Below are 245447 nucleotides of genomic sequence, written 5' to 3'. Positions count from 1 at the left end.
TGTCTCCTCCAGTGCTGCCAGGCACCCTGAGAACCCAGCTGGGAGCGCCCGTCATCGCTGCAGAAAGCCCTGCTCCAATCGGTAATTAAACTCTCACTCATCTTCATTTCCCTCATTTGTTAAAGTGAGGCCACTCAATAAGCCATTAGTGCAAGGTCCTCTCTGTCAGCTACAGCATCGTTAGGCAAATTTCCCTCCAAGACAGCTCGGGAGGGTGCGGGCAGGGGAAGTAGCCCCTTGCTGGCCTCTCCTCTGCCCAAACCCTCCCCATCCGCCCCCCTTCCAGGTCACTCCTGCCCTTCGGCCAAGGCTCGGGGGGGGGGGGGGGGGCAGTGATTTTGCAATGGCAAACCCTTCCCCCAGCTGGCATTTTCACACACAAACCCCTGCTCCATCAGAGCATCTGGCGTTGCTGCTCTCCCTTCACCAACCCTACCTCTCCACAGCTTCATAACATCTGGAAGCCATTCCCTGCGCCATTCCCATGAACGGACCTCCGACCCACTGAGCTCCTCCTCTGGGCTAAACAAAAGCCACCCTTATCGCTAAGCTTGGGAATTTTGCCTGCCTTCCCCTCACCCCAGCCACAAACTAATTCTCAATGTGTCCCCAGGAGAGCATCTGCCTGGAGAGCCCCAGAGCATCCTCTGCCCCATCTCCCTCCATGGCATGGTCAGGTGCTGGCATTGGGGAAAGCTACAAAACCCAGACACCAGCACAAAAAAAACCACCAAACACCATATGGGGAAAAGCTGCTGCAGACTTGTCCAGAAGCAAAGGCCATAGTCCATGTTTGTAATTACGACAACTATATGTTGATCCCCCCCCCCCCAGCTTTTGCTCTGGGTCTTGCTCCGGTTACAATAGCGAGAACACCTTGATCTCACTTCTTCTCCCCAGTAGACTCATTTGGTAGAGAAGAGCTGTGGGCATGAGGAGTGTCTGAGCTAAAGCAACCACGAAACTGCAGTACAGCACAAAAAAAAGGGTATTGCTAGGGATGAGTTTAGCATTGGGGCAAAGGGGGGCCCATCGACAAACTTCACTGCACACCTCACTGCGTGCCATACAAGATGACCTGATTTACTACTCTGAAACCCAAGTGCCAGCAGAAAAGCAGAATAAAAATGTACATAAGCCTGTCCCGTACTCTACACACCAACAGGAACCCAATCCGACCTGACTTCTGGTCCTGTTGGTTTTGTTTTCATACAGTTCCAGAAGCACAGAATCCCAGAGGGGTTGAGGTTGGAAGGGACCTCTGGAGGTCATCTGGTCCAACCCCCTGCTCAAGCAGGGTCACCTAGAGCTCGTTGCCCAGGACCATGGCCATATGGCTTTTGAGTTCAACTGACCTGAGAAGAAAAAATACAATAGACATGTAAGCTACAGATTAAAATAGCAGACTGAAGTGTGTCTTGTCTGTGACACCAAGGAGAAACATGGTTTTCAGGAAGGCGAGTCCTCAAAGTGAAGCCAACTTCCAAGGGCATCCCAAGGGCAACCCTGCAGTCATGAAAGGTTTTGAAGACCATCTGCCTGCCCTTGAACTAGGTGCAACCCACTTAAAAATACCAGCAACTGCAGTGGAAACAGCTTTACCATAAGAACAGAGGGAGAGGACCCACCTGCCTCCCTTGGGATTTGCAAGGACACAGAGGCTGCGCTGGCTTGGTCTCCTGGGTGCTCAGCACCAGCAGCTCCAGCATTTTGTAGAGTACCTGGAGCAGATATCTGAGGTAGGAAGAGTTAAGGGGGTCAGGAATAAATAAAACCTTCACCCCAAAGTGGGCAGAGCACAGCAGCTCTGGAGCTGGACTGTCCCGTCACCCTCAGCACCGCAGGGTCCATGCAGCAATGATCACACCGTGGCTGGGAACAGACATTTCCAAACAAGCCACCTTCTATTTGCATTTGAAACATTTATTTTGGGAAATACATATTAAACACTATTATTTATACAAAAATGGACTAAATTTGTCATAATGCTTATAACCCCCAAAAGGCCATTTTAATAGATCTGGATGAATTTTTTTTTTATTGCATTATTTTCTTTTTTTTCTTCCAAAAAGAAAATCAGGTTACAAAGGAGAAAGCGGCATGTCTTGCTTGGCCCAGCTTGAGATATCAACTAGAGGAAAAAAAAAGTTTAAGATGACATTTGCAGAAGTGCCTCACACAAGAGATTTTTCTCCCCTTTCAGTCTTTTTTTTAACACTTGAAATATATATATTTTTTCAGTTAATACTTTTTTTGGTTTTGTTTTTGCTAAAATATAGCAAGTCAGCAAGTAGATAGTTGTTCTTCCCCAACAGCTCTGTTGTGCTGTTGCAGGAGGGGAAACGTGAGTTAAGGGGAGAGTGGATTCTCCTTGCGATGCACCCCCCGCACGCGCCCCTCTGGCTGCTGGGGGGGCACGCGTGGGGAGCCCCGCAAACCCTCTGCTGAGCAACATTACCTGTGCAGCCCCACCAAGACGAGAGCAACCTCCTCCTTCCTCCTGCTTACCTGTGCTGCAGAAGGTGGCTTTGCCCCCCCATGGAGACCATTGGGTGGGCTCTGCAGGCACCTTCCAGCGCCAGGGGATGGGACATGCTGCCATTTTAGTATGTGCCCCCCCCAAAAAGGGTGATTCGCAGAAAGTTTTATCCCTTAGAGAGGATACAGAGACTGACAACAGTAACAGAGCTCCAACTGATACGGAGCAGACAACAGAAAGGCAAGCGGAGCTGGGGCAGGGGGCAGGACTGCAGAGCTCTGCTCCAGGACCACCTGCTCCTGTGTCATGGTGTTATATAACCGACCCCTTTGCAGGGTCTTATTTACTGGAGACTCATTGAAGGGGGGGGCGCAGAACAGGGAGGGCCACGGAGCACAGCACCCGCAAACACCACCCCAGCTGTCCCCATGGCTTCAGGGCTCGGTCCACACAGGCACAGTCCCCTTGCACAAGGACTAGCAAAACAGAGGAGCGTGTTATGTACACACACAGGGGATCCAAAAAAATTTAAAAAATAATTAAAAAATAGCCAACAGCCTCCTCTGACCTAGGGAAAAGCCCAATTATCACAAGGGTCAGACAGGACAACCCTCTGCCTCCCACCACTGCTTTGCAGAGACGTTCTACTCTCAGTCCCCTTTGGACAAACATACTCCGAGCCTTCAGTGGAAAAAAACTCCACCCAATTGAATGAAAAATAAATATACAAGTGTTCCCAGGACATCAGCCACATCTATGGTCCAAGGGAGAGGGAAAAGGAGTCTCTGCAAAGTGTCACAGGCCTTTTGCAGGCTGCAAAGACAGACACGGCAAGCCCTCCCTCCCCTCTCCCATGCTATTGCAAGGTAACAGTCTGAAAAGGCACTTCTCCCAAAGCAGGTTGCTCTGCCTGGCCGGGGGTCGGTGACAGGCAAGGTGACACCTAACCACTCCCAGTTTATTGCATGTAGGCAGGGTAGAGGGGTTGGGTTGGGGGCTGGTGGGTCCCAGAGGGCTGTGGAGGGCTCAGAGGAGGCAGCAGGAGACAAGGATGGCACTGTCTTGCTCTCTTCATACCACTGTACCTTGCTTCTGAAGGCTACATTCACCTGCAGAAACCCTTGTCTTCAACGGACGGAGAAGAGCCTCTGCACAGAGGGGCAGACAGGGCTCCCAGGGGCACCCCAACCCCCCTGGCCCCACGGATCTGCTCCCCTAAGCTCGGCTGTCGGGCCAGCGCTGGGGGCCAGTGAGAGCCCGACCTCTGCGGAGGAACGGTCCCCAGCCCAGGGATGCTGGACCAGGGGCTGAGAAGAAAACCCGTGCCACAAAGCAGGGGGGGATGAGCGGTCGCCCTGCTCTGCACGACAGATACGGCGTCTGGTTATTTGGTCAGTTAACATTGGCAGGGGGTTGGGGGTGGGAACATGGACAGTGGCAGGGGATTTATATAAAAATAAAGGGGGAAGAGGGGAGAAATAGCGAGCGTGAGCGAGCAAGGTCCTGGCTACGGAGCGAGACGGTTACATTTCGTTAGCCACCAGCTCTTTGTCGGTCACGCCATTGGAGAGCGAACTCTGACCCTCGTTCAGCCTCTTGACCCTGTAGGCTTCGAAGTGGATGTTGCTGGTAATATCCTTTATGTTCTGCATGTGCGTCCTGCAGGAAAGGGAGACGGAGGCAATCACACCTGGGCACAGGTTCAGCCAGCCCAGCCTCCACCACCCCAACCCTTACATCCCCTGACCTCTGCTTTCAAACACCCCCCCAGCCCAAATTTTCCCTCCTGCTTTACTGGTTAATGATATCTTTAGGGCACAGGAGGGAAGCAAAGGCAATTATGGGCAGCCGAGACCAGAAGCCTTCACTGGTACCAACAGCCTGTGCTTGGGTACACAGGAGCCCTGGCTGCATAATACCTATGTGGGAAGACCCTGGTCCTGCAAGTCCCTGGGATCAGGTTTTGTAGCCCCACACAACTGTTTGGCAGCAACAGCTCACATGTGCAGTTTGTCTTGCAGCCAAATTCAGAGGGAGCCCAATGCCCCCTCCAGCAAGCCAAGGGGGCTCAGCCTCCCATTCCCCTGCAGAAGAGATGTCTCTTTCAAGAGGGACTGGCTATCGCCCAGACCCCCCAATGGCACAATCCTGGGATGCAGGAGGGCAATGTCTTTGGACTGGGGGTAGGGTCTGGGGCTAGTGAGGGATCACTAAGGCCAAAAGGCTTCCCAGCTGCTTGCAGGCGAGCTGGAGCCACACTGCACACTGCCAGCAATCTTGGAGTCTGTCCCGACCCGTCCACTGCTCCTCTCCTCCCTTAACTCAGCACCATAGCTGAGAAAAGCCCCCTGAAGCCGTGCCCCACTGAGTGGGGCTGCCCCTTGCAGAGGGGCTGCAGTGTTGCAGCAGGCTGGCAGGGGATGGATGGATGGATGGATGGATGGATGGATGGATGGATGAGCAGAGTGAAGCAGCAGCTGCTTCAAGCTAGGCTGGGCTCTCCCCTTTCTTTGGATGCCACCTGGTGACCAAAGGCTACATGGACAGGGCACAGTCCTACCAACCTGATGAGGAGGTCCCGCAGGTAGGCAAACTCACAGTGTGTCGTGTTCTCCACTGGTAGGAAGAGAGAGAAACCCATCAGCGTGCACGCACGGCATGAGTATGGCAACCACTTGGGGTAAGGAGGACCCTATGGGGCTTCACTAGCATGTGAAGGGCTGAGATGGGAACTTACCCCCCAGGGGCTATAGGGTGCAGGACTCAAGAGTCCTCTTTGCTGCTGTAAGGCCAGTGATTTACCCAAGTACCTGCCCCAGCTCAGCATGACCAACTGGTGAGGTCTGACTGAGCATTCCCAGTCCCTTCCCACCATCTCCCACCAAATGAGGGAACTCCCAGCAGCATCTCCCACTGTGACCCTCGCTCTGGACCAACACAAGCTTAAGTGGGCCCCAAACAAGGCAGGGAAAGGGACAGGGTGAGCTTTGCAGCGAGCCCTGGGCACAGCTCCACAAAAGTGTTTCATCTATAGCTTCACCATGAGCATCCTGCAACATCCCAGGCACATCAGTGACTGTGCTGCCTGGGCTGCCGGTGCTGCAGAAGGACGCAATCTCTTGCTGACAGAGGCTACTGCTGTCTGAATAGGGCTTGAAGCAAGCAAGAGTGTTTGCAAGAGGGAAAAATCAAGGGGAGTTGCTCCACCACAATTAGTCTGATGGCTCGCAGTTTACCAGGCATTTGAATTTAAAGAATCAACTCCTTTTTTTAAATTTTTTTCCACCCAAACAGGCTTGAACATAATGCAGAAATGGCAAGACAACAAATAACACTGTCTGCAAAGGCTGCCCGTGGCCATGGCTGGTTCTGGGGTCTCCCTGTGCTGAAGGCAGATACCACACGCAGAAGGTGAGTGGTTTAATGAGCCCCATTAAACTCAGAGCTTCCAAGGACGGAGCACAAGAGGGCAGCAGAGATTTAAAATACACTGATTCTCCTGGCATCTTTGTTAAGCCATCCCTCAACACAAGATTCCTATTAAAAAGACTCGTAAATGAGAGAAACCTGTGACATGTAGGGAGGAAGATCAGATGGGTGGCACTGGAGACATGCCACTTGGCTGTCAGGGACAGGGAAATGTGTAGCTGCACTGGAGCCAGGAGCCTTCATCTAGCCTTTAAATTATGATTTAAAATGGGGGATAAAAAAGGAAGATGCTGATGGGATTAAGATGGAAGAAGGAAGAGATCCCACAAGGGCACCAGCTAACTGCATGGTGGAGGGTGCAGAGACATAGAGATGCCAGGGGAAAGGCTCTGATCTGGGCTCGAGACACAGAGAGATCAGCGCTGCACTCGTGTGCCCTCAAATCCAGCCATCAGGCGTTTAACTGTGCAACCAGCAGAATCCAGGCCACAAGAAACCCAGAAGTGTCCCCTCTGGCACTCAGCAGCTCCCCGAGCTGCACAAAGGCCTAGGAACTTGGTGCAGGAGCATTGGCCAAGGTGTTTTCAGTCCTCCAACACCGGGGAAGTGATTTTCTTTGGAGGGGCAGGGAAGCACTATATACACCTCAACTTCTACTGCTGGTTTTGGACCTCATCACCTTCTGTTAGGGCAGGGAGATGGGCTCAAGAGGTAGGGAAACAAGGACAAGGTACCTTCAATGGTGCCCCACTTGGTCTTCCTTCCAAGGATTCTTCTTCCATTAACCTGGTACTCCTGGTCACTGCCCACCACTGCAAATGGGATCATTTCCTGAGGAAAGAGAAAAAAAAGGTTATGTTTTTCTCCTGAAAACCAGTCTGGAAACCAAGCTGGCGAGCAAAGTCCTACGTCAAGCTGTTTTCAGGAGAGAGTTTCATGGGATGAGCTGGTCTGTTCCTGATGCTCCTGAGCAGCATTGCCTGCCAGGGACCACAGGCAGCCCAGGTCCGAGGCAGCAGCATCTCTTGCACACGTGCCCAGTCCAAAACCTGTCTATAAACCAGCCCAAAACCAGTCTAGCCCAGCAACTCATTGGCAGGTGCCAGCGCACAGCTGGGGCAAAGGTATCATGATGCTTCCCTGGGAATCACCCCCAGCATCTGGCAACCTGTGGCTCAGTCACTCCCTGATCCAAGGTGGTGCCTTTGTACTTAAGAGTCCCTAGAAGACTTTTTTCTTCCTTGAATTTGTCCAATCCACTTTATTGAGCCAAAAATTGTTAGCTACTTCCTATAGCAAGGAACTGACAGCCACGAAAGCAGAGCAGCCTACAGACTAATTACCTCCAGGTGCTGGGAAGGCTGCTCCCCTAGCCAAGGACGGGCAGACACCGGCACTCCCTGCCCCTGGGGCAGGGCAAGGGGCCATGGGACCTCCCTGCCTACTGGTTGCCTTTGAGGAATGGGGCATGGGGAAGGAGCGGCAACATGAACAGGAGAGGACACCTTCTGCAGGTACCGGCCTTACCCTCTTTCTGTCCCTGCTCTGAGCTCTGGCAGACACCCTGGACAGGGGCACAGCAGCTTTGGAAAGAAAATAGAGGCACTTTGCAAGAGATCCCCCAGGACATCACCAGCACCCAGAGCTGCAGGGCCCATCCAAACACATCCAACCCACAACACCACACACTAACCCTGAATTTCTCATTCACTAGCCGATCTTCAGAGTCTTCATCAAACTCCTTCTGAGGATACACGTCGATCCCATTGGCAAGAAGATCGGCCATTATCTAGGACAGAAGAGCAGAGGAACACGTGAAGGAGACACGGGCAGAGGAGCTGCATTCTCACCACAGCGGCAGCTCCCAGCTGACCCAAGAGGCTCTCGTGAGCAATGCCCAGCAGCAACATCTTCCCTCTCCATCCTAAACACTGCCCACCTTGGGGAAAGAGACCTGTGTTTTAACTGCTACACACCTACCAAGCGCTTGTCCTGGAATCTTTGCAAGAACCTAGTGCCAAGACACAGTTCAGGCTGCGAGTAAGATGAAGTTATATGAGCTGGGCGTTGCTTTGGGATTGAAAAAGACAATAAGACAATACAAGCTGCACGAAGCAATGGGGAATGCAGCTGCCAGGCACGTAACCCAAAGCTAAAAGTTGCTTTCTGGTGTCTGCTTATGCTCCTTGGAAAAAGAGTCATGGCAGTGCCTGATTCGAGGGGACAGGGACACAGACAGCTTGGAAGAGCGGCCTCTAAGGATATTGCCTCTATGCAAGGGGAAGAGATGCTGAAATCTGATTCCTGGGTGGAGGCTCAGCCCATGGGGAGCATGGAGGATCAGTCTTCAAGAAACCTGCAAACCCAAACCCAACCTGCATGCCTGCTCCCATCGTTTTCTATGGCAATAAACTCCTCTGCATCAGCCCTACATTGCAGGCTGTCAAAAGAAGTGGATCCAGCCCAGAGAAATCCCCAGCTGGCCTCTCACCCCCAGGGTGAACAACCCTTTTTTTTTAGCGGAACAATCCAACAAAGCCAACTCTGCAGGGCATTGGAGTCCATTCCGCTAACTCAGTGCAGCACTGGCATCAACCTAGGTAGCCTGCAGCCAGGCTGGTGCTTCACCATCACCTGCCCAGTCCGATCCAAACACAAAAACCTATCGCCTCTCTGAATCAGCTACACCCCCAGATGCAGACGGGGCTGTGCTTTTTGGAAGCATGCACACAGGTGTGCTGGAGCAAAGGGAAAAGGTCCCAGCCTGTGCCCACCTGGACTGATTACCTGCCCTCTCGTTTGCACCAGCAGATCAGAAGCCATGAGCGTAAGGAGGGTGAGCCCCTTGCAAAAGGGGCACTGCAAACATGCCACATGGCTATGTGTTCTCCCTCCATCTGGAAGGATTTGGGTGTCTGGCTACAATCAGGAATGTAATTAGAGATAGGGCGAGCTCATCCTGCACCAAGCCAGCGCAGAGCAGGCAGCCAGGTGTGTAATGTGTGTCAAGACCCCTTGACAAGAAATGGTCTTTCATTACACAAGGATGGTATCAGCAGCCAAGAGCACCTACGTGACATTTTAGGTCCCAGACTGACTTTGTCATCCCAGAGCCAGCCAGCCACCTGCAGACACCCAGATATGTGCACTTGTAACCTCTGAACAGAGCCAGCAATCTGCAAAATCCACTGCAGGGAGCAGATGTGGCACCATGGACTCACATCCTCATCCTCCCGCATCAGCTCCTCGCAGATCTCCGTGCAAACAGGCTGGCATGCCAATCAAGCCTAGCCTGGATTACCTCTCAGCTCCATTTCCAGCCATCTTCTAGCTCACTGCAAAGGGAACTGCTTGCAGAGTTTGGATTCAGCCTCCAAAACCAGACTGGATATTTCAGTGCCTAATCCTGCTCATCAAGAACTGGGAAGACACTGGTATGGGAAGGGGTGGCTCATTCTCTTCTGCACAAAGGCATCGAACAACCCCTGGCTAACGTGCCGTCCTCTCCATAACGAGTGGAGGTGGCCCCTAAAACTGCCCTTTTGGCAAGACCCCCTTTCCCTTCACTTCACTTCCCTGCAATTCAGACTCACAGACCAACGAGCCTGGTGGCTTACTTACTTCTGCAGGGAACGCTGAGGCCATCACGCCAGCAGCTACATCCACCAACTACAGGAATGGATTTATAGCCCCTTACTGAGCTCCAAAGCGGGGCATCTTCACCTCTCGGCAGCACCAGGAGTGCGTGCATGGAGGAAAGCCCATGCCTCGCTGTGGATTTGGACAGCCCCTCCTCGGCTTCCCACCGCCAGCTCCCGACCAAGGGAATTTCATGCCTTGCTTCCCCCATAAGTCTTGCCCAGCTGAGCTCAGTAAACCCACACATTTTTTTGCCTGGTTCCTGTATCAGTGCATGATGCTGCACAGGATGCGTTTTCCAGCCTCTATGTGCAGCACCATCTACCTCCCAGAATAACAGAAACCAGCCTGAAAATAACAACAACAATAACAAAGCAGGCAGGAGAAACAGGCCCCAAGACTTAGAGCTTGAAACTTATCCTGCACTGACAAAGATCCAAGAGAAACACAAGGAACTGCTTGGAGCACAGGCCTTTCCTCCGGCCACATGGGATCGCTCAGAACTGCAGCCGGAGGAATGCGCTGGGCTCCCGGCCAGGCGTTCGCCTTCCCAGCCCTGCCGGGGGAAGGCAGGGGGAGCCGTGCGGGAGAAGGGGCAGGAGGGGATGGGGGACAAGAGATGGGAGCCTGGATAAGATCCACCAGCCCCTTACCCTTTGTTTGAAGTAGTCCCTCTCCTCCAGCGTTAACGTGTCAGCTTTTGCAATCACAGGGACGATGTTGACCACCTTGCTCAGGCGTTTCATGAACTCGATGTCTAGCGGTCGGAGCCTGAAACATACAGCAGAAAAAAGGGGATTCGCACACCACTAGCGAGGTGGGGGCTGCTGCAATCCCCCGGCAGAGAGGTGGCATTCAAAGACTAGACACACAGGGGGAATCACTTCCTCTCAGACATGACGAATAAAGACTTTTTCCCAAAAGCACAACAGCACGTCTGTCTCAGAGGTGCTTTGCAGACAAACACTTAAAACATTTCCCTTTCAAAGTGCCCTACTATCGCCTGCAAACCTTTGCAAAGCCCCATGAAGTGGTAGAGGGCTTTTATCTCTGCACAGAGGCTCAGCCACAGAGGGCTGCAGGAACTTGCCCCAAGCTACATGCATCCTTGGCAAAGCCCACCTGTGATGTACAAATCAAGCTGGGGAGAGACCATGGTGTGAAACCTCCTCTAGCCCTATCCAAGCTGTCACCCACCATCCAGGGACAGTATGACGTGGAAATGGCCACAGGTCATTCCTGCTCACACTCCCTCCTTTGCTGAGCACCAGCCTGCTGTCATGAATAAACCAGAATTGCATCTCACATCCATTGGCTGGGATTAAAAAAGGCTCTGCTATTCTCCAGGACTCACACAGCACAGAAGAAATGCTGCTTGTTCCAGAGGGCAAAAAAAATGTCAGAAAATCTCTATCACGAAAGTATCAGCAAAGGAAAGCTGCAGATTGCATAACCCCAATGATCAGCCCCTCAGGAAATCTCTCCCTGCTAAACGCTCCTGCTGACAGCACGGACACAACCTCCAGTGCCGCGCTGCTCTGTGTCCGAGGGCTGCAGTCCAGTTGCAGACAGCGATGAGGGTGCCTGGCCTGCCTCCCTCACTCCTCAGTCCTCCCTGAGGGTGTCTTTACTGCTGGGGGTTCCCAAACCAGCTAGAGAAAAGCCCTCCTTGGGACACCTCCACTTGCTACAGGTCCCCCTTGGTGGCTCTGGAGGTGATGGGGACACATGCCCATGCAGGACAGTTGAGCAGATGTTGCCTTGAAAAAGGAGACCTGGAGGTCCTGGGGAGACCAGGGTACAGGAACACCTTTGGGGTGCTCATGCATTAAGGAGCCTGTTTGAAATGAGTCCTCGCAGAAAGCACACAGGGAAGGGGCAGGAAGGTCAATGCCAGAGCCCTGGAAGCAAAGGGACACCTCTGCTGCTCGTACATCCTCATGACCTCCGGTGGTGGCACGTGCCAGCAGGACACAACCCAACTCATATTTGGTGAAACTGGGGCAGAGAGAGGTGAAGACACCTTTCAGAGGAGCCGCAGGCTTCAGTGGCAGAGCTGGGGCCAAGAATGAGACCTCCCCAAGGTCAGACCAGCCCTGTGCCACAAACCAGAGGCCCATGGCAACAGAGAAGAAACCAAATTAAATGGGACAGTGACTTAAAATGCCGAGGTGCAAGCAGACACCCAATAGGAGCCCTGCGTGGGGCAACACGGAGCAGAGCAGAGTGCTCAGGGAGAACATGGCCAGGAGAGAACTTACGCCAACATGCTCAAGCCAAACCCCACTATGGTCTTCTCAGGCTCTACAAAGGGCTCAGAGACCCCCGCAGACCCAGCACGGCTCCTGCAAACCCAGCAAGAGTCACATGAGTGCAAAGGGGAAGGGGCTGATCCTGCTCCTCAGCGTTCACCAGGCAGTGTCCCCATCCTGCGAGGCCACCCCTGCCAGGCTCCAGCACCAAGGGAGGGATGTCCAGCCCTGGAGAGACCTGCTCAGCTCTGGCTGATCCAAAAACGGCAGCTCGAGGCTGCTCCAGTGCAGCCAGCACTGGTGACCCAGCTGAGCCCTTCCCTGGTCAAACCCACTCCTCTCCCAGGGATCGGGCTGGACCGTGCCAGGTGGGCCTTCTCCCCACACACTAACAGCAGACATAGCCCAGAGCATGTTGTTAGTGTGCGGACAAATGAGTTCCTAAGACAAACTGAGGAGTCACAGATCACCCTGGGCCCCAGGAAAGAAGAGTTTGGCTATTAAAAAAAAAAAAAAGAAAAGAAAAAGAAAAAAAAACGCAAGGAAACCCCCATGGACACATCTAAGCAGACTTGCTGCTGGCAAACATTGTTTGGAGGTCTGTATAATGTATTTCCCAGACCTCCAAGGAAGTAATGCAGTTATGTTCCTTTCCCAGCAGAATTCTTTCCCCTCCTCTCTCTTTGCTATTTTTCAAACAATTTTTCCCCTCTAAAAGCCCTACTGAGACTGTGTTCCTGCCTCTTTCATTAGCTTTTCTTTTAGAGTGAAGACCAGGATGCATATGTAGCTGATGCAGATGAACTCACAATCAGCCAGACATTTGAGTTTCAGCTTGACTGACACGTAAGAGCCCCAATACCGAGCCCTCACCTATACCCGGAGGATGCTGGCAGTGAGCCTGAGAGCAGGAGGCAGAGCCAGAGCCAGCCCACTCCCCTGCCCATGTCCACCAGCATCCACGCAGGCGCAGTGACAGTGTCCCACACCAGTCTGCACCCAAAGCCAGAAGAGCCCAAGGCACCTTTGACACGACTTTCTGCTCTGATGCCTTGTCCATGGAGGTCACCTCCCACGGGCACCTCCCTGCACCATCCAGGAGAACAGGAAGGGAAGCACAGGACTCCTCAGAAGAGCAAAGTGTATGTTTTAGGGTATGTTGCAAGTTTCTAGATATTCTACCAATTCCTGCTGGGTAGCCCCAAAAAAACCTTAAGTATTTAGAAGAAAGCAATTCTTTTCACTAAGAACAAGCCCTGTCACTAGACGTCACGTTCATGTGAAGACACCAAAGGATAATAAATGGCTTAAGGTGATCACAAGTGCAAAGAGCCTGATTTGCACTAATAGCCCTGTACAGACCCAGGCAGACACAGCCAAGGTCACTGCGGGGCAAGCTCAGACCTAATTCCTCTTAAACTCCTGCTGGGAGGCACAGCAGGGGCTTCTACTGGTATCTTCGGGGACCAGTTTTGGTGTTTAACCCCCACCAGCCCGTGACAAGCCACAGGCTTGGCCTCCGCTGGGTATCTGAATTTGATTAACTTGCACAAAACATTGATGCCAGCACCTGGCGAGGATTAGCAGCGAAACTCTTATATATAGAAATATGCAAAAGAGCAAGAGAAAGCGAGTTATTTCATTTCAGGTATGCGCAATCTGCTCCAAGCAGATCACAAAAGAGAGAATGAAGCTCAAGAAGAAAAAGCATGTGTTTTCTTCCCCTTCCCCAAACGGTCCCCGACATTATTAACTTGCAACTAGACACACACACACTTTGGGCTTTGCTGGGAGGGGGTGGAGGAGCTCTAAGCGGAGTAGATGGGCTGGAGCAGAAGCTACAGGAAAGGCTCCAGCCCACCCCAGCCAGTCCTGGTTGCTCCCCTGTCCCCTCTTGCTATGTGCCTGGGGAAAGCAGAGCAGCTAGGTACACATTAATCATGGCTGGGCACACGTTTTATCTGCATTGCCCGCAGCCAGCATGCATGGACACGATCTAAGCAGAGGCTCATTTCTGCTGGTTCCCTTGAAATGCCATTATAGGAATCAAAATTCATGGCAAGCTGCAAGTTATTTCCTTCTGGTTGTGCCCCAGATCAAACTAGCAGCAAGAATTTGAGCTGTGCATTAAGCAAATTCCAGCGAGCACCCAGCAGCCACCCAGCCCCATCACCAGGACCCACCAGCCTGCTCGAGGGACCCAGCTGGCACCTGAGAAGGGCAGCTAGCGGGGAAAGCGGCAGTGGGTGCCAGCCCATCAGCCAGCAGTACACACATAAAAGGCGCCGCTGAGGCCGGGGCGGTGTTTCAGAGATGCTTTTCAGAGCCGAGCGGTACTTCACAGGGGTCAGAGCTGAGATATTTATTGGGTGGCGAAGAGCCAGCCTTGTATGGCTGCAGCCAAAAGCCCCTGCCAGCATGTGACTTAGCCTTCGCAAACATGGTTTTACGGGAGTGTTACAAGAAGAACAGGGGGTGTGTGAACTAGATGGGTTGCAAAGCCTGCCCTGAACTCCCTGCAAAGGGAGACAGCAGCGGAAACTTCTCTGCTGATTAACTCTTGAGCTGCCCAAATGGGAGGGCGAGACTGAAACAGAGCCCAGCAACCCACCACTCCAGCCTCTGAATCTGTACACTTGTCCTCCAAAATGAGCATGATCCACTGCTACCAGCACTGCCACAGCAGCTCCACCCCGCAGGAGAGGTGGCCACGCCATCCATTCGTGTCCACAGACCACAGGAAATGCCCATCCATGATGATGAGAAACATAATTTGGGCTTCACAAGGGAGCAGAAAGGAAACCCAATGCCTGCTCAAGCTCTCAGAGAAGCAAAATTTCCCACTGACTTCTCCCTCCTGGTGGGGTTTGTCGCCCTTCATTCATTCCCTGGCTTATCTCCATCCCATGGCAGGAGGGGACATGTGAGCCAGAGGCCGGCTCTGACACCAGGGCAGGAAAGCACAGCCCCCTGAGCCGCAGCCGGGGAGCGAGCACTGGCCCCAGCCGGGCTATCAGGCTACCGGGAAGGAGGATCAGCACAGGGCTCAGCAACAACGGCCTCCAACCGCCGGGCTCACTCGGATATTGGAAACACATGTTTGTGGGAGAGAAAGAAAAAAATCAGCTGAACTTCCATGCAATTGCTGTTAGCTGGTGGGTGAGAGAAACCAGAGCGCTCAGCTGGAGAGGCTCCAGTGGGGGACACGTGGATGGGGCTCAACGGCACCGCCTGCGTGGCCCGAGGAGGGCAGACACCACCACCCAAAATCTGCAATCTCTGTGCGGGTGCGGTATCCACAGGATCCAAGCATCGGATGTGCTTTTAAGGGTTAAACACCCAAAGCAATGAGAAAAAGCTCAAGCATAGCTAATGCTGCAACACCCCGACCTGCCAAGGCAGGGTCTGCAGATCGGCGCTGAGATAAGCGGGACCAACACGCTAGACTGTCCTAAAAATGTCATCTCCCTTTGAAACGTTTTCTGCTTTATCGTATTAAACCATAAACGTTTTGTCGGTCCCTCTGCTCCCAATCGACAGCCGGTTACACAAGAAGAGCATAACTGGCCCATGCAGTCATTTTATTCCAGTGAAGGATGCATTTTTGGTCTACCCACTGACAGAATCAAAACAAAATCTTTTCTATTGGAATAAATCTCTACATGGCCAAGAGGAAAAGGCTGACATTAATACAGTGCTGGCGGCTTAAGTTTACTTTTGAAAACAGACCCCAAAAAATCCCCATGCAGACAGAGCCAGAAATGGAAGGAATTGACACAAATCAAAAGGAAACTTAGGTCTCGTTTTATGTTGTGATACTTTAAGTCACATTTTTCAAGACGCTTTAAGCACCCCAGATTTCACCACGGGCTATGTGCCTAGGAAAAGAAAAAAAGAAAAGAAAAAAAATAGAGCAAGATCTGGGCCTTTGATGCTGTCGCTTGAGAAGTGCCAGAGCCCAGAGAGCTCTGCACTGAATAAACTGCATCCCACTTGCAGACTAGTCAAACAACCTACCAAATACCCTTAAAGGGCAAGAGTGTTCGCTCCCTCAGTAGCAGGAGGAAAACCAGCTTCTCCCGTTACAAAAGCAGGGGCACAGCAAAAAAAAATTAATGTTCTGTTTGCAAAGGCAGCCTTTCTATCCAATTTGAGAGCTCAATGACTGGTCTCCATCCTCGGTCGAGCAAGCAAAGTGTCCAAAGCAAGCAGCTAACCAGAGCTCAGGGAGGCTTTGATGGCCCCTCGGAAGAGGAAATGCCATGTTTCTCTGGGGTACAGCAGCTCTGCTGTGTTATTGCAAGGGCTCCAGATGCTACAGCCCTAGGAAGGACAGCTTCAAGCTGTCCTCAAGCTCCTCAAGTCACCAGGAAACACAGGGGGATCCCAAGGACAACCCTGACAGCTGAGCTGCCCGAGACTGAATGCAGGAGAGGGAAGCCCCAAGGGTCTGAGCGAGGACGGCAGGGTACGTACGAGTGGCCGGTGGCTGGGATGAAATATATACAGCAGTGCACCCGTGTGTCAGGGATCCGCTTCTTCCGGTTAATGTTGATTTCCTCCTGCAGGTACTTCTCATACTGGTCATTGATGAACTTCATGATGGGCTGCCAGCTGCAGAGAGAGAGGAACACGGGAAGATGAGTTTGTGTGAGGGACCAGTACCACCCTGAACCTCCCACCTGGCCTGACTGTGTGAAGCAGAGCCCACAAGCCGGGGATGCTTAGCATCTTACAGAATCCCGTAAAACAAACAAACCAACCCAAAACACACTCAAACACCCAGCTGCTGAGCAGGGCAGTCCCTCAGCTCTTTGCACCCCATTGCAGCACAGGAGCAAGAGCAGCATCAAACCCCACAAAGCCCAGCCCAGCTCATGGTGAGGAGAAGGCACCTGCCACCGGCCGGCCAGGCCAGCCCTGCCCTGGCCCGGCGGGGCCATCCCACACAGCTAGCCACTGTCCCAGGGACTCCTGGCAGAGTTCAGCCTTCAGAGCCACATGAGCGAGGTCCGGGAACCAGTCATGCTGGCAGACTGCTGCTCCCGGCTGTGAACAAAGGCTGTCTCATGCCCAGAACAGCAGGATGTTTGTGGGCTCTCACAGGGTCCAGGATCAGCCCTGGGGAGCATGGCACTGTGCTGCCACCCACAACAACCCTCTCCCCTGCTCTCCCCAGAGCATGGGTGGCACAGGACCAGGCTACGGCCCTCGGCTCCAGCTCTGGGTCAGGATGCCCTGGCGCTCGTCCGCCTTCCCTCTGCAGTGGTCCCCACAGCAGTGAAGGCAGCTCACCAGTTCTCGTTGTTGATGTGGTCTCCAAAGCCTGGGGTGTCGATGACCGTCAGCTTCATGCGAACCCCCTTCTCTTCAATCTCTGAAACAGAGAGGAAAGCCGGTACGTGAGGCAAGCGTCCATGGGCGCTCTGGACAAGCTCACTCTCCCCAAACCAGCTGCAGGGCTGGGGCTTGCTCCCAGGGGAGAAATACACCTTCACAGCTTCTAATAGGCACAAATCAGCCCTCCAAAGGGATGCAACACCACATCTGCCCTGAAATGCCACCCCCCATGGCCACCTCACTCGTTCCCTTCCATCACAATTAAGTCAGTGCTGGTGGATAAAGAAAAAGTACATGTTTTCTCAGCCTGGCAAGCATCTCTGGATGGTAAAAGCCCCTTCAGAGAGATGAGAGTGGAGGTTTAGTGGAGGTCCACAACCCTCATGAGCCCCTGGAGACACAAGGCAGAGCAGGACCAAAAGCCAAAGCACCAGGTGGGATCTGCAGAGCCTCACCATGAGTGATGGATTTGATTTCAATGGTCTTGGGAATCCGCTCTTCAGAAGTCGGCTGTACAGACTTCCGGCTGATTTTGGATTTGAAGAGGGTGTTGATTAACGTGGATTTCCCCAAGCCGCTCTGACCTAGAAAAGAGCAGGATAAACCACAGTCAGCACTCACTCATTTCTGGGCTATTTTTTCAGGGGCCAGAGGGTGGGGATGCTGATGGACTCAGCCTGCACCGGATCTGCGGGAGGGAGGTAAGAGGTGCAGCTGCTCTCCTGCAGCCTCCCTGGCTCAAGGAGCTCAAGCCCATCCTGGGCAAGAGTATACTGTGGGCAGCAAGCATCTTCCCTAGCTCCAAAGCAGCTGGCTTGCTGGGAGCGAGCAAGGCAAGAGCCAGTTCCTTGCATCCAGCTGAAATCACAGCAACCCTGAGGACAGGCAGACACCATCGGGGATGTTTTAAGGGCTGTGGTGACACTCACCAGCCCTGAAGAAGGGCACGGGGACTAAGGAACCTAAGGAAGGAGCATCCCAACACATCTGTGCCTTCACCCTCCTGCAGCCTCCCCGTCCAGCTCCTTAGACTTAGGAGCAACTTGGCAAGCCCTTACCTGGACAGGATTAACAGCAGCAACAGCCTTCCAAACCTCAGCCCTGCAGCATCCACAGCTGCTTCCTGGCTGGACTTGCTTTTGCAATTGGACCAGCTGGCTGCAAGGACCCTTTTAGGCAGGTCCGGGCCAGGAGCTCATCTGAGTCCCACAAACAATGTCCCAGGAAGCACATCAGATTCCACAACTTCAGAAAAAACAGCTTTTACAGAGAAGTGTTTTTAGGCCTTATATCCCAGAGCTGAGGTCAATCTATGCAGAAAGGACACCAGCAGTTCTCGATTCTCCAGAACAGTTGTCCCATGAGCTTGGAGAGTAATTTTTCCAGAGCAAAGAAAACAGAGAAACTCCTCAAAACCCAGGGAGCAGACACCTGGCTTCAGAGCAGATGTCTGGCGCACCCTGCAACCACTGCAGAGCTCCTGCACACACCATGGGGGCCCCTTTGGCACCGTTCTGCTGAGCCACGTTGCAGCCAGCTATTGCGGCACTGCCACCGGCACATCCCTGTCACCGCGGAGTTATCTGTAAGCACAAAGTCAGCAAGGATTTCACCTACATCCTCCAGGGCCCTGATCCATCCAGGCTGCCAAAAGCACCCAACACTAAGCCAACGGTAGGATCAACCAGCACATCAGCACTGGGCATCACCTTCTGGCCAGCCCAGTCCTGGATTGAACAGCAATTGGGAGCTGAGCTTGCAATGCTACCCATGGCACGCTGCAATCCAGTACAGGAAAACCCTGTTCACCAGCCACTATCACACCTGGGTTACAGAAGAAACACGTGGACCAGGCTGGGGTCTGGTGCTCCTGGTCCTCTGCTGCGTGAAAATACAGGGGCCAGGTGCAAACAGGTCTGGAGCTGCGAATGCAGAGAGACAGAGCAAATCTCTTCTTGCACTGCTCATCATTAAACAGAGCACTTGGGGAAAGGGGGAAAGCAGGGCGACACGCTGCTAGAGCTCCTGGCAGTCGACCTCTCCATTCGTGCCTGTCCAAGCTGCTGGAGTCAGACTGCCTGGAAAGGGACCAGAGGCGACAGCCACTGGCAGCCACGGATGCGATGTGCCTCTCCAAACCGTGGCCACAGGCTGACCTTGCCAAGTGATGGAGCTGAAATCAGGCAGGGAAAGAGCGGCTGAGCCCCACTGTGCCTGGCCAGCTCTCTTCTCCGTCCAGCTGCTCTGCACCAAAAACTGAACACAAAAGATGTGTTTTGGGTTTTTTTTTTCAAGCATAGACCTTTTTTCTCATCTCCACAGCCTTAGACAACACAGGGCTAAGCTGACCTCAGCCTGAAGCCTCCTCTCAGAGCTTTGGTTAGGCTGGCGAAACCCTTTTGAACAGGGACCCTGGTACACAGGGTACAGGATTTTCAAAAAGCCCCATCACAAGGACACGGTGCAGGTAGAGTGACCCCATGCTGGCAGCGGTGCTCAATTCCCACTTCCCTTGCAGAAGTCACCTCCCGCCTTGCATCTCCCACCTGTAAAACAGAGACTGCAATGATTTCAATGCAAGGACTCACAGCTTAGACAGGATGGGAATAAAGGAGCTAAACTAATCCCTAGAAGCTCAACCGTCCCCTGGAGAAATGGAGCAGGACAAGGTCTGTCTCCTGCCTCCCAGCCTGAGCAGAGCATCCCGACCCCGAAGGGCACCCCACAAGGTGCTGCTCCTCCCTGCATCTTCTGGGAGGGCCAGAGCTCAACTTGTTTATGCTGCCACAAATTCCCTAGCCTGTAAACAGTCAGCCCAGAGCCTGCCAAGGGAAGAACAATGTTTTCCAGCCGCGCTGCAGCACGGGCTTTCGTACCACACACAGCGCTGCCAAGGAAAAGCTGGGCCCTTTCCTAAACATCCCTCCGCATCTGCAAAGCAGAAACCGAGGTGCTGCTGCAGCACAGCCTGGTTGTGGAGGGACGGGTGCCTCTTCTGGCAGGGAAATGGGGACTCAGCTCATGCAATCTCATTTGCAGACTCTCAGTATCAGTGCTGTGATCCCTCTGCCCTGGAAGTGCTGCTCCACTGGCAGCAAAGAGCTGGGTTTGTTAAAAAACTTTACAGGAACTGGTTCTGCAATGACCGGGTTTGCAGCGATCTCCCAGCCCATGGAGCCCTCCCCATAGATCAATTTGTGTATGAAAATATCAAAATGGCAAAGGCAGAGCATCAGCAGAGCTCATTGGGAAGCTACAGCACGCTAATATCTTGTACAGAATTAGCAAACTCTGGATCAGGCCCTCCCATAACCCCAGGAAGCCCCCCAGGCTGTGGGGGCTCCTGCCCCATGGGCATCCCTGCAGCCCTACACAACTCCTTGCAGGAGGAAGCGGGATGGCGAGACCGCCCTACCACGCCAGCTCCCCGGGAAGATTCAGGCAGGGAGAGCTGCTACTCGCACAGCCTGGCCCCAGGGAGCACAGCCCAGCTCACATGGGGGGGTTCCACAGGACCAGGCCAGACACCGATAGCTCGAAAAATGCAGAAAAGGCTCATTTCTTTTCCCTTTTACCCCTTGCACAGCCTCCCATGATGCCTGCCCAGCTCTCCGGTATACCCAGCATTTTGCTGGCGAGTGGCTGGTGCAGTCCCTGGCATCAGGAGCCCAGGGGCTGCAGGAGCACAGACCCCTACAGCAAAAGCTGCAGCCAGAGCAGTGGCGATGCGGCCAGTGGCCTCTAGCTGAAATAAAGCCCCTTCATCTCATCCACGCTGCTGCCTCGGAAAGTTAATTAACAGGAGCTTGCAGGCAGCAGGATTTGGACACACAACTTCCAGCCCTCCCTCCCTGCATGTGGACACCCTCTGGGACACTCTCATTCCCCCCATGCCACACTACAGGTCCCCAAAGGAGTCACCGGTAGCAGAAGCCGTTCAAACCAAACAACCAAGCCATGCAAACCCTCTTGCTGTTCTTGGTTCCCACCAGTAAATCTCACAAGACATTTCTTCCCTAGTACTTGTAGCATGGTTGCATCTGCTGTCTGAGCTGCTCAGCACAATCTCTTAAATACAAGAAAACTCACGAGCAGGAATTTTAGCCAAATTGCTGGAAACACCAACAAAGATCAGGGCTCTGGTATACCAGCAGTGGTGCAAGCCTTTGAGCCCTAACACGCTAACTGCTCAAACCAGTGCAGGGCAGCGGGCAAGGCAGCTCTCTGCAAGGCTTCAGTGAGTCCTGATGCCCCTCACGGTGTTCCCCTCTGGGATGTTCCTATGGGTAATGCACGCCAAGACATGGGAAGATGCGCGGGACCATGGGCCACGTCGCATCGCCAGCTTTAATGACAGCTGAATTCAAGCCAGCTCCTCGGGAGCAGGGTTTGCTGACTCCTAAGGCAAAGACCCCAATGCTGAGCCCAAGCTGCTGCTCCTGAAGAGGCTCTAGAGAGGACAAACATCGTCGCAGAAGAACAAAAACAACTCGCCGAGCACGTTATGGGCAGCTGGTGCAAGGGGAGAACTCACCCACAACCATGATGTTGAACTCAAACCCCTGCTTCATGGCTTTCCGTCTCATCTGCTCCAGGATGGCGTCTATCCCCACATAGCCAAAGTCCGCAGCTGGTTTGTCCAGCCGCGTCGGCGCCGGCTGCTTGGGGCCGGCATCCCGTGGAACGTCCGTCATGCCGGGTGCGTGACTGGGAACTGCCTCTGGACCTGTGGAGGCAAAGAGAGAGTGGTCAGGGGTGGCAAGCAGTGCCGAGCACACTGGAATGCTGCTCCTGGCAAGGAATGAAAGGAGCTGCCTGTTGCATCCAAAGTGGGAATAAAGCATGTGTAGGGACTGAGGGCACCGGGAGGCTCAGAGGGAGGAGGCACACGGGATCTTCCTTCACCCGTAATTACATTACATTTGGGATTCCCCTTCTTAACTTACTGGATTCACCTTGATCCCTGCCCACACCACCAAGCCTGCCGCAGCAAAGGGATACTGTTATGGAGAGAGCAGGCACACCAGGTCCCACGAGCAGCCAAACCGCTGCTGCAGAGCAGGACTCAGCACTGAGAAAAGTCCTCGGCACAAGTCCAGGAGTTTATTTAGTGAGTGATGAAGGCTTTTAGCAACACGGCCCTGGGCCCAGGCACTGCTGTTAAAGGCTTGCAGACCTATACAGCCTGCCCGCTCCTCTGTACCACTGTAATTACAGTGCTATGCAGATTGCTAGTGGGAATGCCTCGCAGACGTGTTTCGGGGAACTGGATGGCTCTGCAAAGTGAGAAAAGTCCTTGGTGTCTACTGACTCATGTCCTCCTCGAGCTCCAGCTGATGCAGCACAGAGGCTGCTGGCCCCAGCTTGCTTCTCGCCAAAAAAACAAACCCCAATGCATCTGCATCAAAACGGGTCATGCCAGACAACACCCATGCAGCCATGAAGCTTTCGTAATCCTGCTCTGCCAATATCTGACCGAGGAATGCAAAATTCCTGCAGACAGGGCGCTCGCCTCCCCTGCAAGACAGCTCCAGGTTAGCAAAGTGCTTCAGGAGAAGCAAATGTGCACCTACTGCCTCATTTAACACCTTCATAACAAAAATCGGGGAACCACCCACTCCCGCAGGCACCAGCCAGGAGCATCTGCTGCTGGGAAGGACAAACTGCCCTCCATGCGCTACTGAGCGATGCAGTCTGCTTCTACTCCACCCCAGCTGCTCCGTGCTGCCTGCAGCGGGCACAGCAAATATCCCAAAGGCAGAGCATGCACAAGCTCAGCCTGGTCCTTGTAAGCTCCTGGAGGTATCAGATGCACAGGGCAAGCTCCTCTAACGCAAGCACGGAGAGGCAGGTTTTAGGAAAACACACTTCTGAGAGCCCCCCCCACCCTGGGCTGCTGCTGATTGATGCCCGGATCCCTGCAGCCACCAGCCTAGGCAAGCATTTTATTTTTTTAAGCTTTTTGCAAAGTTTATTTATTATTTTTTATTATTTATTTGATTATTATTAATTAAAAATATTATTGGAAAGTCCTCATCCTTATTCCTTCAAACAGGAATATGGATCTCAGCTCATCTACCTCACCCCACTGTTATTTCTGGCCTTTGATGAGGTGCTGCCTGGTTTTCTCTCTCTCCCTCCAAAGGGATTTGTCTGTAGGAACATGGCTGGTCCAAAGGGCCTTCTCCAAACACAAGCCGGCCATCCCTTCCTTCTCCTCCAGTGATGGGCAGGAGCTGCAGGAGCAGCGTCAGACCGGAGCCTGCCAGGTCTGCAAGGCGGAAGCGCTCATTTCCTGCGAGCACAGCACGCTTCCACGTGCTCAAATATAGGCCAAGCAGAAAAAAACAATAAAAATAATAAAAACCAGACCCAGAACTGATCCCAAAGACCACTGGGTCACTCCGAACCCTTTTTTTCCAATCCCCAATCCCGGGCTGTGCAGACCAGCATTACTCACAGAGCTGCTAGAGAGCAAACACACTGCAGCTGACACGCGCAGTAGCACCGTGCTCCTCCCTGGCTTTGCACCAGGCACACACGGATTCAGGCTCTTGCACAGCTGGCAACACGCTGCTGTGCTGCTCCTTGCAAAGCCGACTGGCCCAGCGTGCCCAAGATCTCACCACAGATCCCAAATTAGCCCCGTTCCAAAACAGCAAGGCCAAAAGTGGAAAAAATCCCTACATACCACTAGGTAAAAAAAAAAAAAAAAAAAAAAGACTAAATCACGTGGAAAATATGCTACCATCGGCACCAGTGCTGGGTTATGCAACGGTTTTAACCCCTGCAGGCATCACTTGCATGCATGGGAGAGAGCCCAAAGCGTGCTGGCCCTGTGGGATAGGACAGCAGCCTGGGAAATTGATTTCTTAATTTCTCTGTGCATGCTGCTAGACCTTAGCTACACCAAACAAATGGAGCAGAAAGTCACCCTCCACTTGCAATAAAGGCCAGGAGCACCTCCAGCACCTCCTGGCTGCTGTCTGTCTATCAAACTCTGCTAAGGAGTAGCCGGCAGCATGCAGAAGGGACTGACCCCTCCCTGGGCAGGGGGACATGCAGGCAAACCTGTCCCTGGCACAGGCAGCAGACTCTACGTGCTGCCTCGCCACATTGCCTTCAGTGCGACCAGGAGGGCTCAGGATGCCCCAGCTCCCAGCAAGACAAACGCCACGGCAAGTGTGGGGCGATGGCAGGCGCGTTGTCACCCAGGTTTGTCACTGCAGAGCACGCAGGCGCACTGTCACTCAGGATGCGCTCGAGCAGCACAGCCGGCAGTGCGGCCCACGCTGCTTTGGCTTGTCTGCGGGGAAAAAGTGATTTAAAGGACATTTTATTCTAGCACCTGGCTCCTGTTTAGGAAAAAATAAAATAAAAATGAATGTATTGCAACTAGGAGTGTCTGCAGGACAGCAGCGATGCAAAGACACAAATGCCCCAGTGGCACCAGCAGACTCCCAAGGGAAATGCTACAACCCAGACCTTCACTTTTCTGTTTAGCTTCCCAGCACTGAACTGGTGTTTTCTTAGCAAGGACTCCAGCATCCCACTTGGCTCCAAGGGGTTTGTGTCAGCAGAGGCAGGATGCAGCCGAGCCACAGGCCCACTCTGCAGCACAGGCACATGAGGATGCTGTCCTGGGTAGCAAGGAGCACTCCCGGCAGGCACTTGTCTAAAATAGAAAGAACCTAGAAATAAATTGGCGCAGAAGTGGTGGCTGCCTGGGACATGCCACGGGCAGATACTGTACCTGTTTGACCCGCTGTGCTCTCTGTGGGGATGGTGCCAAACCTGCAGCACTCTCGGTGCCAGCATCACTGAGCCGACCGTTCCAGAGCACTGCAAGGAGGGACGGATTAATAAACCACGCAATAGCGTCAGAAATTCCTGATTGCCACCGAGTCCCTGGCCAGAGCAGGATCAGACCTCACACACCATTGCTTCACCAGTGCCACTGTAACACTGCTGCTTGTTCCTCCCGCTGGGAGGGAGGCTGGGGAAGCGTGTGAGCTCGCTTTGCTGATGGGGGCAGAGAGCCCAGAGCCTGCAGCTCCCTCCGGCTCGCCTGTTGCTGGATGAACATGAAGCACACAGGAACACGTGCTTGTGCCATATTTAGACCTCGTCTACCAGGCAAACCCTCTCCACATGGGCACGGGCGATGTCGAGACTGTCAGGGCAGCGCTGCACCGAGTGGGAACAGATGCACGGCTCCAGCCTGGGCACCAGGCTGACTCAGGACAGCTGCTCCAAAGTTGATTTTGCCAAAGACTCCGGGCTGTTGCACTGTAATTGATGCATGTCAGACATGAGCCAAACCCAACATCTGCAAAGCAGCAGATGAAAGGCACCCTGCAGGCAGGGGAGCCCCAGGGAGCCCCCCGCTCCTCTGGCCAGCTGGACCAGAGCTTAGAAATGCTGCACTGATGCCACGCGGCTGCAACAACCCAGGTCGGCTGAGGGCAGGGGATGCAAATGCAGGCCGTGGGCTCACTCGAAACCCTGAACCCCAGGGCTGGCAGTCCTCATCGAGAATTTGGAAAAGGGATCTGTAGGAGACTGGTGTTTCCACTGCAGATACACAAAGATTAAATAGCCCTTGCAGGGGCTGAACTGGGATCTTCTCGTATACCCCAGCTCCCAGCTAGACCCAGCAGCTCTGTTCTCTGCTCCAGCGATGCACGGGGAGCGGGATGCTGGTGATCTGGGAGGGCAGAGCCGATCCTGGAGCAGGGCTGGTCATGGACCTGGTGCTCAACGGCAGCACAGAGCTACCGGAGAGAGCCCAGGAGGCTGCACCTCTGCCACTGGAGCATCCTCCCAGCCGCCAGATTCAAACCATTTGCACACTATACGGATGCACGTGCAACCAATGGAGAAATACTAACGCTTGCTGGGTCAATCAAAGAAACATCCTGCACATGCAGGGAGCACCAAGCATTTGTCACCTTTTGATAATTCTGCAGCCGGTTCTGCAGACCTACAAGCACCCAGAAGACCAAGACAATGCGGTGGGGAGAACTCCCCTTTCCTCCACACAGTGGAGACTGGCAACACCGTGGGCTTCCAGATTTGTTGGATAGGTTCACGCGAACACAGAGAGAAGATTCACAGCAGCAACAGCAGTGTATCAGGGCGTGAAAACACAACCGCTTCCCAGGCAGCTGAGCATCCACAGATGTTTTCAAGCAAGCAGTGCGGACCAACTAACCTTTCAATTTTGGGGAGCAGCAATCTTACAAAATTGTGCCTGTAGTATGTAACAGGTATGTTTTTAGAACCAAAGAGTAAATTTATAGTTCCTGGTTAACTACAGCCAGCTGGTGCAACTGCGGCACAGGCAGCCTCCGGGGCCTCTCCCCATTGCACACCGAGCTGGTGACCATGAGCTATAGAAACAGACCCAACCTGTGGAGGAGGCGGCAAAGCCACGGCTTTCCCTTCTGAGGGGACAGGAGGGGTCGGGAGGGAGGGAGGCAGCAAAGCCAGGGCTGGATGCAAAGCCAGTGTGGCCCAGGCATCGCTGCTTTCTTCGGCTGCCCAGTCAGAGCCACAGCGGGGTCCCCCCAGTGCTGGTCCCACAGGGATGTGTGGGTACCAGGGAATGCGAGGCATGGCTCAGTCTGAAACTGGGGGGGCAGCCAGCATCCCAGAGGAGGGCCCAGCCTGATGTGCAGAGCCACCGCCACAGACCCTGCAGCACCAAACTGTAACTAAGGGACGTTTCTATTATTCAGCTGCAATCATCTGTGCCCAGCTGGCACAGCCAAGCCTGAGCTGGAGTCTGTCCCTTGCATCCCTGGGCACCAGGCTATGGTTTCAGGCTGGCTACCAGCCCAGGCCCACCTACCAACCAGTTAATGTTTCCTTCTTGGCTTGCATTTCCACCCAGGTGCCAACAGACAGGACCTAGAAATAGCAGAGGATGCCTAACTACATTTCATTAGACCAAATCTACCCAAGAGCTGTCAGAGAGGCAGACAGGTGCTTCCTGAGCATGCAGGATGCTCCAAGCTTGAAGCCTTTTACTCATGCAGGGGGATAAATCCATTTTCAGAGATCAAAAAAGGAGGCAGCAATTCCTGCTCTGGAGCAAGCACTTCAGTAGGCAACCAGGCAGGGCCATGACACCGAGCCACAGGCACAAGCCACGGGCACGCACTGCACACAGCTGCACAGGTCGAGATGTCCCCACTCGCTGGGTGTGCTTCCGTCCTCGCTCACTGCTCCGGAAACGTCCTCTGCAGCTCACCCCTCCGCAGCAGCTAACCCCTCCCTCCCTCGCTCTTTAATTTACAAGAGATGGATGCTCCAGGATGCCACTTACCCTTCCTGGCTTAACCCTCCGGTTGCCACAGGCTCCAGTCTTGGGTGTTTCTGGGCTGGGATGCAGCAATGACCCAGAGGTCAAACCGTGGTGCCAGGTCCTCCTGGACACAACCTCGAGCGCTCACAGACCGCTGCCTGTGAGCTCAGGCACAAGCCCCTGTGCCGTCTCGGCACACCCCAGGTACGGCGTGAGGCCGACCACCGCCCTTTCCCGGCTCAGACACGTGCCAGCCCTTGCAGCGCAGCCGGCGGTTGTACATCCTCGTTTCTCCAGCCACGTGAGGCAGCAGCTCTAAAACACTTACAGAGACCTGCAAGGAGTTGTTACACTGTTCTCCTTCTGTTTGCCCAGAGAGGTTCAAATAGAAGAAGATGATCATAAACAACCCCAAGTATTGCCTGCTCCAGTCTTGCAAACGGAGCCCTGAGCCTTGGGCACGCGGAGGTCTTTGGCCACGCAGCCCCAATGGTCTCCCTTCCGTAAGCAGCTTCCCCAGGAGGAGGAGCGAGAGCTGACCCCAGAGCAGCCCTGCCTCGCTGGGGACAACCCCGTCGCAGGGGAACTCTCCTGCACACCAATGCCAGCAAAAGCTACTCCATCAACCGGCCCCATGCAGCGACACACCAGCAGCCAGTGCAGACCTTGCTCCCCACAGACAGGCTCAGAGTGCCTATGCCGAGGAGGGTCCGAGGACCCTCTCAAAGGTGATTCCCTGGTGGGTCTGGGGAGGGGACCCCCTCCCAACCCCCTGCCCACAGGAGGGACATGGAGATCCTTCCCAGTCCCTGGGCAAGAGAAAGCACCTCTCACCCCTGTCACCGCTTCTCTGCAGAGCTCTAATGCTTTGAAAACAAAGAGACAAGCAGTGCTCCGCAAACCCAGCTTGCCCAAAAAGCGTCGCGGGAGGAACGCGTCCCCCGCGGGCCGCGGGCACGGCTGCGCCTGCCCAGGGCCGCCCCCTGCCCTGGCTGCTACCGCGACTTCTGCGGCTACGGCAACAAAAAAAAAGCCAGCCAGCGGCGCCAGGGCTGCCAGCAGCCCGAGGTACGGGAGTAACCAGTGCTGAAGGAGGCATTCACATCCTGGCGTTCTTACTTCAGCTTTTTTTTTAAAAAAATTTTTTTTTGTTTGGGGATTCTTGGTTTTTTTTCCTTTTCTTTGGGATTTTGCTTTGTTTTGTTTTTTGAGGAGTAGGGCTTTTTTTTGTTTCTTTTTTGTTATTTTTTTTTACGAAGGGCAACTGCGTCCCAGACGCGCCGAGAGCCCGTTTACGGGGGCAGCAGCAGCGCGGGCGGGGCCGCCGGGACGCCGCAGGAGGTGCCCCCCCCGGCACAGCCGCTATTCATCCCCGGACAATGCCGGCATCGCGGCCAGGCCACGCCGAACAACGGCCCCTCTTGCGGGGCGCAGGGGCGAGAGGGGCCGGGGGGGGCCGCTGGACGAGCTCCCCGGCCGCACCCGGGCCCCGCCACGCCGCACCGCGCTCGGGTGTCCGTGCCCGGGGCCCTCCGTGGGAACCGGCGGGACCCCCTCCCCGCGCTCTCAGACCCTCCCCCAGAATAATTCACCCCCCCAAAAAAAGCATTTCCCCCCCCCCCCTCCGCTGCCCCCCGCCTCCGCGGAGCCCCCGCCCCCGGGCACCGGCGACTCACCCGCGGCGGCGGCGGCGGCTCCGGCAGCCGGCGGCTCCCCGCCTCCTCCCGCGCTGCCCTCCGCCTCTTCCCCCATCGCCCTTCCTCCTCCTCCTCCCCTCCCCCCCCCCATCACCCTGCCGCCTCCTCCTCCTCCTCCTCCTCCCTCCTCCTCCTCCTCCCCCACTGCCGTCCTCCCCCTCCAGCCCGGCCCGGGGGGATGGAGCCTCTTCCCGGGAAGTTTGTTTCGCCCAGGGCGGTTTCCATCCCCCAGCCGCTACGAGCCCGTCCCGGGCCGGGGAGGCTCGTGGAGGTTAAGAGAAGGAAGGGTCTGGGGGCGATGTGCAGCAGCAGCTCCCATCCCGTCCCTCCACCCATGGTCACTCCCGGGCCCACGCAGGAGGTGCGGGGGGTCGGTGCTAGGAATTTCCACGGGGAAAGAGCGAGGCTGGGAAAAACTCAGGAGCCGCAGCGCAGTCCCATCCCGAGCAGACCCGCGGTCCATCCCGCCGCTCCAGGACGAAGGGGCAGGGGCACGCCCCCGCCCCCAGCGGTGAGCACAGCCCTTCTGGCACTCGGTGCTCCGGGCTGAAACTTGCCTCTTGCCTTCAAGCATCCTGAAATTCTCCCAGCAGAGACCGAAACCAGCCTCCGATGGGTGTTAACGCCGCTGACTGTGGGCTCACTGTGCTCTGCAGCTGTTTGAAGACCCCTGGGCCACATCTCACATCCGCCAAGGACGAAGATGGCAGCCTACACCCACTGGCCTGGCTGCTTTCTAAAATCATGTCAGTTAAGCTGAATAAACATATTATCTGTCTCCACAAGCCCTTCCTGCCTTATATCTTGATTACCAGAGCTTCACCACCACCTCTCTCCCACCAGCGGAAAGAAGGGCCTCAGCCGCAGGAGGGAAGCAGCGATGTGCACGGGGTCATGCAGGTGGGCTGCACCCCTGGCCCTGCTCCCACCGGCAGCTCAAGGTCCTGGCCAGTCCCGGTGTGGGCCGAAGCCCCCTTGGTGCTCTTCGGCGGTGACGGCAGGAAGCCCTGGGCAGCAGGTGCGGAGAGCCCAGCAACGCCGGCACCACCCAGGCTGCAGGGCCAGGAGCAGAGGGGCTCTCCCTCCCTTCACAGCCATAATGCAAAACCAACTCGCCTCTTTTGGACCCCTGGTTCTGACATGTTACTTTGACCTATTCTGTGATCTCAGGATATTTTTTCCCCTAGCTCCCTGCAGTCCTCAGAAGATCTGCATTCCCAGAGAAAGGCCTGCAGGCGACGGAAGGGTTAAGACAGATTCGCACATTTGCAGTCCTCAATACCCAAAGGACTCCATTTCCAATGCACAGCCCCTAAGCCAGGGGCTAGTACTTGTCCATCCTTTTTGACCTGGGTGGCTCTCATGTGGCTGTCACCTTTCTTCTCCCCTTCTGGACCACGGGCAGTGGCGGCTCTTCCTCCACCCAGCACAACCACCATGCGCTGGGCTGGCAGCATCCCCTCTCTGTAATGCCTGGCAAGGCTGTCGTGGGCTGCCCTGGAAACAACACACGCTCAGGGGGGCGAGACTCGCATCCCCCCACTTCAGCAAGTGCCACAAATACCAGTTTCTGAGAAACCTCCACCCCAGCACCCAGGCAGGAAACCCAGCCTCAATCTGCTTACGCTGCAGCTATGCATAGCTTTCTGCTGGATTACACCACTTTTTATAACTTAATAAAGCTTTAACCCCTATCAATGGTCATTAGTGTTTTAATCTCCCTAATCTCCAGGAAAATCCAACACTAGATGCCAAACTGAGCTTGCCCGAATAGCAGCTGGGTCTGTTTGCAAGTCACTCCAGCCTTGCGTTAGCTGGAAAAAGGCAGGAGCAGAGCCGGAAAGCAGCTCAGCCCAGCTCTGCAAAGCTCCGTCATGCTCACTCAGGTGCTGCACTTGCACGGGCAGTAAGGGGGGATCTCAGGTGCACGTGGGCTTTGCAGATGCGATCCACTCTTCATGTCCCTGCCGTTAAACTAACCACATCTGTAACGTTGTGCAGGTGTTAAGCATCCAGCACAGCGTTCACTTGCCCAAACCCAGACTGGCAGCAGGGGGGTGAGCACAGGGTGCTTGGCCACGTGAACCAATGCCTCACTGCTCAGTGTTATTTTTCCACATTAAAACCACGGACATGTTTTAGTCTTGCCTGTGAGAGGGAAAAAAAACCCACAGAAAAGCTCTGCCCTTGGTCACTGAAGCTTTGCAAAGACATTTGAAGCAGGACGGGAGCTCACACTGTGCAAGTTGTTTTTCAAATTAATTTGTAGAAAATATTTTGTTTCAACTCATATCTCATCCTTCCCAGAAACAACCCTAGGTGGGGGAGCAAGCAGCTCAGAAGGACAATAAAGTGGCATCCTTGGCCTCAAAGCAAATAAGTACATTGGGCTTTGCTAACCGTGCTTGTCCTCATGAAGGCCCTCGGGTGTCTTCAGGGCTGTTTGCAGAGAGGCGGCACTCGCAGAGTGACAAGCAGCCACCTCCAGGATTTGTTATTACAGAAGCATCTCTCTATTCCTGGAAGGAGAGCAGGGCTCTACCGTACTTGTTCTCCCACTGCACGTTTCTGGCTGTGAGAGCTCACTCTGCAAACAGGCAGGACCAACCGGCGGAGGAAGGAAGCAGCCTTACCCCTATGGTGCAGATGAACAGGAGGAGGATTAAGTGACTTGCCCAGGGTCAGGCAGAAAACTTATAACAGAGCCAAGAACTGGATCCAAATCCCCTACTCAGAGTTTTAAAATCACTAAGTCATTGTTCTTCTCTGTAAAAAAATAATAATCAGAGTCAGAAGCAATTCTAGCAAGGCGCTCCTGCTGTTGTAAGTTGTACCAAGCAATTTGAACTAACTACAGATCCAGTTCTTGGGCTTACAACTAATCAAAATAATAAGGTTCCTGCCTGCCTTATGCAGTCCTATCTGTACTACTTTATCTGACATCTTTGCAAGTGAAAGCAGGTCCCCATGTCGCAGCCGTACTGCACAGGGCCATGGGGATGAGCCCTGCGTTAGCACAGGGCTGGGAGAGCTCAGTGGAGAAGGTGGTCCACAGGTGGTCCAGCACTGATGCTCAGGAAAGGTTGGGAGGCAGCAGGAGGAGCAGATCACCAGCGATGGTTTCATAGTACCTGAGTTTTGGGGAAAATTCCAACCACCGTCTTTTACCTTGCACCAGAAAACTGTCCGGCAGCAGGGCTGGCACCTGGCTACGCCAGCCCTGCTCCACCCCAGTAGCGCTGTGGCTCTCCCCTACGCCAGGCAATGCTCTGCCCTTGGCCAGCACGTACTCCAACTCCAACCACAGCTTTGAGGAATAACTGAGATCTGCAAATGAAGACAGCTTAACCAGGACTAGCCAGCCTGTGAGGGAGACCTGCAGGACTGCCAACAAAAATGTTTCACCCCAAGCTGCCCAACAATAAGAAAACATTAAATCTCTTGAATGCGGGGAGCACAGGCAGGACATCTTTTCTCGCAGGAATGCTGAAGGGACATTTCTAACTTGTACTGCATCGCACCAATCCCCAGTTAAAAGTGTAACGTTAGGGCTTAGTAAATAATTTTTATTGTTTTAATAGTGCAGCAATGCTGACCACCTGCAAATCCCCAATGACTTCGACGGATAGCTGGAAATCCTGCCAACGATATTTATAATCTCAGATCAACAGCAGAAGGAAAAGCACATCCAGAGACCTTGATAAAGCACTAGCAAGCTCAGGGGAAGGCAGCATGACCAAGAAAAGGACATGGACTTGCAGACCAGAAGACCAAAACTTAATTTTTTGACACTGAAAGAGACACCATCACTTCCAGCAGGAGCAAAAAGGATCCCCCATTACCAGCAACACCTAAAACCAATCCCAACACTCTTCTAAGAGCCTGGCTGCAGGTCTGCAGGTGTTACCACCTGGGAAGGGCTCTGGCAGGTAGCCACCGTGGTCCCTTCTGAACATGCAGGGTAACTCTCCAGAAGGTCTGTAATGATGAGACCTACAGAACAACAGTATTTCCTCCCTTCTGGCTGTACTGGACTCCCAAGTCTATAGATGATGCTGGTTTTTTTCTTTCAAGCTACCTGGCTTTTGGCATTGAGCAGCTTCTCTGAGCAGCCCATATCAGAGACATCTCTGCAGGTATCATGGGGCCCTGCAGGCTCCATCACGCAGAGCAGGGACATCCTGAGCCAGAACAGGGAGCGACCACCATCAGCCCCCTCCGTGCCTTGGCCAGAAGCAGGCAGCAGAGCCTGCCAGCTTCGCTGAACCGTGGCCGTTTTGTTGAACCCGTGTTACACACGGCGTCAGGACCATTCCCGCTCCCACTGCACCAAAAACTGGGAGCTCCTCCAGCCAGTCACCTCCAGCCTGCTCCCATTCTCCAGGAGGGAAGGAAGGAAGGAATTATTTCACATGCTGCCATTGGCCAGCGCGCACAGCTGGCACCGTGTCCTTGGCGTGAGTCACCTGCTCCTCGGGGAGGCCATGCCTCGCTTCCCAGCGTCACATCCCACTCCCCAGGGAGGCTGTGCCTCACTTCCCGGTGTCGCATCCCAGCAGTGCCCCTGCAGCAGCATCCCTTCCCCCAGCACATTTCTTCTGCGGATCTGCGGCATCTGCTCCCTTGAGCAGGGAAAGCAGGAGGCTCCTCACTGTGCTTGAGTAATCCATCATTTTCCAGAAGGAATGGGCTTTGCCTGGAAGCCACGCTGGGGTCACAAATATTTGGAAAAAGTAAGAAAACCCATTCCTCTCAGCACACACCCCCCCCCGCCCTTGCAGGGGTTTGGCCACTGATGTTCTGGTTCCGACAGACGTGAAGCAGATGCAGCATCTTCCAGGCATCTCCCCCCATGCTGCAGCTCTGAGCACCCATTTTGCACAGCGGGGACCGGTCTGCCTTGGCACTGAAACGCTGAGGCTCAAGAGTCACCAGGAGAGCTCTGCAGATGGCACAGCTTGGCCCTGCCGGAGGAAACGCACTTCGCTCCCTTGGCTGCTGCCTTTTCTTTAGGAGCAATCCTCATCTCTCCTCCTCAAGGGCACGATCTACTCCCCAGACACCCCCAGCCAGACTATGACAAAGGACAAATTACCCTGAAAAGGGTAAAGCAAAATCCTCTCTACATCACTCCACCAGCATGCCAGAGCCCTGCTCCACCAAACTCCATATCCTGCCCTGTGGAGCAGGGCGGGCGCAGATGGACCCTCCACAGGTCTCACACACCAAGGGGCACCTTGCAGGGGTCCAGCGCTCCTCCACCACTGCCTTCTGTTTCTCTCACCACCAGCACCACGGTCAAAGCGGACTCAGCAGCAGGGGCAGAAGAAGAACTTGGCGAAAATAAATAACCTTTGCAAGAGGGAATGGTATGGAGTGAAACATTTGTCCGCCTGGGTCACCCCACAGCTCAAGCAAACTTGCTCAAGTAGTTTAAACTCTATTTCGCCCCAAAGTGGCATCTCCTCTCTAGATGGGGAGATGCCCAGGCAGTGGCAAGGGGATGCTCCAGTGCTGCCCAGGCAGAGGCATCCCTGGGGGTCACAGCATCCATCTGGTACAAACCAAGCTGCAAAGTGGGTGCTGGGGTGTCCTAAGGGTCCCTACAGACCTTCTGCATGTACACACTCATTGCCAGCAGTGCGATGGATACGTGTCTGCACAAGCTGTGCATAAAGGGCCTTTCTCCGTCCTTTGTGTGCTTCCCCTTTTAAACCTATAAATTCCCTCTGGAGGTAAAGAAGAAAGAATTTAGGGCACCCTAACCTTGAAAAGAAGGAAAACTCCATTCAAGCTGCCAAGCTGCTGGGCTGTCTCCTGCAGCTTAATTAATAACAACCCATCCCTAGCAAGCTGCTTGCAGCACCAGCTGTCTCCTTTGATGGAGGTGCTTTTCTATGAATAATAGTGCTTTGTATTTTGATGGGGAAAGGTCAGGAGGGTGGGGGGAAGAGGAGGAGGACAGGTGGAAAGGAAATGCACTGCTTCCCCACGGCTCCCGACACTGTGAGCAAGTCTTGCTCAGTCCCCATCTGCTCCTGGGGTCAGATCTGGGAGATGGTGGCACCCCTCCATCAGCCTTGGGGCAATCGTGTCCTAACACTCAGCGGAGCGGAGAGGCATGGGGAGAATTCAGACCTGTGGTCTGCAAGCCCACTTTGCTGTGGTCCAGGACCCGCACCACAGGGAAATCCCTGCTCTGATCTTATCAGGAGCCACCCCAATAACAGCGCAGGATCCTCGCTGCAGGGAGCTAGCACTGGGCACCCTTGCCAGCTCTGCCGGGCCACAAGAAAGGAATGGTCCCTGCTCCCGTTTGGCTTTTGCATAAATAAATAAGCCAAGCTGAGGCTGAAAGCAATGTGGATGAATCCAAGGTGAAGCAGCAATGAGGCCCAGTGGAGGAAAAAAGGTGAAACAGACCCAAGCCCTGGGTGCGCTGCATGACATGCCGACAGCCACCAGTTCCCAGGGCACTGCTGCGAGATCACCTTCATTTCTGCTCAGCTACAGCAGATTAGAGCCAAGCACCAAGTACTAAACTAAGCCGCCTCCTAGGACCCTGGGCAAGGGAGCCGAGGGCTTCGCTGGAGCCATACAGGCGCTTTCTGCCTGCAATCGCCCTGCTGCTGGCTGGTTATTAAGTCCTTCAGCTCTCCTGACAAAACGATGCTCCCGTCCCCAGCCCAGTGCCAGCACCTGGCTGGGCACTGGCACCCCAGGGAGAACTGCTGACACCGTAATTGCTCTCAGAGGAGCACACAAGCAGCTCTCCTGCTCTCGCCAGCTGGCCCGGCCTCTGCGCTCACTATGACTTTTGTCCCCTCCCTGTCCCACCCATGTCCCTCTGTGCCATCCAGGCTGCCCCAGCATGGAGAGGGCTCTGGTCCCAGTGCAGGACTGGGGCACATCTCCCCTTCCACCAGTTTATCTGGGGGAATAGAGATAAAAAATGCCAAGGGCAGACAGCAGAAAGAGGCGTTAGGGCAGGTCCCTGTCCCACATACATGCCAACACAGTCCCCTACCCAGGCATAAAGGCTTTGCCGCTTCAGCCCCCAGATGCACAGGGGGAGGACACAGCGCACAGTGCCCCCACTTCCACCCACGGCCGCTCCAGGAAAAGGCCCCCATTGCTTAGCAAAGGGCCATTCATCACTGGGATTGTGTGGGATGAGAAAGGGTTAACCCGCTGCAGCTGGGCTAGAAATACCCTCCAGGACAAAGAGAGACTTCATGGCACCCACATACGCACAGTGCAGAAGAAGGAGCCTTAATCCAATTCCCAAAGAAAATGTGGCTTTTACAGCCCTGCTTGACTAGGCCCCTCCAGCAAGTTTTGCATCAGTGGCAAGTGTTAACCTAGTTTGGGAGGGGGCCAGAAAACGGAGAGAAAAATCACTTTTCCACAAGTTTGTGAGAAGGGAGAGCCAGGCGGAGGCAGCTGGACCCAGGCAGCATCCCTGCAGCAGGACACGGGGGAATGCAGATGTCTTAGCTTGGCAAGGTCTGATGGCCCCAAAACACCCAGACCTTGGCATTTGTTGTCATGTGATTTACCAGGGACTGGAGAAAGCACCACTGCCGAATTCCCACCAACTGGGTGATGCTTGGCCGCACCCTGCCACAGCGATCACCGACAGCCATGAGCTCGCACAGGGAGGCACCCGTGAGCATTCTGACAGTGCCCAGCATTTTGGGGACCACGTCTCGGGACGATAAGGGTGAGCCAGCATAAGCCAGAGAGCTTCGGGGTATTAGCAGCAGAGCTCTGCCTCTTCCCTGCAAGGATGGGGAACCCCAGGGAACAAAGCCAGGGATGCTGCTGGGAAGCAGACGGTGCTCACACCCACTACAGATGCGGACAAACCATCTTTGCCTTCGTCTCCCCGCTGACACCTGGGCACACATCCCATGGTGCTGTGTCCCTCCCTGCGCTACAGTGTGGCCCTGACAGCTACGCCCCTGCAGCAAATGGGTTTTGCCAGCCTGGCCCCTCTGCCATGGCTCCTTCCCACCTCCCCAGCCCCATGTCCTCCCGTTACCTTGAAATGCCACATGCCCACTCCCCACAAAATTTTTGGACAGGCACTCCTAGGATGTCACTGAGCTGTATTTGCAAGATTAACTCTTTCAGTCCACTTTTTGTTACTATTTTTTAACAAACGAGCTAGCTTTACCGGACACTTCTCCACAAAGCACCTACCAAATTTTAGAGATAAATGAAATAAAGTATAGTTGTATTCAGACATAAAGTCACAGCACCCAGCAAGCATAACCCCAGGAGAGCCGTCCTTCCCTTTCCCAGCCCAGCCTTTCCCACATACTGGAGCGAAGCTCAGACATGTTACCCAAGGATCAAGAGCTCCAGCGCAGGTTTTGGCCAGCCCCAGCATAGCTTCGACAGGGCTGGATGCGGTGTCACGGCCATACGGAAATCACAGCATTTAAAACCACAGGCTATAAAAATTCCACCGTGCTCGGAGAGAGGAAGTCTGGATTCCCCATGGAGAGGCGTCCAGGAACCGCCACTGCCAGGTTATTAGCCACCAAGCCATTAGACCCCGCCACAGCTGCATACGTCGAGCTATGGTTAGCACATACTAGTGAGAATATACGTGCTTAATGGCTGTGAGGTCAAACACATTCAATACACCACCATCGAGCTACCCACGAGCCCCACAGCCACACAGGTATTTTGCTCTCAACATGGAAAATCATGGACTGCAACTACAAAAGCATGGAAGGGATCACAGCTCCCAGGGCTATCACAGTCCTCCATGTGTTCCAAACATATTTTTTCTATCCCTACATGTCCTCATCTGCACTCAGAACGCCCTTACAGCAGGGCTGTAAGCAGGGCACACACCCTGGACAGCCATATTCCTCCTGGATACTGTATCCTACAATCTGGAATCACACCTGGATGGGGCAATGGTGCTCAGGGGTTCACATGTAATTGCAATTCTTGCTTTCTTTTTTTTTACAGTGTGGTGCCTCAGCCACCACTCGCGTCAAAACCAAAGCTCAGTCGAGCGTTGCCTGCACATGCAAATCTCCCATCACGTGGCCCAGGCCCACCTATTTCGCAGGGGAATTCAGTCAAACGAACCAACAGTCGTTAGCACCAGGGAACCCAGGACCCTCAGCCAGCGCATCTCCAACAGCAGCGTGAAATCTCTTCCCACCCTAGAGCTGCACCACCAGTCTGCTCCATCTGCCACACCCACCATCCGTGGCAGTGAGAATTCAATAAAATTAAGGAACTTGCTTAACACAAGAGCTTTTTAACCCAAAACTTGCCTGGCACTATAGTAGCATGTTCCTGTGCTCCTCCGGTCTGTGCGTTCGTGCACAGCATGCTGTGCAGGGCACGCGGCCGCTCAGCTCATGGAGGGCTGGACTTCCCTGAATGAAGTGTGGTCACACCAGGGATGGACATAAAAAGCCTGGTCTGAAATCCTCTGGCATGAAGCCTTCCCGCGCAGAGGCTGCCTGCGAGCAGGACCAGCGGGTTGCAGCACAGGCGGGAGCGGAACCCCCCCAGCTGCCTCCAAGGGGTGTAAAGGTGCCAGGTGCCAGCAGGGCATCGAGGTGCAAGAGGAAAAGAGCAATTCCTTTGCCCGTGCCCAGCACCCTGCCTCTGCCAGGCTAAGGCATGCGAGAAAAACCCATGCACTTAGCAAGTCCAGAGGGTTCCCACCGTGTCACTTAAACATACGTGTTCCCCATCTTCCACGATCACTCTGCAAACAGCCATCACAACTGGCGAGAGAAGACTGACGTGGTGCCATTAAAATTAAAATGAAAAAAAAACAAAAAAAAAACCCAAACCAAACCAAAAGAAAAGAAAAAAGGAAGGGAGGGGAAAAAAAAAAAAACCAAGCTTCCCAGCTGGGACGGTTTGCATAGATACAACGCTGCGACACAGCACGGAACAAAAGTGCGGGCGGGGCCCGCGCTGCCCGCACTCAGCTCACCCACGCGAGACCGCGGCGCGGCGTGACCCGGCTGCCGCCCCCGGCCCCGCGGAGCGCCCGCCCCCGCCGCAGCCCCGGCCCCGGCCCCGGCCCGCCCGGCCGCCGCTTCTCCTCCTCCCGGCACGGGGCTGGGGGGCCCCCCCGGGACCCCCCAGCCCCGGAGACCCCCAGCGCCGTCCCCGCGCACTCACCCGGGCGGCCGCAGCTCCTGCGTGGGGCCGGGGCTGGAGGCGGCGGGGGGGAAGGAGGGGGTTGGACGAGGCTGGTTCAAAAGAGCCAATTAAAGAGAAAAGCCGGGGGAAACGCTCTTGGGGCGGGGGGAGGCGAGCCCCGCTCGTCCTGGGCTGTCCCACGCGTGGGCACCCGCGGCGCTGCTGGGGACAGCGAGCAGCCGGCACCCTTCACCCCGCTGCGGGGCCAGGGGTCCCGGCGGCAAGAGCCCGAACATCTCACCCCCTGGAAGGGATCAGGCCTCCCCTGGCAGGCAGCTGGGCATTCTCAGTCCCCTGCCTTTTTGGGGGGGTGAGGGGTGCCCCCAGGGCTCTGGGTGCCTCCAGCGCACCCCGCAGTGCATCCCCATGCGCAGGCGGGGACACGTACCCTGGGGCACAGGCTGCGGCTCAGGTTTGAGGGTTGCTGCGTGTGTGCTGGGGCAGGCTGGGTGAGAGGAGGGGAGAGCAGGAGGCTGCTTTTGGGGAGCACTTCCCCAGACGGGCACTTAGAGCTACAGAAAAGGGCCAGGGAGAGGAGGACTCCCCCGCCGCTTCCTTGGCCTGGTGCCCTGCACCACCCACCAGCGCTCACAAGGATGCTCGGGAGATGAGTTTTCCCCAGTGCTCATCAGGACAAGGGGCCATCAAACACCAGTAGGTTCCTTCCCCATCAGTTCACAACCAACTTCCAGAGCAGAAACTGAGGAGACAGATAACCACGGGCTGTCAGCCCTCCCTTATGTCACCAGATACGCTCCCCACAACGCTACAGAAATGTTTCCCAGGGGAAGTAATGCAAGAGCATCTCCAGTGCAGCCAGCAAAGCCGGTAACAGCCACACATCTGCCAGGCAGGTGAGGCTGCAGCAGCCCCTTCCCACTGCCTGCCCGGATGCAGACAACCACACCTGGCCCCTCTGGCTGGGGCAGGGCTCCTAGATTCCGTATGGACCCTTTCACAGGCAGCACTCTCACCCTTGCCCGGCATTGCCAGCAACCAGGGTCCCTTTTCACCCACTGCAGGGCTGTGGGAGCTGGGTGAGGGCAGCCTGCCTGCAGCAGGGTCCCAGCCTGCTGGGAGCTGACACCCCAGGGAGCCCCCATCACCTGGATCACATCAGGGTTGCTGCCGCCCCGTTTCACCCCTAGGACCTAGCACCAGCCGCTGTGACTCCCCTCTCCAGCTCCGTGCCCGCCCCAGACCTGGTGCCGAGACACAGCCCAGCACATCCCCATCCCACAGTGAACCCGAGCAGGCGGCACAGCCGGCTCTGCCTCCTCCCTTAGCACAGGCCCTGACAAAGCATTCCCCTGCGCTGATGCCTGCATCGTGCCCCTGGTATTTTCCCCTTGCTAAGCCACTGCTCTATTTTTCCCCTCCTTACCCTTCAGCCTCCCTTGCACTCATCACACAGCCAGGGCTCCAGCTTGCCCACTCCATGACTCCCCTCTGGCACGGCTGTGGAGGCTCCAGCACAGCCCTTGCCACGGTTTTTTATTCCCTGAGGCTGGGGAGAGCTCAGGCAGAGACTTACTCAGCCAAGGATTACGAGGAGGACAACGCACACTGCCTGGTGTCTGCAAGAGCCAAGGATGCTTCAGCACCTATTTCAGCTGCCGCCCCAACTTCTGAAAAGTTTTTCTCAATTCTCTTTGTAAAGGTCTTGCAAAGCAAATCCCTCCTGGCTCTCTGCCTCCCTCACCACCAGACATGAAAAGCACTGGAGCTTCTCCCTGGGTAACTCGGGTAAAAGCCTCCAACATCAAAGGCACCACGAAAGCGTTATCCCCCCTCCTCATCCCTCCCATGCAGCAATGCTGGCACTGCCTCCCTTGAAAGCACGGCAGCCTCAGTGGTTAAGGTGCCAACTGCACTAGAGACATAAGTTTTGGGTTTTTTCTGTCTTTTTTTTTGTTGTTGTTTTTTTTTTTTAAACTCAGCCACAAACTGGGAACTTGGGGCAAATCTGAGCCACACTTTCCTTTGGGGGCAACACGAATAGCATGGTGCTGATGGGGGTTTGCCTGCTGTCTGGCATGCGGTCATCCAAGGAAAAGGGGAATAAAAATATTCCCTGTGCCAGTCCTGTCTACTCGTTGCCCAACATTAAAGGAAGCCACTAAATGTCCTGGAGCAAAAACACAAGCATCCTCTGAGAGAGCAGATTCACATGCATTTCTCAGCAGCCTCTGCAACTCCGTTCCTCCATCTGCAAAACATCTCCCCCCCTTTGCGAAGCACTTTGATATCTCTACAGCAAAGCAGGGCGAAGGAGGGGTGTTTACCTTCCCAGAAACACGGAGCAGCATTTACACCCAAAACAACAGCCTCAGCACAAAATACCAGGGGAGAGCGAGCAGTTGCAGACGCAGCAGGAATGCCCGTGGATTCAGAAGATGAGGAGGACTAGAAAATAACTTTAAACACCGCAGGGATTTCAAAAAGTCATAGGACCACATGGTTTCTTGGCCCATTTAAGAGTGTTCTTCATCCCTTCATCCCACACAGCAGTTGTTCCTGCCAGATCACCGCCTGCCCGGGCTGCTAGGTTAATTTTATTGCTGGAACATTTGAAACAACCTTCATTTGCCGGGGGGAGGTGGGAGGGCTCTGCTGTTTAACACTTGGCCACGTTCATGCTGTGATTAGTATCACCCAACGCACAGATACCAGATGTTCTCAGGGCAGGCTGGAGCGTATCCTAAATTGCACCAAGATGGAATTTTTGGGCAATTTTCAGGGAGTGCTGAGGACAGGCACTAATGCAAGAGCAGAGATTTACACAGATACACAAAAAAAAAAGCCCATGGGGTTATGGCACCGGTCATAACCCCTGGGTTGGTTGCAATGCCATGGGCTTCACTTCTTATAGTCAACAGTGTGTCATTTTGGGGGCAATTACTCCAATTCCTGTTCTTCGGTGGGTCGCAAGCCTCTGATTTCCATGTGTTCACAGCAAAACACTTCAGTTTTGCCCCTGCCTCTGCTGCTTCCCCAGAGCTTCAGCTCCAGGAGGGAATTGCTGCTACAGGAACAGCAAACACTCGTAAGGTTCAGCCTCTCCATGCTGCTTCCCCAGGGTCCCAGTGCAAGCCCACTCCAAAGCAAACCCCCCCACAACCAAGGGTCTGTGTGTCCGGGCAGGACCTGCGGTGACTGCGGGCGTGAGAAATCCTGCGTCCCACAGGTCTGCCTTTTTGTTTCTACTGAAATGGTAAGGTCTGGCTGACACCTAAAGCCTGGTTTGGGGGGGCTCATTAGAGTAGGAAGGAAGGGTAATCTCTCTGCAGGCTCCCAGAAAGTCCCTGCTGTAAAGAACTTCACCCAAGTGAAGTCTGTGTCTCTCCTCCAGCTTTTCCCACTGCAGAACCCTGTTGTGCATACAAAATCATCCCTGAATCGTGAATTTACACCCAGAAACCAAAAGACCTCCGTTATTCACTTCTTTGAGCAAAGGTTAAATCCAACCAAATACAGCAGCTTTCGCAGACAGGACAAGCATTTGGCAGCCAGCGGGAAGGAAGGGGAACGTGGGAATTCCTCCTACGACTTGGCAACGGGCTCTTCCCCCAGCATGGGAGCCCTCTGGGGTCTGTTCAGCCTCCGCCAAGCTAAGAAAGCCCCTCATTCAAGCACTCAATAATCTCACAGGACATCCTGCAGCCCAAGGAGGAGTTTGGAAGAGGGGTGGGATGGATTCAAGCTGCCTAATTGCTGGGGAGGGAGGGGGGCGGGGGGGAGGGAGAGGGAGAGGGAGAGGGAGAGGGAGAGGGAGAGGGAGAGGGAGAGGGAGAGGGAGAGGAAAGGTGGGGTGGCAGAGCTGGATCAGAGATGTCTTAACCTGCTGTTTGGAGAAACACCTTTCCTCCTACTGACTACAGAAGGTGTCCACAGCAAATTAGTTACCAAGTCATCCATGCTAAGCTGTAACATGAGGTCTGCCTGCGATGGGCTCCATCACAACATGAAAGAAGCCACGCTAATATTTCCAAGTCCCTCCTTTTATACCTAGAGGCATTAAAAAGCAGCAGGCCAGGGGAACAAGTGCGTGATGGCCCATGATCTGTGCACGAGCTGTTGGGGAGAGGTACAGTCCTCTCCTGGAAAAGGCTCTGGTGTTTCTGCTCCTGCCCACGTGCACATGGCAAGGGGACATGCCTGGCCTGGTCCCTGCATGCTCCTGGCAGCAGGCGGACTTGGGCAAGCTGTGGCAAGACAAGCTCTGCTGAAGGACAGCTGAGGTTTGGGTGCAGCCACCGATGGTGTTGGACCTGCAATGCAAGCTTCTACCCCAGGTCCAAAACGCTCGTGCTGGGCACCTTCATCCAGCACCACCCCAACACCAAGACAGGCCCTGAGGCTCTCTAAAGATGAATAAGGACACTTAACTCCACCGGAGCTCCCAGGCCCCCAGCGTAGCATCCAGTCCCTTCCTCCCTCGCCCCAGCTACTCCTGCCATCCCGCTCCCCATGACAGGGCACATCTTGGGTTTTGATGCTCTTCCGGCATCAGGGTGATGGGGCAGTGCCGTGTTTAGAGATACAGAAGAGCCAAGACATACATCCTAAAAGATACTTAGGCACCTAATTCCAATTTTGGTGGCTCTAACTCCCCCTGAGAGATTTCAGTATATATACAGAAGCACCAGTATTTGGGACATTTAGGGGCAGACCTGCAGATCACACCAGGAGTTTGGAGCTGAGTGGGGAATGGAGCACCCAGCGCCTGCATCCAGGTCTCACCATCCCCACTCCACCCTACACAGCATTATGCATACATAGACCAAGACCAGTGCTCAGCACGGAGCACACTGCCCACGTACGCATGACGGAGGCCAGGAAGGCAGATGGTTGCATTTGCTGGAAGAGGTGGGGCACCCAAATTAGTAGCTGCTACTGAATAAGCTCTCAATGGACCATCAGGAACCATCACAGGAGCTGCTGGGGAGACAGTTGCCTCTGAGAAAGCAGAGCTTGGCTTTAGGTGTGAATAAAAGAAACATTTTGTCAGACCTACCACACATGCCTGGCTCACGTTTTGATTTTGGGGTTCATTTGTACCTGTTTGGCTCTGTCACACCTAATCCCCAGCTTTACAGCACCCACAGACCTAACGTTGTAACAGCAGATCATGCTTTCTGGTCCCGTGGAAGGAGATACTTTCACGGGATGTATTCAGAGCAAATCCCCTGGACACAAACCCACAGGACACCAAGGGTCCCCCCCAGCCTTGTCTCCATTTCCTACAAGGACTGGAGAACGTGGCTAGGAGATGCTCCAGACTGCAAGTCCCATAGGATCCCCCATAAGTACCCGAGGAGGGGAGGCAGCACCCGCTAACCCACAGCAACATGTGTCCCTGTCTCTGATGCACCAGACACCGTGTACCATGCCGGCTTCTCAAACCCTTGTCTCAACACAGCCAGCACAAAGCGGATGCTGAGCTGAGCCCCATCACCCTACGAAACCAGAAGAGCCCCTGCAGCGACCCAAGCACCGCTCAGAGCCGCCCTCCTCCATAGGCAGCAGCACGGCTGTGATCTGCAGATAAGGGCAGTGGCTACACTCTGCAATGCTTGCAGCCTCTTAAAGGTCACGGGCCCCGTTAGGTTTGAGGTTTTCGGTTCTGTAGGATACAGCTCTCGTTTCTGACAGCCTCTCGCAGCCGAGAGCAGAGCGTGCTGCTGGCTTCAGCATGTCCCTGGGGGCCCAGGTCCCCCCACTGTTCCCCCACATCCCACAGCACTGGGAGCACTCTGGGGGCATGTCGTGGTTTAACCCCAGACAGCAACTAAGCACCACGCAGCTGCTCACTCACTCCCCCGCCAGTGGGATGGGGGAGAGAATCGGAAGGGCAAAAGGGGAAAACTAGTGGGTTGAGATAAGAACAGTTTAATAACTAAAGTAAAATAAAAATAGAACAGTAGTAATAGTAATAATAACAATAATAAAAACAAGTAATAATAGTACAATAGTAATACAAATCAAGCGATACACTGTACAATTGCTCACCACCCGCCGACCGATGCCCAGCATGTTCCCCAAGCAGCGATCGTTGCCCCTCCCCCAGCCAACTCCCCCGCTCATATACTGAGCATGACGTTATGTGGTATGGAATAGCCCCTTAGCCAGTCTGGGTCAGCTGTCCTGGCTGTGCCCCCTCCCAGCTTCTTGTGCACCCATCGGAAAAGTCCTTGACCAGTGTGAGCACTACTTAGCACTACTTCGCAAGAACCACAACATCAGTGTATCATCGACATTGTTCTCATCCTAAACCCAAAACACAGCCCCATACCAGCTACCAAGAAGAAAATTAACTCTATCCCAGCTGAAACCAGGACAGGGCACCAAACGTCAGGCAGGTTTTTAGTCCTGAAGGAAAAGCAAGAACACACCCCAGATCCAGAGTTTGGGATTGTTCAAGCAAGGGCTTGGGTGCAAACTTATTTTTTAGATGAAGAGCAATGGGGAAACCAGCTGTGCCTCCAACCTCACCAAGGGAAAGCCTTCTACCCAAGGAAAGCCACATCCTGCCAGGACACTAGACAACCCAAGGTCCTCCAACCCCCATTATAAATCAGCTCTATCATGTGAGGGGAGGGAATTTTAGGCAACAACCCTAGGAGAAGAAGCCACCACAATGCTCCTGTGGTCTTTTATGGCCCTGGTAACTAATTTGCTGTCAAGACCTCCACCCAAATGATGCATGAAGCGCCTCAGCTCCAGCAAGGAGTCCCTGTGAGGAGGAGAGAGGTTACACACCAGGTATTGCTGTGTCCACCAGAAGAGTCAAAAACCCCACAGCTCAGCACCCCTCCTTCGCCCTGTGCACTAGTGAACAGGGACCAGCAGCCACGTCTCACCAGGCTCTTCCTAGAGCCCCAGCACACAGACCCTGGGGCTTCTGGAAAGCATCCTTAAAATAACCACTTTAAAAGCCCCCCAGGTTGCCAGGACCGGTAAACAGGTAAAGCCTAAGGGACAAGAAACAAGAATGCAAAGTCAAGGCATGAAAATATTTGTTTCTTCTCTTTTCACCTCACAGGGTTTGTATTTGAGGACTGAGGAGCACCAACTTCTGACAGCTTGGCCAGACCAAGCTCTCTTGGTCTCTGTCCTTTCGAGGGCAAAGGCTGGGTGCTGGGTTTAGCCCTTGGGGGCCACGGGCAGGTCCCGTGCAGCCCCACTCTGCCCAATGCAGGATGGATGTCCCTGCCCTCCCCATCCCATCCCACCCATGATGTCTGGGCAAGGCAGGATCACAGGGTCTCATGGAAACTTGCTAGAACTCCCTCCTTGGGCCCCAAATTGCCCATTCATTTCAGATTTAAGAGAAGCTGAGCGATCAGCTTTGGCCTCCCTACAGACCTGCGGTCCGACGAGACGAGCACTGCCCTCTGCCCTGCATGGAGCCTTTCAAGGAGCTGTTTCCAAACCTCTTCCCAAACCTTTCCATCCCTCTCCCACTGTTGCAGTCCTGGGGCTCCACATCCCTCTGTGGGAGCCGTGGGAAGGAGGGCACGTCCCACACAGGGATGTGCTGGCCTACAGTCGCGTGGAGGGAAGGGCTGGGAGGGGGACCCCGGAGGTCAACCAACAAGAAGAAAAATAAATCAACCACACAGCGATTTACATGGTGGCATTCGCTCCTTCCTGCAGACCCACATTTTCACCACAGCTGCTCAGCAGAAACTGGTGACACTGAATCACCTGAAGGGCTCCAGGACACTTCTGTGGAAGCATGTTTCCTTTTCTGATGAATTTGCCCCCAGCTGCCCTCCCCGAGGGGACACGGAGCCCCATGGACCCCAGGATGCTGCATGGGTAACTGCTTCACTGACTCCATCCACAGGGTTTTGCTCTGGGATGGGGCGAGCAGGGCAGCAGCAGTCTTCAACTGAGGACCATTTGGTACAGCAAAGCCTTTTCATCCCCCCCATTCTGTGTGACCACCTTCCTGGTCCCTGCACAGTGTTGCAGCCATGTTGGCAAATGGGGATGGCTCCAAGGCAACTAACTGTATTTCTGTCCCAAAACAGATACAGCATTTGCTCCTCCAGTCCTGCAGCCCCAACGCAGCCCGTCCAGCCCACCCCTCCACTCCTGCCCCCCATAGCCCTGCCTGCACGAAGCCATGCTGGGACCAGGGCTGGCTCGCACCCCCCGAGCTTTAACCACGGCCCTAGCATGTTGTGCAAGCACAGTGGGCACCACTGATGTATTACAGGGCTACATACACAGCTTTCAGCCAGCTGTAACTACTTTGGGGACTTAAATCAGCCTCATCTTCCCCTCCCCTATGTTTGCTGGCCAAAGCCTTCCCGGGGAAAAGCACCCCGTGGAAAAACCTGGGAAAACAAACAGGGTGTGCCTAGCTAAATCCCTAGCCCCAAGGGCTGCGCTGCTCGGGATTTAGCAGGGTTATGTGCCATGGTGAAAGGTGAGCATCAGCAATCTGTATTACCGACCTCCCCAGGCACAGAGCTGCTTGCTGAGGGTGGTACTTACCCCCTCCTGATCCTCGCTCCTGCAGAGCAGCCAGTGCTCCCACCACCCCACGTGAAACGGTGCAGGAAAAGAAGGGGTCAAGGCAGAAAGCCAAGGAGGAGGATGTTCGGAGCACAGCATAATGCTCCATTCATGGTAAACCCGCCCAAGAGGGCACCCACATGCTCTGCTTCTGCTCCTGGAGCTGGAAGGCCTCCCAAAGTGACTAAAGTCCCAGCACGGGTGTAAGAGATCTAATTTTTCTTCCATTATGAGCAATTTTATGATTCTCAGTGACTGTCAGGAGGAAGTCAGTGCGAGTGAGCTCAGACCAGCCCGAGGTGCTGCAGAGAAAAGCTCTGAACCATACCCCGCTTGCTCTGCCTGCGGCCCTGCAGCTCCCACCTCACTCCTCTACTCCAACTGTGGGCTCCCAGCCACATGGTGTAGGTATTTTTTAGCCAGCTGATAACATTTTGAATAAAATTACCTAAATCTCTATGCTCCAGCCAACAAACTGGGGTTTGGATAAGCTTTCCATAACAGGGCAGTAATCCCCAGCGAGCTGAACTACATCTGAAGATGTGACACCCATCAGGGTGCTCCAGCGAGGACCACCCTGCTCCGTAGAACCGCTGCTCTCCCCTCCTCACTGCCTGCCCTTCCCCACGCTGCCTGCACACAAATACTCTCATTTCTCTTCCACTCCTGTGCATCTCTGTCCTGCATGGACAGCCAGCCAGCTGCTATTCCCTGCCTGGCCAGGTAGATGGTGCTCAGCCAGCATGAAGAGGGAAATTATCCAGGCTGGAAGAATTAAGCTGCCTCTGATTAACCCAATAACTCAACGTGGTTTCCACTGACAGATGCGGAAGGTCCCGCTCCAGCCCCAAACAAATGGGACCACCTCAGATCCTGATGATCTGTTTTAGACTTTCGCCTTTCACTTTGGGCTGACAGGTGGCAGATAGATAAACTGGCAGCAAACATTTCATCAAAAGCAGTGCTTTCCCAACTCTTACTTTCTGCTGGAAATGCACTCCACTGACACTTTGCCCCCCACCTTTGAGCAGCTCTCCCCACACATTTCCCACAAAACCAAAACACAGCAGAGCCCAGTGGAGCAGGAAACAATTTGCCCATTTTTCCCCCTATGAAGGCAGGGAGGTGGGGGCCCAGGGGGCACCGGCAGGGCCCCTCATCCTGCTGGGAGCTGCCGGGTGCAGGCAGCAGGGGGGCACGGGCTTTCCATCACATCACCCCATGGTCGCTCTCCTCTGCCGTGCCGGATGTAGGAGGTCTAATATTTCTCCAGTTCTGCTTTAACACTCACACCATGTTGGGAGCAGGAAGCTTAAGCCATTTCCTGCAAGGCATTGCTCTACCCTTCAAGTATTTTCAGCCTCGGTGCAAGCTGTTTTAAAACCAAGCCTGGCAGCTGGAAGTGCGAAATCAGAGGAGGGGCTTGTCAAGGGAAAATTCAGTTTGCAAAACCTATCCAGTTCCCACTGCCACAGAGCAGTAAAATAAATATCGCTACAGGCAATAAAAGAGAAAAATTAACTTTGCATGTCTAAAAATGAGAAGGAAAAGCAGAAACTCGAAACAATGTTCTCCGTGTCCCTCCCAAGGGACACGGCACTGTTCCCCAGCAGAAAGCCACAGCCACATCCCCCCTTGTCTCTGCAGCCCACGATTTGAGGCTTTCCCAGCTTTGCTCTTTCAGTGGAGCCTAAATGGCTTTGGTTTGCTTGCTCTTCAAACAACTATCCCACAGACTGTCTGTCCCACAAATGGGCCGAAATAACCCCAATGAGACCCTTCCTGCTCCTCCGAGCAGAGAGGCCAAATGCTCATTCTCTGAAGCTCCACAGAGCAATTTCAGGCCATGCCAGGGCAGAGCTGGAAACCCTGCAGACCCAGGTCAGCGGAGCTCAGCCCCATCCCCATGTCCCCTTCTCAGCAAGGAGCAGTCACTGCTCAGCCCCATCCTTTCTCCCCCTGCCCGAGGTCACGCACACAGAGGAAGGGACCAGCCCTGTGCAGCATCCTGGAGAGCCCCTTTTCCAGAGAGGAGGACCCTGGCCGCGCTGCCCAGGGGTTTTTGGACAGAGCAGGACCGAGACTGAAGACTTTTGGACAAAGCCTGTGCAAGCAGGAGCAGCTAGGTAGAGGAGGGAGGTAATGCTCTCCCTTCTGCTTGCTCTGAAGCTAAGGACAGACAGCCAACAGCACAAGCCCAGGGATCTCCTCTGCTACCGCAACGGCTTTGCGGAGGAGATGCAGCACAAAACGGGCTGGGAGCCATGGGGCCAGGAGGGCAGCGGGGCCAGGCTCTCCCCTTGCTTCTTCCTTTTCTGCTCCTCTCCTTCATAACCCGTGTTCCTTACTGCTTTCCTCTCTAACCAAATGGGGATTTAAATAAGGAGCTGGTTTTACTGCACTGTCTGAACTTCAGAGATGTGCCCAGGTGCCACCAGGGAGGGGACGGCAGGGAGGTGCCAGATGGTGATGGAGAGCCTTGGGGCAGGAAGAGCAGGGTACACTGCTACTGGTGACACCAGGACTAGCTTCAGCCCCAACACAAGAAAAGAAAACAGATCCCCCAGGGTCCAACACAAACATGGGTTCTGGGGAGATGCTGGATGACGGTGGCCAAGGGCGGAGGCAGACGGATGGCAGCCCATCACCTACTGCTCTCCCTGACTGGTCCAGCCCACATGTCACACGTGAGCACTGGTTATCTCCTCCCAGCTCTTCTTCTCCAGGTGACATGCAGGGAGACGTGGCCTGGCTACAGGGAAACGAAGCCAAGCCCCAGGCCCCATGCAAAGGCCTCTGCTTCACTGAGCTCCCACCCACAAAGCTGCTCCTTTGCAAGACTTTTCTGCCCAGGAACTGAAGCCACGAAGCAGAGAGGAAACCCCAGAGCTCCTTCAGGGCCACACAGGAACCCTTCACCTCCCAACCTCAGGGCATGCTTTCCTGGGCTGTAAATAAACTTTTATTTACTACACAAAGTAGGGCAAGGAGGGCCGTTTTCCCTGACAGATGGTGGGAGGAACATCAGCATTATGGCAGGATCTCAGATTTCATCTGACTCCACAACTCGACTCCTGAAGACCTCAGCAGGAGCCACACAGGCATGACAACACTTCTCCTGTGGCCACATCCCACCCAAGTCCTGCTTGTCTCATCATTTCCAGTCGAAACAGGAATCTCTCTAGGGCATGGCTCTGCCCAGCCACCCTATGCCCAGGACCACCAGGTTTGGAGAGAGCATGGCTGGAGCAAATTCACCTCCCACATCCCACAGAGCAACATGCAACCAAGGTCCATCCTTTGCAGGTGAACCATGATGGATCTAATGCTCCCCCCCAGGACCACCGGTGTCTCCCTGCTCCCAGCACTGATGTGCTGTGTTATCAAGGTTTCTTCTGCATTTCAGAGCACTGAACTACTTAAAGCCTGGGCATCTGTTGAGGAAACGGCCTCAAGCTGCACCAGGGGAAGTTTAGGTTGGATATTAGGAAAAACTTCTTCACTGAAAGGGTAGTCAGGCACTGGAACAGGCTGCCCAGGGAAGTGGTTGAGTCTCCATCCCTGGAGGTATTTAAAAGAAGGGTAGACGTGGTGCTTGAGGACATGGTTTAGTGGTGGACTTGGCAGTGATAGGTTAACGATTGGACTCGATGATCTTAAGGGTCTTTTCCAACCTTAACGATTCTATGACCATCCTCAGCACTCAACTGCATCCTCTCGTCTTCTCCAAGGCCACCAAAATGGGTGGACAGGGGATCTCGGGGGTGACATGACCCCAGGGAGGGCCTCAGCAGCCTGTGAACTCAGCCTCCCACTTTCACCCCCTTTATCTGCATGTTGGGCTGCAGGAGGAAGTGAGTTCAGCCAGAGTTTGTCTAAACAATTATGTTTTATCAGAAAGGCTGCTCAGATCTACTCCTTTTTCCCAGGACAAATCTGGACAACTCCAAGGTAATCTCCATTCTGCTTCCTATCTGCAGGGAAGGAGGACATGAGGCAAAAAGCATCCAAACACCCCGCCAGTGCCTGCTCCAGCTCCCTCAGTGTCAGCAGTCTCCATCACTCATAAATCCAGAGGCAGCATCCATCCCCACATCTGCTCCCCACGCATCCAAAATTTGCCTTCCAAATCCTTTTTTCCCCTCCAAACTACAGGTTTTTCAAATTTAGGAGAAAGCAGACTGAAGAGCGGAGTATACTGGAGAAGGTTTTGATACAGAAACCATTTGATACCCTCCTTCTCCTCCTGACCAGCTGAGGACCTCTCTCTCTTTGTAGAGCCACTCCAGTAAGCCGGTCAGAGCAGCTTCTCCCATCCCACATGAGACCACTGCGCCTCTGCAACCAGGACTAGCAATTTCCTTAACATCAGCTGAACCTCGAAGAAGAAAGGACCCAATGCAAGGACAGAACCCGAGGCATCTTGCCAGTTCACCAGCTCCTTGTTACAAAAGAAGAAACTGGAGTGGGTAGAGAGATTCATCCAGGACAATGAGCAAGTCAACAGCAAAGGCAGGATCTTGACCAGGCTCTCCTGCCATCCAACCTTTTGTGATCTTCTCAGTGTTCTTCTGGCTCTGACGTTATTTCCACTACAGATGGAAGTGAGTTGCCCGTGCATGCCCCAAGTATGTCACACATGCGATGGAGGACAGCACCTCTACATCATAATGGCATAAGCCTGTGCATTCATAGCTTCAGAGACTGTAACCAGGGACTCATCCTGTATGTTCATGTACCAGAGCTGCAGAGAAGCTTTGCACCACTTTGGTGCATCAGTAGAAAGCAGCACAGCCTCCCAGATCAGAGCAAATAACAAGCAGAGTAAACAAAAATTCCTATCCAGAGTCGTAACATGCAGGGGAAGCAAACACAGGCAGGGGCTCCAGCCCAAGCTGGGTAGGGCAATACCTGTGATTTCCCATCAGATCTACCCGTCACACGTGAAATATGCCCCAGGTGCATTCATGCTGGAGTTGAAAGCAATGCCCTATAATTTAAGACTTGTGAGCTACCATACAGTTGTCAGTGAGAAAGCTCCTTTCATGAGCTTATGTATCATCAACTTTTATCACTGCCCTCTCCTACTGGGCACCGTACCCTTTTGGATTCCCATCTAATCTTCTTTCCCTGAGATTCCCCCCAAACTGAGCTTTTCTTTGAGAGAGGGAAGGAATGTCTGTCCCACTCTGTGCACAGCAAGAGAGGAGGAGAGGGGAGAAGACAGAGCCATCATAAAAAGTTAAAGTACTATCTATGAGCATGAAAGACAGTCTGACCCGTGCACTTAAGTAAATGATTGTCCACAGCGACCTGTTTGCAGAACAACCCAACACAAGGGGACCAGGTTTGCTGGGGGGCTGTCAAGCACTACTGATAACAAGGGATTAGTGGCTTGCACAGTTCTGTCCTGCTGCAACATCCCTTTTCACTTCCATCACTTTGACTTTGGAAATAATATAGGAGGGTAAAATCTGTCTTGCCCAAATGGAGGCATCTCCAGCTGAACTGATTGCATAGGCTCTCTTTACATTCAGCAGAGAAAAATAAACCCTTTGAGGACAGAATTCACACGAGCCTAAGGGAGACATCCAGATGATTAACTCAAATGCAGACATCTCAAGCAAGACAGGGTGAACGCCGTGGAGTATGTATGGATGAAGCCATATGCAAGGGATCCATTGGGAGCATTCCCTGCAAAGGTCTTGCTCCTAGATGGACAAAGATTGCATTCACAAAGAGACAAAAGGAGGTAGGTGCTCAGCTCCCACTAAATACTTTTTGACCCCTTGGAAACACGAGCCAGAGACCACACTAGAGCGGCACCATGGAAAGCCTGTGCAGACCCAGAATTCAGAGAACACCCAGGGGCTGGTAACACCACCCAACTTAGATGTAACCTGGACACCATCTCTTGGGTTGAAAAGCTAAACATAAATCCAAGGTTATGCTCAAATTCGCTACAGCATCAACAATCTTTGAACTCTGAGGTGTTGAAAGATGCTTTGTTTCAGTGATTCATCATGCCTGTTGTACAAATTGCCTTTGCTATGCAAAAACCAACCCACTGCTTCCACACAGAAGAAACTGCAGACAACACAAGTCAAGGAGGAGCCAAGCAACCAAAAATCCCCATGCTGTCACTCCTGAGATGGCACAGCAACCTTAGATAGCTTGTTAAAATTATTTGCTTTTCATAAATGCATAAACATCTGCAAAGTTTTGTTGTTTGCAGAATGTTTTGGACCAGACCCTTTCGTCCGGCTTTGTCTCTCGATATGTCCAGTACTATCTTCATGCCACGATAAAATGAAACAATTAAAAAGAGTGAAGTATTTATACATGTGACCCTACAGAAATCCAGGGAACTTGTACACAGAGACCCATTCAGAAGACCAACAAAACGAATGGCCCAAATTCAACTAACCTGAAGGAAAGCAGCCCTCTCCCCAAGTCCCTCCTCTAAAACCTGTAACAGATGTAAGAAAAATTGGGCCCAAAGAAGTCTGAGCACAGGCTGCAATCCAAGACCAGCTGCTTCTTCCATTTATAGCCACATTCACTTCAGCTTCGTCACAGCATCTTGGACAATACCAAAGTGTCTGTGTGCCTGTTTGTTTGCTGGAGGAGTAAAGAACACAACTGGCTTGCTGTCAAGTTATCTTTTTTGCTCACAACAACGTTTGATCTTCTCAAAACAAAGTTATCTCTCTATAATCTCAATTTAGTTCATCAAGTCTTCTTACACAGTTTATAGAGTTGGCACCATACCCAGCCTATGGTGTCCCTTCAACTACTGGCCAACAGAAACATCTTGGGCAGGGACAGAGGTCTAGAAATAGTTTAGAAGAAAATTGTTTCTTAACTACAGAAGGTTCGTCACCACTGCCATCGTTTCCCTCCCCCAGCAGACAGCAGAGAAGGCACAAAATGAGTGGCCAGGCCTCACTGCAGAAGATCAAAGCAAACTGTTTGTTTTATCTTGGTCAAGATAACGGATTTTATTTGCCTTATCAGCCTGTAGGATGATTAACCTAAATGTGAGAAAGCTTGAAGATGCCAAAGGAGTTGATGGGCGGGGAGCACGTTCCCCAGCACAACTTCCATGTGTTCCAGACATGCAGGTACTGCAAGATAAACAGAGAAACTCTTGGGTCTGGTTTGTACACGCCACCCTCAGCCAGCGTTGCATCTCCCATCACCTTCCAGTGTCACTAACATGTACGTACATCCAACGGCAGGCAGGAGCGCTCACCCACATTTCTCAGCGCGGCAAAGACACCTCTCTGCCCAGGGGCTGCCTGGAAGGCAGCGGCTGCCCCAGTTTGCATGCATGGAGGTGCAGAGCCAGGAGGGTCTTGCAACTGCACAGGGCTCATACCCCAATGCAACGAGCACAGACCGCATGAGCCTGCAGAGAGCTGACGCTCCAGGTGCCGTGCAGTTGGCCACCTTTTGCCTGGAACAGGAGGTTTTGATCCCTACAGAGACACGTTCAGCCTTAGATGTTTCCTGCAAGGTTCAGGAAGCAATGACATTGATGCACAACCTAGCAATGGAAGAGACCTGCCAGGTCATTAAGCCCAGCGCCAGGAGGACTCTGCAGCTCAGCGTCCACGGGTTCGCCCCTCTCCTGGTCTCAAACCATGTGAGGCAGGGAACGGAAGTGGGAACTGTAACATTTCCTATGGGAAACTATTCCTTCGCATAATGAATCTCCACTGGGGAGATCACTGCTTTTCCTACGGGCCCTCAGGGACTTCCAACAGGGCAAACGAATTCTCCCTGTGATTGCACCTGGGTCTGGCTGCCTGTGCTGGAAACTGGGGGCAAGCAGGCTTGCTGCCTGGGGCATATCCCGCGTGGCTGGAGCACCCACACAGGACCGCGATGGCATCCATATAAACTGTGCCCACACAGACGCAAAGAAGGGGACACGTGAATGCCAACATGACCAGAGCTGAACACAATGTAATGAGTTCGGGAATAGCTTTTCTGGGGGGCAAAGATGTGTGCAGCAGAAGTACCATCACATCTATATCACCTGGCCTCCTTCCCGACATCCTCAGTGCCCAAAATACACCCCAAAAGGAACTGAGGTGCGCTGGCAGCTCCCTGCACAGCCAGGGACAGAGCTCGCGGTGGGAGGGGGAAAGCAGAAAGCGCCCGGCCCCCCCCGCTGCCCTCCCCGTGCAGGCAGGAGGCCATGCACATGGCGTCCCGGATCAGGCAGCATCTCAGCAATGGGACATGATTGTCTCCCCCACACACGCTCCCACTCCTTCGTTCCAAGTCACTGGCGCTGCAAGTCTCCATTTTTCCAGATTATCTCATTTTTGGCACCTGAGTTCACAAACTGGGATTCTGTGTTTTTCACTCAGCCTCTCCATTTGGTATCTCAGGCTGTAGGCAGTTTCCCGTTAAAAATAACAACAACAACAAAAGACTACCTGCAATCTAGCCCAAATGTGTCAGCTGGTTTTAAGGAAATGTTTCCCTACAGCTTTAATCTCTTTGTACAGTTAAACTGCTGTGCAGCTCAGGGAGCTGGAAATGATTACTCACTGCGCCTCCACTCAGCGCTGGCCTCTTCATTGCAGGGAGCATTAATAGTCATCCAAATCCCTCTAAACTCCCAGCTCCAGCAAGGCAGCCCAGCCCCATGCTCAGCGTCACCCTTGCAGGACAGCACAGAAGAAAAGTCACCCCAAAGCTCGGGCGACTTCGCTTCTCCATCCCTGGGTGTCCATGGCAGGATGGAGGCTTGAAGCTGGCGGGGGGGGGGACCGGGCTGCAGCCTCCACCATGGCTTCCCCAGCACACAGCAACGGGTCCCTGGTTTTTGGATACAGCCTTCACAAGGAGCTATGTGGATCTGAAAGCTTGCTTTTTTTTTTTTTGTAATTTTAGCTCAACTCTACAGTAGCCTCTAAAATAGCACGTTCTAAAGAAAAGGCTTTCCATAGGGGTCCAGGGCTGGAAAAAAAGAGTGAAAAAGTTGAATTGCTTCTCTTTCCTGACGTCCTCGTGCTTGTTGTGCAGCAAAATAGAAGTAAGGACCCTGCTGCTTTTTACGAGGTGTGTGGCCCCCTGCATGGCTGTCCCAAAGCTGGGCATCAGGCACCAATGGGAGAAAGACTCCAAAAAGCTGGAAGCTCAGAGATGGTTCTGACTGTTTTGCACGTCACCATGGATCAGCGCAGAGATGCGCTTCATCAGGCTGATGGACAGGACATTGCAGAGGAAGGTCAAGTCCCTGTTTTAGGTGATGGTTCCCATTATTCATTTTATCTGCCTTGATTTATCTAACTAAGCTCCTGAGCATCCTTGTGAGAAAGGACCATGGGGAAGGGGGAGGAGAACTGTGGCCCTACCAGTTGCCAAGAGCAGGAAAATGGGGCGAGGGCAGAAGCAGGCGGCAGAGCCGTGGTGGAGAGCGTGCCTTGCTGGCAGCGTGCTGTCCCCAGGGCCCCAGGCAACGTGACCACAGCGGCTTATGCCAGAAACAAAAAGGATCATCAGACCAAACTGGCTTCCACCTCTCACCCAGGATCGCTTCTCATCTGTCACCTGAGATCCCAAAACTGAGCCTTCACCACAAATACAAACAGGTTCAGATTTGGGGGGAGCAGAGATGATGTATTAAACTGACATGGCAAACATTAACTTTTCTGGGACCAACAATGCCTTCCCCCCTGACCCCGACCACCACCGGGTTGCAAGGAACAACAGAAGAACATGGCATTCAACCACACATGCACAGCATCAGCGACAGGAGGCACCAGTAGAAGGGGATGCTCAGGCAGGAGGATGCAGCAGGATTAGCCCTGACGGGCTTGACACGGCTCTTCCCAAGGATTGGCCTGTCCCACATCCAGCTTGGGAGGAGCCCTCAAGATCCCTCCTTTGTGAAGGGCCAACAGATTTCTCCAGATGAAGTACTGCTGTTCTCACAAGGATTTTCCTTTCCTCTCCTGGCCAGCCATGCTCAGCCTGCCACCGTGGAAAGGAGCCCGGTGGGGCTGCGCCCCTGCCCAGGGCCACGGGGGACATCCCAGGCAAAGCCACTGCTTCAGAGCAAGCCAGGGAGGAGGAAGAGGGTCAGAAGCAGGAGGTGATGGCGGCTGAGCAAGCCAGCACCCCGCCGGCTGCAACACCAGCAAGGGTCACTGAAGCAGGACCCAGCCACCATGCCAGTCTCACAAAGGCAGCGGGACGGCAGCCCAGGCAGCCCGGGGCACAGCCACCTGCCTCAGCCCCCTCCTGCCATGCCGGCTCCACAGCACAGTGATATGGGGAGGAACCAGCTCCGGCCACACTGGCGCAGGCACCACGTGCCCTGCTTAGACATGCCCTGCTAGTGCAAAGGAGGAACGGCCTCAGCCGCCAGCTCCAGCCTGGGCCAGCGCCCCAGGGCCGGGAGTGAACCGCTGCCCATGGCGGGATCTCGGGAGAGGTTATCACCACCCACAGGCGGTCATATTTGGATAGTAAGACTTGGTAAGTCCTACGCAGTGAAGACAGACTCTCACAGTTTCTGAGGCTGCAGGTTCAGAAACACCACTTCCCTTCACCTTTTTTTAGTGTTTATTTTTAATTGCTTGTGCCTCTTTCTGCCCTTTGCATATTCTCCCCCTGACTACACCCACTGCACAACCCTGCTCAGATTTCTCTGGACGACTCTGACTACAGCAATCCACGTCACCTGGTCACCCATCACATTTCCTTGTCTCAGCTGGGGAGCACCAGCCGCCTTGGGGACATGAAGTCCAGCTTTGCCTGGGATGCTGGTGCAGTGGTACATCACACCAGTGATGTGCACCCATGTCCTGTCTCCCTATCACCAATGGCGCAACTCAACATTAAACCTGCAGAAGTGCAGCCAATGCTCCCCAGGGAGTGCAGGAGGGCATGAGAAGGACTCAGAGAGGGAGAACAGGGATGGGGAGGAATATTTCTTGCTCTTCTGCCCCACGAAGACACCCCCTGCCCTCCTTCCACCTTGAGAACCACGGCTCCAGGGCGGGCTCAGCCCACACCACCAGCCACGCCGCCCTAATAAAGCTCAGCACTATAATTACTCCTCTCCTTTGTGGTTTGCTCTGAACTGCCGAGCTCCGGGTGATTGCCCTTCTCCTCCAACCGGCCTCTTCCTGCACAACACGATCTCCTGCATACCTTCGACCAGTGACAAGAAGAGATGCCATCCACCCACCCAGCATCCCAGGGTGGGTATCATGGACCACAGGGAGGAGCGCCCTGAAACGGGGTCCTGTGCAAGAGCAGCCCAGGCAACCTTGAGTCATGGCGATGGAGGAGGTTGGAGATGTCTGGGGAGGGGACATGGGCTCTGGCAGCGACTCTGGGCTGTACCTCCGTGCTGACATGGAGGAAGAAGGAGCCGGAGCCCTCCATACCCCTTCTATTTTGTCTCCTGGCTCTTCCTGGAGGCATTTAGACTGAAAGCCGCTTTTGTACCAGTACTGAGGGCTGGCTCGCTCTGCAAGGCAGACCCCAGACAGCTGGGCTCTAGGGTAAAACTCATCCCCAGCAGCTGTCCTGGGCTTCTGGAGTCGTTTTTGATGCAAAGGGCCCTTCCTCTCCCCCTCAGGCAGCTTAGATAGTCTTCTGCTCTTAAAGTGCCCAACCATTCGCGGTTCAGAGCTTGGGAAGAAGCTCAGAGCAGCCCAAACCCAGCAGGATGAGGCCGAGCACCCACCCACGGGAGAAGATGGGCCTCCTGGGCACCAGGCACACAGCGGCTGGGGACAGAGAGCCCGTAAGGGAGACACAGGCTGAACCCCATCACTGGGCTGGGTCTTAGAGCTCAGCCATGCCCATCTGGAGTTGGACCAACCTGTTCCCTGCTGGAGGTGTTTGTCCACTCTTTAAAACCCAGCTCAGAAAAGCCACGCCTAAGCCATACACATGCACAGTGAAAGAAACCCATTCAAGTCTTATGGGTTTGATATCAGCTCAACCACTGACTCCTGATTTGATTTTAGACCATGCACACACACCGAAACCTGGTACTGCCCTGTGACTGGGGAGAGGAGATGGAGCCGGAGCAAAGGACCATCCCATGATGGGGTGAGACAAGGGCGGTGGTCCAGCTCCGGGGCCAGGCACGGACCTCCCAGGTCCTGACTTGGTCACCGCACACCATCCCACAACCCCCGGGGAGAGGCACAGGGTGGGGTGAGGAGGTGGTGCCCTCTGACCGACCGCTGCATCCCTCGCAAGAGGAGAGCTCGTGGGTGATGGGGAATGGAAAAAATAACTAACAGGCGAGAAGAGGGGGAAAAAAAAAATCTCCAAAACATTAGGGAGAATAAATGACGGCTGGCGGGGGAGAGAAGCTGGCTTTAATACGGGATTAATTGAAAACAAGACAGAGCTAATATAAGCCAGGGCTCCAGTTTAATAGTGGCTCTGGTCCATGATGTTATTAGACTTTGGCTCCAAGGCCAAAAAAACCCTGACTCCTGCTAATGAAGAGGCGGTTTCTGCCCCACAACCATAAGCAACAACACTAAACAACAAGCCATCGTAACAACGCTTCCGCAACCACCGCCTCTCCAGCACCTCAGAGGCTTTTCTAGATGCTGCACAGGTGGGTGGGCCAGCACACAGGGCCCGAGCTGGCAGAATTGTCATTTTCTGCAAGCACCCAGGCTTTTGGCATTTTCTTTTTTATTTCCTTACAGGCTTGATAGCGTTTTCTATTCAAACTGACAGCTCTTTCAGCCAGGATAAACCCAAGGATAACAGCCATGTATGTAGACACATCTGAGCACAGATCCAAGGCCAGCCTCGAAAGGCATCACCACCAGAGCCGAAAGAGCAGCACACAACGCTCAGTGTCCCCACATGGGCTCTGAGCCCACAGCAAGGGACGAAGGCAGGTATCAGCCAGCGTCTCACCCAAGCAGCTGCCCAGAGCTGTACTCACCTTCTTCTCTCTTTGGAGGGCTCTCCATCAGCGCTGGCTGTGGCTTTGGCTCTGCCTGGGGAGGCTGGGTGGCCAGGGGAGGCTCTGAGCTCTCCACCTGCCGTGCCGGTGGGGCTGGGACCTCGGCAGCCTTCGCTACCTGAATTTCCACGCGCTTGGTGGCCGTGTCGGGCACAGCAGCGTTGGCCGTCTCAGCTCTTCGCTGGGGCATCTCAGGGATCTTTGATGCCGGCGCCTCCACCCTCCGGAGACCTGGCTCCTGGGGCTTGCCGAGGGTGATCTCAGTCCTCCTTGGGGTGGGCTCCGGCGGTTTGTGCCCCAGCATATCTGCTCTTTTGAGGCCAAACCTCGACAACCCTGAGGTGGAGTTCTCCACCTGCTTGGATGAGATGTCAATGGAGATTTCTGTTCTTCTGGACACCGGCTCAGGCAGTTTGGGTCCAGAGAGCTCCACTCTCCTCAGAGAGGGCTTGGGTGATCTTTGGCCTGTGGGGTCTGCATGTCGGGCAGATGGCTCCGAATTCCTGGCACCAAGTTCCTGAAACTTCTGCGTGGAGCTGGACACAGTGGACCTGAGGAGGGGGTTCGGAGTCCGTCTTTGTGGGGTGGAGGAATTTGAAGACTGATCTACCTCCTCGACCTCAAAAGATCTTTTCAGAGCTGAAAAACATGAAAAGGAGTTCAGAATTCAGTTACCATCTACCTGAGCATCTCAAGAGAGGCTTACAGACACTGCCTGAGGCTCCTAACCCCACTCCTGCTCCTCCACCTGAGGGTTCATAATCCCATTTAAAGCAGCTGGGGACTGAGGGCCAGGCTCTGCCTCTTCAGACAAGTTACAAACCCAGTAACAAAACCGGAACCAGAGCCAGGAAATTCAATCCCAGAGTAGAAACCATTCCCACACTGCCTTCCATCCCACCTGCACCCCACGCATGCTCGGAGGGGAGCAGAGGGCCCCATGGCAGCACGGCAGAGGAGAGCACAGCACAGGACTCAGTGGCAGCCAACAACCCAACTCCCAACACCTCCCTTTTCCCCTTGCATCTGAAGGGTGAGCAGATAAACACAGGCTTCGCAGTGAGCGCTGCCAGTGAAACCCAAGTCAGGAATGTGAATACAATCCCAGGACAGCATCAAATCTATATAAATGCAGCAACAAAAATAAAGGTGGCAGCCACAGAAGCTCATATCCTTGATAACAATCCTAGAGATCACCTGGGCCAAAGACTGAAGTGCTTTCAAAACACTGACATGGACCCCAATGCAAGGAAGGGGCCAACTGGGAGGCCTTAGGGACATCCTAAAACCTGAACATCATCATCCTCATTTTACCAACGGGGAAGTTGAGGCAAAGAGAGGCGGATGCAACATTAGACTGGATGTTCCGATTTATGCAGGAAGAGGCAGCAAAGCCCCAGCACTGCAGAGGATCTGTCCCCGCGCTCTCACCGGCAGTAGGGCAGTCACCCCCGCGCAGCAGAGCGGCAGTCAAACAAGGGCCCGTCGTTCAGCTCTGCCTGTCACACAGGTCCCCCTCAGCAACACAGAGCTCCCGGTCAGGCAGGCTACGCAAGAATGAAACCCCCAAACCCCCTGAGCCAGAAGCGTGTCTAAGGAAACCTGATGGACACTGGTGTCAGACCCCTCAGCTCAGGGGCACAAAGGATTGCCAAAGGAAGCCTCCATCTGTGGAGTGATGGTCCCATCCCAGCTGCTTGACCATGTCCTGGCTCACACCTGGACAGCCGTGTGTCCCCCATGCAGCCCTTCCCACCCCGCTCCAGCCAGGCCTCACTTAAGGAGTAGAAGCTCTTAAGCCCATCACACCTCGTGCTCCGCACAGGAGCCAGCCAGGTGGAAACAAAGGGCTGAACTTCACGGGAAGCGGGAGAAATGCAGAGAACCGCTGCTGGGGCGCATCCAAGCGCCACAGGCTGCCAATACCCTCCATGCGCCCCAGCACACAGCCAGGCACAGGTTTGGGACAGGATGAGGCACAGCCCTGGGATCCCAAAGCAGCCCCCATGAAGCAAAGCTGAGCCAGCATGCTGACAGCCTCACTGTGATGACAGCCACACTGCTAACGACCGGCACAAGCATCAGTAATGAGTCCACCATCCTTTACATAAACAGGAAAATATCAGTGAGATTTAGCCTTTAAAAACCCGAGCTTGAGATCACACTGGACACCAGGAGCAGGGGGAGAGACTGGAGCACAGCGTTCCCTCTTCCAGGGCTGTCCACCCACCTCCCAGCCACCCCTGGGGTGGAGCTGGAGAAGAGCCACCATACAGGAAGCACCTCCTCTGCTCCGCGGGACTGCTCCGACCCCCTGGGGCAGGCCAGGGAGCCTGGGGACCTGGGGACCCTCCACCCCTCGGACATATCCGTTCGCCGGAGAGAAGCCATCTGGCGTGGCTGGGCCCAGCCGGCGGGATGGGGGGGGCCATCCACGTGGCAGCCACCCTAGCTCTGCCCCGCCAGCAGATTGCAAACGCAGCTGCGGACACCCGCCGCCCCCCGCTCCAGGCAGGGCAGGCAGCAGATGCAGCTGCCTCCGTCCTGGGCAGCAGGACTTGGGGACAGCGATGGCCCCTCTGAGGGGTCCCAAAGGTGCTGATGAGGAAAGCAAGACCCTCGGAGCTGGGGCTCGCGTGTCAGACAAGCCACGAAACGGAGAGGCACACAGGGGTTAAAGTGCTAGGATACAGGCTTTGGGCTGCTCTCCCTTTTTTGGCAGGGAATACCCAAAAACTGCTAAATATGAACGCCAGGCTGCAAAACCAGACAGAATGGGCACTGCAGAGGCTGGGACAGGGACCCTCCCCAGGATGCTCCATATTAGCGACCCTGCAAAAGCCCCGTCCGGGAGCCCCTCCATGCCCGGGGACAGACAGAGGCACGCACGGACACACGTCCAAGTCCCCCAGCTCTGGTTCAGACCCTGGCACAGGAAGTGCCGGGAAGCCACGGCTCCCAGTGAGGGGGTCCTGGCTGGCATGGGCAGGGAGGGACGCACTGGGCAGTTCACCCTCAATATTAACCAGATGGAAACGGCACCACAGATGCTTTATGTCTACAAAGAGAAGAAAGCACCTAAGCACAACACATAACATCCACCATGTAAAACCCAGGAAGGGCCCCATGAAGTGCACTTAGTGACAAAATGGTCTGTCCTGCATCTCAAAAATATTCAGGCATTGGTAAGAGGAAGGAGGCGGTAAAGAAAAATAAAGATGCTTTTCCTCCATGTTTTCTGCTCTGTTTTCTGAATCCCGTGGAGCCCTCCTAGCCATGTCACCACTCACTTGCAGAGGCGAGATGCTCTCTGTGGCAATCTCTGCCCCGTGGTCTCTGCTTGGCACATCTCGTGCACTGCAGGTCTGCATCTAAGTCTTAGTTATCAGCACCCCCAGAACAACTAACTCAGGAAAAAGTCCCACACTTGAGAGCTGTTATACTGTGTACAAAACTCTAGGTCTCCAAAACTGAGCTGGAGCTCAGACTCTCCAGCACAGACTTCTCTATCATCTTCCTTCTGCATCACAGCCTTAATCCAGAAAAGAACATTTTAGCTATTTTTTCCCAAATTCTCAAGTTTAAAACAATGCACCAGTCAAGCCCGGTTTGCATTTTGCAGGAAAACAAAGGAAGTGGAAAGGACAGCCCAACGGGGAGCCTTTCCCCGGCCTCAAGCAAAGCCAGGCGGGCAAGAATAGCGGAGGACACAGCCCGGCCGGGTGCTGCTAGAACCCTGATGGATGGGATCTCAGTTTTGTCCATGTCAGGCTTTTAAAACCTGCTCGTCACTCCTCCAGCCAGCCAGCGCAGCCTCATTTTATTCCCTTCAACAAAGCAGCCTAATAACCTCATGACAGATGTGCCTGGGGGAACAGTTTGAAAGTAAATGCTCTCAAGGAACCCGATAGCAAAGGAAATACTGGCAAGCATCTTTTCTTAATGAACATCCCTCTGGAAATTTCTCAATACCAAGTGGTTTGGGGATTTCTTTTTGACCCGATAACAAACTTTGGATACACACAGCCCTGCTGACCTTCAGGGTTCATTGCATGAACCACCCTCATCATCTCGGCTCCTTTCAGTTCCCCTGCCACTTGCTACTGCCAAAAGCAGTGGCATCAGCGACCAGGTGGTGGGTCACTCGATGGCAATGCTGGAGCTGCTGCACGTGGTCCTTTCTTTTAACCTCAGACCTCTCGAAGTGCCGCAAGCCTGGGGTAAACCTGCTCAACGCCACCAGCACAGTCCTTCTGGAGCACAGCCATACCCTGGCCTTATTGAAGGGCTGGACTGAATGTAATACCCAAAAATGGCTTTTCTCCAGGTCTTTCTGGGCCCCACTGCAAAAAGGGGGAAAAGGTCAAAGCCCAGACACAAAGGGGTTCAAAAAGCCTAAGGAAGAGCTGTGAAATCACGATTATAGCCACAGGAGACTCAAGGCATCCCAGTAATGCCTCCCATGCCAGTGCTGTGATCCCGACGGGCAGTAAGGAGGTACCAATGGGCTGGACAAGGAACCATCACCCCAACAGAGGGTTCGAAATGGCTCAGCACTATTTCTGACAGCAAAATCATGAGGCCACCCAGTTCCCAGTGACACTCCCTCCCCAACAGTGTCACTGATTTGCCTGGGGACAACTCAAGAGCTTTCCCACCCGTGGGTCTCTGCAGGATGGGATGTCCATCTCGTGCCTCTGGTTGCACAAGGATTTTGGTACCCAGCTTGTCCTGACGGCACATTTGGCCACTGCCCTGAGTCCAGTGTGGTCTGGAGAAGGTCAAACATCCCAGGCACGAGAAAGGAGAGGGACTGTGACCCACAGGGTTTGTGTTTCCACCTCTGAGACAGACCAACGGCCATGAGCGTGATCCTCAGGGATGCCACCTTCAGCGATGGTGGCCTCAGAGGGACTGAGCATGGCTGCAGCTCCCCTGTTCAGCATTGCCTGTCTCCTACTCCTTGCACAGAGAAAAGAAAAGGACCTCAGGAAGCAAAACAACTCTCAAAAAAAGAGAAAAAGCTTAAAAATAGCCTGTCCTGCCCAGGGCCAAGAAAGGAAAGTAAACAGCCTCTGCTCCAGATGACCCTCCTCCTGGCTTCCTGCAGGGAAGCTGGCGTATTCATTACAACAACAGGAGCCAAAGGCAGGGCAGGGCTGCGGGGCCCTGCACCCCGCTCCCACCCGCGCGGTGCCGGTGTCCCACGCTGGCAGTCGCAGCTAATGCTCCAGGTCCCTGTGGGGATCCAGGTCCACATCCGTGACATCCTGGGCCAAGGCGTCCCTGCCCTGAGCAGGGTCCGGGATGGCCATGCTGCAGGGTTATCCCCACGATATTTTCCAGTCGATTTTTGGCACTAGCAGGGCTTCCCCAGCCCCACCAGCAGCATCCAATCCGCTGGCCAGTGTCAGAGGCAGCTGGCAGGGAAAGAGGTGGAGGTGCCAAGCATCGCCCTTCCTTCTCTTCCTCTGGAGGTACATGGGCCTCGGGAGGTGGAGTGTGAGCACAAAACAGTGTTACCATCGACACGTGCTTCCTTTTAACCCATTCCAAGCCAATTCAGGCAGCTCTGGCTCAATCCACCATTGCTGAAGATAGCTCATCCCCTCCCACAGCAGGGAAGGCCCAAAATCCTCTAAAATGAGATTTCCAAGTGCTTCCTTTCAGATGCAACCTCTGCCCCTGCCAGCCTCTGCCCACAACCACCATGCCTGGGCTGCGAACAGCTTGCTGTGGTGTCCCTTTGGGGACCAGACCTTTGCAAACCTCTCAAGGTAGCGGGATTTTGCCCAGCACCACACAGCCATGGCCCCCCTCTGCAGGGCCAGCTTTAAAAAGGTACCAATATTAATCCTGGCAGATGAGGGAGGCATGGGCTTTTCGAGATGGTACCTGCTGCAGGCAGCTCTGCTGGCTGTGCACAATGGCAGCAGCTCCTGCAAACCCACAGTCTTAACCCAAACGTCGTCCCTGCCAGCCAGGCACTTCGGGGCAAGGAATGCATGCCTTCATCCCCAGCTTGAACGCTCCCCAAGCAAGCACAGGGCCTGAGAAGCAGCAAAATATTTATGGGTCTTTCTATTTTGTGCTGCGGCATTGGAGATGTCTGCTCAGCGCGGTCGCTGCGTCCTCCCGGTCACCTCACGGCCAGGCACCAGCAGGTCACACGCCACCAGTTAAAGCTGTTCTTTAGGGATCTTGCAAATTGGGAAGAGGGGGCAGAGGTCTGGTTCAAATCCCAGTAGCTCATACAACAGCCAAGATTCTTCCGGAGAAGTCACAAGCAAATGGCATGGCTGGGACCTCGTAACTACGTGCTCCTCTCCCAGAAGGCAAGTCCCTCCTTGGGGGTCCCAGCCAAGCCAAGGGCGCCCAGATGCCATGAAGGGCTCTGGCTCCTGCCCAAGGGCTCCACATCTGCCGGTGGGAAGCACCACGGTTACACGGCATGTCATCCACCGTGGCTCATCCTGCTCCGCAGTCTGGCTGTGGGCACCCCGTGGGACCCAGGGCGGGTTCAAGAGGGAACATCTGCTCCTTCTTTCTTTCCTTTTTAAACAGAATACCTCAAGTAAGAGTCGAGGGGATGCTTTGTACAAGGAAACCTCTACGCACAGAGCTCAGGAGGAGACCAAAATAAACAGCAAGGGATGCTGGCTCCTCCGGGACCTGCTTCACAACTGGAGCCTCGGGCTCTGCCACGGCTGCAGCGCCCAACTGCTTCCCATTAAACATCCTCTGCCCCTCACGTGGTCTCTGTAACCCAGGGGTTATGTTTGCTTGCTTGCTTAAGCACGGAAAGCTTTTCTTGGGTCTTTCGACACGTAAGAGCCTTATGGGACTAAAGCAGCCAGGCGCCCCGTTATTTCACGTGATACAATGGTACTGTTTGAGAGCGCTGACTTTCTCTAAACTGCTACCAGATGGTCACCTCCTGTTCCTGGGGAGAAAAGAGGGGGAGGCTGCAGGTCTCATCTTTCAAGGAGACCTTGGAAACCCAACATAGCATTTACCGCTCACAGCCCTTAAAGCTTCCCAGACCCCTGTCACCAGGCAGCAGGATGCTCACAGTGGTTTTCTGGCCCAACTCTAGTGCAAAGTGAGTGTTCGCCCACATTACCATGGGGCCACCTGGGTTTGGCTTATCCGAATCCACTGTCCGTGATGCCATTGAATAGCTGCTGCCATCCGTAACAGAGGTGGATGCATTTTAACAAACTAAAGGCTCAGTTACAGGGACAAGTAGGCTGTTCTTCATGTATCTATAGTGTGTATATATACACTGTACATAAAACCTAAAGGTCCCGCAGCAGAAGGGGAAGGGAGCTCAAACCCTGCTGTAGGCGCAGAGCAGGATACCTCTATCCCATCCACAACAATAAGGTGCTCCCAACCGCACCAAGCCCCTCAGTGGGGTCAAAAAACATGGGGCTGAGACGGGCAATTCACCGGCAGGGCGGGCAGCAAGCGATGCTACACACACTGGCGGGGCTTTGTGAGTACACCAACAGCTTCAAAATGGCACGAGAAGTTTGGATCCTCTCTTACATCTGGGGAAATGAAAGCAGGAAACTTTAAAAGCACTTTTCCCGAAGCTGCCAGTCATCCAATGTAAGAGAGAAGAGAAGTCAGGGTTGCTGGATCCCCTCCCCGTGCTTGCGCCAGAAAGGTGTGAAACCTCCTGTTACCAATAAACCAACCTTGTGGCAACACATACATATAAACAGATATATATAAATATATATATATATATATATATATATATATAACAACCATCTGCTATTGTAGCCTGACTCTCATGCTATCCTGGGTCAGGTTATAAATGGTTTATGCACAAATAAAGCCTTTTTCTGACTTTACAAACAGCATTCAAAAGAAGTTGCAAGAGATTGCGTGGTCTGACACATAAATCGTGTGTAGAAGATAACGCTGGCAACGTGCTGTCAATATGCAATGCCTTCCTGAACCATGCAAATGGTACCAAGAGCTGAGTTATGGAAGAAATTTGGGGATAAGTGCAAGTTCAAGGCTCTGACATTAACCAAAGCTTTTCAAGCAGCATCTCACTCACACACAGTAAGCTACAAAGACAGCCTGAGACCAATGCAGCAAACCTCTCATTTACCAGAAATGAACATGCAAAGTCAAGACTAAGAATAGGAAAAAAATAAAATCCACACTCAGATTAATTCAAAATCCTAGCTTTCCAGTCCCTGTATTGCAGTTCTAGAAAGGTTTGAGCTTTGATTCTCCGTTACACTTTGGTTTATATAACCATTAACCCTCAGCAAAATGCTTCCAGCTCAGACCAGTATATTTTACATCCCTTATATTCATTTCATACTTGTACAGAAAATTACATAAAATACAGGGTATACAGCCCAGCAGATTGCATTACTGGCTCTGCCACAGGCTCTCTGCAGCTTTTGCCTCTGGTCTGTGCTCCAGTTTCCTTTCATAAGGGGAGGAGGAAGGAGAAAAATAAATCTTCTCTGCGCCTCCCAGGGGACTGCAGATTTGGTTTGGTTCACTAGTATTTCTAAAACACCTTAAAATTATTACCCAGAAGGCAAAGTATGATGCAGGTGGTCTGGCAGACCCCAGACCGCCCTGTGCTACCAGCTTCGGTGCTGGTACCACACAGGGTGTAGGAATCCATAAGCACCCAGACGCCATCCCCATGAGTCACGACTCCCAACACCCACAAAGGGGACACGGAGAGTGACTCAGGTGGGCGACCAGCCACAGTCGCGGGGACTGGGTGATTAAATCACTAAGTGATTAAGTCTCCAGCTGAGCCTCTCTGATGGGTGGTGTTGCAACGTGCTGGTTAAAAAGCTACAGGAAAGGGTAAATTAGTGAAAGCGGCTAAAGGAGGGACCTGGGAGCCATTCAGGCCTGCAGCACTGCCTGCACTGCCCGCTAGCCCTGCCTGTACTGTCCACTGATTGCTGGTACCACTGCAGCCAGCTCTGGCGTCTCTGTTGGAGGGGACACCCAGCACCTCAATGCGAGCACTTGTTGAAAAGTCCTGAAGTGGGTGCAAACCGCCAACCTCTCCACAGGCAAAGCAGAGAGGTACGAGGACCAAACAGCACCCTGCAGGTATGAAAGGAGAGGTGGCCGGGACACAACCCTGGCCCCATGCTGAAGAGCACGGCAGGGCAGCCCACCCTGGTCCCACAAAGAGTTCCCCTGACAGACCCTGACCCCCACCAAACAGGCACATCCTCATCTGGAACTGGACTCAGACCCATCAACTCATTTTACAGGCTTCAAACAAGCTTAACCAGGATTTAGGGTCACTTGGCCTGTTGCCTCTACATCCCACCTCTAATGATCAAGAAGGTGCCAGAGCTCACTGCAGCAGGAGGAGGGAGGGAAAGGGAAAGAGCCTGCAGAATGGTCCTGCAGAAAGACATGGACTTGAATATCAAATATCAGAGTTAGAAACACGAATATCTGGAGCGATTATGGGCTCTGAAGTCTCCATTATTGTCTTTGGATTTATGACAAGTCCCAGTCCAGGCTTTTGCGGCTGCTGTCTGGGTCCTGGCTCCTGGGAAAACGGGCTGAGCAGCTCCCTGCAAGGGAGGGCTGCAAAACAGAAAATAAACCAGCACCCACACAGTGTGGCCACAGGACACCCGGAGGTGCCAGGACTTTCACTTAGCAGCAGGTTTGCTGGCATTTATTGGCCAAGAGATGCAGACATGGTCACTCAAATGTATTAGGCATGACCCAACATGTTCTAAAGGTGCTTCCTACTCACTCCACTGCCATAAACCACCAACAGGCAATGAACAAAGAGTAAAGCTGGAGAATGATTATATTTTAGGTGAGCTTCTTACTAAGGGAAAGATGCTACCAAGATCCCAGAGACTGGCAAGTACTTGGAAGTGCCAGTATGGTGTACACACTCCAAACCTTGACTTACCTCCAGGCACCAGCAGTTCACTTGCACGGCCAAAGTAGCTACCCTCATCCACTCTCTGTCCCTTCCCATTCAGCCACTTTTGAAAGGTTTATGATTAGCGCAACACGGTGCTCACTTTGCCCAAGACTGATCTTAAATGGACAGCAAGAGCTTACCCGTACCAGCCAACACTGGAAACCCTCCATGCTGACGCAGAGCCAAGGACACTCTGCTCCACACTGCAGTGGTTGCCCGTCCCCAAGGACATGTAGCTCAGCCCTCCTTGCATAAGACGACTATAAACAACGACCTTTGGATGATCCTACATCCTAACCAGGGCCAGAGGCTATCCCCAGAGCCCAGCTCACATGGATGGAGCGATCCACATCCTGTTCTTCCCATTCCCACTCCCTTACAACCTTTTTATTCCCAAGGAACTAAATATACATAGGGAAAAAAAACCAACCCGCAATGGCAGGTCTCTGCTGCTGTAACCAGGCAGGTGCGATTTTTCCACTCTGCACATGAAAGGCCAGTTCTGTAGGGGAAGATACAACTCCTGCTGGGGAAGACACAACTTTGCCTTCCCACAAGCACCTTCCCCCACCATGTGCTGATTTGGCAGAAAACTCTCATCCACCTCATCCTTTTGCCTCTGGTTCAGAAACATAGATAGGAAGAGTGAAAAAGAAAGAAAACTCTCCAAAGCACCTGCAAAGCTTGTCATCAGAGGTGACCAGCTATCTCAGAGCAGCACACTACATCCACCAGCTGGGAGAGTGGTGCTGGCTCTACCCATGCTGGGCTGGTGATGAAGAGCACCAGAAGAGACTAGTTGCAGCATAATTTTGGGGGGACAGCCCAGGAAATCCAACAATTGACATTCAGGAGCTTTGCTTCACTCCTAGGATTGAGGTGATCTGAGATATAATCTGAAAGACCTTTTTGCATTTCCTTTTCCAGGTGCTGAACCTCCGTGCACGTGGGACCGTTAGTCACAGACCCAGCCTCCCAGCCCACTCCCATGCATGCAAACCCAGGAGAGCACTCATCCTGAAGACCCACAGCAGGGCTTACAGGAGAGACCCTGAATCCAAGTGAGATGCTTACACAAACGTGAAGCACGTCCCCTCTCTGGGGCTTTTCACCATATTGAATTCAAGACACATCACCCACATAACATTGCGACTATCCCTCTGGCACGTTCCTGCTAATATTAGCAACAGGGTTGAGTCCCAGCATCCGCAGCACGCGGGCAGCAGCTGCTCCCCACAGCAGCAGGCGTGCCAGCCCTGAGCAGCCCAGGGGATGCACCACAGCCACGTGTCCCAGAGACATCCCGGGCATTTGCTGGAGTAAATTTTAAGGACAAGCCCACGAGATTCATGCACATAGAAAAGCCTATTTCTAATACAGCCCTCCCCGAAAACAACCTGGCTGATTTTTTTTTGTCTTTAATGACCCTTAAAACCACAACATAACTTAGCCCAACTCAGTAGTACCTCACTGAGACAAAGTCTTTGGCTGAAATACTAGAAATACCGTGCGTCGGGTGGTGCAAGAAGTATGTGTCTGTAGGGAAAGTGTCCAATAGTGGGGAAGGAAAATAAATAAAGACAAAAGAAACAGAGAAGCCTTCCTATCAGCACTCATGTGAGCTGGTAGGGCTGGAGGCTCCTTGCCCTCAGTGCCCAGCTCCACGCAGCGCACAACCACTCAGACCGCAGAGCTGCCAAGGCTCGCCCACCAGCGAGCATATGCTCTCTGAGGGAGCTGGGCTATGGGGAATGGGTAAATCAGGGATTAAGAACCATCAGTGAAGGCTGTCTCGTGGTTTCTGCCAGAGCGAAGCTGCAACCCTGTGTGCCCCCCAGGCTCCAGCTCCGGACATCACACTGAATCTCTCAGCACCACCCTGCCACTCCCCGCACATACAGCCCCACTCAGCATTTATCATCATTCACAGCTTACACCCACTATGACATTTTGTGTTTCAACATTATGAGGAAATGAATTTGGTGTCGACTGACAGCACTGGCAAAGGCAAAGAGCACTCAGCATCACTGCTGCCAACTCACCATCAGCGATTGCCAGCAAAAATGCACCTCAGTCACCCACGAGACTCTGCTCGGCAGCAACCACATCCCACCGGGATGAGGGGCCGGAGCAGGTCTCTTCTATCTTACTACCATGCAATAGATCATGAGCGCACAGTGCTTTAAATCCTTAGCAGGAAGATGAGTACCACATTGTGGAGTTACCTTTGGGCATCATCACAACCAACCAAAGCTGTGAACAGGGACATCCGCCCCTCTCCGCAGTCGACCATCGCAGATGCCGACACCCCCATATCACCTAACCTGAACAGGGTCAGGATGGTGTGGGGTTTACACAACGTTAACACACTGCACAAGCATCCCACCACCCAGGTTGATTTACTGCTACAGGTTCCCTTCCCTGCCACTCAGGGGTCCGTGTCTGAGACTCTGGGGAGCTGAGCCACCCGCAGCCCCCTCTAAGGCAGAGGCGAGCTTGGGAAGCACTGCCACAACCGTGGCTGAACCAGCTACACTTCCGAAAACCCACCAAAATCCATAAACCCAGGGGGAGAACCACTATGCTTTGTAAATCCCAGCAAACCACAGACTTAATAATGCTCTCCCCCATTAGAGACCAGGAATCTTTTGCCAGTCAAATAAACGGGATTAGTGCCCTCCCCGCAGGACCTGCTGGCTCGGTGCGAGGTGGCCGCATGTACTGCTGCCTGGATGTGACCATTCCCATTGCACCATCAGGCACAAGGAAGAATGCACTCTGCTGTGCTTCCCTCTCGCATGTTGCTTTGATTTGGAAACTAAACTGGAATTGAGTATCTCATACTCCTTCCCCCTCCCAAAGGGCTCTTGCATCCTCCTCTGGCTCATGGAGGCTGGCAGCTCCCACACCAGCAGCCCACAGCCAAGCCTGCAACTCCCTGCCTTCTGCAACCCAGCAGGTACAAGAAACCTGTTGGTCCTACATCGGGGAGGGATGCTACGAGGAAAGCAGGCAGGGATGCTATGAGGAAAGCAGGCAGGAACAGCCAGGGTGATTCAGGAGGGTAGGCAGCATGTGACCGGCAAGAACAAAGCGGGCTCTGGCTGCTGGGTGATCTGGTGTTTCTTCTCTGTGGTATTTTTGGCTGATCTTTCCTGCTTGGCCACAGGCTGCATGGGGCTGAGATGCCCACCCAGCAGACACAAACACTGCATCTCCTGCCCTACAGACTAGAAATCAATTGCCTTGTTCTTGGGAAGCTGCTATGCAACTCAGAAAACTAATTAAATTATGAAACAGTAGCCTGGATCCCTGCTCAAGGGCAAGGCCAGACCTTTTGGCTGCAGATGCACAGAGCTTTCCCCAGCCTCTCCCTCTGCACAGGCAGGAACCATAAAGCGCTCCATCGACTGAAAAAAATCTCACTGCGGAGTGGCTCGGCGTCACGGAGGAGCACACACAGCCTGAATAAGCAGCCCTGGGGCTCACAGCAGAGCCTTTATCATATCCAAGTAGGGAATTAGTCATTCTTCAGAGATTTAAATGCAATTGGGGCAGGTGAGAGGAAAGGCTGTAATTACATCAGCACACAGGAGCCCTGCGGTGGGGAAGGTCACAGAGTCCCCAAAGGACAGTTACAAAGGCATCGTTGAACCCTGAGTGCCAAACTCATGGTGTATTTGGGTCGCTCTCTGCATCCCAACACTTGTTAGTCCCAGTCTTCCTAAGGGATGTGACTTCCCTCAGCCTCCTGCTAAGCTCCCCACTCCCAACTTCAGCTGAAGAAAGCCCAGGGGCTGGAGAAAGAGGATGTGAACGTGGCTAAACCTTACGAGGAGGGCTGCAGAGACACCAGCTCTGCCACCCGTTTCCTGGCTGACCTGGAAGAGGAACCCTTGCGCTCTCAGCTTCCTCAGCTACCCAGCAGGAAAAACACCACCGCGCTCCTTCCCAAAGGCAAGGCTGGATTCACCAGGAGGCGGTGAAGTCGTCTCAGCCTATAGCTACATGCGCAGCCCCGGATAAGCTTTCACTGTGGCCCCCAGATCTCCGCTATTTCTTGGTTTTTGTTTTTTTTTTTTTTTTTTTTTTTTTTTTTCTAGAAACCGCTGCACGAAGCTCAGTTTGGGTAACTGCCAGGATGTGAGAGTGCTTAGGGATGGAGCTGCTCTTCCAAAACTCTGCTTAGGAAGATGAGCTCCCCCAAGCCAATCTCTCAACGCCTGCTTCAGACGCAACCCCCCACCCCTCTTCTGCCTGTCTTTGACTCTCATACCCATATGGCAGTAGCATGCTTCTCCGCTAGCTATTTTCTTGCCTGAAAAAGCCAGCATGCTGGGCAAGAGCCACAGACACCCAGGGAGAAGGCATCCCCGTCCGCACGCCAAGAGGATTGCAAGGAGATACTCCATCAGAGCACAAGGCAACGCTATCAGGCAGCTGGAGCTCTGCCATGGGACAACTGCAAAGCTTTCCAGGGCAGGCAGCTCCTGCTATGGACATATTTGAAACTTGGGTTCATTATCTACTTCCCAGCTACTCTAGGGCTGCGTTCACATCCAAAATCTGGGAGTCGACAGAAGGGCTGGTGCCTGGAGTTTCACAGACGTTTAGTCGTGTCAGGCGTGTGTTTTCAGCTAAAAACGTACATAAATCAACTCGGGCAAGGCAGGAAAGGAAAAACGTCCCGTAAGATCCTGCCTTAGCAGATACCGCCCGGGCGCAACGCCGCTCCGAACAAAAGACACCGCAGCCCGACGGCGGCCCGGCAAGCACCGGCCCCCGGCTCCGGCGCTGCCGGGGGATGCGGGCTGGCCGCCGGCCGCCCTCGGGCACCCCGCTCCTTCCAGCCCTGCCCACCCGGGCGGGCGCGACCCCGGCAGCGGCCAGGTCCCCCCCCCGGGCACAGCCGGGGCGGCGGCAGCGGGGGAAGGCGGGGGGCAGCCGGACCCCGGGGCGGGCGGGCTCAGCCGCGCTCCGCCGCCGCCCCCCCCCCGCCCGGCGCGGTGCCTGCGAGGGGCGCGGGCGGCTCCGCACTGCCCAGCCCGGCACGGCGGCAGCTCCTCCCGCTCTTTCCACACTTTAGCCCCAAAAGCAGCACCCGCCCCGTCCCCGCGGCCACCCACCTTCGAAGTCGGAGATGATGCCCTCCAGGTGGGCGTTGACGGCCGGGTCGGCCATGGCGGGGCGCGGGGCGCGGGCGGACGGGTACGCGCAGCCGCCGCCGCCTGCGGCCGAATGAATGGCGGAGGGGGAGCGGCTGCGGCCGCCCCCGGTGCCGGCGGGCAGCCTGCCATGCCGCCCGGCCCGGCCCAGCCCAGCCCGGCCCGGCCCCCTCGCCGCGCACTGGCTGCTCCCCACGCCCGTCACGCCGCGCCCCCCCCCTCCGCGCAGCGGCGGGAGGGGACCCCCGCACGGCCCCGGGTGGGTGGGTGGAAGGGAGCCCAGGCGGCAGCCGGGCACTGCCCGCCCGGCGGCAAACGAGCGTCTTGCAGTCTGGAGCTTGTCCCGCATCCCGGGGCCGGGCCCAGGAAGCACGGGCTGAACCCCACGCCCGATGCCGGCCGTCCTGCGTCTGGGCCTGTTCGGCGCGAAGCCCCTGGCAAGAGGTAACAACCTTGGGTGACAACCCATCACAGAAGCGATGGCACCAGCCTGAATGGGTGGGTTGCACCACTGATGTTCTTGAGCACCAATAACCCATTCACTTTTCAATTTGCCCTGGTTTGGAAAGGAGCAACTTGGCCACCCTCCTCTATGTTTATGATTTCTCAAAATCAAACCAAAGCACTAGCTAGCAGTGCTAACCCATCACTACAAAATCCAAGCCACTTCTGCAGCCAGCTCTGGAAAACCACCACTGAAGCAGCAGCAGAAGCTGCAAAACCTGCCCCAAAGCCGAGCGTGCAGCCGGGCCTGTGCTGTGCCCCGTGCTGCCGCAGCTCACTGCCTCTCCAGCCAGAGCCAGCGAGGCAAGCACCAGCTCTGGGCATCGACACCAGCCCCTTCCACGGCACTGCTGCCTCCTCTGCACCTCTCACACCCTCTCCATTTGTGCATCTCTCTGCCCGTTCTCTGATGTTTCTCCCTTCCCGTGTTGATTCAGATCCTGCCCTCTTGACCCTCTTTTTATCCTCCCCGCCCTGTGTTTTAGTAGCATCATTTAAAAGTGATGAGACCCACTGAAATGTGTCCGGGCATATCAACAGGAAAAGAGCAATTAATGGGCTGAGGTTTTAGTCCACTTTGGGTGAACCATAAAGAAAAATTATGCAAAACACTAGTACTGTTACCATCTTTTACTGCAGAAAGTACATGCTTCATCACTTACGTCACACTTTTAATTTTACGCTTCCAAAGTCTGCAAACACCACAGACTCCCCAAGAGTGTACATGAACCAGAAAATGAAACCAACAGCACCAATTTCCCAGACTCAAGAAGTTCTAGGTTTTCCATACTGTTAATAGCTTGAGGTTTTAATCCAAGGAAACGCATTACTTTAAACCATGAGAACTGCTTAAATAGTCTTAAGAATGTCCCTTTAAAATAGAAGTATGGTATTTTAAGGTAGATACAGTGGTTTTCCTCCCCTTTCACAGACAGCAGCGCTCACCTCTTTCATTTCTTGCATTCCTAGCGATGTCAGAAACCAACATACCACAACAGTGCAGAGAGGAACAGGCTTTGTATCTCTGTGCAATCACAATATGGAAATGTGAATGCCTCCCCATGCAATACACCATCCATAAAGCCACCGGTGCGCGTCTCCCTGGCAGCCCCACTGCCTGAAGGCCGGTACCTGTTCCCGACACCATAGAGAACAGGAACAACCGTGGACCTGCGGCTCTTGTGCCGCTGGGCTCAGGGCCTGGGTGTCAGGTCCCTGCCACCCCCACATCTACACACACTCTGCAGGGAGTGGTGGCAACTGCCACATTGCACAGCATCACATGCGGGCTGAACCGCACCAGTGGCATCGATTTTCGAAAGAAAGTGGCTTTATTTTTCTTTTCTCAAGTGCTCTTACGCAGGTCACATCCACAATCCATTTCAAGCAGGTAAAAATGTAGCTGTCAATAATTAACCATCGTTACTGAGTGAGAAAAAAGTGACTTTGTTAAAAACTGTCCATGACTCCCTTGCTGGAGGAGCAGAACCTAGATCAGCCTTTTATGAAGGCGGTTAAGCATCATAACTCCTCAGTACACTCTCATCACCAAGGTTGTAGAATGGGTTTAATGGAGGAAAAAAATGAACTAATCAAGAAAAACTAAAAATCAATATTGTAAAAAAGATTAAAAAGCAACGATAGGGTCAATCTGAGGAAGGACCGAGCACATTTTTTGATGTTCAGATTCTCCCCCCTTGCAAACACCGTAAGATCCAGTCACATGGGGATCGGTGGGGCACTGTGATAGAACTCTGTTTTTGAGGTCAATCAGAGGTAAGAAGTAGTAAACCGCTAGAAAAAACCCTATTGTTTGATGGACTGTGAGTAGTGAGTGTCACGATGACGTCCGACAGCCTCATGAAGCTAGTGAAGAAACTCACAGCTCTCTCAGCAGAAGAGTTTGAGGCAGTTTGGTTTAGTCCCAGCTCCTTGGGTCACTCTGCATTTGCTAAGCAAAGACAATGCTATCATCCTGGATCTAATAAAGGTTTAGCAAATCAACAGGCCTAGAGGAGAGCCCCAAGAAGTGTGAAATAAAATATCCGGACTATAAGTAGGAGTTCTTTTTCATTAAAACCAGCTGGTTAATATTGCACTTGTGCACCTAAGGCACTGAGAAGGGGAGAGACGGATGGAAAATTACAGCAACTAAAGAATAACAAGAATATCCAGAGCTCTAATAGTAAATATTTAAAGCAGGAAGGTATGTAAACAACTCACCCCACAGCACATAGCCCAAGCGCCTGCTAATAGAGCAGGATGAAGCTTTCCTCCAGGGAGATAAGCCCATCCTTCTCTCTCCTGGAGACTTTCTTGCACCTTTATCTGATTTAGCCACAGTCAGAGGCATGGCTTTATAAGAGCATAAGACCAAAAAAAAAAAATCATTCACTTCTCCAGCCTGCACACAAGAACTAAACACCATTTCATCTGGTTTTCTACCTGCACCCTGAACCAAGAAGTTTGTGTTTAGCTAAATAATACGTTTAGAAAGGCAGGCAACCCTGGGAAGCTCAGCACCCATCCCAGAGGGATGGAGAATCCACCACCTCCCCTGGAATTTGTTTCTGGGGATGCTTGTCAGCATAGCACCAGCGTGCGTCGTACTGCTCATCCAAATGCAGCTTCAGCACAGGCCCTGCTTTGCCCTTGTCTGGTAGATCGAGCAGATTAAGGACCCTGAGCCTTCTCCTGATGAAAGATCTCCCACACTGATCACATCACCTACATTCCCTTTGATAAGCTAATCAAGTTCTGTTCCTTCTGTCCTTCGTGTCAGGTATTTTCTTTGGTCCCTTAATCACTTATCTGGCTTTCCTGCTCCTTTCTCCCAACATTTCACAGGTGTTTGTCATTGGATTTTTATTTTTATTTTAATAAAGAGAGAGAACTCACTTTTCAAAAGAAAGAGAGCAGATCACATCTCTTCTGTTGCTTGTTGCTCCCTTTGCTTACACAACCAAGGGTCTCATTAATGGGTTTTGTTGTATCAGAGGACTCACCTCGAGCTCCTGGTCAGCTGAGACCTTCAGGATACCGTACACAGCAACTGCTGCCCAAGACACAATCCCTTCTCTGCAAACCACTGGCTGCAGGAGGGCTTTAAGTAAATTACTTTCTTTGCCCTATTACATTACAATGGAAATATTTCTTGTTTCCTTACTAATCTAGGCCACTAAGGGCACTGACTCACCAGCCCTTTTTCCTTCACCATTGCTCTGCTCTTCAGATGAGCAATAAACTTCCTGCAAAGTTGTTTTGTTGGCCTAGAAGTGATTTCCTGCCCCTGAAAAGGCAGTCTGTAAAATCTGCTGATCACTTAGTTATAGATACCAAGCTAAACCTAGCTTGATGTCATGATAGCTGCCAGATGCAAGAAACCTTTCCTCTTGTCCCCTGGGCACCTCACCCCTGGGCTCTCCTGCCCTCCAGGCAGTGATGTACCTCAAGGGCTTCTCCAGATCACAGCACAACCTCCTCCAGAAGCAGCCAGTGCTGGTCACTGCCTCTGCCCTGATGTAGGCGTGGGGGGACCACAATGCAGAGCAGACCTCGAAAGTCACTTCAAGGAGGAAAAAAACATAAGAGAGAAAAAAACCCAAGGAGATGGTAGATATCAGTGTTAGAAGATCCCTTATCGAGACAGGCTAAGGCAGAAAAGGGACTTTCCTATCCGCACACATTTTAAACAGCACCGTACAGTTTCCTTGCAAGCTGCTAAGAATGCAGTCTTTCAGGCAGCTTTTCTTCTTCCCACAAGTCAAGGTTTTTCTGAACCTGTGCAGCCCTTATCGGTCTCACGATCTGCTGCAGTCATGAGCGTCAGGCTTGGTTAGACTAGGTGGCATGAGTCATTGTGGCTACCTGCATCTTGAATTATCTCCTACACAAAAGCAGGTAATTCATCCACAGCATCTGCCCTTTCCTCCTCTTATTTTAATTAGAAAACAAAACTCTTTATTGATTCTGGCCTCATCTATAAAATGCTTTGAGACTTACTGACCAAAAGTACTATGTAGGAGCAGCTAAATATTATTATTAACCACCTAATGTTTCTATTGAGAGTCCAAATATCTTTTCTTGCTGCTCATCACAGATGAAACACCCTTCCCAGCCTTTCCAGGTCGGGTAGGTGCAGTGTGTGGGTGGAGGCTTTTGCACCATGCAACACCAACCCCCAACATCCGCGGCCATCCAGCATCCCCATGGCATCACTTCGAGCTGAAGCGCAGGGCAGCACTGGCTGCACCATCCACTCGGCTGTTGTCAGACAGGCAGCACCAATGTGGGTAACAGGTGGAAATAGATGTATAACAACCCAGACAGGGAAGATTTTGAAGGCAAAGGAATAGTGAGTCACATCTCTTCTTTCTAAGCCAAAAACAGGGCTGTTGCAACTAACTTCCCTTCTGCTCCTCTGCTCCCTGCACCTTCTGAGTTCATATGCTCCTGCCCAAAAAACATTTCTGCTTCCAAATCCACCAGGAAGAGGTGCAGTGATCTCCATATTACAGGTGGGGAAACTGAAGCATGTAACAGCCATCATTCAGAAATGGGGAGCTGGCAAGTAATAAGACCAGACCTGGCTGCGGTGGTGAGCAGTGCCAAACCCGGCCCCCAGCTCCTTGGGAAGTGCCAGTGTTACTGGCTGGGGATGGGGGCGGGGGGGGGGGAACTCTGGCAGGAAAATCAGAGACGTAGTTCCCATCACCTCCACCCATGCTTTCATGTAGATGACGGCATGAATCCAGCCCTGCTGATTACGCAGGAATTGTCACAAAAAAAAGGCTCTTTCCCAAGACTTCAGGCTCTTCCTGCTTCCAAAGAAGTAGGAAACACAGCGAGGATGGCTGCACTTCAGTGCTAGTCACACTTCCCTTCCTTTGCAAGGAAACTAAGATCATGGGAAAAGTTTAAATAATTCAAAACAGGTTTGCTGATCTGAGATTTCTGGATAATTAACTGATTTTTTTGATACAGGAAATGTGGCCAGATCTCATCCCTTAGTGCCACAGAGCTACGCAGCCCTGTTACAAACACAGAGCCAGGGTACTGCACAGAAAGGGTTGGATAACTTTGAAGACTGGATAATAGAAATAGGATGAAATTCGGAAGAATGACGGAAGGTCAGTACCCAAAGGGCTTTTAATAAAGTCTTTGCTCACGAAAAGCACATCAGCGCGAAGGACCTTGCTGCACTGGTGGGTCCCAGCCTGACCGCGAGCCACTGATGCCACGCAGTTAAAGCAAGTGCGGTCCTAAAACGTAGCAAACGAGATACTTTCAGCAGAAATCACTAGTGCTCCATCTTGGGTCATCCTGGCTACCCAGCATCAGTAAAAGCGAGCAGAAATGAAGGTGGAGAGGAGATGGGACTGCTAGAAGCATCGTATGTAGATGCACCACAGGGAAGAGCTGCTGTAGCCAAAGATCACTGCTGCCAAGGGAACAAAAAAAAAACCCCCAGTGCAAACCCAAACCTGGTTATGGTATAAACAGGTCAATAAGAGCTAGAAATGAGAAGATGTTTTTAACAGCTAGTGATGGGAGATATAAAGGGACTACTGTGAAATCAAGGGGGCAAAAAGCCAAACAGGTTTCAAGGTGGGGCACAGCTGCTTGTAGGAATTGTGTGACATGGGGAAGGAGGTGGTCCCTGAGCCTACAGCTTCTCAGATATTCACTGCACAAACATGGGAAAAAGCAAACTTGGTGTGCTGGGACAACCCTGGAGCTGAGAGGCCCCACCAGAGCCAGGCGGCTGGAGGAACAACCACAGACACAAGGTCCCTGCAGCCTCTTGTTCCCCACCTCCAGCAGGGATACAGCTGTAAAGAAGATCAAGGCTTAACTTCGTCTTAGGTTTAACTCTGTTAAGTCAGCATGCCGAGTGGGTACCAGCTTTTTCTCGAACAGGACAAGGGAGTGCATCACATGTGGTTACACTGAGCAGGGCAAGTGGAGGACCAACATCCATTCTCTCACCCTGCTAATCTGAAAACAGATTAGATTTCCTGCACCCCATGCGTGCAAATTCTTGATGGTCCCCAACACCTCCGCTGCCTCTGTGGGGACCGATGAAGTTGCCCTGCATTTACACCAGTGCTAAGGTGGGATTCAAACCAGACACCTGGTCCCAGTGCCTGCCAGCAGGAAGGATGCTGTTGGTCAGCACCCGCCATGCTTGGATCCAGCGGCACGTGGCTGAGCTGGGAGGGCACAGCTCTGCCTGCCATGAACTGCCTCCTATGCAGTCCGAGCCTCGTCAACTCCAGCAAGCAATTTGCCCATTTACCCGGTGATCTGCATGCACAGGACGAACTTGCTGTGGGCCCCACTGACCTCATGCTGGTGCCGGAGCCCAGCTTGAAGCGCTGCACACCGAGCCGGTGGTTCCGCCTATTGTGCATGCTGAGAGCCTGGAAAGGGAAACGCCATCCCAAGCCTGGGCCAGGCGCATCGCCCCAGCCCCAGCCAAGCGCACACCCAGCTGCCCCAGTGCTGCTGGGAGGGCAGGAGAGCTGGGGCGGGGCGGGGCAGGTCCCCGCCACACTGGCAGAGCGGGCTGGCAGTTCCTGTGCCTGGAAAGGGAAGGGAAGCACAACTCCCTGGTGTTGATTAAACGGCGAGGGACACTTGCAGGGGAAGGAAACAGAAAGAGGATCAGGAACTGCATCTGCCTGAACCTCTCACAGTTAAAACAAACTCAGTCTCATGCCCTTGTTCTTCTCATTTAGTTTCAGGTCAGACTTTCCTAAGAAACTGGGAGGTGCAGTTTGGGATCCAAGCAGAAAACCAACTTAATTACTTTAATTATTTTAAAAATATTAATTATTAATTTCTACATTTTAATATTAAGACCAAAACAGGCACAAAAGCCAGCATTGCGTGACAGCACAGATGTTTTAACAGAACCAAGAGGCTTCCGAAACCTTGGTCATCCTCTAACGAGTTTAACACACACATGGCACAGCACGTTTCCATTGCAAAGCCTTCCCATGCGGCTGAGGGTGCATCTGACTCCAGAACAAACTGCAGTGCCTAGACCTCAAGGTAGAGAAGACCTTTCCTCCATTTCCACTGCCTGCACGCTATGGTAGTTGCAGGGGGAAAAAGGAGAGGCGAGGGTCCCTCTCGGGACCCTCCCATCCCTGCTGCAGAGCAGGGCATGAGCCGGGAAAGCAGCTTTTACAGCCACTGCCTCTGCTGCTCCCTCAGCTGCCTGCTCAAGACCTTTTCAACCCAAAACTTTCTAGTCATAAATATACCAGCTCATGGCAGGAAACTTGCTTTTCTTATACTTCTCCCCTGCTTCTCAGAGAGTTGCTTCCAGTAGCTTGCACTCCCTGCGTCAGCCCCCGGTCATTTCTCCCTGCTCTTCCAAGATATTTCAGGCACGCAGCACAATCTGCTGCAGCACAAGGACCCTAAAACTCCTCGTAAAGGCTCAGAAAGTGCTGCAAGCTGCAGGTCAGGCCTTGGGAGCAGCTGTACCTCCTGATCTCCCTGCTTACCATCAAAGGTTTTATTATTATTATTCCTTTTTGACATAAACCAGTTAGATAAGAACAATTCCCAGGCAGAGCTGCAACCCCACACCCACTCAACTTCCTCTGGGCAGCGCGGATACAGCGCGGAAGCTCACCGCACGGCGGGAGAAGGACATAAGGGCAGGCGGAAAGGAAGAACAAACATAATTTTCCTTTCCTTGTAAAGGCTTTGGTAAATGCCAGCGAAACCACCAGTGGCGATGCCAAGGTGCGGTGGTTGGTGTCCGTACAGCACAGAGCACCACCGGCGGCTTCCCCTTTGCTCCAGCGCCACCACAAAGGGATGGGAAGGGTGCATAAGTGGACAGGCATTGTTGCCAAAATCCATGGCCTGTGTGCTCCTTTCTCCATGTGGATGGGAATTTGGGTGTCCCGGCATCATCCCGTGATGGTCTGGCTGGGGACCACGCCCTCAGCTCCACCGCCTGCACTGCTGCTGCCCAGGAGGTCTTGGCAGGTCCAACACAGGCACATACATAAAATTAGGCAAGATCAGTGCTGTTAAACTCCTGGGCTCAAGGAGCGCAAATGGGAAAGAGATGGGACAGCCTGGACCCGAGGAGGGAGCAGCTGCCTTCAGCAAGGACAGGGTCTGCCTTGGGTTTTACATCTCATTAAATTGTCCTCCTGAAAAGTTTACTACAACTCTTTCAGGCCTACACAGAAGACACAACCAAGGTAATCCCCCACTAACCAGATCCCAGTATAATCACACTGGCTCCAGGGTCCCAGCTAGCCGAGCTGTGCTGGGCAGCACTAAAGCAGCAACTCTGAGCTGCACGTTCAAAGGATCTACCCCAAATACAGGAGGCAGCCCCGGTGCTTGGATTCCAGTTGCCTCTCCTGCTGGAAAAACAGGGCAGGGCAAAGGGGACCACAAAGCCCCCTCTAACCAGGTCACCCACCAGCCTACAGCACACCAGCCTTTGCTCCCCCCCACCTCTCAGATGTGCACTGCTAACACAGACTCAGCCTCTTCTACAGGTGCAGAAGTTGCACAGTTGATTTAAAAATCTGTATTAAAAACAAAACAAAACAAAAACAACCCTGATTCAACATGCAAGCTCTTAGGGGAATTTCCTTCAACTCTCCCTTTCACATGCTCAGCCCCTTCTGCCTGCCCCAGCTCTCGCCCATGCACAGCCCCGTGCCTGCGGGCTCCCCGCTGCAGGGCACTTGTTTCTGCTGAGATTAAATCGTTACTGCAGGAGGGACCTGACGCTGTCACCACCACCCTCGGGCTCAACCTGTCTTCTAGAAGAGACTGTCAACACCCGGCCTTATCCAGGGCAGGACAATGCCTGGGCTTCCCCCATCCCCGCCTGCCCCAGCATGGCTTTCCAAGAACCATCTCTCGACACGAGCCGCAGCCGACATACACGGCTGGGAGACACTGGGGATTTCAGCCTCCAGAAACAAAAGAGGATCAAAAAAAAAAAAAAGTCAGCTGGGACATGTGCTGCAAACAGGCCAAAAGCAGGGGCCATCCAGTGTTTTCCCTAAATGGGAAAGGGGCCCATGAGCACGCTGGGGCCAGAGCCCCAGCCACAGAGAGAGATGGCACCAAGCCAGGCAGGAGAGGAGGAGCAGCACAAGGGGGAGAGAAACTCCCCACTGGCAACCCCCCTGACAAGCACGGACAGTAAAACCCTAGAGATGGGCTGACTTTGAGGTCCTGGAATAGGGCAACACTCAAGAGACACTTCAGCAGCAGCTGCGTTGCCATCAGCTGTGGGACACAGCCTTTCCCTGGGTGGTTGTACAAAGCATCTTGCTGCAGGCTGCCAGGCAATTAGCTCTGCTGCTTTTGGCTTTAAACGAGGACTGAAGAGTCCAGATGTCCTGAATGAGCAGAGCTGGGTCTGCTCCCTCGCAGCAACAGGCAGGGCTGGGTTATCCCCACTCGCATGCAGCGCATCCTCTGTTTGCACCCATGACCCTGCGGCCCAGCCCAGCAGGGAAAGGGGAACTGGCCAAATTCCCGTTCTGACAAGATGCGGCCACTGCCGTCCCACCAAGCCATGCCACAACGGGAAGTTCATACAGTGCTCGCTTGCCATTATCGCTTCTGCCATCTCCAGACTGCAGGCAAGCTGTCTCTGCTCATCACCCCACCTTGCATGCTCTCTGGTGAGCTCAGCCTCACCGTCCTGACTTTTCGCTAATACTTCATCTTAATTTGTAGCGCTAGTGCCTGTAATAACCACACCAGGTCAGGGAGTATTAGACTAGATGTTCCACCAACAGAATTAAACTGCCCTTGTTTAGGAGAAGTTGAAGTAAGGTAGAAACAAAATCTGAAATGTTTTTCCTTATAAAGGAATGACAGGAGAAAAGTGTTGCGTGCATTAAGCATCAGCCTTTCTCGTTCAGCAGGGACTGGCAGTGTCTATAAGCTCAAGGGATATTGTTATTCCCAGGCAAGTAATCACAGGGCAGACCAACACAGCCGTGTTTATGTTAACACAAGGGAATAAACTACCAGACCTGAGCTCTGTCTTTATGTACGTTTCTTCTCCCCCCAGACTCCAGAAAAATCCCCTTGCACCACAGTACCACCAATTTGGTTGGTTTAACGACCAGACGACATTCCCGAGAATCAAATAAAACTGCCCTGCTGCCTCGGTCCAGTGCCTTGGGGAGCACTCCTCTGCAGAAACACAAGCCTTGACATATCAGCAACACCCTCCCACGAGAAGAAGGACCCTTAATGACTCCGCAGATGCACCAGCTCTGGCCCTCTGGCCGCAGGGCTGCACATCCCCTGCCAGGGACATCTCATCTGCAGCTCCGGCTCCACTTCTGTAGGTGATTTCCAAACAAGTCTTCTCCACAACGCTTGCTTGTAACTTAGGAGGGCATTGCCTGCCAGCTGGAGGACGGACAGCTATTTCCTACACTGCAGAGAAATGTTAACAGCCCAGAGCAGCTCTAGGTGCTCACTCAGAGCCAAGGATGGTGGCCCAATGCAGAAGTAGGGCTGGGCTGGGCTGCCCCCGTCCTCGCCATTCCCTGCACAGCCCGGGCACTCAGCCAGGTTTGCAAGCGTGATGGCAGAGGCGTGTTCTCATGCAACTCTGGTGAGCCAGGCATCATAGAAGCAGCTAGAGGCTGATTTGCACATGAGCAGTCAATTACTTGGAGAAAGAGGTGCCCACTTGGCTGCTTGCCAGTCTGCAGACACATTTAAGACACATGGGAATTGAACCTCCGGTCCAGATATCACTGTAGCCAAACAGGCCACCTCCTTTACTGGCCTCTGGGAGAGCCCCTGGCAGCACAATAAAAGGAGTATTTAGTAAAGCTACAGACTCGCTTGAAAAAACTTGAGGATGATGAGCCATTTTGCAGCCAAGCTTCATATAAACACGTTGATAATGATGTTAGCATCAGAGCTGGAGATGAATAGGGCTGCACGGCAACAGCAGACCTCTCTGTCTGCCTCAAGAAAGCCCCTTTCTTGCAACGCACATGTTTAACCCACGATCTGCGTCTGCTGCCAGCCACATTCATACCAAAATCTGCTCACCTCATCTATCTTCTATATATCCACAGATTTAGGTGAGGCGGGAGCGCAGGCAGAATTGCCGGGCTCGCTCACAAATTCCACTCTGTTCTGCACTGTCCTGCTCTTCAGTGAAACCTCCATCCTGTCTTCATTAAACACCCTCATCAGAGTTTAATACACAGATGGAGGCCAGCAGCGTCGCATAGCTATAGCACCCTCACGTCAGATGTGGCTAAAAGCTTCAGTGTTTCGCAGCTTTGATGAAGCCTAGCTGAAACAAACGCTCGGATGTGGAGACCCATTTCTCCACCCTATCCAGGTGACACATCTGCGCCCCGCTGTCACTCAGGACAGAAAGGCCAGGGGACATCCTAGCACTGAAAGCCAACATCACCTCTTGCTCACAGAGACCGTCCTGCACACCACATCCCCTCTGCACCTCCCGGAGAGGAGGGGCTGTCCCAGCTCTGCTCTGCGGACAAGGAACAGCCTCGCCAACCATGCCAAGCTGCTCATTAGCTGTGATACAAACACATCAGCAACAGCATCAGATTGTCCTAGGTCTGCTGAGGATAACATTTGGTTTGGGACACTTGGATTTGCTTTTAGTCACGTTGGTGCAGTCCGAGAATAAAGCCTACAGGCTCATCTCTAGCCGATCGGTCTTGACTTGGCTGTCGCTTTGATTTGCATTGCTCAGCAGCTTTGCTGATTGCTTGAGAAAATGCAGGTTTGCGTAGTTCCTGGTCTCTGAGATCAGTCAACCATGTGTTGATTACAGTCAGCTTCACAACTGCACAAGAACATAGAAACCACACACTCGTCCTAGCAGAGAAGGAGACAACGTCAGCAGAAGTTAAACTCCTGTAAGTGCACTTGTGAAGGCACTTTGCTGAGCTCAAAGAAACAGCCCTTCCTCTTAGTTATTGCTACCAACCCTACATCATTTGCACGTGCTGACCAGCTACAACCTGCCATGATTTTCATGGTCGCTCCTATGTAATAATAAACATTCTGTTAAAACTATGGAGCAAGCGCTCCACAGCACGATGAATATTCATGCTGCCTTCCACAGCGATCAGCTGGGATCCCTGCACAGTACAAGGTCTGCAAAGTCTTCCCTACCCGTTTGTAAGGCACAAAAGCGTGGGAGTTGAACAAGGATCAGTATTATCCACAGGATGAGCTTGCAGGAACTGGCAGGCTGGATTGCTTCCAGTCACTAAACAAGGCAAATAGTCCAGCCCAGTTCTCGCATGCCAGATATGTTGAGGATCTGCAGACAAGAATGTGAAGACAACCCATCCCCATCCTGAGAACCAGGCAGTCTCTCTCCACACACCCCTAGCGATGCGTGTTACTCAGACGCAGAGTGGTTCTATCAAACAATGCTCTTTATTTTCCTAAATTAGGCATTGAAAAGGCATTTTGAACGTGGTGTTTTCCTTCTACGTCTAGCAATCTTCTAGCTAACAGAGAGAAGAGCTGACAAAACTCAAGGAAGGCTGACAAAGGAATAAAGTGAATAAAACCCTCATCTTATAAGGAAACAGCAACTGGAACTAGCCACAGCACCTACACACCGCGGCACAGCCAGGGGTTTGCCTAGGAAGGTTTGACTGGAGGTGGAAGGGACACAGCGGTCAGTTTGTTACGTTATACAGCAGAAGGATGGTTAGCAGGGCACGAACTGGGCATCTTCAAGGGAGAAAATTCCCAAGCCAGGCACAGTTCTGGATGTCCCACACTGTCTGGGGCTTCCTGAAAAGTTTCCCATCCTAAAGATGAGGACCTCTTTGCATCTCATTACCACTTCTGATCTTTTACGTGACGATAAATCTGTCTTTCAGCCACATCCAAAGACAGACTGGATGTCTGTCTATCTTCTATCACAAGGGCTCCCCCAGCCCACACCAGTCACCCAAGGATGAATTTCCAGCCCCAGCAGTTAGACCTGTTAGGCATTTACAGGGTGTACTTGGTCTGCATTTCCCTTAGGTGCTTCTCCTGAGGGAGCTGTGCAGCTCTCCTGGAGCTGCAGCACTGGAAGGTCCCGTAGGAGCAGCCACAGCATCACTCATCAAGCTTCCTGGAGCTCAATTTTGAGGACAATAAAACCTCCCAGCCTAGGAATGAAAGAGCCCTACAATGTGTTATCTGTGCTTTTGCTTCCTGTCCCCTCTGACCTTCACACTCAGAGCTGGGAGCTCCTTGCAGCCAAGCCTGCTTAGAGCGAGCACTTTCTCAGCTTGAGAGCCAAGAAAAGCCCCTGTGGATTACAGCCTGTTGTTGCATTTGTTGTCAAAAAAGCATAGCGCATCAGAAATCACTAGAAGGACAAGGGGCTGTTATTTATGACCCAGATTTATTGCTACTCTCCTTCCCTAGGGCCCCTGGAAATCTCAAAGTGCCCTGGATTTAAGGCAAACCCATGAAATGCAGCTCCTCAAAGCTCACGTCCTGCTTCTCCACTTTCCCGCTCCTCCCAGCCCCCAGAAGCTCCCAGAAGTGTGGCATCCTCCTTTGCCTGCCAGCATGGAGATAAACCTCAACTCCTATGCCTTCCTAGAGAGAAAAACCTGATCGTGGTGCTGCAGGTGTGCAGGTCCAGCTCCTGCAGCATCCCAAACCAATGGACGGTCGCATCTGCAAGAGGAGATTAGGAAGGCACAAGGAGGTGAGAGGCTTCAGGTGGAGGCACACAAGCATATCAAAACACCTAAGGACGACCTTAGCTGTGCAGGTACCCTAGCCTGCTGGCTTGAGCCTCTTGCGGTGTCTGAATCAGCTCCCAACAACTTCAGCAGCAGCCGGCGCTGGGCTGACCCAAAGCCACAGCACACACCCTGCAGAGGGATCCCGACGACTTTGCTCTGCCCAAGGTGGCTCCCATCCCTCCCCAACATCACGGGGCTGCCAAAGCTTCTGGTGCAGCTCTGCATCTTGCAAGGGACCGTCAGAAATTTGCAGATTGCATGTCCTGGCCCCATCTATAAAACAGGGATGTTTATATAACCCTAGGAAAACGCCAAGCACAGCAGGCTTGTGAGGGAATACACTTTCAGCTGCTGGAGTTGGTGGAGCTCTGACAGCCCACATCAGTCGAGAATCTGCCTTTAACTCTTAATATTCAAAGGGCAACTTCCTATTTAAATGGAAAACAGTAAATTCCTTGCAATGTAAGATGTTCCTGTTCACAACAGATACAGCTGATGAGCAAGGTATCAAATCCAATTAGCCATTTCCAGCGCTTCCTGAGAGAGACCAGCTCCCCACAGAGCAAATGCTGCATCTCTGCTGGAAAACACCAGGTTGTTGTTTTTTTTTTTTTTAAAGCAGTTTCTTTCCCAAGTCAGGAAAAGGACTGAAAACCAGCTTGGCTTTATTGTTTACGTCCATGCAATATAAATGAAAGGGGTACGAAGGGGCTATTTTTGATGATAGATCTGACATATCTGCTTTAAAAAAATCTCATACTTGCTTGTGAGCAACAGTTGGCCTCAGAGAGCAGCTTTACAGATACTGGCAGCTCTTGACATGAATTAGCTTTCCTAAAAACAAGAAAAAGCCTTAAACCATCCAAGAGGCAATGAACAGGGAAGTCAGGGACCTGGGAGCCAAGACCTAAAGCAATCAGAGGGACACGTGTGACAGTCACTGGGAGCTGAGGACCTCAGGATAGGCAGAGGTGGGAACAGCAGAGGTACATGGGCTTCACATGGAGGTGATGCCTCCAGGCCTCACACACCACCTTAGCCATCCTCGCGCATAATGTCACACTCTATACATCCCACAGACACTGCCAACCTACACAGTTTAATGAGATTTCTATTTACTGTTTAAACAGAGAAGGAAGCGTGAGAGACAGCTCAATTAACTCAAAAGGCTTCTCCAAGATGGCCAGAGGCAATTAGGGAACAGTTCTGCTTCTGCCCGTCCTTCCCTGGCTCCTCCTGCACAGGGGACCGTGCATCGGCTCCTGAAGGAATGCAGCTATCACTGTAGCTGGGAGAAGCAGTAACCTGTATTTCAACTCAAAACACAATGTGAACTTCTGCTAAAGTTCAAACAACTTCTGCCCCCTAAAGCTATCCTTGGTTTTACACCGCCATGTCCTCCGGATTTTAAGCCAGCAGCAGTGAAATTTGACAGTAAAAGCTTACGCTTTGGATAGATTTGTATGTCAACAGCTAGCACTTTTTATTTTATGGGAAAATCTGTCAGCAGAATGTCCTGAGCAAAACCAAGGTGCCTTTGAACAGTACGTCCGACACAGAACCGGATTTCCCATGATTTATGTTGTGCAATGCTTGCTGCTCGCTGCTGCCAGGGCACAGAGGGGCTCCCACCAGAAACAGGGTGCTTGGTGGCCACTGAGACAACGTGCAGCCTTGTACAAGAGAGAGTTTATCAAAGAAAAGGAATAAGTTGCTCAGTTTTGATGGCTACTTAGTGCTGTATGATGAACTCTTTCAATGCAGAAAAATAGGGGCCATGCTGTCTGCCCGTTGTTTAGATTCACAGAGGGACCTTCATTGCTCTGGGGGTAACCAGCAGCAAAACAAACCTCCTCTTGCTATGCACAAGGTCTAGCAGATGAGCAAAGCTTGGGTGAGCAGGCAAGCCTGAGCTTTACCAGAGACAGAGCAGGGTCCGGGTCTCTGCTGTCCTGCAAGAGGAAACACCATACACAGTGAGAGGAGGGGGAGGAAGGCATCAAGCCAAGAAAGGGAGAGCTCAGACTGAGTCCCCACCCCTGCTGCTGCAAAGCCCTCCGATACCCCTCCCTCTGCCTCTCAGGTCCTTTTCTCCAAAATACTCCATCTTTTCTTCCCCCAGGTCTGCGGCGCTCCCATCCACACAGTTGCCTTGCAGCCCTTCAGCCTCTACAACTAAACCACCTCTGCATCGCCCACTGTTGCGCTTCCCCTTTCTCTGCCCCTCGGTCCCCTGCGCAGCTGGCTGTCCCCTTCTTGCCTTTGTACAGGGCAAGACTAAGTTTCCTCTCCAGCTGCAGACAAAGGGTCCCCTCTCTGAGCAGCCTCGAGACAGCAAGGGGGATGCAGAGCAGCAACAGAAGCAAGTAGAGGACACCAGAGGTGGGTCTGAACCAATTTGGGGATCGACTACGAGATAAAAGGCCAGTTTTAGCAACCCAGCTTCAGTACAGCCCAGGGTGCATGTGTGTATCTGAGCCAAGCAATGACCAATGCTGTGACATACCTCTTACTGTATCATTTCGGAGCAAGGCTGGGAGCAGGCATCCAAACCACGTACCTCAGCCAACGCTGAAGGCATTACTTAAGATCCAGCAACATTCCCCACGTTCTCACAGCACAACCAGCGAATAGCCTGGGTGCAGAGCCCAGTACTATCAGTAACACCAGTCTGCTGGAAAAAACTGATGAGCAAAGGGGAGAGAGCCCCCGAGCACAACCTGCACTTAAACAGGACACTCCAGTGGTGTCCCAAGGGGTGAAGAGGTACGAGAAGAGGAACCAGGAACAGCCTTTCTGGGTGGAAACACTGCCTGCGGCACTTAGCTCTTGCTGCACAGGGGAGCAGGGAAGGAAGGGTTTCCTGGTTGGTGGCCAACACTGCTGTTCCTCTTATGGAGGATATGCCTTCCCCAGGGCGTGTTTGAACTGAGAGCACGAGACACACAATTTCCATAGTTCACTTTCCCTCTCCATCCATTGGGAATTTTTCACATTTTCTGGAAAAAAACCACCCCAAAACACAACCAACCAACTGCTCACCAGCCACGGCAGTTTCCAACAGGGCCCCCTTCCCTGGAGAGCAGCTGTCAATACAGACGTCAGCCAGCCCTTTTTAGGCAGCTAAAGTTGGGTTTGACCAGTTCTCCACTTGAATGAAGTGGAGAATGTGAGAGAGGAAAGAAAGGGTAAATATTTTAGGTGCTGAAGACCATCCCATCCTGGCCCAACACTTCACCTGCTCTCAAGGTTGCCTGCTTTGCCTCTATCCTGATATATCAGTGAGCACTTATTTAAACACAAGCCCTCCTGGTGAGCATTTCTGGTGTGGCAGCTCCAGCCTTGCTGCTCCAAGTCCCATTGACCTCATGGAGCTGAGGGAAGCCACGGGGGAGAAGGAAAGCAAGAAAGCAAAACTGCTAAATGCTTCAGGGTTGGGGAGGGGGAATCAGGGGGACAAACTGGGGAAATGGCAGGCCCATACCAGAAGATGATGATCATCTCCAGGGGGAGAGGGGGCAATATTTAAAGACTTCAGCTAAAGGTCATCAGCCGAAGACAGCAGAAAAGGACAAATGGGTTTATGTGCCCTTCTACCTCTTCAGCGAACAGAGAAGAGTCAGATAGCTCTGGCTAATGAGTGGAGCAGAGAAGAGACCACAAGCTGGTATTTGGTGGTGCTCTGGCTGTGAACATGGCACCAGCAGGTGATTTTGCACTGCTCGGCACCAGAGTCCCTCTGGAGGAAGCTCTGCCTGCATTCGCCATGCCCGCGGTGAGCAAGGGATAGACATCGCGGCCTGCGAGTCAATCCCATATGCTTGCTCTTTGGCCCATGCTCCCCAGCAGAGATAGATCCTGTGAGAATGATTCATGTTTCCAGCCTGATGTTCAGCTACTCTCCAGCTCCACATCTCAGATTAGCACCGGCCATTGCCTCCACCCCATAGGGAGCCTCATCCCAGCCCTGCACAGGGGTGCTGGCATCTCAAAGGGGTCAAATTCCCACCTTTGTCATGACAAATCCCTCACAGCTGTCTAGCAGAAGATCCTGGAGTGCCTATGAAAAGCGGAAAGTATCTACCTCATTTTCCATATAGGAAGTTAGAGCACACGTGTTATATGATTTATGCAAGGATACAAAGCAATTTAGTAGAAGAGCAGGAAAAGGACTCCAACAGCCCCGCTTTCTAATTGCCACGAGATCATTCCCTCTCGGTGCAGCTTAAATCCTGACTCAGTGGTAAACAAAAGCTGTGCCAAAAAGCAGATCTGTTTAGGAGAGGGGCAGCCAGATGCTTTTAGCAACATAGCGAGAAATATCTATTTTCGCCAAATAAAATCCCTCTCTATATCTGTGTATTGGAATTTACTATCCTCTGCTGTAATCCTCAGCAGCTATTTGCCTTTTTACAGCCGAACGCAACCGCAGCCTGCTTTTGGAGGTGAAATTCAAGCCGACGGGCGCAGGCAGCTCCTGGGGGACCCGCAAGCGCCGGGGATGAGCGATGCGACCGCGGGCAGAGGGTTGGGGCAGGGGGAGGCCGGCAGCCCCGCTGCCCCCCCCGGAGGCTCCGCTGCGCCGCGGCAGCCGGCCGGGAAGGGGACACCGCCACCTAACGGCCCCGGCCGCGCCAGCCCCGCCAGAGCTGGGCTTTGGCAGGGAAAGGGGCAGCACCCAGCGCATCCCCTGCCCCTCCTGGCCGGCGGGCAGCAACCCCCACCCCCACCCCCACCCGCAGGAGCACGGTCCCAAGAGCGCATTCCACCACCGCCACGTCCCCAGGCTGAATATCCCTGCCCTGTGCTCGGGACTGGGGGTCCCACAAGGTGCCAGCAGCAGGTCATCCCTGCCCGGCCCATGGGCACCCCCTTCCCAGCCCCAATGCACCCCTGGGGATGGGGATGAGTCACTGGGAGCGAAAGACTTGTGAGTCAGAAAGATGTAAGACTGAAGCTTTCGGGGATGACGATACCCACCCTTAGCCCACTGGAAACCAGTGACCAAGATTGCTGGCAGACAGCTGCTGGTAACCTCACTTGAAATGCAGGATGATCCCCTCTGGGGTCTTGCAAAGTCAGTTCACAGACCTCGGTCATCTGGCCCCAGCAGGTACCTACTCTTCAGAGGCATTCAGGTAGTTAGTGAAGCCAACCAAGATGCTTCTTTCCACCATCAGTCCTGGCTAACCAGGGAGGTCCCAGTTGACTGGAAATTAGCAAATGTGACACCCATCTGCAAGAACGGCCAGAAGGAGGATCCAGGAAACCACAGGCCTGTCAGCCTCACCTCAGTGCTGGGCAAGGTTATGGAGCAGATCATCCTGAGTGCCATCACGCAGCATGTACGGGACAATCAAGGGATCAGGCCCAGTCAGCATGGGTTTATGAAAGGTAGTTAGTCAGGTAATAATAATCAGGCAGGTCCTGCTTGACTAACCTGATCTCCTTCTGTAACAAGGTGACCCACTTAGCAGACAAGTGAAAGGCTGTGGATGTTGTCTACCTGGACTTTAGCAAAGCCTTTGACATCGTCTCCCACAGCATTCTCCTGGACAAACTGGCTGCTCACGGCTTGGACAGGCATACGCTTCGCAGGGTAAAAAATTGGCTGGATAGCCGGGCCCAAAAAGTTGTGGTAAATGGAGTTAAATCCAGTTGGTAGCTGGTCACAAGTGGTGTTCCCCAGGGCTCAGTACTGGGTCCAGTTCTGTTTAATATCTTCATTGATGATCTGGATGAGGGGTTCGAGTGCACCCTCAGTAAGTTTGCAGACGACACCAAGTTGGACAGAAGTGTTGATCTGCTGGGGGTTAGGAAGGCCCTACAGAGGGATCTGGATCGATGGGCCGAGGCCAGCTGTATGAGGTTCAACAAGGCTCAGTGCTGGGTCCTGCACTTGGGTCACAACAACCCCATGCAACGCTACAGGCTTGGGGAGGAATGGCTGGAGAGCTGCCTGGCAGAAAAGGACCTGGGGGTCTTGATCAACAGCCAGCTGAATATGAGCCAGCAGTGTGCCCAGGTGGCCAAGAGGGCCAATGGCATCCTGGCTTGTGTCAGGAATAGTGTGGCCAGCAGGACGAGGGCAGTGATCATCCCCCTGTACAGGGCACTGGAATAGGCTTGCCCAGGGAAGTGGTTGAGTCCCCATCCCTGAAGGTATTTAAAAGATGGGTAGATGTGGTGCTTAGGGACATGGTTTAGTGGTGGACTTGGCAGTGCTGGGTTAACGGTTGGACTTGATGATCTTAAGGGTCTTTTCCAACCTAAACAGATTCTATGATTCTTACCCAGTGATCCCCTCCACATATGTGCTAAAAAAGCAGCAGGGAGTTTCTGGAGCACTCTTTTCAGAGTATAGGTTTGCAAAGACCAGCTGAACCAGTTAAAAAAGCCTCTTCTCTCTCCTATACAGGCAGTGTAGTCAAGGAAACAGGTCTCTGGACTGGGAAGTGGGAGATCTGATGCTGATCATTTGTGCAGCCCCAGGCAATTCACTCTGTACAAGGCTGTACAAGTCATCAGGACCTTGTCTCCAGGTATACTCACAGCAGACATCACCCAAAAACTCTGACCAGAGCTGGGGTCCCTACAGCACTGTCACAACATCATCAGTAACAGAGCGGTCCACACAAAACACTCCTGGGCAGGAGAAAGCACCACCGTGGTCTGGGATGAGCCTCCCAAGCCACAATTCCCACCAGGCCAGGCAGTGGGGTGCCAGCAGTACGATGCTCTATTTCCAGCACTGCTTAGATGAGATCTTGAAAGTCTTGGTTATAGACTGGGTAGAGCCAGTGACCAGCTGGTACAACAGCTCATAGACTGGTCAGCACCAGGTGCTTCTGAGAAAGGTGCAGAGACACAGACCCTCACACAGGACCAGACTGTTCCCCAATCTCAAATAAGGACCTGCTCGAACCTCAAAGTCCAAGCAAACATCTCTGAGACAGCAAAATGCACAGAGTCCATGACTTGCTGTAGCTCACACAAGTCAGTGGCACAGGGACAAAGTCCCAGACCCGAAGGCACCGAAAGCAGCTGTGCACCGCTGTGCACCACACCGCTGTGCAGCTCTGCCCAACACAGTCACTCTCACCAATCTGATGGTAAAGCAGAAACAGGCCCTGGGCTCAAAAGCCTGAGTTCAAGTTCTGATCTGCGCTTCCCAACCTGCAGTTTCACACCACTGGACTCCCCAGGGGCTGTCTTCCAGCTTCCTAGGTGTTCTTCAAAGCAAGCATCCCTACCAAGCATTCAGGGTTTTAGCTCTTTCCATTTGTCCCCCTAAACCACCTAGATGGACTTAAACACACATTACCCTTGACAAAGGCTCTGGCTTCATCAGAGATGCTCAGCCACTGTAAGTCCCTCCATCCTGTGTATGCTGGGCAGGCCTGGTGCTCCCTGCCACTACAAGGGATCAGGCGCCCAGAAAACACCCAGCACCTACCGAGCACAAGCCCCCGGCCCCAAAACCCCCCATGTCAGCCTCCCTCCCCATCAGCAAGGTCTCACCTACATCACCACAGCCCCTGCTCCAGCACCATGACTAAGAACTTGAAGCAGGTAGCCCTGGAAAGAAAAAGCATCCGAAACTCATAAAAAAAAAAGCATGTCCTGCACTCATCAAGAAGGAAAGGAGAGGGGTGGGCTGCCAGCAAGGGGGTGCCACAGGCATAGACAGATGCTGCCCCAGGTTGGGAAGCCACAGAGGGAGAGCACAGCACGGGGGGAGTCAGGGAGAGAGTCACTTCTGAATCTATGGACCAATACCTTCATTAGCAGCCACACCAGAGGGTTACCACACTGCTGTGCCTTGACCCCACTTCTCCAAACCAAACAGGATTTTGAAAAAAAAAAAAAAAAAAAAAAAAAAAAATCAACATTTCAGACAACAAAACAACCAAAATAAGAGTACTTTTCTGCTCCAGCGTGTCAGAGATCAAACATGGTTGTCTCGATGATATGGTTTAATTTTCCAGATCAGACAGCCAGGAGTGAAATGCCAACAAACCTTTATTTCCACAGCCTCAAGCTACAACCTTCCTGCCAGCTCAGGGTCAAAGCTGCAACCTGGAGACGTTGCCCAGCTAATGGTAGGCTCCCCCACAAACCCTGCATCCAAGCAATCATGCTTATCACTCCCCAAATTGGTTTCACTGGAAACCAGAATTTACTCCAAGAACAGCTGCTTTAGTTCATAAGATATCTGGTAATGATGTAATCACAAAATTAATACAGATCTGTTTATGTAGCAGCAACTTCACATGGACATGGACCAGGCCAACGGGGGGGGGGGGGGGGGGATCTTCATTTTGATATGACAGACATATTTTACAGTGAGAACAATCAATCACTGGAACAACCTCCCCAGGGACATTGTAGAGTCCCCATCGCTAGAGATTTTCAAGATGCAATTGGACATGGTGCTAGATAATCTCATCTAGGCTTCCTTTCCCACGAAAAGCTAGACTAGGTGATCTTTTGAGGTGCCTTCCAACCTGGGCTGTTCTATGATTCTATGAAAAAAAGCACTTTCAGGTTTATTGCGTGATTATTGCTTGTAAAACTAATGCATTTTGTTCACCTGTAAAATCATGCCTATTTTCCACTAAGCCACAAAACAGAGCTGTTTATAAGTCTCTAACAACACTCTTGGCATCAGCATCCCATTGCTCTTTTGAACGTTACTCTGAAGGGCTATTTCACTTCACCTGCCACTCAAACAGCAGCTCCATGCAGCAGCAAGGGCTCACGCTCTTCCTATGCCGGGGACATGGTACCCAGGTGCTAGCACAGGACAAATAAATATAACAGCAGCAGCCTGAAGTGCTAGAAAACAGGCAGAGGGGGTGCCATATCCCACTCAGAGATGACCATGGGGAAATTAATTTTCAGTGTTGGTGCTTAGGAAGCAAGCTGCCCTTGCAAACAGAAGCTGTTGGGAAGAAGCAGTGGGAATAACCCAAGAAACTCAGTGTAAAGGGGTCATTGTCCATGGACATTGGTTAAGCATGTATGTAAAGCATGCTGTCTCCATCAGCTGTTCAGAGTAGCCAAACACTAGTAGTCTGGGTGGAACAGCTTCGGATCCCAAGCAAACACCCATTTTAGAGACCCATGACTCCCTTTGCCTGGTCAGAACAGCTTCAAGTTTCCAGCTGCACTTCTGAGCCCCCCCCCACCCCGCCCCCGCACCCCCCCCCCCCCAGGCAGGCACTGCTGCGATCCCCCTTTCGCCTACAGAGAGCTTCAGCACAGAGACCCAAACACCAGATCCTTACCCAAAACCAAAGGGTAATGGGAGCACAAGTGCCCTTTCCTAAGGACTTACAGAAAATCTGGGGCAGAGCAAGAAATTTCACCTAAATTTTCTCAGGTATCAGACTGTCCCTGAAATGGGAGTTGCTGCCCATCAGGACCTTCCCTACTGCCCGTATGATGCCAGGGACCGGCTGCAGAGCCCTGAGCCCAACTACAGTGCTCACAGCACAAGGCATTGCTGCTCTCTAACAAATTATTCTGTCCATTAGTTACAGCTGCAAGTACCACATGGAGAAGCCAATAGAACATAGATGTTGTGCTTCTGAGATCATTAAGGCAACAGAAGACATGTGTTGACCCAGACATACTTCCCTAACTACGTACTTGCTCCCACTCAGCATTATGGTATGCTGGACCTTGGAAGCGCCCTGACTTGCATGAGAAACATCCTCCCTCACCCCGGCAGCATGGGAATCGCTTTGCTGGGAGGCTCCGAGTCATCCAGCAAGAAGCAGGAGGGCAGGCAGCAAAGGAGCTCCTGCCCCAGGGTTAGCCAAGTTCAACAGAGCGGTGTCGAGAAGCATTACCTGTGCTGTCAGGTGAGAGATGAGTTGTGCCCCACAACAGGATTGTATTTAGTGGAGATGAGCAGAAATTCCAGCAGATTTAAGAGCAGACATCAGGAAACGGATAACGCTTTGTACCTTGACATGCCTCAGACAACTGCAGGAATGCATCCGCTGGCCAGGCAGGTGTGGGCAGCCAAGAGCAGGCTGGGAGCAGCACGGAGCACGCTGCGAACACAAGCGTCTGCAGAGGCAACTCCGCAGCCTCCTGAAACCCAAACCCTTCCCTGAGAGAGGGCCTGCATAGACCTACTATTAAATGAGCTGAAACCTGCAGTCACAACATGTTACTACACAACATCTAGGATGAAAGTAAATGCTTGAAAAAGAAACTCGAGTGAAAAAAGCTGCAGGCGGTTCTTACAGCACATAGCACACAAGCCCATGGCCTCAGGGGACAGGGCATTGCACACCACAGCAAACTATGGGGGTCAGCACCAGGCAGGGACATAAGCAGCGGGACACTGACAGCAGAAGGGAGGGCTAAGGACAGACCAACAGCTACCAGCAAAGGCAGGACAGACAGGAAGGTATCCCTGGGTGCCAGGGCTGGATGAACACAGCGGGATCTAACAGAAGGTAGAACCATCCAAGACTGTAAATGCCCGATCTGGTGTCCCACACAGTGACATGCTGCAAGCCAGAGGAAAAAGAAAAACATTTGGTAAAAGAAGATGTATAGCTGTGAGAAGACTACTAAAAAGAAACGTCGGGCTTTTCTCTGCCATTTCCTAGGAATAACAGGGACACCAAGAAACCTGCGACAGAAGAGATAGCTAGAGTGACTGGAAGCAACCCTAGCCTCTCTGCCCCGCTACATGCATTTTAAAGATTAACTTCTATTAAAAAAAAAAAAAAAATGAAGAAACAAGAACATTCCCTTCCCAAAAACCCTTCACACCTCTAGCATTCACATAAAGGGTCCCTACTCTCCTTTCCTACTGCTTAGTCCAGGCACACGGTACTTCCCAGGCGGCTCTGAGGACCACTGAAGATGCTCTGCCTTGATGCATTTAGTCTGAGCGCTGCTGCCTGCACAGCCTCCAAAAGCCGCATGCTGCAAACAGGGGCTGTCTCCTCACGGCTCGAATCATTTGGGTGTGTAGTATGATGTATAAAACCATGTTAAACTCTGTACGAATATGCACATGCAAACATATCCATAGTAGAAATATATACGACTGAAAGATTAAGAATGATCGCCAATGGGTTAATAAACAATTCATCCTTCCTGCTGGAATTCAGCAGATTGCTTGCAAGCACCTACAGCACTCCCAGCTGCCCGCTGCTGGGCCCTGCCCAACATGTGCCACTCATTGCAGTCAAATGTTACAATTACCTACTTATAATAATAAAACTCTTAAAATGAGTTTTCACAGTGCAATTTTAAAGGTGACAGTAATAATTTATCTGGGAGGTCAGACCTCCCTTTTCATCAGGGTTGCACCCATCCTGTCACCCCACCATCGCAGTAACTGAACCCCCACTGCGCAGGGTGCTACGGGCCCTTCCTTCCCTTTTAAGAAGGGGTAAAGGGCCCCCGTGGCATCAACAATTAAGGTTTTGTAGAAAGATCTAGACCAGTCAAAAGAGCCATCTACTAGGGAAAGACAGGAGAGCCATCTCCAGGCCACTGCCACCAAAGCAATCTAGCAAGGCAGAGAGCAGCGGCAGATGTGAGGAGCACAGCAGCCCCGGAGCACAGCTCCCTGGCCCCAAAACCATTGGAGAAGGATGTCTGGAAATAAATTAACTTAGAGCTATGGCTTTTCATGCAATATTAGAGCTTGTGGAAACGTGCGAGAGATGGTTTAATGAGATTAAAAGGGACTAGCAGATTACATGAGATTGTTTCTTATACTAGCACCCAAAGGCACCACCTGAGACTGGTACCTTGTTACAGAGACCAAGGAAGACCCTTACTGTCCCGGACCAGGCAGTGAACCAGGCACAGAGCTACAGCATCACCTCGCACCTTTGATGCCTTCCTCCAAAGCACGAGGCGCTTGTCATCACCAGATCCTGGACTGGGGACACTGCTCTGGGCGAGAAAGCTTGAGCTCTCCCTGGGCAGAGGACACCCCACGGGACAGGCTGAGCTCTAGCAGCTGTGGGAAAGTAGCCCTCAAAGAAGAGGCCAGGCCCAATTCCCACCTACCCTGGGGTGCCCTCACCCCATCCTGCAGCCGCACACTCAGCTTAGGAGTCAGCTGTTCCCACCCACAGCAGAGTATTAATTAAAAGCATGTTTAGGGCCAGAACAGTGACTGGGATATGGCCCCCAGCGCTGCACACATCTGCTTTCATCTGAGTCATCTTTTGGTTAGTCACTAAACTCAGAGCCCTGACTGTCCTGCTGCCCGCATGGCCACGGCAGGGAGGAGCCTGGGTCAGGCTAGGCTCTGCTCCCTGTTCCTCTCCTCCACCAGCACGGCAGTGCCAGAGCCTGTGGCCCCATGAGACCCCCAGGCACATCGGCTGGCACAGCCCTCTCATGAGCCAGCAGTGGCAGGACTGCTGTGAGCCCAGTGGTTCGCCCTGTGAATCCATACTGTGCCGTGGACCTGGGAGTCAACAGCGTGACCTGGTGATATTGTCACTTTTGTGCTCCAGATCTCCTCGAGCGCAGTTTTCCTCTGTCCCCACGTGTGGGTTTTGCACTCCCTCTGTTGCTGCCCTGCTGAGCAGCTTTCCCTGCCTGTGCTGATCCCTCCAAGCCAGGGTCTGTAGAGAAGACCGAAGACCAGCCCTTCTGCCCATCTATTCCCCCATCCCATATTTCATGCCAGAGCCGCATATCAGAAACAGTATGGAAACGGTGGGCATGGCTCTGGGGTCCCACACAGGACATGACCCACTCGTGCTTGAGCGAGGGCAGAGAGGGTTGTGTTCAGCATCCCACATGAAGCTCCCCGGGCACAACTGCCTTAGGTGAAGGCACAGACCATGCTTGCTTACACCACCCATGTGCCCTGCCTGCTGCTTGCATCCCTGCCCACAGCTCAGCCACATCTCAACCACCCACAGAAAAGCCGGTTCCAGCAGAGGTTAGTGGAACACATACACACTTGGATATCAGTGTTTTGCAAACGTGCTCCCAGGGGTTAGCAACAGCTCTTGCATCTTTGCACAAAGACACTCACCCGGGGTCTTCCTGCCCATGTGGTCCCTGGGTCCTGCATGCCCTGGAAGCGAGTGACAGCCAGCCTGGGCACAAGGGCTCTGTGCTCCTCACAGCAGCTGAACACGATGTGCAGCTCAAGGCTGAGAAAAACCCACCTTGGATGCTTTTCTGGAACAAAGAGCCCCAGATCACATCACTAGGGAGTCCCCTTTCTCACCAGCAACCCTTTGCAAAGCCCCGCACTACCTCTGTGCGGACAGAAGGGACCCAGCACTGCACTGAGGATGTAACAGGAGATGTAAAAGGCCAAACCACAGTGGGACCAAACCATCCCTGCCTAGCAGAGGCCTGCACACAGCAGCAGAGACTATCCAGCCCAAAGCCCTGTGCTGCTGAAACACCCACCAGACTCCGAGTTATGAGCCGCTCTCAGGAATGCTTTGAAGTGGCTCAAACCAGAGGACAAAGCGTGAGCAAGAGAGATGGAGAGAGGGATGAGAAGGTGCCATCCACGCTTTTCAGAGGCAGTGAGGAGTAGAGGATGATCCTGCAGGTAAGCCCTTGTCCAGGGGCACCGGGTGCTCTCAGCACATCCCTGGACTGGGCCCTGTGGGTCTGGTACAGACCAGCCATGGGAGCAGCTTTCTCTGGCCACAGTTTTGCTCCACCCTGGCTTGAGTATTTCCTCTCATCCTTGTGGTTTCCCTCTCAGTGCCGATGCCCAGCAGCCAGCTGGGAACGCCCAGGAGAAGAGGCCTTGTGCCTCCCCCAGGGCTGCCGTGCCGGAGGAGGGCGAGCTGCGCCATGCCATGCGGGGCAGGAGGAGGGAGACCCACGATTGGGCTGCAGCACACTGGTCTGCCAATTTTGGCACACACACCCCCTCCCTTACTTTCCCTCTTTGATCCTGGCCGTCCCGCTCATACATGCAGAGAACAAGTCTCACGGGTGACACTGCACCGCCTGTCCCCTCTCCCTGCATACAGTTACAGTCACGGCCATCCCAGAAGCAGCTCACTGCAACATTGTTCCCCGACGGCTCAAGGCACCCAGGAGCAGCTTCTGGAACCAGTCAGACATAGACCATTAGGCGGGATTTGCAGGGAAGCTAAGGAATTAAATGGAGTTATTCATTCCTCCGCTTACCGCCCTCCATCCTCCCCCTACTCGAACACCCCCACGAGTGGCCAGGTAAAGCACACGCCAGCAGGTCACTAGCCACCAGCTCTGGCGTTGCGCAAGGAACAGCAGGACACGCTGGCAGCTCCTGCCCGGCCAGGCAGGCAAGATGGGAGGGCAAAAGCCAGGGGAAGATACTTTGGCAAGCAGAGAAAGCTCAACCACAACACACACACACACACACACAAAAACTCAGGAGCCAACCTTCAGAGCAGAAATGCGTCTCCATGCCAAGAGCTCGGCTATTTTCCTCCCTCTCCCCAGCTTGCAGCTCTCAGCTAACAGGCTCAGCATTCATCCCCCCGCACCGTGCGCCACATGGGAGCAGGGGAGGCGGGGGGGGGAGGAAGAGAGAGACTCAAATGAAATCCAGACCTAGAAAGCAGTTTCTTTTTCCCCCCTTGCCCCCCCGCCAGCTTCTGCTGGAACCACCTTCTGTCTAGAGGGCTCAGAAGGATAAAAAAAAAAAATACAGAAAGGAAGTGTTGCAAAAAAAGAAATAAAGGAATCGGCTGAAATCCACCCAGAGCATGGCTGTTTCTTCTTAACATGCAGAAGCTGCTGGAAAGGTAGGAGAGCAGAGGCAGAATACAACATATTAAAAGATCAATAGCCTACCTGAAATCCGGTCTCTCTCCATTACTACGGGATATATTTAGCATCCGCGTGTCACAGCCGTCCCTTTTTTCGGTGGTGTCCCCTTCTTTCCCTCCCTCCTTGCTTTGCCTCCTCCTCTTCCAAAAAAAGCTCTTTGTCTGGTCTAATTTCTTCAATCTGTTGCAATCATGAATGCATCCAAATTACCACATTTCCATGTGCTGATCATATGTTTGTGCTCCAAACTGAAGTAGCTTTGTCTCTTTGAAATGAAAAAGAGCAAGAGAAAAAGAGAAAGAAGGAAGAAAAAAGAAAAAGGGGGTGCATGACCCGAAAAATCCTGTAACTCCCTGAAATACTCCACCAGGCACAGGAAAACTGGAAATCCCGAGTCCTCTGTAAAACAGTCTTAAAGCTACAGCATGCGAGTGTCCAGGGGAACGCTCCAGCCTCCACAGCTCCCTCTTAATATCCACCAGGAGATGCTTAAGGAACTTGGCTCCTCGCAATAACAGAGCGAACAACTCATCCAGCTTCTCAAATCTCTCCCCGCTTCCCCAGTCTTATTTTCCTGCTATTTCCTCTATCCCCTCCTCCTTCCTTGGCTCCAGCATTTTAAAAGCGCACAGATCCTGCACATTCCCCCACCCTGCCAGGTCTGAAGTTTCGATTCATGCATAAACTATTTGGCTGATGAAGGCTGACTTCATTCCCAGCACAGCATCACGGGCTGCTGCTGCTACCAGGCAGGACCCGAGCGCCACACATGTTTACTCTCCCTGTGCAACCCGCTGGAGAGCTTCATGCTGACCCTGGCACCGAGCCCCCGCTTCACCTTCCTCCCCTCTGCAAAACAGCGATAAGGGGAGGATTTCTGCAGCCAGCCCTAAAGCGATAGTGAAAGTCTCTGCCCTGGGAAGAAGTCCTTGGTCTTCTCCAGGGTCCCACAGTGGAGAGAAGGTGGGATTTGAGAGCAGTTTTCCTTCCCTGTGATGCCCGGGCAGGGCACAGGAGTGCAGAGGGAGCAGAGCAGCCCTGCAGAACCCGTCGCCAGAGCCTCCTCTCCCCAGCCAGGATGGAGGGATGTGCGGCTGCAGCAACAGGCTGGCCTGCTCGGAAACTTCCACTTGGCTGGCAGCCAGGGCAGGCAGCAAGGACACTGCGTTAGCACCTCTGCTGAGACGGTGCCCGTGCTTCCCAAACCACCCTGTGTGACCCTCCCGCGTCATCCACTGCCAAGTCCTATTGATATAGTGCGGAGCCTGAGTCACCCAGCCAGATGCAAGGGCACAGCCTCCATCCCCAGAGCTGGCAAACAAGCCATCCCTCCTGCAGCCTGGAGGCAGGGATGGCAGACACTAGCAGGGATGGCACAGCTGCTGTGCAGGCCAAGTGTGCTGACAGGACACTCGTGTGGTCAGCATGGTACACGTGACACTTTTTGCCCCAAAATTCTCACACTTCACATGGAAAATCACAAGTGTGATAACTGTGACAAAGCCTGGTACTTCCCCCCATAGCATGGGCAGAAGGACAAATTGTTTCCTGACTAGATGAATATGCTTCCAAGGGAAGACTCCAGGTGCTGCTGGGACCTTTGGACAGCCTGGACCTACCTTGCATTGCTTTTCAATATGAAAAATCCCAGCAAACATGCATGTTTCCCCATACAGCAGCTGATGGAGAGTCACTGTCACTAAACCAGAGGGAGGAACACAGCTAACGCCAAGCAGGGCAGTCAGGCCAGCACCCCCACTGCCCAAGAGATGGCAGAGAGCTGGTAGGAGGCAGCCCCAGGACAGTCCATCCATTAGGGAAGTTCCTCTGCAATCCCTAGTGTGTTATTCCCTGGGCAGGGAGGTTTAGATTTCTTCCCAAATTCCTGTTCTTTCTCTATTTGCTATTAAAGCTTTGCATGTTCCTGCTGCCAGTGCCTAAGACATTAGAGAGAGGACAATAAGCAATGTTTTCCCAGGCACAGACCAAAACCATGTTTCCTGTCTGAGGCCTTGAAGGTGCCAAACACAAAGCGAGGACCCAGGGGAGCTGCACAGCCCCATGCAGCACAAAATCAGTCCACTGCCTCCACTGAGCGGCCTTTATTGCCAAGCTTCTGATGCTGGAGAGGAAGGGAAAAAACTCGGGAAGTATCAAGAAAGGAAGAAGGTGAATGGAAAGGAAGGAGGGATGGGGGCAGCACACATCTTTGTAGACTTTAACCCATCGAGACCCAGGTGGTCAGGAGGGACAAAGCAAAGGCATCTCTTCTCACGGGGCAGATCACCATGAGGCACTCAGGGAACTGAATCCCAACCATGACTAATGCAATTGAACTTTAAATTCATAAGACCTCTAGGTAGATGCTCTCATTCAGACGTCAAGTCCTCAAGCAAATTTGAACAGATTCCCTTTAAAAGGTACAGTTGTGTGCCTCCATTTGAAACAGTGCTCACAAAGCACTCCTGCCACCACCGCAGGGAGCAGTGGCACTGGGGTGTCTGCATTTGAGAGGTCGGTGCTCAGCCGTGCTGTGCCTATGATGCCAACATCAGGGTTTGGTCCCTTCAAAGGCACGGTTCCAGTGACCTGCATGTTACAGGGTAGGGGTCCTCCACCCCCCTTGGTTTTTGAGAAGCTCACCACATGCCTCTTTAAACGGCTATTTGGTGGTCTGTGCATTGTACAAGTCTATATAGATAAGATATACTGCATTTTCTAATACTACTGTTAAAAGGGTTGAGGGAGGAAAGTCAAGCACATTTAGGGTTTGGGAAGGGGATAGAGAAGACTCTCCCCTGGCTGGGGCTGTCTTCTCAGGGTTCAATGCCCACTAGGGCTGTCTTCTGGCAAAGCCATGAGGAGAGGGAAGAGGCAGGAGCAACTTTTAGGAAACCACCGCTATTTGCCATAAAGATAAACCCAATTTCCATTTGCAAACAAGCTGAAACAAAGCAGGAGCCTTGCTCCGCCATCACCCCGTGCTTGCCGAGGCTGGCACAGGGGTGCACATGCTTTCCCTCACCCACCTCGCAGGTTTAAACATTACCAGGGGTGGCAGCCAGCAGGAAGCACTGCCAGGTGCAGAGAAAGCTAGGAAGGAAATCACAACAGTAAACCAAACCCTGATCCAGGCTCAGTTTGAATTTTCTCTCTCTCACACCTTTCCTAGGCTAGCCCAACACCACCCAAGCCCTTTGCTAAGCAATAAACTGCTTGTTGTGCACAAACACGTAGATAAGCAAGGAAGGTGCTGTGAAGACAGCACAAGCTCACCCCGACCATGGACATGCCACAGAGCCCGAGACATTGGTGAGCAGCCAGGAGGGACTTTAGGACTATTGACACTGTCATCAGCCACAGCAGCAGCCACTGTAGTACAGATGCCTGCAGGTATTCAGGTAGATCCTATTTGCAATTCCCTGTCTGCCTCTCTAGGTTTATGCTGTAATTATGTTCCTGTGGCATTTCATCCAACAGAAGAGTTTTCTTTTATATCTGGCTCCCATAGTCACAGCTGGGCAATTCTACCACGCTTTTAGCAAGCCAGCCAGGTATCACTGCATAACCCCAGCCCTGCTGCTGAGCGAGCTGGAAAGGATGAATGCTGCAAGTCCATGCAGAGATCAGAGGTTCAAATTGCATTGACAAAGGTGCTGGGAAGCAGCCAGAGCACCCAAAGACCTCTAGGGCCTGGAGAGGCAGGAAAAATGGGGATTCAACTGGTTCTTTCACAAGCACAGCTATCTGCAGCACCAGCAAGCTGGGAGGAAAGTGCAGAGGGGACGGACAGTGCAGCGGAGCGGAGCACACCTAAATCAAATTACGTTCAGTGAAGCATTTCCACATGAGGAAATACAGGTCCAAACTCAAACAGTGCAATCAAGTGTTACTCCATTATATTCCCTCTATGCCGTTTACCCCCAGGCTGGACCCAGCCAGCAGATGACAGTATCTGAGCCTCCACTGTTTGCTCTGAGAACCTTGCAGTTACATTTAATATAAGCCCTGAGGATGGGGAAGAAGAAAGTGCTGGCTAAAATTCTCCTTTTTCAGTTAAAAAAAAAAAAACAAAACACAAAAAAAAACAAACCAAAGAGATGGCCCTCTTTTCCAAGGGAGGTACTTATCCTCTGAATGCTGCTGCCCTGCTCTTTGCCAGTTATTTTTTCTTTGCCTCCCCACTCCTCCATCCCCCTCTGCCAGCTGGGCAGACATGGAGCTGCCCTGCCCTGGACCACCACTCCTGGCTGCTCCACATCTGCTGCCAAGCACTGTTTTGCTCCTACCTGATTATTTCTTATGAAAGCCTTTATTTGTTCAACACAAGGAAACGCAGATCCTCCCAAGTTATTACTTTTTCCAAGCCAAAGACCATGCCCAGGACACAGGGTTCATCACCACCCAGAAGTGTGTATGACAGTTGCAGCAGGGGATTGCTGAAACAGCAGCAGGGCATCTCCCCTCCTGCCCCAAGCCAACACAGCCCCCTGAGATGATGCCTATGTGAGTCTCCCTCTGTCTCATCCCCTCCCGTGGAGGGATGTATCTTTAAGGAGAGCCCCTATTTGGGCTCTCCTCCATGCTGGCTCTCAACCCTTCTGCCTGAAAGTCTCAAACTGTCGGAAATCCCTTGCATAGTCTCCCCAGGCTTTCTGCTCATGCTTTAACACCCATGCTGAAGTATTAATAGCAGCTGGCAGTGCAGAGTGAAAAGCAAGGCAGAAGGACTGGATGCTCACCCTCCTGGGAGAGTGCAGGGAATCTCAGATAAAAGTGTTAACTCTTCCACGATCCTCCGCTACGTTTTCCTTCCTGGACTCCTCCCTACCATCACTATTGCCCTCTCAACACTCACTCTTCCCCAACTCACTACTTGAGTCCCCCCAAAATGGGGGGGTTACTCCATACCTGAAGGTCTGTGGTCATTCCCCACCAAGCAGTCGCCAGGCAAAAGCAATGTTCCCAATGGTATTGCTGTATTTGCTCTTCAGCCTCCTGCCTCCCAGGCAGGTCACTGCAACAGCTCCTGCCTGGCAGAAGGAACCATCAAAGCAGCAAAGTCTTCAAGAGAGTTACCACCTGGGTCTGGTAAGCAGGCAGACTAAAAGAAGGAAGAATTGCACCAATCCCTGCAAACACCTGTGGGAGGTGTCCATCTTTTTCCTAGGCTTCTTAAATAAGGCAGGGCACAGATTGCATTACACACTAATTCCCTACAATGTCTTCAGACCAGCTTGCCCCAAGGAGCCCCAGAGCCACCCCAGCCACAGCACAGCAAGTCCAGCTCCCTGCACATCACCATGCCATAGCCAGCTGAAAAGCTGCACAGTTTCCAGGCACATTATACCTGGGCAGCGTGGGCTCATGGGAAGCAACACTGTTCCTGTGTGTTGAAGCAGCTCCTCTGGCATTGAGGGCAGGCCTCACCTGAGCACAGACCTGCCGAGATCTTTGTTTCACCTTCTTTAGGAAAGCAGCCTCTAAACTCATGGACTTTCAAAATATTGCTGTCTATAGTGCAATCACAGGCAAAGGGCTCTCTCTGCATGGATTTCACCATGTTACTGTACCGCAACACAACAGAGATGCTGCCTTGGTGCGATGCAGCCAGAGGACACCACCATTGTCTTACCTTGCCTTAAATCCCCATTGCTGAAGAAGGGCCGATCCACTGCAGGAGAGAAAACGCTCCAGAATTGGGCAGCAGACCCTATTTTCATTTAGCAGCAGAATCATCCAGGCCTGGATGCTTCTCTGAACATCATAACATACTTTTGACCAGAAATTAAACTACAAAAAATAATAAAAAAATAATACAAATGGACTGCTCCATCAAGCCAGTCAATCAGGAATGCCTCTTGCTACTGGTGCTTCTCTTGGACCTCACTCCTTGCTTTCACGGCTTCCAAAATTTCAGCAGAGAGATTTCATGCTTTGCAGGTCAGCCTTGAACATCTACAATGCTTTATCCACTAGCCCAACTGCAGAGTTGCCTTACAAACAAGCCATCTCTCTGCAACAAACAGCATGAAAGGCTACGCTTCCATCTCTTTTGCAGTCCTAGACACAAGATAAATATAGCAAGGAGTAAATCAGTGCTCTCTGCCTAAGGTACAATTAAGGGTTTTGGTAAACACTAGCCACCGCCAGATGCGCCAGCCTCAGAGGCTCAGAGGATGCCTGTGGTGGGCAGCCAGGGCTTGGGAATTTGCCTCTGCCCATGTGATGAGGGACACCAGACCCTGAGGGGAAGAGAGAAAGTTGAGCAGCCACAAGCTGGTCTGCCAACATGTCCAAGAGCAAACTGACATTTCAGCAACAAAAAGACAAAGAAAATAAACACCATGGAGAGACACATGTATTCAACTGAGAGAAATGTGACCACACACAGCTGCTTAGGTAACCAGCACCGCATGAGCTAGCACATACAGATCAGGTGACACACCAGCCCTCCTTCCTCCTTTCATTTTATTCGGTCTTCCCCTGTTCCTAAGGGGAAGGGTGCCAGATGCCGCACCCCACACACACACTTCCATGGCTATCCTATTCCTCCAGTGCCTGTTGACACCTTGGCTGGAAGTGTGTGCTTTCACTCCCCAGCCCCAGGAGGGCTCCTCCCAGACTGTTCCATCAGCTCCTGCACAGGCACCTTGGGTCAGCCACATCCCAGCACAGCCATGCCCCTCACAGGATGTGGGCTGGGGCTGGCAGAGGTGATAATGAACATATTTCTCTCTCCCAGGGCACTGTGCACTCCTTTAGAGGACTGGGGTTCCCCCCCCATCCTTCCCAATGAGATGAGACAAACAAGATAAAACCACATTCCACTGCTATTCCCCCAGCCTGCTCTCCCACTTCCTCTCTGCCATGGCTGATGTGAGGTTCTCTTGAAAGAGAACCTTTGTGGCCAGCAGGTCGAGGGAGGTGATTCTGCTCCTCCGCTCTGGTGAGACCCCACCTGGAGTACTGTGTCCAGATCTGGGGTCCTCAGCACAGGAAGGACATAGACACATTGGAACAGGTCGAGAGGAGGCCACAAAAATGATCCGAGGGCTGGAACACCTATGCTCTGAGGACAGGCTGAAAGAGCTGGGGTTGTTCAGCCTGGAGAAGAGAAGGCTGTGGGGAGACCTTATTGCGTCCTTTCAATACTTAAAGGGGGCTTATAAGAAAGACGGGGACAGACTTTTTAGCAGGGCCAGTAGCGATAGGACAAGGGGTAATGGTTTTAAACTAAAAGAGGGGAGATTCAGACTAGATAGAAGGAAGAAATTTTTTCATGATGAGGGTAGTAAAACACTGGAACAGGTTGCCCAGAGAGGTGGTAGATGCCCCATCCCTGGAAACATTCAAGGACAGGCTGAATGGGGCTCTGAGCAACCTGACCTAGTTGTAGATGTCCCTGCCAATTGCAAGGGGGATGCACTAGATGACCTTTAAAGGTCCCTTCCATCCCAAAGCATTCTATGACTCTCTGATTTCTATGAAAGGGCATTAGGAGCTTACTCCAGAGACGCCTGGTCCCAAGGTGATAAGTGACCTCACTCAAGGACTACTGCTCCTGTCCTGGAGAAGTTGCACTCTGCACCTCTGTAGCTCCTTTCCTTGGGGGAACCCTGTGGACCTCATCAGTACTCATCAACAAACCCATATCACATTCCAGGGAGGAAGATGATGATCTTAAATCACAGTCAGTAGCTAAAGCCTCCAAACATTAGCGAGCATTAAATCCCCAGTCATTCCTGAACTACTGATTTATATCTCACTATCTGGTTTCCTCGCATCAGAGCCCACAGTGCCAGGTGCTTTACGAAGAAAGCATCAAAAGATCTACCTATTCACCTGTGATGTCCAGTAGCCTTTTAGGACTAAAAAGAGACTATACATAAGACTGGAGATGAATCACAGGTATTCTAAGGGAACAGGACAACAAGCTAGTGCTCAGTACATCCCCTCAATAGCAAACAGGCCCATGGCACCTATCACTACTCGTTAATTTCTTAACTGTGCACACAAGCGCCTACACTCCCTCATTCACCATAAGTAATGCACATCTCTGCTTGAAGCACGTGAGAGCCCCACAGGACTATCCCAGGCAGCTTGGAGTCCACATGTCTGCATTATGCGAGCACCGCCCTCATATGTCTGTACAGGAAACCAAGTACCTGAATCAAGATCAGCCTTTTCACTTTAATTTCTTGTTGCCTGGAGTTGGGATTTCCTGCAGAGCTGTGCTGCTGCAGAAGGGACCCTCCAGGCTGGCTGGTGACAAAGCTTCACCCTTTGCTACTTCGCCCTCGTGATGAGAAAGACCAAGACGACACATGTCAAATGAGGGCTTGTCACTAAGGAGCCTGAGGAGAGCAAGCGGTGCATGTGCATGGGGACGTTCTTTGGCACTGCGATCCATGCAGCTGGGGTGACCAGTGTGGTGCTTAAAACAAAGGGGAATAGAGGCTGCCCAAAGAAATTCATATGACCTCATCTAGGGACACATCCAAAGCAATGAGGCTGCAACCACAAGTCTCTAATTAACCCCTCTGCTGCTCCACCAAGGTGAAAGGCACAATCCATGCTAAAAACATCACACTGCAATGTGATGTTGTGCATCCCCACAACTTGCAGCTAGACCAGAAGTGCTGCACTCCCAGCCTGCATCCCAGTGTGCCAACAGGAAGCTAAAAAAGGATGCAGTAAAGGTTAGGATAATCTGAAGGTCTGGACCAAGGTTCACAGGTGGGGTTCCCAAACTCAGTTTTCTCAGATATCATGATTACACGTAGAGGGCTGTGCTGTGTGGTGGGGGTACCCATGTTTGAGCTGCAGAAGATGTGTAACAGTTCTGGCAGCACTTCCCTGGGTTGGGGGTGGAGGGGTGGGGGGCAGGAACTTAAAAGCCTAATGGTTCTTATAGCACTCTGCATTAGCTAATGTAACAGTAATCATGTACGCTCAACTAGGGAGCCCCTAGCTTTTGACATTTCTTTTATTTCCACTATTCTGGTTAACCTCCAGCCTCACGTAAACCAATTTCTAAAGTTGTTCTCTTACAGACTCCAGGCATAAAGAGAGGATATGGTCCTCAGGGCGAGGTATTAAATCAGGAGATGGAAACAGCGAGATCTAGTGCCTTATCTACCTTTAGCTCACTGCATGAACTTGGAGCATTCCAAACTAGCGAACCCTGCTGAAATCCTGTTGACTCTGTTGAAGTGATAATGCCATTTTAAGCTATGCCCACAGCTATGCGTGTTCAGCTTTTCCACCCACCCAGCCACACATCTTTCCATTTCAGTACCCATGGGGAAGGATCCCCAGATTCACAGTCAATGCAAAAGGTACAGCTTTCAGCTTCTCTGCTGCTCCATTTCCCTCAACTATGAGATGGGAACCATCAGTAATAATTAAAGGGAAAATCCAAGGCTTAACCAGGGAAAAGCAAAATAACACAAGAACTATCTGTGCATGTTTTGTTGAAATTTTCATGTAAGACTATATTCTCTCCACTTTTATTAATCCCAGCTACCAGCTCCTGCAGAGACCTCCTGAGTGCCCTGGGCAGCATGACAGTGCAGTGCCATCATGGTCAATGGAGTTCTAGAGCTCATGCCCCGAGCAAAAGCTCACAAGCTCATACCATGACCAGCACCCTTGAACCATCTCACTCGTCCTGCCTCTCCAGCCCACACTTGTCCACCTGCTGTGGCTTCTGGCCCCTCTTATCACCATCAACCTAAAGGGTGGACAAGGGGGTCAAGCTGGCGCAAACAAGAAGCATGCCTGGCACGGGAGTCCCTCTGCTTTATACCCAAGAGAAGTATTTAGACAGTATGAGACAAACTACCCTGATGAAGGTTTCATGACATCACTGAGTGCCCCTTTCTAATGCAACCCAGATAGCTGGCCTCAAGCTTCATGCCTCTCTAAATTATGCCCTACGCTTCCAAAAAGCACCGAGACAAGTTGTGGTTGATCCTCAGCCAACTGCTGATGATGCAGAAGTGGGGCCACTAGCACCCTGTCTTTTTTGGATGGAAAAGCTGTGCCTGTCCTGGACTGCAGCTGGCCCTAGCAGCCTGCCCCTGCTCTGCTCAGGCCGGCTCCAGGCAGCCATGCAGCCAAAGGCTGAACCAGGAAAGCTGAGGCACCTGCTCCCCTCCCACCCCTTTAGGACTTTTCATGAACAAAGCACCTGACCCACAAATAGCACCAGTGCAGGAGCAGTTCTGCTTCAACACAGCTGGAAGACATCCTCTTCCCTGCATTCACCTACACAGAAAAAACATGCTGTTTTAGCTAAATCAGTAAACTCTCATCTTCTTCTGGACCCTCCTGCATTACCCCCACCAGGGAAGTTCCTTCCTCCTAGCAAAAAATGAATTGTAGCCTGGAAACAAATCAAAGTACAGAGCACAGCTGGCTGCCCAAGAGGAATAAGATGTCAATTTCTTCCACTCCAACTGCTCTGGGGCTGTTTTCTGGCCAGCTCAGGAACACATCACTGCTCCGGATGGCAGATGTCAGCACATATTTCTCTCTTTCACATTCATCAGGTACAGTTGTAGGAAAACGAAATGGGAGTAACTTCCCTGACACACCATTCTCAACTCTGCAAAAATACTGCCCTAAGCTACCCACATCAGGTGACAGTGGCATTTTAAGGGCCACAATTCTGGACACTGATCGAGCCTTTTATAAAGGGCTTCTTCCCACTCCTCTCCTCTCTCTGCCCATTCCCAAGCGCATGTTGAACAGAGCCTCCAAACCACTCACAAAACTCGACCTTATGGAAAGGGTCCCATGTCCTAACTGAAGGGGGACAGTGCCAAGCCCCAGACACCTTCCTTGTCCTTGCAGTCCTTGAGCCGAGACCCTCCCAGCTCCGGCTATCAGGCTGCACCCCAGGATAGTGCTGCTGCTGCTGGTGAGCCACAGCCCCGAGCTGGCTCATCGCTGAGCTGCAGGCAGTGAGGACCAATACAACTAGCAATACCGTGGAAAGAGGGAGCCCAGCAGCGAGCCCAGCTCCACATGTCTTCCACTGAATGGGCCCTGGTTAGGTGTAGCTCAGCACCTCCAGGGTGCTGGACATCAGAAGTTGTTTCTGTACTAATAATTGTGGCATCTCTTCATATAGCTAGAGCCCCATTACAACTGTGAGATGCTTGAACACCATCTTAATCCAGCATCTCCCCCTTCCCAGGCTATTCCTCAGGTATGGATGACACTTAACTCCACTTTTGCAGCCAAAGAAAAACAAACTGAGACAAAGCATAGGATTCACATATCCCCCCTAAAGGTAGCTACCTAAAGAAATTATGGCCCCCTATAACCCTATGGGGATATAGGTTCCTCCAAGAAGCTTATTCTTCCAATCCTCAAGTAAATGCTCTCAGACATTTCCTTGATAGCCTCCAGTTCTCTCCATTGACCAGCCCAGATGAGTCCCACCTCACTGGCTTACCTGGGACTATGCAGCAGGCCTGTATGAAACAAAAACTGAAGCTCCAAAGCCCAAGAATTTCTGTTTACTGAGCAATGCCGGATGCCAATGCCACACAACCACTTTCAAAGGCACAAGAAAAATTTTGAGGAGTCACAGAATAAGGTTTCCAAAAGAGGTGGATGTCAGATCTCCAGGTTCCTACTGTCATTGCATGCCCCAAGGCAATACGTGGTGTGTGGATGACTGTGTAGCTATCTAGATCCCAAGATTTGGTGGCTATAGAAATGCATGTCATCCCTTTCTTTGTTTAGGGTGGCAAAGAGCCCAAAGCAACCCCCTTCTGTGATGCTTCACTTACAACCACTGCTCAGTCATCCCAACCCCAATTTATCTTTTACAGGAATAAAAGCTTCTGGGTACAAGGCCAGATGTGCAGAGGGGAAAATTTGGACCTGAAACAAGGGGAAATTGAGCTGCAGTTATATGGAGTCATAAATATTTACTGCAATGTAAACTGGAGCACTGAGCTGCTCATTTGATTTTAACTTGAAAAAAGATTAAAATTTAAAAGGTCTCTCACCAGAAAAGTGGAAAAGTATATAATTACAGTCTGAAGAAAACAAGCTTGAACAAATGCTCTGTGTCTTTCAATTTAGATTCTCTACACTCCAGTTACCTTTGGAGCTGTACCAATTCCCATTTCTGTCCTTGGGCATAAATATATGAAAACATGCGGTGCCAGGGCTGAGACTGCAACCTCGTTTTTGCACATGCAGAAGATAAACATGCACTTCAGCTCAAAACTACCAGCTTTTGCGCTGGTGGCCAAGTCTTGAAGCACCAGCTTTAAAATGCAGCTCAGCTCTTCTGGACTGAACGATCGCTGCTGCAAAGCTTTAGCACCCAGATCAATACTGAGACTACATGCTAAATTATCACCCTATGCATTTTTCCTGCCATTTGACATTAGTTTGGGGTGCAGAGGCCTACTCTGACCGTATTTACATCCTCTCACCGATACCTCACAACATTAGGGTTGGAGATGGTGAAGCTCCAGATGCAAAGCAGCAGGACAGCATCACAGCGTGCCATGTCCCCTGTCACCCTTGCCTGTGCCATAATGTGAATACCTGTCCCTGTGCTTATCACTAGCATTTGATGAAGGCCAGGCAGGCAGTGTCACAGCTCCTGGGGCGCTTAAGTGCACGCTTAACTGGACGTCTGTGACTAATCCCCATTCCACATGTGCTGATGCCTTGATGCAGCAAAACGCTGAAGTCACCACTCCAGGAAGGCATCCCAAGGGTGGCTTCCTCCTCCCACCCACGCAGAGGGAAAAGCTGAAAACATCTGTTTTGATAAGTACTTCTGGGAGCAGAGACAGGATATGAGGGCTGAGAAGATGAATTGAAATAGCAAATCAAGCCCAGAGGGAACAACTGCGAGTGACAGAGAGACCAAGGGGATGGAAGCAGACAAAAGCCTTGAATCAAGAGTGGCCAGAGCAGGGTGTTGAGGCAAGTGGGGTTCTTGGGGGGACAGGCTGACTGCAGCAAGCAGCAGAGACAACTGTCAGCATCCCAGAGAAAACGATGCCAAGGAAAGGTCGTACATCTCAGAGAAGCAAACGTGAAGGAAGATTTCAATTGCAGCAAAGCACCTGCTAAGTGAATATCCATGATGTACAAGAGACCCCAATTCTGGAGACAGACACTTCTTGCAAGGGTTTGGACCTTTGGAGCAGCACAAGTCCATTGGGGCGAGGGAGGGGGCGCAGGCAAAGCCAGGAAAAGTGGCCATCAAAAGGAAAAGCCCAGAAACAGGCTGTCTCAGCTTCCTTTTGGGTATTTTACATGACAAGACTGAAACTTTCTACCCCCAGGGGATAATTTGGGTCAGTCCAATGCCTGCAAGCACCAGGGACCTGTCTCTGTCCGTGGACAGTCCCAACCAGTGTCACGCACATGCAAGCAGAGCACACAGGCTTGGGTACTCTCAAGCACCGAGACTTCTGCTACTGCTTTCCTGAGGCTGGAAAACACCTTTTTCAAGAAAGATACCCTCCCACCTGCTTTCTTCTGAATCAGAAACAGCTTCAGAAACATTAAGCTGCAATTAGGAGTGTAAATTTAGTCACAAGCACATATAATCCATAAATCTCCACATCCAATAAAAAATAATAGCGAAAGAGAGTACAAAAGAGCCACTAATTACTAAAGCTGTATTTCAAGCTCAGGCCATTCCTGCTTTCCGTTGCCCTGTGTTAGACCCCTTGAATTGAGATGGGGCTTTCCAATTATTCTCTCTGGGTCCATTATTCAGTAAGTAATTAATCTTTTATTTTATATTGCTCTCTTTTTCAGATTTTTTTTTTAAATATATATATATACTGCTCTCTTTTTTATATATACTGCTCTCTGCAGCATAGACAGCTCTGCAATTATTAGCAGCTGGCTTTGCCTTCCCAACCATGGCCACTGGACAGCAGGCAAGAGAGATGATTTCTAAGAGTTACCTCTTGCATTCTCTCTTTTTTTTTTTTTTTTTTATTGGATGAAGAAGTTTCAAAGAGAAATTCATGCAACTTACTTGGACTTGTCTGGTCACTGAGTCTCTGAAGTCTCCTGCTGGAGGTCCGGGTGATTCCTAAAGCAGGAAGGTTTGAACGGGTCAAGGGAGTTCATGTGAATATGGTATATGTGGAGCAATCTCCCCGCTATGATTCTACAACTGATGAGGCACATTTTCTGTTGGGAATCTGCTATGCACAATCATTTCTGCGACTGAGGGAATGTTATATGTTATTTTAAACAGAAAAACACTTGAGGAGAGACCTCCACCTTTCCCTGAAGAAGTCAAACATTATTATTCAAATATCTCAAACCCATGAATGTATTTAGGGTTTCCAGAAACACCAGAGAGAACTTCTGAAATCATTAAGTGGGACATGAACCTTCGCCTCTTGCTGCAGGATATTTTATCCTAGAAACAAGTGCCACACTTCCAGACACAGGTTTCCTTGCTGAGAGAAGAAAGAGGAATTTAAGGACCAGCACATGCCCTGCACTGGCAGAGAGATCAGCAAAGAGGATCCTGCAAAGAAACCACTTCCCAGAGGTGCTTGGCCTCTCCAGCCAGCTCAGCCACAAGCAGCAGTGGCTCCTGCGGTTCAGCATCACAGAAAAGCAAGCAGTGACTGCTTTCTGGCTGGATTGCACCCAGCATCCTGGGAACACGTCGTATACGAGAACCCTGTCTAAGGGTTAGATGGGCTGAAACACAGGATACATCACGTGCTCTAGGCAGATGCGAAGCCAGAACACGGCTATCCAGATGTTGGGCTAATTCTGCTCCATCTTTTTTAATGAAAAAGTATTCATCATACTCATTGGGGTAGCACACTGCTAATTCACATGCACTGTGCTGCAGAAAGATATGTGGACATCTTAACCTACCCTACATCATACATTACTTTGAAAGACAAAACCCAGACATACCTGTCTCCTCCATTCCCATACCCATTTCAAAAAGTAATCAGTAACTCCCAGATGCCTGCCTGCCTCCCAGACTCCACACAAGCCAGCAGGGCCTGCTGGCTACAGCAACATTTCTAATCCATCAGCAATTCATTTAACTTCTCTGCTGTCCCAGCTGCCTATTTGTAAAGTGGTGATTTCCATAACGCTCATTTCTCAGGTATGTTGAAAAACTCAGCAAGAACCAGAATTTACCTCAACGAGCCTTTGGTTAAAACCTCCCCATACACAGAAACCATATGTTGGTTAGTGCCTCAGTTACTCTTTTCTTCAGACAATAAAAACAGAGACAATAAACGCAGTGAACCACCTCGTGGGATGCTATACTCTGAAACTACCCCGAATGCTATGATGTCTTGATACGGGGATTCCCAGAAGGTCTGGCAGCTCCTCAGTCTCTGGTGGGTCCTGCTAGAGGAACAATAGCTCCAGGATGATGTCCATCATCTTGGACACCAGAGGCTGGAGCTGCCAGGCTCCAGAACAGAGCCACAGAGGCTCCTCAGCTCAACACAAACCCTGCCTGACCACACCAATATTTTGAATTGGGATTTCTACCCTGCAAACAGCTAGAGAAACTCACAGATTTTTGGGGTGATGTTGTTGCTTAATTACAAGTGATAGCCTTTAAACAAGTATCTTCATTTCTCACCAACTACCAGATTTGTTGGACAATAAGCAAAGGGGTTAAACCAGCACCAATTTAAGCTGCAGAACATCCCTGAACTGTGATTTGTAACATAGCTGCAACCTTACAAGCCTTGTCAGCTGGAAGAGTGCATCCCACGCGGGGGGGGAATCAAAGGCAGAAAAACTGTCATACCAATGAGCCCTGGGATGGAGGGAGGGAAGGGAAAAGAGCTGCCTGGCAACTTGACATGGAAAAAGTGTCTCATACTCAGAAGCCTCTGCTTATAAATATACATATGCATTTTCTCTCTCCCTTTCCTTCCCTAATATAAAAACCCTCTGTACCTACAATATTATATGGCTGAACCACATGGCCGGTCCCAGGGAAACAGCAGAGCTGCCTGACCGCGGCAGCACAGGGAGAGCCCCTGGCCAGCACCACCCAGAGCCATCCCCCCACTCAGCTCTGTCCCCCAAAGAGCACCGCCAACCAAAGTGCCAAAAATAGAGCCAGGACCATCCACCTGCACACACAAACACCCAGCCTGTCGTCTTAAGAGCTTTATCTGCATTGCAACAGGGTAGTCTGCTGCTACACACATCACTGTCTGTGGTTTCCAGTACTGACAGTGAGAGAAGGGCTGAAGTTTCTAGGAGCTTGTGCACTACAACCAGCATTATAAATTTTAAACATTTTTTTCTGTTAAACCCAGTCCTTGATTTTTTTTCTTAATTATTTTCTCCTCTCTAAATGTCTACTTCTTTGGACACTAACAAGGATGGAAAGGCATATTTCCTCTGCTCGACAGAGTTTTAAATAGCACTTCTTCAGATAAGCTGCAAGAGCACTCGCGTCCTGGCTCAGCTCCTTGCAGAGAACGAACACCTCTGCTTTGTCTGCATGCAGGCAAGGTGTGGTGTTGAAATCTGGCTTTCATAATTGCTCAAAAACTGGAGAAAAAAGGTCCCTTATGGGTGGCATGCTGAAGAACGCAGATATGTAGCCATGCTAAGCTAGTTAAATACATCCATTTATGTTCAAAGACTTCATTCAGTCTGCAGCAAAGCAGGACGGAAGCAGAGCAGAGAGCTTACAAAGCTTGGACAGGATCACACATAGGAAATAGGCTTTATTCCCTTTAGCAACGACTCCAGTGGAAAAAGCACACATAGGACTCTGAGCATCCAACACAGCACAGCCGTTGGAGCATCCATACCCTGGTTGAGCCTGTTCCTTCTATGCAAACATTTCTGAGAATTTGTTTATCTGCCCTGTCTCACAGGTTTTCTCTGGGGATCTGTAATTATTATTGACACCCTTTTTAAACAGGTAAACCCAAAGGTGGATAAGCTGAATTGATTTGGAGACAGCCTCAGAAGGAAGTTTTTCTGATAGCTGTTGCTTCAACCCCCTCTTAACAACATTAATAACACATAATAATGCTGTTAATCCCCTTTCAGCAAAAGGGAAAATAAGGGGCAAACAAGTAATTTGTACAGGCTGTCCAACACTATAACAGCAAATCCGGAAAGAGGAGGGAGCGCTATGAAGTCGAAGCCAAGCTTGCTATCCATGATGCCCTGCTGCCCCTCCACTGAGGGAGGATCCAGACACAGTCCTGGAAAGCAGATAAACAGCAGGGAAAGCTGGCAGCCTGGCAAGACAGAAGAGAAGATATGTCAAAAAAAAAAAAAAAAAGAGAAAGCAACAGCTAAAAATATGCTGCTCTGAACACACCGCCAAGAAGCCGGCAATGTGGGCAGGATGGGAGAGCATCGGCATGCTAAGCACGTTCTGGGGTTACCTCTATTTATAGCATAGAAGCAGCAGGCTGGGCCCCGGCTTTGGGCTGCGAAATGAAAATCAAAGGTTTCCACCCCAGACACAGTGTCTATGAGTCTTCCCTCTTAACACAGTTCAAATGCCCTCAAGCCATGCTATAAATTTATTGTAGTGCACTGGACTAAGAAACATAATGAAATATGCTTTATTTAGCTGAAGTTCAGAATGCTTCCCCACATCCCCAGCTGAATTAGTTCAAAATGGAAGAGTCCAACAGTTAAAATCAGTCAATCCAAGAACAGTTCATTCAACCCAGCGGATGTGCCGCAGCAGGACAAAGTTATAACATTTGCAGAGCTTAGCCTCACCTTGGCTCACTGGCTGAGCAATATTTTTTCACGTTTTATAATCAATGACTAATTCCTCTCCAGATCCACAGACTAGGACCATATGGCACAGCGGAAAGGCAGCAGTACCAAAGGCACACGAAGCTTGACTGGGGTCTCCTTCGCAACTGCTGAAGCCAAGAATTGCTCGAACTGGGTTGTGTCAGTGCAAGCGAGATCCCAGCCAGGCGCATGTCTCAATCACTCCCTCCCAGTAATATTGGTCCAAATATTCTACTATTTCATGCTTCTTGCAGCTGCTGATATAACACACCATGGATGTAAAGCATTGCAGTATTGAAACAGGAGCATTTTCTAGACACTTGCCCCAATGTAAAAGATGCAGACGTAGTGCAGGGCAGCAGGGAGACTGAATCCAGCCTGTCTGGAGAAACTGTTTTTGCATGATACACCCCAAACTTTTTATGATGCATATAATAGTAACGAGACAGGCCACTTGAGGTTTATTTTCTCTTCACAGTAAGTGATCCATGCCATTACACTCATACCATGTAAAAACAAAAAGAACAAATGAGTAATTTCCATTATCAAGAGAAACCATGGGGTGCAGACAAACAATAGAGGATGTAACCCAGGAACTTGCTCTCTGTACACAGTCCAGTAAAAACAAAAAAACAAACAAACAGAAGAACCCAAACCAAACAAAGGTCATGTCAGAAAGGGATGGGCCAAAACCAGCAAGAGACATCCCACACTGTGCTGGAGTCAGCAAAGTGGCACCAGGTCATCCGAGCAGCCAGTGTGACCCTTGCTTCCGTTAATGTATTTACTAGGGGGTCTGAGATCAGATAATTCAGCTTCTTTTGTCACCCAGCACAAACACAGCAGGACGTCCAGACAGCACTGGAGACGTGTCTCCATCCAAGACCAGTTTCCTCCTACAGACGTTTCCCCACTCCTGGCTCCCCAGAGCTCTCTCCTGGAGCATACAAGTCTAGGCCAGGTCATGGAGCCATCCCTAGCCTCCACCAGCTTTGGCACCGGCGTGGTGGGAGACCCCCCCCAGCAGAACAACACTTCAGCGGTGTCTACAGCACCTACCCAACACTGGCATTTTAGAGTTGGCTCCCTCCAGGGCAGGATCTGCACAAGCCTGTGCACTGCAGAGGCACCCAGCCCTACCTCCTCCAACCCATCCTGCCTGTTGCTATCTCCTCAGGCCATCCCTGCTGTCAGCTAGAGAGGATATAAGATGACAGCAAGGATGTCACCTCATTTGCCCTTCAGTGGATGCAGAACTGGCACAGGTACTGGGACAGTTTTCCACTGCCTTTTAGGGTGTGCGTATCCATTGCAACACTCCTAGGACCATCTGTTCAGGACCATACAGGATGTGAAATCTACCTCATTTTATCTACTTCACAGGTACTATCCAGGCAGCGGGGAAGATAATTGCCTTCACTGGCAGCTGTATTTCATCCTGCTCCACACAGACAAGCTCTGCAAGCTCCTGAGATAAAATGTCTGAAGAAGACTTCATCGGTAAGGAGGCCTGGAACTGTTAACAGAGGGAGGATAACCCACACGTGGTTTGATCCACACTGCATAACTACCGCCTTGGTGGCTTCTCCAACATAGCAGACCAGCTGCTGGGGACTGAGCTGCAAAATTTTAATACTGACACAGGACATCACCTTCAGAGGTAGAGCCCTGCACATGGAGCTGTGGGTGTCACTGGAGACAGCTGGGGACAAAGAAGCTCTGGTAGAGCAGAGGACTGTAAGGGAGAGATATCTGTTTGCAGAGTAGCAAAGGAAGAAGAGTCGCTGCTGCTTCAAGCCCAACTCCAACAAACCACACAATTACAACTTCACTTCCATTAACTTGAAATCCACTTGCAACATTAACCTCAAAAGGAATATGTTTTTAAAAAAGGGAAAAAATTCATGTTCATTTCCAGCACTAATCAGAAACATGCACTGAAGAATAAAAGACACTTTTCCAGATTCTGTGTAATGGAGACTCTTTCCAAAGAAGCTGAGCAGAGCTAGGAAAAAAGTTCAGCTCATGTGCATGGTTTCATTCTGGATCAAATATCTCTGGCAGCAAACTGAGCTGATGCTGATGGGATGGAAGGATGCTGATCCCAAGGGGCACTGAGCACAGACAGGAGCAGACCACTCCCATCTCCAACACAGCTAGCACCACAGGGGCACCCCAACAAGCTGTATGTGTTTAGGTTGAAGGCTAAGCATAGACCATACAGCCTAAAACACCACCATTTCACTTATGTGGGAGCTGGATATCATGAGGCTGGGGCCAGACACTGCTAAATCAGCACAGCACCATTAACACAAGGGGAGCCATGAGTTCACACACAGAACAAATCCAGCCCGAAGCTGGATTACAGATAACCCTCAAGGAAACCACAGGAAAATTGGCATTAGCAAGACGCATATATTCCTACCACAATGTTATACTTCTGGCAGGTACCAAACACATTCTAACACTAAAAAAATGCTCCAAAAGCTTGTGCTAATGATAAGAGGCAGCAAGCCTCAATTTTTCCAAGGTTAGAAAGGCCCCAAGCCCAGCAGTGGCCTGCCCAGAGCTCCTGGCCACAGCAAAGGGCTAAGTTAGTAGAAGGACCAGTCTTGCACATGGTGGTGGAAGATGACAGGGGACCCAGCACTTTAATGTTAACCTTGGCTCAAGTTCAGGCTTTGATTCAAGATTTTAACTAAAATTAAACTGCAGTAATTCTCAGGAAATCAGTTGATGCATCCATAGAGGTCAAGGGCAGAAAATTGCCTTGACTGACCTGCAAAACCCAAACCACACATTTTTATCCAGTCATCGTGAATTCAAGCTCATGCTTGAATAAAGTCCTGGCTTTTCAGTCTGATTGTCACGATTTAAACATTGGAGTGACCCCAAATGCTTTGGCAAGTTGCTCAATAGTTAAAATGGCCCTCAAACAGCTCAGAGACCATGCTTCTTCCCCATGCATTTATTCTGAGGTGAGCAAACTCAGTCCTCAGATATTCACTTGACAGAAATAACAGGATCATTTCACCACTGTTTGTGATGGTCTGTTCTTTACTGCCCACAAATTCCTCACAGCTGATAGTCATTCAGAGACATGCTGGATAATCATGAAAGCACAAAAAAAATTAGCACAAGCAGTTTTTCATATGAAAAAGCATGTTAGTCATCTTTTGTGATCCTTCTGGTTAGAGTGTTTCGGTAATCTGGCCAGGCAGCAGAAGAGATGCCACATCACCACACTGACACATCAGATGACTTGTACAAATGCGTATTTATAATGCAAGTATCCACACAAATTGGAAGGGACTAGAAAAACAGGCCTTTTGTATGTACTGTCAGTTTTGCTGGTTTATGCAATTCTTTTACTTGGCAGCAGGAGGGAAGGGAAAAGGATTTATAAAGGAACAGAAAACTGTTCTTATGAAGCTATACTGATTGGGAACGGACCTGGTAACTACTGTCAAGTCTAAAATCACTTCCAGTTCACTGCTGAAGCTAACCAGACTTCCAAAGATATCTTGTCCCTCTAAATTTACCCTGTCTTCACCACGCTCCTCATTTGCTTACAGTCCTTAGCTTCTGAAATCCAAGAGGGAGAAGCAGCAGGACCCAAGAGCTATAACAGTGTCCTCATGGCATTTTCACTAAACAAGGGGGTTTTTTTCAAGAGTGTGTCACAGAACTCGCAAAGCCATCACAAGAGCAGCTTGGATCTGGTCCCATTTGTTTCTGCAGAACCTGCAGCATCCCAGCAGAGATGGGAAGGAGGGAAGGCATCTGAACTCAACCAAGCTGCAGCCTTGCTCAAAGAAGGAAATAATCAAACTCTTACATTAACCAGCTGCCACAAGAACTTCAGCAAGCTATAAGTGTGTTAGTTAATGATTAACATTAATAGCACAAGTCCCTAGGAGCCTGAATGGACAAGGGATAAGGCTTAACATGCCGAGCACTATGCAAACAAAGAACAAAACTAATGACCACTGCTCATCCTTTGCCTTACAAAAAAACCCAAACATTTACAGCGTCCAGATTCACACGTGCATCTAACTTTCTCAGGTTCATCTGGCAATGGCCATGGATTAGTTGGAAAAAACCCACTGTCAGATCTGGAGGAAGGGAAAGGAATTTTGAAACTGCAAGGTGGTATTTCCATACGGATCAAATACTCCCAAGACACCCCGTGGCTCTCCTCCCCACTCCCTGCAGGCCCATAACATTCTGGCTCTGACCACACAGGAGAACTCCTGGTGCAAACTTCCCAGTCCAGCATCTGGCCTTCTGCTGCACTCTGACACTATGCACAGCTTTAGCACACTAAGCAGCAATGTGTTACTTCAGATTAAAAAAAAAAAAAAAAAATCCTCCTTACTTAGACTTTAAACCAATTTCTTGCCACCTTCTTGTAACCTCAATGCAATCCAAATTTTATTTTTCAGCCACATTTGCTCAGTGACAGTTCACTGCTTCCCTGCTCTTGCTTCAGATACACAGAACTCCCAAACTTGTGTTTCAGAGGGTCCCCCCACAACAAATGTCACTGGATTTATCATGGGAGCCCTGCAAGCCTGGGGCTGCCATCAGGATGTAATACAGACCCCTTCTGTTTGCTAGGCTCTGAAAGGCAAATGTTGATTTTTCCCAGGGAGGGATGGGGGTGCACAAAGGAAAAAAGCCGAGAACAAAGAGGCAGCGGCTCACTAGCCAAAAGGCTGCCAGTGACAAAGGGCAGAGGTTGAGGGTTCTCCTGAGCCTGGGTGACCCACCACAATGACCCATTGGGCTGCTTGGTGGAGGCATGCCAACGCCTGTACCCAACAGGACACCCAGAGCAGACCTGGCCACTTTGGACTCCCCAGCCTTAGCAAACAACTCCTCATTCATGGCTGGAGGAAATAAGGGACAGCTTTTGGTTTTGAGACCAGCATCTGACTCTGAAGACACTGCAAAGGGAAAACTCATCCAGGGATTTTACTTAGATGCAAACATACAAGCCCAAGTCTCACTCCATACTTGTGACAAGGTGCCCTTTTCCTCCACCCAGTACGACAGATGCTCCACTGCAGCCATGTAACATCCAGATGAAGGAGCCAGCAGCCAAGGGACCACAGTCACTAAATGCCATTCCCTCCCTAGCTCAAAACTCAAATACACAGGGTCAAGATTCACCAACTGTCTGGCCACTTGATTGAGAACAAGTAATCCTGGAAAAGCATTAAGCTCAAGCAGACAATGGTCACTTTTCTCTCTGCATTGAACATCCACACAAATGTACTTTGGGCTACAAACGCTACCTGGACCCCTTTCACCCAAGCATCCCTAGTATAGCAGCAGCCAGAACATGCACACTTTGCAATCATGTGTTCATGCGACGATGAGTCCGGATCACTTTGGTAGGAGCCCTGCAACCCTCTGATATTACGCAGAATTGCCTGGAAGTCAGAAATCCCTAGATCCAAGCTGCGGTTCAGAAGTCAGATCCCTCAGTAGCCCTACACAAGAAATTTAAACTCGGAATCGCAGCTGCCCCCTTGGGACATCAGACATCCACATTCTTACATTTATCTTTAGCCTCAACTCCAGTTGCATCTTGATTCTCTGCTCATTTGAAGCTAACCTGCCTGCGGAAGACACTGAGGTGGGCAGCCAGGGAGGATGAGCTCAGCTGTGGGGGCAAAGCTGTCTGCAGATAGAGGAATCGGGAATCACTCAGCTGCCATCACCGCTCTACCACAACTCATTGCACATAACTTTCCTCCTCCACATATCCTTTTCTCTGAATGTCAAATGAGGTGTCAAACACTTTCCCTCCTTATAGGAGCAGGAGGGATATATTATTTAATGTTTTTACATTTTAGCTGTACTGTAAAGAATGATTCAGGCACTATCTATAGATTACTAAGATAGCATCTGCTGTCCTTAAATATCAGGGAAGAAGGGAAGTTACAATTTGAAATTATGATGAAGCCCTGGACCCATACCATTGAGGGTTTTCTCCTATTAAGTCTGCCCCAGAAGTAGCCAAGGCAATCCAGTTTCATAAGCTAGTAACATTCTTTGAATGTTTTTTCCTCGTATCTTACAATGATATTTAGTAGTGGCTGCAGCAGTGAAACTGGAATAGAAGAGAACTTCAGCCAATTTTTAGGACACACTTGAGTGCCTAATGTTGCAGATCAGCTTACACTAGAGTTTGCAAAAGTGCCTTTACAAACTGTATTATAACTCCATCTCCATCTTGAGGGGGCCTAAATGCATCTTAAAAACATCAATGCAGCACTTCGTTCTCTCTTCCATCTCTAAGTCAGACACCCACAGAAAGACTGACCACAGTCCCAGTCAGCTACAGGAGTGGCTTAAGGCTGTATCTGTGAGGTGTCAGCAATCAATGCTGACATTAAGTATCCTGTGAGCTCCCCCTCTCCCCCCCAGTCTCTATGAAGCATTTAAAGGAGGACTAGGTTCCCAGAAGCACCCATTGCCCATGCTGAGCCCCAGAATATGTCTGTTGTGTCCTGCTCGTGCACATCAGAGGAGTAAGGCACCCAGCACAAAAACACTAAATTAATTTAAAAACAAGATGTAGAATCAATACATGAATGCTAATATCTTATTGGTTTATCCTTTTAAATCTTTAAGGGACAAAATAATTCTAGACCTAACGCCTACCTTTCTGCCAAGCCATGCTCTCCAGCAGTCAGCTCTACAGAGGGACAGCAGGACAATCAAGAATACGTTCATTTGAATAAGCCCCAGCTGTAGGAACCACTGGTACTTGAAACTACTCCAAGATTACATGCTCTTCTCCCCAGGTACCAAGCAGTCCCAGTGCAACTTGTTCCTCTAAAGGGCTTCTGCAGCTGCCAGGAAGGGAAAGGTAAAGCACTGGGCACCACCAAACAGCTCAGCCCTGCCAAAGGCAGAGTGAAATCACTCCTGGCACAGGTGAAAACCATTTCGAAGCATGGAGCACTGCCTGCAGCCTTTAAGGAAGCTTTTCTCTCTTAAAAAAGGGCTCACACAAGGAGACACAAAGCCTATTCTCTAGGTCTGACTGAAAGGCAGCATTGTACATGGAACATGGCACACTCAGTATAATGGAGCCGGGCAGCAGAGGTCCGGGCCCAATCCAGAACCCCTCCCTCACTCACCCCAGTGATACAAATGTTCAGCCTCCACTATGAAAATCCTCACAACAAAAAAAGGTAATTGCTGCTATTTCTGTAACAAATATGCATATGCACAGGACTGAGATCTGCTTTGTGCTTGTGTGGATTCTCCCTGGAAAGCTCAGCCTGCAACTACTGAGTAACTGAAAACTCCATGCACTGACCCCAGCACTGACAAGACCTTGCGCTGTGCTAAGCAGCAGCACGAGAGAGGATTCCCAACGTGGTGAAGCTTATGGACTTGCACCTTATGCTGTAGGTAATGAACCACACTGCGTGCGACCTGCCACTGTACATACATAGGCTGCTGCCAGCCAAACCTGAAAGGTTTTTCTGTGTCTGGAGGCTCAGGTCACTTCTCATGACCCCTACACCACTGTCAGAGTTTATTAGACAAGCTGACCTTTCATGAAAGGCATCTTTTGCAGTCGGAGGACTCCAAGACCTCTTGTCCAGGGGGTACCCATGACACTGCCATGTCCCTCCAGCCCAAACCTGCCCCGACCCTTTGTTTCCCCTGTGGCAGCATCACCCACACAGGAACCTCTCTCCCCTATCCAGAGCTCCAGGATCAACGAGAGGCCAAGGAAGGATGCTCTGGGGGGTGTCAAAATTCCAGCCTTATCTCCAGAGGCTGAGATCACAGGTAGAAAATATTTCTGTGTTGTCTCAGCAAGCTTCCTGTTGGCACCCCTCTTCCTCTCCCCAAAAGTACCTCTTTGTGAGCAGTTTTGGAGCCAAAGAACGTTCACTAGTACAGACTAAATGTATTTATGGTTTCTGAGACATCAGATCTGCAATGGTGCCTCTCCTCAGCGTGACCCAGCTGTTCCTCAACCAGCTCAGACCTGAGGTCAGGGGAAGCAGCCCCAGCTGCACAAGGAAATACCGCTTCTGAAAACTGCTGGTACACCAAGCAGTCACTTGCTGCACTGCTGCTGCAAACTGGCAGCCACATGCTTTAGCATCTATGAAGGAAGGACGCCCGCTATTTTGGAGACCTCTGGTTATCATCCTAAGGCCTGGATTTGACTCTGCTCTGCCACAGATAACCTACAAGCCTCAGGACAGCACCTGCCTGGGCATTTGCACATTAGAAGTCTGAGCAGGAGCCCCAGACACCCTCTGTAGTCAGAGGAGACAGGCACTGCAGCAGGTGAGTCACCTCCATCCCAAGATGGAAGTGGGAGATAGGGTGATTCATCTGACAGCCCCTGGCCGGAGAGAGGCTGCAGGGACCAGCTCTGATTCAGACAGCTGCTTTTAGATGGCTCAACTTAGGCAAAATTAAATTCCACCTTGGTTTTTTCCAGGCCTCAGTCCTCTGCAATACAGGATCTTAGCTCTCTGAGCTTGAAGATCAATGTCTGGAAGACTGAAGACACTTACAGGAATAGGAAACACTTTGGTTATCTGCATAGTCATTAGACAAGGAGCAGGAGTCAGGATATCTGATTATGCCCCAACACAAACCAAATGAAGCAGCTTGTTTCTCAGCAGCTCAGTTTCCTCAGCCATAACATGGCATAAGCACGTGTCTTTCACAGAGAATTTCCCACGGACGCTTGGGAAGGCTTTGGGAGCAAAGGAGAAAAGGTGATGTTTATTCACAAAGCACATCCCCCGGAGGAGCCTGAAGCCCCTCTGTAGGGCTCTGCCCTGGTGATACCAGCACAGAGCAAGGCCACTGCCAGGTAGCCCTCTGCTCCAGGAGAAGGTAAGAAACAGCCATGTCCCTCTCCAGCGAGAATTGTCACCAGCTCGTGCCCTAAGTTTCCTATGCGTAAACAAAGCATTGACCTCCAGGGCTCTTGGGCATCTGTCACCACCAGTTTATTCCATAAGAAAGTGAAATTAAAAAAAAGAGAGCTGAAACAGTGTTTAATCTTGCAAAGATTATGATTAGATGATTTGAAAAGCAGAGGAAGCTGTTAAGCCCCCAAAGCAGAGGTCTCTACTTGGTTTATAGTCTTATTTTCTCCATAATCTATAGGCAACAGGGCTTGGATGCTTCCAGAATGTTCTGAGGGACTATGCCAAGGCAATTTTTAATCCAAAGCCTGATCTCCCAGCTGTGTTTTGACCCAAGGATACATCATTCATTAACCATCAGAAATGGGAAATAGAGAAGTTATAAAAGATGAAGACGATCCCAAGTGGGGATGAAATGCCAGTATGCTAGAGAATATTAGAACTCAAGTTAATCCTGATACACTAGAAATGGTTAACAAACAAACAGAAAACCCGAATAGGATGCAGTGTGATTCAGCAAGGACCAGTCCAAAGGTAATCTATACACTAGACTCCCTCAAGTCAGTGGTTGCAGGAGGTTCCTACAAAAGATTCATATCCTATGCGGGCTGAATCACCAGATTTTATCATCATTGACTACAGAAGTAGCTGAGGGTGACAAGTACTCCAGGCAGGTGCTTGCAGGAAGGTAGGATGGAGCTGACTGCAAACTGAGGTGTGGAAAGCAGATTGTCAGAGCCCTGTAAACGAGATGGCCAGCAGCATCCAGGCTCAACCTCATAGAAGATCAGAATTAGACCGTTCCCCTTTACAAACCTCTAACACTGTACACTGAATCCTCAATTTGAAAAGCCACCAGGTGCCAGGCAGAGCAGTTCTGCTTCAAGAGTTTGTTTGCCCTTAACTAGCTTATCTATTTGGGGTCCTACCATGCCCTTAGGATTCCCTCCTGGGTAAGAAGCCAGGACAGACCAGCTATATGAAGAGAGCCAGAAAACCTGACCATGCATGGCCAGCCTTGCAGCAAGCAGACTGCTCCCTCAGATCTACACAGCTGACTGCTTCCCCAGCCTGCCCCCATCTCTCCAGCCCAATGAGTGCAGAGGGAGTGGCACAGCCTTGTGGAAACACCCAGACATCCTCCCCTCAACAGGGTTAACAGGAGGTTGTCCAGGCTGTGTTAATAAGCTATGATTTTTGCCTTGAAACTGAGTACCTTGGAATTGGACAAGGTGCTGCATGCCACCTGCTCCAGCTCCATGTGACAGCCAGGTATTTGCTTAGAGAGAAATGCAAACAAACCCACCCCGGCAAGCTTTGTGCTCTCCTAGAAATTCAAACAAGGTCACCTCCAGATGGAAAGTAGGAGAGCATGGAACAGTCCTGGGTAAAGCAGCTGCCCTGGTGCCTACTGGGGCAGCCCTAGCAGCCTACAGTCAGCAGAGAGGAGGTGGTGAGGAGGAAGGAGAAAAGCCACAACTCATTGGCAGGGTATCTGAGCAGCCTACTCTCCATACACAGTCACAGTTTATTGCCATACTGAGCACAAGACAAGTATTTTTAACACCATGTCATCTCCTTTTCTGACCCACTGTTCTCCATCCAGTGACACCTTTTGCAACAAGCCGTGTAGATTTAAGAAGAACTTCTGGTCCTGAATTCACCTGATCTAAGAAACCAGTGTGGTTTTTCCCTGTAGTTGTCATTTCTGCTGTCCAGCTGAGAAGAGTTAAAACCCGACACATACCAAGGTGTGCTAAAGAAGGCATGATTCCCACATGCAGGGGCCTGGGGTCTGTCTGACAAGTTCAAAGAGAGCCCTGTGTCCTCTACCTGTACTATGATTATACAAGGGAAGCTCTGAAGACAAGGCTCTAAACTATTTATGACTCCTGTGCTATTCATGGGAAAGGTGAGTTCCTATGCAGATGTCTAACCTCACTGTGAAGCATTCACACATTGGAAATTATCAAAAACAATTTCTTTCTGTAGTCATGAGAACTCATACTACCTCATCAGCCTATTTATAACAACATTCATAACAAAGAAATGCAATTATAAATTAATTCAAGGGTTACTTGTACAGCTCTTACCTTCTCAGAGGCTATCGCAGCTCTCTTCCAGCATCCCTCCCAGTATGCCCAAGTACAACTTCTGGCTATTCTAATTCATGCTAGCACATAACTGTCTGAAGAAATTGTTTCCTGTCTTGATGTTTTCCCTTGCATCCTTACAAGATTTGATGCTTTCTACTCTTCCTCCTTCAGAGCTGACCAGCTTTGGCCCAGAAGCACGTGGAACCTGGTTCACCTCCTGTCCCCATGTTCCCCACCTTCAGTGCATTTTGGAAGAGCGCTGCAGAAATGCTCAAAATATCTATAAATCCCCCCCCCATTCAAACCTCAGGGCAAAGACCGACATGCCCTGGCTCACACCTTGCTCCTGGGGTGCCTGAGGAGGAAACATGCTCAGTTCATCAGTGAAGTCGCTTCCTTTGTTGCATCTCTGCTCCTGTCCCAAGCCCAGCAGCACTGGGAGCATCTTCCTCTCCTGCCCTTCCAGGCCCAGCCCTTGCTCCTGCCTTTCCATGTTCCTGTACTGGTCTTCCCCCATGAACTTCCACCAGCATACATGCTCTGCCAGCACGGCTTCTGTTTTTCCATCCACTGACCCACACTCCTGTGTACACCTGACCTGCAGGAAACACTTCTCACCCCTGCTATGCCTCTCAGTAACAGCCTGTCCATCAGATGGAGGGGATCTGGACACAGAAATATCTCCACAGGGTTAGGAATGAGGACATCTTGTTTATTTTTACACAGGACTTAAGGTCAGGTTTTCCTCCTAGCTCACCAGGGGCTGTGTGACTATGTGCTGGACCAATCTTCCAGCTCCTTGCTTCCTGGCATCCGGAGCCGCTAACCCTTCTCTGTGTTACAAACCCTGCCAACAGCAGCCAGCAAACTGTCCACCAAGGAACTGGACCAGTCTATAAGAGGGTCTAACACATGCACCTACAATAAGCACCCAGTGCAACGACACATTCCCAGTGGCTCCCATACTTATATTCACAGCCTAAAGGACATAAAAGGCTCAGTAAGATCTGAACATTAATCCAGACACATACTATGAAACAACTTTTTACTATTCCCTCTCCACCACAGCTCAAGTGCAGGGCTCCTACTTTTCCCACGATGCTTAAAAACTTAGCAAAGCCAAACAAAAAAAACAACCCAAAACCCCTTCAGCCACAGACATCCTCCTCCCCTCTCCCCACCACATACACACTGTCCAAAAAGCCTGACGTGTTTTAAAACATCGATGCCTGATGCCAATTTCCTAGAGAGCAGCTGGTCCATGAAGGAGCACACAGAGCAGAGCAGCGGAGGCACATCTGAAACCTCCACAGATGGATCAAGCCTGCAAGGGCTGAACTCATCCTTCCTAACATTAACTCATCGCTCCCAACATTAACTGCAGAAATCAGCTGTCAGATTATTTCACATCACTGTTGGGAGGTTTATCTGACAAAAACCCACTCCAGGAAATAAATGACAGCCTTGCGCTGCAGCTGCCAAGCAGGACAGGAGAGACCACCCAAGCCATGACATCCCCCGACAACCCACAGCACCAACAGCCTTTCTGTGCTCATATGTGGGACTCACCAACTGAAGCATCTCACTTGTCAGTACAGCAATTTGGGAAAGCGTTTACAGATGTAGTTGAATGACAATTAACGTCAAAGGGCAATTGCTACAGTAATGTTAGTCCTTCAGGCTGCATAAGTCTGAACTGTTCAGTAAATACTCAACAGCTCTGAGAGTCATAACCTATCTGTTAAAAAAATACTTTAAAAAGAGGCTTTCGAAATCTCATGGTAGGATGTGGTGGTAGTTTTGGTACAGCTTGGGCACAACTCAAACTCACATTTTTCAGTATTATGCACAATTTGATAAAACATGCTCTCAAACACGTGAAGGCAGGACACCGAAGGAAAAAAAAAAACCTTTGTGTGGCAGACGGGGCTGCAAAAGCACATAATAAAGGTCTGAATTTAAGGATTTCCTAGTGCTTCTAGCAATTGACCTTAGATAAAAGCAACACAGCACACGTGACTCCTTTTATCATTAGAACACTGAAAATCAGCGAGGTCAGAAACCTTCCCCAAAGCAAACCAGAGGAAGGATTACAGCATTTCAGGATTGGACTGGCAACATCAACTTTCAGTGCTTCAAATTAAATTCTATGTGGGCAATGAATCATGTTTCCTCCTCACTCCTACCGATTTAAATATATATATATTGCTTTTAATTTAAAAAATTAATTGAAAGTCACATTGGATGGAAGATGGAAACAGAATATTAGGAGAGTAAAGCATCTGTAGAGTGCCGCTGGCTGACACCCCACCAGTCACAGACCTGGACAGGTTGGGAGCTCTGCACCAGCCAAGTCAGTGGGCAAAACTTTCTTTTCTGCAGCCCAGAGCTGTACCCTTCCTGCAGGCAAAACAAACCCTCCAGCCTTGTTAACTCACAGGTTTCCATCAACCTTATATTCACTCAAACCAACCCCTGCCACCTTCCATGGTCCATCATGTGCAAGTCCTTTGTCCTGACTTGTAACACACCAGATCTGTTATTCTTCTCAGCAACTTTTATTTGTACGTGTCCAGGCACTTACAACTCAGCCACTGAACCATTCAACAACAGCACTCCGCAGTAATTGCTGAGGGCATCTTGTCCTTGTTTCCTTTGTTTATTCTGTCCATTATATAATGCTATAGGCAATCCCCATTTCCCTTGAGAACATCAAAACCAAAACAAAGCTGTACCCAGGTGCTGCTCTTGAAGATCAAGACTCCAACTTGCTCCCCAAGTACACGAGCTCAGAGTTTGCCTGGCATCACTGCCACAGCCTGCAAAGGGACAGGACTCTGGACAAGCTGAGCATCAGGGACCCTCTGTGTCCCCAGCAGCTGCTTTGGGTTCAGCCCTGCAAGTCCTTGAGGAGAGCTGCTGGGTGCTGAGCTCTTCCCAAAGGGAGCTGGTTCCTCTGTAGATTCTCCCTTGGCAAGCCCTTTCCCGCCCTGGGAACCAGAGCCAGAGCTCCGTTATTCCCTCGGTCCCCAGAATAGCCATACTCCCACACCAGGAAATTACAGACTTTCTTGAGCTTTACCATGACCTTTTTCATTTCCATTATGCCTTTAGCTGTCTCCTCCCCCTACACTCCTTCTCTAAACAAATCTCAGAGCTGCACAAAGCGTTTCCTGTAAATAACACTCATCAGGCATGGACAAGGGGAAAAAAAAAAAAAAGAAAAAGAAAACCCCCTTTTGCTGCTAGTTCCAGCTTGCAATCGTCCCTCCAGTTTAATTTTCATCTGCTCGACCTGGGAGCCCCAAAGGCAGCATGGCATTTGAGGGAAATGGGGGGAACAATTACATGCTCTGGACATCAGATTCAAACCTGCCCTCACTGAAATTAAAAGTTCAGGTCATTGAGATAACTTATATCATGCTTCAGACCGCTGTAGTGCAATGATCAGTGTTAAAGCCTGAGCAAGAACTTCACAACGAGCCCCCTTCTGCCCAGCCAACTATTTTCACAAATGCAGCACCACTGGACAAAACTTCTCCTTGCCTGTCCTCCTGGTGCCATCCCACACTGATGCTGGCCTCTGCTTTAGAGACGTCTGAACTCTACCATGCCCAGTGAGAGGCTATTTTGTGCACATGACAGTAGAAGTTGCCTTACAAGCACAAAGCCAGGATTCCCCTTCGGGCTCTTACAGTGATAAACCAGGTACCCCATCTCACAGCAGCTGCAAGGAAGGCCTTTGCAAGCCTGTGCTATTGCCTGAACAATGAGATACACAGAAGGAAGCAGCTTTCCAGGCAGCAGTGAACACCCCTCTTAAACGTAAACCCTTTAGAGTGCTTCAAACCATCCCTGTCACTGATAAGTCATTGCAGGCCAGTGTTGAAATGGGCTGACTCACCAGTGACTGTGCCACCACTCTCCCACCACACTGCCGCTTGCAGCGTACAGTTTCTGTAGGGAACAAGGGCTGCACAGCCAGGGCTCCGTGAGCACAGCCACTCTTCCTGAGGGCACCAGGACAGGGCAGGAAGGGAAACTCCCTGGTGTGTTGTTAAACACACTGGCATGGCCAGTTAGCATCACCCCTAGGGACAGGCGGATCCCACCCTCTCCTGCGTGCCACCAGGGAGCTTACAAAAAGCAAACAGAGACTTCACACATCTGACAGGTTAAAACTTCATAAATCACTGTGATACAAAGTCCTCTCCTCTTCTACAGACTTTGCCCCAGATTTGGATCCCACCTTATGCAAAACCCATGACATCTCTTGTCTAAGAGGGGACAGGTTAGCGTCACCCACAAAGCCCCACTCGCTATCTGGTAACCAGCAGTGCTGCTTTTGGGAGGGATTTCCCTGCCTCACAGGGACCAGTGAGCAGGCAGGGAGTTACCCTCTGCAGCAACATCTCCCCATTCCACATGGCACCACTTCTCCTTGCTCACCCCATGTGGGCACAGGAAAATGACTGGTGTTTTGGGGAAGCAGATAATCACCCCCTTGCACCCCACACAGCTTTTTGTTATTTTCTGCAATGCGGTTTCTTATTTGGCTTTCTCTGCAGGCTGGATTCCCTTGCTTCTCCAAACTATTTCCTAAGAGATGTTGGGATGTTTTGCTACCTGAAGTAAAGCTCTACCACTGCCCTCGCACACCAGCCAAATCTGGCAATGGTGGAGCACTCAACCAAACCCATCATGCTGATCCTGCCACCCCAGCACAGCGTGGCACTGCTATAGGAGAATATTTTCGTAACAAGACTACATCAATCATCAGGAGCCATCAGAAACATGTGACAGCAGAGTGCGTTAACATTTATGGAAATATATTCTGTCAGTGAGTGAGTAAAATACAATTGTGCTTTTTGATTGGACATCCCACAGCCCCACCTCATTTTTTGCAGCAAGGAAGCACAGAGGCAAGCTTGCTAGGACTGATGCCATCTGCCATCAACAACTCTTGATATCTGCTAAGCCACAGACACCGACTGCAAGACCCTGAAGGCAGCTGAGAATGATCTGTCCAAGGATCAGGGTGCTTTCGTCCACCAGAGACTCCAACAATTCATAGCACTCTGGGAAAACTACAGGCTTTACTACCACAAGACAGGACAGGCACATTAGAAATCTAATTCTCTAAAGCATACACCTTTTTCATTTTAAAAGTAAGCAAAAGAATTGTTAAAGGTTTTTAGCTGTCAAGCACACAGTGCAGACCTGGGCAATGCTGCCTCTCGGCCACAGCGCTGGCTTGGGAGCATGGTCTGCAACAGTGCCCAGCTCATATGGCCTTTGCCTCTGCCACCCATCGTACACCAGTCATTGAGAAACTCAGAGGTGTGGGGAGGGAAAGACATGCACATTTTTACCCTGCATCCCCGCAGCAGTCAGAGCAATGGCATCCACTCTCTCTGAGCATCTCTAAACATTGCTATAGCTCAAACAAGAATCCTGGGGGCAGCAGCCAGTGGGAACGTCAAAGGTCACGTCCAGCCGTGCATGCAGCGACGGGGAAGTGACTCAGGCAGGGATGGAGAAGGGAACAGCATGACATGATAGACCTGGTGGTAAAAAAAAAAACAAACAAAAAAAATGAAGGGGGTTGGGGAAGGAAACCCACCAGGCAGAATGTGTGAACATGAGCGGGCACTGTGGCTGCTGTTCACTGGTTGGAAAGTGAGCATGAGGCACGGACTAGTCGGAGATGCAGTTGTCTGAAACAGCAAGTGTTTGCCATGCAGGAACTGCATCATGTTTGCCCTCTTTTCTCTGGCGGTTTAAAGCAAGGGTGAGGGGCCATGAACACTTGGCATCACCCAGCTTTCACATAGATCTGAATGGTGCAGATCATCCACGCAGCTGACCAAGACAACCTGCAGAGCTTTCAGCATCCCAAAAATAAGATACAAAGCCCTTTGTCTGTGCACCAGCCTCCTGCTATTCTTGGATTATCAAGAAGCCAGTTCATTTTGTAATCCTTGTTATTTTCCTTCCTGGTATTTCAGTAACACAAGGTAACACAATGCCAACACAAAACCACATAGTGCAAAACTTCCACAGCCTCAGGCAAGGGACCAGTGTTCCTGGGCCAGTTGACCCCACGACGGCACTTCCAGCACCACCATCCCTCCTCTTCCCTCTACTCCTGGGCTCCAGAACTCTCTCCTCACCCTTTTCCTTCCCCTTTACATCCCCCACACTCACACTGACTTTATAAATGCTTCAGCTCTGCCACGGATGGGAAAGGAAAGAAGCCCAGGCCAGGCTTCACTGCTCTGCTCGAGTTCAGAGACCTGGAAGACAGAAAGGCAGGGATGGGTGGCAGCAAAAGAGCTGAAATGGCATCCTCAGATACTGCCATTTAGCCAGTGAACTAAATAATTAAAGAAAAAAAAAAAATCAATCTGAACAGCTCTGTTCATTTTTCCATAGCTTAGACAAACACAATGCCAGCCAGCTGACAGGAGACAGGGTCTGGTTCAGGAGAGAACAATGGGGCTCTGCAAACACCAGGTCATCTCTGCCCCACCCAGCAATTTCTACGACAGTGAGGTTAAAGGCCATTGATGGAATCGCAGTGGGCCTCTCTCACTCAGTATCAGCCTGAAAAAGATTCAGTCTCAGTTTTTCCACACCATCTCAGAAGACTGGCTGCAGCCATAGATGTACCGAGGCCCCCTCAACAGGCAGCACCTGTTCAGCTACAGCCCTTGATGCTTCCTTGGGGGGGGGGAGGGCAAGTCTACCCAGCGCTTTTCATTGCGCTTTGACAAACTCCTCCATTTACTGCCAGATGAGCGCTTGCCGCAGTGCATGTCCCTGTGCTATCACAGCCACACACCACAGCTCTCACTCATGCCCACCAAGAGCTTACTTGCTTTTCTCCACCAGCTGCACAGACAGGAGCACAAATGGGAGCCCTTTAGCAGCGTACAAACCCGACTCACCCCCCTCCTAACACCTGTAACTGCTTCTGCCTTGGACCAGAGCCGTGGGTGTTCAGCATCTGCAGATGCAGTGTGGTGTCGGCACCAAGGCAACACAATGGGTCTGCAGCAGGGAGGGGATCCAGGGACATGATAAATCAACCAATCAGAGGACAGAGCTCTTTTCCCAAAGCTTCCCAGTCTAGATAATGCCAACAACTCCAATTTGACTTATATTCTATTGCCTGTGTTTTATAGGGAATCATTTTGCGAGTCATGATATGAGAAAAAAATTGTTCCCAAATCCTATGATCAGATCACAGTTCTTGCTGTTACTCCTGCAGTTTTTCCTATAGCCTCAGCTAATATATGAGGAGTTATTTCTCCTTATGTGCCTAAGCAATAAATTAGGAATCCACAGTTTAGGTAAGGGTGGGTAGCACATAACCACTATGGATAATTCTGGAGGTACTGTAATGAGGGTGATCCTTATTTCAGCACACGCCAACACCTTACATAAACCTGAAGCTGCAAACAGTCCTTGGCCAGAACAGTTTGCACCATCCTTGAAACTACCTATAAATCATCGTGTCATTTATCACAAATCCTGTCTATTGCTTCTTTGGTGATGCAATCGTGCTTGAGTAATGGAAAATGAGAATTGAAAAATCCTTTAAAAAACCCAGTATTCCAGGACAAGTAAAATATCTCAGAAGAAAACTCTCCTTGCCTTAAGCATCTGAAACAATAGACATCCATAAAGCAAACATGTAAGAGCCGGCTTCAATAGTGGTTATTGCTCATTTTTAATATGTAAAATCCCCTTTTCACCCTCCCCCCTCCTCCTTTCGCTGCTGCCAGGAAGTTCCAGGAAATAAAATCCCTACCAGGCTGAGCTGCCCACGGCTACGGCACAAAGGTCTGAGCCTCTCTCTGCTGACAAGAGGTAAAACATCCGAAGGCAAACTCTTTATCCCAACCGCACCTATGCGGCATGTGCTCAAAAGTCATAGCAGATGGATAATGATTTCCCCTGAAGTGCTTTAGAAAAAGGTAAATCTTGCCTGGCTTGGGGAGCAGCCTGCTAACAGGAGAGAACTACAGCAGCGTTGCTGTGTTCACAGAGGAGGGAGCTGGAGCTTCAGCCCCGTGAAGTCAAGTGAGATCCTCCAGCTGGGTTCAGCAGGACCCCGGTCCACAGAACAGATCCAGAATGTACTGGAAAGGAGCAAACAAGGCCAGCAAGGGATGCTCCCTAACCTTAAAACGTGTTTACAACATGCTTATTGTTTCCTTTTGTCATTTTTGGGAGATTCTCAGCCAGGCACCGCATTTCCAGCCTGTCAGGGGTTGTCAGCAATGTGCTTGGGAAGCGCAGTCTTTGCAGCTGAGAAGTCACATTGTCACCTCACCAGTTTCTCTGGCAATAGAAAGCTCAGAGGCTCTGCAGCGCTTCGTATATCTTACTCATGTCTTGGAGAAGTAACCTGGATTCCCAGTGAAATTCCCCAAAGCGAGTCACCACCAATGTTCCCCGATTTGTAAAACCACCAGATTCATGGGACAAGGAGGGCTGGCTCTGCCCCGCACAGAGGTGGCAGCTCTCCAAAGGCAGCCTCCCCAGCACGACGGGTGATTCATCGAGTGCCTTTCTGCCCGATGAATCAGCGAGAGGCACGGCCCCAGCAACAGCATGGCCAGGAGCTGCAACACTGAGAGTGGAACTTTTGCAACACGCAGAAGAGAGCTGCTGATACCCTGTTGCTTCCATGTAGTGTATCCTAGCTAGTGTAACCCTTCTGTTCATTTTCCTTAAATAATTGCCCCATACCAAGGGAAATCTCAAGGCAAACAGTGTTTCCAAAGTACAGTGACAGTCCCTTTTGAATTAAAGGTAATGACCAGATGTCAACCGACCTCAGCTGCAACACCAAGGGAAGGAGAGTTTGTACACTGACCAGAGACACATCAATCACATCACGGGCTTTGCAGTGCCACAGCTTCACTCCAGCACAATCAACCCAAAGCAAGCAAAGCAATTAAGGACCACTTGGCCCCATTAGCAAGAAGTCATATATCAGGTCATGCAGTACTGACAGCTTTTTCTTACGACAACCAGTTATCTTCAGACCTGTTGCCCTGCTCCTGTTTGCACCAGGGCTGCTTTAGCCACTGCCTGCACCTCAGGAGGCCTATACAAATAACAGGTTTCCCTACGCACAATGCACAGCTGGTAATACACACTTTAATCCATTACAACGTGCTAATAATCAAGTTTAGGCTTTCTCAGGTTCCCAGCATACAAGCCCTAGTAAAACCTTGCTGGCAGTCCATTTAGCAACACTAACGCGAGAAGAGAAATGTACAAGAGAAACATTACTAACTAATTTTAACAATAAACAAGCAGCGGCATCACACAAGGAGTTTTCTGAGTGAACACAAACCCCCAACTCCTGTGGCTTGAGTTCAGGCAGATTCCAGTTGGCCACGACATGGCTTGAGCGGCTCGCAGCACGGCAGCTGCCCCAAACACCCCTGCAGTGCAGCCAGACCCGTGACTCAGGACATTAGGAGGCCAGCACGATGATACCACGTCCCCACAGCAGCCAGGGCAAAGCCAGGGCAGAACCAGGCTTACAGAGCATGGGGTCACAAGCTGGTAGCTGGAGCCAAGCAGAAATCATCTGCAGAGCAACGTCACACACCTGGAGGAGCTGCCAGAGGCACTTGAGCTTTACTAGGTGAGCAATGAACATTTTGTAGGAAACGTGTCCGCTTTGTCACGCGCCAGCCGCTTCTTGAGACCGCTGGCAGGATTTCACAGAAGGCTCAGACAAGTTATATCAGCTTGCTCCCACGTTAGCTGGGGGAAAAGAAGCCTGCAAGAGCAGAGGGCACAGAGCCCTCACCCTGCAGGGCAAGACTGGGAAAGCTGGGATGGGGAGCATGGAGAGGACAGTCCTGCAGCATTAGGGGATCCCAGCTCTTCCACCCCCAACTTGGAAACTCCTCCAGCCCCAAAGGCAGCCAGCGTCACACACAATGTCACCATCCCGTTTTAATTTCAAGCTGCCGCACAGCACTGGAGCTCACCCTGTGCTGGCACAGGTACCTCCTGAATAACAAGCTCCATGCCACCAACGCCAAGTTTTGCCTGGAACAAGCTGCCTCCCTGGATTTGTTTTGCTTTTTAAGCCTTTTCCACTGATCAACAGGGTTTGTTTATACACAGTGAAACAGCCACTCACTCTGCTACAGAGCTGCTTAGAGGCAGAAGGGCTTGTGCAAGTTGTACTTTGGCGAGTTTTTTAACCTTTTTCTTTTCAGAGTACAGATGCAAAGGGAGAGAGCCAAGAGGAGAGAGAGACAGTGGAGTGGCCACTTGCTCACCTGAATACGAGGATTTCTTCATGCCGTCGCTTCAAGCTGTGACATGGGAGCAAGACCCGATGGGTGAGGTGTTGGGGTGAGCGGTCCCTGGGGTGCCGTGCCGCAGGCGCAATCCTTTTGTTGGCACGGGCAGGGACAGGGAGGGGACGCGCACTCCACCACTACATCCACGCGCACAGCTCCAGTCGCGGGGCAGCCCAGCACTCCCGTTAATTAGCACACACCTTCCTAATCTCGCACACAGTTATGGGCTGTTCCAATTCTCCTGGCACTGGCAGGGGTAGTGCAGGGCGCAGCCTCCCCGGCAGCTGCACATTATCCCCTCGGAAAACACATGGTCCCCAGGGATTACTCCTGCCAACTCCCAGCCCTGGAAATTGCAGTGTATTTAGCTGGTGCAGCAAAGGAAGGGGAGGGAATTTCATGCACCTAGCCCAGCGCACCCCACGGCTTTGATTCAGCCCTTTGCCGCAGGAGCAGCTTAGGTCAGCACTGCTCTCAAGTCAGGCAGTTTCTAGTTCAAAGTGCGTTACTGCCCGTCAGCACGCTGTGGTGTAAACACATCTTTCCTCCTCAAACCCACACGTAAGGGACTCATTCAAGGCTGTAAATTGAGCAAAATGCTTGTGCAGGCTTACGACACAGGGAAACCTATGCGTGAGCAGTTACTCACTGCCTGGGGTCATGCAGAAAGCCACGTACCCCATAACCAGCTCCCCAGAGCACTGGGATCTGGCATCTCTCCCAGGTTAGTGGGGAAGAAGAGGCTCCATTTTGCTGTTCTTTATGTGCCTCAGCACATGGGTCTGTCAGGAGAGCAGACACGCTCCTGATCACTGCCTTGTGAAACACACATTGGACATTAGTTACGCGAATGCAATAAGCTGGGGGCATTATGAACACAGACAGGAAGAAACTGCAAATTAAGACTCGCTATGACTAAAGGCACACTGAAGTGCAGGAGCCTGAACTGCTGGAGGAAGGACTGGGCTGATCACTGGAAAGATTTCCACAGCCTGCTTGGGCGAGTCACCCATGCGAAGGTGCAGAGCACAAGTCCTACCCATGTGAGAAACTTCCACCGGCTCAAAGGCATGATTTCAGTAGGAAGGGCTTTCTGTTTGATGTTGTAGTTTTAGACTTTTCCGTGGTAGGAAGAAAACTGTTCTGCCCCCCAGCCCTAACCCTGGCGTTGCAAGGGGACAGAGAAAGAGTAGATGAGCTAGATTAAGATGATGTGGTCCCATTGATATTTGTTACCATTTCTCAGCCATAGATTATCACCTCTGTAACAGATATGGAAAAAAAAAAAAAAAAAAAAGGATTGTCTGAGCCCCTCTCAGGCATTTAGTGGAAAATTTGAAGAGCTAGCTGAAATCAACGGGGGATTCAGTGCTAAGCAGCCAGACTTTGCACTGAAACAGCTCTGGAGCACTCACACGTTCCCAGGTTTGTAGCAGCAATGGCTCTACCCACTGCTGCATGACTACACTTCAGTCTCCAGCAGGGAGATGTTAGGAAAGAACTTAATCAAGAAAACTTCTGAACCACCAAAGCTTTGTTGCTTAAGTAAACATGCATCTAAGCCCACAGTAACAATATATTACTCTTTCCACAGGTGCTTTTGAAATCATTAGTCACAATTTATGGAGGAGAAACAATAGCACAATAACTTGCCCCACCTCATACACCAAGTAAGGGCAAAGTCAGGAGCAGAACCCACTCCTGAACACTAATTTCCCCGCTCTGCTCTTGCCTCCATCTCTGATGGGCATGAGTACTTTTAATACTCAATACTCGCAGAGCAGAGTACTGTGAGTAATACTCTACGGAAGATCAAAAGACAACTTTCTGTTCTTCTCACATATGTGCATGTGTGCCCGATTAAGCATGTGATTACATGTGCACGTGTGTGCGATTAAGTGTATGGTTCTGCATGCATGCATGATTATGTGTGCAAAGTGTGCCTGCACCTTTGCAGGGCTGCTGGTAAGCAGTGTTTTCAGGACCGTGGTTGGGGTACATCTGACCAGCTTGACTGCACAAATACAAACAGCAAATTGTGGAGCAGGCTTTCTACCTCAGGGCCAAACACACACAATGAGACAGAAAATGGCTGAAGGGATTTTTTCTGAAATACTGTCTGACAAAGAATCCTTTTCTTTGGCTGCCTGGCCTCAGAATTACCAAGAGAATCAGTCACTTGGCTCAGAAGGGCAGGTTAATGTCCAATACAATATAGGGTCCGCAGGCTTCAAATAGGTAAAGTAATTATAAGCTCTCCACCCCCCACCCCCCCCACCCCACCCCCCGTAAGATTAGTGAGGGGAATTTATTGTTCCTGAAAGTGAGGGATTCAGACTGCTGTCTCAGCCCAGCCCCAGCCCAAGCAGGCACTGTGCAAGCCTCATGCATCCAGCCGTGCCAAAACAGCTTGGACTTGATCTGGTGTACACACCCGTCCCACACCAGCCCTGGACATCCCCTCTGCCAAACACATCCCACCCTGGCACTCCTATGCCAGCTCAGTGCTGGCAGAGGTGCAGAGCCAGTCTCTTTTCAGAGTGGCTACCTTGACCTCGCTTGTCTCCATCTTGTGATGCCCAACTCCACACACACGGCGGCAATCTTTGAGGGGTGAGCGTGGGCAGGCTCCTCAGAGCCCAGTGGCACCTGCACCCACCGAGGCTGCAGATGCTGCACCTCCTGCAGCAGCTGCTAAGCCTGACCCAGCTGTGATGCCCTCAGCAGCTGGTTCTTCATGGCTTAGCCCACGACACGTGTGTTGCAGTTTCGTGGCAGGCATGAAAAGCATTTGCTGTAAGTGGTATATGCTGTCTCTCCCCCAGAAGCATCCTCCAGGCAAGCATGTTCCCCAGCATGTGGGGGTCCTGCACAGACATATGCAATCTCCCCAAGTAAACATAGTACAGCGATCAGAGGAGCAAGAGAGACGAGCACTGCCAGCTACATGCAGTGGACTGGGGCAGGGAGCCAGAAGCCCAGGAAAGGGTCAAGGTGAGGGAGAGACCAGGGGAGGCATCAGCACCAAGTAATGCATACTGCAGCAGCGAGGAGGAAGGTATAGAAATAAGGACAGGATCAGCCTTCAGGGGAAAAAAAAAACCCTACACTTTCACGGACTAGCATGTATGTAATTACATCTCTCCAACTGCCTTATTCAACCTCTCAGACCAACTTTCTTGTCTTACAAAAGGAGAGGAAGGTTGGGTTTTCCCAGGGACAGGTGTGGGGAGGCTGTGCATTACTCAGTGCCACCCTGAGGCTCAAAGGCATTGCCTCATAGGCAGAAGTTGCTGTTACGGCAGAGAGCAGAGCTCCCCAGGTGACCAGCAACAAGGATTAGCAGGAATTTATGCTGCAAAGACCTGCCAGGGAGCAGCAGAGCAGGCCTAAGCCACTTCTTTGGGGAACAGTATCTCACACTGATTTAGAGGTGGAAACCTCAGTTGTCAGGACCACACACATCTCCCTCTCCAGCTCTGTTTTACATATGATCCTCCAAGCTCGTTTTTCCTGACCAATTGCTCTTTTGTGGCCGCAAGGCTGGAGAGAGGATACAGTTTTCTTCGCCCTGCTCTGCACCAGCAGCCCATCCTGCCCACCATGGGGAGGCAGCTGCCAAACCCGGCACGAGGTGAGCGGTGGCACTGCACCCCGGCCAGAGAGATCGCTGCAAAAGCCCTGCAAAACTCAGGTTGGAGAGCCCCTGGATTCAAGGGAAAGGAAGCAGGAGGGGAAGGAGACCACACAGAAGATGAGACCTTGTGGCTTTTGGCCAAGAAAGGGTTACCATCTAACTTGTTACTGCCCAACTTTACAGCTGCAGGAATATAGGGCCTGTCAGCTCTGAGCTCAGTGGAGTCTGTCTTGTATAAGAAAACATACCTGCCTAGATCTTGGAGAGAGATAGAAATCAGTTTGATGATCAAAGTTTCCGATAGCATTCCTCAATAATACAGGCTTTGCAGAGCACAGCATGCAGAGGTCTGGAGGACTGATTGGCAGTGACCTGGAACCACTTCCCCCAGCACTTGGGGATAATTCAGCAGAATTCACTTCCAAGGAGCCTCCAAGCCCTGACTTTGTCAGTGGGCACATGTAAATCCTGCAGGTGCTCCTATTCAGTAGCCTGGCTCTCAAGCTGGCAATAAGGGGTAGGTTTACTAAGTGCATTTGGGGTGCCTTGTTATTCATGAGCAACAAAACCACTGAATGATGGAGATGGGGCAAATAGATAAGCACGAGAGGAGCTCGGGTCCAGTAAGTTCACCAGTGAGTCCTTGTGCACCCAAACGCACATGTGAACCTGCTTGCCAAACCCAGGAATACTAAATGCAAAGAACAGCAGTGACATAAGCTATCACCACAGCTAAGGTTTGCCATACTCCAGTTCTGAGCCACTTTCTTCTTGACAGTGGCCAGCATTTAGTGCAGCTCTGCCCTTCCCTGCTCCACACTAGAACACAGATGTTCAGCCTTTCAGCATCAATTCACAATGCTCAGATAGAGGAGGCAAGGCAGCTGTGTTGATCTAAAGCCTCATACATGAGCTCTTTGCTTTTTCTGAGGACTGATTCACTTGGTTAGGACACAGCACAGCTAGCAACAGCCAGACTCTCTCTGTGGTTTTAAGTGCATATGGTTAAGAGGTAAATAATTTAGCAGTGTGTTTCCTAACCCCTTTCCCTGTGATTCCATCTGACAACACAGCACCAAAGACCCACAGCGTTACAGTATCATCATATGTGGTCTGATGGTCATGCTGTTCTCTTCTTTGGGCTGATGGTTATGGTGAGGAAGCAAATAACTTAATGAAGCAATTACTCATATCAAATCAGCAGCTTTTGTTCTTTTCTTCTGCCTTAATTATGAGGAACCAGGAAGAATGTCCAATTACTCAAGGCAGAATTTCATTACTAAACAAGATAACATCTGCTCAACCACAAGGTACATCAGATGGCTATTTTCATAGAACAGCCTCTCCCATGGCTAGGGAAGGGGATACTTCAACCCAAAATTAAAGTTGAAGAGTGTGTTAACAGACAATAAAATGAAAATTAAAGGCAGTAGTCAATGCCCATTCAATAGAAGGAAAATCCCTGAATGTAGGGGAAGTCTGAATGAAAGGTCATGAGTGTGTTCCATTTTGAACAGCCCCAATCTCTGAAAACAAAACTCTTCAAGGTGCTTCATGAGCTGACCCACATGAATACCCCCCCTTATGAATCATTATAAAATCCTCGGGCTGCTTTCAGAAATGCCAGCTGAGCACTTCTGAAACTAGCCACAAGTTTGAAAAACAAAAACAGGTCAAAGTCAAACTCTCAAACCCCTCAAAGCTTAATCCATTTTTCAAAAATGTACAACTCCTTTTTTTGCTTTTATGGTCTGAGTTTTAGTTGAAACTACAGGAATGAAGCAACAACCATAGATTTGCATCAATCACGTCCTTCCAAAGTGGTACAGAAGAGATCCATATCTCACTTCAGGAAGTGAGAATATCACTGTTTTTTATCCAAGCATCATACATAACCCAGGGCAGGGGCTTACCCCAGTGCCTGCCCTTGGCCAAGCTGGATCATCAGGTACATTTTCACACGTGCAATTTAGAGACAGGAACATACATCCCTGGGGAGGAAGAAAAGGTGGAACGGAGGCGGAGTGCTGGAGCTCTGAAAAGCCAGGCTTACTGGTCCTGCTGCACTGGAGGGAGGCACAGAAAGTGTGGGACTAAACTGCTGCAGAGGAGAGGGACTGCACACCACCTACTCCAACCCCTCCTCAGCAGTAGCAACTGATCTGGCTGCAGACTTGAGCATGTGCCAAACAAACAGCCAGGCATGATTGTTTTGCTGCTGTTCTAACTGCTTGTGTTTAGAGACATCCATGGGTACTCAGGGAACAGTACAATCATGCTTAACTGTCTGCCTGCCATGATTTCTAAATCCATCCCTGAATGCAACTCCCGGTCCTGCAAGTGTGATTCAGAGCATATTCTTAAATGCATGAACTTACATGTTTGCTTCCCATATTTGCAAGTGTGTAAGAGGCACAAGGCGGCCCTTCCCCCTGACAGCTCTTAATGGAAAGGCAGACCCAGATGCAGAGGGGGCTCTGCCTGTCACTGGGATGGAAGACACTGGACCAGCGCCATGTGGCCTGCTAGAACTGGAAAAGGGGCACAAGGAACTGGAAAAAAGAATCAACAACAATAAAAGAGCCTGCAGAAAACGTGGATAAAAGAAAGCCACATAAGGATCAACAAAAGTCTGCCTATAATCACTAGCAAAGCAATTACAGAATTAGGGAAGATTTATAACAGACTGAAGAGCTGGATACTTGGCACATGAAATGGAAAAGCTGTAAGGAGGGAATTCTGTATGCTGGCACTGGGCTCAAGAGCCACAAGTGATGCAGCTTCAGCAGTTCTGTCCTATACAGAGCAAACCGAGCTGCATTTTGGATGTCTTTTCTTATACCTCTCAGCTTCCAGCTATGATTTGGTCCAGCCATTGAGTCCAAGTTTTAAAAACCAAACCAAACAGAATTTATTTGTGCAGAATGTTGAAAAAATTATGAGAAGCGATTAATAATAGCCATTCTTTCCTTAATGCTGTAACACAGTAGAGCTTCTAGCCAGCACTGGCAGCCCTTCTGGGAGGAAATTACTGTTATCCAACTTTACAGGTGAGGAAACTGAGACACAAAAGAGCTACAGAAAGTAGCTGGTTTAACTCTCAGTATTCCTGGAAATAGACGCAGGTTTATCTGAGATACACTGTCAGCCAGCTTTAGCCATCACTTACGCCTCTGCCTTGCTTGCTGAGGACATAATTACACTGTTATTTTCTCTTTTCTTACACTGGCACTGCTTCATTTCTCATTGTTCTTTGTCTTCATCTGTATAATTTACTCCAGAATTTAAAAGGATGATTTTGCCATCAACTAGCAGCAACTAAAGAACTTGCACAAGACTTAGGGCAGTGGACAGACCAACCTCTCAAAACCAAGACACTCATTTCCCATCAACTCATACATGAACAAACACCAAGCCTAGAAGTCCAAGATTTCCAAATTAATTGGGTACAAATACCTTTGGAAAACTCCAGAAGGGCCCAGGGGATTTTCCCATTGACAGTGAAAGGAGCAAATCTAATAGGCAGGGGAGCTGCAACAGGCAGTGGCTTTAAAAGGTAAAAATCAGCGTTATCAAAAGCTTAGCAGTGCCAGTAACGAAGCAGCCAGGGCTACTTTCACACCCAGCTCAAAGCTGATCAATCAAAATGAATCATCACTCAAGAGGCAATTTAAACACTTGAAACAAGCCTACTGCAGTTCAGCAGGTAACAGCATGATTGGGCTAACGTACCCACTTCAAAGAGGGACTCAAAAAACAGGATTGGGTGGGAGGGAGGGCAGGCAAAGGGAACATGTCTCAGAGCCACGGTTAGCAAGAGGGTTGTCCTGCCTGCATCTTCCGAGTCCCCACAACAGACAATCCCAGTCTTACTGCTGAGGAAGCATCTTAGAGCCTGAATACGTATTTTCACCTTACGCATTTCTTAAATATCATCAGCTTTACAAACTTTGGCAATTTTTTAGCGCTGACACTCATACTTTGCAGGCAGTTCCAGTAATGGCAGCACCAGCAAGAAATTGAGTAAATACAGTCACACTGTGCAAAGCTGCCTTTCTTCTTACTGAGAAAGGGACAAGGATAGCATTAAGGGCAACTAAGAAAATAGAGCTGGAGTTTGATTCCAGTTCTGTACAAACTGGCAGGAAGTGCAAAATTGTGTGGGGAAAACTACAGCCGAGAAGAACAGAGGACTTGGGTCTCATTGCAGCTCAGACCGTCAGCCCTGCCAAAACAAGCCAGGTAACATCAGAGGCTCCTGACCACTGTCAGTGTTTTAGTGTTTTTTTTTGGGGGGGGGGGGGGGCTTTAAAGAGTCAGCTAGGGCTCTAGCTAGAGCATGAATGGTTTCCTAATAGAAATTATTTCAGAGTCTGGAGTGTCTTCAGGAGGAACTTGCTGAGCTGGCTGGTGCCAGGAACTATGTGAATGTAGCAGCAAGGAATGCTTTCTCCTTCCTCATCCCCCCATGCCTCTCGGCTGCTCCCACGACAAGGCTATGCTGAATGGATCAGAAAAAGTTGGTTGTCATCCAGAAACCCCAGGGGGCATCTGGCCTCCACTTCCACGCAGGCTGTGAAGGGAAACTCTGCAGAGTAGCTGGAGAAACGGTCACCTGCTGGCAGGGTCATGGCACAAACAAACCCTCATCTCACCCATGGCCAAAGGAAAACAGCTCTGCTCCAAGGAGGAGGAAAAACCAGGAACTGTAAAAGGGATATTGTATAAGCCCTAGTGCAAAAGCCTTCCTGCTGTTGTTACATTTTAATAACTCATATTTCCGAGAGGAGCAGGGCCGAGCGCTGCCTGCCATGACTGCGAACAATGGCACCAGCCAGACCCCGCGGAGGTTTCTCATTCATTGCTCACCCAGTGAGCTCCCAGCCTGGCCTGTGGCCCCACTCTCCTCCCAGGCTCAGCAGTCTGGCACAGTGGCTGCCTTCATGCAATTGTTTCCCTGCCTGACAGATTAATTTTTGCTCAAGTATTTGTTACTGTCTTGCCCTCTCGTGGCTGGCCCATAGATCAGACACTCCCCCACAGACGAATGCAGTAATACAGTCCCTGCTCTGCTAGATGCTGTGCTCACTGTCCGCAACAGGGTAAGAGCTTTAATCTATTTAACTTTGCAGCCAGTATTGCACACTCTTTTTCCAATGAGGTCATTCTGCATGTATTGTAGTCAACTACAAATGCTACTTTTTTGCCTTTGCTTTTCTTTTCCTATTAAGATAAAAAGCACAGAAAGTAACTAGAGATGCATCCACCAGGCAATGGCCTTTATAGCAATCACCTTTCTGAATGGAGTACATCTGAATTCTGAGGATGAACACTGACTTGGTGTGGAGAAAAGTAGTGAAAAGGAATGGTTTAACTAAACTGCTCAGAGATGCAGCTTCAGGATACCTCACATTTCAGTATTTTCACACTGATCTGAGTCCCAATGGATTCAGTTCTCCTTCCCTCCTGCTCCTGCAATTCATGAGTAGCAAAAGAGAAAACTGAAAAGTAAATGTGCTAGGTAAACCACTCTTTCTGAAACATTCATCAAATTCTGATCTCACCAGAGCATCTCACCAGCCACCTGCTGGAGCAAACACTGCAAGTCTTACTTCTGCTGGTTTGTCTTTGTGACCACATGAGCTTTCTCAAGGAGTCAGACCTAAGGTTGCTCGTTCTGACCCAAAAACATACGCTTTTGTGCAAAATTTTTAGCAGTCACCAGATGGAGCTATTCCTGACAATATTTCCTATTTCTATAGGCATTTAGATCATGAAGAAATATGGGAGAATCAGCTAGCAGTGTGGTGTCTGCCGTTATAGAGGTTGAGCATAAATCAGTGTAAATCACAAATCTCTGAACAGAGTAATTCTCAACTACTTTCAAGCTATGCACAAGCAAAAGAATACATGGTATAAACGTATTGCTTCTTCCATTAAAGCCAAAGCATTTTTTTTTAATAATTATTAGCAGCATATGACCAGTACCTCATAGCTCACCATTCTGATTCAAGTATTAGAGGCCACTAATACCCATGTCCTTTCAGCAAGATGGTAGTAACCTATCTCTATAGGTTTTCAAGGAGAAAATTTGTCTTGCTGCTGAGCCATGCCCATTTCATCAACACTTCAACTTATCTAACCGCAAAAGCAGCTTGGCCAATGGCAAATTACATTGTTTATACAACTAACATTTCTGGAAGAGCATCTCTCTTCCAAGAAACCATGATCACTTGCAAACCTGTCTTTTTACAGAGCGGAAGAAAGCCAATGCAGAAGTGGTGCATGTGGCTGCCAGTTGTAATTGAAATAATTTTAATAATTCATGCCTCATCACCTTGCCACATGGCAGTTCAAAGACCATCTCCTAATCCTTTAACCCTTTTCTCCTGCGTCCTTTGGTTTGGTTTCTTAGTTTAATCAGTGAAGAAACAAAACGAAGAACACTCATCAGCACTTGCCCACGGGAACAAAACCCAAGGGGGACTGGTGAGTCTAAGATCTTACTCCCCTTCCTCCTATCCTACTTATTATACACCCCAGACTGTTGGCTGAAGCTGGAATTATTTTATGGCATGTCTAGGTACTGTACCACTAAGGGCAAGGGGGAGTCTTGTTATTTAGCAGCTTTATATGGCCAGTTAAGAATTGCTGGAAGCTGCAGATTTCACACTATGTCTTTTATCCTGGGAGAACTCTTGGGCTTTCTCCAGCTCTGAACTGTCCTCCGGGTACTCAGTCCCATGGCTGTGACCTTTCTCCTTAGGCAGAATGAAATTTTGTAAATCATAGGAACAGCATTGTATTTTTTTAATGGTTTTGAAGCCTTCTTGTTGCCCCCTTAGCCATTTAGGGAGATAACACCTGATATCTATTTACTATTATCTATTTCTGTCCTACATGGGGAGATTGCAAACAAGAAACTAAGGTGTAAAATTATTTATGGCTGCAAGTATGGTCCTGTTCACTTATGAAAAGCAAATAACCTTGTAAAAACACATTCATTTTAAGCCCACTGTATATTTACACACAAGAGGTATATCTCTCCTTCAGAAGCTTAGCTTATGTGTATGAGGGAGTCCAAACCATGTATATGCAAACGTGCATCAACATGTGCAAAATAATAGCACTAGCATAGTATTTCAACACCAGAAATGCCAAGAACAGCAAAGACTATCCTTTATAGCTAGTTACTCAATATGTTCCAGCAAGCAGATACATAGAGCTGTAGATAAATCAACTGATAGCCTAACGAAAGCTGTAACATAAGGAACATTGCAATCTCTGGGCTATTACCACCTCACCTACAGCACACTTTATCCAGTCTACTCCAGGTTGCCTGTTTGCTCAGCCATGTGCCTCCCAGCACAGTACAAACCCCATCTCATTAGCAGCTAACCAGCATACAAGTTCCTCTGTGCCCCAGGTCCCATCTGCATCTCCACAAAGGCACAGGGAAGGCTTCAGAAGAGCTGATAGCATGGAAGGTGACAGTGCCCTCGGACTCCAGCATAAGGAAGCGTATGTGCCTACTGATTTGGAGATAGCATAGTCTCCTGAGAAACACAGATCTCAGTCAGCTGGCAGCAGAGCCAGAGCAGGGTCACCTTGGGGAACTTTTCAAATAAATACAGAATTAAGCCTCAAGTGACAGAAACCTGCACAGCTCTAGTGACATTAGAAGAGGTGATTTATACCAGCTGACCCATGGTATTTTAAGCCAAACTTAACTAAGTGTAGACAAACTACAGTTTGTCTATTGAGCATGCACAGCTGTTTCCATGTCCTCGCTGCACTAAGTAGAAGGTGATTGCCCTGCCTGCTTCCTCTTTATATAAAAAGTGTTTATCAGACAAGCTGCTGTGCCTATGGATGGTCTGGATTTGAGCAGGTGGGGAATCCTCCATGCCTTTTCCCAGGATGGATGGATGCCTAGCAAGCAAAGTGATCTTTACAGGAAATTTATTAGGCAGCCTGAGCAGCACTCCAGAAGCTGCATGTTACCTTTAAGCCCTAAAATAAGATCTATTGACATATCCATCTACCTGCACAGTGAGAACAAAGGTGATCAAACACAGGTTTCTTTCATCAATAAGCTCTCAGCTGAAGCACACTCTCTTCACTTAACAGGGAAAAGAGGAGTACAATCAGTGTGACTCATGGAAGAGCTGTTTTGGTAATGCACTGCCCACAGGCAGGATGCTCAGCTGAAGAGGCCATTTCAACCTTTAGATCCCATCCAACATGTCATGCTCCTCTTAAATGCTGCAGAACCAAGATGTTCAGGTGGGTCTTTGCCTCCAGAATATTAACAAGAATTCTTAATTTTCCTTTTTATCACTACTTACAGTAACAAGCACTGCCCAGTAACAAAAATGTTAAGAATTTCAAGCACCATCAAGTTGGGTTTTCCAGTTTGTAGGAGAGTAAGAGTAAAGGTCACAGTCATCGTTAGAGCTGTCTCTTTATTCAGAGTGCTTTATAGTAGAGTTTGGCCCCGCTTCTAATCAGCATTCAGTACTGGAGAGCTTGGGGCTGTTCTGGTCTGGGCAAAGGGCCAGAAAGTGACTCTGAACAGAAGAAGTAAGCAAAGTCCATTCTAATTTCACTGAGCAAACCAGGTGAAATACAAAGAAAAGTCAGTTAAAGCACAAAGCTCTAATTCTGTTTTATAGCATCCTTTCCACTGTAACAACATTAGCAATTCCTTACAGTAAAACAGGTGAGACAACTGATCTTTATTTTGGTTGTGTTCTTTTAAGAAGGATACAAACAGTGCCTCAGAGAAACTGCTGCCAACATGTAGCATAACTCATACAAAGGATCAAAAAGGAGCTGTGGCTCATGGAACAGATCAGAGCAGAAGTCCATCTCTTGATTCACAGGGAGGTACTAAAGACCTGTTCTGAACTGCTGTGAAAGATTAACTGCTCCCAAATTCACCCTTTTTCTCAAAGCCGACTGCTAATCCCTTCTCAATTCCCAGGCACATTGCACCCTTCAGACTTCATCCAGCTTTTTATAGCTGAATCTCCTCCAGCTCTTCCCTTCCAAAACCATTTTAAAGTCTTTTAAAGGATCCCAAGCATTATCTAGTTCAACATGAAGAAAGCTGACCATTTCTCTCCTCACTCCCTGGCTACCCCAGCAAACTACACTGCCAACTTCCAACACATCCTGACCATATATTTAGTCTGTGGTAATTTGCTTTGCCTTGTCTCATGCAGGTTCCAAGTGCAGGGATTACATATCCAGCGAGGCATCCAGCACTCTGTAAAAGCCTGAAGTTTCAGAGATTCGACTCCTGCTGCTGCCAGAGGTTGAGAGACCATCTGGTCCAGGGCACAACTGTGAGTCAGAGGAGCCCAATGGCAACTCAGGGAGACAGTCCCAAATCCCTGTCTGTACTGATGGAATGTACAGAGTAGAGTGAGAGTTAACATTTACCTAGTTCATGGAGTGGACCAATGCTGTGAACACACCAAGGGCCCTTGGCAGTCTTACTCACTGTCCTCCAAAATGAATGCCCTGAACAGGGCACTGTCATGAGCACTTTGTGGCATAGGGTCTGAGACATGGTAGAGTCACCAGAGAGTCCTTAAGACAGCAAAAAAAGCCACCCAAACCCCCCCACATTTTCAACTCAGGCTCCTTTACTGCCTTTAGTTTGTAAGGAAAGAGTGGATTTGGGTACATGGTTGGAAGCAAATGGCTGTCACCAATGTCAGACACCTTCTCCTAAGGGATTCAGCCCCTTTCATTTGTCTACCTATAAAGGAGCCAGAACCTGGCTGTAATTGAACATCTGACAATTATTCCCAAAGGACTCTTATTGTGCTCCTGGGCCAACCAGTGTCTTCAATCTAAGCATGAAGGTAAACCTGTTAGACCAAAGTAGATCAACAGTCTTGAAGAATCACCTGCAGTGACCCAGCACAGAGTAGATGTGCACCAAGGCTTGAGAGCTAGCCAGGGAGAGGTGGGAGGATGGCAGACCAGGGTGGTGGTGGAGCAGCAGTGTTTGGCATTCACTTCCTGGGTACTTCATGGCAGCAGATAGGATTTAACACCTCCAAAGCCAAGCATAAGTCACTTCCCATAGAAGGGGTGACTCCAGGGCTGTTTAGACTGACCTGTGTCCCCTCTCCAAGCTGGAGGTACAAACAGACTGGAATTCAGAAGCAGAGCCATCACTGCCCCCTGACCCCTAAGACTTACACCCCTGAACCAAGACCAACAAAGGAGGCTGGCTTGGGGAAAGCAAGATCTGATGTGCAGGAACAGCATGTGCTTATCCTGAAGATAGCTCTTCTCTCAACACTGCTCCATACACTATCAGCAATCATAGTCCCTGCCTGGGGCAGGAACAGTTTCTTTTGCTCTGTGCTTGTCAAGCATTTAAAGGTGGTGCGTTCAGTGATGGGAATTCAGGCATTTGTGAAAGATGTATACGCTGTAGGAATGACTAGGACCCAGAGACATGGCAACAACTTGCATCTCTGAAAATACATAAGGGAAGGGGCCTTCACAAGGGTCTTGGTCATGTGAGGAAACCCTGGAATAATTGCTGTTGGTCAGATTAAACAGTTCTGCAGTTTCCCAGGCAGAGATGAGTAGTAGCTCAGAGGCAGCATGTTCTAGTGTCCACCCAGCTCCAGAGCGCCCTCCAGCACTGAACCACGGTGTCAAGCAGGAGCAAGGCTAACCCTACCAGGTTAGAAGAAAAAGAAGCATGGTTATTTTCTCTCTAGAGCACATTTCCCTACAAGCCTGTTCACCCTACAACACACCGGTAGACAAATTCCTGAGGAAACATCACCCTCTTGCGTCCAAGTTGAAGCTAGCAAGAAACGCTTCCAAAAGTGGGAAATAAAGCAAGCCATCCACATTGCAAAAGCTGCACAGTGGCTGTTTGGCTCGTTATTCTTGAATGTAGAGAAATGGTCTTCAGGCTGTGGACAAGGTGCTTAGAGGGGAGGGGTAGAGGACTTGCCCTCCAGAGCATCTGCAAAAGATAGCAAAGGAATGTACACTACTGTTACCTGTTATAAATTCACTAATTGAGAGTCTCAGCCCCACTTCAAAATGTTAGGAGTTTACAAGTTGTAAAAGGTGAAAAGCACTGATTCCACAAAAACACAAGTCAAATACCATGGGAAGTAATTAACCTTGCATACTAGCAGAGATCTTTAGGGTTCACACTTTCTCCTGCCATCAGACTGCCAAGCATGAATCATGAATGCAGGAAAGGGCCAGTGCAGAGGAATTAAATACTATTGGCTCTGTTGTTACTCATGCTCTGCATGTTCTGTTAACGAACAGTTAAATTGTTACCAAAATCTATTAGCTTGGCATGTCTCCTGCCTGCAACATTTCTGTGCTTTGCTTCCAAAAACTTGAGGCACTTTCTGTACTCCCAGCACTGCATGTGACAGGGTATGAGCTGAACAAGACAAACACACAGGGGGATTTGCCAAGCTGCAGTCCTGTGACCCATCCTTGGTTTAAATTGCACTTTCACTTTTAATTGGGATGTTAATTTGCCACTCAGCTCTCGCTTCAGACATGAGCTGTCATCACTAACCACAATTTCATACTCCTTTGCATTCTTACTCCATCCTTAACACTTAGCAAAAAGCTGTCTGCAAGCTTGACTTGAGTAAGGTAAACCCATTTTCCCTTGAGAACGCATTCCCCCAGCAGGCCCAGGGCTGTTTCTCATGGGCTTTGCAGGGGTTGGTGTCTCTCCAGCAACCACTGGAACCAGCCAGTGGGACCCACCTTGTGCTGGTTCTTAGATAACACTGGCACTGTTCATCCACATCTCACATGATCATTAAGGCTTCTGCACGTGGGTTTTATTTTTGGTTTGGGGTTTTTTATTTTCCTTTTGTCCATGGACATTTCTACATGCTTGTTCCACCACATGCATAGCACTAAGTATAATAGTAACTCTCCAGGGAGAGTTACCGCATCTTCCGATGTGCTTGGCACCTTCATTTGGTTTAGTCTGCTCACTAGCAGCCAGCGTAAAAATATTTCCTGCTGTCCCATCCAGGACAGCTTGTTCATTCCAGGAATGCACAAGATGCTATCTCCATTTCTCTTCCCCTTGGCCTATTTCTGCCCATCTCCTACAACTACTTACAAAGCAACAAACACACAAGCAGTTTAGCTTGGAAAAAAGTGATAAATAGCGATAAAATAGCCTACTGCAGAAGTGAGATCTACAATGTGTATATTATCTAGATTTAACCAGAATGTTAATATTCATTAAATGGTATTTGATAATCTCAGATGTATTTAATACAAAGGGATTTGCATATCTACCACTGAGTTTTTAATCCTTGATAAATGCATAGAATAATCAATTATTCAATGAACATACAAGAGTTCACTGATTAAATCTCAATTATAAGGCATGTCTTACCCACTCTATTATGACTGTTCTCCCAGCATTGCCTAATTAAGCTGTATTTGATTATAGGGTGAAAAACATTTATTGCAGATATTGTGGCTCTGTAACTGATGCATATCTGTGGCCTGGCTGTTAAGCCCTAATAAATACATTTTAAACAGATAATTATTTAATTAACAACAGTCTCTTCCAATCTCAGTGTAAAGCATACTGAAGTCCTTTCATGAAAGCCCTAATAGGAATGAAACCACTGAAAGCTGCTTCATTGTTTTCACCCTTTTCCCCCCACATGCCAGTTGGGATGCTCCCAGCTCCACTGCCAATGCTTTGAAAAGAGACTCTGCTGCATAGGCTGGGATCCACCAGTCCAAACTTATCTGCAGTGCAGACATCTACATCTGAACCCCTTGACTGTCACAGTCAATTGAAAGCAATAGACTGTAGCAGGGGCCACTGTGTTTTCTTTTGTAGGACACATCCAGCTCCTCAGGATCTTTTGCTGCAAGCATTCTGCTGCTTCTGCAGACTTTAAAAGCGGCCTTGGAAGTACACTTCTCCATTGTAGACAACTGAAGGTCAGCAAGATGAAGCTTGCCTAAAGTATATCACTTGTTTAATCATGTTTTTTGAACTCTATAGTTTCTCATACATTTCTTGAAAGGTTGGCAAAACATTCTAGGTCAAGCTATTTCTAGTCGCTAATTGGCCCATGGCATAAGAGACAGCTGTTTGCTGTTCCCCACCTCCAGTTAGCATAGATCAAGAGAAACAAAAGCAAGGAGCTATTGCAGCTCTTCCATTGCAGGACTCCATTTGCATGCAGAAGCTTTGGCATCTTTTGGACATGACCACATCAGGTGTCTTAATATTAATTTCAGCTCTCAGTACAGCAACTCAAAAAGTGTTGCTCAAAAATTAAGACCTCTGCAGCATGCCCAAAATGTGTTTGTTTTCCTCTAACTATGAGAATTTAACTCTTCTTCCTTGCCAAAATCCTTGTACCAGAAAAGCTACCACATAAACAGCTATAGAAAACAGAAAGGAAAGAATGGGGACAAACTCTTCCTACATATACACACATACCCACACCACCAGCTCCCAAACAAATATAAACATAGGGTAGGCACATTATAAGGACAGATTTAATGACAGCTGCTGGAGTTCAGCAGCTCTTTGACTCTCTGGTGCTTGTCTGCAAGATTGGAAAATTTGTAATTTAGTCTAAGCTGCTACCTTTTGCTTGTGGTTTAAAATAAACATTGCTCTAATAGTTTTCATTTTCTTCAGATCAAAACATTCAACCTGCTCTAACTACCCAATGTTAAAAGCACTTGACTAGCTCTTAGTGCATTTGCTAAACTGAAGTAAGATTTGATAATGAAAAACCAGTGGGACACAATTGCAGCAGACTCCAACATAAGCAGATAAAGTTAGACAAGTTTTTGCTGAGAACTAAGGAAACAACCCAAGAGCTCCTCAGAGCAGTCTGCCTGCCTTTCCCAAAGGGGTTGCTCATAGCAAGCGATTTTTGAAAAACACAGTAATTTAATTATCCCTCTGTTTTCTATCAGAGAATGATGTGCTTCAGGTTTTTCCCCCCTTAGAAGCCAGAAATTGTGAATGTTTGGACAAACATCTGAAGAGGATGTCAAGCACCATCCCCAGTCCCAGCCAAAGCCTATGTCCTCTGGAACCAGCCTGCCCAGGCTGCATTCAGAACAGAGGCTCTTTCTCTCATTTGGCGTTTTAGGTAACAAGCACCGGCTACCCTAATATAACGCAGTCTTACTCTACCAAATTCAAATGGATGCTATAACTGTTCCTCTTCATGTCAAACATCCTGGTTTGTTTGCTAATGAGTAATCAGGCATGATAGGGGAGTTAACCTCTTCAGGAACTCTGTATGCCCCTTTATAAAGTACCAAAAATAATAGTATCATCACGTTCTCAATAAATTTGAGGCAGTCTGTTGTTTGACCCTAAATCCAAGTTTTATGGCAGCAAATAGCACACCTGCCTTCCAGAGTATGGGAAGCATCCTTAATCCTTTTAAGCAGCAAGTCTGGTGCTTCACACTCTCTGAAAAAAGTCAGGCACTGTAACGTATCAAGCCAAAATTTTCTATCAAAAATCAAGTACTGAATACTAATAGTTTAAAACACAGTTTGAACTGGCTCAGTATTGTCTGTTTTGTTACAATGTCTCAGAAAGAATTACTCAAAGGACAATACTCTCATATTTTTATCCTGGGGGAGTACATGGAAGCAGCAGCAATCTACTACACACTAGGGTTAGATGCAGGCCCTTTGGGGTAAGGCAAATGTTGAAAAGTAATGCAGGTAGCTGTATTTTCCATCCATCGCTGATCGTCAAATTGCAGACATTTCTCTAGAGTGGGTTCATCCGTTTCCAGTCACAAGCTTATTTTTCCTGGAAGGAAGACTCCAAGTTAAAGATCTGTCATTAAGACTAATCTTCAAAAGAATTTTAATGAAGCAGAATTCCTAAACATAGAAAATTAAAGAGGCTTCTGTTTATCCCTGGTATCTAAATCCTGTAGGCAACATGAAAGTCACCGAAATACTTCTAAGCCTGAATAATGCAAAATGTACAAATGAAAATCTTCCTCTGATGAATATTAGATAGCAATAGGCTCAGGATGGAAGATGGAGAGCATGCCTTCACACCCACATGTGTCTGTATGTACATGCAGAAAGCTCTAGAGATTTCGACACTGCCATTGACATGCAAGAGCACAATTGTCAGCTTCTGTTTTCATTGCCCAGCCAGGGAGCACATCCTCCTTCTCACCATAATGTTCACTGGTAGGTGAATCAGTCTGTCCCTTGAGCCTGTTTGCTTACCAAGCCCCTCCACATGATGCATCTACCTGCTCTGTCTTAAACTGCTTTAGGAATTATGTTTTCTTATTAAATGCAAATTGCACATCAAAAATATCTCTCTCACAATAACTCTTTTGTGTTGCTACCAGCTCTATACAAGATTTTTTATGAGTCTCTCTCCCAGGCAGCAGTACCTTCAAGGTCCCCTGTTCTAGTCCAAAACCTTCCACTGACATTACTCAAAGAACAGAATAGTATTGTTTGCCTCATACTCCATGCTGTATTTTAAACACAGCTCAATATCAGGTCAGACAAGTTACAAGGAAATTAAACTCTAGCACAAACTTTAGGAATTACATTATCAGCAGGAGCCTTCAGGAACAGGTTGGGCAAGCACTTAACTCCTGGGATGGTCTAGGTCTAGACACAGCTAATTATTTTTTTGTAATAGAGGCATAGACCAGGTGATCTCTCAGAGTCTTTCTAGCCCTACACTTCTATAAGCTCTTATCTTCTTTGCTGGCCCTAACCCATTACTTTTGCTATAGCCTCCTTCAAGATGCCTCTTCCCATGCTTTAGTAACATCCTGTGTCTTCTTCCATTCTCTTAAACAGATATATTATTAACAAGCCAGAGGGTTCCCTCCCTCATTAATGGGGATGCCCAGAGGGGTGGCAAGTGAAGCCTCAAGCCAAGCATAGGAACAGATACTAATAAAAACCTTTATACTATTACACCACTAAACACCAATGTTATCAAGGGTTTTCCTGTTAAGTCTTGATGCCAACTCCTACTATAATAGCCACCTTTTTTAATTTAAAGTCCTTTAAACATGCTTTCACAGGTATGAAAAAAAGCAAAAAGTAAAACCATTTGAGACCACAAAGTATTAAGTACAGATTTCCTTCTAATAGCTCCTGGTATTTCCTTTTCCTCCAGCTGTAAAGAATCTCATAGTAACAACCTCTCTCCTCCACTGGCCAAGCTTTTTGACAGTGTTAAAGGCAGCTTTAATTGCAATTTTATGTAGTAAATTGAAGCACCTCTGAGCTAATACGTGTTGTTCTTTGTGGTTCTTGAAGACATATCCTGTTTTGTTGTAAAGGAAATGAGTAACACACAAAAGTGGGGAGGGAAAGACCAACAAAGAATAAAAAAATGCAGCATCCAACTCTTACAAACTAAACTTGCTGCTGAGGAAATGTGTTGGCAACACAAACATTACAGAAAAATTCACAATACCATGTCTAGTTGCTCAGGCACTGCATGTGCCTGCCTTTTTGATCACAGGCTTGCAGCATACTTGAAAATGGTGAAGTTCTCTTAGGGACTAATTTAGACACCTGTTAGACAAAGGACAGTCACAGAGAAAGTGGTGTATCAGGGAGGGGATAACAGCTGATATGCAAGATAAAAGTTGCTGCATTTAAGACAGCAACTAAGACATAGCAGAGCTGCAAAAGATTATACTGTCACCTCATTCACTTGCTAGCTTGGTTGAGACCACTTCCAGAGTAAGCACGATACCTGCTCAGACCCATACCAGCTGCTGAGTTTGCTGGAGACAATAGGAAAGTACAGCACCTTATTCCAACCAACACCTTCCTCAGACCAGAATGGCACCTTCACTCCCTGCCTTTTCCAAACACCTCAGGGACTGCAGCTACATACTTCCTTTGCTCCTGTCAGGATGTCTTTGCACTGACAATTATCACCATTAATTCAGCTTCAAAAATTAATTTTATGCCTGCCTATATGAGCTCATGTTTCACACATTTAACACAGCAAGGTAGCACACAGAGCTGGGTTGCTTTTCTGAGACCAAGCTTCTTCTGGAATACAGCAATGATGCTTCATGCACACCTCTAATTAGGTTCTTCCCCATAACCACCACAGCCCGCACTAAGGAAACAAGAAGTCAGGTATTGTCTATCAGTATTTTGAGCCTAGAGCTGTGGGATCTGTGATAACTAGAGAGCCATACAAAACTAAAGAAGGAAATGTAAGACAAGACTAGAGAACACTTTTGTCTACATTTTTTTTATGATGCAGCACTTACCTGAAAACCCTGGCTGATAGCTCAAACAAGCCAGTTTCCTCTCCTGGTCCTCTGTTTTATGTTGTGAATCCCTGTGCACCTAAGGAAACCTCAGCTGTACCTCATTACCTGTCCATTTGAACTGCAAGTGGGGAATTAGTTCCCTGCCTGCTGCTGGTCTGAAATGGCCTCTATACCCAGCTGTGTAATGGTAGTATATTAGAGTCTCTTAAAGAGGAATATATGTATAGCTGAGCACACTTAAAATTTACTATGAAAAAGTTACTTTAACCAGCAAAGAACCTTTCAGAACTGATAATATATTGTCCAAGCAGATATAAATAAGCTGCAAGTTGGTCCATATATGACTCGGGCTGAAGAGCATTCCAAGAACCTCATTCATATGAGCATGTTAGCATGAATCTTGGGATGATCAACCAGCTGGGCCACCTAACAGCTGACAGAATTCAATAGCAGCCCATGACTGTCACATCACAGCTCAGACTGACTGGTACAGTCTGTGGTCAAGAGAAGTCCAGGGCTGGCAGGCAGAAAGCACAGCAGATCAATGCACAAGTGTAGCTGCAGAAAATAATTGCACAGCTTTTAAATGAACTGAATATTGGATAACATTTTCCATCTCAAATTATTGACCTATTGAGTCTTGGTTTCATACCTGAAAGTGCCCAGTACTGCAACAAATATCCCTACTTTCCCTATAACCTTTCAAACATAATTGTTGAACGTCTTTGAACCTAGCAGACAGATAGCAATATATGTAGGAGCATGATTTTTCCCATCCAGCAATCAGTTTTCAATCACTGAAACAACTCTGCTTAAATTAGAAAAAAAAACAAACACAGAAACAATAAAACCCCAAACACAAAAATTCTTGTTTAGTCTCTGTCTCTTAAGCAGCTTCTTTGTTAATATGCCAGACTGTGGTAGTTCCTTCTCCACACTTTGTCTATCTCAGACTGGGAGCTTGTGGTTCTACATCATGCAGGGTGCATCTACACAGCAGATGAGATACATGGCTTTAACCTAGCAAGCTCAGGCACTGATAACAACATAGCTGGGGCAAGCTGGAGCTCAGTGCATCCCAGATGCCAGCGGATTTAGTCAGGATCTATACAAATGCCAAGCCTTGTGAAAGACAGTGCTGCTGCATCAGTAGTTGAGCGTTGTTAACTGGTACGTCTACATGAACTCCACACTGCGATACTGAGATACCCTGCAATACCTTGCCTGCAATCCCCAGACAAGCCCTAAGCATGATAAAGTATTGGAAGTGGTCTAACTGTGAGCAGAGTATCTGAGCCCATAAGGAAGTCAGGCCTGCAAAAGCCAGACCGCTGCTAATATTTGAACTAGCAATACAGGGAGGAGAGATGTACAAGTATAATGTAGAAATGCCCAAATAAAGTGATGCAGCATGTCAGCTGAAAGGCTCTTTCTCTCAGCAGAATATGTAAGTGGTCGTAAACATCATATGCCAAATCTCCACTCTAATGTCAAAGGTGATCTTTGAGATAAATAAACCATACCAAAAGAGAAAAATCTCAGATCGTATCATTTGTGACTGACAGAGCAAGGTCACCGCCTGATAATATGTTTTGGTGACAGAGACGTTACAGTCACCAGCCACAGAGACCAGCTACTTACAACGTGCTTCTGGCACATGCCAAAAGTTCTGCTGAAAAAAAAAAGCAGGCATGGTGTAAAATCAGGAGGTGCTTTCTCTTAGGTCTTTGTGCTAGGAAGTAGTTGACATCAAAGATTACAAATCAAACCTTTTAAATGTGAAGCAATGAAAGTGATGCCAGTTGACAGCTGAACAAGTTTGATTGTCACATTACTCTCCTCTACTTCCTTCCATATAATGACATAATAGAAATATGAAGGACATTTATATTGGTGGGCTTGCATGATATGCAGGAATGAATACTGCTTTACTGCCTGACTCAGCCTCTGACTTGCTGCACAGCCTTGGTCCAGTGGCATCAGCTATCTAATGCCTCAGCTTCTCTTCTTTAAAATGGAAAAAGCAGAAGATTGTGTTAATTAGTGAATGCATAATGCTCCAAGCAGATCAGCCCTGTTCAAATACTGGCCATTGGCAGTAGGATTGCACCTCTGCCCAAGCTATCTGCAGGAGCTATCAGAGTTGAACGTGGCCATGGTAAGCCTGCTAGGCATGTTCACATTTTCACACAGTTCTTTATTATGATCTGATCTGCATGCTTAACATAAGCTTGTTAGTAAACCACGAGGAGAACATTGTCGACACAGGCTGGTCTTGGACCAGCACGGAACGGTTTCCACTGACTAACCTAATGGCCACAGCCGGCTGTAATACAGAGCATAACGTGGGAGAGTGACAGTGAGGGACCGCAGGCCAGGTCACCTGCTGGGGACGGTTCAGAGAAGGACTAGCGAGGTTGTGTTCGGTGACCTTATGCATCTGAGTCTTTCTGCTCTGCGACAGTCCTTCCTAGCACACAGAAACCACGATCTGCCAGAACGTTATCACGAGTTCATCTCCCAGGATGATGATAAGCCAGATCGCTGAGCAGCCCACTCTGTAGCAGTGCTGAGTGGCAGATAGAAACATAACACCTCAAGCATCCCTGCAGCACCCAGACTTCTGTATGTTTACCACAAAGACCACAATTTTCTTCTTGAGGCATGAGAGCAGCCTAAGAGAAGCTAGCTGAAGAAAGCATGTTATTAATGCATGTAATTGTTATTATGATTATTCCTGCCTCTCTTTTTGTTCCACCAAAGTGGTGCCCTCAGGTTCAAGCATTAGAGCTTGCCATTGCATAACTAGCATTGAAAGAACAGCCCATCTCTGCCTCCAGCCAAGGGCACTAAGACTATTTGCTAACTTGCCATGATCATCATGGTGAGATTTACCAACAAAAGAACCAGAAGGACAATAGACACCCTTTCAAGGATGGATCCCTCCTGGTTCATCAAACTCTGAACAAGTCTAAAAGTTGCAAAGCCTCAGTTCAGACCGTTCATTTGAGTTTCTCTGTGAGCTGAAAACTTCCTAGAAGCTCTCCTCTATTTCCTGTTTTGGATAAGATGTAAATATAATTATCTATTTCTGCGTGCAACAACTTTATTTCCAAAACAGCCTCTGCAAGGGAGGAGCATACGGCTCTCTGAGGAAGGCCTCTGTTTTTAATTTTAGCCTTGACAGTCATTAGGAACTGTGGTTTCTTCACCTGCAGTGTGTACACACATACATGCACAGTTTCTTGTTAATGGCTTTTTTAGAAACCTTGAACTGTTTTTCTTTTTTGAAAGAAAGTTTTGAGTCCAGAAGCCTCAAAAGTTTGCACTACGAGCATTATAGTGTATGAGGCGAGTAGCAGAGAAATTCACAGGGGTGTCACAAAGTCTTTCTTATGTAAGTCTCTTTCCCAGAAGAGGCAAAATGTCATCTCACCATCCACTCTTAAAAGCCAGATGAGAACGTAGCGATATACCTTAAATGTCATGCACCCGCAAGCTTGCTGTCAATTATGTCTCTTATCAAAGAGAATATAATGCAGGTGCAAACGATGAGCAGTAAACTGACCTTTGGTTTCTCAGAAAGCTTGTCTAAGAATTGTAAGGCAATATGTGTAGAGAAAGAGCACCCCAAAAAACAAAGCTTTTTTTTTTCTGTCATATCGGAGCAGAGTACTAAATTCTGCCATCTGAGGGTGAAATGATTACTCCTGTTAATAAAGCATTACTTGTACAAGTAGCCCCAGAGTAAGCTTTTACAATTTGTATGAGAAACAGCTGCATAATTTAGCCCTTCGTGTCTTAATGGATTTGTGGATGCAATACTGGCTCCTGAACCCCAGAGCTCAGCCAGGTGCCTTGAAGAAACAAACATGTAGTTTTCCACTGTGTTAGGAGGAGATGGACCAAAAGTCTCAGGCAGGCATGAACTGCTGAGAGAAATTAACTTAGAGGCTTTCCCAGAGAGTTCCTAATTACTGTTATTAATTCACAGAAAGAATTAGAGAGCATCTTCCACTCGGCATCTGCAATGTTTAGATATTATTCTCATTATAGTCAGAAACATGAGAGTATAGTGGATCATTTCTAACACCTCAGGTGTGTATCTTCTCTGGGGACATGGACATGTTCTCTGGGGAGAGTTTCAGAAATATGCCAGCCAGTTGTTACAGTCAAATAACCACCCAAAAGCAAAATAATTTTTCTTGTGAAATAGTTGCATAGGAAGGAATTAGCACCATCCAGAGAGTTCGTTCAGCCCTACTAGCAGTTTATTTACACATAGTGGAGTCCCCTCCCATCCTCAAGCTGGACAGATCATCTACTTGTTCAAGATAGATGATGATAACACTGCAAAATTTTAATGTTAGGACAGTGTTTTATTCACTCCGATCAATATTTAGGCTAGTTGCTTTATTTCACTTTCTTGAATGAAAAAAATTATGATCTCTTAATATTAAGCCTAAATCCTCTGCATGTGAGGATATTGTAGACAAGGTAGGATGCTCTGGCTATTTAAGAGAGTTAAGATCAGTAATGTACTATCAGTGATTTACCAAAAAGTAAGTTAAAATCTGTTGAGATTTCAAGTGAAATTTGGAAGCTTTTTTGCATATTGCACAGAGCCAGTACCCAGTCATTACTGAAGCATTTGAAATAGTGTTAAAAACCATGCATGACAACACAAATACTCTTAAAATTAGACGTCGGGCAGTAGAAGAATTCCTGAACTAGAGCAGAAGCATATTAACCAAAGATGTCAGATTAAAAAAATGGCACTAAGAAGGCATTTTCAGCACTTCAGAGCTCTAAACAGTGTAAAAAACAAATCTGTGAACTACCAAAAAAAACCCTGCATGTTTTCAATTTGACTGTAAGCTAACTGCTAATACATGATTGCAAGCTGAGTGTTACAAAACATTCAAAAAGAAACTAAATGCCTTGAAAAACATGTGCTTACAAAAGATTCTATGCCATGAATGGAAATATTTTTTCACTAACCCAAGTTAGTCTCCCCATGAGAAATCACCAGTCAGTAGCTTGTCTTCACCAGAACCAGCAGTGCTGGACATATTTTGGTCATATCCTCCAGATAATACCAGAAAGCCCCCTACGTGACTTATTGGATGGAAGAGTGATCACAAACAACAACTAATGACAGACAGGTGGAAGAAATTAACTCCGGGCAACTGTACCAGTGTAGGCTTTAGAAATATGTCATGTAGCATTTAAAACTGCTAGAAGCATATAAACATTTGTTTGCAGGATAGTCACTGGAAATAATCTAATGTACTACAATATATCACAAGCCACAAGAGGAGAACTGACTTCTATCCCATATACAGTCCTCCTGGAAAATGTTTTGTGGCTCAACTCAGCTTATCAACCTCCTTGGCATCTGCATTCAAGCAGGTACTTCTCAGACGCGCCTTAGTCAAAGGGTTAAAATGCTTTCCTCAGTTAAATTTTACTGAGTCTATGGGCTCCATCAGTGGTAATTTACATGTGCTGGTTGGTCTCTCCAGTTTTGCAAATAACCAAAAATTATTTCTGATGAGCCCTCCCCTTTCTGAGAGCTCAGCCCAGGCCACTCTGTATAGCCCTAGTGCCCTGAGTCACTTCTGACATTGCTTGTACCTTGCCTGTCATGTTTTCTCTGCTTCTGACATACTGTCCTTGCTCAGCTGCCTCAGCTTTCTCCATCCCTGTTCAGTAAACTCTGATATTAGAGCTGCAGTTCTGCTCCTCCACCCGAGGCTGCTTTGCTCCCAGCTGCAGTTTCTGTCATTTAGTCCTTGAAATGGGGCAGGAGATCTTGCCAATACCCTGATACCATTCTCATTGCTGTGGGTCCTGGCTCAGTCTCAGAGCCTTTTACTGTGCTTCCCACCTCTCCTTGAAAATTGTGTCCCTCCTCAGTGCAGGGACTGGAGACAGAAAAACAGCAAAGGCAACAGGATAAGCCTGGAGCAATTGTCTCTTCAACTCTGGAGATGAAAAATTCAGTTTGCTTGCCTTCCAGGGAAGCTCTGAGACCGCACTGCATCTCAGTGACTCCCCAACCCTCTTGAACACCCAAATACCCAACCCCTTCCTCTGACACTGTTGAGCTCATTTCCCAGCAGTTCTCTTTAAGCAGTTCATTCACCACTGCTTTGGTTAATTGTGGGGTTGATTCTCTACCCCTCCACACAGTACAACTCATTAAATATATGAATATGAATATGAAATTAATGTCATTTTCCTCAGCTAGGTTTTACTTTTTTTTTTTGTTTTTATTTATGCCAAGGCAAAGAAACCACTTCTACTACTGTTTCCTTTCACAGCTTGTTTTTTTCACAATTGTGGTCATGTTTGCACAGTAGTATTGCTACAGAGAGCTGATGTCAAACACCAGTTTGCTCATCTCAAACCTCTGTATGTTGTCTGTCTGGGAGTATTGCCCTTTTCTACTAAATCTGCACCTTTTTTCAAAAATGAAAATGTGACAAAAAGTGATTGACTATGGGCACTTTAGTTCCTAGATGGGTATCAAATTTGTTAGGTAATCTTCCCCAGCTCTACATCCACCTCTGAGCTGGGCTTGTCCAGGGACAAAGACAGAAATTGTCTAAATGCTGCAGGGGACATTTAGACACAATTTGCTTGGTCTTGCTGCTGTCCCTGCACTCAGCGAAGGGGTAGTGCTGCCTTGCCCAGACAGGGATGTGCATGGCCGTAGCTTCATGTCAGGGCCTGCCCCGGCAGAAGAGGATGCTGTGGTGATAACATGGCAGTGGGCTGTGTCTGTCAGCCCCTCCTGCAGTGGGTCAGTGCAGCCCTGGGCATTCAGGCACCATGCAGGCTCTGGTAGGAGGACCTCCCTGTTTCATCCTGTGAGGAAAGCTGTTCCTCCCTGAACAGCGGCCCTGGGAGGACCCTGACAGTCCTCTGAGAGCAGCTTTGGGGCACGCAGGAGAGGGTGCTGATGTGCGCCGCTCTTAACTTGACAAAGGGCTGCAAAGCCTTCATCATCCCTCAGGGTCTGCTCTGGTCCAGTCCTCTCTGAGTCAGGGCCGTCTACCTGACCCTAACACAGGCAGCATCATCCCCGCTCTGGGGATCTCCTGGGGTGAAGCCCCATGCAGTGAGGGAGCAGAAGGGCCGGCAGTGCTCCCAAGGTGCCCAGCCTGTGCCCTGCCCGCACCATGGGCACCACAGGGTCGCCCGTTACCGCAGCAATGGGGCCTGCTGCAAGTGGCGAGGGGATGAGGGCTGTGCTTGCCCAGGCCATGGAGAGAGGGGGTGTGGGACCCCCATGAGAGGACATCGGACCCCGCTGGGGCCATGCTCGTGGGGACATTATACAGGGGCAACAGTGGTGAGGCGCCATCTCCTGCTCCAGATTTAGTGAACCCTGTGGGTCCTCAGTCCTCACGACTGGGTGCAAGGTGCTGTTCAAAGGATGGCCTGAGCTTCCCCAGTGCCATCTGTTTCTTACCTGTCCCCAATTTGGCATTTTTAGCTCTTCAGGAATTTTATCTTAGCAACTATGAAAGGATTGCATGAATATACATAGTCTGAAGTGTTCTTTGGTATTTTCTTCAGTGACCAGTTTTTAAAACAAAAACACACCCACATGTAGATTATGTAAATAAAGTGGAAGATATTATGTTGTCTATTGAGGTGCTGTTAGGAGCAAGTTATACTTCATTTTGCAAGAAACCTTTGAATTAGGTTTTGCAAGAAACCTTTAAAAAACCTATTTAAAAAACCCCAAACACTAAAAGAAACAGTCCATTCAATAACTAGCATTCATTTGCAACATACATGAAATAGCCTTTAATACATGTATAAAAACATACAGCAACTGTACAAGGCCCTGATCACTAACATAATTTTATTCAGGTACAGCTATGTGAAGATTGCAGGGTCTGCAATTAACAGACACTTCTCTGCTCTACAAGGTAAACCCATCCCTCCACCAGCCACCCAAGGGAGCAGATTTCTCCCTCGGGTCTGGTGCACAGCATTTCACGAGTGACATTTGAAGGGAAATATCCTCTCCCAAGTGGCAGGCTTGGCTTAGCAAGCTGAGATCTCAGCAGAGCTCACCTACGGAGAGGGACGATCCCCTCTGCCTGACTCCGCTCCAGCTATGCATGCTTATCAACAGCAAAGAGGCCCTAATCCGTCAAAAACTAAACAAATGCATCAATAAAGAAAAATTCTAGTCTCAGCCTGTCACCAGATACCACAAGACAACTCCATCAATCCTGCCTCATAACCAGGCAATTTGATATTCCTCTGGACATGCAAGATTGTTGACTTTCCACAGTGGACCCAGCTCTGGGTTTCTTTCATTTCTCTACATTTTCTATGTTATAAAAAAAAGAAAAAGATATTTCACAAGTGATCAAAAAAGCAGAAACAGCTTTGGAAATGAGGCAGGTTTTTCCTTCCGCTGAGGAAAGTAGATGATAGTATTTTCAGTTCAGCTACTGCATCAGGTTGCTACGGCAGCTCTCAGAGAGACCTGTGGTCGATTCACGCACAGTCCCAGTTGGCAGAAGCTTAATTATCAATAGAGTAAGTGTTGGTTCTGATCAAGGTGTTACGTCTGTAACCACATGACATATCTTCATATACTTCATTTGGTTTTCTTTTCTGGAAATATTTCTTCATCTGCAAAACAAAACAAACAGCTGTTCAGAACAGAGCTTGAAAAGACCCTGACCAAGCAGTCAATTTACATCTTAGGAGTCCATCTGTTTGAAGTGAAAATGTACTTTTAAAATTCTTCTCATAACCCAATGAGATCTTAGAGGATTAGGTGGAAATTGTCAACCTATTTATTTAACTTTCTATGGTCAGTCTGATGTAATTTTACTAAAAGTACTTTCAAGATTTCAGTATAACTGTGGCCCCAACATAAATAATGCTTATCCTTAATTTGCTACTGGTAACACAAGAGACCAGAGCCCACAGGGCTGCTTGGCTTTGCCAGAATGATGTTATACTACTGTTTTTTAGCAGTACTGAAGCCATACATGGAGGGATGAGATAGGAGCCTGGCCTATGAATCATACTCTGTTAATTTTGAGTAATCTTTATGGAGCAGAAGGATCTATCAGAGACAAATAATTCTGGGCTCTTTCTGCAGACTATTAATATAAATAATCCCATTACAGGAAAAATTTCTTGGTCACCTTTTTTTCTAGGACAGGGTAAAATTGTTCTCTACAGCTACTTTCACATGTCAGGCTATTTTATGACTTTTTGTTGTCCTTGTGTCAGCCTCCAAACAGTCTCTTACATCTGTCACAAGATCAGATACAGCTCCATTCCCAATCGACCAAAAAAAAAAAAAAAAGCAAAACAGAATCGTGAGGTGCTCTCTTCAGGGAAATACATACAATGCATGGCTGTGTTGTTGACTGCAAGGCTTACTTGAGGTTTGTTATCAAAAGGCAAACAACATCTAATTTACTAAGAGTTACAGAAACATAAGGAGACGCAGTCTTTACTGCCAAGAGTTTACAGCTAGGAGATATTGAACAAAGGCAAAGAGGAGAAAATAGAAAGCCACGATTCCTTAGGTTTATCAAATGTTTGCTTGACTCAGTCACTATTTACAAATAATATCAAAGGCACCTATTCTCTCAACCCAGATTCAGTTTTGCTCTGGCATGATAACAGCATACTCACATTGACATGGTAGAAGGTGCAGCACATCAGCGCAGAAAACAGTAGTGCTACCACAATGATAAGACCATAGATGCCCCAGGAACTATTACTGCAGTCTGTCTGCTCCACTTCTGCATGTGAAATTATGTTATTGTTATTAATATGAAGAGGTAGAATTCTATTTTTATTATAAAAAAATTATTTACTAGTCAGTAAGAAATCAGATATCAACAGCACGCTACACAGCTACGTTTGTCATCCCATCAGTATTCTCACTGGCATTCCCTGTGCTCTTTGGGAGGCTGGTGATGACTGCAGGTGGCATGTGAAGGGTCAGTGAGGAGCACTCTACAAAGGCGATAGCTTCCATACTACTGATCAGAAGCAGGACCACGCACTCATAACAGAAACAGAAAATGTTTTATTGCAGTATTACAGCAATACTGAGGGCTCGGCCAGGAGTATGTAGGAATTATGTAATAGCTAGGTTTGTCAGGCTCCAAGCAGTACAGCCAGAAATAGGAGGCTGCTGTGATCTGGAGAATATACACTGAGCAGAACAGTGCTAGTGGAAAGGGTTGCAGTTCTCTAAAACTTCAATCAATCCATATCTGAATAACATAATGTCTGGTAATCACCTTGCTGCTTTGATATTGCCACTGTCATTTTCCCCAACTCACGTTACTCAGTTGTTGCACCAGTTATGGCTAGTGGCACAGAATGAGACCACGGTCTTTTATGCAGACTGCAGATAGATCCTTTGCAACATTTAGGGCCTATGTAAACCTTATTTTAATTACACCAAGATCTCATCAAAGCCCAATACACAGAGTTAGGCTGCACCAGTAAGATCAAAATCAAGCACCATATCGCTGGTTTTGTCTTCATCTTAGCAAATGGTTACAACGCCATCCCGCAGAAAAAAAAACAAAACCCAAAAAACCAGTCTTTGGAACATATGCTCACAGTGTGCTCAGTGTATAATACAGGTGTGTGAGATTATGTCTGCTATTATCTGTAAATGCCTGAGGACTCGTTCTGCACTCCCTATTGTGACCTATTTTAAACACAAAGACTTACTATAGGGAATGGTTTCTAAAAGACATTTATGTCACATTAAGGTCAAAGAACTGATGCTAAAAATACTGATTCATTTCCTAAAACTGACAGATTATTCACAGACACACTGAAGTGTTTGTTGTCCGATTTTGACAATTTTTTTTAAGATGTGGGATTACAGCAAGTTTTCTCTTTTATAATTCCCCTCTGGTTGTACAAGGCAGATAGAAACATAGTGCCTGTTTCTGTGTCCTAGTACAACAGGGCACAGAGGAGTCTGGGCACACTCTCCAAACTTTCCCAGGTACTGGAAGAAGTCTAGCCATGGATTAGTGCTCTAGCTGTCCTGACTGAAGTTCTGCAAGCTTTTAGTCTGCCCTTTTGTATTACAGCATGCCTATAATTAGTTATGATTAAACAAGCAAAAGGATAGTACCTTTAATCAGCATCATGGTGCCACTTCTGTTCACTGAGAGGAAAGAGGAATTTTTCACCACTCCAGCACATACATATATATCACTGTCATTTTTCCATAGGTTATGTAGAGTGATCACTATTTTCTTTTCTTGCTTTGAATACTGCAAGCGATTAGCAAAAGCAGGAAAAATAGTTGAAGCATTCTCGCTTGAAACATACAACACTCTTTCAGGTTGCGTGTGAGTCTTGAGCAAGAAGATCCCTTCACCTTCATGTGAGCTTTTCAATGCACAGGTAATGTTGACCGACTGGCCTTGCTGAGGATTGACATAGAGTGGTGACTGTTCAACAACTCCACTGGTTTTTGCTAAAAACAAGAGAGATTAATGGCTACCGCATACTTAACGCAGTGCATTTTCACTAGGGAGCAAATACAGAGGTCAAAGACAGAAAGAACAGACCACAGAAATTTAGATAAAATAATTTTTTTTTAAAGGCTTCCTTTATGCCTGCCTTGAGAAGAAAGATATATGTCAGTACACCTTGGCATGTTTTCCTGCCCCAGGATCTGAAAATACGACTAACCAAACAGGTTTACCTGGTTGTAAAGGGTCTCCACCTACCTAAAAAATACACATACTGAACTCTTCTAAGGGAATACAGCTTCATCAGCTTGCCTTTGAGACATGGATCGTTGCCTGCTTTCTTAAGTGAGATTAAGCCATAGAAAGATCTGGATGAAATAATACAATGTGGGTACCACCAATGTTGAAAATGGGCTTCAAAAAGTAGTTATTAACAACTTGCTGTCCAGCTGGGAAGACATTTCACTGAGTTCCTCTGAGGACAGGCACTGTTCCTTTTGACATTATCATTAATATGGATGAGGGAATGAAGACAGAATTTATCACATTTTTACAAAATATAATTCTGGGAAGGCTGCAAGCATTTTAGAGAAGAGGATCAGAATCAAAAAAAGATGTAAGGTAATTTAATAAAATAATTTGAAGAAACAGTACATAATCAACAAGACAGAATTCATTTGAGAAAACACAGTCAAGAAGTTTGAAAAGAGAAGCCTAAGGAAGGATATGATAGGTCTTTGTAGATACAAATGACTATTACTGACCCAGCAATCAATTAGGTCTGCATGCGTTGGGGACAGGAGAGGAAGAAAACCCTGTAATTTTTGGTAAAGATGTTTCAGGTAAGATGGTCTCGTCAGAAGGGTAAGTACGTAGAGGAGTAAGCTGCCAAAGAGTATTGTGGACTCAACCCTCTTCTAATTAAAAAAAAAAAAAAAAGACAGAAAAATTCTTCCCCTAACCAGAAATGACTGCCAAAAAGAGCACTTGTGCCCATTCATCAAATGCCCATTAAGAAGAGAAAAAACCACATCCCTTTATCCACTGATGCCCCACTTGCAAACCTTGCCTAGCACCAGCTTCTCAATTTGTCATTTAAGATGAAATAGTAAAAACAAGAGAGATTTGCAAAAACTGCTACCAAAAAAAGAGGCTCATTGCTTCGCTAGCTATTCATAAAGATTTGGCTGATTGTTTTGGAAAGACCTGTGGGTCCTGTTTCCAAACTGCTGCAGCAACCTATGACGCACATGAAAACCTGTAGCTAGGATTAAATTAGTCATGAATTGATGTTCTAGGGGTTTTCTTAATACTGTTCTATCTAATGTGTTTTCTTCACCTTTTCAGGGAACAGATCCACACTTTCCTTCAAATCAGTACATTACCTGAGCAGACGTGGGTAAAGTTCTGTCCAACTCTCCCTCCCTTCCAATCTTTGATTTAAAATATATATCTGTATTTATTAATTCATGACATAAAAGATAGAATTGCAATACCTTTCACCAGTACTATGGTTGTCTTCCCATTCAGCTTTTTATGATGGCCTTTGTTTTTAATAAACTTAGTGCATAGGTAGATATTGGAATCAGATTCCTGTACATTGTGCAGAGTTATCCTGAGATTCCTTCCTTCCTCTGAATACTCGATGCGACTAGCCAAAGCAGGAAGGATATATGAAGTATTCTGCTTAGAAACATATATCACATTGACCGGCTGTATACTAGTTGCCAAGTACATTCCCACTTCATTTTCTGAACCTTTCATTGAGCAAGTTATGCTGATGGAGTCTCCTTCCCAAACACTGATAACGTCTGCTGACTGTTCATCTTCTCCACCTAAAAATAAGAAGTTATAGTATCAGAGTTCTTCTCAATTTATTAATATCAAAGTAGTTTTCAAAAACAACTACTCCATCAACAGAACCACTCTGTAAGACTGGACCTTAGTCTTACTATCCTGTATATATCATCTCTTGGCTGTCCTGAAACCTATAGTCCCTTTCATGCCCTTGACCTGTGCAACTCAATGTCTCTCCAAAGCTTAAAAGGCCTTGGCAAAAAAGTGGCTTCTGTCACTCATCCAAAAAATTTAGTCAGCTCGGTAGATTCCCAGTATGATCCTATTAGTTCTCAAAATACAAGCTTCATTGAACTCAGCCCAATAATTGGAGCTGGTTGAAGATCTAAATCTGGAATTCAAAGGTATCAAAAAATTGCAGAGAATGGAAGAAAATGACACTTTTTTTTTTTTTTTTTTTTTTAGAAAGGAGGCTTTAGCAACGTCAGGCAAATGGATAATGTAGCCTCTTAGGAAGAGGACTGCAGAAGGTATAACTCCAGCCTACACCAAGAAAAGAAACGAAGGTATAAAAATATGTAATGAGACCCTTTGAGTTCTCTAATGACCTCAATATCAAAAGAAACTGAACAGTAAGTACTTATGCAATGAACAGCAAGGAACAGAGGGATCAAATCGGAAACACCTAAAAGAAATTACATTAAAAGCAAGGAAAAAATATAGCATATTACATATCTAGGACAAACATAGTATAGAAAAGGGAGAACCATTCAGTGTTGACAAGCAAATTAAGGATCCCTACATACTTAAAAAAATTTGTTTTAACAAGGGAACAAACACAGAAGTCAAACACACAAAGACTAGATCATGGGAATTTAGATACAGTAGGTTAATCCAATCTGACCAGGCATGAGAACATTGCTCCTACAACACTTAAAGAAGGAATTAAGGCAACCCAGGAGTTGTCAGCAATTACCTTCCAAAGCAGCAGAGAAATGAGGTGATGGAGAAGGCTGGAGAAGCACAGAGCACTGAGCCTTTACAAGTGGGGAAGGAAAGCCCAGGAAATCCCTCTCCGTGAGCCTAAAATCAGTATTTCTGAGCTGACCCACGCTTACATGATCTAAGAACACATGCAGCTAATGATAAGCAGCCGCAGCCCGTCAACAGTTTTCTCCAAAAGACCAGGATAGGAGTTCAGGAGTTAAATTATCTTTGCAGAAGTCAGTATTGACTCCTCCACAGTCACTAACTAAAGACTAGCAAAGACACTCAAAATAAATATTCTCACCAGTTTCACTGTGTCTTCCTTTCAGACATGCTGACTTATGGATAATATTTTTTTCTCAAGTCACTGTCCTTTCCAGTTATTGTCAATGGTTATGGGGGGAAAAAGAGACATCTTTTTCGCAGCCTGTTCTCCTCAGAGATTCACACTGTTTTCCCCAAGCATGCCTCCAGCTTGTACTCTCAACAGCTACAACAATATTCAGCAACAGATATTTCTAGTAAGGTTTTATTACACCTTCAATAATTATGTCCCTAGTAAATATCAATATTCATTTCTACCCAGTAGTGGGCTCCCCCTGTCAACCTTAACAATACAGATATAGTTCACGTTCAATTTCTGTCAAAACAGCTTCCACTCTTTCTACAGGGAGTGATTTCTGTATAGAAAAGTTCCGATCACAATAATTTTTCATTTTTTTTCTAAAAACTCATTCTATAAATTCAGAGAATGTTTTTCAAAGGTCCACCTGTTTTTGCTAACGGTGAACTTGCCAAGAACCTGAGACAATAGACTCGGGGGGGGGGGGGGGGGGCAGGCAGAAAATATTGAAACTTGTGAAATGTAAGAGCATCTATGCTGTACATACCACTCTGGCCAGGGAAGCATGGGAGAAGCAGAAGAGAGAGAGATGCAGTTGAAAGACATGATATCCACAGCATTTTCAAAGGTCCTTTTAGTTGTACTCTATTATCTGACTGATAAGAAAGTCAGAAAGAAAGGGTTGTATGCCACAAGTTGACCTGTTGTCTTCCAGCTACATCAGCTGTCTACTAGAAGTTAGCAACATGCCTCTTTTGCCTCAATATCACAGCAAATGTGACAGAGAGGGGGGAAGAGAGATTTCTCTCGAGAGGTGCATCTTGGTTTTGACTTCACATTTAACACGCCCATGGTTTCCTACTACTGAACAACCCCCCATCTTGAGGGCAGGATTCAAAAGAGTCTCTATGGTGAGCCCCTACCTTCCCTTTACAGTCAACTCAGAAAAGATAGGCTCAAATTTGCTCTTTGCAGTGCCAAAGTCAGGCAATTATCTTCCTGTTGTGGCCTTACTGGAAGCGTAGGCCCTTGGTACAATCAATTCAGACTGTCAGTGTTCCCACAGGCTTAGCAGGCTGCCTGGTTGGTGGCTGCAAATGCAGAAGTCTTGGCTTTGTAAGGAGCAAGTAGATGAGAGATGCTCCATTACTTCACATAAACCTTAAATTATTATACAAACCCTGCTCACAAAACTGCAGGTTTGATCTGCATCTTGGCAATGACAACGTGCATAATTTCCGAACAACAGCACAGTATGTACCTCTCGTGTGCCTCCTGGCTTCATATCTAATAACACCTTCTGTAGCGTCTGCAGTACACAACAGCTGCTAACCACCAGCAAAAGGGAATCTCAGCTACAGTTCACATGTAGCTCCTGCTCCCTCTCTGATATGATGAAAAGCTCTCCCTGCAGGCACTTCTCCCTATGTGAATACATAGAGAAAGGGGGTGTTCCCAAAGAATTTCTTGAATGCTTGAAAGCTCAGAAATTTCATCACTGATTTTAAAGAAAACAGAGTTCAAGCAGGTTGTGAAATGAGCTTTCAATTAGCCCTACAAAGGCTCACTACTAGATACAAAAGCAGATACTAGGAGACAACTCTTACTCCCCTATCTTTGCTTTTGCAATATTTAAGTGAATCATGACAATAACACTGGATTATGAGTTTGGGAATCATGTGATGGTGATGCTTTGTAAAGGAGATTAACATAACAGATAACAATACAATCAACACAAGATTACCAATGAATAGCCAGTTTTTAAGCTGATGTTTTATTGTGATGACTATAACAACACAAAACAAAAAATCTTTAAAATGAAATTACAACTATCAAATTATGGCATTTTGTGAGTCAGACTGCTTAGTATCTTTAGTCTTTTTTTTATTTCATAAACAAACATTTGCCCATACTTGTATATTGCAAAACCACACAATGCAGTTGCTTAGAACAAACACTGTAGATCTTTAAAGCTATTTATAATATCACAATCTGCATAATCATCAGTAGAAAGAAGAGATGTAAAGGAAAGTGTGCTTGAGTGAGCCATAAAGACCAGTCTGTGACTTGTGTCTTGTGACTAATTTAGCTAAGCAACTGTCACTGGGCAGAGATGTCCATATAACCTTTCTTCTCAAAACATGTCCAGCTCTCTGGCCCCAACTGGTGTTAAAGAATAGGAATTAAATCTGCACATCATTAAACCTGAATCTCTCAAGTTAATACAACGCGAGTTCTCAAATACCACTTTGCCCCTTTTCCAAAGAACTCAAAAACTGTGTTTATACGAAAACCACCTAGTGTCAGCCATCGATTTGGACACCATATAAACACACACACACACACATATAAATTTTTCCACACATAGACATAGGCACATTTGTTTTTCTCATTAAAAGACCGTAGAAAAGAACTGCCATGGCCTTCAATTTTAACAGTATTTTTCTAGGTATACAGAAATAATGCACACATCACTGGAAGTCTCCAGAAGCACAGTATACAGCTTGATTGCATAAGCTGGAGCACTTGGCACTTCCTCAAAGGCACCCACAGCAACAACTTACAGCAGAGGGAAACAGAACCAAAAGCAACACCCATGATAGCTGCAGTGGGGTCAAAGAGTGCAAGGCCCATGCCTGATTTGAGCGCTCCTTTCCCAGGCTATAGCAGCAGATATGTTATTTCCTCCAAAAAAAATGGCTTTTATTCCAAAAAAACCCTTCCTCACTCCTTTTAGACATAGCTCTACTCTGTTGAAAGTTTACAGCAGTCCTGTTCTGGGAAAAAACAGGAACTGCAATTGTGCTAATGCGCTGTATAAAGATGAAAAGTCTTTCTCCTTCTATCTCTAAATCCTTGTGCAGTCTGGAATCTTTACAAGTAACCTTAGCTTTGGCTTACTGAATAAACATAACATTCATCATGATATAACAGAGTTCACAAATGGATCAGTCAAATTAACATACTCGGTAAATACCTACAATCCTTTGAATATCTGTCATCTCTTCATGAAGTTTTGATTGCATTCCACCACATTAAAATTGAAAAGACAAAATCCCAGAAATAAGCTGAGAACTGAGTTAAAAGGGTATCTTAGATCAGCCTGAGTGTAAAGCCCCGACTGGGGAAGGAAAAAAAACCCCGACCTATAACAGCACTAGTCTCCTGTGCCAAACAAGAGCCAAATTTAAGCACAGAGGCTTTCCTGTATTTCTAAAATCAATTAATAGAATGTTTTTGGCTGTCTTCCATTATGAACTTTTCCCTTTAGATTTGACTGTAGCAAATTTCAAGAGTCACACAACATCCTACCTCCTTTGAGATTTCCTGCTGCAAGTTTCAGCTACAGGTTTATGGGTAATTAAACCATGTAAAAATGATTCAGCAAGCATTCATGCTATTTCATAGATCTGATTTTCCAGTTGCGCTGCTGCTGATTTTTGCTCAAAAGCCTAATACTAGATTAAGTCTAATGCAAACTTCTGAGGATTTATTCAAATCAAGTGTGAATGATAAATAATTTGATGACCTACTGCCTGTGAACTACCAAAAATCCCTGAAGTGCAGTATTCATCACATACTGTCTCTGCATGCAGGATACCCAAATCAGTCTTCAGATGCAGAAATATTGTAGTCTTTGCTGATAAGGAAACAGAGCAGGTACATCAATATGCTTTCCTGTCCACTGGAGTTACTGTTGAAAGTGTTCCACGCCAAAATTGCCAGTATTATGACCTAATTTGTCAGGGAGATTGATATCATAATTCTGTTCAGCCTGGGAAGGGGCTATGGCCTCCATGACCCAATGCTGTTTAAGAGGGAGCTGGATATAGCCCTCCCATCCACCCTTGCACAGGAACGGGCACACAGAGATGTCCTCAACCTGCAGGTGGTTGCAAAATCAAATGTCTGTTCAAAAGGCCAAACCTCTCTAATTCAACAAACCAGTCACCTGTACAAAATGCTTTTTTGGATCTAGAGACCACTTGGGAGTTAAAAAAAATAAAGACCTATGGACACGCTATCATGTTCTGAAATGGAAGACATGCAGAGAGCATGTTCCTCAGGGTTCAACACATCCTTCCTGAGCACAGATACAGTTCTCTGAAGAATTTCAGATGAACTGATAGTTTCAATCACAAAAACCATTGAGAGAATTCAGCTGGTTTAAACCTGAGCCAGCCACACAACTGCTGTTCTCAGCAAAGCACCAAGAGAGGATGGGAGATCCAAGGAGCTTCTTGTGTTGTTTGCGAAGGCCTGGAGCTGGATGACTGTGGCAATCAGTCCTCAGCGAACGCATGGATTTGGTGAAGGTACATTTGTGAAAACTACCATGAGGTCTCATATAAAATAAGCATCTGTTTCTTCAGCTGAACACTGTACATCATTACTGAGGAGTATGCTGCTGGCATAGAGGCCTGGTTTTCTCATTGGTAGATGTTTTTCAAATAGGTGTGAAATTTCACATGTCAAGAGCTCATTTGGGTTTTTATAACAGCTGCAGAATTGAAGGAAAAACGTCTGTGAGGCCACGAAAGGCACAGGTTGATTTCAGGCTTGGAAATCTGGAGTGTGAATCCCTCCAGGCAGCTGCCCTGTCCCATCCGCTCCTGGACTACCTCTTGCTCTGAAAGGTAAAAGGATTGCAGCTTCATTGCCCAGCGATTTCATGGCATCTCTGCTGAAACCCTGCCCTGGTTGCTGTGGCCCATCAGCCTTTGCCCTAGAGGGGCTCTAGGACAGGCCTAAAACATCACCAAGTGTTACACCACAGGGCAAGACCTCAGGAGAGTACTAGTGGTAAATTTCGACACATTTAGGAAAATATTCTTTCTTAAATTAAAATTGGCTCTTTAGTGGGCAGAGCTGTGAGTAGGAACCATTCATCTAAAGGACCTGTGAGCCCACATCTGGATGTTCAGCAGTCTCCTGGGCTGGGATATGTCTCTACAGGGCAAGCTGCACAGCAATGTTACAGTCCGAGACTACTCCAAGGAACTGGATCCCACTGAGGTAAGGCTGAGCAGTACAATTGCTTGGCTGTATTACTGTAGCAGTGAGGAAATTTATTCTGTGCTTATTTTTCATAATAAAACCAGCTGACTGAGGACTACACCATGGCACCAAATGCAGAGGTGGAGTTCATACCAGCTGTTAGCCCAGCCCCTCCTTCACAGTGAATATCATTTAGCAACCTCATAAACAATGTTATGGAAATGAGATCCAGAAAGAAAACCCTGTAGGGTTTTTCCACTACCAGCACAGCCTCTAAGGCACGTTACCCGTAGGAAACAACATTTTGTCAGACTGTACCTTAACCATTTCGTCTCTGTCGAACACAATACATTGCCAGTGCTGCTGCGCAAACCCCAAGAATCAGTACTGGGGTGATGATGCCAATGCTGCTCTTTTCGCTGATTGAAAATTGAAGATTATCTGCAGAGTAGAAGAAAATAGAGTCCAAGTGAATCAAACAGGTGTGCCAGGAAATGAACCTGCCTCATAAGCACGAGCTAGGAAGAATTGGGCCTGGTGCTTCTGCAATGTACCCCACAAAAGCTGACAATGAGAGAAGGAACTGATGAACGAGAGAACAAACAGCCTCTGGCTTAGGATACCTTAACGAAGATGCTTGTAGCCAAAAAAATGACTCTATCAATATTCAAAGCTAATCATTGACTCCCCACCACAACAGATACCTTTGAATATCTATCTCATCTGAAATAAACAAAAACAAGACATGCGAGACCTTGTATCCTGAAAATAGAAGGTCAATAGCTCTGTGAAGTCTTCTAGTGATCTTACTATTTTTAACCAGTTTTTCTGCTAAAACAAGACATGCAGTAAGCAGAAAATAAAAGCTGGAAGAACATTTTTCAGGGTAGCATCATTCTGGATGGTGTCTGGATAGTGTGCATTTCAGAAACAGATCTGGTAAGGACAAGACATTCAGCTACGTAATACATGCTTAACGATGGGTTCAAAGGCCACTAAGGAAATCCATTTTGTCCATTTTTTTTAAAGACCTCAATGCAGAGGATATCTAGAAAGGGTATTTTAATACTTATCTAATTTGGAAGATAAATAATAGAATTGCCTAGTACATATTCAAAAATTACCAAAGAAAAAACCCCAAACAAAAAAAAACCGAACACCACAGCAAAAAGTGAAGAGCCATACCCCTACCAAGGACTCTCCCCAGAAAAGGATAAACAGATGTCCTATTTGTCCATAACCTAAGGAAGATGACGGGGATTTCTACAGTGAAAGAAATTTGGAAATAAAAATAACTCTGTGTGACAAACATCCTCTTAGTCTGGAGGTAAAGTCTCATTTACCATTTACTGCTAAGTGGAATTCTTGGAAACTTGTTGCACACCCATCACATACCGCCTTCCCTCAGCATCCCTGTATCTATAGCTATATAGCCACAGTTACAGAAACCTATACCTATGGACATATATTTCCAGGACTGGGCACCTACATGGGCTAGGGGAAAGCCTCTGAGTTTGGATGGCTACAGCATGTGTGGGTCCAAGGTATGAATGTATAGTACATCTGACCCCCTCCATGTAAAACTGTTCACATCAAGCTGTCTGGGCAAAACTCTCTCAAAGCAAAAGGCAAACAAACACGTTAAGAGATTAACCTAGATTTTCCTCATCAGTGATGCTGGCTGTTGATTTTCCAGTTTTCTCATTCAACATTTTAGTGTAGCACTTCAGGGCAGGGCTGGGCTCCGAGAGTTTTGTCTCTGCTTCACAGCAAATTTTAATAATGTTACCCCTCACATCTTCTGAGGAAGCTGAAAGATAAAACAAGTTTTAATTATAAATATGGATCATTTATTAGATCTTCAATCAAGGGTTAAAAAGGTCAAAGAGGTTAATAGGTTAAAAAAGTGGATCCTTCATGTACCACAAAAAATTGGAGATTTCTACAATCATATTTAATCATCATCATATTTAATATCATATTTGCCATCTCATCTAGACTGTGCTGTTGCCTAGAAAGGTTGGACCAGATGATCCTTGAGGTCCCTTCCAACCTGGTATTCTATGATTCTGCGATGATTAATTCACCAACTGTTCAGATCAACCTGTCATCCTTTAGATTTTCTTCTCACTAAAGCTGACAAACTGTTCTATGAACCAATAATGGAAATATTGACATTTGAAGAATGCAAAAGAGTTTTCACATGTAATTAAGAACACCAAAACATTTGTAAAAAGCATATCATTACCTTTTTGCATTTAAATTCTATTCAAATAATAATTATGACAAAATTTTGCACCTTCCATTTACCCACAGGAACCAAGGAAGAGGAACAAGCAAGACCAGCAGCCGTATAAATCTCAGAGACCCTGGAGTGCATCTGCGCACCTAGCCTCCATGCCACTGCGCCATTATATAACTTACTCCTCTTCTAGGAGGTGGGAAATGCAAAGACCGTTATCTTGAAAACTCTGTTCTAACTACACATCCCACACTCAGCACATTCATCTGTTACCCTCTGAAGGGATATAGGCATCTATGTCTACAGCAATTTCCAGTTTTCACTATGGACGTTTTAGTGCCATCCAAGCTTTACACAGTGGTAACAGCATGTAGATATTTTGCAGTGGTAAGCATAAATTCAGGAGAGAAATGGTTTACTGTGGTCAGAAATTAAATGCACAAGGAATTGGTAGGATGAACAAAAGCATATGTAGGTTGAGAATTTTTTCTTGTTTTCTTCTGTCAGCAATAAGATTAGAAAGGACGCTCCAAGTCTAAGAAGAGAGGTGATGAAAGTTGCTTTTAGAGAATCGTCTACAACTAGGAGGGTAAAGCCAAATATATATACAATCGGATGTTAACTGGTGAAATGGCATTGACTTGGATGGAGTTCAACTAAATTACACCTGTGCAACCTGATCCACCATGAAGTTTTGACCTCTTGGAACCACTTGCTACAGGTACTGACAGGCATTTTTATCTCCAAATTTGACAGTTTTATGAGAAAATCAGGAGGTATCCTTCCAACTATTTACTGAATTGTACAGAAGAGCAACACAGAATGGCTCTTTAGGCTAGACCTGGATTTCAGTGTGTACTGACTGAAGTAGACAGGATTCATACATTGCAAACTGGCACAGATTTTGACGGTGAGAATTGCTGTTGCAAAAAAAAAAAAAAAAGTAACTTTATGAATCAGGGTAACATGAATTTATCTGAATCTCTACTAGTGTAGTTTTAGGCAGTGTTTGACATGAGAGAATTTAATTTATTTTTGTGAATGACTTAATGACTTTTTTTCACAAAAGAAACTGATTTTGACAAGTTAGTTTACTCATTAACCTCACTGTCTACCCAAATATATAACAGTTCTGTTTCATAACGAGAAATATGTTTTCCATGTGTTGATAGCCAGGCTCCCAGTAGAGCATACCTCCAGAATTCAGGATGCCACATGAGTCTCCTGCTCCCATGGCTTTTTCCCAGAAGATGGCATAAATTCCTTCAGGAAAAGTATTTTCTTGCTGAAAGCACATACTGACGTGTGTTTCATTGGTCTCCAACTCAATTATTTCATTTGAAAATTTCTCACTTCGTGTTTCACCAATTTTTACAAAGTCTTCATAATTGGATGATTTGCATATGTCGCTCTTACAGTCTTTACAGTGGTAGACTGTCACACATGTTTTGCCACAGGAAGAGTCTTGTGTCCCCTCAGCAGGGTTGTCACTAGGCATGGCAATATCTAAATGAGAAAACAAAAAAAAATTATTTTCTAACAGTTTTCTCCCCAGACTTTTAGTGTTAGAGAATGGGATGAGTATTGGTGGACAAACCTGGTCATGGCTTAGGACACATTGTCTGCCAATGGGCAATTTTTATATGGTACTGGGCCCAGTCCTCAAAATAATTTTGGGGGTAGAAATACAACACAATTCCCCCACTGCTGCCACTGGGGTCCTAACTAGGAAGCTGACAGCTTCAGAAGTCAGTTGAAAGACATTTCTCTTGTTGAGCTAAGAGGTCCTCTGCCCAGACAAGCTCAGATGAATCATCCATTCTTATTTTCTTTCCTTCCAAAACTCCTTGGCACAATCCTATCAGGTATAACTCCAGCAGACATCCAGATCCCAGGACAAATAAAGTTCACAGCTGAGCTGCCAGACTACATACAGCTGGATGCAGTGTCCCAGGTCACTGCCACTGATTCAGTTCAGTATTCCTGCAGGCAACAGTTTTACAGCCAAGCCAAAACGCACCAGCAGCCTGCCTGAAGTGCTGGAATATGCCGAGAGCTGACTCATTCATGGGTTTTACTCATTCAGACTGCCCTGGTAAAGAGCCAGTCCTCTGAGAGAGGACTCACCTCATCTGACTTCAGACAGATCCAAAAAGGTACCCTTCCCAAGTTAGGTGATTACGACAGGTCAAATGAATCAACCTTCACCTTCCTAATTTCTTTTCTCACCTTAGTGGTTTTGTGGACTTAGTTTCAACTGGACACAACTGAGCTTTCTAATAACAGTTTAAAAGTTTTTAGCTACTAACATGCAGTGAAAAGCACTGAGATCAAACAAGGAGACTCACTTGGACGGGGAGCTGGAACAGTCAGAAGCAGGAAACATAGCCACGTGAAGGGGGGAGAATCCATCAGGCTGCCCTGTGTGCTCAGCTCCAGCAGTATTGGATGCTCTCCTAGATCTTCCACAATCCCAGGGCAGGCTCACCAGGCTCCTCCCTCGGTCATCTCCCTGTTTGAACATTAAATATAGTGTTTAGCACTCATCATCTTTCTTATTATCTTTCTCCAGCCCAAAAGAAAGCAACTTCCAGGCCAAGTGCATAAAGCTTCTTCTAGCCAAGACAGCTGGAATACAGGCAAAGAAAGACTCATGCTGCTCAGCTGCTACTGCACTCTGAGATGGCTTTTGAAAATGCCAAACTCCCATCCCTTTCCATCTCTAGGTCAATCATGGCAGTAGAATACACATGGTCTTGCTGCAGGGAAAGGAAAATCCCTCCTGAGCCTGCTGGGCAGGAGGCTCCATGCCCAGGTCCTCCAGGCTCCTCAAGGCAGTGGCCCTGCACACATCACTCAGTAGTACATGCAACAAAATGTTTTGACTTGCTGTCACTTCCAAAATGCACAAAAAAATAGACAAGTTTTGTGCTGAATGAATGTTTTGCTTGACCTAACATGAAATATTTGTTCTCAAATTGCATTTTATTTTTGATTTAGAAAACCCAATGGGAAATATCTGTTCAAATTAAATGAACAAACAAAAACTTAGTATTTCTTCTCAAAAAATGTCTTGGATTTAGTCAGAAATACAACCTCAACCATTTCAATGAAATTGTCATGAATTTGTGAAATATGTTTCAGTAAAACACAAGTTTCACTTTCCAAAGGAGAAAAAAAAAATTTTTTTTGAAAAAAATCACCTAGCTTTCCTTACTAGCCTGGCTCTGGAAGACACAAACTGCTTTGCCCCTAGGAGCTTTTCATTAGAAGCTTTCATTAAAACAACTTCTTTTGGTATGTCACTACCTGAGACATACCTTGAGGAAGTTTACAAATTAATTATGCATTAATTCCTAATAATACATTAATTCTTCAGCAGAATAATTGCTATCTCTCGTGATGTGTGCTAGTCTAGAGCTGCTGAGAGTCCCACCCCAATTTCCAGGAACAGATGAGACAGGAGGAACACAACCTGCAAAACGAGTTCTTTCCAGCTGCCGACAGGCACAGGAGGCAATCTTTGAGATCATCTGCAAAATTTCCTGTGGAATAAAATCTGGGGCCCTTCCGCAGTGCCCCAAGCTCTCCACACCCCCCACGCAGGGCCCAAGCCCAGGACATGCTGGACCAAGCCCAGGTCCTGGCACTGCTCTATGTGCACCCACAAAGGTGTGATCCTTCCACTTCACACCACACGAGGGACAAATTCTTCCATTTTATGCACAGTGCTCCTTCTCACCTACACAATCTTGCAAGAACGTCTTCTTGCTCCACCAAGTATTAACAACACTCAAATAAGCTCAGCATCTTTTCTCATCCTCTTTCCACATATCTAAAAATAGTTCCTATCTTTTTTATTTTTGGTGTTTTTTTTGTTTTGTTTTGTTTTCAAAAACAGATCATTCAGTACCATTTCACACATTACTCGCTTTATCCTGTTTCCTGCTTCGCAAAGCACCAGTTAACAATGCCTGTCCCCCTCCTCCCCTGCAGGCAAGCAGAGTGGCAAGGGACTGTCATCAACCTTAGAATCATTAAATCACAGAATCATGGGGGTTGGAAAAGACCCTTAAGATCATCGAGTCCAACCATTAACCTAGCACTGCCAAGTCCACCGCTAAACCATGTCTCTAAGCGCCACATCTACACATCTTTTAAATACCTCCAGAGTATTATACCTCCTTGTCGTCCTCGGAGCATGTTCGCCAGCCTGATGCAGTCCTCACAGACCAGTTGCAGCACATCTGGCAGAGTCATTTGTCCAGAGGTTAAGGACAATAAGTGTTTTAGTTCCCCCCCCCCCCCAGTAACTTTCAGCCCAAGGTCCGTATCTTCTCTCCTCATTCTTTCTGTCTTCTCTTTTGTGGTCTTCTTCCTTCATCCTTGCCCCTCCTCTCATTCTGCTCAAAGAACATCTCCCTTCCTTTTCTCTCTGATGACGTTCCTTCCTACTTCCCTTCATTTCTTCTTTTTCTTCATTTTCAAAAGCCAGAACACTGTCCACCAACTATCTATCCCCTCCCGCTGGTATGTCGTATAATCCTCTTTTTTGGCAGGTTTCTGAGAGTCTTTAGCTGTCTTGACCACCTCCTGCCATCAGTTTTAAACTTACTTTAACAATGAAACACTCAAGTTTAAAATGAAACATGCTCTTTGGATAGAAAATATTTTTCATCAAGGTTTTTGCCTGCTTGCCTTTCTTTTCAAGGCAATACAAACCTTGACTTTCAGAGCTACTGAAGTTGTCTACACAGCTGTAATAAAGCAATGCCAGACCCTAAAAGTAGATCAGCTGCAAGCAGTAGATAAGTAAAGTAGCAACCACAAGGATCTGGAGCTCCTTCACCAAACATTCACACCCAGCTGAGGAGCTTTTCCCCAGGTCAGACCTGACCCCATGAACAAGCCAACCTGAGATCACTGGCAGGAGGAAGCGGATTCAACCAGAAACCAAAAGTTGTAGAGCCCTAACGAGGTCTTTTGGTTTTGTTTTTGAAAGGATCTGTTTGAGTAAAAATCACTACCTGAAACTCTCCTGCTTTTTCTTCTCCTGCAACTTCATAGCAAACACAACTCCGATGTTTACCAAGACAAGAAAGTCAGTCAGTCATTAACACAATAGCATTATTTCCACCAGAGGAAGGGTCCTCTCTCAAAGTTAAAAGCTAACAACCTAGAATATTCTGGTTAGACACCTGCATTTTCCTACTCCAGCACAAGATAAAACAGCTCACTGCCTTTCTAGTGTGCATCCTCAGACTTACCAACCTCTGCCTCCGGCACAGCTCAGCTGAGGCTGACACTTCAGTGGGGACCCCCATTGTGACAAGCACAGAGCTGTGGCGGGGGGTCACCCAAAGCCCCAGCCATAAGAGATGGCAGAGCAGGGCTGCTGCCCTGCGGTTTAGATATGCTTCACTCTCCAACCAACCATGAAGTGCAGCCATGGACCCATGAGGTCCAGTGCTATTCTCCAACCGTAAACACTGCATTTCCCTGCCCCTTCTCTCTCTTCCAGCCACACACCCTGGGGGTCTATAGCTTTATGAGCATTTTAGCACATGGCTTATATGGTCAGGCAGAACTGTCTTGGTGGAATAATGCAATACATTTTCAGAAAAGATTTATCTGGTAGCCTAAGTATCCAATGGAGAGGACTTAAGGTTCAAACAGTTTATAGAAAATAATACTATTGAAGAAAGTAAGGAAGCAACAAAATAAAAACCAAAGAACTTCAGAAGATCCTACAGATTTTATTCCCCTCTCTAAGTTCTTTCCTGGAAAAGGAGGAGAATTTACATAAGAGCTAATTTTTTTCTTACTTTCAGTACCAGTTTCACTTTGTTGATCTGCTGAATACCACTCTCCACAAGCTTTTGCAATTAAAAAAAAAAAAAGAAACAAAGTCACAGGAAGAGATAAAACAGCTATTTCCAGAGCAAGTCTTTGAGTGCTGTTTGTTTCCACGCTTCCAACAAGCTAGTTAAGAAAGCAATCGGCAGGACACCGTGCTTGTGCTGAGAAATCTCTGAAAAAATCCTGACAGTACATGGCTTCCCAGCAGCTGCTCTTAAAAAAATTTCCACAGTCACCATTAGAAAACACTACTAACATTTTATTTTCTGCTTGCAGCACATTAAGGCAAGTAGAATTACCTGTTTCACTGGTTTAATTTCTTTTGTTTTAAAATCAATATCCTTACTGATGGATGCTTTCTGGTTCGGTTCCTTGTTTCATTTTGTTCTGAACCCAGAGCCACCAGGGTCCCCGTGGGTCCCTTTTGGGAGTGGAGCAGTGTCCTGGTTTCAGCTGGGATAGAGTTAATTTTCGTCTTGGTAGCCAGTATGTGGCTGTGTTTTGGGTTTAGGATGAGAACAATGTCGATGATACACTGATGCTTTGGTTCTTGCTAAGTAGTGCTAAGCTGTTGCTAAATAGGTGCTAAGTGGCGCTCACACTGGTCAAAGACTTTTCAGCTTCCCCTGCTCTGCCGGGTGCACAAGAAGCTGGGAGGGGGCACAGCCGGGGGGGTGCTGACCCAGACTGGCCCAAGGGCTATTCCATACCATGTGACGTCATGCTCAGTATATAAGCTGGGGGAAGAAGAAGAAGGAAGGGGGGGACATTGGGTATGATGGCGTTTGTCTTCCCAAGTAACCGTTACGCATGATGGAGCCCTGCTTTCCTGGGGATGGCTGAACACCTGCCTGCCGAGGGGAAGGAGTGAATGAATTCCTTGTTTTGCTTTGTTTGCGTGCACGGTTTTTGCTTTGCCTATTTCACTGTTCTAATTTATTTTACTTCAATTATTAAACTGTTCTTATCTCAACCCACGAGTTTTCTCCCTTTTACCCTTCTGATTCTCTCCCCCATCCCACTGGTGGGGAGTGAGCGAGCGGCTGCGTGGTGCTTAGTTGCTGGCTGGGGTTAAACCACGACAAGCAGTAGCAACAGAGAAAACAATGCACAATCAGCTCCAGCTTGAGTGACAGCTTCTCACCGAAAAGGAAGAGAGTTGCAAAAATTTCTACTGCAACCCTCCTGGCAAATTATCCTTTATTTGCCAATATGACAGGATGGCAATTTTGGAAAAAGACATATTAGCAAAACATGCTAAGGAGCTAGAACAACAAAAAAAGAGAAAGGTTAATTGGATATGGGAAAAACTATTTGGGAATTACATGAAGATGAAAACGCTCCAATAGATTTATTGTATTAATTCTGTGGTCACTCACACTTATATAAAAGAAGCGCACCACTTAATGAAGCTGTTGGGTCTTTGCATTCACACAAGCAATGTGAAAGCAGTGCAAAACTACATGAAAGCTGGCTAGTCAAGCAGTAAAAAGCAGTGTTATTTATTTAGCAAGATCATGCACGCAAGTAACACACATTCTTCCTTATGGGGAAAACATGAAACACGCTAATCATTTCCCTTCTGCTGTAGGCTTTTTTAATGCCTGTGTCTAAATGCCTACGTAAAAAGAGGAAACAGCAACAATCTGTAAGAGAAAAGACAGACTGTAAGACAGGAATCCTTAAAGAAGGCAGCAATGTGAGTACCTCAAAAGTTGTTTGCGTCTGAGGAAGCCTTTGTGCCACTTCCCTTCCCTTCTCCATGCACCTGAGCAGCCTTTCCAGCTCCCCGTTCCGTCAGCTCCTCTTCCAGAGCCCTGTACAGGAGATGCAGAAGCCACTTGGGTCCCAGAGAAAAAGGAACACCACCGGGCTTCTCCCTTCTTTAAAGAGCAACTGGCTTTTCACTTTCACTTCTTATGGAATGCAGGGCAGCAACATCACTGGGAAATGCAAATAAGGCAAAATCCATGCTGCTGCATGGGACTTTGCAGCTGGAAAGCACGGAAAAAAATCACAGCCCCCAGAAAACTTCCCAGGAACCTGCTTACGTGTACCTGGGTCATAAATCTGTCTCTCTATGTCCTGCAACAGTGATGCGAATGGACTAGATTTGAGATCTGCTCCTGGGTCTGCTACTAACTTGCCATGCAAGGGTTCCCTGCAGAGGAGAGCCTGCAGCACTGAGCTGAGCTCAGCTTATTCCCTGGCAGGGATCAGTGTTGAAAGAGTCAATTTTCCAGGCAGAACGTAAGGTCTTGCAGTGGCATGAGAAATCACATTGGGCATGACTGCCTACTCAGAAATCTCTCAGATCAATATTTCATTCCCACACCCATGAGTGTGTTGAAGTAGTCAGAAAACACCACTAAGAAAAAGAACAAAGACTTTTCTGCTCCTTCTGAGCAGCTCATACCGTGTTCAGCAGAGAAAAAAGGCCATAAGTTAAGCCAGCAGCTCTCTAGAAACAATAGCTGATAATGAACTACGTGGGAATTGTTCCAAAAATCAATACTGTTATAACGAGCCAGTCCCAGCCCAGCTGCATAGCCTCCATTGGAGATCTTTCTTCTTTCATTTCCTCAAGGAATAAGACCCTCCACGTTCCTTCTAAAACATGTTGCTCCCCGAGAAAAACATACAACACCAGTTGTGCAACATGGTTCCCACATGTTGAAGATTGCCTTGTCTAGCAGTCTGGGTCTCTGGCTCCTGGTAGCAGTGCTATTCATCCATAAGCAGCTCAAAATAAGCTGTGACAGTCTGTAGGAGGAATGCCATCCACCCTGCCCTGCATGGCAGAGCCAGATGGGGCTACTAGAAACGAAAGGGGAGGGGGCAGAGATCTGCAGGGCTATAAAAGATTTGAACTGATGAAATTATATACTGCGGGACACACAGCCGCTACTGAAGAAGAGCTTTCAGTGCACACAAAATATCCACCTGCTGTCATATAGCTTGTCCTGGAAACTGGGATTTTGCCTGTGGCAAATCAGTTTTGGTCTCAAAAACCCAGGGAAAGTCAAAGAAGTTGTATGACATTCAGGGTACGTGGCAGAATTGACAATGCAGGAGGAAAACCCCATAGAGCTGGTTTGGGAATTGATAGCCAAAACCTACTCCTGGGTCATTGTAGGTGGCTGAGATGAAAGAGCTGCACAGTACTGAAGGGTAAACAGCACCTCTCAGTAGACAAAAAAAAAAAAAAAAGTGGGGAGCCTCATCTCAAAAACAGGGAACAGTCAGGAGGCAGACCAAAATCCCCCTCTGCAACCTGCTACTACGAAGTAGCTGCAGGGAGAGTCATTCTTGTCTCTCTGTTCCCAACGCTCATATAAACAGACCTGGACAAAAAGAGGAAATGTTTTTAAGTTTGTTTTCATAATGAACAATTGAATCATCATTTCTTTGTTCTTTCGAAGTCTGGAATACAGAAAAGGGCTTTCATTTCTGCACTTGCTCAGAAATGCTTCCTGTCAAAATAATTTCTGAAACAGCAAAACCCGCAGTCGGAAAGCAGCTGGAGCAAGGCTCGCTGCAAGGCAATGGCAGGGGCTGCTCTGCTTTACATCCTAGTGCTCCTGCCATGGCCAGGAGAGACAACGTAATCCCCTCTTTGCCCCTCCAAAACAGGGCTAAGCATCTTCTCTGCTCAATCCACGGTCAGAACACATCTATACAGGAAAGGCTCCAGAATTTACCACGGGTGGGATTACACGTGCACGTATTATGGAATATGGTTAGAGCTCTCTTAAGACCACTGGCAGCAGACGTCTCTAACGCTCACTGGCTGCTACTGGCAGGGTCGAGTGGCTCAGCTCACCCCGAGCTGACCCATGACATGTTGCACCTTTCCCTGCCACCTGAAACAATCCAGAATTCCTCATTGAAAAATAACTTGCCATTATAGAAGAAAAACAGTTCTGACAGGGCAGCCTTCAAGTCAATCAATTAATAAAGAAACTGAAAGAAGCCCTGTGCACGATGCTTTCCCCGAATGCATGTCAGAGTACAGCTAGTACCATGCAGATAAAGAGAGAAAACACCTCTTAACACCTTGCTGACTCAACACCTCTACCTGGGGGCAGGGAGAGCTATGACGGTGACATGAGTTTGAGCTGCTGCTATTGCCGCACACAGCCTCAGTCCCACATAGCACACAGCACCTCCATTAGGAGAAAACAGCCCTTTTGGCCCACCATGAATCCATACCTACCCTCTTTCTCTGGTATATCATCTGTTGATTCTGTTTCCACGTTGCAAGTGGTCTCAAAAAACAGCCAGAAAGAAGGGAAAGAGAAATGCACTGCAGCTCCCTACTTCTGAGCTGAATCCCCTTATGTTTCAAGAAAAGTTTGCAGCCATGTGCACTATTGCACTCCACCGCCCATCTCAGATATGACCTTATGGAAACTGGAAGATGAGTGCATGTACCAGTGCTGGGTGGAGAGCACTTTGGAGCTTTGTCAACCCTTTGGCTGCCCAGAGCAAGAGCAGTCCCTTAGCATCCCTCAGCTGCAAGGCACTCAAGATGAACCCTTTAACTCACTAGACAAGAATGAAATTTTCTTTTTGTTTTGGATTAGGTTTTTTTGAGTTGGGGGGCTGGGGGGGTGTGTTTGGGGTTTTTTGTTTGTTTTGGGGTTTTTTGTTTTGTTTTGGGGTTTTTTTTGTGGGTTTTGTTTGTTTGTTTGTTTTTTACAGAAACAGTAATAGTTATTTCCAAACTCCACATCTTTGCCAAATGGACCACTGAGAAAAACAGTTAAAACAGTGTTGGCCAACATGTTTTAATGTGTGATGCAAATAGCACAAGGGAACAAGTTGTAGCCAAGGAACACAGCAGCAAAGATGCATGTTCGGGTTTTTTGCCTGTCTGGAGGATTGAACAGTTTGAGGAACTGCTAACAGGACTAAACTCTTCACTCAAATTCAGCCCATCTAAATAGCAGCTGTGTTCAAATTCCAGTGCAAGCTGTCAGTACAAGACATATCAACATTCTGAGAATCTGACTCAAAAATCTTAATTTTTCTTTTGCCTTGATTCATTTTTCATAGAAAAAGAAGTCAGTTTCCAAGTACAAAAATTTGGTAATACCCAGTCACACAAGAAGTGCTTCAGATTAGCCTCTTCCTAAGGGCCACAGTATTGACTTCCCCTGGCCCTCTTTTCATGTGGGTTTTCATTTTCAGTGTTCCCTGTGAGTGATACCCAATTCCTCAAATGCCTGCTTTCTACAAGCATGGAACAGAAATCTGGGGGATAAAATTTCCAGGAACAGGCAAAGAATTTCAGTTTCCAAGAACTGTTTTGAGAAGTTTATTTTAGTTTATATAGAGCGAGCTTGCACTGCATCCTTTGACTATAAACCTGATAAACAAGAAAAAATATTAGTAATTTATGTCTTCAGTGAGGAATTTCCCTTCTCTTAGTCACCCAGAAATATGCTTTAGGAATTTATTTTTCTTTGTGGGCTGAAGAACCTTTTGGCTTGTGTTATGTGAAAAGAGACCTTCTGGAAATAAGATCACAAACAATATGCTTTGTATCTGCTAAGCAATTTGTAAAACCTCCTGAGTACCTGTAAGAGCTGACCATCAGCCTACTCCTGCATATGCACCAATTTCTGTTTAAGGCAAAATTTTCAAGTTCCTCACACAATTTGTGCTCAAAGCCAATCAACTTACAGACAACTTAATGGATGAAGGACAAGCGCTTGTATTCTGTTTTACTGATGTCACCACCATCAGGGTCCTTATTAGACTGTATTTATACTGCAGTAATCCTAGAAACTCTACTAAATCAGGCTTCATTTTGACTTCCAAAAGAGAGAATCTCCAACATGAACTTTCTCCTGTGGCCAAGGAATCTTCTACTTTGATCCACCCTGACACCATGAAACCCCTTTACTTTAATCTAGAAATACGAGCCCAGAATATTAACTCTAGCCAGAACTTTAGCAAGGAACTCAACATGAGGAACGAGCCGGAAGACAGGAGATGAAAATCAAATACTATGAACACAGAAGAACCTAGAATTTTTGTTAGGCATATACAAGACTACAAGTAGTGTTTTGGGCTTCTATTCATTTTTGCTTCCAAGAACCATTACCTGTTTTTTTATATATCTTATTTCACATTCTGGGAAATTGAGAGAGTAATAAGGCAGCCCAGAGATCTATCCCAAGTCTCAGCATTAACAGTCATTATCCCATTGTATCACTGGTCTCAGTATGTTTTGCCACTGGTTTTGGTTTCCAAATTTCACTTACCTACAAAACCTCCCCTTTTGTGTTTGCGAGGGACTGGTACATCAAGAAAATAGCACATGAAGTAATTTATGGCTGAAACATGAAAATGAGAACCATAGTTGTTTATGACAATCAATATAGCAATAAAGATCACTTTTATGATACTAAGTAATGCACCAGTTGGGTATCGTACACAGCTGTGAACATAAGGAATGATAAAGCTTTTTCTGGAAAAGCTGCCTTACAAAACAGTATACACAGTAAGCTTTGTTCAGAAGAATGGTGAGAGATACTTTGAAAACCAACAGTCTCATATCTCTTGGCACTGGTGAGTCACTGCAACAGAAACCCACAAAACTATTCAAAGTGTTGATAGAGGAAAGAGGTTGTGTAGGTTAGTCTAAGAACCACATTGTGAACTTCAGAGAGCTATTAATTTTAATTAATATACTGCATCTTTAAAACCTTTATTAAAAGGCCATAATTCATCCCTGATGCAAATCCACTGCTTTGAAAAGAAACATAATGCTTTATTCTTCACCAAGTGGACAACTGAGCAAAGATTGACCAGATGCATTTCTCTGAGGTTTCCATATCACTGTATTAGCAATTTCCACCCTCCTAATTCTGTATCTCACAGACGCTGCACTGTTCAGCGCTCACACAACATCCATACTTGGAGACCCCCTTGTGCTAAGCCCCCTGCAGATACCCCATGAAGCAGCCCCTACCTCAAGGCCCTTGAAGCAGAAGATAGACCAAAGGCAAGAACAAGGACAGATTATCTTCTTATTGCCACACATAGATGGATTGTAGCCATAATTTTGATCCTTGACTTCTCTGACTTCAAGGCCATGGTCAGTAACACAGATGCATGCTGCAACCGTAGGGGTGCACCTCCTCTACTAGAGGAGCTGCTCTTCGCTGCTGCATGGGGTAGCACAGCACAGGGATCCCCTCATGCCAGTTATGGCTCTGGATGCTATATAAATCCTCAGCCTCATCAGTTCCCAGGCTAGCCAGGGCTGGTGGGCCACACAGGGAAGCTGCATACCAGCTGAGCAGGACCCTGCTGCCAGGACACAAACATTTCACCAGCTTTATGACTCTTGATGCAAGATACTGTGAACAAGCATGGAAACGGTGTGATGTCTCCCTCTCCAGAAGACCACAGGGTGCTGGATGAGCCAGAGGGCCTCTGTCTTGATACTATCAAACTTCCTTCAACAAAATTACCTAACATCAAAAAGCTGCTGGAAGGCACAAATTACGGTCATCTTGAACATCACAAGGCAGCAAGGACCAAGCCAGGATTTGCTTGCCAAGTGTGTGCCATGGCATGGCATGCTGAGCATCCACTGCCACCAGGAGTTTGCACCATGCCGAGCACGCATCCAGTCACGCAGAGGTGCTGCCAAATCGCCCTCGTCCATCTGCGTGAGGTTCCCTCCACCAACAGCCTTAGAGAAACTGCAGGGACTAGTGGCAGCCTGGAAAATGTTCACATTCTTCACACATTTTTTTACAGATCTGAATCATACTCTTACTAGCATTTGAATTCACTGTAGAATGATGCAATCGCCTTTTTGGCCTTCCCTAGTATCAGGCAGCTTCTGTTATGATTTTTTTTTTTGTTTGTTCATTTTAAGAACAGCGAGGAAGAGTTATTTTTAAGTCTGCATAGAAGCTGCTCTCCTTACATGCCAAGCTCACGTGCTGCTTGTGCTTCTGCTTTGTTTCACTGTCGACCTGTTTAGAGCTGCAGATGTTGGCTGAACCAGGTTGAAACAGCTATCTTGCCACATCTGCGGAGACAGCGATTCTGAATAAAGCAGCTCTCTTCCATAGCTGAGTCTTGTTTGTACTGGCCAATACGAGCATTTGAAAAATTCCTGAATGGGGTACAAACAAGCTCTTCTCTTGCAAGAAATAAATGTTACCAACTCCAGTGTTCGTGGCAATGCCCAAAAGCCTCTGCAACACCTGCAGCCAAACTTCCTCTAAAGGGCAGATCGTTTCCAAGAAGAGCACTAAGCCCTCCAAGGCTGCCAAAGAGGAACCATATCTGCAGTTGTGAACCTTTGACCTAGAAGTGTTTTGTTGGCTTTTCAGGAGAAACACCAACCTTTTCTGAGCATTCGTGCACCCTGAGGGTCCAAGGGGTCTGGTTTTGATTGGGAACACAACTATAGCACAATTAATACCCAGCAGCATCTCAGGAATCAGAATAACAGGGAGCAGAGATACAAAACCATTTTCAGCTTTGCAGACACACTCACAGCCAACACCACTATAGGCAAAGCAGTTTGGCCACAGCAAATTAATAAGTTAAAACAGGATCCAAAGTCTTCTGCAAAAGGAAACTGAAAGAACTTAACAGAATTATTAGTGATTAATACCAAACCTCACTATTATAATTTTCCCTTTAATAATAAAGACCAAGGACTATAAAAGAGAAACTGCAATTAAAATCCAGGATTTGGTCCATGGCTACTTTGATTTCTCCCTGAAAAAACACCATGGTGACCCTAACTATTCTTTTTTCTTCACTGCTAAACAGGACATAAGGAAATCTCTTTTCTCCTGAAAAATCATATGTCTAAGGCCATGAGCCAAGGCACACAAGTTACTTTTCTTTCAGTACAGATTTTTAGATACACCAGAAAGCACTGCTTTTAACATACTAAGAAGAGAAAACAGATGGAAGGAACATCAGTGTTCTTGAAGCAGGAGTTGACATGCTTCTCCAATCTTATTTGCCTGGTTATCAGATTAAGGATAATATTTGGTGATTACTAAAGTTCAGGCTTGCCCTTTTGGACCACAGATCTGTAATGATCATGAAATCTGAACTGAAAAGGTGAAAAAAGGCAATACTTTAAAAAAGATTTTTTAATATTAAGTCTTGCTGATAAAGCTCCAGCAACAAGCCCTTCCCGTGGGGCAAAGCTCCCCACAGCAGTTACAAGCACCGTTGCTTTCAGAAAAGAGATTTCAAAGTTTTTGAAGGCAGTGCTGAGCAGTGTGGGCACACCATGGTCCCCACTCTGCAAAGAGAGAAACAGCATGAAGAGGAAGGCTGTCTAAGTTAATAAGGTACCATCCCCTGATCCTCCATGGTCCATGGATCAGCTTGCTTTTGGATTCTGATACAAACCAGCTCATTCCCTCAGAGACAAAAAGCTGTTAACAGCTGGGGTCCCTCCTTGTGTCTCCCTTCCTTTAACTATAGGGTGAACTCCGAGTTTTATGTTCCTGCCACATGGCCAATATGACCTTCTTGTTAGCAATCATATCAACCTCTTCACAGTTTCTGTGTGCCACATCAGACCGCTTTCCTCATTGACCATTTTGAGTCCTGGCACGAACACAAGAGAACATTTCAGCTTTCCCCCCAGGCATCTGCTGCTGCTCTAACACACCTGTGTTTGTTGAGCCTCACACGTAACCAGGAAAGGTGCCTGGGTCCACCAATGTATGCTTAAAAGAGTGAGCTTAAACATCTGTAGTCACATCCTATCTCCTAGCCTTTCCTTAATGACTTCAGACACGTAGGAAATGAGCAGAAGTTAGTGCATCTTTCACCCTCCTACATTTTTTTCAAAGGAACTGCTCTTTTTGCTTTCACGGAGATCCTCTAACTGCCAGAAAGCAAATGAAAGCAAAGCCACTACACTGCTCCATTTTTTACTGGCTTAGAAGGCACCACTTCCCATATCTCAAAAACTCACCATGTACCTTTCTGCTGAGACCAGCTCAGCAATTCAGCTGCTACTGCTTGGATCCCTCCCCGGGAAGAGCAAGTTTTGAGGGCTAGTATATGTGCCAAAGCATCCTCCACACTCCAACTCTCCAGTGGCTGCCCCCACTCCTGTCCCTCTTCTCTATAAGCCTAGATAGCTCCACAGAGCCATAAGCTCTTTTCTGTGACTTGGCCATTCCTTCTGGCACATGCAGTGACCTTTTCTGGTCTCTCACCATTGCCATGCAGTGCACAGCCACCCTATGCAGTGTGACCTGCAGCTGGTCACAAGCAGCAGTCCCAGCTCCACACTGCTACAAGCTTTGGCTACACCTCAGAAGAACAATGAATGTCTCCTCCCAGTCCACAGTCCGCCCTTTCACTCAAGCCGGTATTAGTTCATACTTTGTCCCTATTTTCATCACATGACTCACAGACTGAAAGGCCCAGACAAGTTGATTACATTTGCAAATTATGCTCTAAGAAGAAAGCAGTGCTCCTGAAAGGATTTATGTGCTTGGCCTTCCCTGAGCACCACACACTGAGCCCTCATAGCTGAAGAGGTGAACGGTAAGCCTAGGGAGACACAATTTCAGGGTTTTATTTAGCAGACATCATACATAAATGATTAGCCTTCAATCTAATCACAGTGTCGCAAAACAACTACTGCCCCTTAGGTGAATCTGTGGATGATGTGGTTTGCTCGTACAGTCACAGTTCAGGACTACAGCTTCTGTATGAGAAAAATACTCCAATGCTAGGTCATTTGTCTACCATTACACTCTCATGTTCCAGGCTCAGGGCATTAAATTAGAGCTGTTCCCTTTAGAAAAACCCAACCAATTTCCCTGTCTTTTTCTGGCAGGCATGCTGGCCCCGCTTGAGACCCCGTGTAATAACCACGTGCACAAAGTTGAATTCATGTCTCTCTTCAATACATTTTTACATCTACTGCCCTCCATGCCCACCTACTTATAGCTTTAGTCCAGGCTGCCTTCTTCTTTCCAAAATTCCTAGATGCTTTGGCTCAGGCTTTTCTTTTTTTTTTTTTTTTTCTTCCCCCCTTCAGGTCAAAAGATTGCTTCAATGAGACACCAAAAATAGGTGAAGCATGACCCAAGGAGGCAGGCAGAGGAAACCACACCTTCTGCAAGTGGATGCTGAAAAATTACAAACGTTTTTGGGCAGCCAGCAGCATCCCATTTACACATAAAGCACACAGCCTCCCCCAGCTCCCTCCAGCCAGGGATTCCCGCTGCGTGGGAGATGCGGTACCCAGGGTTTCTGACTGACAGACAAACATCTAACCCTTGGCTAATGTTTCCTTTAAGGTAACATCTTGATTTGTGATCCTTGTATATGTACCTTACTGGTGATGCAAATTTTCAGTTTTAATGGCTTATTCCCACCCCCCCACCCCCCCCAAGACAGCTGTGGTTTAATATCTTAAAAACCCCAGTGGCATATTGAGATATACAGTGGGCTGTAAAACACCTCCTCAGCTGAAATATTTCTTTTCTATTAAATGTTCTGACTGCCAGCAATCTAACTTCATTATTAACAACCAAATGATACACCTTGTCTTGCACTGGCTAATCATCTTAAGATTTTTAAAACTATATCCTCCTAGCAGGCTGTAAATAGAGACACACAACATCCTTCAAAATAATTTTAAAGAAATTTGGTATTTCCGTGACCATCTTGTCCTAAAACATAGGTATATTTAGAGGGGGCTTAATGCCCTTTAAGATAAGCACCACCTGCTTGCAGATTTGCCCCATAGCCAGCAAGTCTGCCAGGATTTATGTGCTGGAGTCCAAAGAAGCTATCCTGTTTCTTCGCAGTACATTCAGATGCACTCGCAGATAGACCAACAGCCTGCCCGCCCCAGCCAGCGACTGCAGGTACATCAGCCAGAGATGTGCACGTCAGACCCAGCACTTTGCCCTAGAAACAGAAATCACGAAAACCCACTGTCAAAGGCCAGAGGTGAAACCAACGACACACCTTTCTCGTGGCCGTGCCTCCAGGCAGCAGGATCACATCAGACTGCCGATAACAGAGAACCCCGCACCGCAGTGGGGTTACAGCTCAACCCATAGCAGCTCTGACTTGCTGGGACAAGGAGCACTCCAGAAAAACTGGCTGAATTTTCTCTCCCTCTCCACCCCACCCAGGTCATTTTTCTTCTCAATGTTTGCTTTCTGTTGCAACGCATGCGCTTAGCTACTGCTCAAGTTTATTTTCAAGTTAATGGACACAGCGGAGATTTACAGGCTGGGTTGTTGCCACAGCATCTGGGTGCAAGGAAGGTGAGCTCTCCCCTTGTGCCCAAGATCACCATTGTGTATCACCAGAGAAGCTGTGAGCATCTTGGCCATCCAGACTCGCGCTCTCACGAGCCCGGAGGCTGTACCCCTGCCCGGTCAATTCAAGGAAGTTATTTCCATGCCCAGCCTTACTCCTGCTCAGGAGCATGCAACTTCCATGAGCTTGCTCTTTCTTCACCTGCCAAGAGGAATATTTAATATCTGCTTTTTTTCTTGTAGCCTATGATGGCTCGACAGCCTTATTTGAGCACTTCTTTGAAAAGTCACCACTAAAGAATATTTGCCACCAGTCCCATCCTCTTTCATCCATTTATTGTATTCTGAGCTGTATAGGCAAGGTTTAATTAAGTACATGTGTTGTTCTCTTTGCTTTACAACTGGCTCACAACTGGATGTGATATGTGCAGCCAAAATAAAGTTGAATCCCAGCTAACTAATGCAAGCAGGGATCTAAATACAAGCGTATTGCTGCCACAAGCTGCACTAGCTCGTAGGAACTGCTAACATGGTGATGGCATACGAAAGCAGCTAAGAAAGCATTTTTTGTTCTCTGGGAAAGTGGACTCATGCATTTTGGACCATAACTGAAAGCACTTCCAGCACAAGTCACAAGCACTCTGTGGGAGAAAGGGACTCTCATTAAGGAATGAGCAAATTATTTCAGTTCCCCAAAACAGAGGCTTATACAGTGTGAGACAGGATGAGCACCACAGGAGAAAGCAGCTCCTAATGACCAATACCCCAGCTTCAGCTTTTTTTTTTTTTTTTTTTTTTTTTAACCCCATCATCTGGTATCCACAGGAGACTGGATCTCACCAATAGGTATGACTTGTAAGGTCTGCGAAAATAGTGGTGCAATACTTTCAACCCCAGCACAAAAAGATTCATTTACCTTCTGCCAGCTAAAAATCGCTGCTTGTCTGCACATCAGCCTGCCCTGCCAAAGGCCAAGCAAATACATCATTGCCTGGAGCAGCAGGATGGGATTTCCCTTTCATGAGAGGAAATGCTCAAGTAGAACAAAATCAGCTTTATGCTACTGTCAAGCTTTCCCCATCTGTTTTCCAGCAGAGCACATCTGGGAGGATGAACTGCAGCAGCAGCTCTGCTCCACTCCAGGCTGGCAACACCAGCCGTGGCAGCATGCTTTGGTTTTGTTCTCTTCAGCCAGAAGAAAAGATGAAAATAACCAGCTATAAATTCCCTTGGGAACATTTATTGGACAGCAGGGGGTTGGTGGCCTAGAAAATTTGTAGGCTCAAAATGTGAACTTACTTCTATAAGCAAATAAACACTACATGACAAGCCTGCAAGCTTAAAAGCCAAGACCACCAAACAGCACATCCCAGTTCCTAGGTGGTCACACAATATGATCTGGAGCAACCTACCCTTCCCGTATTCCGGTTTACCCTCTGGAAAAGCACAAACACCCCTGGGCTTCAGAGGGGAGCCCAAGAAAGTTGCCCCCAAGATAGTTACTGAGCGCCACAACTTGCTTCTAGGTCTGTATGCTTGACAAGTACTTCATAGCCTACTCAGCCACCTTCTTTCTAGAAGCCAAGCAACTTGTTCCCATTTATGCCTGCATCTGTAAAATGCAGATTCCACAGCTTTGGACATTTCTGTCTCAAAACTAAAATGATGGAATTGCAAAACAAGCCTACTTACACAGGCACAAACAATTGCGTTACTGCTCTAAAGTGAAGAGCACAACTGAATATTTAAAAGGCAATGACCTAGCTGACACATTCCTTGGCATCTCGGAGCAGCTCATATACCTTCTGAGGAGTTTAAATCTAGATATTGCCCAGAGAATAACAAAATCCAAAAGGCAACAAACATTGCAGGCAAAACCTTTCCTAGATACATGTGGTACAAACTACACTGGGGAGCAAATTGCTCCCTAAGGGTAGGGATCACTCCTTAAAGAGCAAAACCTGGGAAACCATTCCAAGACGGTGGACAGAGTTTTATGCTTGTTGTCCCTGAGTTTCAGTCCTAGTCCCAGCACTACCAACCTCTCAGGCCAGCTGGGGCAACAGCTCACATGCCAAAGCCACATCCCCAGGAGCTCAGTATGAAACTAAGAAGTTAAATGATTTCTTACAACACAATTTAACACAAGAACTGAGAGTTTTTAGACACCTACTTTCTTGTAGGTGTCCTAGTGCGCGCTAGCAAAAAGCCAAGCGTGCTGCTCAGCAGCACCAACCAAACCTGCCAGTGGGAATTAAAGTCTTCAAAATTAAGCAGGGGCAGTAGAAGGCAATCACTGGCATCACAGCAAGCAAAGGAGAAGTCTGCAAATTCTCATAAGTCTGGAAATAGACTGTTCGTGTGCTACCATCTATTCTTCTAGGCAAAATCAGAAAAAAGTACACGCAGACAGGTCAGTGTAGAGGGAAAAGAAATTAAACTCATAACAGTGAAAGGTACATGGCAAAATACAGGAGGTGGCTAAGACAAAAGACCCTCCCTTGAGCAAGCCATGACTTCTGGATCCACCAACTCTGACCAGGGATTAAGACTTGCCCATTGCAGTACAGCCATTTGGGGGGCTGGGGGTGGGAAATGGGTTTTGAGGGGGGCTGTTGCCTCCTGATGGTCTTGTTCTGCCCCAAGATATCTCTCCAGAGGTCCCTGGAGAGAACACCTCTTCCTCAATGACTGCTAGCAAAAACCACGTGGGGACACGCTACATCCTCTGTAACTCTTCCTTGTATGACTCATACTTCGCATCTGACAGTACTGGTCTTAATTTGACCATTTATAAGAATAGGGTTTATTTGTGACCTGGATCTCACTCTCAGAGGAAATTACTTCAGCCCTGGCATAGAAGACCGGGGATTTTGTGCTACTTCCCTAATATCCCATCTCACATTAGAGTCCAGTGACCCAAAGAACTCTCACGCTTCCCTGAGATATCATCACTGCTCCCAGCAAGAAATGAAGAACCAGTTAATGTTTCCCTTTCATATCTATGTTCCAGAGAATAAATATACATAGGGTTTAATGGTATAGACATCTGGCCTTTTGACACCATTGGGCCTATTTTCTGCTTCCCAACAATACCGATTGCATTGGTACTAGGAAACTGGAGATATTTTTAATCCTTTTTCCTTCTCTTTAAAAGGAACGTTTAATCACAAGCCTGTGACTTTATTATATTTACTGCACACTGAGAAGATAGAAGCTGTCAATCCCACTGCAGCCCAAGCCCCTTGATGGTTGTTGCAGATAGGGCATCAGGCACGGAACACCCCTGACACTGCAAGGGACTTGCGCGTCCTCTCCGATACAGTTCCTCCACAGACACTGTCTGCAGCAAGGCTTGTTGGTCTACTACTTCAGGCAAGGCAGAAAAACTAAGAAGAAATTCCCTTTGCAACACTGTGTTTCCCTTTCTGGTGTGCTTTGCGCTGTGCTCACTCCCAGCTCTCCCATCTGGACCGAGTTGGTGTTGGGGTCTCCTTTCCAGCTATGGAGCAACTTCAGTTCACAGTGCAAAAAGATCTTGCATTAGCTGTGTAGATACCAACAGTGTTTCTGAAGCATCAGAGCAGATCTCAGTGCCATCAGGCTGAGAGATGGGAATCTCGGCAAAAGATTGCCCATGTTTCAAAAGTGAGCTGTGCCAACAGAAGGACCTCTCTTACAGCTACATCCCAAGCAAAGAACTGTCTCTAGAGCTGTTTCCCAGCTTAATTGCCTATCAGATCTCCAGGTCTCATGATTTCCTCTACATTTTTTAACTCCTCAGAGAAGAGTCACACTCCCCTTCTCTACCAAGGTTGCATCACAAGGAAATCTTCCTATGGAGAGATATACTAGAGAGAAGCAGCCCAATATGGTTCATGAACCACAAATTCCCTGACAAGAAATACCATTCCAAAAAATAATCATTCCAACACAGCTTCTGGCTACTGTAGGCCACACCAGGAAAGCAAGGGACACATTCTTCCATCTTCACAAATTAAGCATGACCCCAGATTTATTAGCTTCATGAGTTTTCTTCTTTCTAGATAACCTTCAGCCTCAGGTGGTATCATCTTTTCTCATCTATAGAAAAAACCATGCCATTTATCTGATGTGGAAGATAGTTCCCCAAACAGCTAGGTGTTGAGATATTATTTCTACAAAGTGTTAACAGACAGCCTGTACTCAGCCACCATCCCGCTGCCAGCAAGCCCCACAAGTGCAGAATGGCCATGACTGACTTCAATGAAGGGGAGCATGGAGATCTTCCTCGAACAGAGCTCATGAAACAGGACACTGCTCCAGCTGAGGTCCCATTGCCTGTAGGAACCACTCAATTTATTGCAGTCAGGTTCAGTTTGGGATCTCTTACAATACCCAGTTCTCGCAGAGCTGCCACCAGCAAGTCATTCCCCAACCCAAAATGGCACAGTTGCTTATTCAACCGCTGCTGACAGACACAGGACTGTACCCACAAACGCCAGACAGACTGTGAGGTAACTACGCGGTCACCTCCGCCTCTTGGACCAGGTATACCGAAGAACATCCAAAGTGAGGTGGGTTGCCAGCTAACACATGCCATGGGGTCCAAACGTGCCACTGCCCAGACGGACCTCAGGGAGCTTCCACAATGCCATCTTCCACCCAACAAGAGGAATACATTGCCTATTTAATCATAAACTTGTCAGGAAAATTATTGGAAATGTCATCTAAATGGAAGTTTGTAAGATTTAAGGATTCTGCTTCTCCCATCTTGTTTCAAGACAATGGGACAAGGATGCCTCACATCATCAGCTTTGTCATGTGACAGTAATATTTGTTTAGGCTTCTTATACGGAAGATCAAGTTTTATATTTGAGCAACATTGTTGCACAGATGACTGGAAAGCTACTAAAGCTCTAGTTTAATTTTTTTACTGCTAAAAAGATAATGACATTGTTTATAAGGGAGCAAGCAATGAGCCGAGCACATTTCCTGGTCAATAGCAGCTGGCTTATGCTAACTGTCAAGAGTCTTGACTCAAAGAGACAGTAAAAATCCCTACAGAACATTTCCTTCTCAAAATACATCCTTCTGCCTTGATTAACTGCTCCCTGCAGGAGCCTGCCCTACTCAGGGTGCCACCGTCCAGAGCCCATCAGCACCAGGCAAAAAGGATCACAGACTAGAAGAAGCAGGGCTGCACCCCAGAGGAGCCACTACCTGACTCTGAGGCAAAGACGCACAAGAGGTCTGAGCTTTAGCTCTTTGCAAGTCCCTGCCCTGGGTGGTGGGAAGCACAATGCAACATCCTAGTGGTTTAGTGGCTTATAATAGACCTCTTGTGTAAAATGAACAGCCAGGTAATGCAGTATTTGTGGACTTTTTGGTTTGCAACATAAGGCTTCCTCATTTGAGCATAGCTTCTTTCTCAACACAAAGATGACTTTGACCTATTTATCCAAACAAATTCTAGTTGTTCTCAATTGACCTTTTCATACCAAAGTCTGATTCTTGCCAAGGGCACAGATTTTTTCCCCCGACTCCATTTGCCATAACTGAGGCTCTCTGAGGACTCACACCAGTTCCTCCAACGTTGACTTTCACCTTTCCCTCCACAGAGATGTTTTTCTTCCATGAGGCACAGTCAGATGCCACCACACTACAGGCCAGTCCCTCAGGACACTTGCTTACTGACATACCACTTGTTTTCCTCATTGCTGTCATTCTTGCTAATGTTTTTTAGCTGAAGTCTTGTCAATTGCACATCACAGAAGAGATCCGATGTTTGAGAGAAACACGACTTCAGGCAGTACAAGCCCAGCAACTTGTAGCTTCATTATTGTGATGGATGCGCTTGACCCCTTGACGAGACTGGCAGTGGTTTGGTGCAGGCTCTGGAAGAAGTAAAGGCCTGAGCCATAGCCAGGCGGTGAACTCCTCTAGTTTCAATCTGGCCTCTGAAAACCCACAAAGGAGCAGAGCGAAACAGCAAGAGCATCGATGCATATGAGCTTGGAACACGGATCATGCGATTAACACATGAATAGCAGGTGGCTTTTCCAAGACTCGTTTATCAAGGAACAAAGAAAGTTGCGGGTACAAGGAGTCTCCTGCATACCTTTTCTATGGCGTGTAATTTGACTACAAGCCAATCACTTTATCCTATAAATATGACAGCCTGTGGCAGTGTGTTTCCCCTCCCACCTGACATTTTCCTATAAGTAACTCTGATCAAGTGATAACCACCTGTGGTGCCTATGCCGTGGGTGCATCTGGTCTTGATGGCTGCATTCAGGGGAGACAGATAACACCACAACAGCCAAGGGCTTATTTATGATAATGCATCCACCTGACCACAGTGCTGGTCCATGCCCAACTCAAGCCAGATTTGGACAAAACTGGTATCTGTGGTTGGTATGCAAATATGACTATAAGTCAATCATCTTACCCCCATAAATAGTGAGCAGCCCAAGAGCCCTTTAAGCTCTCCTGCACAGCAGCAGGCTGCACACCAGGATATCCCCGTGAGTAGGGACACCTCTCAAGGTTACTCCTCGAGTTTGAGAGAATCCATATTACATCAGATACTCAGTAAGTGAATTGGGAACAAGTGCACTGAAACTCTGTAATCTTAGCTAAGTAATATAAAGGATGGATTGTGCATATATAATTCTTTAGACATAAGCTGTTGACCAAGTACGAGGCTAAGTCTGGATCTAGCCACACCTCGACTCCTCTCTGAGGAAAGAGTTTAAAAAGCAAGGGGGTCCTTTCTGAACCTTGTGACTCAACAGGAAGGTCTCCCTGACAGTCTTGTCTGACCCTGTCCCCTATGCAGTAAATAATCCAGTGTACCTTGCCATTGAATCTTGTTAAACCACTGTTGCATTTACTATCAAACTTTGTTATCAGTAAACATATTGCTGCTTCTCTCTTACAAGTGAAGTGCATCACTCCATCCGCGACACAGCCTAAGTGAGCCTTCTTTGAGCTCTTCCTGCTAGGCAGTGTGGCTGCATGGCAGTGATCTCCCCTTGAGCTGGGACAACTCTCAAGGTTGCTCCTTGAGGCAGAGACACCTTTTACCAATGTCAGATCTTTGGTAAGTGACTGATATTGCACATAACCTTGTAGCATGGTAACCTTGATTTTGTCTTGGTAACTTTGATTGCATGCTGAATTGATGCTAATGAAACATTACATAAACATTGCATGTACAATCCCTTAGTCTCAGACTTGGACAACAGTTTATGTCTAAGATTGGACCTAGCCACACCTAAGCTCTATCAGGAGCTCAGAAAGCAGAGGGGTCTACTCTGAACCTCGTGACTCACCGGGAGGGTCTTCCTTACTCTTTGCATCTTGAGTCTCTCTGTGAATCATTCTAACTCAAGTGTAACTCAATTTTCCTTTGTATGATTCTTCCATGCATTAATTAATAGAGGGAACCTTGCCATCGAGCTTTGTTAAGTTGCACTTTTATAACACCATCTTAAAACCATTTTTAGCAATACCTTTGTTGGCAATTCCTTAAGCGTTCTAAATCACTCATTCGCGACAATTATTCCCCAAGACTGCTTACCAAGCAGGGACTGTACAAATGAAATTGGAGGACAAATTGAGGCCTTTCAAACTTTCATTCATGCTCCAGAAATAGACATAGACCTACACCACTCTTTGCTAGTTTTTTCCCCGCTCTATTAATGCGGCAATAGATCCATCATCTAGATGCACATGTGTGGAGGCACAAGCAGGAGAGGAGTTTTGCCTTAAGGGAACTGAAGAGAGGAAGTGAGGGCAATTGACTCAGTATCTGACCATGCCAGCAGTGAGCTCCCAATCAACTATCAACCCTTCAAGAGAAGAGACATCAGGATTATGGTACATATGCCAAAAGTGTAGCTCAGTGCTACTACAGTTATAAAGTGAAACAGAGCATCAGGTATTATTACTACTACTATTATTATTAAGTATTGCAGATCATCTTGAGTGCCATTATGTGGCACATGTGGGACAACCAGGGGATCAGGCTCAGCCAGCACGGGTTTATGAAAGGGAGGTCCTGCTTCACTAACCTGGTCTCCTTCTATGACAAGGTGACCCGCTTAGTGGATGAGGGGAAGGCTGTGGATGTTGTCTACTTGGACTTTAGTAAGGCCTTTGACACTGTCTCCCACAGCATTCTCCTGGAGAAGCTGGCTGCTCACGGCTTGCATAAGTGCACTCTGCGCTGGGTTAAAAACTGGCTGGACGGCCGAGCCCAGAGAGTGGTGGTGAATGGAGTCAAATCCAGTTGGTGGCCGGTCACGAGTGGTGTTCCCCAGGGCTCAGTACTGGGGCCAGTCCTGTTCAATATCTTCATTGATGATCTGGAGGAGGGGATCGAGTGCACCCTCAGTAAGTTTGCAGATGACACCAAGTTGGGTGGAAGTGTCGATCTGCTGGAGGGTAGGAAGGCCCTATAGAGGAACCTGGACAGGCTGGATCATTGGGATGGGGCCAACTGTATGACATTCAACAAGGCTAAGTGCTGGGTGCTGCACTTGGGTCACAACAACCCCATGCAATATTACAGGCTTGGGGAGGAGTGGCTGGAGAGCTGCCTGGCAGAAAAGGACCTGGGGGTGTTGGTTGACAGCTGCCTGAACATGAGCCAGCAGTGTGCCCAGGTGGACTAGAAGGCCAATAGCACCCTGGCTTTTATCAGAAATAGGGTGGCCAACAGGACTAGGGCAGTGATCATCTCCCTGTACTCAGCACTGGTGAGGCCACACCTCGAATCCTGCGTTCAGTTTTGGGCCCCTCACTCCAAGAAGGACATCGAGGTGCTGGAGCGTGTCCAAAGAAGGGCAACGAAGCTGGTGAAGGGTCTAGAGAACAAGTCTTATGAGGAGCGGCTGAGGGAGCTGAGGTTGGTTAGTCTGGAGAAGAGGAGGCTGAGGGGTGACCTTATTGCTCTCTACAACTACCTGAAAGGAGGTTGTAGCGAGGTGGGGGTCGGTCTCTTCTCCCTAGTAACAAGTGACAGGACGAGAGGAAATGGCCTCAAGCTCTGCCAGGAGAAGTTTAGATTGGATATTAGGAAAAACTTCTTCACCAAAAGGGCTGTCAGGCACTGGAACAGGCTGCCCAGGGAAGTGGTTGAGTCTCCATCCCTGGAGATATTTAAAAGACCGGTAGATGTGGTTCTCGAGGACATGGTTTAGTGGTGGACTTGGCAGTGATAGGTTAATGGTTGGCCTCGATGATCTTAAGGGCCTTTTTCAACCTTAATGATTCTATGATTAGGAAGGAAATACAGAACAAAATAATAAAACGCACAGTGTATCCACGTCCATGTGCTACAAAAGGATAAAATAGAACTCAAAAAGATGCAAACACAAGCAACAGATAAAACATGGGCTGCAGGAGGAAGGGCCCAGAAACAAAGATCTGCAAGAGATGTCCATGAAGCTGTGAATGACTCTGAGAAACAAAGTAAGGAATGTCACCTCCCCTGTCCCTGCAGGGCAAGAAAGTGGAGTTCACAAAAAACATTGTTGTGCTGTGTGCTTAAAACAATCAAGAGAAGAGCCCTTCGCTACAGCACAAAGTTCCAGCCCAAAAACTATTAGTACGTTTGGGATTAGACAGATCTATGGAAGAAAGGTGCAGCAACAGAGGCTCTTAAACACCATGGCTTTGATGTGAACTCCAGCTCAGGGAGTCTCTAACTGCTGCCTGCTAAGAAGATACATCCCAGAGGTACGCTGGCTGCCAAGGCGCTTGCAGATAGATGGTTGCTCTTAGGCGAGATGTTGGGATCCAGACCAAGCCAGCAGAACTGGTCTGGTCTCACCAGGTGCCAAGTCATGATGTTCTTTGTCTCTGAGGCAAACAGAGGTATAAGTGGGCTTAGAGTTTTAACTTGGTTCCTTTTTCTGATCAGAAGAGCATGGGGGAAAAAAATGGATGAAATGGCTGAAGCAGCAGGTACTGAATCCAAACAGCCCCAAGGTTTTGAAGGATTAGGAGTGGGAGGAAATGGGGTTAGCCAAGAGGCATTGTATTTGGATTTTCCATACATAAAACCACATACAAATAATTATACTATTTAGTACACATAATTAAACACACTTGCAAAACATCCAAACTACACACAGAGTTCATTTAGTCCAACACAAAGTTGGTTCAAATCCAGAAATCATTGAAATTCACACCACAAAACTGCAGCAAAACACTGGCAACATAAATATTCAATCAGGAGCTATGCCAGGACCTCAAAACCCACATTTCCTTTAGATTCATTCCCAAAAAGGGTATGTGCTTTTATGTAAGACCATGCTCCGTTCTCCTGAGGGTTTCTTTGGACCATGCCTTCCACTCGCACAACTCTGATTTCCTGTAGATGTTACCCAGATAAGATCTGTTTTTCCACAGAAGCTTCCAAAAAAAAGGAAAAAATCCAGGAAATAATTTCGTATCAAAACATCATCCTTCTCTATGCTTAATACTCCCATACTCTACCCAGCAATAAATTCTGCCTTTTCTCACCAATCTGTGACCTACTGTCCCTTGCAAAGGTAAATGAACTCATGAAGACCTGGGGGGATGTACAGTAGCACCAAGCGCTGCCTTCAGGTAATCATTAAATAATCCCTTTACAGTTGCCGAGAACAAATCTAGAGACGAGGACCACAAACTTGAGGACTTTCAGTTGCAAAGAGTTAAAGCCCCTGGGTTGGAAAGCACTCAGCCTCAGCCACCAGTTGGGCTTCCAGGCTACCGCTTCTCAAGTGGGTTACATGTGAATACAGCTATCCACATGCCTATTTTTGCAACACTTAGTTAGGGACCTTCCTTCCCATGGTCCTACTGGCATCGCTTCTCCAAGGACAACCCTCGCAGGAGCTGGCAGACTCATAATATTCAGGGCCCAACCAAGTCTAGACCTGCCACAGGCATAAAAGACAATAAATGTCTGTAGGGCCTAGCCATTGCAACAAAAAAAATATCATTGCATTCTTTTTCTGGAAGATTTCCATCATTACTGTAGGGTTGGGGGAGGGGGAAAAAAAAAATACAGCCCAAAAAAACTTCAACTACAAAAGGATCAAGTGATGCCAGTTTCCAGGCAAGTAAATCCATCCCAGAGAACTCCCTCCCCTCCAGAGGAAACCAAATGAGTTGTGGTTCTAGCAACGAAATGGAAATCCTATAATAAAGCAAGCAGCTGCAATAGCAAAGTGCTCTGTTTCAACAGAGATACAAGCTGACAAGGAGCTCTGGAGAGCCATCTGCTGCCTGACTTCATCCTGTGTCTGACTTCATTTAATGGACTAGATAACACTATAATCTCAGCATCAACACAGCTTATTGTTTCAGTTCATTTTCAAATAATAAAAGCAGAGAGAAAACAAACATTTTGACATGATAAAATAGTGAGAAAACATTTTTTTGATGTGATAAGGTCTCAAAAATTACATGGGAGAACACACCTTGCTGAATCTCCGACGTGTGACTGCCTCTCTTCTATTATTTCAGGGAGTTGCACTCATTTCCCATGGAAAGCCAGGAGTAAATTACTGACCCTCCCTCCGCTGCAGCTCCAGGAAGAGAAACTGGAGTGAAAGCTGCAGGGCTGGAACTGCTCTCAGTGGTCTCCCACAGTTCGAGCCTGTAGATAAGAAGAGGAATGAAGGGAAGAGGTTGGTTGTGCAAAATGAAGTGGCCAGGACAGCTGAGGGAGAAGCCACATGCTGCTCAAAGCAGAAATGAGTTTCAGATTTCTCATACATGTTTAGGGTATTCCCCTTGCTACAACTCCATCTCCAGCCATTTCAAACAATTACCTAAACTTCCATTTCCTTCCTCTCTTACTCTGGCTCCTGGGTAGATAGCAGCTGTACAGCAGATGTTATTCTCAGATTGTCCAAAATAATCCAAAATTACCCATCCCAGTGCAGAAAAGTTACATCCTTCAAAACTTTCTACTTCAAGTTATTGCATGACTGTGGTGTATTGTTTTAAAATTTTTTATGTTTATGACTATCATACCAAATATTTTGGAAGGAGGAGCAGAGAGCACAAGCTTTTGCTCCAAGAGGAAAGCTCATTAACAACCCTAACAGCACATGCACCAAAGCTTTTTAAATCTGTAGAGTCATCATCCAAAAGCAATTCCCAATCTGGGCACCTCTGCCCCAAACCTCTGGCAGCAATTACAGTAGAGCTGGAAAATTCCAGGAGCTCAACTCCCCACACGCGCCAGAGCCCTGGCGGGGTCCTGGCCTGGTGTGAGCCCACGTGTTGCTGTTGCACAGGAGGGAGGCTGAGCCTGGGGCTGTCCAAGTCACAGCCCCAGCATGGACCACAGCATGAGGTAACGGAGATGGAGCTGCTCCAAGAAGCCCTGAAAAGAGAGCTGCACCAACAGATCTCAGCACATCAGGCAGACAAGAGACATGATGGGCGGTTTGGATATTATGGATCTTTACCTGCCTCTGCCTCACTGATGGGCTACAGAGGATCACAGGGTTGTGTCACATCTGCTATATCTGTTTTCCAGTGCAGTGTGTATCTTAAACATTTAACACTGAAAGCGTAAGTCCATTATCTGGATGTTGGAGCAGAAGCCTGGCACAATCCCTTGGGTTTTTCAGCAAGATGATCTGAAGATATCCAGCAGCAATACCAGTGGATTGGAGGGTCAGGACATTTTCTTGCCAGCCTCTGGAGATATACATAAATTAACATATTACAAAATTTTTCTCAGCTAGAACCATCTGCAGTCTTACTGCCTTCAGAGCTCAAACACTGCAGCCTGTGGGTGTTTCTCACCCTGCCAGGAAACAATGCTTTTTCTGAGAACCGATTAGCACCAAAAGGTGTCATCAGCCCTAATGTGGAGCAGACACTCCTTTCAGGGTGGTCCAACAGACTTTGCAGATGCCGGTGGCTGTCTGCAGCATCATCCCCAGCCAGACCACAGGAGTGAGGCACTCACCAGGTGTGGGACAAAAGTCCAATTTGTCCTGATGATCAGATAGGAGCGCATGAATGAAGGAAAAGGAAAGGCAGAGCAGATCACACCATCTAGCAAAGAAACAAACAAGGACTACATTTAGCTGTAACTGTTGGAGAAATAAGACAAAGGATGTTAAGGCAGAGGATGTTAATCAACCTCTGTAAACAGTTAACAAGACCTGGCCTGAGAGAAGAAACAGGAGACCACCACAAAACAGTCTAGCAAGGAAATACCAAGATTAGCACGAGAAAACAAGGCCACTGATAAAGCCGAAGTAAGATTCACTTGAACCATGAGTGAACTATCCTAAGTAACACAGTAAAAACCATACCTCCAGCAATGAAGCCCCCAGCCCAAGCAGAGAGCCCTACCCACTGAGCATGCTCTGTAAATTTAAAACACACTGTACCTTTAAGTGGAGACGAGGCTTGTGAGAACCAATAGAAGCAAGGATGAATAAGTGGAATTGTGAAAATACTGATAACAGCTACTCAGAATGTACAAAATGTCACTGCATGTTAACCAAGGGGTGCTAGCTTTGTGGAGTTACCACCTAGCACCTATCTGTGTGCAGACCTGAAATAAACAAATATCTCGACTCTGTGTGTTATTCGGCTTTTTTGCACACCAGGTAATAGAACCCTGCTTTTTGGGACAACACTTGCTTACAACTTCCTGGGAGAAAGCTCCTACTTAGTCTCTGTGTCTCAGTAGCAATCCTGGTCCTGGCACAGGATCACATTATATTCAGAACTGTGCAAATACAGAAACAAAAGACTGACCAAAGTTATTTCTAATCTTAGTAATCCTGAAATCGCTACAGCTTATTTAAAGCAAAACAAAAGCAGTAGGAAGGGACAACATCCTCTGAACCTCAAATGAGAAACCAATTCTAACAGAGACAGACTAATACCAAACTTCCCTTCAGTGACAGATATCTGCTACAAAACTACCTGAAGGCTCTCCCCTTTGCTCATCTTCCACCTCTGACAGCCACCTCTTGACAGCCCCACCGCTGTCCCTGTGATGCATCTATGCCCGCTTGAGCACTCAACATCTGATAAAGGTTGTACTGTGCACAGAGCAGAAACATCACTCAACTTGGACTCTTACTCCTTAGCAGGGATGGCATGGAGAGCAATAACGTGTTCTTCAGTTTGTGGTACAAGTGGATTTCCCTCCTCCAAGTGCTGGTTTGCAGCATTTCCCCCCCACCCTTGCATTCCCGTGAAACGTTTGCTGACCTGTTTAGCAGAGCCCAGAAGGTTACACACGCCTCCTGCTCCAAGCTGGGTGCAGTATGGCAGCCCACAGGAGGCTGAGCTGCAGCATCCCTGGGTCCATGCAATCCAAACTCCGGCAAGCAACTTGCTCAGCAACTTCTAACCTTCTATCCCTTCAACTTGTGGCATAAAAAGGAGATAAAAGGCTTCCTCTGGAGGAGATGCAGCTTGGCGTGAGGATGAAAACAAGGCTTGTAGGTGCTTGGGGTTGTTACTGTCACACGTAAACAGGGTACACAAGGCATATTCATTCCCTGAGGCAATGTTAGCCTGCTCCATGTAGCAACCCAGTATCTGCTCCAAATCCACTGGCAGACGTGCTTATGGGCTGCTGCCATAGGAACAGCCCTAAGCTCTTTCTGAAGCTTTGTTCCTCCTGTTCTGCTTGTGGTTGGCCTGAAAAGATAGTAAGAAAAATAAAGAAAAGTATTAAATGCACTAATTGTTCTAGTGAAAATATTCAGCAGAATGAACCCATTCAGCATAAGAGCTTTACACAGGTCATGCAGAGGATGGTGGGCAAGGCTAAACTTTATTGAAGATTTCATAAAAATTAAAATTCCATTTGCAGGCAAACACAGGAGATCCACAAGATTCACTGATTGGGTCACTGCTGTAACCCAAAAGGTAAACGTGGCATGACCTCAGCCTACATTCTCTTTAGCAGTACCCACATCAGCCAGCCTCATTTGCAGAGCAGGAATCCCACAGATGGGCAGACATTGTGTCCTCCAGCCTCCTCCTGGTTGTCATTGGGCCCTGGGTGCACCTCTTCACACTGAGGCTGGCCCCAAACAGGACACCAAGCCACAGACCCTAACACAGGGGCACAGACAGGGCATTCAAAGGAGCTAATGGGAATCAAGCAAAGATTTTTATACATATGTATATACATATATACACACGTATACATGCAGATATTAATCAATTATTTGAGCTGATGGAAGTCCATACCAGCTCAACTCCCACAAAACTGATCTACCAGACCAGGCAACAGCTGCTCAGGGATTGTGCCCTTGGCTTTGCACCCAGACACAGCAGCTTTCCTGGGCAAGCACAGGAAATAAAAAACAGACTAACACTCAGCTATTAATTTGAGTTTGACCCAGTGACTTGAATAGAAATAGTCCTTAGCTGGCCTGACACTTCTGCCTCTCATTGCAGAGCAGGACTGGGATTTTGCATCCTCTCCTGGAGCAGTTTGGGATTAAAAAAAAAAAAAGCTCCTGTACCAGTCCCAGCATCAGCCACTTGATGGCCATCCTGCTTCACCAAAGAGCAGCACCGAGGCACTGGGACACAGTGAGGCCCCAGAGCTGGCAAGCAGGGAGGAAAGAGGCCCCCAAACACCCCCCCCCCGAGCGGGGCTCAGCAACTGCTCCTCTATGCTCACCCTCGCCCAGGGCTCTGCAGGTAGCACCGTGCAGCACAGCCCTCACAGCTCCCCTTTGTGCAGATCCCCCACCCCTCATTCTTCAAGGTCTGCTACGGCACTGGAAGCAGAAGTGAGTGTAGAAAACATCGAGGAATGACCCCAGACACAGCACCAGGTGTGCTGCTGGTAAAGCCCCAGCTCACTGCCCAAGGTACTGCCTCGTTAAGGCTCATACACAAGTGCTGCAGAAATTCCAAGCAAGAAAATAACCTCACAGCTCTTGCCTACGTTACGGGGAACATGCAGGTTTGTTTTGGAGACTACACCATAAATGGAGGAGTAACAGGTCTGCAAAGGCCAGTCACCAGGTCAAAACTCTGCTTTTCCCTCACCCAAAGAACACCGCAGCAGGGAACAGCCCCATGGTCCCCTTACACTGCCACAGTCACCCTGAGGTGTTTTTTAAAGTCAGTGCGTTTACAAGAACCACCCAAGCTCCGGGTCCTTGCTCTGATCAGGTAGGTAACATGGCCAGGAGTCTCAGTGGAGGAACTTCTAAAATCAGCAATTAGATTTCCTGATATTCCCATTTTATCTGGCATTGCTTCTCTCTGGGCCCATTCCTGTGGATACAGTTCTGAGCAGGTGAATACACTGAAGACACTGTGCTCTAAGGGCTCTGTAATACAGGGGCACTGGAAACAAGGGAGCACTAAGTACCAACCAGCCTCTGGATGCTCTGGTTCAGGCAAGTTTGATCTCCAGAATGAAGGAGCCTGTAGTGCTCCTGCCTCCGAGAGAGCCTGTAGTGCTCCTGGAGAGGAGCTCAATAGTCATGTGCATCTGTATGACACTTAGCCAACCCCTGAATCACTTCTTATTTCCACAGATGTAACCCTGACAAGTCACTTGATTGCACCAAAGCATCTCCTTACACTTAGCTTGTCGGGGTGCATTGGCATCAGTGGCTTGTGCACAGCTTCCTGCTGACACCAAGGAGGGCAGGGACCAGCAGCAAAACATGGGAGTAATGTGGCCAACAGGTATAGAGTGTGACACACCACTACCAAGGTCTTCCAGCACTATCTGGGGATGCCTGTCAATTCTGGATACAGCCAATGCTCCGGTCAATCCCCAAAGCATACTGCGAGTAGATACAGAGGAATTGGCATTGTGGGGCCCACGTAAGTTCCTCTCAGGCAGGTAGGAAAAAACAAAATCAAACCAAACAAACAAAAAAAAACCCAACACCAAAGCAAATCAAATGGAAAAGACCAGGTGCATTTTTAAGAGCTATCTCTTCTGAACTTCCTGGCTTACAAGAACCACAGGAGCGAAGCTCTGCCTCATGGTTTGTTTTGCTTTAATTTCCCCAGAGGATCAAGACTTTGGAAAGAGTCTCCTCAGTCAACATTGTGCCACCACCTCTCTTCTGGCATGAGAACAAAATTACTATTAACAAAAGCCATGAGTTTAAAAGTTGTTCTAAGAAGCCCGGGGGAGGGAAACAAACAGCTTTTTCCTTGCCCAGCTGATTCCCCATCTTTGTGATCCCAAATGGAACAAGATCCCCAAGTGACCTACCTAGAAAGCAAAGCTCAGATCCTTCAAACAAGGTGCCTAAAAAGTAGGTGAGCCTACACTGAGTTCAAGTAACACTTTTCAGAAATGCTGAGTTCATTCCAATTGATCACAACAAGGTCAGTGAGGCACCCACAGCGCTCACATAGGAAGATAACAACCAAGCTCTGTGGTCAGGCTTTTTTCCAGAAATCTTACTACAGGCTGGAAACAAGACCACCTTTAGGAAGACAGTCAGATTTAATGAGTTCAGATACTTATTAGTAACAATCTCAACTGCATTGTCAACTGCTCCATTGCGCAAGGCCAGATTGGGCTGTATGGCTGATTTTCTCTGGGGGAGGTTGGGCAGTGTTACTCACGGTACCCCTGCATAAGAATGGTAGAAGTACATGCAGTAATTCAGGTGTCAGAAAAGCCATAGCACACACATTTTAGAGCCTCAAGCCAGAGATGGGGGAGCGCTTACAGGGGAAAATATTATTGCTACTACTAATAGCAGCTTTACTAAACCCATACAAAGCAATTGCTGTTCGAGTTGAAAAAATAGTGAAGTAAATAAATAATTTACAGGGTGCCTGCAAAATAGAGTGGGGAAAATGCCTGTTTAAAACCATGTCAACTGTGACTGCTCTTTCAACCCAGCTGCAAGAGTTCAGATAACTTGGCACTTAATTTTTGGAACATCCATTCAACCCAGGTGAGATGAGTCCTTACACATGACACCAGGTGCCACTTCACATACAAGCACTGGTAGATGTTCCTGAACAAGGCTCTGCTGAGACACCAAACCCTTGTTTTCCCTGTGCTTGCAGTCATGTGAACTGGAGCAGTGAAGCTTTCTTCTTACTAACCATCTCCCAGGGGAGAACAGTGACAGGGTGGCTGTGAAAATCAGCAGGTTTCTCCTTTCCACACTGCTTGTCCCCCACTTGCCCAAGGGCTCATCCTTAAATGGAATTTTAATATGGCCAAATATAATGCAAATACATGCAACAACTGAAACCAGCAGAACAACTAAGTCATCCATAAGACCTGACACCTGTAGCAATTCACCTTTCTTCCTCATCCAAGTGACAAGCATGGTGCAACAAGCCAAAGGCTTCTCCTCCCCTTGGCGGGAGCTGCCCAGACCAGGGTAAATCCTCAGCCTGAGGGACTGGTGGGCCTTTGCACTGAAGCAAACCCTGGAGCAGCCTTCAGTCAGGTGAACATTATTTAATTGGTTTGATGGGATTTTCTGGACTGCTAATCACCACAAGGTAGTTAAAAACCTGTGCAGCATGTTGAGTGCTACAGCACATTAGAGATGTTAAACTCCCAAGAGCTCCTTTAATAGAAAGGATTGTTCCCCTTGCTTGTCTGCAGGTGGGTGAACCAGAAGGCATGCAGGGTGAGCACCCACAACAGCATGCTGAGGAGGAAAGGTGAAAGTCATACACATTATGAAAAATATCCACAATTCACGAAAATAAAGATTTAAAAGCCATGAATTTCAGAAGTTCTCATTCTTACAAGCATAGGCTGTCTCACTATAAAAAAAAAAAAAAAAAAGGAAAAAATGTAGTTTTGCTTCACAGTTTGAGTTTATTAACTACTCACTAAATGGTTCGTGGTCTCCAAGATTCTCATGGCTTCAGGAATCTTTTTCATGGTTTCTCAGGAACCAGTTACAATGTTTAATAAAGCCCAGCCATGCTTTCATCCCTGTGCATACAGTGGGGTGAAATAACTTCATTAAAAAAAAAAAAAAGGCCAGTACCTCATGCTGATATTCTTTTTGATAAGTTTTCCAAAGGACCAGTTTTTGCTCAGGGAGCACACGAAACAGATAATAGTGCACACAGAGTGATACTATTTCACAAATGTCTTTAAACGAGATGCTATCACACCATCTTCCAGGAGTTTGGCATTACATCTACCTGGTTTGATCTTTTCCCAGAAGCTTTCCCAAGTGACTCACTCTCTCAAAATACTTTGCTCAAAAGTCTCGATCACAGCAAGTCCCACATAGCCTCAAATGAAGGATCATCTCTCATTTCATCTCTCTGCAGGGCCTTCTTAGGAAGATCCTGATCACAGCCAGGGACTCTACGTGATAATGTAATACATATATCGCTGAGCCATAAACCACAACAAGCATTACACGCATGACTTGAGCCAGGCAAAATTACCATTTAAATTCCAAATCAGATGGTCATTCCAGAAACTACATCCATTTTGGTACCAGTCAGGCTTACGTAAGTCCTTGCTATGCAATGCGTTGCAGCATTCCCCCAAAACTACGCTGCTTTGGAGACAGAAAGGTGCTAAGAGAGTTGTTTATCTGCTGGATCAGTTTTAATAGGCAGGATTGTGGTGACCAGCATGAAGGGGGGATAAGGGTTGCAGGCTTTCCTGAATACTGGAGAATGTTTCTCGCCTGGAAAGGCACCATTGAAGCAGCTTCATCTGCTTAAGGTCTTTCTGCAACATGATCCTGAAACCACAATACCTTATCTCATGGCTTTCTGCTGCACAACCCAATCTCCACAAAGCTCCAGCTAACCGGGCTGCAAACAAGCTATTCAGGAATTCCAGATACAGCCCTTTTTTTTTTGTTTAGCTTTCATTTTTATCCCAGTGCCAATACAGCAAAACCTCAGTAGCACAGATTTGTCAGGCTTCTCGCAGTACCACTGATGTTTGTTTAAAGCATCTCATCTAGCAGATGTATCTAGCATCAGTATAAGGAGCTAACAGCAGCCATGGAGACCAGAGTCGGCTAAAGCTGCTCTTGTTCCACTTTGCTCACTGTACAGTGAGCATGAGAAGGCCAAGGGGGGGAACCAGCTCATTTTATCACTCCACTGGCTACAGCAGAGATTCACAGTAACGCAATCACTCCTCTGGCAGCTCAGGAGGCAGGAGGAATATTTCCAGAGGAAACAGCAATTTTAAAATAGTAGCATACTTCCAAATCACTGGGCTTCAGGGAGGAGCTTCCACCTCTGCTGAACACCACCACCACCACCTCGCTTCCCCAAGGGCTCTGCACTCCAGCAAGGGCAATGGGGGCATCTGGCTCACGGGCCTCACCTCTGTCTCCAGCATCCTCCTTCCTGCAAAGGACAGGTCAAAGAAGCCTTCCAGCTCCTTCAGGTATAGAGTTTGCCTCATGCTTCTTATTCCCCTTGTCCCCCTCCAGTGGCCTGTGGACATGCCAGTAGGACAGACCAGGTGGGTGTGAGAGAGTGGGACTTTAACCGTACAGAAAACCCCAGAACGACTTCCGAACACCATGGTCCTAAAATGGAGAGCACCTGCCTGGTATGACAGTTTTGAGGTGTTATCTTTGAACCAGAAGGCTTTTGGCTCAGTAGAGCATCACTCATCATGGTTCAGGAGCAATACATCCATGAGCCCACACTCGATGAGGAGCACACCAACATTGGTGTAATTGCAGCCCATGACAGTTTGAGTCTCGGTCCACATCCCCCCAGTGCTCAAACACCCTGAGTCTCCCTCCAGCTCCGCAGCTCACTCCTGATCCAAGATTTCTCCCAATGCACAAGTCCACCACAGGCAGCAAGTCAACTGCAGAGCCAAAAATGCCACCAAAGCACATCTAGCCCCATATGCTTTGGTCACCGACTGCGAAGGTGAAGCCTCTCCCACTGAGCAACAGCTCTGCTCACACATTTGAACGCCATAGAAAACTGACATGAAAAACGTCCTGGCATCCCCCAAACCTATTATATCCAACAGAAACAAGATTCTACTTGCTTTCCAGGGAAAACAGGAGGTGAAATCAGAAGCATCCATTAGCGGAAACATGAGTCACACTGTTCTAACCAGCTTTGGTTTTACTCTGTGCCTCGACAGCCTGAGGAGTCATGCTTTGAACTGGGTAATTCCCTTTTTGGTGGTTAGATTATCATGGGGGAGAAGAGAGTTTGTTTTGTTTGTGTGTTCGTTTTGTTGCCTTGTTGTGCTTTCTAAAGGTTTTCCCACTGGCTTTAAACAGTTCCTAAGCTGGGCTGAATGGGATTCTGTATTTGCTGCCTTTTTTTTTTTTTTTTTTTTTTAAATTGAGCCATTTTCCTCACTTCCCCTGTTCCCCTCAAAGACTGACATTTCAGCAGTCACAGGTAGAAAATCCACAGTTTGAGAGCAGGGATGTAACATAAAACCAATGCTTGTCTCAATAAAACAGCTGTCTGGCTCAGCCAGGGAAGATGCCACTCATTTCTGCAGTAGCACTGCTGGCGGTTGGGACCGCAGAGCCTTTCCAGCAAAGCTCACAGTGAGCATCTCCAGCTCGCAAAGGAGCTGGGCTTGATTGTGAGCTTCAGAGAGGTTTCTTGACCTTGGCAGTCTCCCCCAGTATTTATTGCAGCCTCCGCTCCTTTTCATCAGCAAAATACAGGATAACGTGTTTGTTGACAATTGTAACTCTCAACCCTGTTACAAGGATAGCTTGTGTTAAGCAGTTATTAAATGAGGTCCTTGCAGACTCTGTTCAAGACCATAGTACACTACTTGGCTTCTGGAGAAGCAGTACAAGTTCAATGTACTAAAAACAGCTCGGTATCATTTGTCAGCTCAGCGCAAACACCATCAGCTTCAAGAGCCTTCTCCTCCCTCCTCTCCCTGGGGATATGTCCTCCCCATGGGGGAGCTGAAGGGAACTTCTCATCCAGCCCAAACTCCCACTGGCTGCACAGAGGCTGCCGTCAGATGAGTTTAAACAACTTTTCTGCCACAACTTCCTCTAGTGACCTAGGGCAAAATCAGATTTAAAATTCTCATCTGTTAACAAAGAAATTTAGACTTTGTTACAGAAGCCTGGAGACCTCTCAGAGAAGAGCACCGCAGAAGCCGAGATGATCAGTGGTGTTTTGTTTTACATTACTGATGTAAGTGTACCCTATTATACGAGTACTCCTGATGTTGGACTACTTTTGTGAGGGTTTTGGGGAAAAACATAGCCTCAGGCTCATTGCCCCAAAATACCACAATTCTTCTGTTGAAAATTTTCCAACTTCAGGTTTTTTTGAGCATAACATTACTATCAAATTATGCAGTCTGACCTTGAATAAGTGCAAGGGAAAATTCCTGATTTATGGAGGTAAATTAAAGGGGGAAAAAAGACGACAAGCAAAGGAGAGACCGTTCCACATGAGATGAAGTGCTGCCACTTTCCCTGTTTCGAGAGGCCTTTGACAGCCACCCAGGCAGATAAAAAAAAGAAATAGGCTGTGCCACCATCTCTCAACAATGCCTAAGCGTGGGTGGGCACGGGTCAGGGAGACACTCCCTACTACAAGCATTGATTTTTCAAAGCATGTGGACTACAGAAAGCCATTGTCAACAATACTGTCCTTATTCAACGTGCCAGAAGGAAAACGCAGCCCATGGGATACTGGAGTTTGGCAGATTGACTTTGCCTTCCTCTAAATCCCCCTAGGCAGGCTAACACAAACACCTTCCAATCAGTGTTTGCAGGCAAAGAAGTTTTACAGTAACTGTCACCGCAGCAGACCATGGGCCCTGTATGGAGGCACGAGCCGTGACTGCTTTGAGCCAGGAAGGAACAGAGGAATCCACGCTGCTGATTCCCAAATACAGTGCTTCAAAGTCATAGCGAATTCCTGATGAGTTGACCAAGAAGGCACCCTTCATATCTGCAAATAGCTGCTCTGCTGGGCACAGCACACAGCAATGCCGATGAAAGAACCCACTGTTCTTCAATGCCAAGGCAGGACAAGGTCAATGCTACGAGGAGAGACCTGCCAAGACCCATCAGGGGAGACTAGGCCAATGCTGCTCTGAGACCCAAAGCCATTAATGACATCTGGCTAACAAAAAAGCTCAGTGGCAAGCAGACCTACCGTGCCTGGTGCAGAAGGGCAAGCCAGACCCCAGCTTGTTCCTCAGACACCCCATTACAGTCCCAACCTCTTCCACAGCAACAGGGTAAAAGCAAGATGCACATGTTGTAAAGAGTGCAGAAGGGAAGGAAGAGTCATACAGGCTTCACCAGCAGACAGAGGAAGCCAGGAGAAATCAGCCTAGAAATTGGCACTGCAGTTACATTCACTTTGATTTAGAAATTTCATTATAGGGTTTTTTTTTTTTTCCTCATACAGGTTATATGTCCTTCAGCAAAAGCAGCTAGATTCAGAACATCATTTGCTTGCTGGACTGTCTGTCATCCCACCACCAAACAAAATTGACTTCCTTCATTTCCTTGCTCTGGAAGAATCAAAAGCTGCTCCCCACATCACCTCACAAACCAGAGGTCTGATTACCATTCAATCCCAATGCCACAAAAAATAATGACACAATGGCCAGGGAGAAAAGCTGGAAGAAGCACAGACAGGAGATGCAACATTAACCCTGTCATTACCCTGAGACACAGGGGAGGCACATGTGTTTAGAATTCTTTGTAGTGTAGTATCACCATGTCTGTACTGAATCATTGAAAAAGGGGGAGTAGAAAAAAAAAAAAAAAAAAGAATTCAGCACATAAGTCACAAGAGATCAAAATCACTGCCTTGCATTATGACTTTCTAAACATTAATCTGTAGATCTTCTGCAAGAAACAAGGTAATTACTACCTTGAAGAAAGATTTTAAGAACTACCCTTTATCAGATCACTTTAAAAAAAAAAAAAAATCACAACATCAGTCCTTGGCAAGTAAACATAAGCAAAGAGTCATGACAACAGCAAATGTAGGCAATAGAGGCAGAACAATGCTCACTTCCCAGAACCTGTTCCCATTTTCTGCTTGGTTTTAGTTCGACCATGTCCAAACACAGGGGAAAAGGCTTCTTCCAGCAGACTTCCCCTGTTTTGGCCCTTACAGACAGCCATCATCTTTCTCTAGTCACGTACCCTTTTTGTGCCATGTCCAAGCTCAAACCAGTCCCTAAGCTTTCATAGCTGTAACCATGAAAAGAGTTACAGGCCAGCTCAGTCAATACACCAGCAGGAACATGAACAATGTGAAGGACCTAAATACAGGTGACAGCTGTCCCTAAGTTACACAAATCAAAATCACAGCAGATGAATAGGCGACTGCAGCTGACAACTGCTCTGCCCTTTTCTGGTTTGCAATAGGAGATTGTTTATCAGCAGTATGTTTCTTCTGGACCAGAGCTGAGGCTTTGGAAAAAAATGGTGAATCTGTGCAGACCAACTCCTTTTCTTAACCACAAAATGTTTGAAAGATTTGTTTCATCCAGAATTCAGAGGCTAGGGAAAGAAAAAAAAAAAAAAAAAAAAAAAAAAAAAAAGAGATGAAGAACTGGGTAGCAAATTATCAAAAGCACAAAAGGCACAATGCAACAGCCCTATAAGGGACAAGAATACAAAACAAATGTTTTAAGAGATATTACAATGAATAGGAAGGACATTCAAGAGATCAGGAAAAATGGGATGACCTGCTCAGATCAGAGAGTCATGAATCCAAAAGTATAACACATCCCATGCTCTCAGGATTGAATACTTTCTTGCTGATCACCCTACTTCATCTGTCCACCAGGGTTTCTATAAAAGGCAAGAATGCATTTGATCTCCCCTCAAAACTTAAGCAGCTGCCCAGGTTGATGAATCAAATGTGAGTCACCACGGGCATGAAACCACCAAAGGATTTTACATACATACAAGCACAGAACTGCACGCACCTTCTTAGAAATACTTGTAATGGAGCATTTCAAGCACCTTAAATCTTGAGTCATCCTCAAAAATGTTCCAACAATTGCACTTGGTGTATACTGAACATAAGCATCTTCTCCAGCCAAGTAGCGTCCTCCATGATAAAAGCAATTTACTTTTACATTAAAAATATTTTAATAAATTGCACTCACTCTTATAATAATTATGATCATAGATAAGGATTGCTGTACTTCACAGCAGAAGAACCAAAAGCCTTGCAAATATTTTTGTATTTTTATTCCCCAGCAGACTTTTCCTTCAGGCATATAGAAATTCTTAAATAGTTCCCAGAATTTGAAAGTGATGCTTACACCACTCTGCTAATGTGACCACTTGTTTTACAATATTGCTATTGAATGGCTTTCTCCTGGCTGGTGCACCACTCCCACTTACATGTTAATTCACTCTTGAATACTAATGCCATGACTCAGTGGGATGTTGAGTCACCAGCAATGTGAGACCTGTCCCCATAGCCCAGTTTATCATTAACACAGCAGCAGGAGCAAATGCACTCATCTGATATGCAGCACTTGCTGCACAAGGAGCGTGACCGGATACGCCTCCACCAGGATGACCCTCTGAGATGAGCTCCCACAGTACCAGAGAAACCGAAGTGAAACAGGGCATTGAGTTTGAGGAATGCACAGGAACAGCTCTGTGCAGGGGAAAGATCTAATTGCTCTGCAGAGAACAAGGAGAGAAGAGCTTTATTTGTAGCCTTATTTGTTTCTAAAGGACACCCTGTTTCCAGTTCCCATCACCATTACTGCCTGCACATTGCAGAGTGCCATCTCCTGCTTTCTGTTCTTGGCCCTATCTCAGGTCCACGTGGCAGATATGGTTGTTAAGAGTCCCATGGCTCCTGCTAGCAGGGAAGTCCAGGTCTATCCATCTCATGTGGGGAGTCATCCAAGAGCAGAGTGCAGCCCAGATGGGATGCCACCACAGCCAAGATAGGGACATAACTCAAACCCTGGCAGAGACCCAGTTCCTTTCCCCAGGAACCAGCAGATACAGGAGGTGCCTCAGACAGCCTCTTCACACAGTCTGGACCTTTTTTTCCTTTTCTCTTTGGCAACTCTCAGGAAGATTCACAGTCCATTTGTCTTGCTGCAGTCTTTGTCTGAAAGGTCTTGTCCATTCATGACAGGGACAGCTGCAGGGAGGACATCCCAGTCTGCTCCTCCTTCCTTCTTGGGATGAGCAGTGCCACTGTAGGGATTTCTCCTCAGCTGGAGGAAGACCACAAGTCTTCCATGCCCAAAAGGCTCCTGCATACCCCTAAGTCAACAGCCAAGGACTTGCGGCCAGGGAGGAGAAAGAGGAGGAATCTAAGTAGCACTCACCTTTCCTAGGAAAGGGAAATGCAAACCTGTAAAGATTATTCACTGAGCAGATTGGATTTCTTCTTGCTGGGAAGGTCACCATTTTATTTTTCACTGGATTTTTTTTATTGCTGCAACTTCCATATTGTATCTTACAACTTAAACCCCTTTATAGTGCCCACTCTGTTCCCAAGTGACTCTTCTCCAACATAGCTGTCAGACAAGGCAGCCATCCCTCAAGCAACACCCCACACACAGAAATCATCAGCTGTATGGGTCAAAGTGCTGGGGACGGAGCTCTTTGGGGGCTGTAGATACAGGAACAGCTATGTCAGGGTTAAGGCATGAATCACCACCCCAGAGCCAGGGTGATCCTCTTCCCAGGGAGATGCAAGTCCCATCATCGCCCGTGGTATGCTCATCTGCCTCCAAGCCAGGTATGGTTGACTTGGGATTTTTAAAACATATTGCTTGCTGCTTCCCCAGTTAGGTGTTTAAGTTTTCCTCTATCTCTGCATCCACTCACAGACGAAGCCTGAAGAACTGGCTCCAACTAGACCTGTAGCTTTCACACAGGTAATTTAAAGGAGATGAATCCCTTCCAATATGGCTTGTGCAGGGCCATGCCTGAAAGGATTAATAGAGCTGGGAGCTGAACACAGGCTTCCCAAGTCTCAACTCAGTGCCTCATCCACAACATCAACCTCTGACTCTTTCTGTGGACATAGTAAGAAAACTCTTCATAAAAATAAAAAAAAAGTAATAATAGTAATAAAAAAGTGCACACACCCTGGATGTGGAACTAATCCCCAAGAACTTGATTATGGATTACTCCCTTGCCATTGACAGCTCACGCTCCAACAACAGTTATGAAATTTTCATCAGTCGAGTCAAACCTCTTTTAGCAGATAGAATGCAGCTCTTAGCAGATAGAACACTGGCAACATTGCATGGGAAATACTGATCTTGAAGCTTTATATCACCGCTGCATAGAGCTACACAAGTTACCTTCCATTGCAAGAGAGGGGAGGGGAAAAAAAAAAAAAAAAAAAAAAAAAAGAACCTCGTGAACAAGTGTTTCCTATTAAAAAAAATCCATTTAAAAACTTCTCCACCCCCCCTCCCTGATGCTGGATTATTTAATAGAAGAGACTGCAAGAGAGGCAGGGTTTAGAGTAACAGAGAGCCATTCATATCAGAAGCACTGAAATTGAGGTCAGGCAAGGTAGGGCCTGCTGGCTGGACTAAACCAGAATTGGCAGAGGCATTAATCAAATCAGTCATCTTCATCTCTACCTATTTAGGGATCTCTCAGAACACATTTCAGACCAGGACTGACAACAACATTGTTATAGCATCCAGAATTGCTGTTGAGGTAACTTCAAGTTGCTCAAGAGTTGCTTGCCTGTGATTCAATCTGTATTCACATAGACACTTAGAGACCTTAAGTACATCAGCTTCAGATGCTAGCTGCTTTAAGCAGGTAGATAAGATCCAATATAAACTGTGACACATGAATCCTCTCCCTGCAAGCACAGCACATCCTTCAGCAGATGGAGGTGCAGGAAGCAGGGACAGCCTTGCTGCTCTTCTCTACAGCCTTCGCATCCCCCAGCATAAAAACCTGCTCAGTCCCTCTCGCCAGCTCCGAACAGCCCTTGCTCCTACCGCAGCCACACATATATTTCCATTGCAGAGGTACTACCAAGCTTGGTGGGCAGCAGCCGTTGCAAAGCATTACAAAACTATAAAGTACTCCAAAAACTAGGAGAGTAATTTCAATCCCTCCTTAGAATCCTTTGCCAGTCAAAGTCACAGAGTCCTGACCCACAGCACAATGTCCCAAGGGCAGTTGTAACACAAACAGCCCCATGGGGTCTTTTGCTTTCTTACACACACACACATTTGCCCAGCTGAATAAGAAGAGGTACCACCACCTGTTCCCTGGGATGGCTACATGCTGCTGACTGCCTGTGGGTGCAAGGCTGGGCGATAATTTGAGACTGGCACCAGAGCATCTTTGCATCTTGACACTTACAGGCATTAAGAGGAGCAACCTGGGTTACGTTTCTGGAGGCTGCTGACAACCAACACACAGTTGCATAGAAATGGGGAAATTAATATCTTAGTGCTTTCAGTCTGCTGCTTCAAATTCACCCTCTTCCAAACTGAAAATGGCTATAACATGCTGGCAAGACTTTTTAAGAGAGACAGATCTACTGGGGGGGGAAAATCGGTGTAAATCCTGACCTTGGAAGAGGTGGCAGAGATGAATAAAGAATTTGATTGAGCCACAGGCCTGACCAAGAAGTCCACCAAGATGAAAGGTGATTTTTCACTGCACTTTGAACCGTTTGCTATAGCAAATGCAGAGTTCTAGCACGCCTTCCTCTGCCTGTTTTACTCTCTGCTTCTACCCTTTGAAGTAAAATCTCAAGACTGCGTTCAATAACAGAATAGGAAAAAACAACGTGGCTTTAGGGTTGTGGGGGTTTTTGGTGTCTTTCTTTTCTTTTGCAGGTGTGATTTTTTTTTTTTTCTTTTTACACACAGGAACAGTTTAGGAAATTGGCACAGCACAATACAATAGACACCCAGAGACACAAGCTAGACAAGAACAAGGGTTGAACAAGCTGTGGGAAAATATCAATATGGATATTTGTTTAAACACTTCCCAAAAAAACCTTTTCCTCCTGCCAAAAGCTGTTTCCCCCTTTCCTTGCTTGCTCTGAAGTTTCCCACAGTTGTATCATGGATGCTGGAGAGCAGAGCAGTCACCCACATTTCCAGCACTGTATGAGCAGGGCTGGATGAGGCCACTGGTTCTTACCCCCATCAGCTCCACACCAGTGGTGACAGAGGGGTGGCTGTTCACAAACACCATGCTCATCAGCATCTGCCCCGTGCCTCAGCTGCAATTATGTGGGACCCACAGGATGAGACCTGCTTTGACCCAAGATGGTCAGAAAAGAGACTGGGAGGGTCAGCTGTCCAGGGTAGCAAACGTAAAGGGACACCCAAATCCCTCCCTCCAGCCCTTGGATGGTGATCAAGGAGCAGCGTTAATTTGTGCATCTCATGCCAGCAAGAAGCAGCTCCATCATTTTGCTCTATCCACCAGGCAGGGTGGAAATCAGAAGTCATCATGGAAAACTGGCAGGTGAGACAATTCACAGCTCCCTATCTTCCCCAAAAGCCATAGGATGCCTCACAGCTGCTGCCTCTCATACTTCAGAAGAAAGATTAATGGAAGCATTGAGATGCCAGGCAGGTTTACACTGGAAGCAATGAGAAAATTATAGCTGCCCAGGCAAGTACCGCTGCTGGGCATGTGCTGATAACAGAAAAGCCTTAAAAAAAAAAAAAAACAAAACAAAAAAAAACCACCACACAAAACAAAACCCACACATACCACTCCACCCCCTACTACACTCTTCTGCCTTGTTGGATTAAGGTTTCCCAGCCTAGGAAGGGAATTACTCAGTCAAAAGTGCCAAGATTCACAGAGCCAGAGATGAGCTCCAGACAGGGAGAGCTTTCCAAGTGCTGTGTTTTGGAGATATGAGAACAGCTGCGACTGCTCCTTTCTCCATGGAAGTTACACACAGTTCAGGGAGAGCTCTGGGTCTGGGTACCGCCAGCTGCCTTGGGATGGTAAGTACAGGGCTGGGGAGTAATGCACAATGTGGTACAGGACAGAGGCTACAAACCACACAGCACCCATGGAGCTGCTCTCATTTGCAGCCATTTGGTTCTTCAGAGCAAGAATTAGTCACTGATCTAACACATGTGTGTGATCTGCACTAGGAAGAGACAGTGTCTTCTCTGAAAGTTACTCATCAACCGAAGCATTATAGCAGAGTTTCTGCCTGCTGAGATAAGGATTTCACAGCCCCTGAGTAAACTCCCACTTGGGTTAAGCTCAACACTGACCCACAGAGGCTGCCTGCCAGCCAGGACAACACACACTTACCAGGACCTGGCAGAGGCCCGGTGATGCTGCAGAGCCTCTGACCAAGATAAAGCCCACACACTGGGGGGAGACCGAGGCCATCTCCCCCAAGCAGGATTTTAGGGGGATTACTATAGTACTACACCATGCCACACAACTGCTTTTGTAAGTACTTGTCCTGGTTTCACCTGGGATAGAGTTAATTTTCTTCCTAGTAGCTGGTATAGTGCTGTGGTTTGGATTTAGTATGAGAAGAATGTTGATAACACACTGATGCTTTAGTTGTTGCTAAGTAGTGCTTACACTAGTCAAGGACTTTTCAGCTTCCCATGCCCTGCCAGTGAGAAGCTGGGAAGGGGCGCAGCCAGGACAGCTGACCCAGACTGGCCCAAGGGCTATTCCATACCGTATGACATCATGCTCAGTATGTAAACTGGGGGGAGTTGGCCAGGGGGCGACAATCACTGCCCAGCCTGTCCCCAAGCATCGGCCAGCAGGTGGTGAGCAACTGTATCATGCATCACTTGCTTTGTATATTATTACTACTACTACTACTATTTTACTTCATTTCAATTATTAAACTGTTCTTCTCTCAACCCATGAGTTTTCTCACTTTTACCCTTCCAATTCTCTCCTGCATCCCACCAGGGTGTGGGGGGTGAGCAAGCGGCTGTGTGGTACTTAGTTGCTGGCTGAGGTTAAACCACAACAGTACTTCAACCTTAGTCCTGAGAACAGCTCAGATTTTGCCCCTACAACCTCCTCTGAGCAGCTGTTCTGGCAGGTAGGAATGCCCCAGGGACTCCTAAACTGTCACCTACTCACTCATTTATGAACTAACACAGTCTTTCAGTTTAAGCAGCTTTTTCCTTACCTTGCCTTCACCTCCCTGCAACACGCATAGGCAGCTCCCAGTCCTCCTCCCAGTCTCTGCTCTGCTAGGCAGAATAAACCCAAAGCTTCCCTAATCCCCTCTGGGGAGACAGCCACGTTTCACCCTTCCTGCCCCTGCTCAAATTCCAGATTCTCACTCAAAATAAAGTCAGCTCTTATTCCCAAAAACATTTAAGACCCAGCTGCAGCCAGCAGCTAAATCCCCAGCATAATATTCAAAATCTTTGTCTTCTCGGAATAAGAGAGACATCCCCTCTTCAAGGGCTCACCCCAGAAGAGGCAGGACAGCGAATACCTCCAGGTCCTTCACTCCAAGAAGGTTTCAGTGAGATAGTTCAGGGTTCACAGATTTCTACTTCCCATCCTGATTCTGTAGTCAGGAGAGATGAGGACTGGCTTTGCAGTAATCCTCCTCTCCTATATGTGCACCTAAATGAATTATGAAATTGGAAAGCAGGGAGTCTGAGCATCCTCACCTGTGCCTGGCTCCTGAGCCAGCCTTGCATCTGCCTCAGCAGCAACAGCTGCCCTGCATGATGCTGAACCTCTCCCCAGCTACTGCTCACTCCACCAGCCCCAGCATCATGAGAAACCCAATGTCATGAGAATCCCTAAATCAAGGCAAAAGCCATCCTCCTCTTCCCATTCCCTTACCATGCCCATTAGAGCAATAAACTCAAATCCCAACAGCTGGTACCAAAGCTGACATTTCTGAAGGAACATGCAAGGAGAGACTGGTGCCCTTGCAATCTAACACAGCCTTTTTGGAGAGGACAAAGACATACCACATGAGAAACACCATGAGGTGTTGCTATCAGGACTGATGCAAATAAATATTGACTCCCATTTTGAAAGGCTATTAAGAGAGATCATGGAATTTTATTTCTGAACTACCTGCTGCAAGGCAAAGATGATGCACATCACTTAGTGGCACGTAGTGGACTGTCCTCCAATATCATCATCTGCACTGACACACAAGAACAGCCTTCAAAAAGATCCCAGGGCTGCTATCAAGGGAGCAGTTAGCCTGGCCTGCATGACTGCAGCCCCTCAAATCTTCTACCTTCTCCAGCCCCTGGGCAAGCAGTGCCAACACCTTCAGAAGGAAAACACAAACTGTTTCAACCTCAGAGTGTGAGCACAGGCTCGGAGCAGGCTGCCAGAAGGAGACAAAAGTCTTTGCTGTCCAATACAGCTGCAGTTTTCAAAACATTAACACAAAGCAGAGCCAGAGATGGGAAATATGTTCAGGTGAGCTGGGCAGCCCAGAGAGATTAAAACTTTTGTCAAAACAACAATTCTTCATAAATTGCTGCTCTGAGCAACAGCAGCATCCAACAGGTGTCAGCGGCCTAAAACTACAAATAGAGGGGGGGAAATTTTTTTAATCCCATTTTCTTCCTTCTTTCTCTGCTGGTAGGAACCTGCAGAGCACAAGATTTTGTAATCTGTCCATGTTCCCTTGGATGTGGGTCAGCGCCGAGACGCCTTCCCTATAGCAGCCAGCCAAAACCTTGTTCAATCACGGTCTCATCCACGCCTCAAAGAGAAAAGCAGGCAGACAGAGCTCAGCCCAACACAGAGGAGTGGGCAGAGCGCCCATTCAACTGTCATCGCAAAAATCATTCCAACAGATACACAGAGCAGACTGGAAACCTGAACTTGGGCAGGAGCACCTGGATTCGGGGACCTGTTCCCAGAAGTGAGGACCTCGCAGCTTTCTGCTTTAGTGAGACACGTGACGCCTGGGGGAACTGAATGCTGTACACACTGAACATTGGCTATGGGAATTGGGAAAGACAGAATTTCTAATGGGAAAAGGGAGCACGCCTGCAGATCTGAATTTGAGACCAGGGACTGGATTGCTGTCACTGCTGCCACAGAAAGGCTCTGACTGCAGGCTACAGCTATTTTAATCCCATTGCACTGTGCCAGCTGCAGCACCTTCAAATGTATCAGCTGCCTCCCTCCCCATCCCACCCTGCCAGGCTACTTCTAGAGAGCACACAGAGATCAGGTGTTTGGGGGCTTTGTCCAGCAGAACCAAAATGCATGACCCAGTCCTCAAAATACAGAGGTGCACAAAAGCTGTGCTCCTTGCACAGACGTGGCTCCATTTGATCACAAGCAGTCCTGGATGATTATTTCCTTCTCAGAAGGTCTGACCAGAGATCTGACCACAGTCCTGCTGCCTGCAGTGCTGCCAGGTACAAGGAAGTAGGGAGCCATGGGAAAAACATCCCACCCACATCCCTCCAGTTCTAGAGTTCACTGCTCCATTCCCTCACTCCATCAGCAGATGATATGTGCAGCCACAACATCCACATCCATTAAACTAGTTTCTATCAAGCACAACTCAGACATTACCATGGCTTACTGAGCAGCGGGGTCTCCAAAACACTGTCTGATCAGGTTCCAGACAGAAAAGCTGCTCTGTACATTGATCTACTCCCAAACATGTTCCATCGAGACATTTCACCTCCCAGCACCCGAACGGGCAGCTCGTAGCTCCAGCATTTCAAGTACAATCAATCGGTCAGGCTCCAGGCACAGGGAAAAGAAGAAAACACTATTTGATAGCATTTGTAGTTAGCTCTATGTGTATAAAAATACAATTAAGGCTATTAAATAAACCAATTTATGGGAGCATTCTCCTGCTTAGAAAACCACGAGACTAACCAGTACAATTCATGCTGGGAAGCACGAGGCAAAAGCTGGTGCCGAGTTAAATAAAAGCAGAACTACACTGCACAGGTTAAAAGGAAGAACATGTATTTTCTTGTAGACACCGATTGTCTTTAGATTAGGGAAATGCTTACACGCACTCATCACTTAAAACTGAGCAGGGAAGAGAGTAGCTAACTAATATTTTCTTCCTCGTTTTAATTCCTTTTTGGGACTAGGTGATGATTTTCCTCATAAAAGTTAAGACATTTGAAATTACTTTCTACCCCAAACTAGAACAGAAAGCTGGACTGCTGAGATCTCTCATGAACTGGAAAATGAGACATTAGAGAGTCCTGGATGAGAAAAGCTGAAATTGAAAGTTCCTTTTCAATAGAAACACGTTATTTTGCTAAATCCAAACACCCTTTTGCTTCAGATGAAGCAACAGGAAGAAAAGTTTTAAAAAGTTTTTGTCTCAATGACTCTTGACCACAGAAAATATCAGTGGAACCATATTTTTCAGTTAAAAAAGCCTTTTTACTCTGACATTTATCATCTGTTTCATTAAGGGGCTTCGGAGAAGGTTGAGATTTTGGAGGAAGTATATGAATTGATGATAAACTTAGCAGAAGGGCTGCAAGCTGTGAACCTCGGAGCTGGAAAGCAGTATTTGACCAGGGCAATTGTGTCATCTTTACATCATCTGTAGGTAGAGAGTATGGCAAGAAGACAAGTATGAGCATGAGGGGACTGCTCTGCTTGAGGGATTTAAGTGTGACTACAGGAAGGATTTCAGACTAAGGGGTAACATCAATAGTGTGGTTGGTAGCTGTGAGTTCTAAGTCAATACCAGTGGGACAGATGTGTGTCTTTCTGAAGTCAAAGTCTTACTAGCTACAATTTTGGCTCATTATCTTTTGGCATTTTTTAGCCAACTTTATTGAAAATAGTAGAGGAAAAAAAGAACCTGCATACAGGCTGCTGCAAGACAAACAGAAGAGAAGCTGTACCACATGCTGACAGCCAAGCACCCGTATGTTCCCCTCGTGGACAGTATATTACTTCATACCTATAAATAATGTAACAGAGCTGTCTGCAAAGAATTAGCCCATGCTTATTCTGTTATTTGGTGCACACACAGCTGAGACCTGGGCTTATTAGTCTGAGCAACATGAGAAGGTTATGTGAGATGTTGGCACAGCCCAGCCACTGCCACGACATAGCCAAAGGAGAGGCAGCAGGAGGATTTGGGCAGATTACACTTCCTGCAGCTGGGAGCTTGTGCTGCTAAAAGCGAGCATCAGAGCAAGACTGAACTGTAGGTCAAAGGGGCAGGTTATCTCCCAATTTACAATGCAGGAGCTGTTATTGCCAAAGTATCACGTCGTTCAGCTTGTCTATTTTTTCCCTGCGGGAAGCCTGTCCATCTCAGCCACGTGTCGCAGGCTGCCAAGCAACCCTGGAGCAGCTTAGGGAGATGTCCACCCTGCTCCAGTCTGCTTCACAGCTATTTCATCACTCCAGACAAAACACAAGCATAACATTAAATCCAACAGCTCCTCGCCCTGGGGGTGGCTGCTCCCAAGAGCTCCTCTCCTTTCAGTCTCCTCTGTCCTGTGGTTTCCTTCTCATTTCTTTACATAAAGCCCACAGACTCCTCCATGCTCAATGCTCTGTAGCCCCACAAAATCACCACGATGCTGCACAGAGCACACAAGCCTGCCTGGGGACCAGAAGCAGCACAATCACATCAGTGCAAACCTGCACCCAAATTAACTAGTTGTAATGAGCTGCAGGGTTAATTGGCACCACACAACACTGGTGTGCTTGTCCTGCTTTGGGGACTGGAGGTCAGCACAGAGCCAGACACACCAGTTTGCTTAGAGCTCCCTCCTGCTGCTCACCACAAAATGCTGCCACACCAACGGGCAGGGGTGCATCTGACAGATACTTCTGTAAGAGACAAGATGAAGTTTCCTCTTCCACCTGCCATCAGGAAGAGCCCAGGACAGACACACTCTCTGGTCTAACTGGTTCAGACAAGCATCTTTTCTCCTCCCCTTGACCCTCAAGCTAGAAGCACAAGGTAGGTCTATGCATGCACATAACACTAACACCAGGCTCGAAGGTCCCTACAGACTAAATATGTGTGTACCCAGCTTATACTCAGCTATGCGAGCAGCCTCATTTCAGGGTTTCATCAAGGTCTGGGTGGGTTTTAGTAACCTTTAGAGAGGGCACTAGGCATTGGAGCAACTTTCTGAACTGGAGCAATCCAAAGAAGAATCTGCTTCCCCTCAAACTTCATTGTTCTTCATTGAACTTCATATAGAGTTCCTCACTCTATTATTTCATTGTTCCTCTGCAAGATCATCTTTTACTGTGCTCCCCTACAAGCCACTGGGTTGTACTTGCTACCTGCCACCACGTTTTTGCTGCTAAAGGCCTCACAGACACAGGGACTGCTAGATTGGCGCAGGGCTGGGAACAGCAGGTCAACTCTCAAAGCAGCCCACAAAGGTAAATAAAGCTCCCCAAAGATGCACACACAGGAGATGCTGCCAAGGATCAGAAGCCATCTTGGTGCCCAGTTACTAGACGCCCACCCACACCAGTACATTTGGGTTTTGCTGGCCTGGAGCAAAGGGAGTGTGGATGCAGACAGGGAAGAAAGGAGCAGTGACAGAGAGAGATGAAGAAGTCTGGGATGATGTAGGGGTTGTGCAAGATTGGATAAACAGGTGAAGTGGGATCTGGCACATGAGAGGAATGAGTGATGCAGATGGAAGTGTTTGAGAAATGCTGTCTCCCAGATGCTAGCACATGCCAGGAGAAATCACAGCAAAACTTGTCAGATGTCCTGATGAGAAGCTTTGTCATGAAATGCTGACCAGCGAGAGCTGGGATATTTTTGGACAACATGCTACCAATTTTGAGAGAGAAGGCTAGGGGCTCTAGGGGCCCGTGTTATTCAGCTGTGAGTTACAGCATCAGGGAACAGCCAGCACAGCTCTTGGGAAACGCTCCAACAGCAGGGTTTCTGCAAGTTTACTTGTTCCTTTGGCTTTGGCAAAACTGTTCACATAGGATGCTCTTGTAGGAAAGAGACACAAGTCTACGCACATCTCTTGTTCCAGCCTCATCTGGCTAGGAAGGAGAGGAGAGTATTAGGTCTAGATGAAAAACCATGCCTTCCTGAACAAGGTCTTTCACCTACTTACTTAATGAACTGCAGCTGAGTGAGCTCTAGCATTTGGTATCATGGACATTCAGCAAAGAAGAGGGAGTAGGATAACTTAAACACTGTCCACTTAGAGATCATTGTAAAGAGGAAAACAACACAGCCATCCTCAGAAAAAGTCATAAGAGCCTTCCCCATCTTGGCATCTCCCAGACATGGAGGGAGCCGAGTTAGCAGAGAGGCAGCATCTCAGCAGGTTTGCTGTCAGACCGAGTGCATGAACAGCATGCCAGCTTTAAATCCCAGTTCTCAGGCACCCCTGACAAAACCAAATTCACCTGCGTTTTGATCTGCTTTATCACAGTCTGAGCCATGACAGCAGTAGATGGAGGGTCGCACTTGTACATAAGATGTATAAAAAGAAAAGCCACAGGGTCAACTTTATCTTACCCTGGGAAGAAGACAATAAGAAAATAGTGATGAGCAGAAATTACAAACACAGAAGGATGACTCAAAAGGGAAAGGTCTGAAGTGCTTTAGCATTCAGAAGACTGCACATGCCACAGTGTAATCACCTGGAAACAGGTAGGGACTGTGCCAGGGAAAAAAACATTGCTGCTTTGTGCAAACTGGGACCCTGAGAGGAAACACAGCCTCCCTGCAGAGAGACAAAGAAAGGATTTCCCAGCACAGGGACTTGCTGAAGGGCCAGACTGGAGCTGGCAGGAGGCACCTGCCTCCCACCCCACTGGATGCTGCTAAACAAGAGAGAAGGGGCAGGTCTGCCACCCTGGTGGAACACTGAATACTCTTAGGTCTGAGCAATCACGACGAACCTTCCTTTGCCACAGCTCAGACTCTGCTTCTGAGGGTTCAGAAGGAGCTGAGGCCATTTCACTTCATTCCTCTCCATTCCAGGTGCCCTCCTACCTTCCCCTCTTATACCCTAGAGCTGCCTCCCTGCCCCTTCATCACCAATTAGCCCAGGAGTACATATACACAACGGGTACAGAACAGACTGGCTTCTTTGAGGACATCCCAACTCACAGAAAAGCAGTTGCCAGGTAAGTCTGGCAGGCCCCTCTCCCTTGCTTGCGCATGGAGAAAGCAATGCAGTGGTTCTCTTTGCAGCCTGTGGTTTCCTATCCACCAACCATCCCAGCAAGGGCAACCACTCACTCAGAATAGACATGTACGAGAGACAGGCAATCACAAGAGGGGTGGGGAAGGAAAGGAAAACGATTCCCTTGACAGGAAGGCAATTGAATATTTTGAGACAGCTCATAAAATCCAAAAGTACTAGCCATTAGAGTTTCAAACTTAAACAAAGTGCAAGGAGGGGAGAGGTGGAGGTAGCAGTAGGATAAACAGTGAAAAACAGATTTGGGACTTAACCCTCTCTAGAACATGAGGAAGGTGGAGGGGAACATACAGGTCCCTCATACATTCCTTACATTGCAGCTGCTACTTACATACCTGCATCTCTGCAGCAGAGTTGAAGCAAGAGCTCAGACTTTACAACATTACTGCATGTACCCCACAAGTAGTTCAAGCATCGGTACCAGTTTTAATTTATTATAAGGATAAGGCTCTTCTGTTACTTCTGCTACCCCCTTGCCCAACTGCCACTGGATACAAACACAAAACACATCAAGACCTTTCATTAGGAATAAGAAAACTTACAGCTTTTGCATGCTCATGCTCCTCTTTTATGAATCCTACTGCCTCTCAGCCCTCCTGGACCTACAGGGTTTCATCAGCCACCCAGCTAAAGCTGGTGCCACTCTTCCATGGTTCAACCCCCTAATTACAGCTGAAACAGATATATGAAGCCCACCTCTCATCACAGCTGACAGGCATTAGCCACTTATGCTCACTGAGCTTAAACACAGTCAATTTGCATTAACAGCCCCTATAGGGATTTATTTTCCAGACTCACATGTGCAAAATTTACAAAAAACACTTCTAAGAAGAATGTGCAAAGACACAGAAACACTCAGATTCATGACAAGATTTATGATTGCAGAAAACAAACAAAGAGCTGCAAAGGCAGCCTGGAACAGCGAGAGCCTGGGCACAACCAGTCCTAGTAGGAAAGAATATGTTCTCTACAGTAGAAAGATTATTGTTATTTTTCTTCCTGTTAATTGTTTCTTTTCTTTCTAAAGCCCCCCAGATAACAGCAGGGGTTACATATGAAGACCTGCAGGTGTCAAGGAATGCTCTCTGGTAAATTTAACAGCTCCTTTACCCCTTCTGAAAGGACCTGGGATCAGCAGTCCAGACTTGATATTTTCAAATGAATTTTTAAAAACAACGTTCCCAGCCCAAGTATTCTTAAGTCAGTGTAATGCACCACATGTCCTAAAACACAGATTTTTTCTTTTTATACATTGAGTTACAGGCTAGGCAATCAATGAAGTAAAATAAATACACCAGACTATGATCTCTCCTCCTGTATGAACTTATTTCAAGGATGCCAGATTTAGAACTGTATTCACCCAAAAGCTATAAAGAAGCCCAGGGATGAAATAGCTTCAACATTAACTGTGGCATGTTACTTCTTTCTTAAAGCTCTCTGTGTAGCAGATGACAAGAAAGTGGTTAATATGATGTCAGTTTTCCAAAAAGGTTTCAGTGATGAGCTGGGGGACTACGGAGCAGTAAGCATGATGAATGAGGAGAAACTGGAATAAAGAAAAGAGTGAACAGGCACAAGAATAAGCATACTGGGGAAAAGGTAGCACGGGTTTTCAAAAGAAAAGCCTGCCTCAGGAACAGATTGGAGCTCTCTGAAGGAGCCCATGAGAGTGTAGAAAGGGGAAATATAATTAGCACAGTTTGCTTGGATTATCAGAAAGCATTCAGCAAGGTCCTTCAGCAACTAATCTTCCATGAGACAAGAGCAAAGGTCATCATACAAATAAATAATTGGTTAAAAGATAAGAAAGTGTGGGAGTAAATGGTCAATTTTCAGAGTGGGCAGTCACCTGTGGTGTCCAGCCACCCAGTGCCTTCATAAATGAGCTGGAAAAAAGAAGTGAAGAGGAAAATAACAAAGTTTACCGATGATGCAAAGTGATTCCTGAGAGTAAAGATGAAGTCTGACTGAAAAAATAAGGTTGTTTGCTCCTTGATTCCAATAATATCTTAGACTCACAGCTAGGTCTGCATGCATAACAGGGCTCCAGCAGCAAATGCTCCTCTACACTTACAAAGACCATAATGGCCCTTTGCTATGTTAATTAATTTGAGGCAATTAAAGCAGTCAAGTGGGTCCCTGCACTTTGTGCCCTGGGCACAGCTGTGGTGCTGCAGAG

The 245447-nt window shown here is 48.6% G+C and overlaps 3 protein-coding genes across 16 annotated transcripts; all 3 read right to left on the bottom strand.

Annotated features, from left to right (window-relative positions):
• Positions 1-1902: 1902 nt before the first annotated feature.
• SEPTIN9 (septin 9) lies at positions 1903-144488 on the bottom strand. Of its 10 annotated transcripts, XM_087750591.1 has the most exons (13): positions 144163-144484; positions 119072-119128; positions 105058-105213; positions 60818-61477; positions 21674-21865; positions 17595-17723; positions 17095-17176; positions 16276-16413; positions 10201-10318; positions 7602-7697; positions 6643-6739; positions 5044-5095; positions 1903-4138 (listed from the first exon to the last, which is right to left on the bottom strand). In XM_087750591.1, exons 3-13 carry the CDS (start codon positions 105077-105079, stop codon positions 4003-4005), a joined length of 1722 nt encoding a protein of 573 aa, XP_087606717.1. In that variant the 5' UTR covers positions 105080-105213; positions 119072-119128; positions 144163-144484; the 3' UTR covers positions 1903-4002. The 10 variants fall into 10 exon arrangements, with proteins under 10 accessions (XP_087606717.1, XP_087606713.1, XP_087606719.1 ...); XM_087750587.1 differs by lacking the exon at positions 105058-105213 and having other exon boundaries at positions 144163-144488; XM_087750593.1 differs by lacking the exons at positions 119072-119128; positions 144163-144484 and adding an exon at positions 103280-103428 and having other exon boundaries at positions 105058-105828.
• Positions 144489-172944: 28456 nt separating this feature from the next.
• On the bottom strand, positions 172945-180561 carry LOC148056379 (T-cell antigen CD7-like). 2 transcript variants are annotated; one of them, XM_087750911.1, is made up of 5 exons: positions 180329-180561; positions 178151-178489; positions 176309-176656; positions 174835-174944; positions 172945-173811 (listed from the first exon to the last, which is right to left on the bottom strand). In XM_087750911.1, exons 1-5 carry the CDS (start codon positions 180399-180401, stop codon positions 173701-173703), a joined length of 981 nt encoding a protein of 326 aa, XP_087607037.1. In that variant the 5' UTR covers positions 180402-180561; the 3' UTR covers positions 172945-173700. The 2 variants fall into 2 exon arrangements, with proteins under 2 accessions (XP_087607037.1, XP_087607038.1); XM_087750912.1 differs by lacking the exon at positions 178151-178489.
• Positions 180562-181544: 983 nt separating this feature from the next.
• Positions 181545-204983, bottom strand: LOC148056378 (uncharacterized). Of its 4 annotated transcripts, none has more exons than XM_087750821.1 (7): positions 194588-194753; positions 191187-191268; positions 189370-189533; positions 188216-188527; positions 186434-186589; positions 185098-185220; positions 181545-184411 (listed from the first exon to the last, which is right to left on the bottom strand). In XM_087750821.1, exons 3-6 carry the CDS (start codon positions 189431-189433, stop codon positions 185099-185101), a joined length of 654 nt encoding a protein of 217 aa, XP_087606947.1. In that variant the 5' UTR covers positions 189434-189533; positions 191187-191268; positions 194588-194753; the 3' UTR covers positions 181545-184411; position 185098. The 4 variants fall into 4 exon arrangements, with proteins under 4 accessions (XP_087606947.1, XP_087606946.1, XP_087606948.1 ...); XM_087750820.1 differs by having other exon boundaries at positions 191203-191268; XM_087750822.1 differs by lacking the exons at positions 191187-191268; positions 194588-194753 and adding an exon at positions 204881-204983.
• Between the last annotated feature and the right edge of the window lie 40464 nt (positions 204984-245447).

The sequence above is a fragment of the Nipponia nippon genome, unplaced genomic scaffold, assembly GCF_047370975.1.
Source record: "Nipponia nippon isolate SJK-2023a ecotype South Korea unplaced genomic scaffold, ASM4737097v1 scaffold_14, whole genome shotgun sequence".
Taxonomy (NCBI): domain Eukaryota; kingdom Metazoa; phylum Chordata; class Aves; order Pelecaniformes; family Threskiornithidae; genus Nipponia; species Nipponia nippon.
This window is presented reverse-complemented; position numbering and strand designations above follow the sequence as displayed.

Bases quoted from the DNA above. Each gene is read 5' to 3' on its own strand.
- SEPTIN9 (XM_087750587.1), bottom strand. From the start codon at position 144,184: ATGAAGAAATCCTCGTATTCAG. The intron at 21,866-60,817 runs GTGAGTACAGCT...TTGCCTCCACAG, and splicing joins CCCTCCAAAGAGAGAAGAAG to GTCCAGAGGCAGTTCCCAGT. The intron at 6,740-7,601 runs GTTAGTGTGTGG...CTCTTTCCTCAG, and splicing joins TAGTGAATGAGAAATTCAGG to GAAATGATCCCATTTGCAGT.
- LOC148056378 (XM_087750822.1), bottom strand. From the start codon at position 189,433: ATGGATTCTCCCCCCTTCACGTGGCTATGTTTCCTGCTTCTGACTGTT. The intron at 188,528-189,369 runs GTGAGTCTCCTT...TTTCTCATTTAG, and splicing joins TGTTCCAGCTCCCCGTCCAA to ATATTGCCATGCCTAGTGAC. The intron at 186,590-188,215 runs GTATGCTCTACT...TTTATCTTTCAG, and splicing joins TGGCATCCTGAATTCTGGAG to CTTCCTCAGAAGATGTGAGG.
- LOC148056379 (XM_087750911.1), bottom strand. From the start codon at position 180,401: ATGCTGTGGATATCATGTCTTTCAACTGCATCTCTCTCTCTTCTGCTT. The intron at 174,945-176,308 runs GTACTATCCTTT...TTTCACATGCAG, and splicing joins CACCATGATGCTGATTAAAG to AAGTGGAGCAGACAGACTGC. The intron at 173,812-174,834 runs GTGAGTATGCTG...TTTGTTTTGCAG, and splicing joins GCACCTTCTACCATGTCAAT to ATGAAGAAATATTTCCAGAA.